Below are 246,071 nucleotides of genomic sequence, written 5' to 3' on the forward strand. Positions count from 1 at the left end.
GGAAGATATGTATCCAGAGCAGAGATGGAGTGACTTTCAATTGGAGATAGAGCAACTTATTCAGTGAAAACGGAGTTAGGACAGGCAGTGGTTAATTTGACTGGGCTATGGGATGTACACAGAGCTGGTAAAACATTATTTCTGGTGTGTCTGTGAGAGTGTCTTCAGAAGAAACTAGCATTCGAATCAGTAGACTGAGTAAAGAAAGCTGCCCTCATCCACGCAGGCAGGCAATCAGTTGAGGGCCTGAAGAGAACAAAAGGTGGAGGAAGGATGAATTCCTTCTCTTTTTGCTTGAGCAGAGACAGCTGTCTTCTCCTGCCCTTGGACATTCATGCTCCTGGTTCTCAGGCTTCTTGACTCAGGCTGGGACTTAGACTATCAGCCCTATTCTCAGGCCTTTGAAGGAGGACTGCGTTACACCACAGGCTTTCCTGGTTCTTCATTTTGTAGAGAGCAGATTGCGGAACTTCTCAATCTCTGTAACTGTGTGAGCCGATTCCTATAATAAGTCTCTTCTTCTATCTCTATCTGTACCTTCATCTCTATCTCTATCTCCATCTCCATCTCCATCTCCATCATCTCCATCTCCATCTCCATCTCCATCTATCTCTATCTCTACCTCTATCTCTGTCTCTATCTCTATCATCTATCTCCATCATCTCTATCTCTATCTTGTATCATCTGAATCTATTCTATTGGTTTTGTTTGTCTGGAGAACCCTAATACAGGTGGTATGGTTAGGATACTGGCATCATAAATGCAGGTGTGTTTGTGGGTTGGTGTGGGGAAGTTGGGGTTCCTATAGCCAGGATCTTCACTGAACTTAAACCACTTGATGATGTAACTGGCCTGTTGCTAAGCTACTGCTTCCACACATGCAGGCAACAAGCTATTATTGCACTATTTAGAGAGCTCGGCCCAGTGCTCTGGGTGGAGGCAGAGATGCTAGTGCTTGACCTACCACTGGGAGAACAAGCCAGGTAATAAACCCTTTTGCCCTAAGAATGTTCTCCTGTCATTTCTTTGGTCACACTGAATCCATAGTGAACTTGCCCAGGGCTAAAACCCATTGGCAAGACAGCTGGGAAGCTGGAAGTCAGCAAAATTCAATCCTCATAGGTTCTATTTTCTCTAAGAAGTAGGAGAAAAGGCCAGATTCTGAGTAAGAATGGTAATAAATAATATGAGGAGTAAGATGGAAGAAGAAAAGAGGGGAATGCCAAAAAAGGGATGAAAGTAATTCTGATGAATGGGTAGTAGGTTTGTGAAGGGGATGGTATTGGATTTGGCTTTGTGAACAAGATTTAGGAAAATGGAGAAAGACGAGCAAGTTCCAGGAAAAAGACTGGCACAAGCAGAAGCAAAACACCGAAGAGTAAAGGTCATGTCAAGGTCACTAACTCACAAAACTGAGAATGTTGGTTAGATAACAGGATACATAAAGAAAATTATACAGATATTAATGATTACAAAATAGTATACTTATCTACGTGCTTCTAGGATCCAACCTGGTTCCTGGCACAAAGATAGTCCTCAGTAGTATGCATTAAATGAGGGCAACTTAATTTTCTCTACAGAAAATTATAAAAATTAAAATGAGTATCCAAAGAAAAACATTGAATACTAATTTCCTTTTTTTAAAATACAAAAACATCCTGACTTCACTTTTCATCTATATGGATACTATTCATCTATATGGATAGTACCATTTTCATCTATATGGATACCATTCATCTATATGGATACTACCATTAACAGTTACCATTGCTATGTACCAAACTAACCCAAATCTAGTGGGTTAAAGAAACAACCTTTTAAAAATAAAATGTCTCAGATTCTGCAGGCAAGGAATTCAGGCAGGGCTCAGCTGCACAGTTCTTCTGCATTTAGTGATGTTAACTGAGATTATTCAGTGCTACTCAGCTGGCAGTTGGGCTCATCTGAGGGTCCACAATGGCTCTGCTCACAAATCTAGCACCTGATGCAGGTGGCTGGCAGTCTGGGCTCCAGATAGGACTGTGGACTGCAACAGCTAGCGTGACTTCTCCAGCATGGTAGTCTTGAGTAGTTGGGCTTCTTGAATGTTGTCTGGCTTCCTGTACAGCAATAGTTCTCAACCAGAGGTGAGTTTGCCCACCCAGGGGACAATTGGTGATATATGGAGACAGTTTTGGTTGTTACAACTAGGATAAGAGTGGAGGCTGCTAAATGTCCTGTAATGCACAGGATGGTCCCATCCACTACTCCCACAAAAGAATTATTCAGCCAAAAATGTCAATAGTACTGAAGTTGAGAAAATCTGCAACTGATCCGGTTACCCAAGAGATTACAGGCTGCATCTGCAAGGCCTTTCTGAAGTTATGAAGAATCATTTTCCCCCTTGTATTGGTTATGAGGGATTCACAGAGCCCATCTGGATTCAAGGGGAAAGGAATAGACTCCACGTGTTGATGGAGGACTGTCAAGGTCACATTGTGCTGGAGCATGGGGATGGCACTACTTTGGAAAATACAATTTACTCCTACAGAGATGGAAGCATAAAACATGTGGGGGAGAGAGGTAACATTTAATGCCAGAAAAGTCAAAGTCCTGAATATACATAAAATGCAGCTGGGGAAAAGGAATAGACCCAATCAAGGTGCTTCCTTTCTATCTTGGGTCCAGTTGACAAGCAACAAACCAGTGACAGGTGGATCTGTCAGGAAGAGTCAGGCTTCCCTTCCTGGGGATGTGGGGCATTTACAGTCAAATAATGTATATTGTTGTTTTAGCCCACTACATTTAAAATAATTTTTTATGAAGTAGTAGAAAAATATATATTAAAAAAACAAACACAATTTCTTAATGATTCTTAAGCTGGTTACATTGGGGAAAAAGCTTCTGTCTGAAGGCTTCAGAGACTGAAGCAGTTTAGACTTGATGATCCATCTGGCTGGAGAGAAGCAAGCCTATTGAGTTGGATTTCTAATCAGTCTGGGAATTGAAGGGCCAACATTCAGAAAGAAAGAAGACAGAGGCTGGTAGATAAAGTCTTTCCTCATCTTCACCCTCCCCTACCCACTGGAGACCAGGCAGAGGTGCAGCTCACTAGCTCCTTGGGGGTCCCAGACACTGAGCATTCATAGGCAGGGGCTCAGGAGTGTGGGCTTGACTCATCTCCACTCTCCTGACTTCCCTGCCTCACCCACCTTTGGCCTTATTTCCACTCCTGGGGATGGTAATTCCCAATAAAGTAAGAGCCCATAAGCCCTCTGCCTGAGGCTTCAACTCATTATTGAGACCAGATTTAAAATAAATGAACAGAAACTAAACATTTTTAAGACACCAATGATGGTTAATAAGGATATACAAGAAGAAAGCACCTGATAGATTTTACTGTGCTGTGTATTCATTATCAGTTCAAAATATTTCCTAATTTCCACTGTGCTGTTACTGGCTGTGATGCTGCACTTCCCAGGGTGGTGTCTCAGAGATGACAAAGAATGAGGCCAGCAGACAAGAGTATGGAACAACCAGGAAAGCTTTTAATTAGGAACAAAAAGAGAAAAAATCCTGCTAACAAGGATGGGCTCCAAGAGAGGATGCTGTTGAGGTGACTGGGTCTGGGATTTATAAGCTTCTAGGAAGGAGGAAGTCCATGCCCTATAGACCTAATAGAAACTGAATTGATGACATCACAACTCACTCCTGATTGGCTGAAAGTATGATGCTCTATTTGCATAGGGCAACTCATTCCTGATTGCCTGAAAGTACAGTGCTCCATTTATATAGGATGTAATCAATCAGGGCTGAGGTCTTTCTACCTATGTACTTTCAGATGGCTGGGTTGGACTGGAGATTTTTGGAGGAAGAAGGCCCTGCAACTGGCTGGGAATTGCTGCTGGCACCAAGATGGGGATGGAAATTTTGCATCTTTCAAGCTGACTTTTCCAGGAAGTGGTTTTTTGTTTACTGCAAAGCCCTGATCTTAGTTTCCTGGGGCCACAAGTTTTATCTGCCTGTGTCCCACTAACTCCTGCCTCAGTGCTTTCTCCTTCAGAAGCATAGGTTAATATATGTGAAGTGCTGAAAAGGTACATGGTAAGCATTATATAAGTAATTGCTTTTATTATTGAAAAGCATAAAGGCAAATACAGACTCTCCTATATCTACATACACATAAACATACAGTATTACAAGTAAAAGAAAAGGTTTACAATATATAACAGACAAAATAACAATAGCTGAAGTACCATGTACATGATCTCTATGGCAGAACCATGTACTATTATCCACATTTTACGAAGAGAAAGCAGGTGCAGTAATTTGTCCAGGTCATACAGCTGGTAAATGATGAAGCCTAATTTTGAAAGTAGGCAATCTTATATAAAAAACTTTTGAAGTCTGGTCCAGTTTAGATGATGAGAAGCATAGGGATCACTTTCTTTCCCAAACCCTATTAAAATAAGAAATATCTAAGTAAATCCATAAGATTTTGAAAAGGTGACACCATCTGGAACATTCAAGAAAAATATAGACTTCATATAAGAGGAGAGTAAAGGAGGAAGTTAATGAAACAGATGTGAACACTAAGGCATAGAACTGGTCATGTCACAAGCAAATGTGTCAAGAGCAGAGGCAGTCCAAGCCCTATGGAACAGCAATAATGACATTGTAAATGTCTTATGGAATTAACAATGTAACAGTCCAAAAATAAGGACTCCTATTTATTTCAGTGTTTCAAATGAGTAACTGCATTTGGCTTTACATTTGTACTGTTGCTGTAATTCATACAGTTATGGCTTCAGTTTCACAGTGCCTGGTCCATCAGTTCTCCTTTAGTGATTTTTCTTTAGGAAATGATCAGAAAAATGTGAACAAAAATTTCTGTGTTGATGCTTATACAAACATTATTGAAATATAACAGACAGAACAAACATAAACACAAAAATGGGGTGGGGGGGAGGGCAATACCTTAAATGCCCTAGGAGAAAAATAAACGGGATGTCCATGTGACATAGTGCCGTCTCACCATTAAAAAGTATCTTTTAGAGAGGGGCGGAAGATGGCGGCGTGAGTAGAGCAGCGGAAATCTCCTCCCAAAACAACATATATCTATGAAAATATAACAAAGACAACCCTTCCTAGAATAAAGATCAGAGGACACAGGACAATATCCAGACCACATCCACACCTGAGAGAACCCAGCGCCTCGCGAAGGGGGTAAGATACAAGCCCCGGCCCCGCGGGAGCCGAGCGCCCCTCCCCCCAGCTCCCGGCGGGAGAAGAGCAGGCAGAGCGGGAGGGAGACGGAGCCCAGGGCTGCCGAACACCCAGCCCCAGCCATCCGGGCCAGAGTGCAGGGCCCTCGATACTGGGAAAACAGGGCAGCAAGAACAGTGAGCAGGCACTGGAGGCTGGGCGCCAGAGGACATAAGAAAAGCGCGCGACCATTTTTTTTTGCTTTTTTGCTGCTTTGTTTTGGCGAGTGCTTTTTGGAAGTCTTAAAAGGGACAGGGACCCCAATACTAGGGAAACAGGGCAGAAAGACCGGTGAGCAGAGGCCTGAGGCTGGCACCGGAGAATAAAGAAAAACGAACGACCACCTTTTTTTTTTTAATTAAAAATTTTTTTTTTTTTAATTAAAAAATTTTTTTTCTTGTTTTTTTTTGTGGTCGTTGTTTTGTTTTGGCGGGTGCTTTTTGGAAGTCTTAAAGGGGCAGGGCGGGTCACTTAATCCAGAGGTAGGGAATCCGGGATCTCTGGGCACCCTAACCCCTGGGCTGCAGGGAGCAGGGAGGCCCCTTACGGAGATAAATAGCCTCCCAGCAGCTCCTGCTCCAACGCAACTCCACCATTTTGGAGTAGCTGCCCGAGCCAGGCCACGCCCACAGCAACAGCGGAGATTAACTCCATAGCAGCCGGGCAGGAAGCAGAAACCCTGTCTGCGCACAGCTGCGCAGCACAAGCCACTAGAGGCCGCTGTTCTCCCAGGAGAGGAGGGCCACAAACCAACAAGAAAGGAAGTCCTTCCAGCCGTCACTCGTCCCAGTTCTGCAGACTATTCCTATCACCATGAAAAGGCAAAGCTACAGGCAGACAAAGATCACAGAGACAACACCAGAGAAGGAGACAGACCTAACCAGTCTTCCTGACAAAGAATTCAAAATAAGAATCATAAACATGCTGACAGAGATGCAGAGAAATACGCAAGAAAAATGGGATGAAGTCCGGAAAGAGATCACAGATGCCAGAAAGGAGATCGCAGAAATGAAACAAACTCTGGAAGGGTTTATAAGCAGAATGGATAGAATGCAAGAGGCCATTGATGGAATTGAAATCAGAGAACAGGAACGCATAGAAGCTGACATAGAGAGAGACAAAAGGATCTCCAGGAATGAAACAATACTAAGAGAACTGTGTGACCAATCCAAAAGGAACAATATCCGTATTATAGGGGTCCCAGAAGAAGAAGAGAGAGGAAAAGAGATGGAAAATATCTTAGAAGAAATAATTGCTGAAAACTTCCCCACACTGGGGGAGGAAGTAATCGAACAGACCACGGAAATACACAGAACCCCCAACAGAAAGGATCCAAGAAGGGCAACACCAAGACACATAATAATTAAAATGGCAAAGATCAAGGACAAGGAAAGAGTGTTAAAGGCAGCTAGACAGAAAAAGGTCACCTATAAAGGGAAACCCATCAGGCTAACGTCAGATTTCTCAACAGAAACCCTACAGGCCAGAAGAGAATGGCATGATATATTTAATACAATGAAACAGAAGGGCCTTGAACCAAGGATACTGTATCCAGCACAACTATCATTCAAATATGACGGTGGGATTAAACAATTCCCAGACAAACAAAAGCTGAGGGAATTTGCTTTCCACAAACCACCTCTACAGAACATCTTACAGGGACTGCTCTAGATGGGAGCACTCCTAGAAGGAGCACAGCACAAAACACCCAACATATGAAGAATCGAGGAGGAGGAACAAGAAGGGAGAGAAGAAAAGAATCTCCAGACAGTGTATATAACAGCTCAATAAGCGAGCTAAGTTAGGCAGTAAGATATTAAAGAGGCTAACCTTGAACCTTTGGTAACCACGAATTTAAAGCCTGCAATGGCAATAAGTACATATCTTTCAATAGTCACCCTAAATGTTAATGGGTTGAATGCACCAATCAAAAGACACAGAGTAACAGAATGGATAAAAAAGCAAGACCCATCTATATGCTGCTTACAAGAAACTCACCTCAAACCCAAAGACATGTACAGACTAAAAGTCAAGGGATGGAAAAACATATTTCAAGCAAACAACAGTGAGAAGAAAGCAGGGGTTGCAGTACTAATATCAGACAAAATAGACTTCAAAACAAAGAAAGTAACAAGAGATAAAGAAGGACACTACATAATGATAAAGGGCTCAGTCAAACAAGAGGATATAACCATTCTAAATATATATGCACCCAACACAGGAGGACCAGCATATGTGAAACAAATACTAACAGAACTAAAGGGGGATATAGACTGCAATGCATTCATTCTAGGAGACTTCAACACACCACTCACCCCAAAGGATAGATCCACTGGGCAGAAAATAAGTAAGGACACGGAAGCACTGAACAACACAGTAGAGCAGATGGACCTAATAGACATCTATAGAACTCTACATCCAAAAGCAGCGGGATATACATTCTTCTCAAGTGCACATGGAACATTCTCCAGAATAGACCACATACTAGGCCACAAAAAGAGCCTCAGAAAATTCCAAAAGATTGAAATCCTACCAACCAACTTTTCAGACCACAAAGGCATAAAACTAGAAATAAACTGTACAAAGAAAGCAAAGAGGCTCACGAACACATGGAGGCTTAACAACACGCTCCTAAATAATCAATGGATCAATGACCAAATCAAAATGGAGATCCAGCAATATATGGAAACAAATGACAACAACAACACTAAGCCCCAACTTCTGTGGGACACAGCAAAAGCAGTCTTAAGAGGAAAGTATATAGCAATCCAAGCATATTTAAAAAAGGAAGAGCAATCCCAAATGAATGGTCTAATGTCACAATTATCGAAATTGGAAAAAGAAGAACAGATGAGGCCTAAGGTCAGCAGAAGGAGGGACATAATAAAGAACAGAGAAGAAATAAATAAAATTGAGAAGAATAAAACAATAGCAAAAATCAATGAAACCAAGAGCTGGTTCTTCGAGAAAATAAACAAAATAGATAAGCCTCTAGCCAGACTTATTAAGAAGAAAAGAGAGTCAACACAAATCAACAGTATCAGAAACGAGAAAGGAAAAATCACGACGGACCCCACGGAAATGCAAAGAATTATTGGAGAATACTATGAAAACCTATATGCTAACAAGCTGGGAAACCTAGGAGAAATGGACAACTTCCTAGAAAAATATAACCTTCCAAGATTGACCCAGGAAGAAACAGAAAATCTAAACAGACCAATTACCAGCAACGAAATTGAAGAGGTAATCAAAAAACTACCAAAGAACAAAACCCCCGGGCCAGATGGATTTACCTCGGAATTTTATCAGACATACAGGGAAGACACAATACCCATTCTCCTTAAAGTTTTCCAAAAAATAGAGGAGGAGGGGATACTCCCAAACTCATTCTATGAAGCTAACATCACCCTAATACCAAAACCAGGTAAAGACCCCACCAAAAAAGAAAACTACAGACCAATATCCCTGATGAACGTAGATGCAAAAATACTCAACAAAATATTAGCAAACCGAATTCAAAAATACATCAAAAGGATCATACACCATGACCAAGTGGGATTCATCCCAGGGATGCAAGGATGGTACAACATTCGAAAGTCCATCAACATCATCCACCACATCAACAAAAAGAAAGACAAAAACCACATGATCATCTCCATAGATGCTGAAAAAGCATTTGACAAAGTTCAACATCCATTCATGTTAAAAACTCTCAGCAAAATGGGAATAGAGGGCAAGTACCTCAACATAATAAAGGCCATCTATGATAAACCCACAGCCAACATTATATTGAACAGCGAGAAGCTGAAAGCATTTCCTTTGAGATCGGGAACTAGACAGGGATGCCCACTCTCTCCACTGTTATTTAACATAGTACTGGAGGTCCTAGCTACGGCAATCAGACAAAATAAAGAAATACAAGGAATCCAGATTGGTAAAGAAGAAGTTAAACTGTCACTATTTGCAGATGACATGATACTGTACATAAAAAACCCTAAAGACTCCACCCCAAAACTACTAGAACTGATATCGGAATACAGCAAAGTTGCAGGATACAAAATCAACACACAGAAATCTGTGGCTTTCCTATATACTAACAATGAACCAACAGAAAGAGAAATCAGGAAAACAACTCCATTCACAATTGCATCAAAAAAAATAAAATACCTAGGAATACACCTAACCAAAGAAGTGAAAGACTTATACTCTGAAAACTACAAGTCACTCTTAAGAGAAATTAAAGGGGACACTAACAGATGGAAACTCATCCCATGCTCGTGGCTAGGAAGAATTAATATCGTTAAAATGGCCATCCTGCCCAAAGCAATATACAGATTTGATGCAATCCCTATGAAACTACCAGCAACATTCTTCAATGAACTGGAACAAATAATTCAAAAATTCATATGGAAACACCAAAGACCCCGAATAGCCAAAGCAATCCTGAGAAAGAAGAATAAAGTAGGGGGGATCTCACTCCCCAACTTCAAGCTCTACTATAAAGCCATAGTAATCAAGACAATTTGGTACTGGCACAAGAGCAGAGCCACAGACCAATGGAACAGACTAGAGAATCCAGACATTAACCCAGACATATATGGTCAATTAATATTTGATAAAGGAGCCATGGACATACAATGGCAAAATGACAGTCTCTTCAACAGGTGGTGCTGGCAAAACTGGACAGCTACATGTAGGAGAATGAAACTGGACCATTGTCTAACCCCATATACAAAAGTAAACTCAAAATGGATCAAAGACCTGAATGTAAGCCATGAAACCATTAAACTCTTGGAAGAAAACATAGGCACAAACCTCTTAGACATAAACATGAGTGACCTCTTCTTGAACATATCTCCCCGGGCAAGGAAAACAACAGCAAAAATGAGTAAGTGGGACTATATTAAGCTGAAACGCTTCTGTACAGCAAAAGACACCATCAATAGAACAAGAAGGATCCCTACAGTATGGGAGAATATATTTGAAAATGACACATCCGATAAAGGCTTGACGTCCAGAATATATAAGGAGCTCTCACGCCTCAACAAACAAAAAACAAATAACCCAATTAAAAAATGGGCAGAGGAACTGAAGAGACAGTTCTCCAAAAAAGAAATACAGATGGCCAACAGACACATGAAAAGATGCTCCACATCGCTAATTATCAGAGAAATGCAAATTAAAACTACAATGAGGTATCACCTCACACCAGTAAGGATGGCTGCCATCCAAAAGACAAACAACAACAAATGTTGGCGAGGCTGTGGAGAAAGGGGAACCCTCCTACACTGCTGGTGGGAATGTAAGTTAGTTCAACCATTGTGGAAAGCAGTATGGAGGTACATCAAAATGCTCAAAACAGACTTACCATTTGACCCAGGAATTCCACTCCTAGGAATTTACCCTAAGAATGCAGCAATCAAGTTTGAGAAAGACAGATGCACCCCTATGTTTATTGCAGCACTATTTACAATAGCCAAGAATTGGAAGCAACCTAAATGTCCATCAATAGATGAATGGATAAAGAAGATGTGGTACATATACACAATGGAATACTACTCAGCTATAAGAAAAGGGCAAATCCAATCATTTGCAGCAACATGGATGGAGCTGGAGGGTATTATGCTCAGTGAAACAAGCCAAGCGGAGAAAGAGAAATACCAAATGATTTCACTTATCTGTGGAATATAAGAACAAAGGAAAAACTGAAGGAACAAAACAGCAGCAGAATCACAGAACTCAAGAATGGACTAACAGGTACCAAAGGGAAAGGGACTGGGGAGGATGGGTGGGTAGGGAGGGATAAGGGGGGGAGAAGTAGGGGGGTATTAAGATCAACATGCATGGGGGGGTAGGAGAAAAGGGAGGGCTGTACAACACAGAGAAGGCAAGTAGTGATTCTACAACATTTTGCTATGCTGATGGACAGTGACTGTAAAGGGGTTTATAGGGGAGAGCCTAGTAAACATAATATTCGTCATGTAAGTGTAGATTAGTGATAGAAAAAAAAAAAAAGGGCAGTTTCTGTGTGGTAACCTCCAACGAGTTCTACACAAGGGTATAAAGGGCATATAAAAGTGTAGGCAAAGGGTCTGTTTGTGTTTATACAGAGGATCAAAACCTAATTGGGCTACCCCGAAAATGAACTAAGATATGATATGAAAAAGAACTTCCAACATCTGCACTCTCTGGAAGACTCATGCCAGAAGATGATCATCAAAAAACCCCAACAAAGATCCACGCACTGCTACAGCTGTAGATGCACTCATCCCACCAGTTCCTGGACTTGCCATGGGAATGAGGAAGGAGATATCTAAGCTGGCCTGTGCATACAGTAAAACAACAAAATTGGACTGGATCTATACTGTTGGAACTCAACCAAGAATTTGGAGAAGTGCAAATTGTAGCGCTCCAAAGTCTTACAACTACAAACTATTTACTGTTAAAAGAACATATGGCATGTGAACAATCCCCAGGAATGGGTTGTTTTAATTTGTCTGATTTCTCTCAGACTGTTCAAGTTCAGTTGGAGAATATCCACCATATCATAGATTTCACAAATCATTCACAAATGCCTAAGGTGCCTAACTGGTTTTCTTTCTTTCACTGCAGATGGCTGGTAATTACAGATATGCTTTGGTTATGTAACTATACTCCTATTGTGTTAATGTGTGTGTGCAATTTAAGTAGTAGCTTAAAACCTGTACATGCTGAAGTTACTCTACAAGAAGATATATCAAAGAAATAATCAATCTTCCCATGTTTTCTTCCGCCTGCTACTTCTATAGCTTTTCTTCTTCCTTCCTAATTACAACCCTTAAATAGAATTCGTGCCTCATATCAAATTTACCGAGTATCATAATTCTTCCAAGTGGTAAAGATACCTCAAGACAAATGCTGGGCATAGAAGCCACAGGGCATAAATATGCAAGGAAGTAAAAAGCTAACTTTTTCAAACAATAAGGCTTCTCTCTCACTTACCAACTTCACATTTCCCTGTATGGCCCCGGAAGATGACTGGTTAGCCAGAGACGGGTAAGATTCCTCAAGGGAGGAACAACCTAAGACAGGCACAGTCGCAGGGGGGCCATCAGGTGAGAAATTGGGGATCAACAGAGGTGAGGCTTAGAACCTCACCCCCCCGTTGTGAGAGAAATGTTCTGCATACATGGATGTTTTATTGCCCTGGTCTAGCTTGGATTAACACATAGTCTACAGGCACACACCTGATCATCTACATGTGCTCTCTTACAACACTAAACTATGTTTTCTACCTTTATCTTGTATCTACCTACCACTTCAGCATTTTATTAAAAATAATAATAATAAAGAGAGAAATGTGGTATCCACATATAAATCAAGTATAAAAACCAAATGAGTGTTCATATTTGAACTGACTGTTTATAGTTCATAATGCATGAGCAAAACCGAAAGTTTCTGTGATGACTGCCCTTGTACTGTTCACTATGTAACTTATTCATTATGTAAGAATTTGTTCTACATGTAAAAACTTGTTTGTTATGCCTCAGAAGATTGGAGACTAACAAAAATTAGGCTTCGGGTGGATTAATGATTGTGCATTGAGCATTGACTCCCCTATACAGAATTTTATTGTCGTTAACAACCATTTGATCAATAAATATGAGAGATGCCCTCACAAAAAAAAAAAAAAAAAAAAAAGGACAGACTTCCAATGGTAAAATAAATTAGTAACCGGGATGTAATGTATAGCATAAGGAATATAGTCAAGATATTGTAACAGCCTGGTAGGGTGATAGCTGGAACCTAGAATTATGTATATAAATGTTCTACCACTGTGTTGTACACTTGAAACTCATGTAATGTAATACTGTGTGTCAACTACCCTTCAATAAAAAATAATTATTTAAAAAAAAAAAAAAAGTATCTTTTAGAAGGATATGAGAAAATGATTAAAATATTCGCTCTGTAGAGAATTGCCTTAGAGTCATAAAGTTTGGGAGGACTAGGTGGCTTAGTTAATTAACTAAAGGAATCTTATAAGTATGCATTCCTAAATGGAGATTCCTTATCATGTTTAGGGTGTTCTTGGTCCTTACGTCCCCTCCAATAGGCATCAGTGTCTCTCCTCTCTGGCTCTCACCCCTGTGCACCCCACCGAGACCCCATTTAAGGTTTCCTCATCTTTGTCCTTGCTGGACTCCACAGCTAGTCAACTGGTTCCTTCCAGTGTACTGCCCAGTTGGAGCTGAGAGGGGTGGGGGAAGGGATTTCAGATCCTTCTGGTCCTTCAGAGAGAAGCATTTGTGAGACAAAAAAGAAAGCATTTATTTGCACATCCTAACTTTCTGCTTCTCAAAGAGACACCTCTAACTCTTCCTCTGCTGCATTTTTAGTCCAGCAGTTCTAGCAGAGACCCTTCCTAGGAAAGGATTTCTGGAGTGGAGAGAAAAATCTCCTTTGCTACAAATGTCATGTTTGTTATTCCTGGATGGTAGAATTAGGCATCACCATTTTCTTTGTTTCCTTTGTTTCCTGGATTTTTCAAAATTTCAACAAATAACATATAGGTAGGAAAGGAAAAATAACTGCCTCTACCCTTCTAGGTTCTTGGCTGAGACCTCCCCATAAAAAAAGATACAGAGTAACAGGAGAAAAGCAAGAGAATTTTAATGTAACTCGGGGTGGGGGGTGGGGAGTGGGATCGGGGTGAGGATATTTTCCCAGACTGGGGCAAATTACCTTTGAAACCGAAATCAGTCAAAGGGAGAAATAGAGTGGGAGAAACCCATTTATTGCTTACAAGCAGTCATCCACTTCTGCTTGCCCATGTCTCTCAACCCTGCTGTGAAAAAGGACCCCACCCAACCTCTCCAGTCCAGATAGGCCCTTGCTTCCCCTAGCAATTACCTATTGATATGGAGATGGCTACTTCTCTCCACCCCTTGGAAATGCACTAAGGCTAGGCTAGAGATTCTGGAAATACTGCAATTTTACCCACAAAAGTATACCATCTTTATACATGGGCAATACCCAGAAAAAACAGAGTAACTCCCCAAACTGGTTCAAGCCATCTCCTTAAATATCTTCTTCAGCTAAAGGCAAAAGAAACATGTTGAGAGGAGGTGACCAGGAAAAGCATGGTAAACAAGGTAAGTTTTGTTATGTAGTTCTAAATCTATGCCTCCTCCATTGATAAGATTCTCCTGATTTAGAGTCATCTTTCTCTTCCAGGTACTGAGACAGAGACACCCTTACAGATGGAGATTGCCCTTGTCAACATCACTTACAGAGCTTTTCCTTTGTTTGCTGTTTCTTAAAAACAATCAGCTCAGAATAATCCTGTGTGAAGGAGGCATATTTTGGGGTGGTGTATTCTGCTCACCTCTTATAAGTGGCAAAATCTGAAAATGCAATCAGTGTCATATGAAAATTTTTCTTTTTATCTGTTTAAGAGTTGCTAACATGATCTCTGATGATAGGGGATTTCTTCCATGTATTTTTAGTTTTAAACCCATTTTATTAGAATTATATTTTCCTACAGCAGTCAAGTTTTTTCTTATCATACTAACACCAGTCCTAGAAATAGAGGTATCACTCTAATTACTATCATCAAGATATTTATTGTTTAGTACATGCAAAATTGAGCATAAATTATATAAGCATGTGTCTATACTAGGTGTTCTAAAATTTAAATTACTGGGAGTTCATAATTTTTCACATCAAACTTTTAGCTTCATAAAGCTCATCTCAAAACCACAATGTCCTTTGAAATCTGTGGGAAGTCTGTTCACTGATCATTGGAAAAGATGAAACATAAGCCAGAAGAAAGTGACTCTCACAAGTCTGTTATGAGTAACCTCTTGCATGTGCATTACTTTTCATCTACCTTTAATTAGCTTTTTATTTTAAGCATATGTTCTTGTATTATGCATAGCATGTGCAATTAGTCTTTGGATCCTATCCTTCTTTCCTAATTGTGTCTACTCCTTTCAAGATAAAAACAAACAGTCTAATACTTAACTTCTCATTTTTTTAAAACTTATTCTGAAATTTTTTTGTGTAGCTTATCATCTCGTTTTTTTTTTTCTTTCTTGAGAAGGCATCTCTCATATTTATTGATCAAATGGTTGTTAACAGTTAACAACAATAAAATTCTGTACAGGGGACTCAATGCACAATCATTAATCCACCCCAAGCCTAATTCTCATCAGTCTCCGATCTTCTGAAGCACAACAAACAAGTTCTTACATGGTGAACAAATTCTTACATAGTGAATAAGTTCTTACATGGTGAACAGTACAAGGGCAGTCATCACAGAAACTTTCGATTTTGATCACGCATTATGAACTATAAACAATCAGGTCAGATATGAATATTCGTTTGATTTTTATACTTGATTTATATGTGAATCCCACATTTCTCCCTTATTATTATTATTATTATTATTATTTTGATAAAATGCTGAAGTGGTAGGTAGATGCAAGATAAAGGTAGAAAATATAGTTTAGTGCTGTAAGGAAGCAAATGTAGATGATCAGGTGTGTGCCTATAGGCTAAGTATTAATCCAAGCTAGACAAGGGCAACAAAACATCCAAGGATGCAGAAGATTTCTCTCAAAACAGGGGGGGTGAGGTTCTAAGCCTCACCTCGGTTGATCACCAATTTCTCACCTGATGGCCCCCCTGCGACTGTGCCTGTTTTAGGTTGTTCCTCCCTTGAGGAATCTTACCCATCTCTGGCTAACCAGTCATCTTCCCGGCCCATACAGGGAAATGTTAAGTTGGTAAGTGAGAGAGAAGCCATATTGTTTGAAAAGGTTAGCTTTTTACTTCTTTGCAGGTTTATGCCCTCTGTGTTTTATACCCAGCATTTGTCTTGAGGTATCTTTACCACTTGGAAGAATTATGATACTCGGTAAATTCGATATGAGGCACGAATTCTATTTAAGGATTGTAATTAGGAAGGAAGAAGAAAAGCTATAGAAGTAGCAGATGGAAGAAAACATGGGAAGATTGGTTATTTCTTTGACATATCTTCTTGTAGAGTAACTTAAGCATGTATAGGTTTTAAACTACTAATTAAATTGCGCACGCACATTAACATAATAGGAATATGGCTACATAACCAAAGCAGACCTACAATTACCAGCCATCTCCAGTGAAACCAAGAAAACCAGTTAGGCACCCTAAGCATTTGTGAAAACTTATCTATGATATGATGGATATTGTCTAACTGAATTTGAATAGTTTGAGAAAAATCAGACAATTTAAAACAACACATTCCTGGGAACTGTTCACATCCCATATGTTCTTTTAGCAGTAGATAGTCTGTAGTCTCAAGATTTTGGAGTGCTGCAACTTGCACTTCTCCTAATTCTTGGTTGAGTTCCAACAGTATAGATCCAGTCAAATTTGTTGTTTTACTGTATGCACAGGCCAGCTTAGATATCTCCTTCTTCATTCCAATGGCAACTCCAGGAACCAGTGGGATGAATGCAGCTACAACTGCAACAGCGCCAGGATCGTTGTTGATGTTTTTTGATGATCTTCTTCTGGAATGACTCTTCCAGAGTATGTTGATATTGGAACTTCTTCTTCATATCGTATCTTATTTCATTTTCTGGGTAGCCAAATTGGGCTTTGGTCCTCTGTATAAACACAAACAGACCCTTTGCCCACACTTTGATATGCCCTTTATACCATTGTGAAGAAATTATTGGAGGTCACCACATAGGAACTGCTTTTTTTTAAGAAAAAGGAATATTATCAGAAAAATGTGCTTCCATAGCTGATCATCTGACAACCTTTAAATGATCAAAATTAAGGATTTTAAAGCATGCATTAATCGTTGATTTACAGTTAGTTTTATCCTATCAGGGGGTAATCCCCCTTTCTTTTTTCTTTTTGGTTATCATTAATCTACAATTACATGAAGAATATTATGTTTACTAGGCTCTCCCCTATACATAGCAAAATGCTGTAGAATCACTACTTGTCTTCTCTGTGTTGTACAGCCTTCCCCTTTCTCCCACCCCACCCCCTTTATGCATGCTAATCTTAATACCCCCATTCATCTTCTCCCCCCTTATCCCTCCCTACCCACCCATCCTCCCCAGTCCCTTTCCCTTTGGTACCTGTTAGTCCATTCTTGGGTTCTGTGATTCTGCTGCTGTTTTCTTCTTTCAGTTTTTCCTTTGTTCTTATACTCCACAGATGAGTGAAATCATTTGGTATTTCTCTTTCTCTGCTTGGCTTATTTCACTGAGCATAATACCCTCCAGCTCCATCCATGTTGCTGCAAATGGTAGGATTTGCCCTTTTCTTATGGCTGAGTAATATTCCATTGTGTATATGTACCACATCTTCTTTATCCAATCATCTACTGATGGACACTTAGGTTGCTTCCAATTCTTGGCTATTGTAAATAGTGCTGCGACAAACATAGGGGTGCATCTGTCTTTTTCAAAGTTGAGTGCTGCGTTCTTAGGGTAAATTCCTAGGAGTGGAATTCCTGAGTCAAATGGTAAGTTTATTTTGAGCATTTTGAGGAACCTCCATACTGTTTTCCACAATGGTTGAACTAACTTACATTCCCAACAGCAGTGTAGGAGGGTTCCCCTTTCTCCACAACCTCGCCAACACTTGTTGTTGTTTGTCTTTTGGATGGTAGCCATCCTTACTGGTGTGAGGTGATATCTCATTGTAGTTTTAATTTGCATTTCTCTGATAATTAGCACATCTTTTCATGTGTCTGTTGGCCATCTGAATTTCTTTTTTGGAGAACTGTCTGTTCAGTTCCTCTGCCCATTTTTTAAGTGGATTGTTTGTTTTTTGTTTGTTGAGGCATGAGAGCTCCTTATATATTCTGGACGTCAAGCCTTTATCGGATGTGTCATTTTCAAATATATTCTCCCATACTGTAGGGTACCTTTTTGTTCTATTGATGGTGTCTTTTGCTGTACAGAAGCTTTTCAGCTTAATATAGTCCCACTTGTTCATTTTTGCTTTTGTTTTCCTTGCCTGGGGAGATATGTTCAAGAAGAGGTCACTCATGTTTATGTCTAAAAGGTTTTTGCCTATGTTTCTTTCTAAGAGTTTTATGGTTTCATGACTTACATTCAGGACTTAGATCCATTTTGAATTTACTTTTGTGTATGTGGTTAGACAATGGTCCAGTTTCATTCTCCTACATGTAGCTGTCCAGTTTTGCCAGCACCATCTGTTGAAGAGACTGTCATTTCACCATTGTATGTCCATGGCTCCTTTATCAAATATTAATTGACCATATATGTTTGGGTTAATGTTTGGAGTCTCCAATCTGTTCCACTGGTCTGTGGCTCGGTTCTTGTGTCAGTACCAAATTGTCTTGATTACTACGGCTTTGTAGTAGAGCTTGAAGTTGGGGAGTGAGATCCCCCCTACTTTACTCTTCTTTCTCAGGATTGCTTTGGCTATTCGGGGTCTTGGGTGTTTCCATATGAATTTTTGAATTATTTGTTCCAGTTCATTGAAGAATGTTGCTGGCAATTTGATAGGGATTGCATCAAATCTGTATATTGCTTTGGGCAGGGTGGCCATTTTGACGATATTAATTCTTCCTAGCCATGAGCATGGGATGAGTTTCCATCTGTTAGTGTCCCCTTTAATTTCTCTTAAGAGTGACTTGTAGTTTTCAGTGTATAGGTCTTTCACTTCTTTGGTTAGGTTCATTCCTAAGTATTTTATTATTTTTGATGCAATTGTGAATGGAATTGTTTTCCTGGTTTCTCTTTCTATTGGTTTATTGTTAGTGTATAGGAAAGCTACAGATTTCTGTGTGTTAATTTTGTAACCTGCAACTTTGCTGTATTCCAATATCAGTTCTAGTAATTTTGGAGTGGAGTCTTTAGGGATTTTTATGTACAATATCATATCATCTGCAAATAGTGACGGTTTAACTTCCTCTTTACCAATCTGGATTCCTTGTATTTCTTTGTTTTGTCTGATTGCTGTGGCTAGGACCTCCAGTACTATGTTAAATAACAGTGGGGAGAGTGGGCATCCCTGTTTATTTCCCGATCTCAGAGGAAAAGCTTTCAGCTTCTCACTGTTCAGTATAATGTTGGCTGTGGGTTTATCATAAATGGCCTTTATTATGTTGAGGTACTTGCCCTCTATTCCCATTTTGCTGAGAGTTTTTATCATGAATGGATGTTGAATTTTGTCAAATGCTTTTTCAGCATCTATGGAGATGATCATGTGGTTTTTGTCTTTCTTTTTGTTTATGTGGTGGATGATGTTGACGGATTCTCGAATGTTGTACCATCCTTGCATCCCTGGGATGAATCCCACTTGGTCATGGTGTATGGTCCTTTTGATACACTGTTGAATTCGGTTTGTTAATATTTTATTGAGTATTTTTGCATCTTCATTCATCAGGGATATTGGTCTGTAATTTTCTTTTTTGGTGGGGTCTTTGCCTGGTTTTGGTATTAGGGTGATGTTGGCTTCATAGAATGAGTTTGGGAGTATTCCCTCCTCTTCTATTTTTTGGAAAACTTTAAGGAGAATGGGTATTATGTCTTCTCTGTGTGTCTGATAAAATTCCGAGGTAAATCCATGTGGCCCAGGGGTTTTGTTCTTGGGTAGTTTATTGATTACCATTTGAATTTCTTTGCTCGTAATTGGTTTGTGTAACTTTTGTGTTTCTTCCTTGGTCACTCTTGGAAGGTTATATTTTTCTAGGAAGTTGTCCATTTCTTCTCGGTTTTCCAGCTTGTTGGAATATAGGTTTTCATAGTAGTCTTTAATAATTCTTTGTATTTCTGTGGAGTCTGTCATGATTTTTCCTTTCTCATTTCTGATTCTGTTGATTTGTGTTGATTCTCTTTTTCTCTTAATAAGTTTGGCTAGAGGCTTATCTATTTTGTTTATTTTCTCAAAGATCCAGCTCTTGGTTTTGCTGGTTTTTGCTATTGTTTTATTCTTCTCAATTTTGTTTATTTCTTCTCTGATCTTTATCATGTCCCTCCTTCTGCTGACTTTAGGCCTCATTTGTTGTTCTTTTTCCAGTTTCGATAATTGTGATGTTAGACTATTCATTTGGGATTGTTTTTCCTTCTTCAAGTGTGCCTGGATCGCTATATACTTACCTCTTAAGACTGCTTTCGCTGTGTCCCACAGAAGTTGGGGCTTTGTGTTGTTGTTGTCATTTATTTCTATATATTCCTTGATCTCTATTTTAATTTGTTCGTTGATCCATTGATTATTTAGAAGCATGTTGTTAAGCCTCCATGTGTTTTTGAGCCTTTTTATTTTCTTTGTAGAATTTATTTCTAGTTTTATACCTTTGTGGTCTGAAAAATTGGTTGGTAGAATTTCAATATTTTGGAGTTTGCTGAGGCTCTTTTTGTGGCCTAGTATGTGCTCTATTCTGGAGAATGTTCCATGTGCAGTTGAGAAGAATGTATATCTTGTTGCTTTTGGATGTAGAGTTCTATGGATGTCTATTAGGTCCATCTGTTCTACTGTGTTGTTCAGTGCCTCTGTGTCCTTACTTATTTTCTGTCTGGGGGTCTTTCCTCTGTGGTGAGTGGTGTGTTGAATTCTCCTAAAATGAATGCATTGCAGTCTATTTCCCCCTTTAGTTCTGTTAGTATTTGTTTCACATATGCTGGTGCTCCTGCGTTGGGTGCATATATATTTAGAATGGTTATATCCTCTTGTTTGACTGAGCCCTTTATCATTATGTAGTGTCCTTCTTTATCTCTTGTTACTTTCTTTGTTTTAAATTCTATTTTGTCTGATATTAGTACTGCAACCCCTGCTTTCTTCTCGCTGTTGTTTGCCTGAAATATGTTTTTCCATCCCTTGACTTTTAGTCTGTGCATATCTTTGGGTTTGAGGTGAATTTTTTGTAAGCAGCAGATAGATGGGTCTTGCTTTTTTATCCATTCTGTTACTCTGTGTCTTTTGATTGGTGCATTAAGTCCATTTACATTTAGGGTGATTATTGAGAGATATGTACTTATTGCCATTGCAGGCTTTAAATTCGTGGTTACGAAAGGTTCAAGGTTAGCCTCTTTAGTATCTTACTGCCTAACTTAGCTCGCTTATTGAGCTGTTATATACACTGTCTGGAGATTCTTTTCTTCTCTCCCTTCTTATTCCTCCTCCTCCTTTCTTCATATGTTGGGTGTTTTGCTCTGTGCTCTTTTTAGGAGTGTTCCCATCTAGAGCAGTCCCTGTAAGATGCCCTGTAGAAGTGGTTTGTGGGAAGCAAATTCCCTCAGCTTTTGCTTGTCTGGGAATTGTTTAATCCCGCCATCATATTTCAATGATAGTCGTGCTGGATACAGTATCCTTGGTTCAAGGTCCTTCTGTTTCATTGTATTAAATATATCATGCCATTCTCTTCTGGCCTGTATGTAGGGTTTCTGTTGAGAAGTCTGATGTTAGCCTGATGGGTTTTCCTTTATAGGTGACCTTTTTCTCTCTAGCTGCCTTTAAAACTCTTTCCTTGTCCTTGATCTTTGCCATTTTAATTATTATGTGTCTTGGTGTTTCCTCCTTGGATCCTTTCTGTTGGGGGTTCTGTGTATTTCCATGGTCTGTTCGATTATTTCCTCCCCCAGTTTGGGGAAGTTTTCAGCAATTATTTCTTCAAGGACACTTTCTATCCCTTTTCCTCTCTCTTCTTCTTCTGGTACCCCTATAATACAGATATTGTTCCTTGTGGATAGGTCACACAGTTCTCTTAGTATTGTTTTGTTCCTGGAGATCCTTTTATCTCTCTCTATGTCAGCTTCTATGCATTCTTGTTCTCTGGTTTCTATTCCTTCAATGGCCTCTTGCATCTTTTCCATTCTGCTTATAAATCCTTCCAGGGTTTGTTTTACTTCTGTGATCTCCTTTCTGGCATCTGTGATCTCCCTCTGGACTTCATCCCATTGCTCTTGCATTTTTCTCTGCATCTTCGTCAGCATGTTCATGATTTTTATTTTGAATTTTCTTTCAGGAAGACTGGTTAGGTCTGTCTCCTTCTCAGGTGTTGACTCTGTGATCTTTGTCTGCCTGTAGTTTTGCCTTTTCATGGTGATAGGAATAGTCTGCAGAGCTGGGATGAGTGACGGCTGGAAGAGCTTTCCTTCTTGTTGGTTGGTGGCCTTCCTCTCCTGGGAGAACAGTGACCTCTAGTGGCTTGTGCTGGGCCGCTGCGCGCAGACAGGGCTTCTGCTTCCTGCCTGGCTGCTATGGAGTTTATCTCTGCTGTTGCTGTGGGCGTGGCCTTGCTCGGGCTGCTGCTCCGAAATGGTGGAGCCTGGTTGGAGGGGGAGCGGCCAGGAGGCTATTTATCTCCTTAAGGGGCCTCCATGTTCCCTGCTGCCCAGGGCGTTAGAGTGCCCAGAGATCCCCAGATTCCCTACATCTGGACTAAGTGTCCCACCCTGCCCCTTTAAGACTTCCAAAAAGCACTCACCAAACCAAAACAACAACAAAAAACAAACTAACAAACAAACAAAAAAACTGCTCGCTTTTCTTTGTCCTCAGGCGCCGGCCTCAGGCACCTGCTCACTGGTCTTGCTGCCCTGTTTCCCTAGTATTGGGGTCCCTGTCCCTTTAAGACTTCCAAGAAGCACTCGCCAAAAAAAAAAAAGAGAAAAAGAAAAAAATGGCCGCTCCCATTTCTTTGTTCTCCGGCACTGGCCTCAGGCACCCGCTCACCGGTCCTGCTGCCCTGTTTCCCTAGTATCCAGGGCCCTGCGCATGCACTGGGTCTGTGCTCTGGTCCGGATGACTGGGGCTGGGTGTTCAGCAGTCCTGGCTCACTCCCCCTCCTGCTCTGACTCCTCTCCTCCTGCTGGGTGTTGGGGGGAGGGGTGCTCATGTCCCTCCAGGCTGGGGCTTGTATCTTACCCCCTTCCCGAGGTGCTGGGTTCTTGCAGATTTGGATGTGATCTGGATGTTGTCCTGTGTCCTCTGGTCTCTATTTTAGGAAGAGTTGTCTTTGTTATATTTTCATAGATATATGTGGTTTTGGGAGGAGATTTCCACTGCTCTACTCATGCCGCTATATTGGCTCCACCCCCTATCATCTCCTTTTCATAGTTAAAATTTTTGCTATTTCTCCAACAGTTTTAGTTTGAGAAGAGTTTTACTGTTATTTGGGGCAGGGGTTCTCTACTTTGGCACTATTGACATTTTGGGCCAGATAATTCTTGTGGTGGGGGTCTGTTCTGTGTATTGTAGGATATTCAGCGATGCTCCTGGCCGCTACCCAACTCCCTGCCTGAAGCCCTGCCTAGTTGTGACAACCTGAAATGTCTCCAGACAGGGTCAAATATCCCCTAAGAATGGGAGACAGGAGTGGGCAAAGTTCCTGCCTGCTGAGAACCACAGTTAGGGTGAGTTTTTGGTTTGTGTTTCCATTTTCAACAATAATTTATAAATGGATTCTTTGAAATATTAGAGTAAATAGGCCTTTTACAACAGGACTTTTTTTTTTCAGGAAGTATTCAGATAGGAGCCTAGGAAGTGTCACACTTACTCAACTCAATGACCTTCCACTCTGTTATTTTTTCTTTGCCAGTGACATCAAAAAACAATGTGGAAAGAGTATGGCTATGCTACTTCATGCTGTCAAACTCAAAAGGCCAGGTATGTGAAAATGAAGATGAAAGTCAAGTTTACCTCAGTTAAAAACACGACAACAGGCCTAAAATGCAGTGGCTTGTGGTAAGCCCAAGTCACCCAACTGAGATTTAACTTAACTACGGTTTCAGTTCTCCCAGAAATAGAATCTTAAACTAGTTAGGCAGAAATTGCCTCATCAGTAATCTTCCTGAGACCCCTGCTGTCCCCTGAAGGAGAGTGACCTTATAATAACCTGCCTTTTTTTGCCTAGTATATATTCCTTATTCCTGTTCCCTTCTGCTTATAAAAGCCTTTCATTTTGTACAGCTCTTGGTACCTTCTTTCTGTCTGTTAGATGGGATGCTATCAGATTCATACTTGAAAGGAAGGGAGCGACACACAGCAGCAATTCACCGGAGAATTCCGCTTTATTAGGGAAAGCTGCTGGGTTATATAGGAAGGGGCATGGGGTGATTGTGGTGTTACTTCTACAGGGCTGGTGGCTATTGGCTAGGTGCTGGAATTAGGGGGGCAAGGGGTGATTGGGGTTCAGATGGCGCTGGCAGGAACCGAGGACCCAGAAGAGAAGCAGGAATTTCGCCATCTTATGGGTGGGGGCCCTTCAATACTGATTTTTGTTTAAATAAACTCAACATTTTAAATATGCCTCACTTTATCTTTTAACACTGCACTGCCATGTTCACTGCAGCATTATTCATAATAACCAAGGTATGGGAACCACCTAAGTGTCCATCAGTGGATGAATGGCTAAAGAAAATGTGGTCCATATATACAATGGGATATTATTCAGCTTTAGAAAACAAAAAAATCTAACCATTGGCGAAAACATGGGTGAAACTTGAAGGCACTGTGCTTAAGTGAAATAAGTCAAACAGAGAGAGACAAATACTCTATGTTCTCACTTATATATGGCATCTAAAAAAGTCAACCTCACAGAAGCAGAGGGTAGAAGACTGGTTTAAAAATTGAGGTTTTTTTTTTTAATTATTAATTGTGGAAGCTGCATTCATGATCTTAGCCACCTCTAACAGCACAGATTTCTTTTTTGGTCTGCTCATACAGAGGAGGCATAAAACAGAGTGGTTAATAGGATGGGCTTGGGAGACAGACAACTGGTGGGGAGGCAGCCCCTGCCACTTACTAGCTGCCCGAATGGGTACAACTCATTTCCACTGGGCCTCCCTTGCCTCTTCAGTAAAGGAGGATATTAATACCTGCTTCACAGCACTGTGGTGAGGATTAAATAAATTAACACATGTTAAGTGCTTGGAACAGTACCCGACTCAGTAAATGATCAATTTCAGTTATCAACAGTAAGTGCACAAGAATTGTTCATGTAGTTGAAGACACATTCATTCTTAACATAAATCTTCTTTACAAATGTTTCAATCACTTCATTCTCTTGTTCATTATATAAAACTTTTTGAATACCTACTAACACACCAGTGCATTTGGTACTGAGCACTGCGAGCAGATTGTAAATTTTATATCTATATAGATGGTCTAACGTCATGTAACTTGTGATCTAGTGGTGGAAAAAAACAAGTGGACAGAGTAAGAGGACAACTCTGGTAGCACATGCTCAAAAGGGTGCTGGGTGATCTAATAGGCCACTGTCAGGGCTTGGAGTTGTTGGAGGGAGATAAGAGCACTAATGTGGTTATTTTAAGGATAAAAACTTGTAACAAACCATTTTGAAAGGGACTCCTCTGAACATGTGTCTCATCATTCTTTACGGATTGCCTGTGCTGCAAACTTTCTTGGAAACTCACGCTCTTCACTATGACTATCAGTGATCATGCAGGGCTAAAAGGCAAACATACCTCCAGTGTCTTACTACACTGGGTTTAGAGCTCTTTGCTTTTAAATGAACTCTTACTACTGAGTTTTGAAAGTGATCAGGTCTGTTTCTTTGGGAGCGGAACTGGAATATCAGTTGTTGTTTTCCAAAGCTGCTATCTGCTTATATTTCCAAATTTGTAATTTGTTTGCTGTGGATAGGAAAACTGGGCAAGCATATGTATTGGAATCATACTTAAAATCACATGTAACAAACTGAGTGGTCTCATCACACAGGAAAGTAGATTAGTGAATAGATTTTTAAGTGGTTGTGTTGGGTAGGCTCTGGTGGTCTTTTGAAGGCTAATTTATTTCCTGGTTCTAAGTCGCATTTGATGCAATAATGACTGTTTGGTAATTAAATTGTCTCAATTCTTCTTGTAGTGATATTTTCCCAACAGAAACTGTGCTCCTGTTTTAGTAGTTCATTATGTAGTAGATTCACTTTTATCTTACTTATCACTGTCTTCATTTTTTATGAAGTTGAGTCATATCTTCCCTGACACTTCCTTGTCTCTGTAGTCCTCATGCTTATGTCTAATATCCACAGAAGTTTTTCCATCTTTTTGATTCTGTTAGTTGCTGAGATGGAGCATACCTGTCGTACTCCTATCTAGCCTTCAAAGCCCAGCTCAAATTACCCACTCTGAGAAACTTTTCTTATGATAATCATTGTTCCTCTGCAGAATTGTTTATGACTATACTTCTGTCACACTTTTAATCTTCCTACTACAACTTTTAATCTATGTAACATATTTATGTCTATGGGACTATCTTAGTTAACTATGGCTTTTCTGAGGTCAGGCTCATCCATTTCACAAAGTCCATTACCAAAAACTTGTCACTTGATAATTGTTATTTGCATGAAAAGATGGTGTTTTATGTTCTGTACTCAGTCCCTTTTTGATAATAGCCATCATTTGTGGGGTTCTCATACACTTACCACCCCCACCACACACACATCTACCAGAATACTGAACTCATGCTTATAATCAAAATTATTTTTTCTTTAACTGTATTATGTTAGTCCACTTATTCAAAACTCCCTGCATTTAAGAAGTCTTGTGTATAGCTACATTTCTAACTCTGTGTTTTGCATTTCGGTGTCATCCAGAGTGCAGTTTCATTCTATCAGCTTTGCCAGGAGGGACTAAGTTTGGGAGTTCAGGTGGACAAGAAGAAGGAACTGACAAGGACTCTAAATGAAATGGGCTAGAAGTTAAATTCTAAGATGAAGGGAGAAGAGTTGGCATCTGTTCATACCTGTCAAGTAGTCATTCCTTTGGAAACATTTCTTTTTGAGGAGCTGCTATTAATCCATACCAACCATGCAGTTCTGTTGAAGGTAACTTCAGTGACTGGTCTGCAGCTCATGATCCAGACTGACTAAATCATTATAGTCCTCTTCTGAAATCAACAAGTCTGGAAAAGGGGTGGACTGGGTAGAATTGGGGTTGGGATATGAAATTTGTGATCTGGGGTAAACATGGAGCTGCCTCCACTTCTTGTCTGAAAGAGGACTCTTCCAAGGTGAAGGGGAGCAGACCTGTGCTGCTAATACAGGCAGATGCCCTGTGAAAGAAGTAGGAATCCTAGGAGACTATGGTAGAGCACCCAGGATTCAGGCCAGCACCCTGCTGAAGCCAAGCCCCAGCACAGCATCCTTGCACATGTTTCTTGCATCATGACTCCACTCTCTTCCGAATGGTGGTAAAACTAATCAGGCGTCGCACGGGTGAGGTAAGTATCCTGAGGACAGTGGGCAGGGAGAGGGAGAAGAGAAAGGAAACTTGGGTGTCCCACTGTGCTTACTGATCTCAAATTCATCCTTAGAGATTTTGATAAAGGTATCCATAGAAGAGTTTGTCTCTGTCTAACAAACGAATTTTTTGCTCAGCATCTAAACATCATGGTAGCATAGATATCTTTTATTAGTTTGGAACTCTATCAATAACTTTAAAAAGTAAATAATAGTTCTTTTGAATTAAGATTTCAGTTCATATTTACTTGTTTCGTCCACATTTATGGAGCTCCCACTAATGTCAGGCATCATAGTTTAAGCTTCAGAGAAAAGGTTCATTTAAACAGATAGACTCAAAGTCTAAGTAGCTTACAATCTAGCACAAGGTGGGAAAGCCCAGGTGAATGCATACCTACCCAAAATGCAGGGCATAATATGATAAAGTTCATAGGTAATGCATTTAATGTGTGAGTTTGGTAGAAAAATAGATGATTTTCAGCTGAGGGAAGATCAGGGCTGGCTTTATTCCAGACCCCTCTAAAGCTTGGGTGGTCCTAGCAGGTCATATTGATTCAGTTGCATTCCAGATGTCAGTCAGGTTTAAGAAATCTGACGAACACAGTAATTCAACCTATTTCTATGCCTTCAACCTGTCAGGTAAAAAGCTCTTCTACATTTCCTTCTAACTTTCCTACAGTTCCTTATAACTTTCAAGGTAGGGAGACCAAATGAGAAAATAATGTTTAGTTATTTTTTGTAATCTTGTAATGCAATATGATTCTTTACAAATCAAACATGCCCTTAAGATATTACTTTCTTGTTCTGAACATCCTAAAGTATTTTGGGGGATATAGAAAGAAGTGTTTTTGGTAGGAATTGGGAGCTAATTATCTCATAGCTTTGATGGTATTTGTATGCAGAGGGTACATAGCTGTGAACTTTCAGAAAAGATACCAGGTTCTAGAAGAAATCCATGTCAAATCCAGTAAGAATAGAGAAGGGAATGGTCAGCCAGCTTAGATTTGGAAGCCTTTATGAATGCATGAGTGAGCAGGGACAGGCAACACTGAAGAGATGCAAGAGGCAAAGATGGAAAGATTATAGGAAGGTATGGTACCAAACTTACGGGTAGAATTCACAAATGGTAGAAGGCGGTGCTGTGCAAAATCATGCGTGCACAATGGATGATCAATGAGATTGGCCAGATTTGGAGATCATCCATCCATACTCCTCCACTTTCCCTTAAGACTAGTGGTATGCATTTTCAAGTTTATGATGTCTTCATTAAATGTGAGATCAAGGTATAGGGAAGGAAAAATTTCCCCTTTATCCTTTCTAGATTCATTTGGCTAGTCTATTAATTCAATGGACATAAGATAGACCAACAGGAGAAAAACAAATTTAATTACGTAGGTACATGGACCCCTTAAAATATGAGACCCAAGGGAAAGTTGAGCAGTTGAGCTTGTATACCATCCTGAGCTAAGGAACGGAATAGGGGCCTGGGCTTTCAAGGGTAGAGGGCAATTCATAGGAGCATAAGAAGAGCAGATGTTTGGTAACTAGATGTTTTCTCTGCCATGCAGTTAAGTCTTTCAGATAAAAATTCATCTCTGGTAATAGTGCTCTTTCTGGACCAGGCTCCCTATCTAGTAACTTCTTTTTAGTAGTTAAGGGAGAGGGAGAAGTTTTCCTTGGATCTGTTGGGTCTTGATTGCTTTCAACTCAAAATAATCCATATGCCAAAGTAGTATGTTTGGGGGTCATGTATTCTGCTCCTCCTCAAAAGTCAACCAAGACTTTGACTTTACTTATACATAGTAGCAAATGACTAATTAGGCAGCAAGTGCAAATTACTAAGAGTACAGAGTAATTTTAGTTAATTTGGTTAAGGTATGAAAAAATAGTTTTCATCACAGGGAGCACACCAGAATGATATGACTGTAACCTTTGTTGCTCTAGATTGCATTCCCACCTGTGAACTGTGGTTTAACCAGCTGTACAGTGCCTCAGACACAGAAGCCAATTAATAGTTACCTGCTTGATTGCCTGAATTATTCAGATATTTGTTCAATTAGTACTGGCTGAGCACTACTGTGACCAAGCACTGTTTTAGGCACCGAGGACAGAGCAGTGAACAAAACCATCTCTGATGGAGCCAGTATTCCAGTGGGAGATGTTAGATGAGAAAAGCAGCAAACAAAATCTACACTGTAGGTAAATATATAATGTTGAGTAATAAAGTGATGTGAAAAAGAATGAAACTGGGCAAGGATTAGAGTTAGGCAAGGATTAGAGGAGTGAATATGGAGTTCATAATAGTGTTAAGGGGAGTGGAGGAGTCTAGTTCAGACAGGAAAGCTGAGGAAGGTGTTTCTGCTGAGGTGCCACACTGAGCAGACATGTGACTGAAGTGAGGAGTGAGGTAGGGGGGATATGGAGATGTCTTCAGACACATCACCAGGAACTAGGCTGAAGACTTGTAGAGCTTGCTGAGATTTCTGATTGCACAAAGTGTGATGGAAGCCATTGGTGGGTACTGAGCAGGTAGATGGCATGATTGGACTTACATTTGAATAGGATCATTCTGACAGCTATGGGGGATGGACTCAAGAGTAAGAAGCAGGGTGAGAGGAGGTTATTTCAATAGTGCTGGTATACCATGATGGTGTTTTGAGTTGTGATGGTGCACATGAGGGTAAGAAGTAGTGTGAAAATTGGAGTATATTTTGGAAGAGCCTCCAAAAGAATTTTTTGATACACTGAATGTATGATGTGAAAAATTAAAGTCAAGGATGGTTCCAAGGATTTTGGCTTAAGTAACTGGATAGTGAACAGCTGGTTTATTGGCATAATGAAGATTGGGAAAGGAGCAAGTTTGGGTATTATTTGCTTTTGGACTGGTTAGTTTGAAATGGCTTTTAGGTGTCTTAAGTCACTCAGTGGAGAGGTTAGAATAGGAGCTTTAAATTGTGGCCTGGTCTGTACATGGCATTGTGTTGTATGGTGCTGACATCTCTTTAGTCTGGTGTACAACAAAGTTATACTCTGCATTGAGTACCTAAAATATGCAGTTTCCATTTCACTGTTCTCTTTAAAAATCACCCTCCCACCCACACAACATAACCTTGTTGTTTTATAACATAGAGCTCTTAATTTCTTTTCTCCCAGATATTTGAAGGCAACTGAGAATTCTGTGTACTGTATACTCAGTGGCCACAGAGACAAAGTAATGCACCCCATAGGGGCCAACTGAAAAATTTTGGACCATCGCTAAGAGCTAAACCTAGAGAATTGAAAAGCAATTCTAAAGAGCTCTCTGGGCTAACCTTCCTCTGTTAACTATTTTTGGAGGGCATGTTAAGGTCATCACCACTAATCTAGCTTCAAGGTCATTTTGAAAACACTCTCACCTAGTGTAAACTGGATTGTTTTCTATCTAACATCCCTAACGTGATTGCAGGGGACAGCTCCAGGGTGTGATCACCAAAGCAGTTCGAGAATAACTTACAGATACCCATTAATATCACTAAACAACATTCTGGGATATACTTGCCTGGGTTCCTCCCATCTGTCCCCATCCTTGAAGTCAACTCAAGAAACTGCTGAAGGGTTGCACTTTCATAATGAAAGACCTCTACTGATGAAGGGTCCATTTCACTCTATGGTAAGGAGGCTGTGGGGAGGTGGAGAAAGGACACTTTCAACAATTTGTTGTATTATTTATATCTTTCTCCTCACTTATATAGGTTCAGGCAGTCTGGATGTGCCTTTCAGTATTTGCTCAAATTGATAGAATTACTTCTTCCTCATTCATTTTTTAGCTGGTGGATACATGTCAGTTATTGGATGGCTGTCAGTGGCTGTAGGTTCCTTGATGTTCTTTATGTCTGTGTCTCTGTCCTCTCTTCCTCTTGGGTGCCAGCAGCTGAGAGTGGTTCATCATTTCTTTGCTCCCCATTGTTCCCTATGTTTACAGCAGAGGATGCACTAGGTTACAAAGTGTTTTTCCTTGATGCCATTGAAGATTCACTGACTTAACTCAAGATCATGAATGAATTTCCCCTTTTCATTGACGGGTCAGCTTTGATCACACAATCTGGGAAACAATGTTTTTATGTGGTTACTCACCATATAAAGTTGATGTTCTCTTACTGGAGTTATTTCTCAGAAACAATCAACTGAGAGGGCACACACAACATTGTGACCGTCACCTTCGTTATCCCTGTTACTCTGCTATCTGCGTCACTCTGCAGTTTATACAGAACCCAGAGCTTTTATGTTGTGCTTCAGATAATAATGTACTTCATCACACCTGATAGAAATTTACCAGCAATAGATTGAATTATTTAGGTGTTTTTTTTTTTTTAGCAATTTAAGACACCTTTTACTTCAAGAACTTGGGATCAAGCTTTATGATTATCTTAAGACTGTGGCAGTACACAAAGTTGGACAATACTTTGACAGGTGAAGACTGATGAAAGCAATCTACACATTTCTTCAATGTGATAAATTGCTAGGGCATTCGCAGATTATTATTTTTAAAATTGCTGCCTGTCACTCTGCTACCAAAAATAAGCTAGTCTGAGGAGGCTAGGTTTTAGAGGACATTCCTGGGAACTATTTCATCCAGGAGCATTCGTGACAAAGCATTCTTGAGTTCTTTATTACTTATCTCTGCTTTCCAACCAAACCAATTTCTGTCAAAAGAGCTGGGACTTTTTTTTTTTTTTTAACCAAATATACTTCTTACTGCCAAAATGTACAATGGAAGAATTAATTTAAGCTGGTAGTTTATATCAACCATTTCAGGACATCCAACTATTTATTAATGGGAGTCAGTGCCGCCAAACACACCATGTAGTATGCTGTTTTTGGAGGCTAGAGAGAGAGGACTGGAAAAGAATCGTTCGGTGTTTGTGCTGGAAAATATGAAGTCAGAGAACTCAAAAGGATTTTGTTAATTGTCCTGTGACCTTGAACAAGTTTCTTTGCCTGTCTGATCCTGGGTCTTCAGCTCTGAAATGCAGCCAAAAATTGCCACCCAGAGAGCAAGTAACGTTGTGTCAAAGACGTTAAAGTGCTACACTAGTGAAAATCACCATTGAATTGGATATATACAGCCGATGCTTTATGACTTTATACCGTCCGAATTTGTAAACTCCTGCATGTGCTCGGTTTTCCGTCTAGTTCCTGGCAGGTAAGGTACTTTATTTTCAGAAAAGAACTAAAGACACTGTTGGCCTGCCCGAAGATGAGTCTCAGATTTTTCAGAGTTGAGGTATAAAGAAACTGGCTTCGCGCAAGTTTCCAGACCCGAGACCCGAGACCGAAGACTGCAGCCACTTCTGGAGATGGGGAGGTGTTATTCGAGTTCTTTATAAAACGACAAGGGAGAAAGTGACCACCGACCACAGAACCTGAATTCATAAGGGTGATTTCCCAAGAGATTTACAATGTCACCATGATATTTACAAATCAACGGGATACTCTCTGCGGGGGAGGGAAGGGCCGAGGAGGACGCAAGGCAGATTCAGGGGCGAGACAGAGGGCGGGCAAAGGTTCAGGGACTTCTGTTTTTAGGGTTCTGGTGGAGCAGTGAGAGTGCCGTTGCGGGAGAGGGTTCAGAGTGCTGGGCCCGCGCGCCCTTCCCCACGCCCCTGCTCAGCCACTCGGGCGCCCCCACCCCACGAACGGCGCAGGTTCGTCCACCCTCGCCCCACCCATCCCCGCGCCGCCGCATCCCACGTGCCGGCGGGGTAACGGTTTCAGGACCTGCGCTCCGACCCCTCCCCCCTCGCGCTCCCCAACGCCGCAGTGCCGCGCGGTTTCGAGGGGCAACCCGCCCCGGAACCGACGTGAGCGGCCTCGGGGCGGAGTCGACGGACGCGGCTGAGGGATTCCCCCACCCCCTGAATTCCGGCCCGCGTCCCCGCACCTCAGCCCGGCCCGCCCCCTCACACTCCCCTTCCCGGAACGCCCCCTCGCTCCCCCGACCCCGCGCCCGCTCCCGCACACCCCTCCTGCGAGACCCACTCTGCGGCCGCCGCCCCCGCGGCGGGGCTCTCACGCGCAGCAGAGTTCGGTGCCGCCTCCCAGAGCCGAGCTGGCGGCTCCGCGGAGCAGCAGCCTCCAGCCGCCGCCGCCGCCGCCGCCGCCGGGCCCTCCGCCCCTCCCCTTCCCGCTCCCGGCCCCCGGCGCCCAGTTCGGCTCTCCCTCCTTTCCCTCCCTCCGTCCTCTCTCTCTTCTCCCCCAGTCCGTTCTCCCTTCGTCTTCAGCCCAAGCGCGGCCCGCCAGGCGGGCTGGCAGGAGGGCGGCGGCGGCGGCACCACCATGAGCCTTGAGGGCGGCCACAGCGGCGGTCGCTGCCACGGGGCGCAGAGCCGGGACCCCGAGCCGCCCCCGCCGCCGCCGCCGCCGCCGCCAGCGGAGTCGGCCTCGGACCCCGCGCACCCGCGCTACCTGCCGCCGCTGCCCGCGCCGCCGGTGCTCTCCGAGCGCGCGGCAGGGCCGGACGAGCCGCCGACCGAGGCGGTCCCGCGGCGCAGGGGCGCGGAAGAGCTGCCGCTGCCCCTGCCGCCCGCCGGCCAGGAAGGGTCGGCTGCTGGCGACCCCGGGGAAGGGCCGAGGCGCCCTTCGGAGCCGGCAGTCCCTGAGGCGGCGGCGGGGAAGGGCGGCCCTGGAGAGCCTGAGGCCGGCGCGGGCGCGGAGGGCGAGCGGCGGGGTGCCGGCGACCAGCCCGAGACGCGCTCGGTGTGCAGCAGTCGCAGCAGCAGCAGCAGCGGCGGCGGCGACCAGCGCGCCGGGCACCAGCACCACCAGCCCATCTGCAAGATCTGCTTCCAGGGCGCCGAGCAGGTGAGGCCAGAGGCGCCCGGGCTGCGGGCGGCGGACTGTGGCGCTGAGCGCCTGCGCGCGGAGGGCGACTTTCAGCACCGCGGACAGCGCCTCGCCTCCGGGTCCAGTCCCCGGAGCGGCGGTACCGTGTGCTCCCCGCTGCCTCTCTGCGAAGGCAGATACAAACGCCCCGCTGGCAAACACGAGGTCTAATTTGATCTGCACTGTTCTTTTCCCACCTTGTTTTGCAGTTACACATTCCTCAGGTGATTTAATGATAATGCTAAAGTATCTCTGTCGTGAATTACTAAATGGATTTTGGTGCACACATAGAAACAAACCTATATTCCTTTTTATACAAATGTATCCTGAGGCAAATAGTCTTATAGTCTTGGAATTGGGGATGAGTCATGTCAAAACTGAGAAGGGCAGCGCTTTCCTTATTGCAAGTTTTGTTGACTTAATCTCACTGATGTGAAGCAAGTGCGTGTTACAATTTTTACAAGAGAAATAGGAAGTATTTTGACCTTGGGAAAGCACTTTATATTTTCTTAGAAACACAGTTGTAAAACTATAAACTCCATTAGAAGTGTATGCAAACTATGTGAAAGTAATCATGGAGACAACAGGATAATGTATGTCCCTTATGAAATGTGTGGTCTGAGAAAACATTAGGTTTAATATTTTTAAAAGTAAGGAAATTGCATAAGAATATGCAGGCTTTCAGGAATATAGTGCCCCAAGTCAATATTTATGATGCTACATTTAGAAAAAAATAGAAGCATAATGCTCTTGCAAACTACTTTCTGGGATGCCATGCATTTCTTCTTTAGCAATGATTAAGAATAACTGCAGAGGAAATGCATCTGACCATCCACTTAAAAGTTATTAAAGAGATTTAATAGTACAGCTTCTCCCCAAGGGCATTGAGAGCTATATCTTGCAGACATTTTGTATGTTGGTAGAACATTTATGTCGTAACTCTAGGCAATATCTTTGAAATAGTTTTAAGAGTTTAGTTTTATTCCCATCAGAGGTATAAAAATTTAATTTCATTTTCTATGATAGAATTTTATGCTGTATCCTTCTGGGTAAATGGCCTTAAAAGAAAAAAGGAAAGCAAGTGTTAGATTAAAATAGAGAGAGACCCAAGCATAAATATTCATATTGAGCTGTTTTCTTTTCAGGGGGAGCTGTTAAACCCCTGCCGATGTGATGGGTCAGTTCGCTATACACATCAGCTGTGCCTGCTAAAGTGGATCAGTGAGAGGGGTTCCTGGACATGTGAGCTCTGCTGTTACAGATACCATGTCATAGCCATTAAAATGAAACAACCTTGCCAGGTAAACATGAGTGACTTGTTTCTCCCTGAAATCATTTTGCTAAACATGAATGTATTTGAGTTTAGTTATTACTAAAGATACACTATTCAAAAACATTTTATGCAACTCACAATAAAACCAAGATTTAGAATTTGTAGAAATGTGCTTTGAGAAATTTGTGACATTTTTATCTGAGAAATTCAGAAGACATTTTATTTAAATGGCTTCCTTTGTTAATTTGTTGTTTATTGATGAAATTATGCCCATCTTTGTTTCTAAAAGGGCAAGTTAGTGAAATGTCTTTTGCTCCAATTAAACAAATTTACTAATTAGGAATGTTGCACAATTTATTTTAATATTATTTTGTTAACTTAAGCACTGAAGCCCTGGGTGGGATCTATATATGGAAAACATTTGCAAGTAAAGCAAAACTTTAATAGTCTGGAAACTTTGGTTGAACATATTAATTCTAATCTAAATGTTCTTTTCACTTAACCAGGCCTTCTTTCTCATAATGAGGTTTTTATCATAGTCAAATTTGGGCTACTTTTATTTTTTAATGTGTTCAACTACATAGTGGATGGAGAAGTATTCCCAACAGCTACTCTAAACAATAGCATGGAGATTGTGTATATTCCTAAACTTTTTGTGTAATATAATCACATAATAACACAATACCTATAACCCTACAAATGCTCTTGAGAAAATAGACTTTTGTTTTGTTTTGTTTTTTCATGGTGGAACTGATTCAAGTTCTTTGAATAGACTGGTAGAATGTAAAATACAAAATATTAAGAATAACATCTTACTAAAGCAGAATAGTTTGTAACTGATGAGCTCTAGTAGTGACATGGGAACTGAAGTTAAGCAGTCATAAAAGAGTAGGTTGAAAACACAGAGACACAGGAGTACTTGAAGGAAAAGGAAGAGGAAATTGAAAAGTAAGAAGGGGGAAGAAAGTCATATCTGGTGTTACCTGTTTCTATTAAAATTAACAAATTTATTTGCATTGAGCAATATAAAATAGGTGAAATTGTTAGTGATTGCAGAGGGAATCTGGAAGATGAATTACTACTGCATTAATAATTTAAATTTCATAGTTTTAGATTTGTGCAGCCTTCATATAGTTTGCAATTAATTTGTATCTATGATAGTCACCATTTAAAGAATGATTAGCATGCATGAAATGAAAATGTGAATTTTCTCAAGCTGAGTAAGTGAATCATGTTATATTGATGCACACAGGCACAAACCTGACACATTTTCCCAGAACTTCTAATTGATTGAACTACTTGTGTATCAATTTATGGATCCACCATAATTGTCTTGAAAAACAGATGGAACCATGTCCAAATCCCAGGATATGAGTATTATAATTGGATCTACAATAATTTTATGAATAGAAATATGTGGAGATGAGAAATGGAGAGCTTAGGGCTCCAGGGAAAAGTCCCAGGAGAATACAATGGCCAAATGTTCAACAACTGAAATAGATGCTAAGTATATCAAAACCTTTATAACTTATGGTTCCTATATATTCATTTGAGATAATTAATTTTAAAGTAAATAGAAATGCCCTTGATGTAATTTTAAAATAGGGAAGAGACAAGGGGCTGGGGCAAAAAACACTATGAATTCTAATCCTATAACAAAATGTATTGATTGCTACTGTGTTTTTCTTCATTAAAAAATAATCAGTAACTATTTTAATAAGCAATTCTCTAAAGTATGTTTGATATGACCAAAATACAACCAAACTCAAAACTCAAAAACTAATTTAGTATTACTAATACATTTATAATTAATTTTGTTATGACATATGCAAGTACTATCATGATCTGAAACCTGATCTGTTACAGTGAACTACAAAATAATATTTAGAAATGAAGTTGATATGAGTGTGATGATGGTAGCCCAGATTATGCCCAAGAAAATAACTTGCCAGGACTAAATTATATGCATGTAACACTCAGTGGAATGAACGGAAATAAATTATAAGGCTCCCAAAGTGTGGGTTCTTACACCTAGAACTAATTTACTCTTATATAAAGTTTGACTAATAGTCTGAACAGTTCTGTTATGGATGACCCACAAACTGAACATTTACTCTGATTTTTGGATTTCTCCCCTGCTGGCATGATGCCAGTCAGATTTAGTAGTTGTCATATTCATACTTTTATGGTATGGCACAGATCCATTTCCTCATGACTCAGGATCAAATAGGCATGTATTAGGATTCCCCTTCATTTTCCATATTTCTCTGTCCTAAGTATAGAGCCCTCCATAGCTGTGAGTGGGTCGTTTCTTGGATATGAACAGAAGAGAGAATAAATAATAATATTGGGAGAACATTTACTGAACACTTACTCTGTGCCAGACACTGTTCTAAGTGCTTTACGTATACTGATACTGGTATTTAATCTAAATAAAAAACCTAATGAGGTAGGAATATTATTAGCTCTTATTTTTCATAAAGGGAAACCAGGGCACAGAAAAGTCATGTAACTACTATCTAGTAAAAGGCCAAGCCACGATTCAGACTTAGACAGTATGGCTCCGAGGTCCATGGTCTTAGCCACTATGCGCCATATTGGAAAGTATTCTCTTCATCTTCATTATAGTTACCCTTCATTCTGAGTCTGTCATGACTTTTCTTCATAATGCTGAGTCAAGCAGGTACTGGTTGCAACCTCAGTCTTTAACATGGTCTAGAAAAGCTTTGACTATCTATTGCTGCATAACAAACCACTTCGAATACTCAGTCATTTAAAAACAGCTATCGGTTATTATCTCTTAAGAGTCTGGGTTGATTGAGATCCACTGGGAGATTCTTCTCCATATGTGGTGTCAGTTTGGAGCTGTAATCATCCAGGGATTTGACTGGATTGGAGCGTCCAAGATGGCTCACTCATTTGACCTGTTCTTGGTGCTGGCTGTTGGCTACAGGCTCAGCTGGGGATGTCAACTGGTACCTCAATTCTCTTTGCATGCACTTGGACTTCTCACAATATGTTTGTTGGGTCCAAGAGCATGAAAGCAGAAGTTACAGATCTCTTCCAAGTCCCAATTTTGGAAGCGACAGTTTCACATTGCATTCTCTTGATTAAAGCAAGTCATGGGCTAATCCAAATTCAACAGACTCCATCAGTCAAGTCTGTCCTTCTTTTAAAGAGATAGACATCTTTAATCTGCCATAGGAGATAGCTTCTTAAATGGCTCTACCTACCTTCTTTGGTCTCTGCATTTGGTCCTCATCAGGTCTAGATCCGTCAGGAGGCATCACCATAACTTCGCTCCCAGGGCTCAGAAACAAAGGTAAAGTCAACTCTGTTCAAAGTGCTTGATGCATATTCTCAAGCACGTTCAGAAGTGACTACTAACTACAGTGTTCCTCCTGATGCTCAGAGGGACATGGTGACAGAGAAGGGACAGAAGCAGCTAGCCAAGAAGCAGGTGTGTGTCAGGGAAATGTACTTTAATGCATTAAAAACCCTAGTTTTACTTGTTTTTCTCATTGAGAGTAGAATTCTTAAAGAATTTGGGTCTAAACCTCCCCATTTCATTGGATTTTGGTGTTGCTCAGCAGCATGACCCATAGAAATTGATGTATCCTCTACAACATATTTAAACCTTAATTGCTGTATCATTAGCAGTGGGAGTTAATTAAGCCATTTGAAGTAATTAACATGCATTTACCCTCCTACCTACTTGCAGAATCTTTTTTATTGATAACATATTCAAGATGATGCACTAATGATATTTTAAGAGCAAAAGCTAATTCTGTTTTGAATCTCATAGTATGGTATAAAATTAGTGGAATCTAAGGATGTATGAGATCAACTTTATATTGAGATGGTGACATTATAAACTAAAGCTATATTCAAGTGTTATGAATTCTTTCAGTACTTTTGCAAGACATAAAGATACTGAAGAGATAAAATATTGTATGGGAAACGTAAAACTTGATATAAAAAACAGACTATACTGCCTAAGCATAGAAAAATACAATGTTAATGGAAGGTAATAGCTATGTTACCTTGACAAGTTATTTAACTCTTTGTGTCTCAGTTAACTCATCTTTAAAAGATAATGGCACCTATTTTATACATTAAAAATGTAATGTAATTAGAATAGTGCTCAGCATGCAGTAGGTGCCATTTAATGTTGGCTCTGATTATTATTACTTGTTCAGTCATCTAATGGTTGGGGACTGTCAGTTGCTCCCAGCAAGTGCTCACCAGTCCCTGTTGTTTCCTTCAGTCTCTTGTCACCAAAATAAATTTAATGATGCCTCTTTCCATTATATTCTTTATCCCTGGATTTTTATTCCCCTGCTTTTTCTGGAAGAAACAATCTCAGTTTATGACCAAATTTGTTATCACACATAATCCATCAGTATTTTTAAAATCAGATGTTAATGGGATATAATAATCCCAACCCGTTGGAGCATTTTCCCACTCTGGCCGCCCCTCCCCGTGGGTCTTTACTGGAATCTGGGCAGAATCGGAGGGAGTTGTGGGATGCTTTGACATGTGGCCAGGCTCAGGCAGTGCTCTTACACTCATGTGGCAGCCCTCATTTGTGCATACTTTGGAAAGTGTCCTCCTGTTGGCTGGAGGGTGTGTGTAGGTAGCCAGGAGATTGGAAGAGCCCCAAAGATCCCTGGGGGCAGTCACAAAGGGGCACAGGCAGGTGGCGGAGCATAGTCACAGTGAACAGTGCTGTCCATCAGCTTTCCTTCTCCTCCATTACTCAGAGCACTGAGGAAAGGACTAGGAAGGTACTTGACTGGGACAGGATTGAGACTTGCATATGGGCCTACACCTTTGTGGATATGGGGTCCCTGGCTATTTTTACTAGCCTGTAACATTTTTATTAGCTTTCCCCTAGTGCTTTTCCTTTCAACACTTAAAATGTGCTGTCAGCGTCAGTTCTTTTCATCGTGGTGAAAATGACTGGGAAGTCTCCTAGGAGGGAGAATGACTTTGAGAGTGTTTTTCATTTTTATCCATCTTCTTAAAACCCTGGGGTTCATCATGGCAGTTTTGATTTAGAGAGGAAGTTGGCACCAGGTACGTTCATCTTGGCTGATCTAAGATACAGCTTCTGGACCTCTTTGTAAAGTGTTTATAGAACTTTAATTAACTTTTTAAGAGCCCTGTAAACACTGTTTTCCTACATAGGGCTCTGTCATGACAGGTATTTCCACCTTCAGACGTGATTAAGTCATTCTCGCGATGTAGCTGATGTACTAGGAGAAGCTGACACATTATCATTGAAAATTGACTGTGATTTTGAAATGTATTAAGAAAACAGCACATGAACTTTATCAGCATTGCATGCTGTCATTTGAAATGCTTCAAGGCATTTGCATTTTATGGATTAAAAATGTCTACATGCATACAACCTGGTTGACATGGCGAGACACCACCTTTCTTTTACTTTTTCTCTTAGCTGTTGCTCTCACTAACATTCTCTGTAGATTTAATAGCAAATGACAAGCTGATGGGGAAGATTTTTATCACCCTGCCTGAACAACTGAGAAACAATGTTAAAATGTAATATTTAAATGCATATGTCGGCATATTTTATAGGTAGTTAAAAATGTCAGAATAAACAAAAAACACATAAAGCAATTTGCTTGCTTTGAAATAATTTTTGTTTCATTTGCTTACTAATTCTCAAAACACATGAATCTCCATTTTGCTCACTGAAACAGATGAATGATTCTCTACTGAATTAAGTGTGTAAGTTGTACTTTGTGTCCTATGTGTAGGCATAGTATTTGCCACATGTATAGTGATTTTACAGTTTGTCTCCAAGCCAGATGGTTCTGAGATGGTAGCAGAAAGAAATGGAGGCATCTAGGGCATTGTATGCTGGTGTTTGATTTTGCCTTCTATAGAGAGAGGACTGGGGATGATTTTGTCCCAGTGGGTGACACTCTCCAGAACTTTCTTCTCTGCACACATCTACTTTTCTGGATTTTCTAGCTCTTTTTAAGTGTATTTCCATTTGACACCTTTTCTCTTCTTTCTGTCTCGGTCCCTCCACGCAGCTGCCTATAGAAGAGGGAACCTGCTCCAGGATGGAGCTGGGCAGACTTGTTGGACAAAGAAAGCTAGAGTGGCAAGGAGATACAGCAGTGGCTGGGTGGAGGAACCCTCTACGGTTCCCAAGTGTCTTTACTTAAGAACATTTATCTTGTTATTTAAGCCAGAGGTTAGCAGGTCTACTCTGTAAAGGACAGAGAGTAAACATTTTAGTCTTTGAGGGCCATTATGGCTACTATCCTAGTGTTAAGGAAGCCAGAGACGTTTTATTTGTGAATGAACACAGCTGTGTTTCTAGTAAGATGTCATTTGTAGACCCTGAAATTGGATTTCTCATAACCTTAACATGTCAGGAAATAATACTCCTTCTTTTGATCTTCTCTCCACCCCCAACTTTTTAAAATTTAAAAATTCATGGGCATCACAAAAAACAGGTGGTGAGTTGGATTTGGCCCACCTGGATTTGGCTGTAGTTTGCTAACTCCACAAATGGAGGGTCAGTGTGGACTGAAGTGTTTTCTGACCTCTTAGAAAATTAAATGAGTGAAGTGTTTTCAATTTTTTATGTTTCTTTGTAATTTTGAGTGAAATTGTCATAACTTACACCATTTAGGTAATGGTGGTACTGTAGCTCCATAATGAAATGTCATTAACTTCTAAATGTTAAATATTTAAACTGTTGTTTCTTCTAGACAGTTTCTTGGTTGTATCAGGCTCAAATTTTAAATCTCCAGGAGTAGCTTTAATTAAATCAGAGGCAGATGACAGGGGCATCTCCTAATAAGCCCTCAGTATCCGTGAGGGACAGGCCACTGGTTTGGCTCAGTGAGTTTTGGAATGCATGTAAAGAATGTTTGAAAGTCCATCCCTAAAACAAGTCCTCCCAGGCTATCTGCATCCCAACAGATGTGCTTAGACTATTTACTTTTGAATGTCTTAAAGTGATACTTTTTTAGGGTGCTTGGGTTTTCCATGCTTGCCATCTAGGAGGGCAAGCACAGCAGTGAGCGGGACAAGTTTTAGAATAAATTACATTAACAGCTCAATATAGCTTGAGATTCACTTTCTTGGTCACTTGTGGGCATTCAGTGAATATTTGTGGTATGTATGAATGAATGAATGAATGCATAAGTGAGTATTTTAGGAAGACGGACAGAATCCTGGGGGTCATCTTCATATTTCCACAGGGAGAATATGTGTTAAGGAAATCAAGTTGCATTAATTGTTCATACATTAGCCATCTATTGGCTGTTAATTTCAAGTTCATCTTAAATTGATCTTCTAATGATTCTGTTCTGAATCTGCCTGGGCAAATATGTTCTGTTCTTCAGACCACAGGCAAAAACTGTACAGTAATACAGGGATCTATTTTTAAAAACCTAGAATAAAAAAATTTTTTTTCCAGGCAGATATATCTGCTCTTTTCAAAAAATAAAATGTCATGAGAAAAGATCCAGTGAATGTTAAATTATCCATGTGTGACACACTTGCTTTCTTGGGGTTGTCACTGGTTGAAGGATTTCATCTAGTATTTTGTTCAGAGAATTTGAATGATTTGTTGGAAATTTTACAGTATGATCATGGGGTTAGCTGAGCTGCAAAGAATGTCTACTGGGTATAATTTTTTGGTGTGAAATCTGCCACCTGGCTGAAAACAAGGTGAATATATATATATATATATTTTGATGAGTGACTTGTACAGTTGTAACGTTAACTTCAAAAATGATTTTTTACTGGTGATTCAGTCCTCCAACACAGGGAGATGTAGCAAGAGAACAGACTGCTTCTTCCTTGCTCATTTCCTGCTTGGCCTTGGTGTGTGGCTTTGCTGTGATGTCACTGATGTTCGCCAGAGGGGTTGGAACAAAGGATACTCGGCTTCCTTCTATTTTTGGACCTTCTAAGAGTAGAATGGAATGTCTCTCAGGGAAGGCGAGAGTGCTTCCCACCCTTAAGAGCAGCAGGGAGTGAGTGGGCTGATGAGATAATCGCCCACAATTACAAGTAAATGGATGGTAGATGTGGAGGACTCTGGCCAACAAAAACTGCACTGTGACTTGGGCTTCTGTATTCTTGGATATTTAACAATGTCTTCCCAGTGAGTGTAGCTCATAATGCAACAGCTCTTGTACATGATTTAGCCAAATGAAGTTCCCTGTAAGTAGAGGTGGCCAGGCAGTCACGTAGGAAGACAAGACAAAAACCTGGAAGCCTTTCTATACAGGCAAAGTCTTAGAGAACTTATGGAGAAGACATTTCTCATTCCATCCTTCCTTTAGGTGTGGTATGCTCTGAAAACTACAATCTTAAAAATCTGTGCTGTCTCCAGTTTTTATCTCCTGGGGATAGTTCATTTGATTGATGCCACCTGGGGGATGAATCCTTATCATATAATAAAGTTCCACTGCTTTTTCGTTTTAGTTTCACATCCAGTGTGCCCTTTAGTTTCCTTTCTCTATTTTGGTATGCTAATTATGTGCAAGTGGCCAAAGCATAATTTGGGCCCTTTAAAGGGGCCCCACCCCATATGCATCTAGCTCGGATTTCAGGAACCCTTTGGGCACTCCTCTGTTATATATGGACTTGCAGTTGTGCCACGACTGTGAGTTGCAAAATAGTTCAAATACACAAGGAACTATTTCAGAAATTTACAAAGGCTCGCCTTGCTTTGTCCAGCCTGTTAAAAAAAATATTTAAGGAGGCTCACATCGCTCACAGGTATCAGGGGATTTGACTTGCGGTCTAGAAGCTGCAGGAGATCCTTTTGCTTTTTTTCCTCTGCCCTCATCCCCTTCCCAGTATTCACTTCTTTTCTATGTTACATTTGCTGTTACATACATATGTGTGTAAGAGTCTTCTCTGTCAATATAAAGAGAAAGTGAAAAATGTGAAAAAATTACAGTAGAGGAGAAAAGAGCACAGGAGTTGCTAGGCATATATTGAGTATACAGCAAATAATTGTTTTATGTTTCTTCCCTTTCTTTTCTCAACAACATCTCCCTCTTATTTTTAGTGGGAGCAAGTAGATGGGAGGCGTCCAAGGGAACCTTCAGTCCTTTGGAGAGAAAGACACAGTGAATAGGGGTGGCCCTCCTCTCCCCCACTGTATTCCTTAGGGCCAAGCATGCCCAAGCTCAATCCTAGAAGTTGAAAGGAAACCATGAATGCAAAACCACCTTTCTATCTCCTCCCAAACTGTCTTCCTTTACCTTTCAGGGTGAACTCTCAGTCATAGTTTCCACTGAAGTCATTTTCAGGCCTAGACAAGACTTTTCATTAATTTAGGAAGTAGTAGATAGAAGTGAAAATATGCTAAGCCAACCAAATTTCAATGAATTGTGCCAAAATGTGTTGGGTAGCTTCGGATGACACAAGGCTCTTAGACTATGGAGGGAAAGACTCTAAGGTATTGAAATCTTTTTGAGTAATTTGGTGAAACATATAATGATGGGTGATGAATCTCTGTACCACCTGTCTGCTTCTGCACTCTGACCTGTGCTTTGCTGAGACTGAAGGTAGTATCTGTTAGAGAAAAGGAAATTTGAGTAAGAAATATTCTACTTTCATTTTGGACATGATTAAGCTTTACTGCAGCAAACTATAGGGCAAAAAACCAGTCTTTGAGTTGCCTGGGGGGAAAATTTCAATGCCAAGTGATGATGAATGCATGAAGAATTAATGTAACAGGGCACAGAGATGGATTAATGTGTTTATTTTTGGTCTAGAAGATTATCTTATGCATGTCTTGGGGTAGCTTCAAAATATTTCATCTTTGTTATTTTCTCCCATGAATTATATAGTCAGTACTTCTCTAGTGATTTTGTTTTTTCTTGCTCATTCAACAAATTAACCACTGCTATGTAGCAGGCACCATGCTAGGCCCTAGAGCTACCGAGTTCATTCAGACAGGCAGGAACCCTACTTCCTAGTTCAAATGTTTTGTGGTGATGGTGAGGAACAGATAATAAACAAACAAGCAAATAGCTTTTAAAACTAGGTAATTATCAATAGTATTAAAAATCCAAATAGAAATAAACTGGGTGTTTAAAAAAGGGTATTCTGGAATAAGCCATATGGTACTGGATTAGTTTCCATGTAAATCTAAAACTACTCCAAAATTTAGTTTATTAGAGAAAAAAAAAAGTATGGTAGGTGCAAGGGTACCTAGATGGAGGTAGGGAAAGTCTGAGGAGGTGACATCTGAGCTTTGACCTAAAGGTCAGTGATGATTCCACCTTTGAAAAACACTTTGAAAAGTGTTCTAGGATGGCAAGCAACTAAACCAAAGGCTCTTGGTGTGTGTCCGAAGGGAAAAAACCGGGACTGTGATGGAGGAGGAGAGAGCAGGTTGTTTTAGGGGAAGTCGGGGTGTACCTGATCCTGTAGGCCACTGCGAGGAGTTTGTGTTTCATTTATTCTAAGAGCAGTGGGAAGTTACTGGAGTCTCGGGCAGAGAAATAATGTAATAGTAATAATAGATGTCGTTGGTTGCTCTGTGGAGACTGTGATGGAAAGAGGCTGGGCTGAGAGCAGGAACTCACGCTAGGGTGATGGCAGCAGAGATGAGGAAAAGTGGATCCATTTGAAGAATGTTTTGACAGTAGAAGCAACAGGTTTTAAAATTGTGTTTTTGTTTTTTATAGTTCATTTGATGACAAAACACCTCCCAAATTGACTTAAAACTACTGATAGTCTTTTTTTTAGATAATTATTTTTTATTGAAGGGTAGTTGACACACAGTATTACATTACATTAGTTTCAGGTGTACAACACAGTGATTCAACATTTATATACATGATAATTCTAGGTACCAGCTATCACCATACCAAGTTGTTACAATATTTTGACTATATTCCTTATGCTATACATTACATCCTGGTTACTTATTTATGTTACAATTGGAAGTGTGTACTTTTTTTTTTTTTTTTTTTTTGTGAGGGCATCTATCAAATTTATTGATCAAATGGTTGTTTTTTTTTTTTTTTTTTTTTTTTTATTTTAATAATTATTTTTTATTGAAGGGTAGTTGACACACAGTATTACATTACATGAGTTTCAAGTGTACAACACAGTGGTAGAACATTTATATACATAATTCTAGGTTCCAGCTATCACCCTACCAGGCTGTTACAATATCTTGACTATATTCCTTATGCTATACATTACATCCCGGTTACTAATTTATTTTACCATTGGAAGTCTGTCCTTTTTTTTTTTTTTTTTTTTTTTTTTGTGAGGGCATCTCTCATATTTATTGATCAAATGGTTGTTAACGACAATAAAATTCTGTATAGGGGAGTCAATGCTCAATGCACAATCATTATTCCACCCCAAGCCTAATTTTCGTCAGTCTCCAATCTTCTGAGGCATAACAAACAAGTTCTTACATGTAGAACAAATTCTTACATAATGAATAAGTTACATAGTGAACAGTACAAGGGCAGTCATCACAGAAACTTTCGGTTTTGCTCATGCATTATGAACTATAAACAGTCAGTTAAAATATGAATACTCATTTGGTTTTTATACTTGATTTATATGTGGATACCACATTTCTCTCTTTATTATTATTATTTTTAATAAAATGCTGAAGTGGTAGGTAGATACAAGATAAAGGTAGAAAACATAGTTTAGTGTTGTAAGAGAGCACATGTAGATGATCAGGTGTGTGCCTGTAGACTATGTGTTAATCCAAGCTAGACCAGGGCAATAAAACATCCACGTATGCAGAAGATTTCTCTCAGAACAGGGGGGGTGAGGTTCTAAGCCTCACCTCTGTTGATCCCCAATTTCTCACCTGATGGCCCCCCTGCGACTGTGCCTGTCTTAGGTTGTTCCTCCCTTGAGGAATCTTACCCGTCTCTGGCTAACCAGTCATCTTCCGGGGCCATACAGGGAAATGTGAAGTTGGTAAGTGAGAGAGAAGCCTTATTGTTTGAAAAAGTTAGCTTTTTACTTCTTTGCATATTTATGCCCTGTGGCTTCTATGCCCAGCATTTGTCTTGAGGTATCTTTACCACTTGGAAGAATTATGATACTCGGTAAATTTGATATGAGGCACGAATTCTATTTAAGGGTTGTAATTAGGAAGGAAGAAGAAAAGCTATAGAAGTAGCAGGCGGAAGAAAACATGGGAAGATTGATTATTTCTTTGATATATCTTCTTGTAGAGTAACTTCAGCATGTATAGGTTTTAAGCTACTACTTAAATTGCACACACACATTAACATAATAGGAGTATAGTTACCTAACCAAAGCATATCTGTAATTACCAGCCATCTGCAGTGAAACCAAGAAAACCAGTTAGGCACCTTAGGCATTTGTGAAAACTTATCTATGATATGGTGGATATTGTCCAAATGAACTTGAACAGTCTGAGAGAAATCAGACAAATTAAAACAACCCATTCCTGGGGACTGTTCACATGCCATATGTTCTTTTAACAATAAATAGTTTGTAGTTGTAAGACTTTGGAGCGCTACAATTTGCACTTCTCCAAATTCTTGGTTGAGTTCCAACAGTATAGATCCATTCCAATTTTGTTGTTTTACTGTATGCACAGGCCAGCTTAGATATCTCCTTCCTCATTCCCATGGCAGGTCCAGGAACTGGTGGGATGAGTGCATCTACAGCTGTAGCAGTGCGTGGATCTTTGTTGGGGTTTTTTGATGATCATCTTCTGGCATGAGTCTTCCAGAGGGTGCAGATGTTGGAAGTTCTTTTTCATATCATATCTTAGTTCATTTTCGGGGTAGCCCAATTAGGCTTTGATCCTCTGTATAAACACAAACAGACCCTTTGCCTACACTTTTATATGCCCTTTATACCCTTGTGTAGAACTCGTTGGAGGTTACCACACAGGAAATGCCCTTTTTTTTTTTTTTTTTTTTTTTTGCTATCACTAATCTACACTTACATGACGAATATTATGTTTACTAGGCTCTCCCCTATACCAGGTCTCCCCTATAAACCCCTTTACAGTCACTGTCCATCAGCATAGCAAAATGTTGTAGAATCACTACTTGCCTTCTCTGTGTTGTACAGCCCTCCCTTTTCTCCTACCCCCCCATGCATGTTAATCTTAATACCCCCCTACTTCTCCCCCCCTTATCCCTCCCTACCCACCCATCCTCCCCAGTCCCTTTCCCTTTGGTACCTGTTAGTCCATTCTTGAGTTCTGTGATTCTGCTGCTGTTTTGTTCCTTCAGTTTTTCCTTTGTTCTTATATTCCACAGATAAGTGAAATCATTTGGTATTTCTCTTTCTCCGCTTGGCTTGTTTCACTGAGCATAATACCCTCCAGCTCCATCCATGTTGCTGCAAATGATTGGATTTGCCCTTTTCTTATAGCTGAGTAGTATTCCATTGTGTATATGTACCACATCTTCTTTATCCATTCATCTATTGATGGACATTTAGGTTGCTTCCAATTCTTGGCTATTGTAAATAGTGCTGCAATAAACATAGGGGTGCATCTGTCTTTCTCAAACTTGATTGCTGCATTCTTAGGGTAAATTCCTAGGAGTGGAATTCCTGGGTCAAATGGTAAGTCTGTTTTGAGCATTTTGATGTACCTCCATACTGCTTTCCACAATGGTTGAACTAACTTACATTCCCACCAGCAGTGTAGGAGGGTTCCCCTTTCTCCACAGCCTCGCCAACATTTGTTGTTGTTTGTCTTTTGGATGGCAGCCATCCTTACTGGTGTGAGGTGATACCTCATTGTAGTTTTAATTTGCATTTCTCTGATAATTAGCGATGTGGAGCATCTTTTCATGTGTCTGTTGGCCATCTGTATTTCTTTTTTGGAGAACTGTCTCTTCAGTTCCTCTGCCCATTTTTTAATTGGGTTATTTGTTTTTTGTTTGTTGAGGCGTGAGAGCTCCTTATATATTCTGGACGTCAAGCCTTTATCGGATGTGTCATTTTCAAATATATTCTCCCATACTGTAGGGATCCTTCTTGTTCTATTGATGGTGTCTTTTGCTGTACAGAAGCTTTTCAGCTTAATATAGTCCCACTTACTCATTTTTGCTGTTGTTTTCCTTGCCCGGGGAGATAAGTTCAAGAAGAGGTCACTCATGTTTATGTCTAAGAGGTTTTCGCCTATGTTTTCTTCCAGGAGTTTAATGGTTTCATGGCTTACATTCAGGTCTTTGATCCATTTTGAGTTTACTTTTGTATATGGGGTTAGACAATGGTCCAGTTTCATTCTCCTACATGTAGCTGTCCAGTTTTGCCAGCACCACCTGTTGAAGAGACTGTCATTTCGCCATTGTATGTCCATGGCTCCTTTATCAAATATTAATTGACCATATATGTCTGGGTTAATGTCTGGATTCTCTAGTCTGTTCCATTGGTCTGTAGCTCTGCTCTTGTGCCAGTACCAAATTGTCTTGATTACTATGGCTTTATAGTAGAGCTTGAAGTTGGGGAGTGAGATCCCCCCTACTTTATTCTTCTTTCTCAGGATTGCTTTGGCTATTCGGGGTCTTTGGTGTTTCCATATGAATTTTTGAATTATTTGTTCCAGTTCATTGAAGAATGTTGCTGGTAGTTTCATAGGGATTGCATCAAATCTGTATATTGCTTTGGGCAGGATGGCCATTTTAACGATATTAATTCTTCCTAGCCACGAGCATGGGATGAGTTTCCATCTGTTAGTGTCCCCTTTAATTTCTCTTAAGAGTGACTTGTAGTTTTCAGAGTATAAGTCTTTCACTTCTTTGGTTAGGTTTATTCCTAGGTATTTTATTTTTTTTGATGCAATTGTGAATGGAGTTGTTTTCCTGATTTCTCTCTCTGTTGGTTCATTGTTAGTATATAGGAAAGCCACAGATTTCTGTGTGTTGATTTTGTATCCTGCAACTTTGCTGTATTCCGATATCAGTTCTAGTAGTTTTGGGGTGGAGTCTTTAGGGTTTTTTATGTACAGTATCATGTCATCTGCAAATAGTGACAGTTTAACTTCTTCTTTACCAATCTGGATTCCTTGTATTTCTTTATTTTGTCTGATTGCCGTGGCTAGGACCTCCAGTACTATGTTAAATAACAGTGGAGAGAGTGGGCATCCCTGTCTAGTTCCCGATCTCAGAGGAAATGCTTTCAGCTTCTCGCTGTTCAATATAATGTTGGCTGTGGGTTTATCATAGATGGCCTTTATTATGATGAGGTACTTGCCCTCTATTCCCATTTTGCTGAGAGTTTTTAACATGAATGGATGTTGAACTTTGTCAAATGCTTTTTCAGCATCTATGGAGATGATCATGTGGTTTTTGTCTTTCTTTTTGTTGATGTGGTGGATGATGTTGATGGACTTTCGAATGTTGTACCATCCTTGCATCCCTGGAATGAATCCCACTTGGTCATGGTGTATGATCCTTTTGATGTATTTTTGAATTCGGTTTGCTAATATTTTGTTGAGTATTTTTGCATCTACGTTCATCAGGGATATTGGTCTGTAGTTTTCTTTTTTGGTGGGGTCTTTGCCTGGTTTTGGTATTAGGGTGATGTTAGCTTCATAGAATGAGTTTGGGAGTATCCCCTCCTCCTCTATTTTTTGGAAAACTTTAAGGAGAATGGGTATTATGTCTTCCCTGTATGTCTGATAAAATTCCGAGGTAAATCCATCTGGCCCGGGGGTTTTGTTCTTTGGTAGTTTTTTGATTACCTCTTCAATTTCGTTACTGGTAATTGGTCTGTTTAGATTTTCTGTTTCTTCCTGGGTCAATCTTGGAAGGTTATATTTTTCTAGGAAGTTGTCCATTTCTCCTAGGTTTCCCAGCTTGTTAGCATATAGGTTTTCATAGTATTCTCCAATAATTCTTTGCATTTCCGTGGGGTCCGTCGTGATTTTTCCTTTCTCGTTTCTGATACTGTTGATTTGTGTTGACTCTCTTTTCTTCTTAATAAGTCTGGCTAGAGGCTTATCTATTTTGTTTATTTTCTCGAAGAACCAGCTCTTGGTTTCATTGATTTTTGCTATTGTTTTATTCTTCTCAATTTTATTTATTTCTTCTCTGATCTTTATTATGTCCCTCCTTCTGCTGACCTTAGGCCTCATCTGTTCTTCTTTTTCCAATTTCGATAATTGTGACATTAGACCATTCATTTGGGATTGCTCTTCCTTTTTTAAATATGCTTGGATTGCTATATACTTTCCTCTTAAGACTGCTTTTGCTGTGTCCCACAGAAGTTGGGGCTTAGTGTTGTTGTTGTCATTTGTTTCCATATATTGCTGGATCTCCATTTTGATTTGGTCATTGATCCATTGATTATTTAGGAGCGTGTTGTTAAGCCTCCATGTGTTCGTGAGCCTCTTTGCTTTCTTTGTACAGTTTATTTCTAGTTTTATGCCTTTGTGGTCTGAAAAGTTGGTTGGTAGGATTTCAATCTTTTGGAATTTTCTGAGGCTCTTTTTGTGGCCTAGTATGTGGTCTATTCTGGAGAATGTTCCATGTGCACTTGAGAAGAATGTATATCCCGCTGCTTTTGGATGTAGAGTTCTATAGATGTCTATTAGGTCCATCTGCTCTACTGTGTTGTTCAGTGCTTCCGTGTCCTTACTTATTTTCTGCCCAGTGGATCTATCCTTTGGGGTGAGTGGTGTGTTGAAGTCTCCTAGAATGAATGCATTGCAGTCTATATCCCCCTTTAGTTCTGTTAGTATTTGTTTCACATATGCTGGTGCTCCTGTGTTGGGTGCATATATATTTAGAATGGTTATATCCTCTTGTTTGACTGAGCCCTTTATCATTATGTAGTGTCCTTCTTTATCTCTTGTTACTTTCTTTGTTTTGAAGTCTATTTTGTCTGATATTAGTACTGCAACCCCTGCTTTCTTCTCACTGTTGTTTGCTTGAAATATGTTTTTCCATCCCTTGACTTTTAGTCTGTACATGTCTTTGGGTTTGAGGTGAGTTTCTTGTAAGCAGCATATAGATGGGTCTTGCTTTTTTATCCATTCTGTTACTCTGTGTCTTTTGATTGGTGCATTCAACCCATTAACATTTAGGGTGACTATTGAAAGATATGTACTTATTGCCATTGCAGGCTTTAAATTCGTGGTTACCAAAGGTTCAAGGTTAGCCTCTTTAGTATCTTACTGCCTAACTTAGCTCGCTTATTGAGCTGTTATATACACTGTCTGGAGATTCTTTTCTTCTCTCCCTTCTTGTTCCTCCTCCTCCATTCTTCATATGTTGGGTGTTTTGTGCTGTGCTCTTTCTAGGAGTGCTCCCATCTAGAGCAGTCCCTGTAAGATGTTCTGTAGAGGTGGTTTGTGGAAAGCAAATTCCCTCAGCTTTTGTTTGTCTGGGAATTGTTTAATCCCACCGTCATATTTGAATGATAGTCGTGCTGGATACAGTATCCTTGGTTCAAGGCCCTTCTGTTTCATTGTATTAAATATATCATGCCATTCTCTTCTGGCCTGTAGGGTTTCTGTTGAGAAATCTGACGTTAGCCTGATGGGTTTCCCTTTATAGGTGACCTTTTTCTCTCTAGCTGCCTTTAACACTCTTTCCTTGTCCTTGATCTTTGCCATTTTAATTATTATGTGTCTTGGTGTTGCCCTTCTTGGATCCTTTCTGTTGGGGGTTCTGTGTATTTCCGTGGTCTGTTTGATTACTTCCTCCCCCAGTGTGGGGAAGTTTTCAGCAATTATTTCTTCTAAGATACTTTCCATCTCTTTGCCTCTCTCTTCTTCTTCTGGGACCCCTATAATACGGATATTGCTCCTTTTAGATTGGTCACACAGTTCTCTTAATATTGTTTCATTCCTGGAGATCCTTTTGTCTCTCTCTATGTCAGCTTCCATGCGTTCCTGTTCTCTGATTTCAATTCCATCAATGGCCTCTTGCATTCTATCCATTCTGCTTATAAACCCTTCCAGAGTTTGTTTCATTTCTGCGATCTCCTTTCTGGCATCTGTGATCTCTTTCCGGACTTCATCCCATTTTTCTTGCGTATTTCTCTGCATCTCTGTCAGCATGTTTATGATTCTTATTTTGAATTCTTTGTCAGGAAGACTGGTTAGGTCTGTCTCTTTCTCTGGTGTTGTCTCTGTGATCTTTGTCTGCCTGTAGCTTTGCCTTTTCATGGTGATAGGAATAGTCTGCAGAAGTGGGACGAGTGACGGCTGCAAGGACTTCCTTTCTTGTTGGTTTGTGGCCCTCCTCTCTTGGGAGAACAGCGGCCTCTAGTGGCTTGTGCTGCGCAGCTGCGCGCAGACAGGGTTTCTGCTTCCTGCCCGGCTGCTATGGAGTTAATCTCCGCTGTTGCTGTGGGCGTGGCCTGGCTCGGGCAGCTACTCCAAAATGGTGGAGTCGCGTTGGAGCAGGAGCTGCTGGGAGGCTATTTATCTCCGTAAGGGGCCTCCCTGCTCCCTGCAGCCCAGGGGTTAGGGTGCCCAGAGATCCCGGATTCCCTACCTCTGGATTAAGTGGCCCGCCCTGCCCCTTTAAGACTTCCAAAAAGCACCCACCAAAACAAAACAACGACCACAAAAAAAAACAAGAAAAAAAATTTTTTTAATTAAAAAAAAAAAAAAAAAATTTTTAATTAAAAAAAAAAAAGGTGGTCGTTCGTTTTTCTTTATTCTCCGGTGCCAGCCTCAGGCCTCTGCTCACCGGTCTTTCTGCCCTGTTTCCCTAGTATTGGGGTCCCTGTCCCTTTAAGACTTCCAAAAAGCGCTCGCCAAAACAAAGCAGCAAAAAAGCAAAAAAAAAAAATGGTCGCGCGCTTTTCTTATGTCCTCTGTCGCCCAGCCTCCAGTGCCTGCTCACTGTTCTTGCTGCCCTGTTTTCCCAGTATCGAGGGCCCTGCACTCTGGCCCGGATGGCTGGGGCTGGGTGTTCGGCAGCCCTGGGCTCCGTCTCCCTCCCGCTCTGCCTGCTCTTCTCCCGCCGGGAGCTGGGGGGAGGGGCGCTCGGCTCCCGCGGGGCCGGGGCTTGTATCTTACCCCCTTCGCGAGGCGCTGGGTTCTCTCAGGTGTGGATGTGGTCTGGATATTGTCCTGTGTCCTCTGGTCTTTATTCTAGGAAGGGTTGTCTTTGTTATATTTTCATAGATATATGTTGTTTTGGGAGGAGATTTCCGCTGCTCTACTCACGCCGCCATCTTCCGCCCCCTCAAATGGTTGTTAACAACAATAAAATTCTGTATAGGGGAGTCAATGCTCAATGCACAATCATTAATCCACCCCAAGCCTAATTTTCATCAGTCTCCAATCTTCTGAAGCATAATGAACAAATTCTTACATGGAGAACAAATTCTTACATAGTGAATAAGTTACATGGTGAACAGTGCAAGGGCAGTCATCACAGAAGCTTTAGGTTTTGGTCATGCGTTATGAACTATAAACAGTTCAAATATGAATACTCATTTGATTTTTATATTTGATTTATATGTGGATACCACATTTCTCTCTTTATTATTATTATTTTTAATAAAATGCTGAAGTGGTAGGTAGATACAAGATAAAGGTAGAAAATATAGTTTAGTGCTGTAAGAGAGCAAATGTAGATGATCAGGTGTGTGCCTGTAGACTATGTGTTAATCCAAGCTAGACAAGGGCAATAAAACATCCACGTATGCAGAAGATTTCTCTCAGAACAGGGGGGGTGAGGTTCTAAGCCTCACCTCTGTTGATGCCCAATTTCTCACCTGATGACCCCCCTGCGACTGTGCCTGTCTTAGGTTGTTCCTCCCTTGAGGAATCTTACCCGTCTCTGGCTAACCAGTCATCTTCCGGGGCCATACAGGGAAATGTAAAGTTGGTAAGTGAGAGAGAGGCCTTATTGTTGGAAAAGGTTAGCTTTTTACTCCTTTGCATATTAATGCCCTGTGGCCTCTATGCCCAGCATTTGTCTTGAGGTATCTTTACCACTTGGAAGAATTATGATACTCGGTAAATTTGATATGAGGCATGAATTCTATTTAAGGGTTGTAATTAGGAAGGAAGAAGAAAAGCTATAGAAGTAGCAGGCGGAAGAAAACATGGGAAGATTGATTATTTCTTTGACATATCTTCTTGTAGAGTAACTTCAGCACGTATAGGTTTTAAACTACTAATTAAATTGCGCACACACATTAATATAATAGGAGTATAGTTACATAACCAAAGCATACCTGTAATTACCAGCCATCTGCAGTGAAACCAAGAAAACCAGTTAGGCACCTTAGGCATTTGTGAAAACTTATCTATGATATGGTGGATATTGTCCAACTGAACTTGCACAGTCTGAGAGAAATCAGACAAATTAAAACAACCCATTCCTGGGGACTGTTCACATCCCATATGTTCTTTTTTTTTTTTAAATAATTATTTTTTATTGAAGGGTAGTTGACACACAGTATTACATTACATGAGTTTCAAGTGTACAACACAGTGGTAGAACATTTATATACATAATTCTAGGTTCCAGCTATCACCCTACCAGGCTGTTACAATATCTTGACTATATTCCTTATGCTATACATTACATCCCAGTTACTAATTTATTTTACCATTGGAAGTCTGTCCTTTTTTTTTTTTTTTTTTTTTTTTTTTTTTTTGTGAGGGCATCTCTCATATTTATTGATCAAATGGTTGTTAACGACAATAAAATTCTGTATAGGGGAGTCAATGCTCAATGCACAATCATTAATCCACCCCAAGCCTAATTTTTGTCAGTCTCCAATCTTCTGAGGCATAACAAACAAGTTTTTACATGTAGAACAAATTCTTACATAATGAATAAGTTACATAGTGAACAGTACAAGGGCAGTCATCACAGAAACTTTCGGTTTTGCTCATGCATTATGAACTCTAAACAGTCAGTTAAAATATGAATACTCATTTGGTTTTTATACTTGATTTATATGTGGATACCACATTTCTCTCTTTATTATTATTATTTTTAATAAAATGCTGAAGTGGTAGGTAGATACAAGATAAAGGTAGAAAACATAGTTTAGTGTTGTAAGAGAGCACATGTAGATGATCAGGTGTGTGCCTGTAGACTATGTGTTAATCCAAGCTAGACCAGGGCAATAAAACATCCACGTATGCAGAAGATTTCTCTCAGAACAGGGGGGGTGAGGTTCTAAGCCTCACCTCTGTTGATCCCCAATTTCTCACCTGATGGCCCCCCTGCGACTGTGCCTGTCTTAGGTTGTTCCTCCCTTGAGGAATCTTACCCGTCTCTGGCTAACCAGTCATCTTCCGGGGCCATACAGGGAAATGTGAAGTTGGTAAGTGAGAGGGAAGCCTTATTGTTTGAAAAAGTTAGCTTTTTACTTCTTTGCATATTTATGCCCTGTGGCTTCTATGCCCAGCATTTGTCTTGAGGTGTCTTTACCACTTGGAGGAGTTATGATACTCGGTAAATTTGATATGAGGCACGAATTCTATTTAAGGGTTGTAATTAGGAAGGAAGAAGAAAAGCTATAGAAGTAGCAGGCGGAAGAAAACATGGGAAGATTGATTATTTCTTTGATATATCTTCTTGTAGAGTAACTTCAGCATGTATAGGTTTTAAGCTACTACTTAAATTGCACACACACATTAACATAATAGGAGTATAGTTACATAACCAAAGCATATCTGTAATTACCAGCCATCTGCAGTGTAACCAAGAAAACCAGTTAGGCACCTTAGGCATTTGTGAAAACTTATCTATGATATGGTGGATATTGTCCAAATGAACTTGAACAGTCTGAGAGAAATCAGACAAATTAAAACAACCCATTCCTGGGGACTGTTCACATGCCATATGTTCTTTTAACAATAAATAGTTTGTAGTTGTAAGACTTTGGAGCGCTACAATTTGCACTTCTCCAAATTCTTGGTTGAGTTCCAACAGTATAGATCCAGTCCAATTTTGTTGTTTTACTGTATGCACAGGCCAGCTTAGATATCTCCTTCCTCATTCCCATGGCAAGTCCAGGAGCTGGTGGGATGAGTGCATCTACAGCTGTAGGAGTGCGTAGATCTTTGTTGGGGTTTTTTGATGATCATCTTCTGGCATGAGTCTTCCAGAGAGTGCAGATGTTGGAAGTTCTTTTTCATATCATATCTTAGTTCATTTTCGGGGTAGCCCAATTAGGTTTGATCCTCTGTATAAACACAAACAGACCCTTTGCCTACACTTTTATATGCCCTTTATACCCTTGTGTAGAACTCGTTGGAGGTTACCACACAGAAACTGCCCTTTTTTTTTTTTTTTCTATCACTAATCTACACTTACATGACGAATATTATGTTTACTAGGCTCTCCCCTATAAACCCCTTTACAGTCACTGTCCATCAGCATAGCAAAATGTTGTAGAATCACTACTTGCCTTCTCTGTGTTGTACAGCCCTCCCTTTTCTCCTACCCCCCCATGCATGTTGATCTTAATACCCCCCTACTTCTCCCCCCCTTATCCCTCCCTACCCACCCATCCTCCCCAGTCCCTTTCCCTTTGGTACCTGTTAGTCCATTCTTGAGTTCTGTGATTCTGCTGCTGTTTTGTTCCTTCAGTTTTTCCTTTGTTCTTATATTCCACAGATAAGTGAAATCATTTGGTATTTCTCTTTCTCCGCTTGGCTTGTTTCACTGAGCATAATACCCTCCAGCTCCATCCATGTTGCTGCAAATGATTGGATTTGCCCTTTTCTTATGGCTGAGTAGTATTCCATTGTGTATATGTACCACATCTTCTTTATCCATTCATCTATTGATGGACATTTAGGTTGCTTCCAATTCTTGGCTATTGTAAATAGTGCTGCAATAAACATAGGGGTGCATCTGTCTTTCTCAAACTTGATTGCTGCGTTCTTAGGGTAAATTCCTAGGAGTGGAATTCCTGGGTCAAATGGTAAGTCTGTTTTGAGCATTTTGATGTACCTCCATACTGCTTTCCACAATGGTTGAACTAACTTACATTCCCACCAGCAGTGTAGGAGGGTTCCCCTTTCTCCACAGCCTCGCCAACATTTGTTGTTGTTTGTCTTTTGGATGGCAGCCATCCTTACTGGTGTGAGGTGATACCTCATTGTAGTTTTAATTTGCATTTCTCTGATAATTAGCGATGTGGAGCATCTTTTCATGTGTCTGTTGGCCATCTGTATTTCTTTTTTGGAGAACTGTCTCTTCAGTTCCTCTGCCCATTTTTTAATTGGGTTATTTGTTTTTTGTTTGTTGAGGCGTGAGAGCTCCTTATATATTCTGGACGTCAAGCCTTTATCGGATGTGTCATTTTCAAATATATTCTCCCATACTGTAGGGATCCTTCTTGTTCTATTGATGGTGTCTTTTGCTGTACAGAAGCTTTTCAGCTTAATATAGTCCCACTTACTCATTTTTGCTGTTGTTTTCCTTGCCCGGGGAGATATGTTCAAGAAGAGGTCACTCATGTTTATGTCTAAGAGGTTTGTGCCTATGTTTTCTTCCAAGAGTTTAATGGTTTCATGGCTTACATTCAGGTCTTTGATCCATTTTGAGTTTACTTTTGTATATGGGGTTAGACAATGGTCCAGTTTCATTCTCCTACATGTAGCTGTCCAGTTTTGCCAGCACCACCTGTTGAAGAGACTGTCATTTCGCCATTGTATGTCCATAGCTCCTTTATCAAATATTAATTGACCATATATGTCTGGGTTAATGTCTGGATTCTCTAGTCTGTTCCATTGGTCTGTAGCTCTGCTCTTGTGCCAGTACCAAATTGTCTTGATTACTATGGCTTTATAGTAGAGCTTGAAGTTGGGGAGTGAGACCCCCCCTACTTTATTCTTCTTTCTCAGGATTGCTTTGGCTATTCGGGGTCTTTGGTGTTTCCATATGAATTTTTGAATTATTTGTTCCAGTTCATTGAAGAATGTTGCTGGTAGTTTCATAGGGATTGCATCAAATCTGTATATTGCTTTGGGCAGGATGGCCATTTTAACGATATTAATTCTTCCTAGCCACGAGCATGGGATGAGTTTCCATCTGTTAGTGTCCCCTTTAATTTCTCTTAAGAGTGACTTGTAGTTTTCAGAGTATAAGTCTTTCACTTCTTTGGTTAGGTTTATTCCTAGGTATTTTATTATTTTTGATGCAATTGTGAATGGAGTTGTTTTCCTGATTTCTCTTTCTGTTGGTTCATTGTTAGTATATAGGAAAGCCACAGATTTCTGTGTGTTGATTTTGTATCCTGCAACTTTGCTGTATTCCGATATCAGTTCTAGTAGTTTTGGGGTGGAGTCTTTAGGGTTTTTTATGTACAGTATCATGTCATCTGCAAATAGTGACAGTTTAACTTTTTCTTTACCAATCTGGATTCCTTGTATTTCTTTATTTTGTCTGATTGCCTTAGCTAGGACCTCCAGTACTATGTTAAATAACAGTGGGGAGAGTGGGCATCCCTGTCTAGTTCCCGATCTCAGCGGAAATGCTTTCAGCTTCTCGCTGTTCAATATAATGTTGGCTGTGGGTTTATCATAGATGGCCTTTATTATGTTGAGGTACTTGCCCTCTATTCCCATTTTGCTGAGAGTTTTTAACATGAATGGATGTTGAACTTTGTCAAATGCTTTTTCAGCATCTATGGAGATGATCATGTGGTTTTTGTCTTTCTTTTTGTTGATGTGGTGGATGATGTTGATGGACTTTCGAATGTTGTACCATCCTTGCATCCCTGGGATGAATCCCACTTGGTCATGGTGTATGATCCTTTTGATGTATTTTTGAATTCGGTTTGCTAATATTTTGTTGAGTATTTTTGCATCTACGTTCATCAGGGATATTGGTCTGTAGTTTTCTTTTTTGGTGGGGTCTTTGCCTGGTTTTGGTATTAGGGTGATGTTAGCTTCATAGAATGAGTTTGGGAGTATCCCCTCCTCTTCTATTTTTTGGAAATCTTTAAGGAGAATGGGTATTATGTCTTCCCTGTATGTCTGATAAAATTCCGAGGTAAATCCATCTGGCCCGGGGGTTTTGTTCTTTGGTAGTTTTTTGATTACCTCTTCAATTTCGTTGCTGGTAATTGGTCTGTTTAGATTTTCTGTTTCTTCCTGGGTCAATCTTGGAAGGTTATATTTTTCTAGGAAGTTGTCCATTTCTCCTAGGTTTCCCAGCTTGTTAGCATATAGGTTTTCATAGTATTCTCCAATAATTCTTTGCATTTCCATGGGGTCCGTCGTGATTTTTCCTTTCTCGTTTCTGATACTGTTGATTTGTGTTGACTCTCTTTTCTTCTTAATAAGTCTGGCTAGAGGCTTATCTATTTTGTTTATTTTCTCGAAGAACCAGCTCTTGGTTTCATTGATTTTTGCTATTGTTTTATTCTTCTCAATTTTATTTATTTCTTCTCTGATCTTTATTATGTCCCTCCTTCTGCTGACCTTAGGCCTCATCTGTTCTTCTTTTTCCAATTTCGATAATTGTGACATTAGACCATTCATTTGGGATTGCTCTTCCTTTTTTAAATATGCTTGGATTGCTATATACTTTCCTCTTAAGACTGCTTTTGCTGTGTCCCACAGAAGTTGGGGCTTAGTGTTGTTGTTGTCATTTGTTTCCATATATTGCTGGATCTCCATTTTGATTTGGTCATTGATCCATTGATTATTTAGGAGCGTGTTGTTATGCCTCCATGTGTTTGTGAGCCTCTTTGGTTTCTTTGTACAGTTTATTTCTAGTTTTATGCCTTTGTGGTCTGAAAAGTTGGTTGGTAGGATTTCAATCTTTTGGAATTTTCTGAGGCTCTTTTTGTGGCCTAGTATGTGGTCTATTCTGGAGAATGTTCCATGTGCACTTGAGAAGAATGTATATCCCGCTGCTTTTGGATGTAGAGTTCTATAGATGTCTATTAGGTCCATCTGCTCTACTGTGTTGTTCAGTGCTTCCGTGTCCTTACTTATTTTCTGCCCAGTGGATCTATCCTTTGGGGTGAGTGGTGTGTTGAAGTCTCCTAGAATGAATGCATTGCAGTCTATATCCCCCTTTAGTTCTGTTAGTATTTGTTTCACATATGCTGGTCCTCCTGTGTTGGGTGCATATATATTTAGAATGGTTATATCCTCTTGTTTGACTGAGCCCTTTATCATTATGTAGTGTCCTTCTTTATCTCTTGTTACTTTCTTTGTTTTGAAGTCTATTTTGTCTGATATTAGTACTGCAACCCCTGCTTTCTTCTCACTGTTGTTTGCTTGAAATATGTTTTTCCATCCCTTGACTTTTAGTCTGTACATGTCTTTGGGTTTGAGGTGAGTTTCTTGTAAGCAGCATATAGATGGGTCTTGCTTTTTTATCCATTCTGTTACTCTGTGTCTTTTGATTGGTGCATTCAACCCATTAACATTTAGGGTGACTATTGAAAGATATGTACTTATTGCCATTGCAGGCTTTAAATTCGTGGTTACCAAAGGTTCAAAGTTAGCCTCTTTAGTATCTTACTGCCTAACTTAGCTCGCTTATTGAGCTGTTATATACACTGTCTGGAGATTCTTTTCTTCTCTCCCTTCTTGTTCCTCCTCCTCGATTCTTCATATGTTGGGTGTTTTGTGCTGTGCTCCTTCTAGGAGTGCTCCCATCTAGAGCAGTCCCTGTATGATGTTCTGTAGAGGTGGTTTGTGGAAAGCAAATCCCCTCAGCTTTTGTTTGTCTGGGAATTGTTTAATCCCACCGTCATATTTGAATGATAGTCGTGCTGGATACAGTATCCTTGGTTCAAGGCCCTTCTGTTTCATTGTATTAAATATATCATGCCATTGTCTTCTGGCCTGTAGGGTTTCTGTTGAGAAATCTGACGTTAGCCTGATGGGTTTCCCTTTATAGGTGACCTTTTTCTCTCTAGCTGCCTTTAACACTCTTTCCTTGTCCTTGATCTTTGCCATTTTAATTATTATGTGTCTTGGTGTTGCCCTTCTTGGATCCTTTCTGTTGGGGGTTCTGTGTATTTCCGTGGTCTGTTCGATTACTTCCTCCCCCAGTGTGGGGAAGTTTTCAGCAATTATTTCTTCTAAGATACTTTCCATCTCTTTTCCTCTCTCTTCTTCTTCTGGGACCCCTATAATACGGATATTGTTCCTTTTGGATTGGTCACACAGTTCTCTTAATAATGTTTCATTCCTGGAGATCCTTTTGTCTCTCTCTATGTCAGCTTCTATGCGTTCCTGTTCTCTGATTTCAATTCCATCAATGGCCTCTTGCATTCTATCCATTCTGCTTATAAACCCTTCCAGAGTTTGTTTCATTTCTGCGATCTCCTTTCTGGCATCTGTGATCTCTTTCCGGACTTCATCCCATTTTTCTTGCGTATTTCTCTGCATCTCTGTCAGCATGTTTATGATTCTTATTTTGAATTCTTTGTCAGGTAGACTGGTTAGGTCTGTCCCCTTCTCTAGTGTTGTCTCTGTGATCTTTGTCTGCCTGTAGCTTTGCCTTTTCATGGTGATAGGAATAGTCTGCAGAACTGGGACGAGTGACGGCTGCAAGGACTTCCTTTCTTGTTGGTTTGTGGCCCTCCTCTCCTGGGAGAACAGCGGCCTCTAGTGGCTTGTGCTGCGCAGTATCTTACCCCCTTCACGAGGCGCTGGGTTCTCTCAGGTGTGGATGTGGTCTGGATATTGTCCTGTGTCCTCTGATCTTTATTCTAGGAAGGGTTGTCTTTGTTATATTTTCATAGATATATGTTGTTTTGGGAGGTGATTTCCGCTGCTCTACTCACGCCGCCATCTTCCGCCCCTCTCCTCCCATATGTTCTTTTAACAGTAAATAGTCTGTAGTTGTAAGATTTTGGAGCGCTACAATCTGCACTTCTCCTAATTCTTGGTTGAGTTCCAACAGTATAGATCCAGTCAAATTTGTTGTTTTACTGTATGCACAGGCCAGCTTAGATATCTCATTCTTCATTCCCATGGCAAGTCCAGGAACTGGTGGGATGAGTGCATCTACCCCTGTAGCATTGTGTGGATCTTTGTTGGGGTTTTTTGATGATCATCTTCTGGCATGAGTTTTCCAGAGAGTGCTGATGTTGGAAGTTCTTTTTCATATCATATCTTAGTTCATTTTCGGGGTAGCCAAATTAGGCTTTGATCCTTATATGCCCTTTATACCCTTGTGTAGAACACATTGGAGGTCACCACACAGGAACTGCCTTCTTTTTTTTTATTTTATTTTTTTTGTTATCATTAATCTACACTTACATGATGAATATTATGTTTACTAGGCTCTCCCCTGTACCAGGTCCCCCCTATAAACCCCTTTATAGTCACTGTCCATCAGCATAGCAAAATGTTGTAGAATCACTACTTGCCTTCTCTGTGATGTACAGTCCTCCCCTTACTCCCACCCCCCCATGCATGCTAATCTTAATACCCCCCTTCTTCTTCCCCGCCTTATCCCTCCCTACCCACCCATCCTCCCCAGTCCCTTTCCCTTTGGTACCTGTTAGTCCATTCTTGAGTTCTGTGATTCTGCTGCTGTTTTGTTCCTTCAGTTTTTCCTTTGTTCTTATATTCCACAGATGAGTGAAATCATTTGGTATTTCTCTTTCTCCGCTTGGCTTGTTTCACTGAGCATAATACCCTCCAACTCCATCCATGTTGCTGCAAATGGTAGGATTTGCCCTTTTCTTATGGCTGAGTAGTATTCCATTGTGTATATGTACCACATCTTCTTTATCCATTCATCTATCGATGGACATTTAGGTTGCTTCCAATTCTTGGCTATTGTAAATAGTGTTGCGATAAACATAGGGGTGCACTGGTCTTTCTCAAACTTGATTGCTGCATTCTTAGGGTAAATTCCTAGGAGTGCAATTCCTGGGTCAAATGGTAAGTCTGTTTTGAGCATTTTGATGTACCTCCATAGTGCTTTCCACAATGGTTGAACTAATTTACATTCCCACCAGCAGTGTAGGAGGGTTCCCCTTTCTCCACAGCCTCGCCAACATTTGTTGTTGTTTGTCTTTTGGATGGCAGCCATCCTTACTGGTGTGAGGTGATACCTCATTGTAGTTTTTATTTCCATTTCTCTGATAATTAACGATGTGGAACATCTTTTCATGTGTCTGTTGGCCATCTGTATTTCTTTTTTGGAGAACTGTCTCTTCAGTTCCTCTGCCCATTTTTTAATTGGGTTATTTGTTTTTTGTTTGTTGAGGCGTGTGAGCTCTTTATATATTCTGGACTTCAAGCCTTTATCAGATCTGTCATTTTCAAATATATTCTCCCATACTGTAGGGTTCCTTTTTGTTCTATTGATGGTGTCTTTTGCTGTACAGAAGCTTTTCAGCTTAATATAGTCGCACTTGTTCATTTTTGCTGTTGTTTTCCTTGCCCGGGGAGATATGTTCAAGAAGAGGTCACTCATGTTTATGTCTAAGAGTTTTTTGCCTATGTTTTCTTCCAAGAGTTTAATGGTTTTGTGACTTACATTCAGGTCTTTGATCCATTTTGAGTTTACTTTTGTATATGGGGTTAGACAATGGTCCAGTTTCATTCTCCTACATGTAGCTGTCCAGTTTTGCCAGCACCATCTGTTGAAGGGACTGTCATTTCGCCATTGTATGTCCATGGCTCCTTTATCAAATACTAATTGACCATATATGTCTCGGTTAATGTCTGGATTCTCTAGTCTGTTCCATTGGTCTGTGGCTCTGTTCTTGTGCCAGTACCAAATTGTCTTGATTGCTATGGCTTTATAGTAGAGCTTGAAGTTGGGGAGTGATATCCCCCCTACTTTATTCTTCTTTCTCAGGATTGCTTTGGCTATTCAGGGTCCTTGGTGTTTCCATATGAATTTTTGAATTATTTGTTCCAGTTCATTGAAGAATTTTGCTGGTAGTTTCATAGGGATTGCATCAAATCTGTATATTGCTTTGGGCAGGATGGCCATTTTGACGATATTAGTTCTTCCTAGCCATGAGCATGGGATGAGTTTCCATCTGTTAGTGTCCCCTTTATTTTCTCTTAAGAGTGACTTGTAGTTTTCAGGGTATAGGTCTTTCACTTCTTTGGTTAGGTTCATTCCTAGGTATTTTATTCTTTTTGATGCAATTGTGAATGGAATTGTTTTCCTGGTTTCTCTTTCTATTGGTTCATTGTTAGTGTATAGGAAAGCTACAGATTTCTGTGTGTTGATTTTGTATCCTGCAACTTTGCTGTATTCCGATATCAGTTCTAGTAATTTTGGAGTGGAGTCTTTAGGGATTTTTAAGTACAATATCATATCATCTGCAAATAGTGACGGTTTAACTTCTTCTTTACCAATCTGGATTCCTTGTATTTCTTTGTTTTGTCTGATTGCTGTGGCTAGGACCTCCAGTACTATGTTAAATAACAGTGGGGAGAGTGGGCATCCCTGTCTATTTCCCGATCTCAGAGGAAATGCTTTCAGCTTCTCACTGTTCAGTATAATGTTGGCTGTGGGTTTATCATAAATGGCCTTTATTATGTTGAGGTACTTGCCCTCTATTCCCATTTTGCTGAGAGTTTTTATCATGAATGGATGTTGAATTTTGTCAAATGCTTTTTTTCAGCATCTGTGGAGATGATCATGTGGTTTTTGTCTTTCTTTTTGTTGATGTGTTGGATGATGTTGATGGACTTTCGAATGTTGTGCCATCCTTGCATCCCTGGGATGAATCCCACTTGGTCATGGTGTATGATCCTTTTGATGTATTTTTGAATTCGGTTTGCTAATATTTTTTGAGTATTTTTGCATCTACGTTCATCAGGGATATTGGTCTGTAGTTTTCTTTTTTGGTGTTGTCTTTGCCTGGTTTTGGTATTAGGGTGATGCTAGCTTCATAGAATGAGTTTGGGAGTATCCCCTCCTCCTCTATTTTTTGGAAAGCTTTAAGGAGAATGGGTATTATGTCTTCTCTGTATGTCTGATAAAATTCCGAGGTAAATCCATCTGGCCTGGGGGTTTTGTTCTTTGGTAGTTTTTTGGTTACCGCCTCAATTTCGTTGCTGGTAATTGGTCTGTTTAGATTTTCTGTTTCTTTCTGGGTCAGTCTTGGAAGGTTGTATTTTCCTAGGAAGTTGTCCATTTCTCCTAGGTTTCCCAGCTTGTTAGCATATAGGTTTTCATAGTATTCTCTAATAATTCTTTGTATTTCTGTGGGGTCCGTCGTGATTTTTCCTTTCTCGTTTCTGATACTGTTGATTTGTGTTGACTCTCTTTTCCTCTTAATAAGTCTGGCTAGAGGCTTATCTATTTTGTTTATTTTCTCTAAGAACCAGCTTTTGGTTTCATTGATTTTTGCTATTGTTTTATTCTTTTCAATTTTGTTTATTTCTTCTCTGATCTTTATTATGTCCCTCCTTCTGATGACGTTAGGCCTCATTTGTTCTTCTTTTTCCAATTTCGATAATTGTGACATTAGACCATTCACTTGGGATTGTTCTTCCTTTTTAAAATATGCTTGGATTGCTATATACTTTCCTCTTAAGACTGCTTTTGCTGTGTCCCACAGAAGTTGGGGCTTAGTGCTGTTGTTGTCATTTGTTTCCATATATTGCTGGATCTCCATTTTGATTTGGTCATTGATCCATTGATTATTTAGGAGCGTGTTGTTAAGCCTCCATGTGTTTGTGAGCCTTTTTGCTTTCTTTGTACAGTTTATTTCTAGTTTTATGCATTTGTGGTCTGAAAAGTTGGTTGGTAGGATTTCAATCTTTTGGAATTTACTGAGGCTCTTTTTGTGGCCTAGTATGTGGTCTATTCTGGAGAATGTTCCATGTGCACTTGAGAAGAATGTGTATCCTGTTGCTTTTGGATGTAGTGTTCTGTAGATGTCTATTAGGTCCATCTGCTCTACTGTGTTGTTCAGTGCTTCCATGTCCTTACTTATTTTCTGCCCGGTGGATCTATCCTTTGGGGTGAGTGGTGTGTTGAAGTCTCCTAGAATGAATGCATTGCAGTCTATTTCCCCCTTTAGTTCTGTTAGTATTTGTTTCACATATGCTGGTGCTCCTGTGTTGGGTGCATATATATTTAGAATGGTTATATCCTCTTGTTTGACTGAACCCTTTATCATTATGTAGTGTCCTTCTTTATCTCTTGTTACTTTCTTTGTTTTGAAGTCTATTTTGTCTGATATTAGTACTGCAACCCCTGCTTTCTTCTCGCTGTTGTTTGCCTGAAATATGTCTTTCCATCCCTTGACTTTTAGTCTGTACATGTCTTTGGGTTTGAGGTGAATTTCTTGTAAGCAGCAGATAGATGGGTCTTGCTTTTTTATCCATTCTATTACTCTGTGTCTTTTGATTGGTGCATTAAGTCCATTTACATTTAGGGTGATTATTGAGAGATATGTACTTATTGCCATTGCAGGCTTTAAATTCGTGGTTAAGAAAGGTTCAAGGTTAGCCTCTTTAGTATCTTACTGCCTAACTTAGCTCACTTATTGAGCTGTTATATACACTGTCTGGAGATTCTTTTCTTCTCTCCCTTCTTATTCCTCCTCCTCCTTTCTTCATATGTTGGGTGTTTAGCTCTGTGCTCTTTTTAGGAGTGTTCCCATCTAGAGCAGTCCCTGTAAGATGCCCTGTAGAAGTAGTTCTTGGGAAGCAAATTCCCTCAGCTTTTGCTTGTGTGGGTATTGTTTAATCCCGCCATCATATTTAAATGATAGTCGTGCTGGATACAGTATCCTTGGTTCAAGGCCCTTCTGTTTCATTGTATTAAATATATCATGCCATTCTCTTCTGGCCTGTATGTAGGGTTTCTGTTGAGAAGTTTGATGATAGCCTGATGGGTTTTCCTTTATAGGTGACCTTTTTCTCTCTAGCTGCATTTAAAACTCTTTCCATGTCCTTGATCTTTGCCATTTTAATTATTATGTGTCTTGGTGTTGTCTTCCTTGGATCCTTTCTGTTGGGGGTTCTGTGTATTTCTGTGGTCCGTTCGATTATTTTCTCCCCTAGTTTGGGGATGTTTTCAGCAATTATTTCTTCCAAGATACTTTCCATCCCTTTTCCTCTCTCTTCTTCTTCTGGTACCCCTATAATATGGATATTGTTCCTTTTAGATTGGTCACACAGTTCTCTTAATATTGTTTCATTCCTGTAGATCCTTTTATCTCTCTCTATGTCAGCTTCCACGCGTTCCTGTTCTGTGGTTTCAATTCCATCAATGGCCTCTTGTATCCTGTCCATTCTAATTATAAACCCTTCCAGAGTTTGTTTCATTTCTGTAATCTCCTTTCTGGCATCTGTGATCTCCCTCCGGACTTCATCCCATATCTCTTGCGTATTTCTCTGCATCTCTGTCAGCATGTTTATGATTTTTATTTTGAATTCTTTTTCAGGAAGACTGGTTAGATCTGTCTCCTTCTCTGGTGTGGCCTCTGTGATCTTGGTTTGCCTGTAATTTTGTCTTTTCATGGTGATAGGAATAGTTTGCAGAGCTGGGACGAGTGACGGCTGGAAGAGCTTCTCTTCTTTTTGGTTTGTGGCCCTCCTCTCCTGGGAGAACAGCGACCTCTAGTGGCTTCTGCTGGGTAGCTGCGGTGCAGACAGGGCTTCTGCTTCCTGCCCGGCTGCTATGGAGTTTATCTCCGCTGTTGCTGTGGGCGTGGCCTGGCTCGGGCAGCTACTCCAAAGTGGTGGAGTCGCGTTGGAGGGGGAGCGGCTGGGAGGCTATTCATCTCCATAAGGGGCCTCCGTGCTCCCTGCAGCCCAGGGGTTAGGGTGCCCAGAGATCCCCGGATTCCCTACCTCTGGATTAAGTGTTCCACCCTGCCCCTTTAAGACTTCCAAAAAGCACTCGCCAAATCAAAATAAGGACCACAAAAAAAAAAAAAAAAAGAATTTTTTTTAAATTAAAAAAAAATAATAATAATAAATGGCTGTCGTTTTTCTTTATTCTCTGGCGCCAGCCTCATGCATCTGCTCACCGGTCTTGCTGCCCTGTTTCCCTAGTATCCAGGGCCCCGCGCATGCACTATGTCTGCGCTCTGGTCCGGATTGCTGGGGCTGGGTGTTCAACAGTTCTAGGCTCCGTCTCCCTCCCGCTCTGCCTATTCTTCTCCTGCCGGGAGCTGGGGGGAGGGGCGCTCGGGTCCCGCCGGGCCGGGGCTTGTATCTTACCCCCTTCACGAGGCGCTGGGTTCTCGCAGGTGTGGATGTGGTCTGGATGTTGTCCTGTGTCCTCTGGTCTCTATTCTAGGAAGAGTTGTCTTTGTTATATTTTCATAGATATATGTGGTTTTGGGAGGAGATTTCCACTGTTCTACTCACGCTGCCATCTTGGCTCCTCCTCTGATAGTCTTTTTTTTTATCCCAGTTAGTGTCAAAATCCATATATTTTGCCATAGAAATATTGTGATATTGACTTAGAGCTTAGGGGATGTTCCATAATATATTAAAAATGTACATCATATTTTAAAACACTGGACAATTTTGAATTCTGAAACATAAGGCCAAAATTGTTTTGGGTAAGAGATTTTGGCCTAATGTATGTTCTATTCTGGAGAATATTTCATGTACTCCTGAGAACAATGTGTATCTGCTAGTGTTGAATGATGTGTTCTATAAATGTCTGTTTGGCGTATGTGGTTGGTTTATAATGTTCTTCAAGTCTTCAATTTCCTGTTGATTATCTGTTTATGAAAGTGGGGTGTTCAAGTCTCCAGCTATTGATGAATTTTCTACTTCTCTCTTTGATTCTGTCAGTTTTTGCTTTTTGTATTTTGGGGTTTTTATTAGGTGCAAATACATTTAGTATTATTTCCCGATGGGTCACCCATTTTATCATGATAAAATGTCCTTTGTCTCTATTAATAGTTTCTACCTTAAAGCCTGATAGTGTGGCATTAGCCACTGGTATAGCCACCGCAACCACTCCAGCTCTCTTTTGGTTACTGTTCATATGTATCTCTTTTTCCATGTTTTAAATTTCAACCTATTTGGTCTTTGAATCTAGTGTGTCTCTTGCACACAGCACATAGTTTGACCTGTGCATGGTATTCCTGGATTAGAGCCTTATGAAAATCAGGAACTATTGGAAACTTCAACAGCAAAGAGCTTGCTTTCTTTGTGAAGTTGTCAATTTAGAAGACTCTGTGATTCTACAATCATGGTGATGAGGTGTTGTATTAGATTAAGTGTTTCAAGTCCCTAATTGAATAGTCTATTAAACTATTTATTTATATAATTATCTTGTCCCATAACTTCTGAAGGAACTATATGATGTTTCTCTGTCCTCTCCCCCATATCACCTGAGACTTGGTGTGAGTAGCTGAGGAATTGTGGAACCCAATGCTTTTCTAGTAAATAAGAGACTCTTATTGCCTTTTATAGTCACCTGTGTCTTCCAAGTCTTCTGAGCCTTCTGAGGATGAGTATGTTGATACAATTAGCCTTTGTAACTTAAGCCCATCATTCTAAAAATTTGTTATGCATCTTTTAGAGGGGTTGAGATTATATAAGGGTCCTGTGATATAATGGAAAAAGCATGGATTTAGCAGACCAGGGTCCAAATTTTACCTCAGTCACTTACTAAACTGTGTGAACAACAGTGATGCCATAATGTATTAATTCCTTAGTACTGTTGGGAAGGATTAATCAAGTAACATTTTCAAAGTTCTTGGCATGTGATGGTGTGTTATCAATTCCTCATTCCTAACCTTGTTATAACAAGAGTTGTAACACATACAATTTTGCAAGATTTTGGAGTCGTTTATTTATTTATTTGTTCATCTATTAATAATCCAACAAATATTTATTAGTTTCTCACTAGTAGCCAGGCCCTGTTCTAAGGACTGGGGATGAACCAAAGAGTGGGCAAAAAAATAAAAACCCTGCCCTGGATGGAGTGGGGCACACAGCTCAGAGGGAGACCGACAGCATACAAGCAAAAATTCCAAGTGAAATAATTAGTAAGTTAATTAGTGGTAAGTGATGAGGAATAAGCACTGAACGGGGAAAGGGAATTTGAAATGTTGAGAAAGGGTGGTTAAAATTTTATGTAGCATAGTTAGGGGAGGCTGCCAAACTATGTTCAACTTTGACACTTTTAAAAAAATGTGTATGGCTTTGTAGAAATAGGGTATGCTAGTGAATGTTTGCCATGATAATTTTTCTACTTGAGTCATTTCATTCTGGGTTTTAGTTTTCCATGAGTGAACTAGAAAAGGTCACTATCAATAGCCTATCACTTTATACCTTGATCAATATATTAAAAGCCTTGATGGTGGCCTAATTTCTTTGATCCACTGTATATCCAGGATACTGTGGTAAAGATTCAAGACATTGGTTTTAGGAGCAAGGAAGAAGAGTACAGTCAAATAGATATTAGCAGAAAAAGAATAGTGAAAAATGTGTTCTGAATCGAAGACTCACAGATGCTCAATTTGCTTTTCCTGTTCAATCTGCAGAATCATCAGGGGGTTAAGATCTTAAATAAAAGCCATCATATATGAGAAATTAAGCCTATTTTGGATTATAATTGTTTTTAATATTGCTTTTTATAAATACACTATCATAATAATAAAATAAAGATCTTTTGTTGATCCTGTTTTCTCCTTGGACAAGTAGATTTTTGTTCTGTTGCAAAACATACAATTTTTGAGATGGATAGTTTTGAAGAGAAGTTCCATCTTCTCATTGAATGTCATCTAGGAAATTTGGCTATATGGAGAATAAATGTTTGAGGCTGTAATTTTCAAGGTAATTGGGAGATATTGAAGGGGCCTGTAGTGTCTTAGCCAACAAAGAAGTCCATGCAGTGACTTAAAGAGGGGAAACTACTTTTTATGTTGCTTCTGAAGCTACAGAAATAGACGTTCAGGCTTCCAAAATCCACTTGAAATAAATGACTTCCATTAATCAGTGCAGCAGGATGCTGGGCAGCCCATTGTTTTGAATCTCTGCCATTGACAGAGAAATTGAATATAAGGGAGTTGAAAAGGTGAAGACTCCTTCCTCCACTTCAGAAAACTTTTAGGAATATGGAAACATTTTGTTTGAGCTAGTGGTACCTCATCAACCAAAATAGAAAAATCAGTTTCCCAAATTTGATGGGAAAGGTCATCCATAACTTAAAACCCTGAGCTTTAAAAGGCCAGAAGCCAAAGTGGGTTATTAAAAATCTGTGATTCAGGAGAAAAGTCATGGTCATTTTGTGAGGAATAAGGTGTTATCTTTGTGAACACATGCAGGAAGGGGGAGGGTCATTCTTTGGATAAGTTTTCACCATGGAGCCCTTGTCTGGGTTTCTGTTGGTGTGACTGCCATTGAGTGGGCTACTTTGGACCATCTGTTAAAAGTTTAAAGCCTTTCATAAGTCAGTTGTGGCAGGTTTTGAGGGTTTATATGAGCAGGTATATGAAGATTGGTATCCTTTTCCAATTAGAAGTCCGAAGGACTTCACTATGCAACCCCGCCCTCTAGTGTTTTCTGTTAACTACAGTTGTGTTCTTGAAATACATCCCACGGTGCACAGAATCCCGTTAGGTTAGAGATATTTCTATATTTTTTCATCCTGTTTGAAAATAAATTTGGCCCACATTCCATTTACTTATAAGGCTTTGACATCTGTTATTGTTTATTGTTCACTACATTGTTTCAAAAAAAGGTGCCTGTTTTTCTACTTGGTAAGATTTTAATTAAATCAAACATTTTCTGTTTTCTTTATTCCACTTTGCAATTTGGGGGAGTTAAATTTTACTCTGGAGATTTTGAAACATTTAAGAATATAAAGCATGTGCACTCAAGAAGATTGTTAAATCCATTTAAACATTTTAGGGAGTGCATTCAAATTTTGATTGCCAATTGAATATCTGGATACAACAAGCTTCATAGAAGACATTTATAACATGTAGTGGTTCCTGCTAAGATAATTGTAATATATTGACTATCAAGTATTTCAGATATTTTTGTCAAACAAAACAAAAAGAATATCCCTTACTTGGATTTGTGTTTCTAAATGTAACTGTTGACTAAATATTGGGGCAGTTTTCTTATTTGAAGAAGAAACAGCGATTGCATTTTGGCCTGTTTGGGTTGGCTTTAGTCTTTTCAAAGAGAGCTTTTTATTTTGGTTAGGGCAACATTTTTAAAGAGAATTAGCTGAGAAGCAATTTTCATGATGTATAACCTATGAACAATATTTGAAAATGAGGTTTTTAATTACTACTGACTGTTTTACCAATAGCAAGCCATTTTGCTTGAGGGAGAAAATTTTTCCAAGTAGCTTAAGTTCTTAGTTAACGGCCAAAGGAAACTTCATTAAGCAGTGACTAACCGTGGAGGCCTGGGCCATCTCCTGAGGTTCCTCATTGGTGGGAGGGGTGTGGGGAACAAAGTCTCTCCAGCTGGTTTTGCATCCCAGGGAAGTTTCTCTACCCTGGAAATAACTGCAAAGAGCAAAGAAGTACAGGAAGGAAAAAGGAGACATAAATAGAATTTTCTTTTTCTAAATGGGAAATACAATTTTAGTTTAGAGGTACAAAGCATTTCAAGAACACTAACAGTGGGTATTAGACAATCAGACCATTTGTCTGGAAGCACAGGCACACCCTTTCCAGATCAATGATGCCACACTTACCTTTGGTTTGGTGCACAGAACACATGACCTATTAGTAACTGAAAATGAATGGTGTGTAAGTAGCTCAAAGAACTTGGTTTGTAACACTGCCCCTGCTTTTTTGGCTGAGTAGCTCATTTATCAAGAAGCACAGGAAAGCATGGCAAATGGTACAGGAACATTGTGCTCCATCAGGGCAAAGGATTTCTACTCTCTAGTTTCTCTAAGTCATAGGCAGTGCTGGGGCCCGTAGGAATATGAAACTTCTGTTAGATGACAATAGGGTCAAAACGCTCATTAAATGTATTTTGAGTAGGGATAAAGTGTGGGGTGATTTAAGTGAATAAATAAATGCAGTATCTTTTTCATAAAGATGTACATGTAGTACTAAGTAGTCTTATCAAAATTTGAAATGTATTTCTGGGCCAAAATGGATTTCAGAACCTCTTTAAAAAGCTAAACATCATAATAATTGCATAAATTAGTGTGTTTAATTTATAGTTGAAAATCTTGGTAGTTAGTGTATGTCTTAGTTTGGATAGTTAGAAAAACATTCTTCATCAGATTTTAATACAGTAAGAAAACATGATTTATGTTAACTACTAAATGCCTGTTTCTCTCAGCAGAAAACCAGAGGATACTAATAATATGAACACAGTAAATTAAAATTGTTTTCCATGGTCAATAACATGTTTTGTGCAGTTAAACCTTCAGCGAAATGATGAGCACATTAATTTTTGTGGCAATATTGCAGCAAACAGTTGGTACCAAACTGGGACAGTTTTCAATGAAAAGGCATCATACTCTCACTTCATTGAGAATAAGGAGAGAAAAGCTTGCATTAATAATGTATCTGCATTGCATGTTCTATATCAAAATGCATTCATTTAACCATTTCCTGGCAGCTCCACAATGACTTAAGATTACTATTCCCCTACAGAGCTAAGAGAATATTGCCATCATTGAAGGCAGTTTTAGTTCATAATCTGAAGGCAAGACATTTACTTCAAATAAGGTGCTAACAATATGTGGGTGACAGTTGCATGATCTGAAAGATAATCAGAGCTCCTTATCATTTGTGAGTTAGAATTTGGCCAGTATTTTAGAAGAGAGCTCATTTCTTATATGGTATCAGAGTCTGGTGATGGAGTTTCTTCTAGCTGTTTGACCAAAACTGAACAGTGCTAGCAAAGTGACTACACAGTGATTATACCATAATTATCTTTTGACTTTAAATATATAGTAAATCCATTCAGAACTCAGTACAAAGAATTTATTGCTTTATTTACTTACAGATATTTATGGATTAAAGCTTACTTGATTGCATAGCAAACAGTGTAAAGTGGTGTAGATTAGTCAAATGTTTAAGTGAATCCCAACATGTCATTTGCAGGACTGAAAATACTTGTAAAGTATGGTCAAGAGCGATCTGGAGTAGGAGGTCAGGAGTACTCTTGGACATCTCCCCATGTGCATGCTTCCCAAGGCTGCTTGTTGCTGAGCCTTTGATGAGCTCAGAAGACAAGCACGTTTGTTGTGAAGTTTATGTCACACTATATGGACTACTTCTAGAGATCCTTAAAGATGTAAAAATTGCCTCCATTTATTGAGTTCTTATGCACCCAGCACCTTAAAAGTGCTAAAGAGGTATTGCCTCACTTAATTCTCAAAATGCTCTAAGAGGGAACAGTCTAGAAAAATATGTCTTACTTTGAGGTGCTTCAGTTTAAGTTGTGGAATGATCAAACTCTCTGAATATCAAAAAAGTTTTAATCAGTTGGAGAAAATGGAAAGAACACTTCTCAATCAGGTAGGGAGACTACATGTTAGTTCCTGAGCTCCCCACACATCCCTGGTGGAATTTAGAGTAAATCTAATAATTTTCTAAACTGTTTTAAATTATACAAGTAATTCAGAAAGATACAATGTGTTTAAAATTTATGTTAAAATTTAAATAATTCAGGTAATATAGAAGCCAGTAGAGTAAAAATGCATAATCCTCCTTTGACTTACCTCCCAGGCTCCACCCCAAGCCATTACCACAATCCAGGTAATCACTGTTAAAAGACTGGTCTGTAGATTCTAGAACTTTTTGAAGAATGACTTACATGTATATACAAATATCTGTGTATTTGCAGTATTTTTTCCCCCAGTACCTGCCTTGTTCTGCAGTTTCTTTCACTTGACAGTATATCAGTACATTTGACTCTTAGTTTTTTAGCCAGTGCATTATATTCTTCAGAATGAATCTTACAATTTATTTAATAGTTTTCCTGATTGAGGTGGACATCTAGGTAGTTTGTAATTTTTCACTGTTAAAAAATGCTGCAGTGAACTCTATGTACATGTTGGATGTATTATGGAGGGTTGAGTCACATGTGGACATGGGTTATTGTGTATGTGCCTTTAAATTTTTGAGAGGTAATTCCATATTGCCCACCATCAGTGCTGTACTTACTGTACAACTCTCCATCAGCAGTGTATGATAGTGGCCATTTCCCTTATCTTCACCAATACTGGAAATCATTAAATATTAAATACTAATAAAATAAATTACTAATGTTGCATAAAAGTGATAACCTTGTTATTTTAATTTGCATTTCCCTGATTACTAATGAGGTTGAACATGGTTTTCTATGTTTACTGACCATTGGTCTCTCTCTGTGATGTGAACTAAATGTTGATATCCTTTGCCTGTTTTTGATTGAGATCAAAATGATTAATTAAAAAAATTTACATTCACATCATTTCAGTTTTTTTCAGGTTTTTTCTGCCTACCTTGATCTGTCAGTCTCTGTTATATAACTTAAAATCTAGGAAATGGACATTAACAAATTATCATTCAATTAAATTTTAAATGTATGAGGATTTATCCTTGTGTTACTGATTTCTAGCTTAATTGCTTTGTGATTAGAAAATATAGTTGGTATGAATTCATTCTTTCATTGTTTGCTGAGACTTGAACTTTGGCCATGTTTGGATATATGGTTAATTTCTATAAATGTGTCATGTTTGCTGGACAAGAATGTGTTTTCTCCAGTTGCTGGATGAAGTCTTCCATGTTAATTGGATTGTCCAGAATGGCTTGCTCCACCCCTTACAGAAACCTTTCAGTTCCTAAGGTGAAGTTAACAGATTTGCTAGATGTGTAGCTATTGAAAGCCCCTTATATCACCTTCCCAACCATGTCAGATAAAATTGGTTTAGATGTTCGTGGTGAATATCCAAAATATTTGAAACTCAGAAGAGATAGGGATTTCTTTTCTTTCAAAGAAGTGTCAGGTCAGGTGCTCCTGGGCTGTGAAGATGCACCAAGAATTAGAGTCCAGGCTCCTCTTTCCTTATTGTCGTGATATATGGGACCCCCATTCCCAAGTTCATCATTTTGCCCAAAATGGCTTCCTCAGCTCCAGACATTACATCCACATATCAGCCAGGAGGAGAGAAAAAGAGGGCAAAGCACACACCTCTAGAGATGTCTAGAAATGTTTAGAGGCCATTTCCCAGAAGCTGTACACTGGACTTCAGACTACATCCCATGGCCCATGTACAGCTCAGTCATATGATCACATCTCGCCTGCAAGGCAAGCTAGGAAACATGTGGTGTTTATTTTGATTAGCCTGTACCAGCTGAATTTTCTTTAACAAGAAAGTGATGAATAAGTATTAAGCAACAATTAGCAGTCTCTGCTATAACCAATTCTATTAATATGTACATCCATCAATAAACTCAACTTTTTGAATACAAGTGTCTTGAAGTATAAAGAATACTGCACTTAATGTTATGTGCAGGCTTTACTAAAATACTTAGAATTCCATCTTTTCTACATCCTAAAACACAACTCCAATGATGCCATACCTTTCTTAAGAGTCTCTTCAGCAACTCCTGGTAGCCTGCAAAGTGACATTCATGCTCCCTAGCATGGTAAAGTCTTGATTGAGCTGGCTACATCAGAATCTGTTTTAATTCCTGTGCTGAAGACACTCCTTCTCATCTAGAAGTGCCTTTTCTCTATTTTCTATGTGTAGAAAACCTCCCCTGCTTTCCAAGTGTACTATAAAAGTCAGTTGTCCACCAACATATGTCTGAATACTCCAACATGTGTGTAAAATCTTCCTCTTGGAACTGTGATGGCACTTCGTATTTTGTGTGCTTCTGTAATTGTGTCCACATTTTGTTTCCCCACTAGACTGTGAGGGACCTGAGGGCAGGATCATACCTGAGTTATTACTCCATCCTCTATGGTGCCTGGCCATGTGTATAACACATCAGTAAAGGAAATTAATAGAATGATTGATTGCTTATAAAATGTGTGCATTTTGTGTCATAATATTTATTGTATACAATCTAAATTATCATATTATGTTAATATAATTTTTACTTCATGTAGTCCAAAAGACATGGTTGGAACGTGATCATAGAATAAGCTGAGAGATTCATTTAATTCAAAGATAGCATAAACTAGCTGTGGGTGGTGAGAGAAAACATGATACCATTTACCGGCATCTCTTTATATTTTAACAGACTTATTCTTAGCCAAATAGAGGAAGCACAATTTAGCAATGGTGCCAGTTCCTGCAATTGGATCCTTCGGGGCACTTTATTTCATAAACTTTGGGAAAGAGTGATGAAACATCCTGGCTCCATTTGTGTCTCTGATTGAGGGTAAGAAATGGATTCTGATTTTGCTGTGAAAGCTGTTTCTGGGTAATCTTATACTGTGGTCATACATCTCTCTTGTCTTAATCAGGATTTTCACCAGACTGGATCCTGCCAAAATTTACCTTAGTTTCTTAAAGATGAACTAATAAACAGGGCTTGATATGGTTTGTGACATGGATCTTGATAACACTGTTACTGCTCTTGTGCTGTACTTACAACTCAGAACATGTGTTTTAACTACACTTTTGTGTGTTGGTCCAGAAACTTAGAACAAATCTCATGCTTGGATAGAAGCTGAAAAAGTTCTTTGTTAGATGAGTAGGCACGTAGAAACTGTCTTGGTTACTTTCCACCCATAAGTATGGCAATCACTGTGTACTTATCTTGATAAATGCACAAAAATGCACTTGGTAAAAGTAATTTATTTATAATAAAACTGTGAGTGAAAAACAAATATAAATAAAAATATAAAACTTGGCTAAGAACCTCTTCCTGCCTAATGAGTGAGACACTGGAAATAACAGCCAGTGCCCCTGTTACTTGAAATTATTCTGGAAGTGCTAACTAATGCAATGAGGAAAGGGAACACAAAAATGGGCTGAAGTGCCATCTCCAGCCCCCTGACAGGTAATGTGTGAAATCTGTGTGGAAAGAGCAACACTTTTTTATTCACAGAGTTGCTGTGGGCTTCTCAGGCTTGACCGTGGATGCCAGTTAGTCTGTATATGTTCTGTGCTGTATAGCACCACATGTTATGTGTCTTATGTGACTGATTTCTAGGTTTAGGGAGATGGGAAACGCATTTCTTCCCATCTCCACTCTCCCCAGCTTTGTGACTGACTTCCAGGGTCTGGAAAATCAGAACTCCCCACTGTGTACTGTTTCTGAGCAACGCAGCCTTTTTTTGGTAGACTGCAGCCACAATTGGTTCTCATGGCTTCCTGCTGCTTTGAAGAAGACACACAACCCTTCTGAAGTCTAAGAATTACACAATTTATTTGTAATGATGTACTCTTTCACTGAAGAATGACTCATAGCAATGAAGTGCACAAATCTGAAGTGTATAGCTTGATGAATTTATACACACACAGAGATATATACACCTGTGTAACTGCCATCCAGATTGGTCCCCAGAAGGTGTCCATATGCTCCCTCCTATGATAGTCTCTCCTGATTCTAATTTCTATTAAAATAGGTTGGTTTTACCTGTTTATGCAGTTCCTATAAATGAAATGTTAGGGTATATACTGGTGTTTGTCTTGGGCTTATTTAGCTTAAGATTATGCTTGTGAGATTCATGTATGTGGTTATGTGTAGCAGTAGTTCACTCTTGTTCATTCCTGTATAGTATTCCTCCGTGTGACTATAACACAGATGCAGGTTGATTGGTCAGCTATGCTTTTCTGTATCTCCTGGGACCAGTGGGCTATACAGGACATATTTTTTTAGGGAAGTGACTGAAGCACAAGAGGACATGACAAAGCATGCATGCAACACATGCTAACATTTCATTGGCCAAAGCAAGTTACATGGCTGGGTCCAAAGTCCAGGAGCAGGGAAGTGTATTTCTTTAATGAAGGTTACCATTAAAGGTTGCACTAAGGGCATTGATACAGGGCAAGGTGAAGAATTTGGGCTATATTCAGTCAGTGACACTGGATCACAGGGCATATGTACATACAGCTTTAGTAGATACTACCAAAGAGTTTGCAAGTACTTGTGCCAATTTGTACTCCCACCAGTAGTATAAGAGAACTTCAGTTGTTCACAGTCTCATCAGTACTTATACCTGGTATTGGTACCTTGTCATTTTAAATTCTACTCACAACCAGGAAGTAGCTGCAATGTAAAAGGTCTCATTCTTCATCTCAACCTTTCATTACCCTTACTCTTCATTTTCTTTAGGCCCTATGTCCTTAAAACAAGATGTGCTAATGACTTCCCCCACTTAATTTCAAAAGAAGTCTTTGAAATTGAGGCCAGGGCTTGGGGAAGGAGCCATGATAGGCAGAGTAGGAGTTTTGCTGGGCAGGGTAAGGACATTGGTGAGGAGGAGATGGCGGCGAGGTGCAAAAAAGGGTCTGATAGCTGGGGAAGAATCAGTAGGTGGGGTGGGGAACAGGTCATGGTAGGATGGGGTGCTTGTTCCCTCTTTGCCTCTTTCCATCACCAAACCCACCACTGTGCAGGTGCTTTTGGACAAGGGTCAGTATTGACCATACTTGAAAGTTGGTGCCAGGCTAGGAAATGATTGCCAAATGTTAGTGGGGTCTGTGTAGGCCAGTGAGGAAAGAAGAGGAGAGGAAAATCCCATGCAGCCATTGAATTTGGTCAATTTCTAGATAACCATTCTTTTATAAGGGGTATAGAAATCATTCTACACTTGAAATTATGAGATAGTGTTACATTTAAGATATTGTATATATTTCTGCCTATTATATATATCTGATATATTAAATTAAATTGAACTAAGTTAAAATTTAATCCTATAGAAATTTAATCCTACAATTTGGTTTTCTCTTAAGAAAAACTAATGTATGCCTTCTGTTTCCTAACAAGGCACTTCATACTCTGATCATTTATTAGATAAGCTATTGAATGTACCCTCCTTCAAATTTTTCCTTAAAATTTCCCAAAGTGTGCAATATAAAAAAAAGGAGAGGAGATTAAGAAAAATGCACTTCATAGAAATTTCCTCATGGTGTGTGGGTGCCACCAAGGGTGCTCAGCCGTAGCCGTGGTCTTGCTCGTGGCCTAGGTACTTCCTGGAATAGGCAGTTGTACAAACCATGAACCAGCCAGTCCTCCCTGGGTTCTGTAGTTCCTTCAATCCATCTGGGTGTGCTCGCTGAATGTGTGTCATACTCAAGACCCAGACGGTGGACCCAAATAACTGCAAACCAATGTGCAAAGTGTTGGAAATTGCCATGTGTGCCATAAAATACGTAGTTAGCATAACTAACAGTAGGCTCTACTGTCCAGGACAGGCTCCTCTGAGGTAACTAGGGACAGATTCATGATTATTCAACAAACCTGAGAGATCTCAATTTTAGATCTCCTTTGGACACTTGAAAGATCATTTACACCAACCCTCCAAGAAGAGATGAGGTCGCCAAGTTCCCCGACTTTGTGTGGCTGAGCCGTGTCTGGAACCAGAGCCTGCTCTTTCTTCCAAGCAGCTTCCCGGGTGAGGGCATGGTTTAATAAGGCCTCAGGTCAGTTTTTCAGTCTCCCTGCATTTACTTGCTTTGTAACTTTGAGCCAGTTGTTTAACCTCTTGGTGCCCCAGTTTTTTTGGCTCGTATGGGAGCTGGAGGGGGTGAATAATAATAGTAATAACTGTGTTACAGGGCTTAGAAGATTAAATGAGATAATGCACATAATGTATTTATTAGTAGAGTGGTGCATGGAGTGAGCACCTAATAAAAGCTGGCATTAGTAGTGCTTTTTAAATGAAAGGCTTTAAAGTTGAAGGCAAGAGGAGACTAAGCACTGATTCAAGGAGTTCTTGAAGTTCCTATAGATTGACCAGTCAAAACCTGTCCTTTTGTGGCTGTGCCTTCCAGTAAGGCAGTCATCTCAAACCTGACATCTGCCATGTCATCAAATGAAAGAGAGTTCTTTTAAATGTTCCTTCGAGAAAATTGATCTGAGGACTGTTGAGGTACGTATGTCAGTATTTCCACTCTGGTAAACTTGGAAGCAGTTAAGTCAGCATCTTCTCTCTGTCTCTGTTTCTGTGTGTCAGTCTTTTTCCATGTTTTTAAGATTTTTTAGCACAGAGGAGCAAAGCTAGAGTCTCTGGTTTTCCCCTTGATACCTAGTTATGAAGTACTGTAATGGGAGGCAAGAGTCATACTGTTAAAGAAGTGTGGCTGCCCCCTGTATTTCTGCTTCTGCACTAGCTGCACAGCTTTCAGATTGTGTTACAGCAGAAAGGTAAACTGAGATTATTGATTATCCTCCAGTTTAGCTATTGTGCCACACCATTAAAAACTTGAAAACAACCTACGCCTAACAGTTTCTCTTGCTTCTCACAGCCTTTCAAATCAGAGCTTTGAATTCCTTTCAGGTTTTTAGTTGTTAGAGCTGGAGGTACCTGACATCATAGACTCCAAACCCCCAAGATCATAGAGCTGGTGGGGTGAGTCCTCAACAGCTGGTCCCTGAGTCCCGGGGTCATTTCACTCTTCTCCAAGTCATGGTGAACTGGGGAGGATTCTCTGGTTTTGAGGTGGGCTGGCTCTACCTTTCTCAAGGTGAATATGCTTTTTGAAACTATTTCAACCATCAGAGCTAAAGAAAACCAGAATGTTTTAACAAATGAAAGGCTTTGCTTAACTGTACCATGTTTGTTCTTTTGTTTTGACCTTATTTGTGATTAAATAACTGACTCATTCGACCTTAACTGATGAGTAACAGGCATCAGCTTCATGAATTAGAATGATTTGGTGTCACAAAGGCGGCCACCGCTAGCAGTAATGGGGACATTACCTACCCCTTTATTTTAATGAAACAGAAACAAATTGGGTCTTGGCATTTAGACAGTGAGATTAACAAGATCATCACCTGCTCATGATTGAAGAGATTGACTTTATGTTCCAATTCTTTTGATTCTTTACAAAGTCAAGGAATTTTCTGCTGTTCTTGAGAGATAGCCCCATTTATGAACTTTAGAGGAGTAGTTGAATTAAGCAGAGGGATTTGAAGTGCTTCTACACAGAACCCGCCTAAAGACCCAGTGCATACAAAAGGGAAAATTTTTTCCCTTGGACAAATTAATTATTTCCCCTGGACAAATGTGGATAAAGCTTACTGAGTAATGGATAATAAAAAGAAAGTATACTATTAGTGCATCCACCTGAGGTTCATTATTGCATAAATACTGAAATACTGAGATAGTGAGTCTATGAAAAGTAGCACCAGTGACATTCATGAGGAAGAATAACATCTTCCTGCATTTGCTTGGTTGAAAGCATGTGCAGGGATGAGGAAAAAGGGACAGGGTTTATATTTTTTCCAATATATACTTCTATCAGTATTTTTAACACATGCATCGTTTTATAAAGCATAAATACAATTGGTCCTATATTCTAAAACTGATCTTTTTAAAAGAAAGAAAGGAAGAAAGAAAGAAAGAAAGAAAGAACTGCGTTACTCAGTTTGGGCTGCCATAACAAAATACCACAGACTTGGTGGCTTAACTGACAGACAATTATTTCTCATAGTTCTGGAGTCTGGCAGGTGCCAGCCACTTCTATTCCAGGTGTGGTGCTCTTCCTGGCTGGCAGATGCTGCCTTCTTCCCATGTCCCTACCTCAAGGACTCTCTTCTTTATCAGGCCACAGTTCTATTAGATTAGGGCCTCACCTCTATGACCACATTTAACCTTAATTACTTCCCAACTCCTGAAGATCTTATGTCCGGATACAGTCACATTGGAGATTTAGAGTTTGAACATGTAATTCTGTGGGGAACACAATTCAGTCTGTGGCACTTCCTGACTGAAGTAGATACCTACAGACCCAGAGCATTTTAGCTGTCAATTTCATTCAAAGTCTGGGAAGGATACTGAGATTGAGTCTGCAAACTCCATCGAGCTGTCTCAGTGAAGAGTGGGCTTTCCAGCACTTACTGAACGTGATGGAAAATCCAGAAAAGCTTGCTTTGCCCCCGATATATGTGCCTTTCCCCATTAAATTCACTTCTTTGTCTTTAAACACTACTCCAGATGGCCTATAGATTGCTTATGAGCTGTTGATACATAAACATGAATGGATGGATCAGTTCCTTCCGGAGAACTGGGTGCAGTTCAGGGAAGAGCCTGAATTTAGAGGAAGTTTGGAGGGACAGTTTGGTTGAAAGTTGGTTGAAAGCATGTGCTGGGATGAGGAAAAAGGGACAGGGTTTATATTTTTTCAAATATATACTTCTATCAGTATTTTCAACACATGCATCATTTTATAAAGCATAAATATAAAGCTTGTCAGAAGATGCCTGGCTCCAGGAAACAGAGGAGGATAAGTGGAAGACAGGCCCGATCTGGAATTTGGGATATAGAAACAGAAAGACAAAACTTAACTACCTCATTTTTTTCCTAGCCCTGAGAGATGCTTGCAATGAAAGCAGTTAGTTCGGTTTTTCCAATTGTTAGTAATCTTTGACATTTCGATAAATTTTTTGTTCTGGAACAGTTTTACATTTACGTAAGAGTTGCAAAGATGGTACAGAGGTTTCTTATATACCTGCACCCAGTTTTCCTTCTTGTTAGCATCTTATATTGCACTGGTTTGTGTGTTACAACCAAGAAAGAAGCATTGGCATGTTATTATTGACTTAGCCTCACACCTCAGCAGGATTTCACTAGTTTTCCGCTCATGCCCTTTTCTTGTTCCTGGATCTCCCCCAGGTACCACATGTTTAGTCCCTGGGCTCCGCTTAGCTGTGATAGTTTCCAGATTCTCCTTGTTTTGATGACCTTGAGTTTGAGGAGTATTATTGGTCAGGTGGCAGAATGTCCCTCCATTTGGGTTTGCCTGATGTTTTTCTCTTAGGTAGAGTGGGTTATCGGTTTTTTTGGAGGAAGACCACAGAGATGAGATGCTGTTCTCATCACATGGTGTCGCAGGTGCATGCTGTCAACATGACATCACTGTCCATGTTGACTTTGATCTCTGGGCTTGGGGGTAGTGCTTGTCAGGTTTCTCCAATGTAAGGCTACCCTCTCCTCCCACCCCTATCCATAATCTGCTCTCAAACCTGTTGGTTGGTACAGTCCACTGGCAAAGGGTGGAAGATCCTGACTTTTAAAATGGAAGTATTCAACTCTCTTCATTAATGCGAGGCGTCTAAGGGGATCTCAATTCTCACACTTATCTTAAACCTAATGGGAAAGTTTTATCTAGTGATATTCTAGCAAATTCCCAGTACTGTCTTTTTTTCACATTTCTGTCAGCTGTCACTCTTAATTTTGCTTGTTTTCTGTTCTGTGCACATGGCATTTAAAGTCCAGATTAAGACTGAAAAAAGTAGTCAGCTAACCCCATGTTTCCACTTAAATGTTTGCCTATTAGCCAAAAAATTCAGATAATGAACTGAAAATTATTTCTTGATCACAGTGTTTGGCATTGCTAAGTAATACACTTATTCAGGCACCATGAGTGCCTCCTTTGCTATAAACTGTGGTATAATTTCACGGGATGTGGAGCCATGTGACTCATAGCTGAACATTTTTATGTGCTTGATAAAGAGATTGCAGTATGCCCTTTGATTAAGAATCAAAACACATGCTTTAACTAAAAGCTAAAACCCCCAAATCAGTCAAACAGGCTGATGGAAAACAAGAGGGAGGCTTAAAGGATAAAGAGGAGAGAAGGTCATTGAGCTCTCATGTGGCAGTGCCAGAGGAAGAAGGAAAGAGAATCAGAGTGTGTAGCGATGCTGTTAGAAAGTGTTCTGTTACTGAGAGGGCAGAGAGGACCTGCTGATGACTGTACGTCAGGATGAATGACACACTGCTAGAGCTTGTATGGTCTGGGCATTGTGGAGCAATCTGGTATGTTCCACTTTAAAGGGCACAAATGATCATTTTGATGAATAGTTAGAGTATTCAAGAACATGTTCTCAACTTTTATATCTACTAAATTCATTTTCCAGTGGTCATACTGAGTTTCTCTGAGAAATAATAGTAAGTAACATTTTCTTCCTATTTTCCCATGTATAAAGTGCTTTCATATACATTAGCTCATTAATCCCTTATGAAAAATCTGACATTGATTTTATCATTTTACAAGTGGGTCCATTGAGACTGAGGGAGGTAAAGCAATTTATTATGGATCATTGTTCAGGGATGAAGAACCAGGGATGTCAGACTGCTCCCATTTCAGGTCAGGTGGTTGCAGCTAATGGAGTGAGTGCCCTTCACTGCTGGGGCTGCTGACCCAGGCAGGTGGGCACAGGGCTCTCCTGAGTGCAGGTCTTATCCCCTGCAGTCCATTGAAATCAAACCGCCTCCTGAAGTCCTGCCAGTATTTTGAAGAGGCTTTACTATCAGGATGTTTGAGCTGTGTCTCTTCTTTTGGGGAGCTCATTCCAAAACGACCTGGAGATTATGGCTGCACCTCCCACTGTACATCCACATGCTCCTAACCTAGACCAAGTTCTCTCAGATGCCTGTCGCCTTCTCTTTGACCTTGCTCTGTTTTGCGATAGACTGAATTTAGGTTTAGGCAAAAAGAATGAATCAGAATTGAGGAAAAAATGCCTGTGTCCCCTGGAGCACTAAGCTGGGTCTGACTCCTGCTTAGGACACATCTCTTCCGTGGGCACATTCTTGTCAATCAGTGAGTCAGATTAGCTGCTTGAGAGGTCAGGGAATTCTGAAGAAATAGGGCAAGACGAGTTTCCGAGGAGGAGGTGAGCATTCAGTGGCATGGCGAGCCAGCTCCTGGGGTACACAGCAGCTCGGTGAGCCAGGGCAGCTGAATGTCCAGGGCCCCAGAGGGCCAGAGCAAAGCTCCTTGGAGGGACAGGAAAAGACTGGGAAATAGGAGCAGAGGGCAGGTCCAGACGTGTGTGTCCGCATCAGTGGTCCTCTCTCTCCCAACTCTACAGCCCCCCAGCGCCGATACAGTCTCAGTGTTCTCTTACTGTCTGTCTCCCTGTGCCATGTTAGGAGCCAGAAATCAAGACAGAATGAAGGAGACTGCAAGAAGTGCTTCAGGAATGAGGAGCCAAGGTCAGAACAGGGAACTAAGGAACGGAGAAAGGAGGAGGGAGGAGATGAAGGCATAGGGGGTTCTGCCCCTTTGAAGGTCCAGTACTGTTTGCCTTTATACATTAGCTGGTAAAATAAACAAAGAGTAGGCAGGGCTTTCCCCTACTCTAATAAAGCAGAGGAAGGCAGGGGTGAGGCAAACGATAATGGTGACTTGGCCCTGGTTCACCAGGTTGCCCAGCACGCTGTGCGCCTCTGCAACCCAGGCATCCAGAATGTGGAGGCAGTTGGAACCCTCAGAGCAAAACCAGGCTGCCTTGTAGTACTCTATGATGTATTTATCTGATTAACTTATGAGCCGTCTACTTGGCTTAAGACACAGGCTCAGAAGAGGGAGTTTTGGAGTCTGTCCCAATGGTCCTAGAGTGGAATTCTTTCAATGCTGTTACTTTACCAAGGAAAGGAGCTTGAGTGAAGGGGAGGAGATGATGACAGGTACTCAGTTGCACAGAAAACCGTGTTATGATTGTTAAGTCTTTGGATGCTTTTGCCTCAAAATCTCACCTCAGAGATGGGTTTCCTTTGTAAAATTTGAACAGTCTCATAGTTTCCCCCACTTGTTGGTAATTAATGTTGGTTTTGGAAATGGTGATGCCAGCTCTTCCAGTGAGGTTTTTAGTCATTCTGGTTTGAGGTGATACTGTGTGACTAGGATAGAATCGTCTGTTTTTCCTCTTAAAAATGATCACAAGGCTGTCTTCTAAATTTTTGGCAGTGAGTCATGTGGAAACCATGGGGTAGCTTTATTTTGCCTTTTAACATCTTTGTATTAAAGTGATTTTCCAGGAAAATGAGGAAGGAATCCCTTAAAAATCAAGCAACATCCTGGTTGCTGAAGGCCTGGCGAGGGTCCTTGAGCCATGAGGTAATGAGCATGACTTGGAAACTGGAAAGTTCTTTTCACAGTAGAGATGTTTTGGAGGCAATGCCACTTTTTTTTTTTTTTTTTTTGCCCAAATCAGAATATACTCGTGTTTTTTAGCTCTTGAGTTTCAATTCACATTTTCAAGTTGAATGGAAAGTAGATTATATTGGCTTTTTAAAAATATCAGTTCTCTCTTCAAAATATTAAACTGAATGTGCTGTGTAGACAGGGGTGTCCCAAGCTGTTTAGCCTCTAGTAGATGTCTGTCTCTCACATTTTTGTTTGGTGATTTTCCGAAGACAGCTTCCATTTATTTAATTCCAACAGAATATGACTGAGGTATCTGCAGTTCCTTGGTTCTCAGATGGATTTCACATCCTTGTGGGCACTGTGGACTCCTTAGGAAAGGGGCACAATTTTGTCTTCATTTTTGTCCACCACCTGAGATTTTGGGGTGGTTTACTACTAATAAAGGATTTACACTGCTAAATTCTTCCTGCTTTTAGATTTAGTACCAGAAAGTGGAATGGAAGAGAACAGTTTATCTGTACCGGTGTATCTCGCACACCTGGAACAGTATCTGGCACCCAGTAAATGCTTGCATGCACCTGCTACCTGAGGTGTTATTCATCGGTTGGTAGGTAAAGCAGGATGCCTGTACACAGTCTCTAAGGTGTGGTTTCGAAAGGACTCTGGGAGGTAGACTAGATGTTTCTTCTTCTCTTGGCTTGATAACAAGATGATTCCTCCAACTATGAGAATAAATCAAGAGTCCTACAGTAGTGTTGGTTCTACTCCCACACCCCCTCATTCCCATGCCATTGCCTAACTTCATTATCACCCTAGGAAAAGAAAAAAGAGCACTTCTGAATAGGTACACATCCCCTTAGAACAGTGCCAGGCATGTAATAAATGTTATATAAATGTTAGAATCATGATGTTAGTGGTATCTCCACATTTTTCTATTTTATTAAGAGTTTAAAAAATAAAAAAATGGATACATTTTAAGTTTCATTAAATTCTGTCCAGTTCTTTCTCTTTTTACTTATTAATATAAAGAATTCTATTGACTTATTTTCTAATGTTGAATAGGCCTTGCACACCCATTACACGCCTCATTGTGTTGCGCAATTTGGCTAGCACGTATTTGAGATTTTTGCGTTGAGAATGTAAGTGAAATTTGAAGTTTCTTTTTGAGTTGGTCTTTGTCAGATGTTGGTGTGGATGCTGTGCTGGTTTCATAGAAAGAGTTAAAAGCCCCTGTCTCTTCTATGTACATTGTAAATACATTGAAATTATCTGTCCCTTTATGGATTTGTAGAATTCACAAGTGTGAAATTGATTAAGTATGGTGTATTTAGGGAAAGGGTATTTGTGCAAAATGTTCTTCAATTTCATTTGTGGCAATTGATAATGTATAGACTTACCTATCCATTTAGGTTTTTACATTTATTACAATATTTTTTGAGCCAAGTAGTTTTTATGATTCACATATTCCATAAATAATTTGTGGTTATTTCTATATTCTCACTTTTGTTTTCTTTTCTTCTTTATTTTGGTTGGTTAAGGGTTTATCTCATTCATTGGCCTTAGATTTCTTGATTTGCAAGTCAAAAAAAGACTGTTTCTTATTTGTTAATGTAAGTACTTGAGGCTATGGATTTTCCTCTGAGCACATCCCAGAGATTCTGATAGAGAACATTCCATTTTCACTATTTTCTGCATGTTCTGCATTCTTGTTTCTGATTTTATTTTTGACACAAAGTTTATTTTGGAGAATTGAAAATTTTTTGGATGGTGTTCCTTGCTTTTTCTGACTTTGTTACAGATTTCAATTTTTACTGCATTGTGAACAGAAATTATTTTTATTTTACTTCTATTTTTGTAATTGAGGTCTTATTTTTTATTGAAGTATAGTTGATACATATACAACATTATATTGGTTTCAGGTGTACAGCATAGTGATTCGACAGTTATCTACATCATGAAATGCTCACCACATTGAGGGCTGTTTCCATCTGTTACATGCGGAGTTATAATATTATTATTATTTTTTTTCCAAATGGGGAGTTATAATATTATTGACTATATTCCCTATGCTGAAATTCTCATCCCTGTGATTTATTTATTTCATAAGTGGAAGTTTGTCCCTCTTCATCCCTTTCACCTATTTTGCCCGTCCTCCCACCCCATTCCTGTGTGGCAGTTTGTTAGATGAAGTAAGTGGAATTATACTCAATTTGTTTGTTCTCTGTATTTATGGATCTATTTGTATTTTGTTTGTTTGATTTGCTTAGATTCCACATATAAGTGAAATCATGCAGTATTTGTTTTTCTCTGTCTGAACTTATTTCCCTTAGCATAATACCCATGAAGTCCACCCATGCTTTTGCGACTATCAAGATTTCGTTCTTTTTTATGGTTGCGGTTTTATTTTTGACCTCATCTGTAGACAGAATATTCCATGGAGATTTAAAGAAGTCACATTCTCTGTTTTAAGATAAGGGATGTCATTATTATTAGTGAGAACAACTTTGTGATTTTATTATTTCTTGTTCATGTGGTCATTCCTCTGCAGAAAAAGTTAATTTCATATAGTATTTTCTTACACCTTTATACTTCATGTAGGTTTTTCTATATATATATGATGATGCCATATTTATGTTCATTGTGGGTTTGCAGTGCCTACAGTTTTAAAGCAGCTTTTTCTTATTGGATGCTAATTGCTTTGAATTCAGTGTGTCTGAAATTAGGGTAAAAATTCCTGAGTATTTGACGGTACTCACCTGGCATGCCTTTGCCCAGCCTTTTATTTTCAAGTTCTCTCACATTTTCTGGTTGTTTTTTAGATATGGCACACCATTTGTCTTTTAATTTGGGAACCAGTCTGGGGGTCTCTTTGTTTTGATTTCTTAATGTAATGCAAATATTTATATAGTAAATGCATTTAGTCTTATATCTGTAGTTATATTTTATGGTACTCTATGTTTTATTCCTTAACTTTTTATTATATGGTCTCATTTTAATTGTATGTGTTTTTCCTATTATTTGGAAAGTTATTGCCTCTTATTTTGTAACTTTCAGGGATAACCTCTCTAACTATAGCTTAGTGGCTATAATTAGGTAATTATACAGAGTATCTGTTTATGCCCCAAGACCCATGAAGAAGTAAGTATAATTCCACTTACTTCTGCCTTACATCCTTTCTTTCCACCACCTAATTTTGGTTGATTATATATTTTTAGCTACTCTGCATTTACTTTTATGTTTTCACCCTGGCTATAGAAGATAAGGCAGCTAATGTTCCTGCCACCTCTCCACTGCTCTTCCTGTGTGTTCCCCAAATTTTGTCAACTACCCTGTTACCATTTCCATTTTACTCTGTAGCCATAGTTCCCAAGGTGACTTTAATTCTCAGCTCTTGTGTAAATGTATTCAGTGATCACTACTGGTCACTTTGCTAAGGTCTTTTATTTGTCTCTTGCCTTTGCTTGCCTGAGAACTCTGGAGGCCTTCTTGTATTACATCTTTGTTACCTCCCTCTCCTTCCCACCCCTCCTGTTTGCTCTGTTTCCTTATTCTGTGCCACCATTTGTACAAATATATTACAAATTTCCCCACCAACCAAAAGTAGAACATTCCTATGAATGTTTCTTAATCTGAAATGGCATAAAGCAAAGAAGCAATTACCATTTTGTAAAAGCAAAAAATCCTCCTTGGATTTCTCTTACTTAATAAAAATGGGTACTGCTAATGTACCTCTTTCCTAAAAATGAAGTGGCAGAAACTGAACTTGTGGATAACAGGGGAAACCTGTATTTCTCTGTCTAATTGCTACCACTTTCTCCCTGAGTTCTTTTATTTAATTAAAACAAACTTTTTAAATTAAGGTATTATTGACACACACTCTTATGAAGGTTTTACATGAAAAACAATGTGGTTACAACATTCACCCATATTATCAAGTCCCCCCCGCCATACCCCATTGAAGTCACTGTCCATCAGTGTAGTAAGATACCACAGAGTCACTACTTGTCTTCTCTGTGCTACACTGTCTTCCCCATGACTCCCCCACACACCATGTGTACTAATCATAATACCCCTCAATCCCCTTCTCCCTCTCTCACCCTTCCCTCTTGGTAACCGCTAGTCCTTTCTTGGAGTCTCTGAGTCTGCTGCTGTTTTGCTCCTTCAGTTTTGCTTTGTCATTATACTCCGCAAATGAAGAAAATCATTTGGTACTTGTCTTTCTCTGCCTGGCTTATTTCACTGAGCATAATACCCTCTAGCTCCATCTATGCTGTTGCAAATGGTAGGATTTATTTCTTTCTTATAGCTGAATAGTATTCCATTGTGTATATGTACCAAATCTTCTTTATCCATTCATCTACTATGGACACTTAGATTTCTTACATATCTTGGCTATAGTAAATAGTGCTGTGATAAACACAGGGGTGCATATGTGTTTTTAATCTGAGAACTTGTTTTCCTTTGGGTAAATTCCTAGGAGTGGAATTCCTGGATCAAATGGTGTTTCTTTTTTAGTTTTTTGAGGAACTTCCATATTGCTTTCCACAATGGTTGAACTAGTTTACACTCCCACCAGCAGTGTAGGATGGTTCCCCTTTCTTCGCATCATCACCAGCATTTGTTGTTCCTAGTCATTTCGGTGTTGGCCATCCTAACTGGTGTGAGGTGATATCTCATTGTGGTTTTAATTTACATATCCCTGATAATTAGTGATGTGGAGCATCTTTTCATGTGCTGTTTGCCATCTGAATTTCTTCTTTCGAGAATTGTCTGTTCATATCCTCTGCCCATTTTTAATAGCATTATTTGCTTTTTGGGTGTTGAGGTGCATGAGTTCTTTATGTATTTTGGGTGTTAACCCCTGGTCAGATATGTTGTTTACAAATATATTTTCCCATACTGTAGGATGCCTTTTTGTTCTGCTGCTGGTGTCCTTTGCTGTACAGAAGCTTTTTAACTTGATGTAGTCCCATGTGTTCGTTTTTGCTTTTGTTTCCCATGCCTGAGGAGATGCGTTCTGTTAAAAGTTGCTCATGTTTAAATTCAGGAGATTATTGCCTATGTTTTCTCCTAAGAGTTTTATGTTTTCATGACTTCCATTCAGGTCTTTGATCCATTTAGAGTTTACTTCTGTGTTTGGGGTTAGACAATAATCCAGTTTCTTTCTCTTACATGTAGCTGTCTACTTTTGCCAACACTAGTTGTTGAAGAGGCTGTCATTTCCCCATTGTATGTCCATGGCTCCTTTATTGTATATTAATTGACCATATATGGTTCAGTTTATATGTGGGCTCTCTATTCTGTTCCATTGATCTATGGGTCTGTTCTTGTGCCAGTACCAAACTGTCTTGATTACTGTGGCTTTGTAGTAGTAGTAGAGCTTGAAGTCGGGGAGTGTAATCCCTCCAACTTTATTCTTCTTTCTCAGGATTGCTTTGGCTATTCAGAGTCTTTTGTGGTTTTATATGAATTTTAGAATCTCCATGAGTTCTTTAAGAGCATATTTCATCTATCATTCTTCTTACTGTATAGATATGGATGAGGAACTAAAGCACTGTAAGAGGCAGGGCTGGCTAGGGTTCAAACCAGGTCTGCCTTCCCTGTGTCTTTTCAGATGAGCACCTTTCTTCCTACTGAAGACCTTCCCAAGTTTTCTATTCCTCCTTCCTCCATCCCTCTACCTCTCCTTCCCTCCCTTCCTCCCTCTCCCTCTTTAGTTCACTCTTTCCCTTCCTTTATTCATTTCTTACTGTCTTCAATACCTGTTTTCACATCTTTGCACCAAGGAACATTTTCCAAATAAAAATGTGGCTAGTTGGGATGGGGAGTGGTCAGATTAGGGGAATGGACATGATTACCACATGATTTACTCATACTTTATTAGGCGTTTTCTCAGTAGACATGGAGACCACCTCGTCATTGTCAGCTACATACATAATAATTACTTTTCATCTGTCCCAAGATTTAAATCTTAACAGTGTTTTCTCTTTGTGCTATATGATCTCATTTCTGAAGAGATACTGTTACTTATGATGTTTTCCACTGAACCTCTCTTGTTAAATTGTGGAAACAAAACTGTAGGTGGCATTCATAAAAGACTATACATGGCCAGTGGAGGAGATTAATCTCAAGTTTTATTTGTTAATTTATATTTCAATAACATACTTGATTTTATACACAGCTTTCTAATTCATGTCCAGTTTTTGGTCTACTAAAACCTAGTTCTATTTCAGATACACCCATGGCTTATCCTTTATGTGTGACCCAACAGAGGTATCTTTTAAATTTTTTCCTGTTTATTTTTTATCACCTCAGCATTTACAGTGTCATTCTGAATTCATAAAGTATCCTGGTTTTGTGAAATACCAAAGCTATCAAGTTTATATACTGTCCAATGTGGTCACTGATAATAAGATTATGAAGTTTACAGGGCCAAGAATTGACCTCTGAATTTACCTAAAGCTGTGACCAATCATTTAAAAAGTGAATTTATTGTATATTATTGATTGTAGTTGTAAAATTAATACATGCTTAGTGTAGGTAATTTGAAAACTCTGTGTATGTGTGTGTGTGTGTGTGTGTGTGTGTGTATTCATGAGATAATACCCATAATCCTAATTCTGCAAGTACAAAGATTACTTTGCATGATTTTGTGTTTCCTTCTAGTCATAATTATACAAACATAATTTCATTAAATTGTAGTTGTGCCTTATATGCCTAAAATTTAGTATCAGGTCTTTCTTTTTGTATTGTTATGTTATCTCATTTTTTGGCAAATATTCTTCACATATGGATTTTGTAATGGCTACCTAATTTTTCATTATAAGGCTATACCAGAATTTATATAGTCAGTCCCTTATTGTTGAAATTCTAATGTAATCAAATTTTATCCATATTTATAGTTGTTTCACTAAGACAAAGTCTGAGAATTAGAGTTAATAGGTGAAAGAGCATGAAGACTTTGGTGCCAGTTTTTGGTTTGTTTTTTAGGTGTTTTATTATATGGCATGTAGAGAAATATAACATGAGCATGAATATTTTCAGGCTCAAGATATAAGACTAGTTATGAGACTAGGTCTGCCATTCTCACTAGGAGTATGTTTAAGTGGTTTCCTTCCCATGCCAACAGCAGCATTTATATGAGTCTTAAATTTTGTTGTCAGTATAGGAAAATGACATTTCTTTGCTTTGTTTATCAGTGAAGTAGAGTAGATTGTGATGATTATTAGCCATTTGTATTTTTGTGTGTGTGATTTGTTAAGGAGATCTTTTACTCACTCGTCTGTTGGCATATTAGAATTTTACTGATTTTCTTTGAAGGCATTTAAAATATTTCAACATTTTTCATGTTTTTTGCACATGTACATATGTGCATGCATGTAACAATTATTGCTCCTGTTTAGGTAAATTAGCTAGTGCTGTGCATCAAAACCTTTCAAAACTCTGTGACTTACAGAAATAATCCTTTGCTGTTGTTTGCCTTTGGATAGTTTATTCGGTCTGGTTGTGGCTGGATTCTCTCATGCCTCCGTTGTTGGCTATGGTGTAGAGAAATGCTTAGCTGATCTTAGCTGAGATCCCTTACATTATGGGTGTTGGAACACTGGCTGAACTCTGATGGCCTGGCCTATGACAACTGAGCTTTCTCTCCTTCCCAGGCTAGCATGTCTTGTTCAAGTGGCAGGGTCCAATAAAGGCTTGGAACAGGTACACAGCCATTTTGGACATTTTTATTGGCAAATGAAAATCACAAAACCAGACCAGGTACAAGGGTTGGTGAAACAAACTCTACCTTTCAATGGGAGGAACTACAAAATATATTTCAAAAGCCATGGATACCAGGAGTGCCTAATTGGGGCTGTTCTTTCAATTTTTCACAGTAGTTTGTTCTTTTTTGTCATTTTAATTTTTTTACTGCATCCTTTTAGGATATTTCTTCATTCTTTTGTTTTCAATGGTTTTGCTAGGATGTGTATAAGAAACGACTTAATTAATTTTACTCTTTAAGTGCAGGAAAGTTTTTTCAACATGTGTTTGATTATCATGCCTATTCCTGTTGTCTGAGTTAATGTCAGTTGCTCACTCCAATTTGATTTGCCTGTTTTATATTTCCTTGCAACTGTTAGTCATTATCTCTACTGCAGCCAGTCATGTTTCTATTTCTATTAACTTTTCATCTGAAGATTTTCCCTCCTTGCTCTTTTCTGCTTCTAGTTCTCATAAGGAGTACCTTCTTTCATATTTCTCAGGTTTCTAAGAAGTCTTCTAAAAAGTGTTCTTTTTTTAGATAGTTTTATTTTTTATTGAAGAGTAGTTGGTAGGCAATCTTACATTGGTTTCAGGTATATAACACAGTGGTTCAACAGTTACCCATATTATTAAATCATCACCCAACTAGTGCAGTTAATATCTGTCAACATAAGAATATGTTATAGAATCATTGGCTATATTCTTCATACTGTACTACCATCTCCATGACCAGCTTATATTGTGATTGTGAATTATTGTGCTCCTTTATTCCCCTCCCCCTCCTTACCCACACACCCCAACCCCTCCCCATGGTAACTACCAGTCACTTCTCAGTGTCTGTGAGTCTACTGATGTTTTGTTAATTTGTTTTGTTTTTACATTCCACGAATAAATGAAATCATATGGTATTTGTCTTTCTCTGCCTGGCTTATTTCATCAAGCATAATACCCTTTAGATCCATCCGTGTTGTCCCAAATGGGAGAATTTCTTTCCTTTTTATGGCTGAAAATATTCCATTGTGTATATGTACCACATCTTCTTTAGCCTTTCTTCTATTGTTGAACACTGGCTGCTTCCTTCCATATCTTGGCTATTGTAAATAATGTGGCAGTAAACATAGGAGTGCATATATCTTTTCAAATCAAAAATTTTGTTTTCTTTGGGTAAATTCCTGGAAGTGGAACGTGAAATTATTGGGTCATATGGTGTTTTCTATTTTTAGTTTTTTGAGAAACCTCTGTATAGCTTTCCACAGTGGCTGCACCAATTTAAATTCCCACCAATTTAAATTGTAGTGTAGGAGGGTTCCCTTTTCTCCACATCCTCACCAACACTTGTTATTTATTGTCTTTTGGACAGAGGCATTTCGCTGATAACTAGTGATGTGGAGAATCTTTTCACATGCCTGCTGGCAATCTGTATGTCTTTTTCAGAAAAATGTTCAGGTCCTCTGTGCATTTCTTTTTCGAGTTATTTGTTTTTTTGGTGTTGAGATAGATGAGTTCTTTATATGTTTTAGATGCTAATGCCTTATTGGATAAATTGTTGATGAATGTATTCTTTAATACTGTAGGCTGACATTTTGTTCTGTTGATGGTGTCTTGCTGCACAGAAGCTTTTTAGTTTGAGGTAGTTCCACTTGTTCATTTTTTATTTTGTTCCCCTTTCCTGGGGAGATGTGTCCAGAAAAAAATTTCTCATTCTATGTTCAAGAGATTTTTGCTTGTGTTTTCTAATAAGAGTTTTATGATTTCATGTCTTACATTTAGGTCTTTAAACCATTTTGAGTTAACTTGTGTGTGTGGAGTTAGGCAGTAATCTAGATTCATTCTCTTGTATGTAGCTGTCCAGTTTTCCCAACATCAGTTATTCAAGAGACTTGTCTCTTTCCTATTATATATTCATGGCTCCTTTATATTAATTGACCATAATATGTAGGGTATATTTATGAGTTCTTTATTTTGTTCCATTGATTTTGGTGTCTGTTCTTGTGCCAACACCACACTGTTTTGATTATTGTAGCTTTATAGTATAACTGGACATCAAGGAGCATAATACCCCCAGCTCTGTTGTTTTTTCTCAGGATTGCTTTGGTTATTCAGGGTCTTTTGTGGTTCCATATGAATTTTAGGATTATTTGCTCTAGTTCATTGAAAAATGCCATTGGTATTTTGCTAGGGATTGCATTAAATCTGTAAATTGCTTTGGGCAGAATGGCCATTTTGACAATATTAATTCTTCCTATTCATGATCCTGGAATATATTTCCATTTATTGGTGTCTTATTTAATTTCTCTCATCAGTGACTTATAGTTTTCAGAGTATAATCTTTCACCTCCTTGGTTAGGTTTTTTCCTAGGTATTTTATTCTTTTTGATGCTATTGTAATTGTAAGTGGAATTGTTTCCCTGATTTCTCTTTCTGCTAGTGAATTGTTAGCAATTGGGAATGCAACAGACTTCTGTGTGTTAAATTGTATCTTGCAACTTTGCTGAATCCAGTTATTAGTTCTAGTGGTATTTTGGTGGATTCTTTAGGGTTTTGTATGTACAATATCATGTTACCTGCAAATTGTGACAGTTTTACCTCTTCCTTACCAATTTGGATGCTTTTTATTTTTTTATCTTGTCTGATTGCCATGCAGTACTATGTTGAATAAACATGGTGAGAGCGGACATCCTTGTCATGTTCCTGATCTGAGGGGGAAAGCTTTCACCTTTATGCCATTGAGTGTGATGTTATCTGTGGGTTTCTCATATATGGCCTTTATTATGTTGAGGTTCTTACCCTCTATACCTATTTTGTTGAGATTTTTTATCATGAACGGGTGTTAAATTTTGTCAAATGCTTTTTCAGCATCTATTGAGATGATCATATGGTTTTTATATTTTTTGTTAATGTGGTGTGTCATATTGATTAATTTGCAAACATTGTACCATCCTTGCAACCCTGGAATAAATCCCGCTGGGTCATGATGAATGATCTTTTTGATGTATTTTTGAATTTGGTTTGCTAATATTTTGATGAGAATTTTTGCATCTATATTCATCAAGGATATTTGTCTATAATTTTCTTCTTTTGTGTGCTATCTTTGTCTGGTTTTGGTATTAGAATGGTGCTGGCTTCATAGGATGAGTTTGGAAGTGTTCCTCCTCTTCTACTTTATGGAATAATGAGTGTTGAATATATACTTTGAAAATAATGAGTATTGGCTCTTCTTTAAATGGTTGGTAGAATTCAGCTGTGAGGCCATCTGGATCTGGTGTTTTGTTTGTTGGGAGTTTTTTGATTACCAGTTCAGTTTTGTTGCTAGCAGTTGGTCTGTTCAGATTTTCTGTTTCTTCCTGGGTCAGTCTTGGAAGGTTGTACTTTTCTAGCAATTTATACATTTCTCCTAAGTTATCCAATTTATTGGCATATAATTTTTCAAAGAATTCTCTAATAATTCTTTGTATTGCTATAATATCTGTAGTGACTATTCCTTTTTCATTTCTAATTTTGTTTATTTTTGTATTATTATTTTTTCTTGATGCATCTATCTAGGGGTTTGTCTCTTTTATTTCCTCAAATAACCATTATCTTGGTTACATTGATTTTTTTTCTAGTTTTATTTATTTATGCTCTTATGTTTATTATGTTTCTCCTACTAACTTTGGGTATCATTTGTTCTTTTTTTTCTAGTTTCTCTAATTGTGAGTTTAGACTGTTTATTTGGGATTGTTCTTGTCTCTTGAGGTAGGCCTGTATTACTATGTACTTCCCTCTTAGAACTGCTTTTGTGGAATCTCACACATTTTGGACTGTTGTATTTTTGTTTTCATTTGTCTCTATCCATTGCTTGATTTCTGTTTTGATTTGTTCACTGATCCATCAATTATTTGGAAACAAGTTGTTTAGCCTCCGTATGTCTGTGGGTTTTTTTTCTTTGTGTAATTTATTTCTCGTGTCATACCATTGTGGTCTGAGAAGTTGTTTGATGCAATTTCAATCTTTTAAAATTTACTGAGGCACTTTTTGCGGCCTACCATGTGATCTATTCTGGAGAATGTTCCACTTGGACTTGAGGAAATATGTATCTTGCTGCTTTTGAGTGGAATGTTGTATATATATCTGAAGCCTATCAGATCTAATGTATTACTCAGTGCCTCTGTTTCCTTATTTATTTTGTCTGGATGATTTGTCTGTTGAAGTAAGTTGGTATGTTAAGGTATGATTGAGCTGTAGTCTGTTTCTCTCTTTATATATATTTAGGTGCTCCCATGTTGAGTGCATAGATATTTATAATTGTTATATCCTCTTGCTGGACTGATCCCTTTATCATTATGTAATGTTCTTCCTTATCTCTTGTTCCTTTCTTTGTTTTGAAGTCTGTTTTATCTGATGGTGATACTGCTATTCCTGTTTTTCTCTACCTATTTGCATGAAATCTTTTTCCATCCCTTCACTTTCAGTCTGTGTATACCTTTAGGTCTTAAATGAGTCTCTTGTAGGCAGCATATAGACAAGTATTATTTCTTAATCCATTCTTAATCCCTGTGTGCTGTGATTGATGCATTTGGTCCATTTACATTTCACGTAGTTATTGATAGGTATGTACTTATTGCCATTTTTATTGTTTTCTTTTGTTTTTGTAGTTCCTCTATGATCCTTTTTCCCTCTCTTACACTCTTCCTTTGGTATTTGATAGTTTTCTTTAGTTTTGTGACTGGATTTCTTTTTTTAAATTGTTTGTGTATCCATTAATAGGCTTTAGATTTGTGGTTACCATAAGGTTCATGGATAGTTTCCTAAATATATAACTTGATCGTTAATTTCAAACACAGTCTAAAAGTACTTCTTTTTTCTTCTTCCATACTTTATGTATTAGATGTCATAGCTTGCATTTTTTTGTGTATCCTTTGACAATTTTGTTTGGTTTTACTACCTTTGTTTTATTCACTACATACCTGCTTGGTAAGTAACTGGGCTACTACCTTCACTGTGGGCTTATTTTCACTGGTTTATTTCACTAAAAGTATTTAAGCTTAAGAACATTTCCATCTACAGTCCCTTTATCATATCCTGCAAGGATGGTTCAGTCATGGTGAATTCTTTTAACTTTAGTTTTTCTGGGAAACATTTACCCTCTCCTTCAAGTCTTATCATTATATTCAGTGAATGATAACCTTGATGGATAGAGGATTCTTGGTTGAAGATCCTTTTATTTCAATATTTCATGTCACTCCCTTCTGACCTCTAAAGCATCTGCTGAGAATCTGTTGATAGCCTGATGGAGTTTCCCTTATATGAAATTTTTTGCCTTTCTCTACCTGCTTTCAATACTCTTTTTATCCTTAATCTTTGTCTTTTTAACTATTGTATGTCTTTGTGTTGTTTTCCCAGGGTCTCTTTTCTTAGGGACAATGAACTTTCAGGACATGGGTGTCTACTGCCTTACCCAGATTGAGGAGGTTTTCAGCAATTACCTAAAATGTCTTTAGGTTTCTTTAATAAAACATCAGCTGTCTTATTCCTAGTCTCTAGGCTAACATTCCACACTGTCTTATTCTTAGTTTTGAATATAAATCGTCCATATCCAAGTACAATCCTTTATTTGCCTGTTACTGCAACTTTTTCCATATCCTAGTATTTTGCTTATAAAAAACTCTCCTCATACAACTAGATTTCCATGTGCAATCTTTCCATCATTGCCTCATTTGGTTCTGGTAATCCCGACAGTGAAGGAGGAAGAAGCAAAGATGAGTGTGAAGTAGAAGCCCCTGCACCAGCACAAAATGGAGCCCTGAAATAGGTACTAGTTTGACACAGGTAGAACACAAATGACTTGCCTGAAGGAAAATCAGACCAGAAGGAATGTATCCAGATGACTGCTCAACACACTGTCTCTTCTCCTCCTGAGCTATATAATTATTTCCTTTCATTCTCTTTACTCTTAGACCACTTAAATACCTTAAGAACAAATGTGCATTGTAGGCAAGAGGAGAGCTGCCACTACTTCATTCTCCTGCATTACCTGGGCAGTCTCCCCAGCCAGTCAGGGGTGCTTTGAGGTTTTGCCATGGGGCTCTGGATCAGGGATGAAAGGAATCCTCTGCGTCCAGCAGTGGACCACACTCATGGACTGCAGTCAGGGGCTTCATCTCTGCTTTTCCTTTCTGTTCTTTCAATGTCAGTGAACTTCATCCCACTTCAGAGGAACTGAAATTAAATCATTGTGTCTCCCTTTTAAATGGTGCCACATCACCACTATTTAATATCTCACATCAGAAATTGGCAAAAATTAAGACTGAATAGGTATTTAGGGGGGAAAAAAGGACATGTCTTCCAATTCCTAAACACAAGGTAAAATAAACTTTCTATTTAGGCTGTTCTTGTGAAATTGCAATATTCCCAGAATATTTGAGCTGAAAAGGATCTGAGAGAGCAAGTTCATCAAGTCATAAAGTTCTAGAGGAAACTGAGCCCCAGAGGGGTGGGGTTGCCAGACTCATGATTCCAGTGTGTGTAAGTGAAAGACAGGATTCATACCCAGGTTCTCTCGGTCTGCTGCCTTTTTACTCTTTAGGTCCCCCTCAGTTCTTCACACTGCTTTGCTGATAATATTTTGTTTTAGTTTATATTTTTAACTCCCTTTCTACTACCACAGTACAATGTTTTTCACCTTTGTCCTGTTATAATTACACATTTGTGTATTACATTTCAAAATAAAAAATATTTCCAGAGTCTATTTCTTGTTGTCTAGAAAATCATAAATAACAAATATAAGGTACTATTTTCTGCTTCCATTTCTCCATAGAAGATTATTTGAATGAGGTTATGTTACCGCTTATCCACTTACTTAACCACATGCTGTTTTTTTGTAAAGATTGTTTGCCTTTTACCTTACAAAGTAATGAGAAGTTATGGCCCTTAGGATTAGAATTTTATACTTTTTAAAAAGAATTACTTTGAACTGTTGTAGCACTTGCCTTAATATTACATGTGGATTCATGTTAATTTGCCCCTCCCTTATTGTATTTCTTAAGGCTGCCATCTTTTAAATGGAATAGTCAAGGTATTGTTGGCTTTAAAATGTACATTTAAAGATGTGTAAATATTCAACATTATTTCACCTATTTAAAATCTATTTAAACTGAAGGATCGATCCATCAGATCATATTTGCCTGGTAAATTAACATGAGCCTTCAGGCATGGATTAAAGTAAATTCTGTCAGATAGGAAAGGATTTGTGAAGTGAATTTCAATGAGAACAGAAAATGTAGTGCCTACTATATAAACATATCTGAGGATAGACCATCCATTTATGATTCAGTCTTGGCAGTAATACTGGGTTATCTGTGGGTGACAGTTGTCTTCTACTCCAATAATTACAAGGTGGAAGTGTATCTTAAGCCTTCCTGACTTCCCTTAATAATGCTTTCTTGATTATTTTCATCTATAGATTTCTTACTGCCTTTTGCTCTTTTACATCTACTCCTGTCATTATCATCATAAAATTTTTTTTATGAGAACTAAGGATGTTCTGTTTGCCAAAGAACCACTGTCTTCTATTTCTCTAGCCTCCTTCACTGATTATATTCTATAATAGCCCAAACAACACAGCTATAATGCCCAAATATCACCAACGTAATGTTCTGTATCACATATCCTAATTTCTGAGCATATTTAGCATAGCATTTTAAATGGAATAGTCAGAAGTATTCAAATTCAAGGTCTGTGCACACTCAGTCTTACTAAAGAGCTTATGATCTTCATTGGTTATAAATATGCACCAGTGGTTAATAAATAGTTAAAATATGTAGACACCTATTAAGTGTGTATGTTTGTCGATCACTTAGAATTTATGGTATTCCCATCCTCAACTGCAGTTCACATGAATTGTTAGCTGAGAGGTAGAACAAATTCCTAAAATTGAATCTGGATGTAATTATTAAGTTTGTGAAAATGAGATTTTACCTGTATTTATACAATGCAGTTAGACAAAATCTTAGGAGCCATAAATAATTATCGCTCATTTTCTCTGTAACTGATGAAATATTTCATCTCTGTTAATTTCATAGGAAATATATCTTAAAATTCTAAGAAAAAGCAGACAGACATTTTAGCCATTTTGAATTTCATAGCACAAATTTGACTGCATGCTTGCTCATTTTGATTTATTTTTCTTGAAGTCCTTGTCTCACTGATAGGCATTCCTTACTCTGCTAACATAGCCCGAGTGCCATGTAAAGATAAAAGGAAGTTGGGAAAGGTGTCATAAAATGACATCAAATGAAAGAATTATGTAATTCATTGGTATGAATGTCAATTGGAAATGACTGTTCCTCTATTGAAACACCTGAAAACCAGCTCATGAAGGGTATTACAAATACCTCAATTCTTCAGTTAACTTCTTTTATGGAATCTTTTATGGAATTGTTGAAACTCAATGTAAAAATAAAGTATTGCTGAGCCAGTAAGTTGTTTGAAAAATAATTAAGGCATAAATGGAAATGTAAAATAAATGTTTTAAATATCGTTTAGACATCTGTATGTTAAGTTGTTAAGTAAAATTAAATTTGGCATAGCTATTTCAACATAAAACACTTTTTAAAAAATAAGGAAGTTTTTTTCCCACTGTAAACTATAACTTCAAAAATTGCTTATTTTAATACATTGCTTTATAGAAAAAACTAAAGGGTACAAAATGCTAGAAAAAGCTTTCCTGATCAGTGCCAAGACACTATAACCAAAAAAGTACTGATCATAGTATGAAGATGATAGAAAATGTTCCCAGTCATTCCACAACTTTAAATACCTATAAATGTCTTTGGACAGTCCAACGTGTCCTATTACATTTGCAAGACATGTGACTCTTCAGAAATGAAAAAGTATTGTTCCAAGGTAAGCAGCAGAGTACCAGTCCATGTCAGTTGCATGCCAATTGTATGAATCCTGGTGAACAGTTTCTAGATTCTGGATTTTCCCATAAAGGACTGAATGATGGCATTAAAATTAGACACATTCATTGGTAAGCTTGTTTTCTAGTCAACCCTTGCTAATCAAGGGTTAATGACACTTCTTTGTGTAAAAATATAAATATTGAAAGGGTAGTGGTCTTATATACAATATAAAGGAGACAATTTTGAAAATGAAAATAATGAGGCCCCAAAGGACAGAATATATGAATGTCTAAGGCTTAAATATCCATCTGGAATAGATGTTTTATGAGTTATTTGTGTGAACAGATGGCCAAGCTTGTTCACATTTTTTTTCTAAATTTTTGAAGATTGGATCAGTTTTCTTATGTACTCTGAAATATGCATTTGAAGTGGTGTTTTCTCTCTCTCTCTCTCTCTCTCTCACACACACACACACACACACACACACTTTGATATATGACCAGCAAACTCCAAAATTCATTCCTGGGAGGTTATTTCTTTTGGTGGGTTACAGGCTACATCAGAGACTTTTCCTACATCACCTTCTGTAAGAAAGATTATCTCCCCAGACCACATCAGCTTAGAATTAGATAGGAGGTGACATCAAGAGCATTCAATTCTATTTCTCTGGCTCTCACCCCTCCTTCCTGTAGTGGGACCCCTAAAGGCTTCAAACCCATCTCTGTGTATTTCTGCGTATCCCCAGGGGTTATCTCAGTGGGTTTGAGCATGCCTTGGCAGTTAATGACTGTTCAGCAATTTGCAAAGCTGTACAAAAGTACCCAGATGCAGCCTCTTGGGCTCACATTTGATGTCCCTGTAGACTAGTGCTATCCCTGTGGGTCCCTTCACCCCCAAAGGTGTGAGTGCTGCTGAGTCACTCACTAGAGCCCTAAGAGGCCATTGGGTTTCCTGCAAATAAGGAAGCTGCATTGTGCCCTTAGTCAGAGGTGGGGAACCCCTCCCTTCCCAGTTTGGTCATACTTCACCCGATAGAGCTGCTGAGTCTCGGGGTCTTACAGTTCAGGTAAGATGGTTTTAGCCTCATAAATTACATGGAGCCTGCACCAGCCCTGGTAGGAAAAAGACGGGTCACTCAGTGGGTTTTGTGGATGGGATCAGTAGGGTTCAGAGAACCAAAAAAATATGGTTGACACCCTGGGTGTGGGTTCCTGCAGTCTTTTCAGAGCTGTAGCTGTGGAAGAGGTGAGCTGGGTGTAGTGGAAAGCAGCAGCCGCCATGTTCACGGCCAGGTAGGGAGGGAGCGGGGGGAGCAGACACTGACTTCACTCCACTCCCTCTCTCTAATCTGCAGGTGCCTCCTGTTGGCCTCATCGCCCAGAAGCCAGAGGGCAGGGGAGTGAAGTGGTTTCATAAAGAACAGGGCAGAAAAAGACAGAAAGGAAGGCCAAATGAAGGCTGTTTGCACAGATCCTTTCCTCTCCCCTCCCCTCTCTCCCATGCTGCACTGGACGTGGGGCCTAAGCGTGGGGTCCCAGCAGAAAAGTGCAGGGCAGTTTGCTTGCCACACCGAGAACAGTCCCTCTCCTCTGTGGAACGACAACACACTGTAGCTGTGGCACTTGGGTCCTTGTCCAGGAGGCTGGCTACTCATGAAACAAACTTATGCCGAGTTGACCCAGGCACTTTGCCAGAGTTGCCCTGATGGGCCTCATACCAAAGGGGATTAGGCCATGATTGGGGGGACAGACCCTGCAGTCTCGGTGACCTAACCTACCGAGAGCGCTGCTTGCTCACCTTCCAGACTCGGCTGGCCCCGGGGCTTCCTGCATCCTGGAGATGCTCTGTCTGCAGCACGGGGCCTCTAGGACCTAGAGGGAGAGGAAGAGAGAGAGGGAGTCACGTGAGGTGACTCTCCAGCAGGCCTCTTGTGGCACCTGGTCATTTACCTCTCACTGGCCACTTAGTCACGTGGCTCCAGCCTGCATGCAGAAAAGTGCAGGATCTGTAAAGTGTCCTAATGGTCCTTATTCTGTGCCTGGATCCTAACAATGAACTTGACTTGGAGTGAGCTGGGACTCCTCAGCCCCCATGTTTGCACTTATCCATTAATTCCTGTTGTCCTAGGAGTTTCCACTATTCCCTGTGAAACTTGAATGTTTCACCAGTTCATCTGGATATGCTGCTCTAGTTATTGAATTATTAAATTTTATGCGACTTTATCTCCACCATTATTTGGAAGAACCATGGGAGATACTTGTTCTTGACTGAATTGAGATGATGTAAGTAGGCAATGTTGTTGAAGATTTATGTCCCTTCAAAAAAATTCCCCCAGTGTTTAATGCTTTAATCAAGTTATTAATTTGACTCTTTATAAAAAGTCAGTGCCTATTAAAAGTAGATGTTAACCAAAGCAGGACTTTTGAAGATGCCATCTCTTAAGGTTAGAAAAATGAATTGTGGTGAGCAATTAATATAGTGAATGGATTTAATGTCAGTATTTATTAGAATCTTAGCTCTGCAATTAGAATATCAACTCTACATGTCCCATTACATGAGAAATTTTGAAATACTTGAAACCTAATATTGAGGACCAAAGAGAAGTCCAGAGGAAGAATATGGATCATTTAGGTTTTCTTGCTCTATGAAATACAGGATCACCATATACTGCTTTTTTTTTTTTTTTTTTTGCATTCTTACAAGCAGCTAGTTCTTATTTATAAAATGTCTATTTAGGACATTTAAAAAAGAAGCTATTAGGACAATAACAGTATAAAAGAGGGCCTTCACAATAGATTTTAAGTTTAATTCCTGATGCAAAGTACTATAATTTGAAGTAAAGGACAAAATAGTTCATGTGTTAAAAAATAGTCTACGTGCCATCATTTTCTTGTGTATGGTTTAGTTGTTAAATGGACGGCATTTATATGGTACATTCTTGGCATGAGGCTTAGTGGAATTGGTGAGCACCATGCAGAGGAGAAAATGATTTATCTTAGTTCTCAGTTCTCCTTTTTTGAGATGTCAGGTGATCCCTGGGTGCCCCTTCTATCTAGCACCCCAACTTAAAACCACTGATGGCTCACGTTGCAGTGACGGATCCTTTATTCTTTCACTAACAATTTCTCCTGGATTGCTTGCACCAGGTTGCGGTGCTTAATGTATAGCAGTAACTGTTAGCTAGGGTGATATTTAAGAAGCCTAAACAACTACTATAAAAGTTAAGGGATTCATTTGAATCCTTCATAGCGAACACTTATTCTTACTGCTTTCTAAAGATTTGCAAGCAAGAAGTTATGTTCACAAATCAGAATGTGGAAATTCTCTTCACACTGACTTAGTATGTACAGATTTCAGAGGCACCATGTCTTTGCTCTTCTTTCTTCTTACGCAGAAGAGTGAAAATGCAGGTTACCTCACAGGACTACTGGTGTTTATCAACTGAATGGGAAAGTGGTTTGTATTAAATTTCTTCTGATTGACTTATATAGCTTTTCTGTCCCTCATAGAGCAACTGTAGTTAGATTTCCTCATAATCAGGCTATGTGCTCTGGGTTTTTTGACATGGGTCCCTTTGATACTGTAATGAAGCAGTGTTAGTATGAATTTACAGACACCCAGGGTTCACCAGCTGAGAGGTGTTCATGGATGATCCAGTCCTAAGGTCTTGGCTGCTTTTACAATCTCCAAATCCATCCCTGGACTAGGTTCTTCATGACAGCCCAGGCATTGCTGGGAAGTTTCTCCATGTTATAAAAGCCACGTGGCAGAGGAGACTCTTTACAGCTCCAGGATAATGGTGATAATAGGATTTATTGACCCTGAAGTACAGGCCATCCCAGTTCTGGGATAGTTAGCTGTATTAATCCTCAGCCCACACAACAGCAGCTTTAGTGTTTAATCTACAGATTGGATTTTGTACCCAGTACTCAGTTCAAACATCAGATGGTCATGAATATGCCATCAGCAGTGTCCCAAAGAAGGATGGGCAGGCAATATCAACCTTAACTGTTGCATTTCAGTTAATGTGACATCATAGTTATCAGGACCCTAAAGAGTTGATATTGCAGATTATAATACGTGGTTTAAACTCCAGTTTGCCATCACATGACTGACAAGAAGCTGAAAAATATTCCTGCAAAGAAACATGAGACTGAAGGTAACTATACTAATGTACACCTAACCAAATAACCTGGCCAAGCTGGCATTCCTAGAACTAGTGCAGCCATATTTCTAGAGCAAAGCAATGACAAATCTAATCATATCTGGCAAAAAGTCAGCCAAAAATTTAGAAATGATTAAGAAATTATTAGAAATGTGGATTTGCATCTCCCATTGTTAATTAATTTGTGCCCAGAGACTTCCCCGGGGCACCACCAGATACTATAAATTTTCAAGGAAAATACAGCGCCATCTGTTGGGCACTGGGTGAATTCACTTGCTCAAGGGAGCATGGTTTCAGGGTTCAACACTGGATCTTGGACATTCTGTTTAGTGACACCATCTGTTTGTGAAGCTAGATTTCCAGCAATTGCTGTGATAAAATGCAAGTGCTGCTCAAAGTTCGAGGTGGAACAGGGAATGCAGGTGGTGGTGTCTTATTTGAGTCCAATGTTTGAGAAGCTGTTCAGTGCCCAACAGGGTCATGTGTCCAGTTACAAGTAATTATCATAATTTAATAATGACATTTATTCATGTTATTTTTTTCAAATAGCTACTAAGTGATTAGGTAATAAATACTTATTAAATGGTATGGATTTAGCTACTTAATAAACAGAACTGTAAACTATTTCTCTTGGCCTATGAGCAGTGTGAGAAAATTTACTGACAAAAGGGCTCTGTAAACCTAGAAAATTGGGGAATTTCGACTGTAAACCCATGATGATTACCACAGGACCTTTCCAAACATAGAATGTGCAACAGGGAAACAAATCTCTTGTATTGTTTCTGTAAAGATGGTTTCAAATTACATTTGAACAAGGCAGACCAATTTTATTCATGTGCTTTTTGAAAGTCTTTAAAAATCTGATAGTTCTCTTCATATCTACAGATTTGCATTAGACTAATCCAAGTTCTTATCTTGAGATTTCGATTGCCCTGAATTGGTGACTGAACTTCCAAGAAGCATGGCTACCTTGGGTTTTAATTTGATTATGCAACAGATGAAACAGGCTGAGGACACAGCCCAGACACTAAGCCCCCTGTAGCTACCACTTAAGTGAATGGGTGTGATGTTCCTTGGGATAGCACCTTTCACCTTTCCCTCTAGAAAGAAAAGATCCTCATTAGTAGAGCATCTAGGGAAACAAGGTATGCCTTCAGTTTTGACTCTACTCCTATGAAACATACTCTATGTTCCCAGCATTTCTATCATCAGTCTGTTTTGCTGGCTCCCAAATTCAAATCTCTATCCCATGTAGATCTTCATTGGCAGCTGTTTGCCCCCAGAGTTAAGGTTCTGCCGGTTCTCAGATTAATGAAGGATTTGGGTCATTTTCTCCAGATCACTGAGTCTTACCTTTGAGGTGAGGCTGAACTTCCCTGCCACATTCTAACAGGCAATACCCCTTACGCCATCATTCTAAATGTTTGTGTGAACTATCCTTCCTTTTCTATAACAGAAATAAATTCTGAAAGTGTCTCCCTCCACCCTGGATATCTTCCTCCTTTCTAAATCATTCTTAGGGGCCGTCCTGTGAGGCATTTGACATAGATACTTCTCTGTGTTTTGAATCCCTTGGTCCTGTGTAGCAAGTCCTCATTTTCTTTTTCCATCTCCTTTTCCTCACAGCTTATCATTAATTCTTTTCTCTGTTCTCAGATCATTCATCCTGGGTCATTCCAGGTTCAGAAGCTCATAAAATTGGCCACCATGCCCATCACTTCACTCTCCTTATCTCCTGAGTTCAAAAATAAAGATATACTTGATAACTTTGTCAGCATGAAAGCCTGGCATATTATAATTTCATTCCTTTTGGGAAAAGGTACTGGACTTTTCTCAGGCAGTCCTGATTTCAATATTCTTGCCCATTCACCCTTATGTACTTACACATTTTTCATGCCACATGTTGGCTTGTGAAAAGTGGGTCTCTATACTTGCTAAAGAATAAAGAAGCCTTGTGTCTTATTTTTAATATGAAAAGACTGCACATGCTAAAAATTGTCTTCTGCAAATTCATCTTTCATTCTGCAAATTCTGCCGAATGATGACATTATGAGAGACATTAGAGATACCATTGCAAATGTTGTAAGGTAAAATAAGAACTCATGGTTCTTGGTTTTCTTTCTTGTTATGGAGATAAACTGAGCCCACACAAAGTTTATAGGACAGTGTGATTCACTGACAAAACACAATGCAACCAAATCAAGCCATACAATAAAGCCCCAGGTGTTACTGACAAGATAGCACAGGATATACCCTGAGGCCATGTCTGGTGTATGAGTTTGCTAAGGCTGCTGTAGCTGTGACCCACACTGCCTGACTTGAACAGCAACATGTGTTGTCTCACAGTTCTAGAGGCCGGAAGGCCAAGATCAAGGTGCTGGTAGGGCTGGTTCCTTCTGAGGGTCTGTGCCAGGCCGCCCTCTGACTTGTAGTAGGTGACCATCTTCTGTGTCTTCACTTTGTTTCCCCCCTATATGTGTCTTTGTGTTCAAATATCCTCTCCTTATAAGAGTACCTGTCACATTGGATTAGGGCCCATTCTAATGACCGTATTTTACCCCAGTTACCTGGTGCTTTGGACTGAACGTTTGTGTCCCCCAACCCACACATTTCTGTGTTTAAATCTAATCTCCACTGTGATAGTATTAGGAAGTAGGGTCCTTGGGAGTGATTTGGTTGTGAGCGTAGAGCCCCCATGATGGGATTAGTGCCCTTGTAAGAGGGAGCTGGAGAGAGAGCTAGCTCTCTTCCTGCCATGTGGAGATGCAATAAGAAGGCAGTCTGCCTAGCACCAGCACCTGGCCAAGCTGGCACCCTGATCTTGGACTTCTTTCATAAATGTAAGAAATAAATTTATGTTGTTTATAAGCCACCCAATATATGGCACTTTGTTATAGCAGCCCTAGCTAAGATCCCTGACAATACCTGTAAAGACCCTATCTCCAAATATGGTCATATCCGGAGATACAGCGGGTTTGAAATTCAACATACAAATGTTTTAGGGGGATGCAGTTCAGGCCAGAACATACAGTGTGTAGATATAAGTGGGACAAACAAGAAGCGATGAGTTTGGAAGAGGGAAAGACTTGCTCTGGGGGAGGCGGCCACTCTAAGAGGGGTGGGTTTTCAACAGGGAGAGAAACGACAAGTCCATGAGGAAGCGTGATTCCATTTGTGTGGGGGTGAGGCCCGCAGCAGCCATACTGAAAGGGTGGCTCATTGTAGGCAACACGTGCAAAGCTGAGATGGCATCGACGAGCCCTTCTGGCTGAGCAAAGTGTTGTTATTAGGTGTTTTCTTCAGGGAACATGGACGTTGAGTGTGTGGCATAATTTTTCTCAAAATCTCTGTGGCTCTCCCCTTTGATGATGTGGCCTCTGTTTTGAAATGGGGCAGACAAACCTCCTCTGTACCAGGCTCCTTGCCTTGCTGCCAAGGTGGTTTGACCTGTGATAAGGGAGGAGCAGGTGGGGTAGCTGGAGCAGAGGGAAGCCAAGGCCACTCTCCTGAGAGAGCGCTGGAGAGGGGAGAGGGACAAACCGTGCGGCCACACGGAGGATCCAGACTGGAGCGAGCCGCACCGACATGGCCCCCGTCGATGCAGAAAGGCGAGGTGGCTGTTGGGCACAACGAAAAGAAAGGATTTGGGGAACTTTGAACATTTGTGTAGTTCTCCTTGTTTTAAACATACTTTCCTTAACTGCTACTTATTTTTGTGGGGCTTTTGAAAGATAGTAAACCTAAGAGTCAACATACATGATGAGCACCAATATTTCATGTTGCCGGCCAGGAGAGGGTCCTGTTCCTTGGACCATCAGACAGTAGGTGGTATGACAAGACTGGCTGTCCCTGTGAAAGGGGGGAAGCTTATTGCCCTCCTCTCCTAGGAGGCATCCCTCCTCCCACACCCACGCCCTGTGCATGCTTATACCTGACAGGGAAGGGAAGCAATCCATTTCAAGGCTTCGCAGGCAAAGCATGAAGCTTAGGTCTCAGGGCCCAGAATTTCTTTCTGTCAAAGTTCTGGAAAAGGCACCAAGATAGACGTAAGGCATAAGGCAGTGGATGGGGTGGGGGACAGTGTGAGAGTCGAATTACCTATGTTTAAACTCAGCTCCGCTGCCTTTTAGCCATGTGTCTTTGGACAAAGTTCTTAAAGTCTCCATCTCCTGGTTTCTATCTGGAGAACGAGAATAATAAGGGTACTAGTAAGTTGAAACCCATAATGTGCCTGGCACAGTACCTGGCACAGTATGAGTGTTGACAAAGCTCCTGTTGTGGTTATTGGCAGCTGTGATAGTGCAGCTATGGTGACACTGATGGGATAACTGATGCAGTGGTCCGGATGCCTCTACCTGCTGTTTGGATCGGTCAGTGGGGAGTGTTCCTTGCCCCCTGTAGCAGAGTCAGCTGTGGTTGGAACAGTGACATTACTGATGTGACACTGATGTGCAAAATCTGGGCCTTTTATATTTAGGAGAACTTGAATTTATTCAGATGTCCACTCAGAGATGCCTTCTGTCACCACCAAATCATAAGTGGGCACCTGCTCATTTACTACATCACCACCCTATTTTAAATCTCTTTATATTTCGTGGTTTGTTTCATTCACTCATTTTCTTATGCATTTAACATATATATATATATATATATATATATATATATATATATATAGAGTGTTCCTTCTATGTGCTAGTTAGGCACCGTGTTAGTTACTGGAGACTTAGAGATGACAAAAGAAGAGAAAGCCCTGGTCCTCCTCATGGACTTATATTCTAATGGATAAGGCAGAGTAAAAATAAATAAATAGGTAAATATATAATAAATATATTGTCAGATGTATGTCAGATGGTGATAAAGCCTAGGCAGAAAAACAAAGATGAGCTGGGCTAGTGTGAGTAGGTGGGCTTGCAATCCTGTATAGCATATGCAAAGAAAGGCCTCATGGATGGTTCACAGTTGGGCAGAGATCAGAAGGGAGTGATATATGTATAAATCTTTGTGAGGAGTGCTCTTAAGTATTGGGAACAGCAAGTGCAAAGGCCCTGGGGTACATGATGTATTCATGTAACAGTAAGGAAGTGGGTGTGGCAGGAACAGAATGGATAAGAGGAGATGTATCAGTTAGCTTTTGCTGCATAACAAGTCACTTCAAAGCTTTGAGGTTTAAAACCACCACCATTTATTCATCTCGGTAACCTGTTTGTGGTCAGTTTGGCTGGACTTGGCTGGTGTTTCTTCTGTTGGTTTTGGCTGGGCTGGCTCATGTGTTTCTGGCAGCTGCCAGGAAGCTGAGCACCGACTGCCTTTGCAGGACCTCAGCAGGCTGACTTGTCTCTGGCTCACGTCGTTCTCATCCTCTAACAGGTTATTGGATGCATGTTCACATGGCATGTCACTTCTGCCACCTTCTGTTGCTCAAGAGAAAGTATCATGGCTAATTCCCAGTTGAAGGGGTGGGAATTGGCTCTACCCCTTAATGGGAAAAAGCAGTGTAGCCATGTTTGCAGTCTACCTTGCGGAAAATGATAGGACATTAGGCCAGAGAGTAGTGCAGCCTTGTAAGCTGTAAACATAAGTTGGAAAGTTCTCTTAGGGTTTGGAGCACAGCTTTAATGAGATCTAACTCAATAATTGAAAAGTATCTCCTTGGTGCTCTGTGGAGGGGAGATGCTGTGGGGCAAAGTTGAGGCTGAATGGCCAGTTAGGAGGCTGTCCCGATAATCTTCAGTGAGATTTGGTGGCAGCTTGAACTGGGGTGGTAGCAGTGAAAGTGGAAAGAAGTGACCACACTGTACATGTACATTGAATGCCTTCCCCGCTTATTCTTGCTCTCTGTAATCTCGAGTGAAAGCTTCTTGTGGTCCAGGAAGGCTTTATTTTCCACAGTGTGATTTCTTAGCACCTAGCACCATGATTGGTACATGGCAGATGATCAACACATATTTGTTGAATGAATGAATGAGTAAATGAAACTGTTTGACTTTTGATTTCCTAGGTGAACTTACAGAAAAATACAGAGCCCTTTCTGAGAAACTCTAAGGAGAGCCTGCTGGCACTGGGATGCTCCCGGCATGCTGTGCGAATGCAAGTCTCTGCTTGTTGTCCTTGGACATCTGCTGGGATGGAAGTGTCCTTGAGTTAAGCACTTAGTGGCATATGTATGGACATAAAGCCTAGGGGAATCCATTTGTGAAGGGTTATTTAGTAATGCATTTTAAGTTAGTTCATTTTACTTCATTGCATTCTGCATGTTTATTTGAATCTGTGGGTTGTGTTTTTATTGCTATAAATAGAAGTAATAAAACACACAGCCTTGGTTTTTTTCTTTGCCTTAGAGGAATAATTGGTAGAATAAACTCAGAATTTGGAGGTTCTTAAATGGCATTGTCAGCAAGTCAGGAAACATAATTGTTTTGATAGCTGATGACTTCAGTGTCCCAAAACATAGAGTATTCTCAAGTAGGAAGCCTTTAACATTTTAAAATCTGGAGGCCTTCAATCTTAGTGGCTCTGGGAATTTAGAAAAATTGGAATCAGTATTTTTCAAGGTCTGTGTAGAAAGAATGTTGAGGTGATGTTTCCTGGATGATCTTTCTTCACCTGGTGCCAGAGAGGAAAATACCAGCCTCTAAGGCCGCGTCCTTCTGCCCCTGCTGCAGAGCTCAGCCCCGCAGCCGCTAAAGCTGCTAAAGCCCAGCAGTGTTTACTGACCCTTCAGTGTCTCCTGTCTGTTGAATTATGGCCAAGAGGAGTTGTAGAGTTGCTGTCGTCCAACTCCTAGCCTACTAAGGAATGCAAAAAGCGAAAAGGTAACAAACTTTCTTTGACCTACTAGTCAGCTTCTGCTTTTACTTTCCCAGCCACACCCTTTAAAAGTCTTGCCGCCCCTGCGCCTCCCTGTCACTCCTCCACCCACTGTAAGCTACTCCTTTCTACGCTGCTTGCCTGAAGCTGTTCCTTGCTAAAGCCAGTCGTGACCTGGCATAGGGGTCTTCAGACATGGCAGAGCCTAGCACAGTGCACCATGCCGCCTTTCTTTCTTCTGCTCTTGACTCCTGTTTCCTGTGCTCCCCTGACCTCTCTGCGTGCGCACAGCACTCGTCACAAGGCACAGCTGCACGTCAGCTTCCCTGAGCCGCTTTTGGTCTGATGTCTGCATCTCCTGCTAGTCTGTGAGCCCAGGGGACAACTCGTTTGGCTTCTCACCGGTGTGCGTTCAGCATCAGGCACAGAGGGTAGGGTGAGTGAGTGAGCAGTATTTCCTTGTTTATTTCGGAAGACGATTGAGTTTAAGGAAAACAGTCCTCAGTTCCTGGGGCCTGTGGCCTCCCTGAGGGACCAAGTCCACATGTGGCTGTGGCTGTGCTCCTTTGCTCTCTGTAGGGCATTTCCTACGCGTGTGTTTTTTGTGGATGTATAAATCGAGGTCAGTTCAGGAGGGCGAAGAAAGAAGTTAGTCCTAAAGCATGTCTACCCAAATGAATCAATTTAAGAAGAGTTTGCACCACTTTATCAGATGGATTAAAAAAGTTAGTGAGTAAACATGCCGAATGGGTACAGAATCAGGAATAAATAATTTACAGCATCCCAAATGAGCCATATTATAGCACAGCCGATTCAGTCATATTTTATTTATCTCTTTTGAAGAAAATCAATTTGCTAAAATTTCCGGAGCAATCCTGGTGCTTATCTGCTCCCCGCCTCTGTGGGTGAAGTTGGGTGATTCTTTCCCGACGGAAGAGCCCAGAACTCAGCCTTTCTCTTGCTCTTGTAACTCCTCAGGTGAAATCCCCACTGAAGGTACTGCTGAGGCTTTGGAGCCTGGATCCTTCTCAGCGGGTTTCTGATGCGTAATTTAAGTAATGGCACTGAGGTTCTAATCCCCGAATGACGTGTATGTCAGAGTTGAGCTCTCTCCCGTTATCTCTGCCCTCCTCAGGCTCCTGGCTGGGCACTGCAATACCTCTGGGCCAGAAGAAAGTGTTCAAGCCTCCCACTGTCCAGAAGGTAGCTTCTGTTACAGAGGGTATTTTATCCAAATCCGGTCTCTCCTGTTGTTTGTTTATATGTGTGTAGAGGGTGGCGGGGGATCTGCAGCCAGGAGAGCAGGACAGAGCCTGAAGTGTGTTTGGTGGGGGAGGAGGGAGTCCATAGCCAGGAGGGGCAGTTAGAGCCTGGGGTTCGGGTTCCGTGGCCAGTTCCAAGGGGACCACAGCAGTCAAGCTAAAAATGGCCTAGAGGCCACCTTCCCCACCTGGAGGCTGGGCCCCTCGACAGCCTGAGAAGATTCCTCCACTTGAGGGGGTCCTGGAGGACACAGAAGGAGACCCCTGCAGCCCAGGTCCCAGCACTCAGCATGCAGTGGTCACCTGGCCTTAGAACCTTCAGCTGAGCAACCTCCTGCTGAAGGCCGGACCCACCCTGCTCTGGACACACCCTCCCCACTGCAGAGCTGGCCTGTTGGGGACACCGCAGTGGGTGTTACAGAGAAGAGAGACCAACTCCAATTTCTAAACATTTGTCCATAGGTTTAGATATTTTTGTACAACTGTTCATCACTGTGTGAGGTTATTCTGTTGATTTCTTTGCAAATATTCCAAGCTGTGATATCACACATGGTAGTTTGGTAGGTTTTACTTACTATTTCAGTAACCTCAGATTAATTTTTCAAAAGTTGTTATAGGATCTATTTGCTCTGTAAAGTAGACGAAGTGCAATCAATAGTTCAGCCCTGTTTTCTTTTATAAGTTCATATGGTAGCAGAAACTGTTTTTTAAGTCACCTATAATAACTGCTGTCTGTTATTTGGGGCTGGGGGATACCCTAAGCCATAAGATATTCAGGATTGTTTGATAAAATCTAAGCATGGGAAAACAGGCAATCTCAGCTCCCTATTGTGAAGGTAGTGTAGAGGGAGCAGTAACTTCCCTGGCGAGAGAGCATCCCAGGCCCAGGCACTGGGTGTTGGTCCGTTTGATTGCACAGGGATAGCGATTCAGCTCTGTGATTGCCTAGAGATGGACAAAAAGAAAGTCTTATGGGATCCAAATGCTTCATTTCAGGACACTAACTTCAGGAATACCATTCACCGACTTGATATACTTCAATGTAAAGAGGATGCTTTTCTTTGCTGCCTGCAGTGTCACTTCTACAGGTCGTTAATAAATACGTACATTTTCCAAAGGCCACAGCCATTGCCACCTAACATTTGCCTTCTGGCCCCTAATGATTCCCAGCCTCCCAAAATGTGTGTCAGTCTGTGGACAAGAGCAGTTAGTTCCCACAGAGGTACATGCAAAACCAATCTCAACCAAACCGCTTATGTTGAATCCACGCCCATCTCCAAATAAGTAAACCAGCATCAAGTTTCAATTTAACTGATAAAAAATTTTTATATAAATCTTTTTTATTCCTTCCCTCTTAACCTAATGTATTAAAATACTAGATGCCTGGTAACATATATGTTTTCTGAAAATACTTCTTTAAGAAAAAATATTTTCCTTTCATGCCATTGTTTCTACACTCTTGTCTATGCTCCAGGACTCTTGATTGAGATTTACTGATGAGTTAGTTCTTACAGGCTGATGAGGCTGTGACATCAAGCTACACTTGACAGGGTTCCTCAGTTGAAGAGAAAGACAGCAGCACGAAATAGGCAATTCAGGGAAGCGCAGGAGAGAATCTGTGCAAATCGAATGCAAGTGTTATGACAGGAGTCAATGAATTAAGGAAGGAGAGGGCACTCATTACAAAGTAATGGTGTAAATTAGACTCACAAATTCTCTCTCAACCTAAGTAGATTGACTAAATATTTCATTTTAAATTGTTCTTATTGCCAAGTGCCCTTCACAAAGCCCACCTCAGCTTCCATTAAAAATGTTACTGCAGAATCAGGACTCATAATCTTATTCATGAACCTCACTGATGACAGGAATTATTCACTGCAAAAGGATGAAATGATCGCACCAGCATGAGCCCTGGTGTGCTGTTAAATGCTGTTGATAAGTACTTCTTTTCTGTAAAGAAAAGCTTATATTAATGGCTCTTGATTGCACAACACAGGTTTTTTATTCTTAAAACAACAAAGCAAATAATCAAAGTAAGTGTTATCAGGGGAAAAATATGAGAAACTGCACCTTGTTTCATTTTTTCCCCTAAATGATAATTAAGGCAGCCATTTCCTCTTGACTATGAAAGGAAGACTTCCAAGAATCTTGACCTCTGTGTACAAGCCAATAGGTCCTGCAGATTTCCAATTCTGGACAAAAAAGGGAGATTACCACTCTACCAAGAGTGGTGATACTTTTTAGGAGGTAAACAAGCTGGGAGTAAGGAAGAGAAAGGCATGTTGGCAGTTGACCCACAAACATAAAATCACTATGAAAATGAGACGCAATATTTTTTTCTTTAGATTTTAGACTCTGTATTTTTTTTCTTTAGTTATGTAATAGTTTTCATCTTAAAACCATGGTTTCTGATACTTTGAATTTTGGCGTTATAAACCAGCTCTGTGAAAAAGTAAGATAATAGCTTCCCTTTGAAAATAAAAAGAGCCCCTTGGTTTAAAATATTAGAATTAGGAGAGTGGGTTGTACTGTTAAAAATGTCTCAAAGACATCACAGTGTTGAGATTCTAATAAGTGTTGTTCCTCAATTATTCCCTTCTTTACTGTCATTCAAATATGTGCATATTTTATTTAACTGGAGAAGACAGCCTAGCCTCTTCTTTCTAAAATTCTGTTTTTTTAAAACATCAAGCAATAATAACCTTGCGTTTCTTCAGTATGCTCAGGAATATTCTTCCAAATTTTAATTATACTTTTCAAAAGACCAGTGTCAATATTCATTATGGTTGTTGTATTGAAATGGTAAACTGTACCTTAGATGTACATTACCTGCTTTAGAATGGAAATCTTTACTCCCCCCTCCACCAAAAGAAAAAACAACAACACGTAAGATACTTTGCTAACCCAATGTATAAAGTGATTTCTACAAATCATGTTAGGCTACTAATATATTTAAGGAAAAATAGTATGTCTACCAGAGCCAACTGTATTTTTAAAATATCACATATTACATTGATTTAGTTTACTAGTGGTGTTGGCCATGTAGGAGCGAGTCCCTAATATGGATACCATAAAAATCATGCATTCTGTGTCATTCTTAAACTTGTTAGCTTTTACTATTAAATGAGTCATCTTGTCAAAACCTCAAGGAATACAGTAACTATTACATCATATGGTAGAGATTAGAAATATAAATTCACACTATTTCTTAAGTCTGCTATTACTAATTATAATGTAAATATCTATAACTCTTATTATGTTGGCAGTTAACTAGCCTGTGTTACCTTGGGTAAGTCACCTTATCTTTGTCTTCAGTTTCTATAAAATGGGAGTTTGGACTAGAGTGCTTCTAGGTACTTCTTTTACCTGTAATGGTCTATCGTTCAAATTAATAGCCATTTCCTGTTATTTATATTGTTCTGTTGTATTATGACTGTGCACTTCACATATGAAGATGCTGCTGTCACTCACAACTAGTAGCCCATGTGTCAATAATGGAAAAATGCAAAAGTAGATAGGGTGACAGTCATCCTCATTTACATCTGGTCTTCTGTGAGTCCAGTGACACAATTTAATAATTCAGTTTTATAAATCCTGAAGCTGAATTATGTGATCTTGGTCTCAATGTCCTAACCAAAAATTTTTTGCATTATCATTTTTTGTCTTTTAAAGGGGACTTTTAAAATTGCATATAACTTTTTCTAAATTAATAAAAACATATGAATATAACTTGCCCAGTTCTTCTAAACTGGAAAGAAAACATGCTCCCCAAATGGGACTTCCCTGATACGTTATGCTAACTGTCCTTGAAAAAAAACTGACAGTTGCTATATTTGCCCATTTGATAAAGCATCCCTGGGCTTGCTTTCTCTCAGAGCAGTTGACGAACTTCGGGAGCTCCATTCTCTGGATGGCTAATAGCTACATGTTGTCCATTTGCGTTCAGGAGTGCTGCTAGGTGTTTTATGAAAATCATCTCTTGTGGTGCTCACACCATTCCGACAAAGTAGGTGTTCCTACCCCTGTTTTGCAAATGAGGAAACCGAGGCTCTGCAAGGCAACCGAGGTTGTATAGAAAACGGCAGAGTTAGGACACAGATCGAGCTTGTGATGTTAATGGATGACCCAGGCACATGGGCATAAGCATAGGCACACAGCACACACACCACACAAATGCGATCTCCATAAAGCACTCCACACAGAGCCCTGGTCTGCAGCTGCAGGAGAGACACAGCCCATGTGTCTCAGTGACCTGGAAGTACACCAGCCTCGCTCTGTGTTGCACTCTGTCCCACCCTCTGCCCATGTGATGTCAGTAAGGCAGCTTCCAAAGGTCACTCTGGGCCCTGTGGCTGATGGTGCTGGGCTCTCCCTGATCTCTTGCTTTGCAGCCTCCTCTTCTCCCTTTTTCCTCTGCCCCAGGCTGGCTGGGGCTCCTAGAAGTGAACAGATAGGACCTTCTGTGCTCCTTCTTTTCTCCATCCGGAGCTTGTCCTGCTCTGGGAACAGTTCTGCCACCAGCAGTCTGCTTCCTGTTCCCTGGCAGATGTTAAGACAGGACCTTTAAGTTCTGGACCCATGCTCCAACCTGATGCCTGCACCCCCTCTCCTGTCTCTTAGCCCTAAAATGCCCAGATAGAGGCTTTATTGCTTTTAGCAGGAGGCCCATTTAATATTGGTGTAGCTATTAATAATTTGCTAACTATTTGGGGTACAAGTTGCCTCATTTTGCACTTTGCATGCTTAGCTCCAGGCGTGCATTCTTCCTTCCCTTTAAAAAACTTTTGTCAGAGAAGTTCATTAAGGAATAAGTAATTCTTTAATAAGGACATAACCTCCTAAAAAGCAATAATAAAGTAATCTAATTTCCCCCCAAAAAATCAATAGTGCTTCCCTCAAGCCCTCCTCTTTTCTGCAAACCACTTAGGTTATTTTTTTTCACTCTAAGCATCTCTCAGGGGAAGGAAAACTCTAGAAAATTTGCTTTCACATCTTCTATCAGACAAATCTTGTTCTTAAGTAAAGTTGCTTAAAAGCTAGTTAAACTGTCATGTGGATCCTTTCATATGCATTCCCTTTGTAGTGTTCATTACTTTGAAATGTTTTTCAGGATGGACAGAAATTTCATAAGCACATGGCTTTGTAAAATACCTTGTCTGCAGCCAGGGCCCTGGCCCTCCCCCAGCCATCCATGCCTGATATTTTGAGTGGGCTGTGGGGCAGGGGGCTTCTGCCAATATTATAAGTAATGGGCTGACTCCCTTGGGATGGCAAATCGGAATTCAGAGTGAACAGTACTTGAGCCCATAGGGGCAAGAAGATGAGCCAAGCTGGAGGCCTCTGGGTAAAATCTGAGGCGCCACGGCTGAGTGACAGGGACCCTGGGCCTGCGCCAGTGGACTTGTTCCCTTCCCACCAGCCAACTTGGTGGCCTGGACACAGTTGACTTCTCTGCTTGGACCATTCTTTTCTCTTCCTTAAAATGAAAGGCCTCCTTCCAAATTTTATGAGGATAGATTCTAAATTTTGTGTGTTCCGACCTGGGATAGGCCAGATTTGTCCTCAGTGGACACATGTTTCATTTGTGTTCACCATTTCTCTCGGGACCAGGCTGCTTTTGCTTTTCTCTTCTGCCTAACAAGCCGTCTCTTCTACAACAAGTGCATGTAGTCTGTGGGTCAGTTTCCCCTGTCCAAGGCCAAAAGTGGCCTAATCCAGATTGGTAACCAGAATATTAGCATCGTCCTCATCTTTTTTGGACTTTCTTCCCATTTCTAATCAAAACAGAGAAGGCCAACTGCTCCTCCTAATCTGGGTGAAGACAGTGTATGGAGACACCTGCAGAATGGTCCTACAGCATTGTGTGTGTGTTCAAGTGACCTTGGCAGTGGTCTTAGATGAGGATAGCTGTCTGTCCATCTATTCATCCATTTAGCTTTTTCTCTTTCCTTCTTCCCTTCTGTACATTGATCTCAACCTAACCCATGTTATAAAGAAATCTTTCCTTCAGTAACATGCCCTTCACTTCTTCATCAGTGTTTCATCGAATCATCTATCATTCATTTAAAAAGTTAGCAGGCTGTGCTAATATATATATGAAGCTTACTGCATGCAGGATCACAAAGAATTTGAACTTGTTTTTAACTAGTGACCTTGAACATATCAGCATATTAGTTACCATCTGACACTGTCCTGTCTGCACCATTTCTTATGCATTTTCTGGACCAAGGCACCATGTAATGCAGTTTGCTGGCTGATGAGATGGCCCTTGACACATCTCAGACATCACTGCTTTAAGTTTCCCAGGAAGCTAAGTGCACTTTTCTTGAAAAGAACCAGGCTCTTACCCCCTCATTTCTTCTAAAAGATAAACATGCTTTAAGTTCAGGAGAAAACACAATGAAAATACCCATAATCCAAACACAATATCTATTTCTGCCTTAAGTGTGATAGACTGCAACAGGGTATCTTGACCTTGGACTGCTAACATTTTGGGCCAGATAATTTCTTTGTTGTAGGACTGAGTTGTGCAGTGTAGGACGTTAGCAGCATCCCCGGCCTCTGCCCACCGGATGCCAGCAGAACCATCTCCAGTAATGACAAGCAAAAATGTCTCCAGATATTGTCAAATGTCCCCTGAGAAGTGGTTGAGGCAAAATCACTGGCAAAATCAGTGGCTGAGATCCGACGTACTAGAATTATAAAGTTAAAGTGACTTTGGGATCCTTCCATGCTGTCCATAATCCATACAGGTCACTCACTTAAACATACAAAGCAAAAACCAAACCTCACCCACTGACTGAAGGTTCCCTGAGTTTTGCCAGTGTGCCATGCACCCTGCCAACTGGCAGAGATTCCAGCACCGATGAGGTATGGCCCCTGCCTGCACACAGCTCACAGTGTCGTTGGCTGGGGAAGCAGACGTGGAATCAGATAATCATATAAAACAGGACTTACAGGGAGAACATTCGTCATTACTCAATATTATATAGCCAAATCTATCAGATTATTGACCACACTTTTCACTTCTCAAATGGTTACTTGGGGTCCTGTGAACCCAGCCTCATTTTAAGTTGTGCACTTCAGAAACCCCTGTTGCCCATCCCCCTCCTGGGGGCTTTGCTCAGGTTCTCCTGTCAGAAAGGTCTTATCTCAGATTTTTACACCTCCAGATTCTCCATGCCATTCACAGCCAGAACTGTCTCTTCCAGGAAGTCATTCTGGAATGCTTTAGCTTGCCTTGAAGTCTGTCCACCAAACTCCCATTTTTAAACTCAAAATCTCTTCACAGCTTATGGCTTAATTGCATGGTGTATTGTTTACTCCCCCTCTGTTTTCCACACATTGATCTGATCACTCATATAGATTATGGGCTATATGAAGCTAGAAACCAGATGTTATACTAGATTATTCACATTAATGGGCAAAACAAGTCACTATTGGACTGCTGCCAGCTTAAAAAACTAGGTGTAGAAGGAGAATTCAAAACTATTAGGAAAGGCAAGTGAAAGATAAAATTAAATTAAAGAAAACCTAAAGCCAAAGAGTGACAGGTGTTTGACCTTCTATCTGGAACTTTCTTTTCTGCCTAGTGAACTTCTACTGATGCTTCAAAACCCCAGAGTGCATGTTACCTCCTCCTTTATGGTTTCTGTGGCTCCCGATTATGAAGTGTGCCTCGGCTGTGATTGGGCTGTGTGCACAGATGGGACTGCTGGAGAGTCCCCTGCAGTCACTGACCGTGAGTCTGTTTGCTGGACACTAAGGTGTCCCAAGCAAGGGCTGGTGCAGCTCATGGCAGTGTCCCATTCTACACTTCTGCCTGGCCTGGCAATGGTGGGCTCTCAATTAAAATGTGAGTCAGTGACCTAAAGTTTAAGTAAAAGGAGTATCTCTTTAGTAAGGAAAAGCTTGTTCTTTATTATTCCTATAAAGCTCTTATGATAGGTCAACTACAGGACAGCAAGGAATTCCTGAAACCTGTGGGAGGGCATTTGTTTGTTTGTTTTATTAAAATATTGTTCAAAGTAAAGAAGAAAATATAGGAATCTCCTCCCACCCTTTGCCCCCTTAATGAGTTGCCAAATCTCTCTTAAGAGATTCATTATGTTAATGGAAAGGAGTTCTTTGCACTCAAGCAAAGTGATAAGCCAACCACAGCAGGATGTCAGGAAATGGGTCGCGGTTCGGGGTGTACCTGGGAGCTGAGTGGGGCAGCTGTGCCCAGACACACTGGTGACCATTCTTCCATCAGACTCCCTCCAGAAGCATCTAGAGGTGGAGGGCTCAGGGATTTCCGTCTGTCAGAGAGGTTTTCAATTAGGGCTCGTTTGCCTTTGGAATAATAATTATAGCTAAATGAACACCTAGGTGTCCAGACACCATGTCACTGTGTGTCGTAGGTGGTGTGTGTATGTGTGTGTATATGTGTGTACGCTCGTGTGCTAATTTAATCCTCACCACAACCATATGAAATAGTTACTATTAACCCATTTTAACTATGAAAAAATAAGATCCTTCTTGCCTAAAGTCATACAGCAAACAGGTAGAAAGTCAGACCTTGGATTCAAATCTAACCCTAGAGTTCAAGCTCTTTATCCGTGTGCACATTTCGAGGAAGGGAAAAGATGAGCAGAGTTCATTTAGGTAAATGACCTTCTTAACGGTTCCTTCTCTGCTGGGTCGCACTAGGAAATATAGTTAATCAAAAAAAATATGTACAGGTCAAGTATTTTATGGTAAAGATGATACACACATCAACCAAGCAGGTAGTTGCTGAAAAGATTTCACTCAATTTGCTATTTTAAGAGGTTTTTTTGAGTGCTTTAAAAATAGTTTTATTGAGGTATAATTTACATTCCATAAAATTCATCCATTTTTTTGTGTACAATTCAACGATTTTAGTTTTAGAACATTCTAGTTTTAGAGCACATTCCAGTTTTAGAACATTCCCATCACCCTTATGCTTTTAATTTCATTTGGTTTAGAATTCCTAGGTGTATATGAGAAGGTGATGGCGGGGCAGGAGGAACATTGGGAAGGTAAGGATACATGATAAAAAGAAGTGAGTCTTCGAGGGACTTGTACAGCAGAAAGGGTCATTAGAGGTGATTTAATGGACAGTGGATTTTAAAAATAAATCAGAGAAGAGTTGGGATGTTGTGAGACCTGACTGACTTGGTGATGCACCAAGAGCCTGGCTTTCTGATTCTTAGCCTATGGCTCTTGCAGTCACCCCAGTGCAAAGAGGGGCCAGTGAATGGAGGACTTCTTGTCTATTGCTGCTGAAAAAGCATCCTGATTCTTAGTGGTTTAGAACAACCATTTTTATTTGGCTCGTGATTTTGTAGTTGAAAAGGTCCAGCTGGATGATTGTCTGTGATCCCCGTGGTGTCTGCCAAGGGGCCTGGTGCTGGAGGATCCACTCCCAAGATCCTCTTCATTCACATGCCCACTGCCTCTGTGCTCTTTGGCCTCCCTCTCCACATGGCATCTCATCCTCCAGGGCTTCTCCTCATGGCTTGAGATCCTCATAGACACTTCTTAGAGGGTGTGGCTTTTAACAGGAAGGAAGAAGAAACTGCCAAGACAATTAAAATCTGTTCCTGGAATTGATATAGAGTCACCTCTTCCAAATCCTATCGGCCAAAACACCCGTTACCCAGAGGGATGGAGAAATTGACATTCCTTCTTGATGAGCATTGGCAAAGTCAGGTGGCAGAAAAGCATGTGGGATGGGGTGTATTGTGCCCATCTTTGGGAAGCACTGGAAGCATGAATAGGAATAGGCAGGTAAACCTCTCTGAGACGTCCTGTCTCATTCAGGCCTGGTTCATTCTTGTGATTGCCTAATAGCCATTGCCTTACAGGGTGAAGTTCAAACTCTGGAGCCAGTCCTGGAAGCCCCTCTGGAGCCGGCTCCTACCACTTGCCCACATGGATTCTGTTCTCCAGCAACAATAACAATCTGTTTGCCAAATATGTCAGCTCATTCGCACAATCTTTTTCCTTTCTGTCTTTCCCACCTCTCCCCAAGTCTTCAGCATACTTTCCATCAAGCCAGATTTTTTAATCCATTCTTTTCAAGTGCAGCCTGCATGTCACCTTGTTCTAGAAGTCTTCTACTTGGATGGCAACCCCATGAAAATATAATTTTTTCTTTAGTGATTTCTGCAGGGCCTGGCATGAACTGGCATCTGATAAGTATATGTAAAATGCATATATTTATAGATAACAGAAATTTGCAGGGGGCCAAATCCTGTGCGCACCTGTATGTTGGTGGTGTCATCCCACGATGAGACTCCCCTACATAAGAACTGAGGCAAAACCCAGTTCCACGTAGTAGACACTGTGTTCAGTGCTCACGGTGATGGGCTGTATCCTCTCTGGTAGTGATTCTTCTGCCTCATGATCTTACAGCCATTAGCTCAGTCCCCAGAATCCAATACACAGCAAATTTCTGCTGTGTATAAATGTATGCATTCAACATATACTTATCATGCCAGGCCCTGCAGATGAAGAGCAAAGCATAAAGACGTCAGTACACAGTTATTGTGAGATAACCATGTCAAATTCATTTTATAGAGAAGAACATTGAGGGCCTCATGAGACTAAGTCCCTTGTTAGTAGAGATGATTCCTGACTGTCTGTTCCAGGACCTTGTCCTGCCTCCCCACAGCCAGGAGGAAGCTACTTTGTAAAGACTGTGCATAAATTCCGCACAAGAGCCAACCTGCTTCAGGCTGTGGTCGCTGATTACCAAGGGTGCTCTTGTGGCCATGAGGAGAATATACAGAGTTTGGGCTACATGAATTCAAGAAATACAGATGAGAAGGTAGTTGCTTTCCATAAAAATTCTGCTCCAAAAGCAAGGTTTAAAACAGCAACAGCCCATTGAGAGTTTAAATAATACCTTTAGCAAAGGTAGCCTTCAACCCCTTGTGGAGAGAACAAGTAAATGTGTATAACCACCTACTAATTATTCAGATAGAGATCCTCTGGGGACCCTTGTTTAAATATAATTAATAGCAGATATTGAGGAGAGTAACGAACTAAAAATGCTTTATATGCAGACACACACTTTTAATTCACATGGGGCCAAATCTAGTTGCTCTGACAAACTGTATTAGACAGTGGGCACTGAAGCAACTTTCCCTGACTTGAAATAATCGACAGCACCATCTTTTCTTACAAGAAAAAATGAACACAGGGAAAAGGCAGTATAAACTCTTGAACACTGAAGAGCTAAAGTGTGTTTTTATCTTAACTTTTGGGTTTAATTGTTAACCTTGGAGTAACAAGCCTTTGACAAATATGAAAATCTATAACAATCAAAACAGTTGGATAAAAGATAACATTGAGAGATGAGATATGGATGATTCTGGAAGAATTAGGAGAAAAAAAATGGAGGAATCAATATGCTTTTCCTTAAATGAGATCCAGAGTCTTTGGTGTTCCTTATGTGGACTCCGTACCCTGTAGTTGCTAAATTTTAAAGATTGTTAGTTCAGGAAAATTGTTGCTCCTGTTAATACTCAGTCATTTGACGGATTTTTCTCAGTTAGATGAAACCTTCCAATTAAGGATACTCATTGTTTACAGGCAAACTTCCCACACCTTCTACTCCTTTGATACCATCATCCTCTGAATCTGAAGAGCGCCAGGCAGGGTAGTCTCTAGGACTTAGTCTCCTGTTTCCGAAGACTTGGCATCTGGATAAAGGATAGCTTTTGTTAGTAGAGTTCCTCTGGACAGAAGTTTCTTTGGAAGGCTCCTCTCGCATGTGTAATTAGTGTCCTGGTCCCCAGCCATTCACAGACGCCTCATCTGTTCAGTGTCCCTCCCAATCCCATGTCTCTGGGCTCTGCTAGTTTTGCTTCTCACTTAGTAAACAAACTTTCACTTTGGATAAATTTCCTCCCGTCCTGGAACTGAATTTTCAAACTTTGCGGGCCCTTTGATCACTCTGCCCCGTCCTGGGTTCGTGGTCTCTTTGCGGCTCCACGTGCCTTGGGCCAGTTTCACCTTTGTCCCAGTTCATCCAGGACTTTTATTTCCCTGGCCCTGAAGTCAAAGGGCAGCTTTGGCCAATTCATGTGTCTAGTCCAGCTGAGCCCCATTGCAGTGAGGAAAGCTGGGAAGAATCTCCTTAGCAGAGTGAAATTTTCTTAGAGGTCATCTCCTCCCAGGGGCTTCCTTTTTGGAAGAAGAAAACATTCCTCCCCTACTTCATAACCCTAGGACTCAGGCACACAGTCCTGGACAGTCATCACAGGTGTTTCCAAGGTGGCCCCCACCTTCAGGCGCTCAGTTTCTTCTCCCTGAGCTGCAAACCATACTGAGCATGTCTCTGTAGTCCTAGGACAGGGCTTGTCAAACTTCTTGGGATTGCCAGGCTGCTGATGGTCTGAGTTCTGTACAGTAACACGAGACCCTCACAACAGTCCCTAGTACACCTGGGGAACTGCCCACCTACGTCTCTGCTTTTCTTTTTGTTGTGTGATCTTGTTCCAGGCATTTAAATTAAACAAAGCAATGTTGGAGGCCAAGACACTATCCTTTGCAGGATACGCATTACCAGCAGCCAAGGAAGCAATAGTAAAGATTATTCCCTACAGGAAAGGGGGTCCAGAGGTTTTTCTCTGCTGAATTCCTGTAGAAATTGCAAACAACCACTTAGAGATTTTTTTTTCTTTTTAATCACTATGTGTTAAGATTATATTAATTACATAAACTAATTGATGATCATTCTAAGTGAGTGGCCTCCATTTAAAAAATGTCAACAAGAACAAGAAACCTTTGCTTTTCTGATACTATTTTTCTTCTCTTTCAACTTCAAAAGCCAAATTTGGGGGCAGTGACTATCCAAACAATGGTGAGTCTTCTAATCCACAACTGCCATTTATTTAGGTCTTTAATTTCTTTTAGCAGTGATTTGTAGATTATCTTTAAAAATGTTTAGTCTTATTAAATTCATGATTTATGGTATTTTTTTTATATAGTATTGTTTTGTAATTTTATTTTCCAACTTTCTGCTGCTGGCATTTAAATACAGTTGGTCTTTGTTTATTGATCTTGCATTTTGAGACTTCGTTAACTCCTTATTCTATAAGGTTTTCTTACAGATTCCCTAGGATTTTTCTACATAGATAATCATGTCATCTACAAATAGAGATAATTTTATACTTCCTTTACAATCTTTGTACCTTTTATTTCCTTGCCTTCTTCCATTGACTAAGGCATCTATCTGGTTCACTATTGAACAGAAGTAATATAGTTAGATATCTTTGCCTAATTCCTAATCTCAGGGGACGAACTTTTCTTTCACCTTTAAGTGTGATCATAGCTTTAATTTAACCTTTTCAGGTTAAGTTTTCTTTCTGTTCCTAGTTTTCATCATGAATGGGTGTTTGTCATATAATTTCACCACATCTCTGGAGAGGATCTTTTTCTCTTTCTTTTGTAGTTAACGTGGTCAGTTAGATTGATTGATATTTAAATTTTTATCAACCTTGCATTCCTAAGATGAACCCTACTCTCTCATGCTGCATTGTTTTTCTAATATATTGCAGTATTTGATCTGCTTATATTGTAGAGGATTTTTTCTTTTCATCTTTGCTCATAAGGAATATAAGTCTGGAATTTTTCTTGTAATGTTTTTATCAGCATTTGGTAACAGGGCTTTGCTGTTCTCATAAAATGATCTGAAAAATGTTTTGTTCTCCCTTTTCTGAAAGAGCATGTGTAACATTGGTAATATTTTTTCTAAATGTTTGATCATATTCTCCAGTGAAACCACCTGGTCCTAGAGGTTTTTGTTGATTTGTTTGTGAAAGTCTTTTGATTCATACATTCTATTTCTTCTTGAGTCAGTTTTTATAAGTTGTTTTCCAAAGAATTTATCTATTTCACCAGTGTCATTGAATTAATTGGCGTAAGTTTTTTATGATACTCCCTTACCACTCTTGTCGTGTTAAGATCAGTCATTTTATACATCGCTCTTTCATTTCTTAGTCTTTGCTAGAGTTTTATAAATTTTTATTAATTTGTCAAAGAAGCAGTTCCATGTTTTTCTAATTATTTTCTCTCAGTTGTTTAGATTTCACTGTTCTCAGGCAAAGCAAATTATTTCTGTCTGACTTTTATCTCAGCTCTGGTGAGTTTATGAAAATGCTTTTCTAGCAGAGAAGACCTATACCAGATCACGAAATCACTTTTAACATGCAGCCTATAAATACAAGTCTACAAAGAATGGGCATATAATTAACTGAGTGTTGAATCTATGTGTCAAATTGATTACACATTGAGGTGTTTTCTGCCAACATTTCAAATCCCACCTTATAGTGGTTCAATTTAAACACCATACAATGACTGAAAGTAGGTTTTAGCAAAATTCATTTTTCTGAGGCAGACACTTCTTAAGAGCAGGTGTTCTCTCCTGTGATGCTAGTGAGTAATCCCACCTGTCACAGAGCATGCTATGAATCATAGGACTGTGATCTATTAGCTTATGATTTGTATCTGGCCTGCCTTGTGAAAACAAAGATGAAACAGTACTGTCGACGGAATGATTTAATGCAACACCGAATGAATCTTTCTCTGAATTCAGTTCCATTCCCTCTGAGCATGTGTGCTTTTCAGGGAGGGACTGGGCTCTAAATTGAGAAGGTGCATTAACTCTTTCAGATGATGGAATGACAAGTACATCTTTCTTAAACAGTTTCCTGTGGGGCTTCTGGGGTGTATGCCTTTCTCCAGTTCTTTTCTTACAGGCTGGAAGTGATTTATGCAAGGAGGAGATTCTCAGTCTCACCTTGCCTTAGGCCCCATAGTTTCTTTAAAGGAAATACCTAGCTTTTTCTTCCATTCTTTCTTCTGTGAAGGCAGGTATAAACCCGTTCTACTCAGTCAAATTTCATTGATGAGGGCAACAGTTTTACAGCAGTCTGTGGTAATTATTGGAGTGCTTACTCAATTTCCTGTGAAGGTGCCCCACTAACACGGAACCCCACACAGTGATGCCCAACTCTGGTGCCACCATGTTTTAGAAGTGGTGTGTCCTTGAACAGTTGTGCTTAGAGAGATTGTTAAATAATTTCCAACATGAGTTTATTTCCTTCCAAACTTCATTAAATTTATAGAGATATAAATCCTTGAGATTGTCTTATTTATTGTTGATATTCTTTTAACAAACTGCAATGTTTAGAAGGAAAAGTATTTCAGAATGCCAGTTGGGATGTTATCCGTTAGATGCAGTTGGCTTTCTGCTGTACTCAGCTGCTTTTTGCCTATGCTGACTTTTCTCCATCACTGCAACCACCTTTTAAACAGGTATAATTATGCCCGTTTTGTTTTTGCTTTCAGATGTCGCATGTGCCAGCTTAGGTAGGGAGGGAGAAGGAGAAAAGACAGACAGTAGGCAAAAGAGGGTGTTTCAGAAAGGACTTAGGGTTTGGAAACACGTCTGAGTTTAAATTGTCCCTCCTCTACTCATTTGTGGTTTGGCCAGAGCTGGAACTTTGTCTTGCAGAGAGTGGATATAGAGAGGATGTTACTTTGGTGATCAGATAATGGAAATTAAAGTCAGGATGCCTTGTATTCAACCATTTCCTGGGTGTGTGCAGCTGTTTGGTGAATGCAACAGGGGATGGACTCGGCTTCTGCCTTCATGAAACCTGCAGTGTGTGGACAACAGGGAAATAAACAACCAGCCAGGGTCCAAGTGAGAAAGAAATCCACACTAAACAGAAGTATAAACCGTGGATTATGGGGTCTACAAAGAGGGTTTCTGCTTGGAAGAGAAGGGGTATGAGGAGATGGTTTCTTATAAGACTTGGCATTAGCCAGTGATGGATGGATAAAAGATGTCATCTGGTGCGAAAAAGGGAGCAGGGCATTATTGCATGCTGAGGGAGGAACCAAAGTCAGAAAAGTACTGGGCATTTGGGATAACACAAGGAAGTCAGGTTAGGGGGAATCAAGGAACATACAACCTCCCTCCCTCTCCTTCCTTCCTTCCCTCTCTTCCTTGTAATGTTCTTCCATCCTTTTCTTTCATCCCTACTGCAACAGTGGTATGCCAGGCACTGGGAATATGTGCTGAGCCAAACACTTGCCCTCCCTCCTGGGGGTAATCCCCCTTTCATTAGGAATACAGAGTTGGGAGTCACATGGAGGATCAGGGAATGACCTGGGCTCGAAATCCCGCTGGAAAGCTAATTCAGTAAACCACAGAGGGCAAACTTGAAGCTTTTATCAGAAAAATTGCAGTGGCACTGCAAGGACGGGTATACGTAATTAACGGTCGTCAGAACTCAGGAGAGTTATCCCGTAGTGTGGTAAAGGGAAGAGCATGAGCCTAGGAGCCAGACAGCCTGGGTTTGTATCTCAGCTTTAGTCCTTACTGGGTGTGGAACCTTGGGCTAATGGTTTAACCTCTCTCTGCCTCACTTTACTTATTTTTAAGATGGATATAATAATAGTACCTTCCTCATAGATTTGTTTTAGGGATTAAATGAGTTAATATGTATAACCTCTTAGAAAAGTGCCTGGCACATGGTGGTCCCATATAAATATAGTCTGTGATTATTAAATTACTTCTTCTAGAGCCCTAAAAGAGGATGAACTTCCAGAGGGTAAATTGGTCCCATTTTTTGCGAGAAACAATGCACTCAATAGTTTGAATAGAAATGAACATCTTTTCAGGAATATAAAAGAGCTGTAGATATTCAAATATTATGGAAAAAATAAAATAGCAATTATTTAGAGTCAGTCTGGTTATTGTCATATTGCTTCCAGAAGAAATTTAAGTGAAAAAAAAAAATATATATATATATATACACATGCATATCAAGTTTTAGAGGAGAAAAGTACATTTAGCAGTTGATGGATTTTGTTCAAGAGTCAGAAACATCCTGCAAACTAAAATCCAGGCCTTGGATACCGTTGGGGTAGAGAGAGAAACCCCTGGAGACTCATCTATTTTTATTGTCTAAGCTAATTGTCCATTAACACAGCTTTTTGAGGCTCTGGTGCCTTAGATAAAGTGTGCCTTCCAGGGCAAGGACGCTTGGTGGGTGTTTCCTAGTGGTGGAAAGCAGCATTATTTTTCCTAGGGGAAGAATGTGAACAATCCCACTTTTTGCACATAACGGTAAAAATAAGAAAGAACATTACATAATGGGCAAAGAAATTACCAAGGTGACATCAGTGTTCAGAGAGAAATCCCTATGTTCATAATTGGTTTAATAATTTTGGTTTCAATAATGGTTGGTCCTTATTAGCTATTCAGTGAAATGGTGCTAATTTTAAGGTTCATTAGTATATGAAGAAGTCAATGCACTTTTTCAGTTACACTTTTTTAGCAGAGATATAAAACCAAAAATTTCAAGAGCTCATTGTCAATTTCAAGCAGTTTATCCTTCTTGAAAAATAAGCTTCAAAAATCTCAAAATACTTATTATATCCACAGCAAAGAATAATTTGTATGATAATAGTAAATCATTAAGCTGTTCGGTATACTGGAATCAAAAGTTTTCTTTCTTCCCTAACTTTCTGACATAATTTTAAGCACATTAATTCCAAACTTCCAGGTATTTGAATTATAAAGCATTTTAGATGTGGTGTCACCAAACAAATGTGAACTGTCAGTGTTCCTTATTCCTGGTAAATCTGTCCCTTCAATCATCCACCTTCCCTGCCAAGGAACAGCTAAGACTCCTGTGCCAGAGGCCTGCCTGCCTGCCGAGCACAGCCTCCCAGCACTTGGAGTCATGCTGACTGAGATGTAAAGCACCACAATATCCTTTGTCCTATTAGATACCAAGGCTGCTTTCAGACTTCCCAACCAGTTCCCCCAAATCCCAGTGTGAGTAGGATGTAGCCACATTGTGCCCACCGCTACCACGTTGTTATTGAACCGGCATGCTGGCAGTCTCGGATCAATTAATTAGTAAGCCTAGCTGACGCTAAATATAACAGTTACACAATATTGAGTTGTCCAAATTTAACTCCATTTAAATTACAAACTACATCTGGAACATAAAAGATTCCTGGCGAAAGGAAAATCAGTGTCAGTAATTTCCACTCCTGGTGAATCCTTCTCAGTCACCTTTGATTTCCCAGGACTCCTGTGTTCAGGCTACGTATTTGGAAACATGTAACCCACCATGTGAAAAGCTCAAACACACACACACAATTTGTATATGTTTGCCTCATAGATTTAAAGGTATGCTTCATTTTCATATATCTGATGTGATTAATAAATCAACAAAGGGTAACATAATGCATATAGACATATAGACAGAATACCATCCATCTAGGATGAATGCCAGTTTCCTATATTGCTTGCCGTGTTCTGAATTTAATACAAATTTTAATGAGCATCCACATAATAAACAAGAATGACAGACATTGACACTCCACACTTATTTGATGACACCAAATTCGAACTGGTTTAAAATTCAAATGTCTTGCAGTTTGAAATTAACATGTTTAAAATTACATCAGGAAGCTAATTTTAAAAAAAACTTCAGATGCACGCTTGAAATACATTGATTCATTTGTAATGATAAAATAATATGGACCAGTTTATTCATCCAGAATTGTACAAGCAAGAGCTATTTTTTCAATAAAAATTAATCTTCACATTAAAATCATTAGAAATATCTTTCTTAAAGATTTCCACCAAACTTTGTCATTTGGTCCTGGTTTTTAAAAAAAAAACACATGACTTTAGAGAACGAAATATTTCAAGTGCATTTTGACATTTAATCTTTAACCAATGTATAATTTAATAATATACATGAATATGCAAAGTCAATGCATATTTAAAATATCATATGTAAATTACTTATGCTAAGAGAGACAGAGAAGCAATGCGGCAGAGAGGGAAGTTACAGGGAGCGATGGGCTGGCCGTTTGAGGGTGTACATCTATTCATACTTAAGGTAAGTAAAGATTTCACCCAATGGACACTGATTGTCCAAGCTCATTTGTGTTTAAAGGTTATTTAAACTGTTTAGGGATTCTTCTGACAAGCCATATGTTGCAGCAGCCAGAGCTCTTCCCCACAGAAAGAGGTTGTACAGATTGCTTAGAGTTTTGTTGCTTTGTGGCAAACCGTAACAGCAGTTCTAGCTTTGTTTCTTAGTTATGCAAAAGTGAGAATGGGACTAATTCTCTCAAGTAGATAATGCCCTTGAAAGCTTTTTGATCATTTGTAATCTAAATCCTCTCAAATATTGCTACTTAAGGCACCAAATGATTCTCCCCATTGAATAGAGTGGTACTTATACAGTTGGTGAGTTTCAAAGATACTTCCAATGTGTACAAATTCTAAATCTTGACAAAAAAATGGCTTTATAGGTAATCTATTAGATAATTAAAAGTAACTAATATCTACATATGAAATGTACCAAATACAGATAATGTATAATTTTATAGTTTCCTTATAATAATTTTAGTGTGTTATCTTAAATGACTTTTTCACTGATGTTCTTATATAACTTATTTATTTGGTTTTTACATCTTTTTCTGCAAGAACAAGAGACAGTTCCCCTTTTGGCAGTAGCCAAATATGTTAAGTGCAAAATAAATTTCTAAGTAGAGGAGTCCTCATTCACATATCATCATCATAGTGTATTTAATTTCATGCACATGTGAAAGATAATAATGTGATTCCCAGGTACTAAATACTGCTCAGCCATTCACTCTCAGTACGGTTATCTGGAATAAAAATAGATTGAACTTGCAGAGTAGTGAATGACTGAAAATAATGAAGCTAAGGCAATTCATTAATCTTTATCTGCTTGTCTGTTTGTTATAGCGTGGATGAAATGGAAAAATTCATTTGGGGGCTGATCAGATTGAAAAGGGTCTAACATTATGAAGAGAAACGTGGGGCTGGAAATGCTTTTTTTTTCTTTTTAATTCATATGCAGCACCTTTTTCTTACATGCCTCTGTTTTTCTTTTAGTGGCAAAGCATTTCTATAACACTGGTTGAGAAAGTTCAGATGATTGCTGTAATCCTAGGATCCCTGTTCTTAATAGCGAGTGTGACCTGGCTCCTCTGGTCAGCCTTCAGCCCCTATGCAGTGTGGCAGAGGAAGGACATCCTTTTTCAAATCTGCTATGGAATGTATGGTTTTATGGATCTAGTGTGCATAGGTAAGACTGTGTCATTCAACATTTACACCCTGTCAGTAATTCATTTCTTGCCGCTCTTATATTTTCATACCAGTGGGATGCAATATAGAATGTTGTGGGTCACATGATCTTGGTTCTCCCGTCAGCTAACTCTCTGGAGCATCACAGTCTGGCCACTTTTTCCTCAAAAAGCGTAGAATCTGTATCCTCAAGTAGACCTAAAAAGTTAACAGGATAATGCTCATTTAAAATGACTTATTTCAATGCAAAGAGAGGAGGAGTGGAAGAAATAATTTGGGGTGGGTGATATAAGGACAGTCATTTATTTCTGAGGAATAAGAACAAATCAGCACCCCTCCACAAAGCTGGGAAAACTGACTGATGCCAAGGGCGATACTGTGCATTTGGGGAGGACTGGCACCTGGAGGCCTTTTACATCAAGGAGGTCTGACATCAAGGCCAGGTGACTCAGATTCCCCAATGCATAAGAACTCCTCGGAAGGGGAGGGAGGGACTGGGGGGCAGTTTTCCTTACTGGCCTGTGTCTCTTCTTTTCATTTAATAAATTCAATGAGTCGGAGAAGAAAAAGAATGAAACATTTTAGCTTAAATAGACTCTACATAAAAATGTTGCTTACGTGGTTCACGTGACCTGTCTTGTTGGCTCCCTAATGCCATGAGAAAATCGAAGCCGCTTCATGCAGAATTTGTGGTGTGTGTGAGGTGCTCTGGGAACCATGATGGTGACCGTTGGCCAATGGGGGACAGGGACGTAGAGGGACAACACAATATGGAGGGGATTTTCCCTGCTCTGATGTGGTTCTCAAAGTGTGGTCCATGGGCTGTCAATGGCCGCAGCATTACCTGCAGCATCCTTTTTAGAAGTGCACATTCTTAGCCCTACCTCAGACCTGCCAAATGGGAAACTTCAGGGTCGGGGCCTCAGCCATCTGTGTCTTGAAGGCCTGCTAAGAGCCTGATGCGTGCTGAAGCATAGGAACCATGATTTCAGGGAATAGATTCCCCACATAGGGCAGACACCTTGGCTTCTGATTCTGGCCTGCACTTGGACTGATAAACTTCCTCTCTCCATATCCTGTATTCTCACCCATAAAAATGGGAATAGTAATCCCTAGCACACAGACCTAAATAAAAGAAATAATGAGTCTAAAACCATTATGTCACTTATAGGAAGTTGTAGATTAAGGGTATTTGAATAAGTCACAAACATTGAAATAATTTAAATCACTTAAATTAATGCCTCTACTCCCTAGAGCTTTGATTTAACCAGCAGCTTTCATATTCTCAGTCACTTTTTTTCCTAAAAGAACTCCACAAATTTTTAAAATATTGTCATCCTGAATTTCCTCTCCTTTTCTTCTTTTCTCCCTTGTCACTAGTACCAGACTAATAGGAAAGAAAATGACCAAATTCCAGGCCAGGAAGGAAAACAGAAGGGAGAGAAATGTCATGAATAATATGTAAACTGAACAGATGTTGCTTCAGTAATTGGGCTAATCATGTATATGAACAATTTGCATTTAATGTGATAATGCACATATAAGCATTTGAAAATTCTACATCTCTATACAGATATAATCTCTAGGGTATTGCTTTAAAGAAGAATCACAAAAATTGTTCTACAGATCGCTCAATAGATTCACAGGTAGTCTTTATTCTGTCTTTCAACATAAATGTTATGGAATGTGGTGTTCCATTGAAATTAAAAGGGGAAATGGAAAACAAAAGAAGCTTCCAATCCAACCTGGAAGGAAGGAAGTCCAGCTTTCTTGGTATAACTGTAGCACTGAAAAGGACCATATATTTCCTGGCTAAGAAATCATTTTCCTGAATTTCACAGGCTTTCATTTAGTGCTGAATTATTATATCTTAAATTTTGATTGCTAATGCCAGTCTTTTAATCAAGGCTACTGAGATTCTGGTTTTAGAAGCACATACATATGAACTAATGATTTTTTGGCAATATATGACATATTTGGGCTTCCTTTTGGACTTTGGGTATTTGCCCATTTTATAAAGTGAAGTTCCTTAGGAACAAAAACCAATTGCCATTTTTCTGAAAACACTTTGGAGGGGGAATTTTTATCTCGTTTTAAATATTGGCAGTACTTTTCATTGTCTTTTGGCTCATCAAATATAAGCCTCATCATTCAGTGACTTTTTTGTATTTTTTGAAAAATAGTAAAGAATTCAGATTGAACAGCATTGTTTATTTCATTTGGCAATCACATTAATTAGTCTGCTTGGGCCCAGAGAAAAATCTTATTTTTTCACAAAAATTGGGAAGCTGCTATAATTGAGTTAGCCAATACATGGAGGTTGTCAATAACCAACTGGATCATAGCCAATAATAGCTCTGGATAACATTTCAAATTAATTAAAATGTCTGCTAATTAAATGTAGACAGTAACAAAGTGGATTACATCAATTAAACCTCAAATATGCCTGACTGCAAGACTTAGTGTCAGAGTTAGCGAGAAAAGCAGGTTTATGACTTTGAGTCTAGTTTGCTCAGCTCACTTCAACAAATATTTAAGAAGAACTTTCTCACAGTGTTAGATGGTGGGAAGCCAAAAAAGAGTGAGTCACTTTCCTGCCCCCATGGAGCTCCCAGGCACACAGGGAGGACAGACAGGTAAGCAGGTCACCGAACACAGTGGGATGTGCACTTACGGAAGTACACGCAGGAGATGATAGGTGGACAAAGCAGAGAGAGATTCTGGGTGTTGTATGAAAGGAGGGGATGGTTTCAGGCAGGTTTCGTGGGAAGTGGTAGCCAAGAAGGCTAACAGATGAGTAGTTGCTTGGCAAAGGGGGAAATTGGCCCCCTTGTCACCTTTTGGGGATGTAAGATTGGCTTCACATTCAGAGAGCTTTAAAGTTGTTGGAAACATTCCCACATTCCTGGTTGTCCAAGCTTTCCAAACTTGTTTATACCTAAATGAGAAGGAGCAGAGTGGCAGCTTCATAAATGCACTTTTTAAAAAATAATTCTGAAAATCCATAGTTACTCCAGAATCAAAAAATGTTATAATCTAGCCAGTAATGCTTAGAAAGAGATTATTGTAATGCTTAGAAAGAGGTTATTACTATATTATTAAATAGAAATGTAAAGAAGTATAAAAAATTCATTTACTTGGGGAAATTTGTTTACTTATTTCCAGACACAGTGAATTTGTTGCTTTCATTAATTATTAATTAATATATTTCCTGCTTTCCTATGATGCAGTTTTTTCTTGGTATTAAAGTTTTGAATTCTTCCAGGGATCTAGGTTCCCTAGATAGTTGGAATACCTACCTCAGGGCCATCCATAGAACTTTCTACAATGATGAAAATGTATATCTTTGCTGTCCAATAGCACAGACTCTAACTACATTTGGCTATTGAGCACTTGAAATGTGGTTAGTGAGAAAGAGAAACTGAATTCTAAATTTAACTTTAATTAAATTAATTTATATTTACCTTAAATATCCACACGTGGTCAGTGGCTACCATTTTGGACAGCACAGAGTCTAGATGACATAATGAAACATGTAAGGGTTTGATGAACAAGTTTCACCTCATCCATATAAAAGGATTGTATTTCTTAAGTGATAAAGAAATTCGGTTCCACGAGAGATGAATAAGGTGAAAAAGAGTTCAAGAGGATTCAAAGAAGGCTATTAAAAATGAGGGGGTGGTTGTCAAGAGGTAGACACAGATCCATAAAAGGGAGACATATCTTGAGGAAATTAAAGTACAACAATAACTTTATTGGATTTGGGGAGCTCTTTTAAATATTTATATAGATAGCATTCACACTATAATTGGGTGCCAGGAAAACTAATATAAAGGATTTAAACCACCAAGATGCTATAGCTCAAGGGCAGTAATTTAGGGAGAAGAACTCCCTCGTAAGATTTGCACAGTGGACAAAGGAAGATTAGCAGACCCTGAAATGCAAGAGCAAATGCATGGAGGAAGGCACTGGGCACAGGCTTTGGTTCTTCACTCCATGCTTTGCCCAGTGAGGAAATCGAAGGCTATCCCTTTTATTAAGCTTGTGCCACAGGAGCAATTAATTCATTTAGTAATGACTTAAAGATTGAGGGGCTAAGGTGGCCATGAGTTCAGAAAGTCTTCTGATTAACTTGCATCTAAGAAATGAGGGCAGGCACCAAGTCGTTGGAGTGTCTGGTAGCACCTGAAGAGGTGAGTTCAGTTTCTTGTAGGAACGACAAACTAAAGCTAAAACCCTGTTATGTCAGTGGGATTCCTGAACTAGAGAGGGCAGGGCTTACACTAATCTCATTAAAAGTATAAATTAGTGCCAAAGCCATGTCTGGAAAATGTTTTGATCTTCCTTGAGATACTAAGGGAAGGAACTGACTATGGTTACAAAATCTTAAAACTTGGAGTACTTTTGTTCTGTTTAAAAACTTTCTTAGTTATCCACATAATGTAAATATATACACATTCAAATTAAAAAAAAAATTTGTGAATATACTGAGTTAAAAAAAAGACCACTTCACTAACACTTCCACTGCCCTTTCTGTTGTGTCACCCTTTGCAGAAAAGACCCCTTCCCACCATTTTGGTGTATATCCTCCAGATCTTTTTCATTAAGTTTACATAAATGCTTTGGGCACATAGACCCTAAGGCATGTTATTTTTCATGTAAGCAGGATCATACTATTCATATTGTTGAACAAATACTAGTCTTTTTCATTCAGTGATATGATCTAGAGATCATTCCCTGCCTCAGATATACAACACTCTGCTTAGCCTCCCTTAGCCTTCTGCAACTGATGGCAGTTTAGGAGCTTAACAGTTTGCTGTTCGGATGTTCTGCAGAGGGCATCACATGTGTGAGGACTCTTGCAGGCAGCATTCTGAGAAGTGGAAAGTCTGGGTTGAGTAATAAGCGTGGGTTATGTTTTGCTCTCTAAAGACGTTACTAATTAAGCCTCCTCCCAAATACACGACACTCCCCGTTTCCCACACCTTGAAGAAATCAGATATCACTTTTTTGACATTTTCATTGGTAATTTGAGCCACACGCAACTCCATCAGCGTGCTTTTCTTAAAATCCACTGTATAACTATTTAGACTTGTGGGGTAGTTTTATCCAAGAGAGTAAGAAGGGCCCCACTGGGCCCCGCTAGTAATGCAGCTTGTCCTGCCTGGAGCCTTGTGGGATACCAGTGGTGTGATGTGCAGGGACGCAGGCTAGCTCTGTGCTGGACACAGCCCGCTTATTCTTCCTGAAAATGAAATCTAGCAGGTCAGGGGACAGAGAGCAAAGATCACTGCCTCTCAAACACCCTGCATTCCCCAGCACATTTGCAAGCTCTAGAGTTGGGTGAGATTGTCCTACCCATTATACTGTTAGCACTGGGGGATTTCACCTCCCCGCCTGTCTCCTTTTTCTTATAGAAAGTGTTCCCTGAAATTGCTCTAAGAAAAATCACCTACTACTGTCACTTGGCTCTGTGGCTAAAGCACTGATTCTGTTATTGCTTGTTCTCCATATTCTATTTCTCAAAGCACAAGCATGCAAAATGGATGAGATAAACACACACACACACTAATATACCCACCAGGAACCAAAAATCATATTAGACATACGCTTACATGTTAAAAGACGAGGTATTATTTCTCGCTTTTGATATTGCTTCCGTTGCTATTTTTTCCCCCAGGCAGAGCAACTAACAGTAGCATATGATTTAACATCTCACTGATACAAAACTTAAAATGTATATTTTTAAATTCTGTGATATTATATTTGAAAAAGTGAAGAATTTTGACCAAGAATTTCAGGATAATCAAACTCCTGGTTACCACAAATGAGTTCTTCCCATCAGGGATGACTACCTGTTATTTAATGCAAAGGTTGTCGCTTCCTAAAGTGTCATCTTTCTTCTTGTGCCTTGCTTTCAACAAATATAAACCAGTTAGCACAAGCAGAGCATAATTAAGAAAATAAATCAATGAAGGAAAAAAAAAAGACTCTAATGCATTCCAAGCAAAAATATAAATGACTTTTAGACTATCTCTTGTTTCAAAATTTCCATGCTTTCTGACACTTCTCAGCATGATTCAGAAGCTGACAATATTTCTTAAATATTTTGGATGAAAACATGTATTTTCACCCTGAAAGAGTTTGAAAGAAATTAGTATCGCAAGTTGGAAAATGCCGTAATTTAGAGCAGAAAAAAAGTGAGTTTGCTGGAGACCAGAGGAGAGCCTTCAGGTCTTACATTGCCACATTGGGTGGGTCATCAACCATACAGATGAGCATGCTGGGAAGAGTGGGCTCTGGCAAGGTTTGTAAAATGTGCCGCCCTTGGGTCATTGTAAAGAGACAGTGGGGTTTTTTTTTTGTTTTAGACTGCAAATTATTTATGGATAAATACAAAATGTATCAAACAGCACTGAGTGAAAAATTTTGAATTACCAAGAGAAGGGTGCTATTCACCACCCTCCTTAGGAGTTGCACAGAAGGGCTGCGGATATCTGGGAGAGTGTGGCTTCCCCAAGGAGAGCCAGGGCCAGAGAATTCAGCGCGATCTGACATGGGCTTTCTCTCTGGGGAGACCCCGCCACCTCTTCACAGCCCCATCCCATTCAAAATTGTCAGCAAGTTTGATCCTGAAGACTTCAAAAAGACGTCAAGTAAAAATTGTTACCCCGGAACATTGGGAGCCCGGATCCAGCCTTTCATCGAGGTCAGCTTCCCCCCGCCCCCGTGGCGGCCGCCGCCTCCAGGCGTGGGAGCGGAGCCGGGAGGACCCGATGGCCCCAGCGTGGGGTTGCAGAGGCCGCCTGAGCGCCGCGCCTGCCGCCCTGGGTCACAGCCGGAGTCGGATCCGAGGAGGCGCGGGTGCCGCTTAGCTCCGAGTTCCAGAGGAAGCACCGATGCGGATGCATGTGCGTGAACCGGAAGCGTTGCAAAGGAAGCCCAGCAGAAGCACAGCTTGGCTAGGAAAGTAGATTGGCCAGTGTTTAGTTTCTGAATCTTCCTGTCACAATTTTCCCTCCAGACATAAGAAGACCATCAGCCGCATCTGCTCCAGGAAATGCTTCCGTTTTCTGATCTGTAATTTGACTGGGGATCTGCATCCCTCCAGAGCCGCAATCTGGCTGTTTAGGACTGCGCCCAGCCTCTCCTGTGAGGATAGAAACCTACTCCTGCGCCGAGCGCTCTGGAGTTCCTTTCGGGCTTCCTCCCGGGCCGAGCCTGGGTGTGACGCTGGCCCGCGGGGCGCAGTCTCAGCGCTGCGGCCCCCCGCAGCAGGTTGGCACGCCCTGTGAGCCCCCTTGGAAACATCCCTTAGAGTGGAATTCCTTTACAAGCACCGATCATGTCCTGATTTCAGAATGCCTTCGCGTGCATCGCGCCGCGGGAAGTGCCGCAGCTTCATGGGGAAAGCCTAGTGCACTGGGGGCGCCTGAAGCGAGCAGGAGACCCTGCTCTGCTCCCAGGCCAGCCCCGGGTCCTTCCCGTTTCTGATTTCAGAGCACATCCTGGTCAGGCCCTTGTGGGGAGAGGCGGGGCGGCCGTTTGCAATTCAAAATTGTTAGAGGAAGAACAAACCTTGATTCTTTACATGCTTTGAAAAGTAAGCTGTTATTATCACTTTATTCTGGAGTTACAAATTATAGGCTTTTCTAGCCTTAACCATACTGATGTTTACCAATTTCTCTAAAGATTATTATCATAGTTGGTTATTAGTGGTATTGTTGCCTTTAAAACCTAAGGAAATAAAATAGAAGGGAACTTGTTTTTGCTGCTCGCCCTTCAGTTCTGTGTCTGAAATGGTCTCTCAAAGCTTATTAGCTCTTTAGTCCTCCTGGGGTGGGGGACACACAACCCAATGCCACCTTCTTCTTTGGTTTTGTGGAGTTAAGTTCTTTTGGAGAAACACAGACTTAATGCAGAGCAACACACCAAATATTGTGTCATTGTTCTCCAGCTAAATGTTACTTTCAGCCACCCCTCTCAGCTGGGGACAGTGTGGCCTAAGAGGCACCAGTCTTCTGTTGAGCCAACATTCATTGAGTGTTTTTGTCCCACCCTTGGAATGCAACACAAACAGAGATATAAAGAGGAGTCTGCCGCCTGTTTTGTACAGCCCATGATCCAAGAATGATCTTTACATTTTTAAATGACTGCAAAAAACATCAAAAGAAAATAATATTCCATGACATACACAATCTATTGGAACATGGATGCATCCATTCATTTATGTGTTGTCAATGAGTAGTTAGAACCTCATCAGTGAGAGACCATAACCTTCACATGGCCTAAATTATTCACTCTCTGGCGCTTTTCAGAAAAGATTTGTCAAGCCCTGGAATATAACGTGCTCCCTACTCTCCAGCTGCTGGAGCAAGATAGTTGGGGAAATAAGCAATTAAAATACAACATGGAAAAGCCAGAAGAGAATTATATGTGAGAGCAGATGGGGGAAGACTTATCATAATTAAGGTCAGCAAAATCTATGAGGAGGGTGAACTCTTTAGCTAAGTTTTAATGAAGAGCAAGAGCAGGGCAGAGACCTGGACCTGTCAGTACACACAAATATAATATTTTTAAGGAATCATAATGTAATTTCGTGTGACAAGAGCAAAAGATGCTTGTTGGGGAGTAGAAGTGAGGAGATAGGGCCCAGTCATGGAGAGGGATGATGTGGGTGGAGGCTGGGGTGGGACCAGACTGAAAGCTCAGAGCTCTGAAGGGTGGTCTGCTGCACACGACTGGTCAGCTCAACATAGAGGAAAGGGCCTTGACATCAGGGCTAGTTGATGGGGAGGGAGAGGGAAAGCCACGCTGGAGAAGGTGAGACAGAATAATCCAGGCAGGTGATTAAGTCTGCATTAAGACTCATAGGCATCTGCCAGAGTTAAAGAGGTTAATCACACGATGTGCATTTCAGTTCAGTGAAGGTTGGAGGAAATGATGAGGGGCCATCAGGTGTGACTGACTAAGGCAGATTGGTGGATGGGAGAGAAAGATGACAAGTTCCTTTTGAATATCTTCCTTTTGCAGAATTTCTGGGGAATCCAAGCAGATATGGCCAGTAAGCATCTGGATTTATGGGTCTGGGGCTCAGGATAGATTTGAGCAGATTTATACCTCGTCTTGATACCACTGTCTGTACGGGAAGCTGTAGGTGAGATACGCAGCATTGAGGACCACAGCGAGGCTTGCAGACAGGGGAGTGTGACCAGGGAAGAAGAGGGGGCTCAGGTGAGGCGAACAAGAAGGAACTTAGGGAGAAGGACTCAGAGGCCAGTAGTGCCAGATCCCATGTCAAGAGTAGGTGAAATGGGGCTCAAATGAATTCGCTGGATTTGGCAATATGGGGGTTGAGTGGCTGCACAAGGGGGAAGGAGGCTGAGGAAGGCTGAGATATGCAGAGGGGCCCAGAATGTAAGCTCACAAATCTTGGTTGAACAAGGATTCAGTGAAATGAGGGCAGAATCTAGAGGGGGGTATGGAGTTGAGGAAGGTGCCCATTTGTTTTAATGGTATAATTAGGCATGGGCAGATGCTGAGAGGAAGGGCCCAGAAGAAATCAGAAAAAAGACTGAAGATCCAGGGGGTTGGCATACACTGCTGGATGCACTCAGGTGAGCAGGTTGCCTTCCCCGGGAGAGACTGGTGGCCCTGGGATGGGCAGGCAGAGGAGAGCGGGCACAGCTGGAGATGGCTGTGCATCTCCATGGAGAGCAAATTGAAGGGCCTCCTTGCAGAAGGCTTCCAATTTCTCAGTCAAGTAGGTGGTAGGTCACCTGCTGAGACAGAAGGCACAGTGCAGAAAAGAGTCTGAGAAGAGCACTAAAAATGGTGACCAGCTCTTGGAGGGTTTTGGGGAGGGGAAGCTGAGCCAAGAGATGTAAGAACCTCTGGGCATGTCTTGAGTGCCCTCCGAGGCTGCCGCACAGTCGCCCCAGTCTAGGAGGCTGTGCATTCCTGGCCACTAGGGATGAGTAAGTGCAGGAGGTGACCTGTGAGGCTGGGCCCAGATGGGGTTTTGTAATGTAGAGTCGCTGGAGGACAAGCAGCAGCTTGCCTTTCACCTCCAGTGGTGGGAAAGTGATTACCCCTGGAGTGTGCTTTCTTGCTGCTAGGAAAGGAACCAAAGCCAGAAAAGCTGGCAGATTGGAGAGAGATTGCATGGTTCGAGGATTCAAAGTCTGCAAGAGGTGGAAGAGGGATCCTTGACATTAAGAAAGTGGGTAAGTGAGAAGCCCTGGAGGCAGTGGTTGTCAGCAGTGGGTGGTAGAACTTCAAAACTTGCAGCTGGAGTAGCTGGAGTGGTTTCTGGAAGGGAAAAGCCCAGGATGAGCGAAGGACGAACAGCAGAGGGTAAGGGTCATGCACAACAGGTTGTGACCGAGTTGTCCTCATGGACCTGAAGTTGTGTGGGTTGAGGGGCTGAGGATATCTAGGAGCCAGGGGGCAAATCATCGCTGGGTGTGGAGAGCAGCTGAGAGGGCAGGAGGGGATCTCTTGTGGCATCACTCTATGCTCTGTGTGCTCGCATGCATGTGCTGTGCAGCTCTGTTCTTTCTGTGACTTTACTGTTTTCCAAGAGAGTACTTGTGGGAATTCTAAGTCCATGAGGCTCGGGAACAGCTACAACAACTGTATAGCTCTGAATGTCTCCCTGGCCACCTGAAATGAGGTTATTACAGAGGCCAGCTCAGCTTGAGGATGGTCGCTTTCCTTGGAGGGGAGAGCTAAGTAGGTTGGGTGGTAGTGGGATGCATGACAACAAGAGTCAACTCTCTTATCCTAGAAACCTGCAGACTGGCCTGCAGAACTGGCACACACCTCTTTGGGGATCTCTTGGCTTTGTACTCTTTTGCAGCAAATAACTTTTTATCGAGAAGAATGTGAATGTGATCGTTCTAAATACTGCTTCTGTGGACAGACAGCACAGAGGTGCGGGACAGTGGGTGTGCTGGCCAAGCGGGAGACAGACTCTGGTCACAAGGAACGCAGGGGAGCATAGAAATGAAGCTCATATGCATTTTCAGCTCCTTCCTAATATGAAGAAGTAAAGTTTTAAAAACTGTATCTACCATACTAAGATTGTGTTTTCCATTATCCAGGAAACGTTCTGAGCACTTTGCCTCAGGTTCCCCATTTGATGCTCACAACGACTCTGTGAGGTGTAGGTGCTGTTACTATTCTCATCTCAGAGATAATCATCAGGTGCCATTTCCCCAGGGTCACACAGATTAGAAGAGGGACCAAATTGGAATCCAGACCATGTATGAGAATATTTATGTGCTTTAGTTAATTCTGTTTATTATTTGGTAAAATCCTCTCCTTATGTGCTGAGCTTGAATGGCTAATTTACAAAATGTTGTCTGTTCAATAAAGTGAAACTACTTTAGTTCTCACAATGGGAATAAATGCTTTTTTAAGTAAGGAAAAACTGATTTTAGATCAGAAAAGGAGGAAAGCATTTCCCTAAAAACCTAAAGGAATGTAGTTATTTTGTGAATCTTTATTCATTTAGCTTAATTAATGGAGTCAAAAACATACAGAAACATTAGTAAAGCTAATGGACCAAAAGTCATTTCTCTCTTTCCATCACCTTGAGTGAAACAATTTCTTAATAAGAATTATTTATGTAAAGAATCACATCTCAACCTTGAATTCTGTTGCTAAATCACAGAATAAAATCTTCAGGGAAACTTAATGTGAGCTTTTTTATACTTAGGCTAAAAATTCTGTTAATCTTTTCAATTAAATAAAGTCTTAGTGTTGTATGAATGCAGTTGAAGAGTTGGACATTTTATTTATCCTTAGATGGTAGCTTGTTTGGATTTGTTACCCCTGGCCTATTTGATTTAAGAGAAATGAAAAACAGAGCCAACAAAAATGAAATAGCCTTTTACAGGTCACAAAGATAAACAGGTTTAATTGGATGTTTCAGTTGAGATCTACATAAATATTATTCTCACCGTGAAAAATAGAACAACCAATACGTGTATGGTTTACCCTGAAGATTAATAAATTCATGTTCTGTGAATTTGCAGTATGCAGTTTATCCATTGGAAAAGAAAGGGAAAATTAGTTCTGTTTATTTCTATTTGCCACTAGAAAAAGGCACTAATAGTCTCCTTCCAAGAACTGGCTTTAGTCCATATACCAGTGTGGGAAACAAATGGAAATCTACCAAAGTAGATTCTCAATTCCAAAAGCTTTAATTAACAGAAGATGGAGGTTGGTAGTTTCATTTTTAACAAATACTGTTACTTGGGTTTGCAGAATTATTTACTTTTATAAATTGTGAGGGTCACTATAGTCCTCCCATCTCCTATCCAAACTGCAAAGTACTCCTCTGATAAAGGTCAGAGGAGATCTTTCCATCCCAGCCTCTGGTGCTACTGAAAAGAGATTTTGATTCTGTGTACTTCTCATCAATATAATATCCGTTGGGCCAAAGAAACACTAATGAGGGCTGGTTTGGGCCAAGAATAGCTCCTGAGGTCTGAGTTCTTATAGAGCAAGTACACTGAACCAGCTGTCAAGGTGCTGGCACTGAATCGGGGCCTGGTTGCTAACTAACTGTGGACTCTTGGGCAAGCCGTGCCACTTTTTTGGGCTTCAGAGTTCTCAACCACTAAATGAAGGGATTGGATTAAATCATTCCCAGTATATGAAATTCAGTGATGATTTTGCCCATTTCTGATCCCTGTGATATATGACATTACCCCTTTGCTATATAGGTGTCATCTCTCCATGAACTGAAATGACAGATTTGAAGTGCGTACAACTGGAATTAAATTGATTCTAATCCATGCTCCCAGTTATAGGGGGACTCTAGTGTATCTTTTCTCTGTATAAGTATTGGGCTCATTCCTTTTTTCTTTCATTGAAATAATCATATCCATAGATTTTTTTTATTCAAACACTTTTGTGTAGAAATAGAGATGATAGAACAATTCTTCTCTCCAGTGAATTCTTTTATCCTTTTTTAAAAATTAACATTATCATGTATTTTATAATGTGTAAAAAAGTTTGCAGCTTTTGAAGAATATTCTCTGAGCATGCCAATGGTAGATTTATGCTACAGAGCTAGTAATCGAAAGATCAGGAGTCTCCTGTCTACTGAGAAATAAAATAAACAATGAAAATGATGGAGGGATTGGATTCTTAGAAAAGCAAGTGGTCAGATATATGGACAGCATCTCTTCTCCCTGTTTTGCTTGGGCTTACTTGTTCTGTAACTGTCTGAGCTCATGATGAATTGATGCTGGCAATCATTATACCACCAAGCCAACAAGACAGCAGAGGATGCTGCTATAATTTACTGGGGCTGCAAACAAATCCTTGTACAATTTTAACTCCTCTTCTCCTGCCAGGCCCTGCGTGTACACACACACACACACACACACACACACACACACACACACACACACACAGCTGACCCTTGAACAGTGTGGCTGCTTGGGGCACCAACACCCCTGCCCACACATTTGAAAATCCACATATAAATTTTGACTCCCTCAAAACTTAACAGCTAATAGCCTACTGTTGACCAAAAATCTAATGATAACAGTCAATTCACACATATTTTCTGTATTCTATATACCGTATTCTGACAGTAAAGTAAGCTAGAGAAAAGAAAATGTTTTTCCATATTTTTAAATCTGCAAAAAATTGTATAGTGTATTTACTGAAAAAAATCCATACGTAAGTGGACCTGCACAGTTCAAACCCATGTTGTTCAAGGGTCAAATGTATACACACACATACATACATACATAATTTCATGACATTCAGTCAAAACCCAATGTCATGAATATGGGCCCCATCCCCAAACCCGTTTCATCTCTAGTTTTGGGGTGCATGTTTCAGTTCATCTTTAGTATCTTAAGATACTCTAATGTTTCAAAAGAACAAAACTTGAGATCTTTTTCTGTTTTAATAGCACTGTCACAGCTAGATTAAGTCAATCTTTGTCATACTTTAGATTCCATTGGAGGCTACTGTCCTCTTCCCATTCCCTCATTTACCAAAGCTTTATGGAGTTTCTACTGTGTATCTGTCACTGAGGTAGGAAGAGGGCTGTGTCCTCAGGGAGCACACAGCTGATCGAGGTCACAGGCATACCAGCAGATTGTTCCAGTTTAGGTCATCAGTATTAATGTAATTATTTCCTGTGTAAGAGTGGTGGAGGGCAGGAGGAAGTGATTCATTTTGAGTAGGTCATAGAAAAAATTATGAAAGAATCTGGATTTTGAAGAATGTTTAATAGCTCATCATGCAAATGTAGGAGAGTGATCAGTCCTGAATTCTCTGGTTTATTGTTTTATCTTGGATTTGCTAAAAAGACAAAATTAACAAAATTTAGTGCAGAGGATAGAGGAGTCTAGGTGATTCCCAGGTTGCAGCTTACTTGACCTGGGGGTTGGTCACTAACTGAAACAGGGATGGCAGGTCGAGAAGCAAATGCAGCCTATTAGAGCGTTTCAGGAAAGGGTGTGCTTCCCTTACTGCCAGTTAGTAAAAGATTATGCTCCTTATTAAAATTTGGCTGTGCAGTCTTATTCTATTCCCAGGCAGTGATGTCATCAACCCTGAAAATTCAACACAAACGTGCTCTTTGCATCCAGGCTGATGACTGCAGATTGAGCAGAGAGGAGGACATAGGACAAATACATGAATTTCCTTTTGTGTAGGGTCTTCTCTTCTGTAATAATCATTTCTTCATGTGTACTATTATCTACTTTGGGGGTGGGGTCAGTTAGATCATCAATATTTGGAAATCGGCCCACCTCTAGTGTCAAGGTTTTGATGTAATGAGAAATTTCTTGCACAGATGATTTTAATACCATTGGTTTGAGTATTTGAGCCCCCGAGCTTTAGGCTCTCATGACCGACCTGCCATTCTCAACTTGGTTCTGTGAATAAATATATATATTACACACACAGACACACATATCATTCAACAAGAGAAAAATCAACTCAGCTTTTATAGATATCAGGGTACTTTATGTGGGATGTTTCTTTGCATTGTTCTTATATGAGGCATATTCAGAAAATCCCCATATATAATCAAGACATCACAGTTCCCAGAGACCTGACTTTTAAGGTAACAATTTATGATAGCTTTGTTTTGTAAGCTTAGTGACTTCTCTGATAACATAGGTATTCATCTTTCGATCTTTATCTAAGTTTTATATTTTTGCATTGTTTTTTATTTTTCTTTATGTTCTATATATAGTTCAGGTCAACAAAAAACACTGCATAGAAGTAATAACTTATGGTTATTTCTTCAGGCTTCCTATTAAGAAGTTTCAACAATGGGGGGTGACTTTTAAAGTGATTGCCCCTAAGTTCATAACTGTTAGGCATTTAAATTTGGGGTAGGCTGGGACAATGTGCCAGGAGAACTAATGCATTTTATTACATTCTGGCATATGATCACAGCCCAGGGTATCTTGGACCATGGTCTCATTTAGTTAGTCCTCTTTGGCAAAACCATGCTCTCTGGTCTTCCCAAGCAGCAGATATTAGAGAGCCGGATGTGGGGCCACTTTATGAGACTGACACTAAACTGTTCTTAAATGGGACCCGAACTCACCATGCTGCTTCTGATGCACCCTGACATCTTAGAATGATGTGGGGTTATATTTATAGAGTATGCGTGAATTTTACTGAAAGAGATGAAGAAAAAGAGAGAGAAGAATCTTGGCAAGGGAGAATGGTGAAATTTAACCTGGAAATCTTAGACATTTTCACAAGAGACTTTTCTGGCCAAATATCTGCTGTGAGTTGAGAGTTCTCGAGCTTTCCCAAAGGTCGTTTTGATTGAACTGCACACAGGCCTTCAGCCTATGTTCCCTGGTGGTTTCCTCAGGGCCTTGCACATCTTGGGAAAAGCTCGGGGTGAGTGCAGCTTCCCAGATGAAGCTCTCGCCACTTACAGTGTCCCCTTCAAATAAGGCTCTCATAGAGGTAGAACAGTGTCAGGGACACATGGGAGATTAAAGACGGGAACTCATTGTATAACTTCCCCCAAATCACGGTCTCTAGGACTTAATTTGCTCATATTTTAAGTGAGGGTGATACAGGTCTACAAAGTCTGTCTTATTCCATTTGAGCTGCTGTCGCAAAGTATCATGGACTGGGTGTCTTAAACAAAGAACATTTATTTCTTACAATTCTGGAGGCTGTGAAGTCTGAGGTCAGGGTTATGGCATAGTCATTGCCATCCTGGTTTGCACATGGCCATCTTCTTAGTCCTCACATGACTGTTCCTTGGTTCATGCACAGATAGAGAGCTCGAGCCTCTTCCATTTTTTTGTAAGGACATTATCCCAGTGGGAGGCTCCCACCCTCATTACTCAATGTAAACCTAATTACTTCCCAAAGGTCTCACCTCCAAATACCATCATGTTGGGGATATGGCTTCAGTATGCAAATTGGAGGGAGACACAAACATTCAGTCCACACGAGGTCCCTTTTAGTTGGCCATCATTCTGTGACTAGGAGAGACTGCCTTCTGTGGGAAATTCAGTGTGGGTAGGATTGCATATTCAGGGTTGACTACTAGAGCTCCAATCTCAGCTCTGATTCTTATATTTTCATGATGTTGGATAAGTTGGTAAATCTGTCTAGGTCTCAATTTCCTCAACTGTGAAAGTGTTCAATAATGGTATCTGTTTGTAGAGTTAAATGAAAATTGTTCATATAAAGCACTTAGCACAGTGCCTGGCACAAAATAGATTCTTAATAAAAATTTAGCTTTTAAAGTATGAAAACAACCAAACCTATTCAAGCAAAGCTGAGAGTGGTAATATAAGAAATAATGGTTTGACGAGTGGTTTGGCAGTTAATATCAAAATTTGTTTGTATTTACTAAATTTTGTAAGTTTCTGTTAATTATAACACATTATTGTCTGTGTTGAAATAAACCTAGACAAATGATGTGTATGTGTTTGTGCTCAGATATACCCTGATGTCTTCCCCATCATGTCTTTGAGTAATTAGCTCACTTTTACTATTATAAGCATTTCAACTAACACACCACTTCCAAATTTGATATATGTTTTACCTACATAAACATGGTGCTTTTATTTCAATGAAACCAAAACTGTTTAAACTTGATTTGTTTTTAAAGATTATCCCCTAACAAAAATGTTCCTTTGCACATCAATAAGAGAATGCTTCAGTTAAATGTTTGGGCAAGGAAATGATAAAAAAAAAAACAAAAAACCCAGCTACACACACACACACACACACACACACACACACACACACACACACACACACACACACACACACCCCGCTCAGCTCTCAAAACCCCAAATTCTCATGAACCACACCTTGTTGACATCCATGTCATTAGTTATGTATGAAGTGTCCTAAGATAGTTAATACTTAAATTTTATAGAAATTATCATTTCTTTTCCCTTCAGGTCTAGTGAGTCAGATGAAAAAGTAAATCTAAGTCTGCTCTCATATTACCTGAAATGTTAGGTTGACAAATTGATTTTAAGGCTTAACTTGAGGTATTACTCAGAGTGAAGATTACTAGAGGAAGTGAGTTTCTCCCTTATGAAACAAAAGGAGACCGATCATCAGTAAGAAAGAATGGCAGGATGATCTTTAATCACTGGAATTTCACCACACAAACTAAAGTTGAATGAATCCTTACTCTGGGGTTTCAGCGATCATAGTACTCATGTCTTCCCATAACCTCCTGCACAAAAGGCATTTGCTGCAACTCCAGACATGTAAAGAAGAAAGTGGAAAGGGCATATTGTAGAGAAGTCTCCAGGGTGATTGGAGTTTCTCCTATATCAGTAAAATTTAAGCTTCCAAAGAGCAAGGAGTAATTCTGAATGTTCTTGGGAATAAAACAAAATCTACGCATCATTCATACTTTGAAATGCAACTAAGAAGCAGCACATGGAGCTGGAAATTAAAAGAGGACAGTGTCTTAATGGAAACCTCAAGTAGTTTCTCTCTTCCGATTTAGTTCAAAATGTACCATAAAGACCTGTGGGATTTATTTTGGCATGTTGGGTAGATTTATGTATTGAGGAAAGAACTACCAGGAACGTATTCCCAGAAAGTGACCTTAAGCTCTAGAATATGATCTGATTTCTGACCTTTTGAAAGAAATCAATTAAAAAAGAACAGGATCCTGTGAAATGAGCGTCCCCTGAGCCTGCCACCACGGAGCTGCCCCATCACTGCAGTTACCCGGAACGAAGCTGTCATGGCTTCGTGATCAGTGTGAGTGAAGGCTCCTCACCACACAGATTCACACTGATTTTTAATTAATACTAATGTTACATATTTATATAGTTACCATCTCTGAGGAAGTCTGAGTGCTTTACAATTAATGAATTCCAATTTATCTTAATACTACCCTTCTGAATATATAGATTACCTATACTGATTGCATTTTAAGGAGGAAAAGTAGAAGCAGAAAAATTTAACATTGATTTAATATTGGCCACAGAGATTTCAGAAGGCTAATAATAGAATCAGCAATTAAAATCTGGTAGTCTTGACTCCTAATTCTGGCTGTTTCCTGAAAACACCTACAGTTGGGTCAGCTCTTCTAATAATCTTCCTAAAGATTATTCTTTAGGAAAAACAGTTGATCAGAACAGTTTAAGATCACATGCATTTTTTAATGGCCAAAGATATGTTAACATCTTTGGAATGCTCTTAAGTCACGTTCATGTATCGGAAGCTTGTCTCTGATAAGGAAGTGATAAAAAATTTAAATTCTTGTGTTAGGTGAGTGTGAGTTTTCAAGGACTGGATATCTCCATCACCTACCAGGCATTGTTTCAGCTGATAAAAAAAATGAAATAATCTCAACAAAAACATGTTCAGAAACCTTACTCAACTGTACCTGTGGGAAGTTCACAGCATCCTTTCGGTCACTCATTATTCCAGTTTTAAAGATGTGAGACCATTTTTCCCCCTTCTTGCATTACAATTCTTGTGAATTTTTCCTGTGACAAGTTTATTACTTTGTTTTTCTGTGCTCTCCTTTCCTCTCCCACTGTACTCCTCACATATAATGTGGGAACCTAATTTCCTCTCCTTTTTGGTTGTCTATTCCTCAGTCCATCTTAGGTCACTATTTCTAATAAATTCCCTGTAATTTTTGAAATTATAAATCATATACACAAAAAGTATACATAATATGTTGTACATCCCCACCACATTAGAAATGTGACATTAGAGGTACAGCTGAAATAAATAAGTGTGACATTAGAAATGAAGTTAAATAAATGTGACATTAGAGATACAGTTGAATCCCCTCTCTGAAGCCTTTCCCAGACCTCATTTCTTTCCTTCCCTCCCCACTACTGTGAATTTAATGGTTATTATTTTCCTGCATGTTTTAATACTTTTAACATATGTATCTGAATCCATAAAAACATATAGTATTTCTTCACCCCAATCATTTCTTTCTGAAACTGTCACTTTTTTTCATGTGACTTTGAGATTTCCACTGTTCTTTTAAGATTTATCCATGCTAGTGTCTGTGCCTTTGTCCCTTTCTGTTTCATTTCTGCAGCACATTGGATTCACACCCTACAATTTATCCACCTTCCTGAGATGGACATTGAGATTGTGACTTTTTCTCAAACACAAACTGTGTATTATTTTTGAACACGCTTTTTGTTCACATTTGTGAGAGTTCCTCTAGGGCACATACCCAAGGGTTTAAATGCTCCAAGGTGGAATCTCCCATTTTAAAATTTATCATTAAAATGTGGTTGTGGCCAACTGATATGCTCTGTTTATGCCATATTCATCTAACCAAAGAGTCTTTGCTGACCTCTCCACCAACTTTCAATGGCATTTCAACCTCCTGAAGGAGAAGAGCTTGTCGTCACTTCTCCACCTGAAGGGAGTTCCTCACCTTGCCCAGGGACCCCTCCTTGTGTGGGGTCACAAATTCAAAAGCTTTTGGGTACATGCTGAAATGTAAATGTGTGCGAAATGCAGGGCATGGTGGGCTCAGGTGAATGGCAGCGATGGGTTCTGACTTAGGGACTGCCAGTTTATGATCCCTGAGGTTCTTGCAATACCATACTTCCTTTGCTGAAAGTCTATCAGAGATGTGTAATCATCCCATTTACTGTATAGTGGTAAAGAGCAAGGGCTCTGGAGCCAGGCTGCCTGGCTTTGAATCCCTGCCCCACTGCTGCTAGTGGTCTGCTCTTGAACAAGTTCCTTGTTTGTAAAGTGGAGGACATGCTGGTACTCACTTTCTAAGTACTGAATGATATAAAAACTAATGAAAACTGAATGAGATGATATACCTAAAGCTCTTTAGCAGATGCTTAATACATTTTTGTTGAATTGTCAGGAGAGTAAAAGTAAAAAGCTGCACCTCCTTTGTGTCTGGAATTGTTTTAGGAACTGAGGTGATGATAGTAACCTTTTAATATGTTTCTTTCCCAAATTGTCAGTTGGAACCAAGCCCCTAATACATTGCTTGGCTCATTGCTTTGGGTACTGAAATATATGATGAAAGCCTAAATGAACCTAATGATTCCCCTAAGGCAATGTAAAATGCCCAAGGTATGTTCTGAGCCATGATGGGGTAAGTGAATTATATCCATGATAACTTTACTCTGCATATTAGTGTACTCTTATTCTTTGAACATTGATTCTTCCTGTGTCATATGGGTGATAGCTTGCCATTAACCATGATATTTGAGTCATCACAACCATGTTTTTCATGATGACAGGTAACAGAATTACTATTTCTTCAATCTATTCCTAACTTTTGATTATGACAGTCTTTTTTTTTTTTTCCTTGAATTTTAGGTCTCATTGTCCATGAAGGAGCTGCAGTTTATAGAGTGTTTAAACGCTGGCGAGCTGTTAACTTACACTGGGATGTATTAAATTATGATAAAGCTACAGACATCGAGGAAAGTAGCCGGGGAGAATCTTCCACAAGCAGGACTTTATGGCTGCCCTTGACGGCTCTGCGAAATAGGAACTTGGTCCACCCGACGCAGTTAACCTCCCCAAGGTTTCAGTGTGGCTATGTGTTATTACATCTTTTCAATCGGATGAGGCCCCATGAAGATCTGTCAGAAGATAACAGCTCAGGAGAGGTTGTGATGAGAGTGACTTCAGTGTGACAAAAGCGTAAGGTGGCACGGTGTGGAACACCCTGCACATTTGGGAATGTAATTGCAATGAATTGGTAAAACCATAGCACTTCAAAAAACACACATCTATGAACTTTTTAAAATTTATGCTTTTTATATGAACATTTGAATTGCAAATACATTTTTCTGAAAAAAAAAAGAGTCCTCTTGTTTTTTGTTTCCTGGTTTATCACATCTTTTATAAGTTGGTACTTGAAATCATTGTACAAATAATTTAACTATACATAGCTAAAAGAAGGATGAAAGTTATCCTTAAGGTCAAAACTATTTTTCTTGCTTGTTTTAAATATATTTTCATCAAACTTTTTGCTCCATGTGTAGTTTTTCAGACATGCAGTGAATGGGGAAGAGTTTAGAATGCTGTGGGCAGATTCTAAATTGCCTACCTGGATTGCTCTGTACCAGCTCTCTTTGTGCCTCATGCTTGCTGGCAACTAGGGTAGGACTTCTTCACTGGGATGAAATAGCCTGTCAGCAGGAATAAAGCTCTAAGAATGATGGCTTGGTTTCTAACTGCTGAAACAATACAGAGAGCTTATGAAAAGACAAACCTGAATGGGGTAAAAGAATTTTACTCTAGCATGTATTCCATAGGTAGGGCATCCTGCATCCTTAGAACCCAAAAAGCTCACCAAAATGTTGCATCACTGGGATGTGTAATAACAATACTGCCTCACATTTACATAGCCCTGCCCTAGACCTGTTGTGATTATTTTGGTTAATTATTAGTGTCTTGATTTCTATGAGCACCATCTTAATTAGATTATCTTTCTGTAAAAGCTTATACGCCAACTTAATCATTTATACACTGATCCTATTACTTGGTTTAATGAAGTCCTAGGAAATATATTCATCAGCAGTGGGAAGCTTCTCTTTCACTAGATAAGTGTTTTTTAAATGAAAAGAAGAAAAGAAAAATGAGGCTATCGACTTCCCAGGAACAGGTCGCTAACTAGTGGCACCTGGGGATTTTCCACCTTTTTATCCTCCTAATGGAGGTAAATGGCACATTTTAATGGGCAATGGCAGAATAGATGAGGCAGGCAGTCACGCTGTCCTTAGAAACATGAGTTGAACACGTAGGTCCTTTGAAGTAATTGATGGTTAGATTTCAAAGTGGATGAAATAATAAGCTTTACTTTCTATTTACTAAAAACAACCTTTGAATGATTAATAGAATAGTTCATGTTTTACAGGTAGCATTATGATGCCTATATAGTAAATTCTACCAATACTTGAAATAGTATTTTCCCAGTTAAGAAATTGTGTCACAAATGAGTTAAGGATGTGACAGTTTGGAAAAATGAGAAGAATGTATCAGGAAGTCATGAAGGAAGGAAAACCCAACCATTATTTAGGGGCAGATCTAGGAAGTGAGAGTGCTAAACATTCTTATTCTGTACACTGTTTGTTTTAATCTGACACTGCTGGGGCACAACTCTGGGTGAGGCTTGGAGAGGGAGAGGTCAGTCGTATAAATAGCTAGTCTCTGTCTTGCAGAATCTTGCCCCCTAGGACAAGAAGGCAGATTCTGTTAATAGGGACACCTGGGATGTAAATATCCTGTCAAAGAAACAGTTTATTATTTTGTACCCCACAGGTATTGATTTGTCCCAAACATTTTAAGTAGTACGAGGAGTTATCTACAGCACCACATTTCACAGAGAGTAATTGTGGGTACTATTGTTTAAGCATTATGTTAAAATACTGGATAAAGAGACTTTAGACACAGATTAAACTATTGCAGCCCTAGTGTTTAGCAAGCCCACCCTTCCAATTAGTATACACCTTTGTATTCATAGCAACTCATTCAAAACAAAAAAGAAATAGTGGATGAGAAATCCTTCTGTAATGTTCTTGTGGGGTACATGAGGTGGCGATATCTGGAGTGAGAGAGCAGATGGGGTTTGTCAGTCTGACAAGAGTTTGCACCCCTAACTCCCCTCCTTCCCAGAACCTTGCCCTTTGGCTGTACCTTTTATCTATACCCATTATTTCCCCTCATCTTCACAGTCCCACCTCCTAACACACCCACATGCACTCATTTGCCTGCACACGACCCAAAGCAGTGTTGAATAGGTACTGGCAGAATTTATACTCAACAAAACATACCATCCATGAAATGATTACAAAGAAACTTAAAAGAAACACTCCAGGTGGGGAGGAGGGTGCATTTAGAGAACTGAATTCACCACTTAAAAATAATTAAAATTCTAATATGCAATAAGTGTTATGATGGAAGCAATTAACTTTCAATTGTGAATGCTGTAATTCAAACTCAGGCTGCCTTCAGTTCCTTAAAAAGGAAATAAGTTGCAAGCATTTTAATTTTTAAAATCTTCCCCAATATTATAAAAACTTAGACTTGTATCTAGTCTATCTCTTTTCGGCCACTAATTTGCAGTACAAATGCTTACAGAGCACCTTCTGGTGCCAGACCCTTCCGTGGGTCACTAAATGAGCCATGTGCACAGAGAAACTCTGTGTGGGGACATGTGGCACTGCTGTGTGTTGGGACACAGGCAAGTGAAAGGAAATGACAGTCCAGAGGAGCCATCAGGTTTCCCTGGAGCAGCTGGGGGAGGCATCACTGAGGTAGGCATCACCCAAGACAGGACTTGGGTATTGAAGCATGAGTAGAAGTTTGCCAATCAGCCAAGTGGAGAACATTCTGGGAACAGCCTGGGGACAAAAGAGAGATATGTTCCAATAATGGTGAATGATTTTATGTGGGGAAGCATAGCATTCATGTGAAGACATGATCTAACCCTGTGGGAATGGCTGGGTAGCTGGGACTGAATCCCACAGGGTTCAGAAGATGGTGTTCAAGCAGCAGGTTGTAAGAATTGACAAGTTCATCTCTGGGGGATGGGTGTCCTCTCGATCCCATATCTAAGGGCAACATACCCAGTTTTCAAGGTCAGGGTGGAATGTAATGAATTGTGGTCATATTCTTTTTGAGTTTGGAGAAATCCTACAAAATGAAATAGTAGGCAGCAGTCACACACAAGCGCTATTGCTATAAATTAGATAATACAGGAGAGACATTGGGGCTTCAAATGGGCTTTCTTCCTCTCTCCCAGAAGAAACAAAAACCTATAATTCTGAAGAGGGTAGCACATCATAGATCTTGTGAAATATACGATAGTTTCTCCATCATTGAAAGTATCCCTAAACACTTACCAGCATAAATAATGTTTATCATCTGATTTTCTTAAACATTATTAAACATTTAAAAATTTTTTTACATGTCCCACTAACTCTCTCTCGCTGTTTCAGTCTGTAACTCCTAGTCTCTGACTTTCTATATTTTCCCCATAAGTAATCAATATTAACATAACCTATTATTTTGATGATGTGCTAATGCTCAATCTTCCCTTATCTATGGCATTAAACAACAAAATTAATTTGTTTTTGCTTATCCAGAATTAAATTAGCTGTCGTCTAGCAGTTGATGTATTATTTTAAACAGAGTTCATGCTTTGTCCATATTTTCCTTTATAGCTCATATTTTTGACTTACAAATTTTAATAACAGGAGCTTATAAACATGTGACACTTTAAAATTTTCTTTCCAAGTTAATCCTTTATCAAACTTCAGTGACAAAGATTTGTTTTTTACTTTTTGTATGTTTGTATAAATGATATAACATAAAATAGTTTGATGTTTGGTATATTGAGAAATAATTGGTGAAAGACCTTAAGAAGATACTTGAGGCAATTAGTTCAATTTCAGTTTATTGGTTCAGAAAAATGTTCCCATCATGTGTTTGTGACACAGAACTGCAGCAGGTGCTGTTATTTATAGCAAAGTTCAAAGTTCTGGCCCCCAGTGGAACCTAGAGATTAACTCATTATCTTCATAAAGATGGGGCTTTACACCCAGTGGATGAATGTATTAAATTAGTCAAAGACTTCAAAGTTATTTTAAGGGATTTTTCTCTAGGAATTATAGGACACTTAGAGTCATTTGGAGAATTAAAACAATGTACAATTTCTTATAAAACTTTTGTGTGCTTTTAAAAATCATCATAAACTTTATCCCAAAGCACTTCATACTGATTCTCCAAAACATGTTAGCAGTCACTTAGTTTTCTTACAACTTTTTCATATTTTTTAAGAAGTTTTCTATTGCAACATGGTTTTTCATGGGGTGAAATAACTTTTGCTATTATACAAGGAGGAAAAAGGTTTGCTCTGAGATGCACAGGGAATGGAGCCTAATGTGTGAGGATGGATAATGGCAACCTGGGCATTTTTAAATCCTGCTTTATGGAGTGGTCAAGCAGGAATATTCATCCCAGAGCCCGGACCACTGAAGGGCAATCAGCTGTGGGTGGGGAACCATGGGGAGAAACACCTTACAGCGGCACTTTCAGGTCCTCATCACAGCCCTGGGGCTTTGGGGACACGGAACTGCCCAGAAGCTGCTATGACAAGCAGGATGATGTGTGTGGATGCAGCAGATGCTTCGGGGGACACTCTTGCTGCGTCAGGATTTAATAAGAAAGAGCCAAAGCACTGATTTGCAGACCAGGAGAAGAAAAAACAGCCATGTTTAATGCCTTTCACAATGCAATTAGTTTGGTTAGATGCAGCTCAGGATGCTTGCTTCTCTACCCCTCCCTCCTTATCATTAATCCTGGACTAGACAAACACGACGACATCATCCCCATTATGCCATTGCTCAAAGTATTGTGACCCATACAATGTGGCCCCAATGCTTCTTCTGGGTACATTGCTAATGATGAGCTCTCCAGACGGGCCGGAGATGCTGTGCCCCATAAAGAGGAAAGTGGTCAGGAGACATAGCAACAATGGAGGGACAAAAAAGTTGGGCACAGCAGCAACAAGTCCAAGGGATGGCCTGTGAGGTGACGAGGGAAAGCTTCCTGGAACAGTAAGAAAAAGCTGGTTTCAGTTAAGCACTGACAGTTTGATAAAGTGGTTTAAATGTTGCAATGCAGGAAATGAGAATTCAAGAAAGGAATGCATAAGAAAGACAACTCAGACTGTCTGTCAGGGAAAAGTTCTTACAGAAGATGACCTCCAGACCACGGTGGTGACAGGTCTTTTTGACTTTGCTCCTCTTCACCAGAAGAACAGCTAATAGCTATTTAAGAACAGGACACCACTGAGATAATCCTAGAACACTGGCATGAGGCTGAAGCATGCTGTGCATCGCAGAGGCCAAGACAGACTGCATTACAGGGTAAGTGAAGCAGCTGCACACTGGCTGCATTGCCCCTCCCCTGGCCAGTGCAGCAACAAGCAGCACATGGATCTTGGCAGACCGAGTTTGTACCTGCAGTGCCCATGCAGTAATCCCAAGCAACAGTTTTTGTCATCTGCAGAACCAAGTCAGGGGCTCTCACTAGCCAGGCAACTCAGTGGAGTGTGCAGATCTGCTTGCCTCAGATCAGACAAGGAGTTCTGCCTGCCCTAGAACCCAGTTTTCCCACACCCAGGCAAGGAGCTGAATCCCAGCCCCACTGCTGTGGAGAGTATCTTCTGGTCCCATCTGACCAGGAGGTGTGATGACAGCTCATATAAGCTGTGCAGTCCAGCAACACTTAGCCAAGAGGTGAGCAGACAGAGCTGGTTGGCTGAACAAAGCTAGTAATCCTGCTTTGTCAGAGAACTTGGGGTTTTGGGCAGTTTTAGTTAAGATGACACACATAGACTGAGAGTGAAGGGATAGAAAAAAGACATTTTGAGCAAATGGTAACTAAAAAAAGAAAAGAAAGGGTAGTTATAACAAACAATATATGTTAAACTAAAAATGGCAAAGAGACAAAGTATCTAATGATAAAGAGATAAATACATCAAGAAGATATAACAATTGTAAATATTTATGTGCCCAATATTAGAGCACCTAAATAAAGAAAGCAAAAACTAACAGACCATGCAGAGAAATAACCAGTAAGCAAAAACAGTTGGTGACTTCAGTATCCCAGTCTCAACAATGGATAGTTCATCGAGACATAAATAAGGAAACAATGGATTTGGACAACACTGTGAACTGAGTGGACCTCATAGACATGTGCAGAACATATGCATCCAGCAACAGCAGAAAACATGTTCTTCTGAAGTGCACATGAGACATTTTCAGGATAGACCATATGTTAGCCCACAAAACAAGTCTTAGTAAATTCAAGAAGATTAAAATCATACCAAGTATCTTCTCTGACCACAGTGGCAAGGAACTCAATCACAAGAGGAGAATTGGAAAACTTGCAAACATGTGGAAATTAAACAGTCTCCTGAACAACCAATGGAGCACAAAAGAAATTAAAGGGGAAATAAAAAAAGTTCCGAGACAAACAGAAACAGAAATAGAACTTACCAGATTTGTGAGACACAGCATCAGTTCTAAGGGGAAGTACATAACAATAACTGCCTATACTGAGAAGAAGGAAAGACCCCCAGATAAGCAGCCTAACTCTATGCCTTAATGAATTTGAAAAATAGGAACAAACTGAGCCCAAAATTAGCAGAAAAAGGAATGGTAAGATTAGAGCAGAAATAAATGAAACAGAGAACAGAAAAACAATAGAAAAGGTTAGCTAAACTAAGTGTTGGTTCTTTGAAAAGATAAAGAAAATAGACAAATCTTTAGCTAGGCTAACAAAGGAGAAAAGAGGAAGGACTCAAATTAACAAAATTATAAATGAAAAAAGAGACATTACAACTGATACAGAAATTCAAAGTATTACAAAAAGGCTATTATGAAAAAGTATATGACAACAAGTTGAATTATAACATAGAAGAAATGGAAAAATTCTTAGTCACATAAAATTTACCAAGACTGAATCACGGAGAAATCAAAATCAAAATAGAGCATTTACTAGTAAGGAGATTGAATCAGTAATAAAAAACATTTCCTAATGAAAAAATGTCCAGGACTAAATGGTTTCACTGGTGAATTTTACTAAGCATTGATGAAGAATTAACAGCAATTCTTTCCAAACTCATCAGAGGAATGAACACTCTCAAATTTATTTTGTAAGGCCAGGATTATCCTGACACCAAAACCAGAGAATGATACTACTAGAAAAGAAATTACATACCACTATTGCTGGTAAATACTGATGCAAAAATTCTCAATAAAATGCTAGCAAAGTGAATTGAGCAACACATTAACAGTATCATACACCATGATCTGCTGGGATCTATCCCTGGGATACAAGGATATTTAACATACACAAATCAACCAATGTAATAATAAATCACATTAGTAGAATGAGAAAACAATCAAACAATATCTCAATAGATACAGAAAAAGTATTTGACAAAATTCAACATCTATTCATGGTAACAACTCTTAACAAACTATGTAAAAGGAACAAAACATATAAAGGTCATTGTGGAGGGCCGGAAGCGATATCACCCCAAAAGTGACATCACTGGATCCAGGCACCAGGAAGTGATGTCACTGGAAGTGAGCTCACCGGAGGCAGAAGTGACAGCATTTGATATGGGATTGGTCCAGAAGTGATATTATTATGAGCCTGTCTATGTAAATTGTGTTCAGAAATAAAACTGGGTCACTTGTCTGCCACCAGTGGTCAGTGGACCTCCTGATCCTAACTTCGGTTTCCGTGTCTTTCTTACATCTTTCTCTTTGTTTCCCTTAATCTCCTCATCCACTCCTCTCAGGTTCAGCTGATTTTCTCTATTTCCCTCTATGATCAGGAACAAGACAAGGGTGCCCATTCTCACCATTCTTATTCAACATAGTACTAGAAGTCCTACCTAGAGCAATCAGGCAAGAAAAAGAAATAAATGAATCAGAATTGGAAAGAAAGTAGTAAAATTATCTCTATTTGCAGATCACATGAGTTAATATATAAAATATTCCTAAAGATTCAACCAAAAACCCATTAAATCTAATCAGTGAATTCAGTAAAGCTGCAGGATACAAAACTAGCATACAAAAATCAGTAGTGTTTCTTAAAAAGATAAAGAAATCAATTCCAATTACAATAACATTAAAAACAATGAAATAGGAATAAATTTAACTAAGAAGGTGAAAGATGTCTACTCTTAAAACTACAAGATATTTTGTTCAGGCTGCCGCTTCCAAGCTTGGGTCCCAGCTGGGCATGGAAAATGCTGAGCATAGTTCCCTACAGGAACCAGATATATTTCCAGGAATGTCTTCCTCATATTCAAGTCACTAAATTATTTGCAGTTAAACCTTAGAAGCATGTAGAGTCTAGGTCACCAACCAGTCCAACAAGGGCTGGGGTGGAGTGAGGGACCGCACTGTTCTGCTCCCACCTCTAGGATCCAGAGCTGCTGCTCTATCAAGAGGCCAAGTGTTGAGAACTCTGGTTTCAGGAGTCCTACTGAAGGTGTGAACTGCTTACCTACTTAGGCTCCACGAAGACCTCATCGCAGGGCAATCTGCTTCAGCGTCTCAGTAATCCCTTTATAGCAGAGAGCTCCTTTAACCAGAGACTGCCTCTTGAATTAAAACTCCCGCTGGAATTCACTGGCAATGAAATGCAGTCAGATAGACCTGCAAGGAGAATCATGTCATTTCTTGAATTTCCCTTGCTTTTATTTTTATTTGCTACTGTTTTTTAATTTCAGAATTATTCTACGTATACTATTTTATTTGAGATTTATGGTTTTTAGGAGGCACAGTTTTATAATATAAATTGATTAATTCTTTAAATGTCATTTTCCATTATAATAATTAAATATAATGACTTGTTCAAAGACCTTCAGAGTACAAGATATAATAAAAACAGCTAATGTTAATGAGTCTTTGCTCCGTGCTAGGTACTCTTAGGGATGGTTATTGTCTCGATTTTATGGATGAAGAAACTCTGGCATAAGAGGCTAAATGAAATGTGGAAAGTTACATTTGGTGAGTGGCTGAGCTGAGTGCAGACTCGAGCAGCCTGACTGAATTTCCTTTATCTTCAACTCAATGAAATTCTATCTTCCACTTAGTTGTTTTCAATGAAGTTCTCCAAATCAGCTCTTTTTTCCCTTTCTCTTAAAAATCCAAATAAAGGGTTTTTTAAAAAAAGTATCATTGGTATGCAAACTTTTGTTGGTTTCAAATATACAACACAGTGGTTCAACATTTACCCATGTTATCAAGTCCTCACCCCCTCCAGTGCAATCACTGTCCATCAACATAGTAAGATGTTACAGAATATTCAACTGTATTCTCTGTGCTGTACTACCATCCCTGTGACCAACTATACTGTGATTGTGAATTATTGTGCCCCTTAATCCCCTTTCCCCTCACCTCCAGCCCTCCTCAACTCCTCCCCCTTGGTAACCACTAGTCCCTTGGAGTTTGTGAGTCTGTTGCTATTTTGTACCTTCAGTTTTACTTTGTAGTTATACTCCACAAATACGTGAAATCATTTGGTACTTGTCTTTCTCTTCCTGGCTTATTTCACTGAGTATAATACCCTCTAGATCCATCCAGGCTGTTGTAAATGGGAGGATTTCTTTTCTTTTTATGGCTGAATAATATTCTATTGTGTGTATGTACCACATGGACACTTAGGTTGCTTCCATATCTTGGCTATTGCAAATCCAAATAAAGGGGCTTTAAAAACCAAAGTCAAGGTGTTAAGACCCTGCATGACTCACTATATGTATGATTCCTAAATTTCTTCCTCACTAACACATATTGCTTCAGAGTCTGCAAATGGACTTGGCCAACCCAGCACCCATTCTCTACCTTAAATCTTGCATCTTGCAACTATATAGATAATTTCATAAGTATAATCATTTTCCAGCTTTTTGGTTAAGGATGGCAATGTGCCACCATTCTGAGCAATCAGATATAGGCAGAAGCCAGGTAGGTTAGCTCTGGGGAAATGTCTGATTCCCTGATAAAAAGGGTCAGACTGGTGAACTCTCTCCTCTTCCCGGCTTTGGATGGATGTGGTAGCTAGAGTGGAAATAGCCATCTTGGAATTATGAAAGTAAAAGAGCCTCAGATTTATTAATCCCAGCATCACTGAACACTTAAACCAATGCCGGTAACCACTCACCTCTTAGCTTCTTGTAAGTGAGAAGAATAAAACTTTGTCTAAGCAATTGAATTTTGTTTTTTGTTTTTTTTTTTGCCTTTACAGAAGAAAAGCAGTCCTATTGCAAATGGACCACTAAATCTCCCAACTTTTCTTACCACTTTGTTGTGGAATTTTCAGCCAAGGATTTACTCTAGTCTTTCTTGAATCTCTTTATTTTCTTTAACTTTGGGCCAAAACTCTCTGCTGAATTTTAAGAACTGAAACCCAATAAAGGCTTGGATATGTCCTTCTGAATCTGCTATGGGCATCTCAAAGTAACATTTAAAAGTTAAACTTGACATCTTCCTCCCTCAGTCCCTCAAATTCAAACTCCCTGCATTCGTTTCCTCAGCAAATGGCACACAAGCCACCCAGTTGCCCAGGCCAGGCAGAGCCATCATTGTCACATTCTGCCTTCCCGCGGATTTACTGCCAGGGCATCAACCAGTCCCATTTTCTCCATGCCCACTGCCACTATCTCAATAAAGACTCTCAAGATTTCTTGCCTAGCTTTCTTCAATAGCCTCTCATCTATTCTCCCATTTCTAATTTTGCTCCTATCAAATCCCATAATTCTGTCAGAGTGATTTTTCTAAGCCATAAATCAAATCCTGTCATCTCTGATTAAAACATATTAAAGCCTTGTCCTCTCTGTCTTCAGAATAAAATCCACACTCCTTAACACGGTACCCAAGAATGTGGCCCTTTCCAATCTCTCCAGCCTCATTACTTGCCACGGTCCCACCTCCTGCAGCCAGAACAAAGACTGCAGACCAAAATGGGTCAGGACTGAATTGTTTATGACCCCAAATGTTCACAAACCAAACAAAAAGGAATCTTAGTTTTTATAGCTGTGGGTCTGAAGTTTCGGAGTTCCTACTCTCATTGAGGGGGGCAGCTGTGGGGCGGAAAGGATATTTGAATTTGCCAATTAATGTAATGCAATCTCTTCTGGTATAAAACACAGTTTTCTAAACAAGAACTATATCTTTTGGACAAATGTCTTTTTATTTTTTAATGATTTTAACCCTCCTACTTTTTCTTCTCGTTCATTCAGGAAGCAGAAGGGAAAAGGGGAAGGTTCACATTATATACCAGTGGTGGGAGAAGGTTGTCTGGTCTGCATGTGATCCTATTTTACAGGCCCCACTGACCTCAGTCTGGGGCACAGCCAGTTGCCCCAGGTCTCGGGGCATCCGCCACGGTGCATACGGCATCTGTTGCTGTCCATAGCCCACCTGCTTCTCTCTCACTTGGCCTTCCAATGTGGTTGCTCCAAGGAAGTTCAGCTGTCACTCCCGTCTAGGCATCCTCCCCAACCGGCTTCTCACTAGGATGCCGCCCATCTGAGTCTCACCCAGGACCTTCAGTCAGCTCCTGGCTTTGGGCTTTCTGTCCTGTGGGATTTGCTTGTCCAGGCCTTGGAAACTCCCTGAAGATGTGCTAATTAAATTTTTCTTAAAAACACTTTATGGAATTTTAATGTAAATACAGCAAAATCCCCACACATGAAGCATGCAGTTGATGAGTCTTGACAAATGAATACACCTGTGCAAAAAACATCCTAATCAAGATGTGGAGTGTATTCACTACTCTGCAAAGTTTTTATGTCCCTTTTCAGTCCCTTTCTGTGTTCCCCAGAGGCAACTACTATTGTAATTTCTTTTGAGATAGACTGATTTGGCTGTCCTTGAACTTCATATAAATAAGACATATGTATATGTAAAATACTACAGTTTGTGTACCTTGTGTCTGACAACTTTTGCTATTCAAAGTGTTTTTGAGATTTATTCATAATGTTGTGTGTGTGTCCATCATTTGTTCTTTTTTGTGTTGTTGAGTAGTATTCATTACATGGCTAGAATGATTTTATCCATTCTCCTTTGATGGACATTGTGGCTACTTCCAGGGTGGGGCTGTTACAAAGAAAATGGCTATGAATTTTCCTGCACAAGTCTTTGTGTGGACATGTGTTTTAAGATGTTTCTCTTGGATAAATGAACTTAAGAGTACAGTCGCATACTTAGTTCAGTGTATTAGTCTTGAGAACTTTTGGTGCAAGTAAACCCTCCAACTTTGTCTTATTTTTTCTTAAAGTTGATTAAGCTATTCTAGAATCATTGCATTTCCACATACATTTTAGAATTAGCTTGTCAATTTTACAAAAAGGCCTGTGGGCTTTTGTTTGGCATTCCACTGCACTTGGGGACAAATACACATCATAACAATACTGTCTTTCAATACATAAACATTTATTTAGGATTTCATTGATTTATTTCAACCACACTTCATAGTTTTAAGTGTGGGGGTCCTTTAGTCTACATATATTGTTAAAGTTATTTGTAAGTATTTTATATATTTGTGTTTTTGTAGATAGTGTTTCATTTTATCTTTCCAACTGTTTTTCACCAGTATATAGAAATTATTGATTTTTCTATGTAGATCTTGTATTCTGAGACTTTGTTGCTAAATTCCCTCATTATTCTCATAGGTTTTCATTGTAACTGACCTGATGTTCTCTACATACACCATCAGGTCTGTATCTGTAAATAATGACTTTTTTTCATTCTACCACATTTGGGTTTAATTTTTCTCTTGTCTATCTTCTTGGATCATGGATTTTAAACCTTTATTCTTCTCTAATATAAGTGCATAAACAATAAATTTCCCTCTTCAGTGCTGTTTTAACTGAATCCCATATACCTTGACATGTTGTTTTCCTTATCATTTTGTCCATAGTATTTTATCGTTTCCCTTGTGTTTTCTTTTTTGACCCATAAATTATTTAGAACCATTTGTTTAATTTCAAAATATTTGTAGACTTCCTAGATATCCTTTTCTTATCAATTTATTCAAGAAGACACTTTGTGTGATTTACCTTCACTGACCATTTGTGACAATATAGGTGGTCCTAGAGGATATCGGGCTAAGTGAACTAAGTCAGACAGAGAAAGACAAATACTACATAATTTCACTTGTATGTGGAATCTGAAAAAAAAATAAAATAAATGAACAAACAACCACACCAGAAACAGACTCATAAATACAGAAGACAAACTAGTGGTTGTCACAGGGGAGGGAGTGGGGTGGAGGTATAGGTGAAGGAGCTAAAGAGGCACAATCTTCCATTTATAAAGTAAGTAATCATGGAGATGAAAAGTACAGCACAGGGAATATAGTCAGTAATATTGTAATAACTGTGTGATGACAGATGGTAACTACATTTACTGTGGTGAGCATTTTGCAGTGAGCATGAATGTTGAATCACTAGTCACTATGCTGTATACCTGAAACTATTATAATAGTATGTCAACTACATGTCAATTAAAAAAGTTTTTAAAGGCAGGGAACACAGCACAAATAAATCAATAACTCCACTGAAATTTATTGAGATGATATTGTTTGCCAGATATATGGTCTTAGTGTGTCAGCCATCTACTACTTCATAACAATCCACTCCAAAACACAAGCCATCCCAAAACTTAGTGGCTTAAAAACAATAATTTATGATTTTCACAGGATTATTTTCACACGCTTACTTATCTGGAAGCTGCGTCTGCTGAGTCCCTTGATCTCACTCACGAGGCTGCATTCAGCTGGAGGGCTCGCTGAGGGCTGGGTCCAGCTGGGACACTTGGCTTGGCTGCGCATCTCTCCATGTCATCTTTCAGCCTCATAGAGGGTAATCTCAGCCTCCTCGGTTTCCTGGGCTTCCTGTGCCTCCCTGCATAGCGGCAGCAGGAAGAAGTGACAAGGCCTCTGAGGCTTAGACTCACACATAGCATCATCACATCTGTTCTGCCATACCCACTGGCCAGAGCAGCCACAAGACCAGCTCGGATTACAGCGGTGGGAAAACAGATTCTACTTCTTGGCAGAAGGAGGGATGACTAATCTGTGGTCATGTTTAGTATGCCACACTTCATGGAGTCTCCATGGATTCTTGAAAAAAAAATCATGCTATTGCAATTGTTGGGTGTGGTGTGCATTAAATTTCTATTGTGACAACTTGTTCAAACCTATACCTTACAGATTTGTAAATTTATATGCTTTTCTTAATTATTCCACTCTGACTGTGGCTTTGTCTCTTTCTCTGTTTTACTTGTTTTTGTTTCAGGTGTTTTGAAGCTCTGCTTTTAGGTGATATATATACCTAAAAGTGTATGTTTATCTATAGATATATATCTATATATGTGTGTATATAAAAGTATAGATAGATGATAGATAGATAGATAGATAGATAGATAGATAGATAGATAGATAGATAGATAGATAGATATAGGATCAGTGTGTCTTCTTGATAAATTGGCTTTTTCATTATGAAATGTTTCCTTATCTCTGCTATGGAAATTTACTGGGATATTCATTTTTCTAATATCAGCTTTCTTATACTGATTATTTGCAATGGTGTGTATTTTTTCATCCTTTTACTTTTAAATTGCTTTTATACTTAAAGTTCATCTCTTGTAAACAGGTTGTAGTTGAACCCTGCTTTTTCACTCTGGAAATGCTTACCTTTAACCCCCTTCACCAGATTAGGTAACATAATCACCGGTTTCAAAGCTTAGGCTTTGGACATATCTGGGGCCACTCTCTGGCATACCATGCATCTTTTCCCTACATCTCTCACCTCCCATCCTATCTGGGACCCAGTATAATTCTCCTTAGGGAAAGTAATAATAATAATACAAAAAATCAAACCAAAACAAAAACTATCCACAATAGGAAAAAGATGCAAACATAGCCTTAGGAATGGCAGAAGGAGAACTATTTACTTACATTTAGTTTCCCAGAGACATTCAGCTGCCCACAGATGAAAAATAACTATTAATAGTTAGTAATGAATAAGCTGCCACTCCACAGTTTACTTTCTTTCCCCCCAGGTTCATGAAACTCTCAAAAACTCTAAAGATAAAAGTAGCATTTAAAAACTTCAATTAATATAATTCTTTGTCAACATTTCTGCCTAGAGCACCAATCATGACTTTAGGCAGAGATGAATTTCCTGAAGCTAAGGGATATTTTAAATGTCAGAAGACTGTTCAGGGAGGCAATTAGACATTCGTTTCTCATAGATTCAGTCTTTGCTGCTTGCTTTAGATCTGATAGCCTTATAGGAAGCAATTCTGAGTGTTCTTTTGAATTACACCCTAGGAGAATTATGCCTCAGTAATCTCTGTTCCATTAGAAATCTTCACATTGCCATGTTTATGAAGAATTTGCATTAACTCCTTTCCAAATAAAAGTAAATTAAATTTATTGACAGAATTGCAGGGTGAAGATATTCTTTTACTTTTATTTTCACTTTTATTTAAAATACCCCAAGCTATAACTCACATTGGTCTTCTTCTGAGGCTAGTAGAACTGAATTTAATCAAAATGATAGGCAGAGTCTTTTAAAATAGGGCTTTATAACTCAAAATCTTTTATTTGGATTAAAATAGTATGAAAACACCAAGCTCCGATTAACTAAAACAACTATTTCCATGGGTAATGATTGATTTTCTGAACATAGCAGAGAGAATGTGCTTAGAAACAGCATTAAATGAAGTAATTGTGTTTGTATTTGCAACTTACACAATTTTAGAAGGTCAGTGATGGGTTTGGTGAAGAATAGTGCATGACTACCATTAGGGATGTTGGACCTGGAAGGGTCTGTGGTTGTGCAGAGGCTGCTCTCAAGTTTTAATCAAGATGAGGTCTTTTAAAATAAATCTCCTAAATGCATAGTTGCAACATTCTAAGCACAACAAAGCAACCCTTAACTCTAATCCTTTCTGCCTTATGTGGTTGTCATTACCAGAAGAATATGTGTACTTGGCTAGGGAGGTGGGTGTGGGTGTGGGGGAGAGGTTATAGCTGTTTGTCAGTGTCAGTGAAGAATGTCATTGTCAGGACAGTCAGTGCTCAAGGTTTCACTGGCAAACATCTGGTGCTTGCTTTGTGCCACCACTCATTGAGCCAAATCTAATTCTCATCCATCGTGCTTGCTCTTCAGAGTCACTTAAAATCAATTTTGGCTGTGCTCTGAGATGTGCAGAAGCCTGGCTCCTGTCCCAGCCATATGACCTCATTCAGGGCTGTCAGTCTTAAACCCCAGCAGCACCCAAGATTGAAAATATAAAACTTGCCTTTGGGAACAAGGCTACTTTGTTCAATAAATACTTATTGATCTTCAATCATGTGATAGATACCATGTGAGAAGATTGGAGAGAAGGTTTGGAGAGAAACAACAAGTGGGATGTGGGGTCAGCACTGTTTCTAGTCCTGAGAAGAGGAACCCCTGTCATGTGTCCCTCACTGTACAGGGTGTCGCTCTAATCACCTGTAGCTGCCCTTCTCCCCATGGCACGAGGAGATTGTAGACCACAGGTACATGCCCACCCAGAGTCCATCTGGAGCCCACCCCTCTTTTTTAAAGGATGCTTTAGCACTAAGACTAGAATTTTCTGCCCAAATGGCTCATGCCTACTTCCTGACCCCTTCTGGGCCTCTTTCCTGGGTGCCTTCTCTTAGGGCTGACCAATGTCCAGCATGACCATCCCTAGGACTGGGAGTTGGCCAAGAGGCACCTGAGGGAGTGAGAGGATGTGTGGATCAAGCTTGGATGTATAGGGGCAGGTTGCACACATATGGCCAAAGCTCTCGTAGTGAGGAAAGGATCCATGGGTAGAAAAAGAAGGGATGTAGCTATGAAGTCCAAGAACTCAAACCTGACCATCTAGATTTCATGAAGGTATTTGTAAAATTAAGAGGATAAAACTTATTTTAACACTATTTAACTTCATTTTTAACTTTTAAATATTAGACCTCTGGTATTAATTTGTACTCCTGCCTTGAACTTTATAAATAATTCAAGAGCCTCTCTATTAAGGGATGGAATTGAGAAATCAAGCCAAATTATTATGTATCATTCACTGCTATGTGTGGGTGAGTAGGGGCTTCTAAAAGTGTTTTTCAGGGGTGTAATGCTATCATTCTGAAGTCAGACTGCTGGGTTCAAAACTAGGTTTCCTTTTTTAACACTTGTATAATCTTGGAGAAGTTACAGAGGGCAAGTTTGCTTAACAGACCCACTGGTGGGTCTGTGCTTTCCATTCTCTCTGTGCAACATACCAATGATGCCCAAACGCTCATTGCAGCTACCTACTGCTGTGTAACAAATACACAACGTATTGGCTTAAAATGACTCTCTTTTACTTGGTTCACTAATATGTAACTGGGAAGTGCTCAGCAGAGATGGCTCATCTCTCTTTCACACAGTGTAAGGTAGAGCAGCTGGGCTCGGACAGGAGGATCTGCTTTCAAGATAGTTCCTTCACATGGCTGGAAAGTTGGTGCTGCTGTCAGCCAGGAGTCTGGTCAGGGCTATGGGCTCAGCTCCTTAATGCCTGTCCATGTGGCAGCTCTATAGTGTGCTTGGCTTCTTTGCAGCATGTGCCTGGATTCCAAGGGGCGGTGTTGCAAAAGAACAAGGCAGAAGTGTATGGTATTTCTATGACTTAAGCGTGGAAGTCACTAATGTCATTTTTGTTATACTCTGTCAAGCTGGGCACCAAGCCACCAACAGTTTCACAGGGTGGGGACATAGATTCTAGATAAGTATGTGAGATGGTACATATGATCACAACCATCTTAGATGATAGAACCCTCCCTAATGCATTTTCTTTTACACGGTGAGTTGTCTAAGAATTCGTTTTCAAATCTCTTATGCCAGTTGTCATCACATGATTTAATTAAATATGATAACTAGTGATAAGCACAGTGTGGAAAAGGCTATCTACTTTCCCCCTGTGAAAAGTAGGTAGAACACTTTGGAAGGGCTGGATGTGAACAAGGTGCACAGTTGAATGAGAGAAAAATAACTAGAGAAGATGACAAAAAATACAAAAATAAGCCTAGAAGGATTCTGCATCAGAGTGCTTCACACGTCTCCAGGTTTATTTCACATCAAAAAACTGAAACTAGAAAATGCTGAGCATATGTTACGTGTGTGGTTTCTGCCAGGAAAACTGCTGAATTACAATTAGCAATTTCTACCTAAAGAAATGGACTGTCAAATTGATTTACAGTCATGTTTTCAAGATAATAAACTTTTAAGGTAAGCACAAATCAGTTTTCAAAAATCCCTTGTTCAAACTGGAATTTTCAATTAACTGATCCCTTCCTGATACTAACTGCATTCACTATGAAAGTTTTCATTGTACCCGAACCCCCTTTGCCTCAGTTTACTCATCTGTAAAATGAATATCATAATTATGATACTTATGTCATAGTGCTTTTGCAATAATTAACTAAAACAATTATTTAAACATTTAGCATATAGTAAACATTTAATTACATTATTATTATTATAATTACTTGAAGTCAGAAGAAGAGGCACACCTGAGTTAGCTCAGGTGACGGGGATCTAGCTGGGAACACGTGGAAGTGAGGAGGGTCAGGAAAGCACCTCCAGGTGTCACAAGAGGTGAAGCACCATTCCACATCCTCAGGAGCTCCGATCCCTCCTACCCTCTCCGTCAACAGCCCTGAGACCTACTCCAGTGAGTTTCTATTCCCAGCACTCATCTTCTCTTCCAGCTGCTTCTCTCTGTACTATTGGATTTCCACTGTGGCTGCCTGGCCTTTACTTCCTCCTTCTACTGTTTGTATTACTCATTCAGCTCCTCTAGAGAGAGGCTATCACTCACCTGGCTTGTCTTCATACAAAAGGAACACATGTATTTGGCCACCTTGTAGGCCACTGGGCTTCCACATATGTCATGTGGCTTTTAGCTTAGGAGCCAATCTCTAGGTCAACGCTTGCGTCCAAGGTATCTGAGTGGTGTCACAGAGCAAGACAACACATGCCCCTTCCCTCTGGCCAAAGGCGTAGCAAGGATGCAGGGTTTCTGCACATTAGTGCATGGCTGATGTTCAGTGTGATGATCTGTCACTACCACACTGGGTGTTTACAACTGGCATGCATTCTGTCTGAGTGGTGCTGAGCTGTACTGATTGTCTGGACTCGCACCTGTGCATGGTGATGATTTGATCTAACTATTTAAAAGAAGGGGCACTGTGTGGTAGAGCAAGTGGGTGGGAACCAGACCCTGCTTTTTAATCTTGACTTCCCCACTAGAATCTCTTTTTCTCTCTGCACTCCCCTCCTCTGTATGTCTCTCTCTCTCTTACACACACACACACACACACACTACATTTCTCATTATAATCACATCTAAATCTAATTTGAAGTAAAAGTCATTTATTGTTATTATTGCAAATATTTTCAAAATATGTACTAGAGCAGAGATGTGGGCAATTCATCCTGCAAACTCATCCTGTGGTCCATACTCTGCCAAGGTGACTGTCTCAGATGCATTACAGAAGCCCCAGCCAAAGAGAGAGGAGAGAGAGAGAGAGAGAGAGAGAGAGAGAGAGAGAGAGAGAGAGAAGAATTGAAGCCATTTACCCAAATTGACACCTGAATGCAGCGAGATCTGCCATCCTAGTTCTTAATATTTCAGCATCCTTCAGTCTTTTGTGAATATGTGTATTTTATCTTTAGAACTCATTTAGAGAAAACAATTCCAAAAAAGGTACAAAGAGAATCCATCTGGAATCAATTGTTTTAAATGCTCAGCAAAACTCTCCTTGTCTTTGGCACACTCCAATCCCCTAAATAGAGTTAAGATGAAGATAACTCTTGGCTCTCACACTGGCCAGAAAGCGGGGGAGAAAGGGATGCTCCAACATTATGGAGTAATAATTCTCACAAAAGAGTCCTTGATACTATTAACCAGCACTCTGTCTAGCTGGTTTCTTCTGGCCTCCCACCTCCTACAGTCACTACTAGCTTGTATAAGCCTAGCAGTTCATTTCTTTCCTAAACAGATTAAAGGAATAGTGAGATCACCCTAAGAAAGAGAAGTTAGCCCTAGGAGGTACAAATAAAATGATCAATAATCAAGTGGGCCATCTTGTCACCACAACAACCTCAGCTGACAGGTCCAGAGCATTGCTCAATGATGTTCATTGTATCACTTGGGGCAGAAGAAAAATTTCTTTCTATAGAGGCCAGGAACAGGGGGTCAGTTCTTTAATAGTGAGCCAAACCCACTCATTCTTCCCAGCTTGGACCCTTAAGGCCCCTTCAGACTGGATTTCTTGGAGATATGTTTCATCAGAAATTTCCTTGATTCCTTCTATGTGCAAATTTCAGGGCATAAGTAATGGACCAGACACTCTATGAAGTGATTTTCCAAAACATCAGGGAAGTTGGTTTGCTCCCATCAAATGGCTTTCACTACCCAGAATCCCAAGCTTCACATCTCCTGATGTCTCTTTTATCCATCCTAATTAGCAATAAGTGAATCCAGTCATGTTCTGTGGTCAGCCAACTTGCAATTGGATTTGATATGCACTTTAGACTCAGCAACCTGCTGTTACCCAGCTTCAGGCACTGTCTCCTCTATGGGCAAGGGAAACGTCTGCTTTTGATTTATTTCCACCAGAAATCAAAAGGCTGATTTTGTGTGCATATCCGACACTCTGCTACCATGCTCATTTTATATATTCCTCATGTTTGAGAAGTTTGAAGTTTTGATGGGCAATGACTAATTTGTGCTGCCTCACTGAATGTACAGGGTGGGCATCAGGATTCATTTTGTAAAGAAAGCTACCCAACGTCACAGCAATGGTGCAAAGGTGAGTGGTATGTCACACAACAGAGAAGGACAAGCCTGTTGTCTACTCAGCATGGGCTTTCTGAGCAAGGATTCGACAATGGTCCTCTGATTAAAGCCCACATTAATGGTAAACTACTTGGGAATGTCCTCTGAATCCCCTTTTCTGTTCCTTCTTCCGACCCTTGTCTTACTGATCAGGTTTTTGTAATTGGGACACAATGCTTTCACGACGAGGACAAAAATAAACTCTGCAAATATAATCCAACCCAGGACCAAAAAATCCACTCAACTTCAGTGATCTGCTGCCCAGTTCTCACGGATCATTTTCAATGATATTATACAGACCCTGCTTCCTTTTGGGAACTCTTATTTATCCCTTCTTGGGTACCGGCTGGATCCTCTGGGATTTCTCAGTTGCCTCTTGAGTGAGAAGAAACAGTTTAAAAGCCCCATGCATCCCCCATGGGGTAGACCCAAGACCTCTGAGTAGAAACCTCCACTAACCTCTCAAAGCCAGTCCCCCAGGCTCCCTTGCCCAGCCCTGACCAATTTCATACCTGTAATGCCAAACTTGAAATCCCCCAAAGCCTTTTTTAATTCATTCTAATTAACAATCAGCAACTCCCACCCTGGGTCATGCACTTGGAAGAAGCTCGGGGGTGGAGTTTTCCCAGGGGTGGCCAGAATTTGACCAGAAAGTACAAACCTCTGTTACACAGCCAATAGGGGTCAGCAGCCCAGGCAGCCTGACTACACCCCAAATCCATCTGGTTCATCCTTCTGGCAGCCAGTGTGGGCCCCATGACCTTGAGGAAGGAGCTTGGTATTCCATCCTAGGTTCTACATGGGAGTCATGACCTACAGCATGCCCAGGTCAGGATTGCCGGGCAACACTACCACTTCCCTGAAGGTGTCTGCTGACAATGACCACTTGTGCCCCGCCCCCCCCACCAACCTTCATGTGCATTGCCATCCCCAGTAGGTGCTTTATCAGAGGCTCAGGGAAAGAGCCCCGGGAACTGCCTTGTGTCATGCTTTTTATACTGAGCCCTCTGGGGGACCCTCCATACAACCTTACTTCTCTCTCAGCCCCCCACCCTCAAAGACCTGGGGTTTCCATAGACTACATAGTCTAAGCTAGTCATGTGTAAATCATCTGTCCTTGCAAGTACCATCATTGGAGGAAGGGAGGAACTAGGTACAAAACTATGCCTCCATTCACTCCAAAAATGCTTACCAAGTGCCAGACAGTGTGGGTCACAGAGCAGTCCCCTCACCTGCAGTGTGACTTGGCTTTCACATCTGTGAAATGGCACGATGCTGCTTACCTCAGAGATGGAAGGAACATGAACGAAATCAATACACAGAAAGTACTTTAATGGGGCTTGGCACGTGGTCAGTCTTCTAAAGGTGTTAGCTACGATTATGCTCATGGGGGGCATGAAATAGTTTTTGGTTATAAATGGGTTCCTGAGGCTGGAAAAGTTTGGCAATGAAACTTCTCTTCCAGGGGTCTGGCTGGGAAGAACTGAGTCAGTTCCATCAATGGGCAGAAATCCCGCAAGCAGCTGTCACCAGTTCCAAGTCAGCCACACCTGCCAGGCCCGCTCTGCTTAAACTTGTCATATCCATTTCTTGCATGTGCTCTCTGTACACAGGGTATGGTCCCGCAAGAAGGCCGTTGCCCAAGACACTTCCCTGCTTGAGGAGCATGAGATGTGTGAGGTTATTTCAGAACTTCTAGCTTCCATGGGCTCTGCACTTTCTCCCAGGAACCTATGCCTCACAGCCTCTCCCCCTGTTCACTCAGTGCAAACCTCAGCACTCCTGGATCCCACATGAGCGCTCTTTTCAGTTACCTCCCAGCTACACAAAAAGCTGAGGTTGTGGGCACACTTGGCAGGGGAGAGGAGGGTGGGGTGAGGGGAAAGGCTCTTATTGAAATCATGTTGGGTTCAGGGTTGAAAATGCATAAGTAGAGTGGAGAAGGAATATACTCTTTGCGTGCCCATTTTCATTCGAGTCCATATTTGATATCTGAGTAGGTTTAAAATTTTACTTTTTTTATACATGACCTCCATTTTATAGTGATACCTTATTACTCAGTAATAAGAAAGACGTAAAGATAAACAGGACCTGCAGTGAAGCCTCCTAAGTCCGGACGTCATTTGCAGTTGCTCCAGCTTTACATTCAGGGAGATTAAATGATAATGTCTGGTGGGGCTGTGGGGAGTCAAGAATAATACTTCCATTTTTATGTATCTCTATCTTCCTATCCCTCTCCTCTCTCTCTTTTTCATTTCTCCACTGGTATTTCTCTCTCTTCATGTACATATGTATGTATCACATACTTTTATTTCTCCATCTCTCTCTCTACTTATTCATCTGTTTACATTATCTATACCTATCTACATTATCTACCTATCTTCTATCTATCTATCTATCTATCTATCTATCTATCTATCTATCTATCTATCTATGATCTATCTATCTATCTATCTATCTATCACCTATCTATCTATCTATCTATCTATCTATCTATCTATCTATCTATCATCTATCTATCTATCTATCTATCTATCTATCTATCACCTATCTATCTATCTATCTATCTATCTATCTATCTATCTATCTATCTATCTATCTATCTAATGTATAGTATCTCCAGACTAAAGAAATGACCACAAGAGGCCCAGGAGGACTTTGGGGATAGAGGCAGTTGTTGGAAATGTGTATGTTTGCCTATAAAGGAAAGAAGCACATGAAAATCAGCCCAGAAAAAAAGCTGCTCAGCAATGACTGTGTCACACATTGTCCTCGATGTCTCCCCTAGATCGTCTCACTTGATCCTCAAAACAGTGCTCTGCAACGGGCTGAAGTCTGTTTCACAAAAATGCAAACACAAGGTTCAGAGTAAGTGAGAACTTTTCCTGGTGTCCATAGCTAGAAAGTGGTGCATTAGTCTCAGTTTAACCTTCTGACACACATGAAAATGGACTCAGGAAAAAATACTTTTAAACAGTTAAAAAATAAGTTGAATAAAAATAAGGCCTAAATGCAAGTTTTGGGGATCTAGTGGTCCCCAGAGGTGCCTACAGCAACTGACCCAACACTTAAACACTCCTGAGCCATGTGTCTGCTGCACCTGTGCTCCCACTACACACGTCTTTGCCCGCTACCCATTCTGGAGTGCCTGGGCCACCGGCTGCCTACTGGGGCCTACCCATGTTGGTTTGGGGGTTGTGTGCAGGCCACTTCCAGCAGTGGACCCACTCGGAGAGAGGACCTCTAGAATCTCCTGTGTTGCTTGCCTCTTACACTGCCTCCATCTCCCTGTCTTCACAAATGAATGAATGGGGAGTGTCATTTTTTTATGAGATTTTGATAAGGTGAGGTTTTCAAAAATATTAAATATTTCAGCTAATGTTTTATTCATAGAAAAAATATGCTTCCACAGGTAGTTCAAGGCCAGTGAGCTAAAAAATCTACCAGGGTGCACTTTCTGAAGCTAGGGTTCAGTTTATCCACATCCATGGTGCTGTGCTTGAGCTGAGTCATTGGTGCTAAGCCTTTACCCTCAGGGTAGAAGCAAGGTGATCTGGCAACTGAAGAAGAGATTGGCGGGCCAGTGAAAAGAACATGGGACATGCATCTGCCACTAACTGGCTTAACAGGCTGCGTGACCTAGTTAAGTCACCTTTACTCCCTCAAAGACAAGACCAGTGAGACACTGTCCTGCAAGCCCCAGAAGGTGCTGTGGGAGAGTTTTTAAAAATTTATACTATGTATACATAAAAATATACATACATATGTATGTGGAATATTATATACACTATAAATACCACTTCCATTAAGCCAGAAGCTGAGTCACTAAGACTGGCAATGAGCAAATGACGAAGAAGAAAGTGTCATGGGAGACCTCTGACCCAACTCAGCTCTAATATTGAATCTCTTAAATTTAGTGTATGTAAACAGCTTGCAATATGTATTGTCTAAATGCATTTAAATCTCTCTTATTCAAAGAAAAGCTAAAGCAAAAATTTCGGTATGTGACCATGTAAGACCATGGAAGTCAATGCCAACCAACAAAGACAACACTAATCAGCATATCCTACATTGGACTGCAGTGCTCTCCAAATTATTTGAAAATGCATTAGACAACTTGCCTGACTTTTAAATGAGCATATAAGGCCCTCTAACCTATGCAGGTTTCCTCATTATGCGTATAGAAAATGCTAGTGTGTTTTTGCTCACTTCATATGTAACAGGTGCCCTTATGTTGTGCTGTATGTATCCTGTGCTTTTTCTGTGGGACATTCCATTCAGGAACAAAAGAGCACCATGATTTCAATCTGTGTGTATTTACTAACCCTTCCCTGAGGTTTGTTGGATATTGTGGTGTTTTAGATCACTGAGTGTACAGAAGAGAGAATTCAAACAAAATATTGCTGTTCTTCAGTTTTGTTTGTGGAATTTGAAATTATTCAAATTTAAAATAAATTACTGGACTGTGGAAAAAAAAAGTTAGTACTGAGCTGAGTCATGCTTCTTGGGCCCTCATTACAATGTGGCAAGTCACTGGAGGGTGACACAGTGGAGGGCATGTCAGGTGAGCAGTAGGAGAGGGAAGCAGGTTGCACTTTGTGAAGTGGCTCAGGTTCTAGAAGTTTTGTGATAAAGGAGGAACAGATTGGCAGCTGAGGATACCCCATCAGTGAGATACTTTCCAACCATCAATTCATTGAGTCAGTCAGGCATCCTACTCACAAGTGTTAAATACCTACTATGTGCAAAGCAGGGGCTAGATGCCATGGGGGATTCAGGCATCATGACATAGTTCTTGCCCTCAGTCATATAAGTAACAATGCATAGAGAAATGCAAGATGAAATAAATCTAAATTAAGTATGATAATCCCTCTCCAGTCACATCTTATTCTCTGTACATTTTGGGCAGGCTCCAAACACTACTCCATGAAAGTATGTAAGATTAGTGCTTCCTGTGTATGGGGGAGTTAAGTGTTCTCTCTTAGGGGCTGGGCACGTGATGAGGAGGTAAACCAGATGGCAACGCCCAAGTAGAAGTTTGATTGTTTTGAATGAAGACCTTCAAAGGAATTAGGATGCTGAGGTCTTGGTCATCAAATATGGTGTAAAACAGCCCTCCAAGGACAGATCTGCTTCTGCTTCCGGGGCATGAACTACCTCAATCTGCTTCAACCCTCAGTATCTCTAAGTTGCCATTTGTAAAGTGCAGATCATATCTACCCTTTTGGAGTTTTGTGACAATTAATGTGGTAATAAATATAAATCCCTGATCACAGTGCTGGGCAGAAAGGTGCTCAGTAGAATTGCTGGTTCCTTATGTTAACTTTTCACCAAAAGTAAATACTACCTGCTTTAGTCTTCTAGAAGCTAATGTGGACTTAATACTCTTCTGCTGACTGCAGAACTTCACTGAAATGCCATATCAATTTCGAACTCCTTCTCCCCCAGCTTTTTGGATATTCTCAATATTTAGAAGGGACTCCTTCCTATGAGATCAAATGTTATTTTATATCTGGCAGGATGAATGAGATCTGGTTAATGAGGAGAGGGCCCGTGCCTTGTTACGTTTTGCGTTTGTCTAAACAGGGACCAGATTCTTTGGAAATGTAATTTTCAAGGACATTACGTGACTTTCTCTGAGTCTGCAGTAGGCCACAGTGGATGGAAATAATTTCACCTGCAATATTTAGAACTGGGACTAATGAATCTTCATATCTTTTCAAACTCATCTATTCTTATTTAAAAGTGATGAATAGTGGCAGTTTGAAAAGATGTAATTGTTCACTGGTGCAATAAAAAATAGATGGCATTGCGGCACAAAAGTTCTTAATGTCCTTCCCTAGGGGGAAAAAAATAATTGCTACAAGGAGTTAGAATTTAACTCCTTGCTCTTATTCCTTCACTATCATTTCTACCTTTTTACAAAACATTTTCCCCCTAGAGTTTGCCCCATTCAAGTGCAGAACATTTCCTGTTTATATGCATAGATTACTATTCTCTAATCTGTATTTGGCATATTGATAACAAAGTAAATTTTCACTTTTCAATTCTTTCTCTAAAGAACTCAATGGACTTTAGGGACTTAAATTCAACATGCAGAATTCAGACTCTGGGTATCACTCTCCCCAGTTTAAAAATGAGTGAATAGTGGCTAGAGGCAACCTTTATTCCAGAAGGCCTAACACATTCGGAAAGGGTCTTAGGAGAAAAATGTCTCTAAGTAAATACAAAGTAAACATATCCTCAGGAGATGAATGGATATGTGTGTGTTGGGGAGTGGCTACATTATTCTGAGTTTGTAATTCAGGAAGAACTTCTTTCTGGATTACAGTTTCATTAGAGAAAGAAGACCAATGTTACCCTTTGGAGGGCAGAATTAAGTTATATTCAGGGCTTGTAGGACTTCCTGAATGGTGTGGTAAAAAGAGTCCGGATGTATTGATTCAGACTGGCTCTTTTGCTAACTAATTATGTGATCCTGTGAATATCACTTAATATTTTTGGAGTTCAGTGTCTTCATAAAAAAAGAAAAAGGGTTAGACTAAAAGCTGGAAAGTACTTAGCATTTCTTTCCACCACTCTCTGGTTTTGTGCTCACAACAGACATTGATATCAAACTTGGTGTGATTTCCTGTTGAGTCCACACATGACTTAGGCACATTTCCAACATTGTGCTCAGGAAAGCCACAATCAATTGATAAGAGTTAACAATTGAAGTAAAATCTGTTTGCCACCCTGGTCTGGAAGATTCAATGTTACTGTCTAAAATCCTAGTCTTTTTTTCCTAACACAGCTTACCTACATTTAGTAACAATGATTTAAAACAACTGAACATTTGGAAAGCATCCACAATGTCCTTTCTCAGGTGGAAGCCCCAGGGAACTTGGCCCCAGACTAATGAAGTACTTATAATGGTGCATACATAGCCCACGGCAGTCGAGTGCTAGCTGATGGGCTACTGGGGTCTGACCTCAGGATACAGTTATCATCTGGTTTCCCCTGAACATATGCTGCACTACATGATTTTAAAACTATGCTGCAAGGAGCGGAGAGAGAGAACACTTAGTAATAAAAGATCCAGACATTGGCAGTAATATGCTATTAGATCTCTGTGGAATTTTTGTTGTTGTTGAGAGGACACTGCAAAGACATACAGCTCTGAGCCTGATTTCCCTTAGCCTCCTGGACCTAATGTAAGAATGACCTGTCAGCAGGCTGCATCTGTAGTAAGGAGTTTCATATTTGCACACGTTACCTAGTGACTTGCCGAGAACATACTGTTTGATGATCACACTGATTAGGTCCCTTTGACCAGATGCTGATACATATTGTCTTGCATTGTTTTATTTTATTCAGGACTCTGAATTTCTTGGCCTGGAGAAATCAAGACACTCATAAAAGAAATAATGGAGTTTGAAAACATACTATTGATTTATACTTGCAAATGGTCAATAGCCTTGGGGAAAACAAGGAAGGGCTCCTTTTGCTTTGCGTGTTACTTTTGGTATGATTTGAAGCTCAGTCTCCTTCCAAATGGATCTATAAATTGAGACTGATGAGGATGCTCTGTTTTCCCTCTGTCTGCAAGTAGCTATGATTCTTCCCATAATTTCCTCACTGACCAAAGAAGACAATTCAATGATCTAAGAAAGATGGAGCTATTTGAGGTCATCCAGGGAGGCCAGTCCCAAGGGGGAAGCTGTAACCATGTCAGTTCTTCTGTGGTGTCCCAGGTACCCATTCATTTCCCCCCGTGAGCTTCTCACCTCTGTATAGCAAACATATTGAGGCCAACTGTGGTTGGGGTTGCCAGAACAAAATATTACAGTCTGGGCAGCTTAAATACCAGAAATTGATTTTCTTGCTTCTCTGAAGGCTGGAAGTTCTAGATCAAGGTGTCAGCAGGGTTGGCTACCAGCAGGTAGGCATCTCTAGTGTCTCTCTGTGTGTCCTAGTCTCTTCCTATAAGGGTACCGGTCAGCTTGGATTGGAGTCATCCTAACAGCCTCATTTTTAATTTAATTACCTCTTTCAACGCCCTATTTCCAAATGCAGTTGTATTCTGAGGTACTAGAATTTCAGCGCAGTTCAGCTAATTGTTGTCCCATTTTACAGGTAAAGCAGCTAAGGTCCAAGGAAGGGAAAAACTTGTCCAAGATATCAAATATAAACATTTGATGGAGATTCATTTCATCATTCTTTGAAGAGTGCAATAAATAAGTTTTATTATGTTTGCTAATATATTAGCAATATCCTATACTTGTGTGTAAGCTTTAACAGCTATCTCTTTTCAACATATGTCTTTGTGAGAATTTCTCATTGTGTACAGTGCCTTGCATTTAATAGATGCTCAAAATTTCATAATTTAATTTGAAAATTTTTGAAGTCAGGAATAGAATATAGAAACATTTAGAAGAGGTCAGAGTAAGAGGACTAACTAGATGGCAGTTTAGTCTACAGTGAGAGGGGCTGCACGAATATCAGGACACTGAAACTGCACCGTAGAAATTATCTTATCACCATAGAAATTATTGACTGGTAGTATCGGTGACTTCCAAAGAACTTGAAGAAATCAGTATAATTTTATAACTTTTTCCAGTATTTATCCTTATGTAATTGGCAGAAGCAGTGAAGTACAGGGAGGAAAGCTATTACTTTCCCAAGGTCACAAAGCAGGTAGGGGGCAGAGGTGGGACTGACACCCAGCACGGCATATGTAGCCATATGTTAAATGTTTTTCACTACCGGGAGTTTAGACACCAGTATCTCAATTTCTTATGTAGTTAATTTCCTCCAAGTAAAAGATCTGTCAGAGCATACAATGTTATACATCATTTATGTGGAAAGGTACATGATAAATGCAGGTAGAACATATTTATATGACAAACAAGTACTAGTTATTTTGTTAGTTAACATTTGAGCCCTTTATCAGCTACGCTATCTGGTCACACACAAATTCCACAGGAAAATGTTTCTCTCTGCTTATTACTCTGGCCAGAGGAAAACCCCAAAGTCCATTTCAAAGACAGAATTTGCTTAGAGATAGCTCAAGTTTTCCCTTTGTTCCAAATCCACAACTCGGGATAGGGATCCCATTATGTCATTCCCTGGATTTAGTTGGTCTGATCTTATCTCCTTCAATCTCACCAAGGTGCAGTGATGAATATCATCATTATTTTTCATTCAGGTTTTTCACCCTCCACGTTCTTACTTGCTTAGAGTGTAACTCCTTCAAAGACAAAGGCTTACAAAGTATGGTGGCCCACTGCTTGACTTGGAGCTTGCTGCAAGAGGTAAGAAAATGAAAACAAAGCGGTTTTGGTTCCTAGTCTCTGCTTTGCAGAGCTTCTGCTTGGAGGGACTCAAAATGACTGGTGATCAGACAACTCAATATAAAGAACCAGATGTGTGGAGGAGCCCTGGCACTACACAGGGTGTTCTGTGGCTGGGAGATTTGGCATAACCTTGACATTACCCAAACTTTGATGGCTATAAGCCAGGCTCTTAACTCTATTTTAATGTGGTGTCTGAGCCTGTGACCCTTATTTCCATATTGTACACAGCTGTGGCGCTTGTGAAAGCAAACCTCTGTGATAATGCTTTTGTTTTGTTTTGGAAAGAAATACTATACGTGTATCCCTCAATAAGCATAAGCCTCTAAACTTTGTCTATGAGACCAGCAGTTTTATCTGGTGTTTGGTTTCTAATTTATGTTCTAATTTGGCTTTGAAGTGAGGTGGATGTTTTTTCCAAATGCTATTCCCCTTGATGTCATCATTCGACTTCACAGTAAAGAAAAAGCTCCATCTGTGCCTGTTATGCTCCAAAATCTATCTGTGGGTCAAAAACCTGAGTCTATTTGTTTTAACACAGAATTATGGTGTAACTGGCACCAAAACACCCCTGTACGGCTATGGATGCCCAAAGTTAAATGAGAATATTTGTCAGGGTAGTGGGTAGAAAAATGTTGCTTATCTATACATCCTTGTCACTTTAAGAAACCTCACTGAGAGGCAGCACTCAGTCAGTTTTTCTCCAAATGCAGAATTTACTGTTTTGATGTTGTGGCTATGTGTCTGGTGTGTTTCAAAAATCTAAAAGAAGCCAACAAACAAATAGCACCACTGTATTAAAAATATGTAGGTTAGCAGGATAATGCTTTGCAATATTACTTTATGTCCCCTTTGGGTAATGGAGCCTTTTCCCCAGTAAGTCTAGGCCAGGAGATTGAGGCTTATTGCTCTGGAGAAGACAGTGGCTCTCACTTAAAATGGTGATGATGATGATGATAATAGCAGTTAACACTTATAAAGTGTATATATTTCCCACTTATTGCTCTATGCAATTTGCATTAGCTCTTTGAGTCTAGTCTTATCCCTTACACTGAAAGGCAAACATACACCTCTAGGCTCAGCTATGAGCCATCTTAGGCTACTGAGAAAGGAAACAAGTGGGAACTTAGCATCAAAGCATATGTAGTAATAAAGTGATACACGTTCCTCACAGTTCTCTCTGTGCAGATAGAGAAATTCCAGGAATTTGCATATACATTCCTCTGTGCTGAGAGATTTCTCTAGGAATCTAGTTTGGAAGTGGGAGTCTGGTCATGTTTCTCATTAGACACACTAATTATCTTATGGGACATGCATATACTCAGCTTCTTCCTCTTCTGCCCCATCTTTGGGGTAATTTCCAGATGTTGAATAGATAGCATGGGACTTGAGTTTAGGTAAAAACTCATTTTAAACACTATTCTTACTAACCAGCTCTGTTTTCACGTAAAATATAGGCATAGGTCACTCAAGATGGCTCTAGCAGTGTTAGAAAATTTTGTCATTGCTTATTCTGTAAAATGCCCATTTTCTTCACAGTGTGCCTTAATATCTTATACTTATGCTAGTCTAAGATTTGCTCACCTTGCATTCAGCCTGAGCAAATATAGCTAATATGGAAAAGACATATCCTTTCACAATAGATACGTATATCAAATCAACAAGTTGTATACTTTAAGCATTTTATGATTTTGTCAACTATACCTCAAGAAAGCTGAAAATTACATCAAGTTAACATTAAATAGTTAGATATTTGAAGTCCAGTTCCATGATTTAAAGACTCAATTTAGATAATGATCAGTCTTATTAGAAATCTTGCTTAGTCATTCAAATATCTCGGGCACCTACCTCTTTCCCCAGATCCTCTCTAGAGTTGGATATAAATGTACAAAGGCAGGATGTGTCTTATGAACACATGGGCCACAGGGAAAACAAAGTGTCGTTTGTTGTCACCTCCTCTGGCTTCACCCCAGAGCTCTGTCCCTAGTCCCGGTCTTGGTTGCTTCCTAATATGCAAAGTATGTGGTTGGCATTACTCAAAATCTTGTTTTTCTCTCCATGTTTGTTGGTCTATGTTCTAAGGTATTCTTTTATTACTGGTAGAAGATATAAAACATACAAAAAGATAATTTTATAGAATATGTATAGCTCAATACTTATATATGAAAATGGATAATTATCATTATTAAAATCATATTCTGTGTGACCCCTCAAAAAGAAAAGTTAAGATGTATTTACTAAAATTTGGAAAAAGACTCCTGAGAGCATCTAATAAGAGGCAGTCTAATAATGAGAGCATCTTCTAATTAACTCAAAATGGATTAAAGAATTAAATGTAAGACCTGAAACCATAAAACTCTTAGAAGAAAACAAAGGGGAAAATCTTGACATTGGTCTTAGCAATAACAAAAGCACAAGAACAAAGGGAAAAAAATAATGTCTATATGCATTATATACATTTATATATTACTGAAGTATATTTCTTTATCCCCAAAATGAATATTATCTCAGGGGATTGCACCATGCCCAATAATTTCATTAATCCAGTAAAATTTCTCAACCTACCCCCAACCTTTGGCAAATTTTCCCGAAGCTCCTATAGGCAACATTCTGGAAAGGGAACAAAGCATAAGACTGAGGGAGGTATGCATGTGCCCTGAAGGTGAGGGTGAAGGTATGGTGTGCAGATGGGATGAGTACTGAAGATATCTCGGAGGGGCTTTTATCTTCTCTTGTCTGCCCCTGGGTTGGACGTGAGCACTGGACTGCCTGTCCCATCCCTAGGGAAGTGTGGGGGAGAGAATAGCCATCCAGAGACCAGCAAGCAGTAACTAGAGGCTGGATCTCCTTAATATGCCTGTTAGGGTAGAAGTGGTCAGGGGACCTAAATTTCCTGTTGAGGGTCAACTGCTGCCAGAAGCTCTGGAATCCTAATTCCCAGGTGTCAGAGACTTCACAGTTCTAAAACAATCTTGAGAAAGAACAAAGTTGGAAATCACTTATGAATGTCAAACTTTATTACACAGCTATAGTGATCGAAACAGCCCATGAAACAGGCATAAAATACAGACCATAGGCCAATGGGACAGAACCAGAAACAAACCCTTGCACATACAGTCAACTAATATTTGATTGGGGAACCAAGAACACTCAATGGGGAAAAGGTATTCTCTTCAATAAATGGTACCGTGAAAGCTGCATACCTCCATGCAAAAGAAGGAAATTGGTCCCCTATCTCACCACTCACAAAAATTAACTCAAAATGGATTAAATACCTGAATTAATTGTAAGACCTGAAACAATAAAACTTTTAGAAAAAAGCAGAGGAGAAAATCTGCCTGACATTGTTCTTAGCAATGACACAAAAAGCATAAGCAACAAAAGGAAAAACAATGAAGTGGACTACATCAAACCAAACCCAAATAACTAATAAATAACTAACCCAAACTAACAAAATGAAAAAAGAATCTATGGAGTGGGAGAAAATATTTGCAAACCATATATTAATGTCCAAATATGTAAGAAACTCATATGACTCAATAACAGAAAAATAAATAAGAGGCTTAGAAAAATTGACAAAGGGCCTGAACAGACATTTTCCCAAAGACATACAAATGGCGAACAGGTACATGAAAAGGTACTCAACATCACTAATCATCAGGAAAATGCAAATCAAAAGCATAATGAGGTGTGTCACCTTACACCTGCTAGAATGGCTGTTATCAAAAGATAAGAGGTAAGTCCTTGTGAAAATTTGAAGAAAAGGGAACACTTATGCACTGTTGGTAGGAATGTGAGTTTGTGCAAACCATACGGAAAGTAGTATGGAAGTTCTTCAAAAAATTAAAAATAGAACTATCATATATCATCCAGCAATTTCACTTCTAGGTATATATCTGAAGGGGATGGGGATGGGGTGGTCCATGTGGAGTGAAGAGTGAAATGCTTGCCTCCCCCTACCCCGACCCTGCAGTGGTAACCCCAGTGAGAAACATTTAGTATTCATCTGAGCCCCGTGAGAACTTCTAAAGGGCCTCTTTATCTTCAGAGCCCAAGCCCAAATCTGTGATTTCATCAGTCATAAGAAGAGGACTATTCAGTGTGTGTGAGCTAGGGCTGAGAGGCATGGACCCTAAATACAGTCATAAATGTCCTTATAAGTGGGAGGCAGAGGGCATTTTGACAGAGAAGCAGCAGCAATGTGACAAGACGCTACTGGAGCAAGCTGTTACCTCTGGCTTTGAGGACACGAGAAGGGGTCAGGAGCCGAGTCACGCAAGGGGCGTGGCTGTAGAAGCTGGGAGAGGAAAGACACAGGTGTTCCCCCGGAGCCCTCAGGGGGAGGGCGGCTCTGCTAACACCGTGCTTTTGGCCTAGCGAGACTATCATCAGACTTCTGACCTCCAACACTTTAAGAGAATAAATGTATATTGTTTATTTTCAAGCATCAAATTTGTGGTAATTGGTTATAGCAGCTGTAGGAACCTAATACTCCACGTGACTGGGTTGTAGCCAATGGAAAGTGAATAGACTGGGCCTACTTTCCGGCCTGGTCTGTGTAAGTGCCCAAATGGCTACCCAAGGAGCTTTATGAGGGGATAGAGAAAAGCACAGGAACCTTGGAAACCATGTAGTGAAGATGGCAGAGCTCCCTGAACCCTTGAAATACTGTGGAGAGAAGGGGCATGCTGATCTGGAACTGCTCAGCAAGAAATGAACGTCCATTGTGGCAAGCTGTTCCTCCTTCTTGGGTTGGTCTGTTACCCTGGTTAGTGTCCCCCTAACTAGCACAGCTGGTGCATGGTGTCTTTTACCCTCTGTATCTCTTTCACAGAGATTTAACCTCTTCCCTCCTGGGCAAAGCCAATCATGACCCTTGCTGGATGAAACTCTTGCAATGGCTGATCATACCAGGTGTGCATTCAAAATTAGCTTTGTGTTCTTTCTGCCTCTGCTAGCATTGCTCCTGAGAAAACACGCACAGAGGGGAGTGATGGTCTGGAGCAGCCATATGGCATTCTGAATTTGTCAGCTGGATATTTACCATTTGGCTTTTCATATTCCTTTTAGAGGGAAATGGCAAAAAGAGTAAGACTAATCTATCTATATCTGTCTATCTGTCCATCCATCTATCATCTATCTACCTACTTCTATCTACACCTGCTATATAGATAATCATTCAGCCCTCATACTGAATAGATACCCTAGAGACACAGAGAAGACAGATATATAGATACACATATGTGTATATGTATGTGTACAGTGCCTACAACTCTCTGTTGTGTAAGTATTTGCCATTATTATGATAAAGACAAAGGAAGTTCAAGGTGCTATGAAATTTGCATAGCTGGAAAATGTAATTTTTATCTAGGAGGTGGAAAATGTCTCACATAGCAAATCATGCATCCGGCTGATACCTGAAGACTGGGGGGAAGGTGTGTGACCAAAAGTGAGGGGAGGTTATGGAGAGGCGAACCAGAGCATGCAGAATGTCTGAGACAGGAAAGGGGAGCATAGTGTATTTGAGGAACGGAAAGAAAGCTCATTGTGCCTTCAGCAATGTGCGAAAGGAAGGAGAGGCGAGAGCGGAAGCTGGAGAGGTAAGCGGAAGCCAAGGGCAAAACGAAGCCTGCGTAGTGTTTGCTTACACCATTCCCTACCTCACAATGACACGCTCGCTGTGAAACTGACATTTGTTGTCACACTGATAAGCCAGTATTTTCAGAATTGTTAAATGGAACAATGTGTATATTATTGTACAGAAACTGGTAGGTTCGAATGAACTCAATGTGTCTTTCTGTTTGTTTAATTAATAAATTAAACAAAATAACCAAAAGTTACTGAAAGAAAAAGAGCAAAACCAGCTCCCTGGAGCATTTCATGTCCCCACCACTCCAGTGAGTGTGGGGGACCATCTGTCCTTGTCCAGCGTCTTAGCTCAGTCGCTGAGGGACTGTGTTGGGCCGGGAGACAACTGTTCACATGGTCAGCCACGCATAGAGGCTTCCGCTCACGCCGGTGTATTGTCGTCAGGCCTCCTCTGCCTTCAGGGAACTCCTGGAGAGTCGGTGTGTAGAATACATCTTCTCTCGCGACATGAGCTGCCCCAAGCTTAGGAGTCCAGTGCTGTGAAGGGCAGAAGTCATTTTACGGCACTTCACTGGTTCTACAAGCCACTTGAGATGCTCTGGAATGTCATGCAGCGCAGCATCTGAGAGGCTGGCCTTGCTTTATCCAAAGGGATACTGAATCGCCTCTCATAGCCTTTTCCCAAGTGCCTGCATGGACACAGCAGTGGCAGCCTACACCAAATCTTGACTGCTGCCTACTTGCTTCGTATTTCACAGCTAGAAACTAGAAACATCAGGGGTTCTCTTAATGTTAGGAGCCCGTGCCCTGCCTTAAAAAAAAAAAAAGAAAATCAATGCTTTCAACTTTCATGGCATCCCCATTGTGTAATCTTGTCTGTTCGGCTCATCATTCTGGGTGATTTGATTTCTATGAAACATACTTGGAGCTATTTTCCCCTTTTTTCTTTGAGAACAGTTGCTGAACTTTTATGGAGACTATTGTAGGATGTTTTTCTCTTAAGGAAAAATAATGCAATAAACATTTGCTCAGGGTTGGCTTTAGCAATACAAAGATGGACTGGAAGATGTAGTTTTTAAAAAAATATTTTATGTTAAAGACATTCTGTAACTGTCAAAATGTTTTGCAAATAGTTACTAGCATATCCCGGAGATATTGCGGGTTCAGTTCCAGACCACCACAATAAAGCAAGTATTGTAATAAAGCAAGCTAAATAAATGTTCTGATTTCGCAGGGCATGTGAAAGTTCTGTTTATACTATGCTGTAGCCCTATTAAGTGTCCAATAGCATTATGTCTAAAAAAAGCAAATGGATATACCTTAATTAAAAAATATTTTATTGCTAAAAAATGCAAACCATCATCTGGGTTTTAGTGAGTTGTAATCACTGATTACAGATCACCAAAACAAATATAATAGTAATGAAAAAGTTTAAAATATTGTGAGAATCACCAAAATGTGACAGAGATATGAAATGAGCAACTACTGTTGGAAAAATGGCACTCATAGACTTGCTCGATGCAGGGTTGCCACAAACCTTCAATTTGGAAAAAGCCCACTATCTGCAAAGCGCAATAAAATGAGATATGCTTGTATTGTTATTTCTGTTGCTTTCATTATGGCTGTTCATCGCTTCTTCCCCACACAGAGGAAGATGCAATTACTGAGATATGAAATGATTTTAACTTTCATAAGCCAACTTTGACTAACCAGTGTTTAAGGAGAAGAAACACTCTTTCTGTGTTTGAAGAGGTGGGAAGCCTGCCTCTTAAAATGATAGCTGTCAGTGGAGATTCCATATCTTAAAGGAATTGCTTTCACAATCTGTGGGAGGTGAAGATAATAAAAAGGCAAGGTGCCTGTTCTGGTTACAGGATAGCATCAGTAATAAACCTATTCACAGAAGGCTCTTTATAATTACCATGTATCTGCATTGGCATGAGAGGGAGAACAGATCCCATGACAAAATACTAGTTATCACTAGGGTGGATATCATGATTTCCTCTGCTGGTCTGCATTGCTGATAAGCAAGCAAATGAGAAAGGCATTGAGTAGCATTACTGAAGCAACTAGAAGATGAAATCTTGGCTTTAAGAGATGTTAAATAATCTCCTTGGTATAGGAGATCCTTTATTTCTGTGGGGAGTTTTTGTGCTATTGATTTCAGAATAATTTCTGATGCTTCTCAAGAGGTACCAAGGCCAAGACAGTCAGAATTCATCATGCACTTAAGAATTACAGTGCAATCATTTTAGATAGTCAGATACTAAAGTCAGCTGGAAAATCCTCCATTTCCTGGCACTGTAGCATCTGTGCCCAGGGACATTTGTATGTTACACATCTGGTCTCAGAGAGAAGATTTTGTTTTGCTTTGGCTGGAATCATGAGATAACCCGGCCTCTCCAAGGTCATTCACCTACTGTGGGTGCTAGTTAGGGTCAAAATTGCACAGTGGGGGATGCTGCCCACCCTGTCTCCCATAGGACCCTCATCTGAGTTCATGTAAACCAAGAATGGTGTACTCAAATCATGGGCAGTGGGGTGGTGCTACGGACTGAATGTTTGATGCTGAATCCCTAATCCCCTAAGTGATGGTATTAGGAGGTGGGGCCTTTAGGAGGTGATTAGGTCTAGATGAGGCCATGAGGCTGGAGGCCCCTATGATATGATGAACGTCCTTACAAGAAGAAGAGACTCTAGCTCTATTTTATATGAGAAGGAAGCATACTTCTAGCTTATTTAAGCCATTGATAGAGTGAGTTTTAGGTTGCTTGCTCTTGAACCTGTTTCTTACTAATGCAGGTTCCTAAATTGATATTTACAATATTTTGAGTAAAACTGATCCTATGTGCTATCCTACTTTATTTTTCCTTTACTTCGGATGGAGAAGAAAGTCAGAGACAGTATGTTCCCCAGCAGAAGTAGTGAATAGGACTAGAAATGAGAGTAACATGCGAAGTACAGAATTAGGGCCCCATGTACATTACATAAGGCTGCAAGTTCCATGTCTCCTATCCCACAAGGCTATATAGTTTGCTTCTCCTCAGTGGGTCACATATCAGTCAGGGTTCTTGATAGCAAGAAACTAAAATACAAAACCACACACAAAACAAAACCTTTGGCTAATTTAAGCAGATAAGTATTTTATTGAGAAGACATAGGGTAATTCTCAGGATGTACAGAAAGGCCATTACAACCAGGAAGGACATAAAGAAAGGCTTGCTCAGGACCACGGGATACTGGGCAGCAGTTAAGACCATGCAGAACCATGGAACAAAACTGGTCAGGAGAGAGCACCACTGCAGCCTCCAGAACTGAACAAAAAGGCCACTATTGCATCATGGAGCCTGGAGTTTCTGAAAACATTGCTGCCAACACCCGCCACCAGAGTGGAATCTCCCTGCTTCTGTACACCTCAAGCTCCCAAATCAGAATTTGGGGTAAGTATATCTGATTGGATAGCCTTGGTCACATGCCTGTGGCTTAGCTGCAAGGGAGGCTGATAATGTAAAAGTTTGGGGTTTTCAAAATCTATAGTGAGAATCAAACTTTGTTTCCCACTGAGACTCACAAAGTAATCTCCATTTGTAAAAGGTTTTCAGATGGCCAATAGCCAGAGAAAGACACAGACCCAGGAAGACTATCTACAGCAGAACTCCATTTGTTCTTCTGAGAATGGTGCAGGTTGAATTAAATGATCTCTGAAATATTAACTTTACAAGTGTTTTGATTCTAGAGCAGTAATACCTAGATGCTTATGCATATTCTAAATATGTTTCTTGTCATTGAAAATATATGGACAGAATCAGCACACAAGACATCTACTTTCTGAGCTACTTGGACCTGGCTAAGAGTCTCGATGGCAAATAAGCTTCCTTTTGCTTGCTAAATTCTATTGATTAGTTGGGCATTCCAAAACTGTTAAACAAAAAGTAATTCAGAGAATGGCCCTCTTCATCAGGAAAAAGCTGGGGGTCAACTAGCAGGGACTTCCACACAGGGAAAGAAGTGGAGAGGGGTAGCACTGTTGACCTATTTACCAGTTCTAGCCTCAACTCAGAAATATTAGGGGCCAGAGCCCCTCCTTTGCATGCAGGAAGCCATTTCTCCCCAAAGAGGGAGCTATGGATGGCAATCAGTCCCTTAGAAGAGCTTCAGCTGATGGTTGCAGATAGCCAGCACATGATGATTAATTTTATGAGTCAACTTGACTAGGCCACAGTCTGTCTAGATGTTTGGTCAAACATTATTCTGGGTGGATCTGTGACAATGTTTTTGGAGAGATTAACATTTGAATTAGTAGACTGAATAAAGCAGCTTGCCCTTCCTAATGTGAGTGGCCCTCATCCAATCGAGGGTCTGAATAGAACAGAAAGGGCTGAGTAAGAGGGAATTTTGCCTGCCTGACTCTTAAGTTGGGATATCAGCCTTCTGCTCTCCGACTAGAACTGACAGCATCAGCTCTCCTTGTTCTCAGGCCTTAGCACTCAGACTGGAACAACACCTCTGGCTCCTACCGGTATTCTTTCTTTGTAGGAACCTGGGCTAAGACACAGGAGTATGCTCGGCTGAGATAGGGGGTCAATGCTAAGCCAGACTGATTACCCCACAGTTCTGCAGCCCAATTAGTCACCCATTAGTCACCACTGTAGACACTCATCCAGACCCTGTTCCAGTGACCTTGAGGGGTCTCAAGACTGGGGGATAATGGTTAAGGCCAGGTTTTCCTGCATTTGAGGGGTTCTTTCCCTGGAGCACAGGCCCTGAGGTGATGTGTCTTCATGGTGGATTTCAGGAGAAAAGTCACAGCACTGGGAAGGAGAAATGCTGAAAAAGCAGATCTAAGAATAGGCCTGAAACTTTTGGCCCCCCAAATATTAGAGGTTTTCTATATAAAGTCTTTCCTGTTGATGGCTTCTGTATTTTCTTCCGATTCATCTGTGTTGTCCATTTCTGTATTTGCCCCCTCTAGGCTATGCTGACTCCATTTACCAGAATTATGGGTAAAAGAGGACAGTTACCTTCTATGATTTGGCACACAGATCATATATTCATATTTATGAAAATACCCACTAGGAATATGAGTTTGGACTGTGACATTTGATTGTAGCTGGGAAGTCAGAGTGTGGTCACAGAGGAAGTGGGAGCTTCGATCATTTGCACCCCTCACTTTGTATGGCTCCCCACTAATGAATATTTACTGTCAGATAGACTCCATTCCCTTCTCTTCTTTTTTGTCTGGCATTCCCATTATGCGTATGGCCACACTTGCTGTGGCCGCCCTACAGTCCATGGATATTCTGTTCCGGTTCTTTTCCGTCTTTGTTCTCTTTGCTTTCTGGTGTTTGGGGATTTTATTGATATATCCTGAGCTCAGAGATTATTTCCTCAGCTGTGTCTGGTCTAAAATAAACCCATCCAAGGCATTCTTCATTTCTGTTTCCATGTTTTTCATCTGTAGCATTTCTTTCTTGTTCTTTCTTAAGATTTCTGGCTATCTGCTTACATTGCTTCTCTGATCCTGCATATCGTCTCTTTTGCCCATCAGAGCCCTTAGCAATTAATCATAGTTGTTGTAAACCATCACTCTGAGCATCCCAGCATCCCTGCCATGTCTGAGAAGAACCGAGAAGAGGTGGCTTTTGGGGAAACTAGATTCCTCAACTTTTTTACTCCAAAGTTAATTTTTTTAAGAGGCTTATTATGAAATATTTCATATCCCCCAAAATAGAGACCATGGTAAACAATTGCATATGAACTCTCTAAGAAATAAAGGGTGAGTTCCAGTAATACTGTACCTAAAGCATACATATAGGTTACAAGAGGTCATTTTCCTTTCTCATCTATCGGCATGATCTGGAGTCCTTGAACACAAGGCAAATATATGAGGTGTCTGAGGCTCTCTCTCTCTCTCTCTCTGTACTCACCTATCTTACTGGCTCTGATGGACTTGGCTGTTTCCAAGGCACGGCAGCCCTCTGAAGATGACTACTTTCCCCTGTAAGGGAAGCCAAGGGGGTGCATCACAGTCTCCGAAGGCTGTTCTAGTGCTGGGATACTGAAGAGAGTTTGCCCGAAAACAAAATCACTGGAATCAGTGTATAAATTCCCAAGGTGTTGATGGTCACTTGACTATATAATTTCTTGAATGGCCAGAAACAACCATCACATAATTTTATCATCAGAATTACTTTCAAAGGTCTTCATGGAAGAAGGTTCCATAAATTTTCACAGTACAATTTGTAGCTCTTCCTTCTGGAAAGCTCCTTTTTATGTCAACCTTAAGCCTCTTCTGCAATTCAGCTGATTACTTTCTGCTTGACCCTGAAGCATGGTAACAATACTTACTACCTGAGCCTCAGAATGGCTCTCTGCTTATGGGGTGGGTATTATTATGGTCCTTGTTTACAGATTAACAGCATCACATTTCCTGAGATTAAGTGCTTCACCCCAAGTCACGTAGTGGGGATGGGGAGAGCTGGAACTCACATCCACTCAAGATTCTGAGACTTTCAACCATTGCTCATAGTTCTCCACTAGAGAAGATGGCTTCTCAGACACAGGAGCTCATTTTTCCTAGAGGTGGACATGGACACACGTTTCTCTAACACATGACAAGAACTCATCTTGGGATGGGTTGCTTTACCTGGAATTTCCCCAGGTCTAATACACCTGATAAAAGTGAGTGGTACAGTGTGGAGCCGGCATACATGCCTCATACCCATAGAGAGCTGTTGTCTCCAAATAAGGTTTCCCTAGAGAAACTGATTTTCATTTCCTTGGCAGTAGCTGGACCTGGCTCCTCTGCGCTAGCCAGCTGGAACAATACAACGCAAGGCAGAACATGAGAAGAAGGCAAAAAAAAAAAAAAAAGTCCTCCTTAAAAATCCCAAAAGATTCATTTTCAACATGTCCCTGGACCCTCGGAGACACTATCACAATAATTTATGCCACCCCCATCCAAGAGAAAAGAGAATATTCTCCTTTTTTAAATCCTGGGAATATAGCCACACATTACATATAGTTCCTGGGTTTTCTGCCATGAATATTAGAATCTACCCTGTGAAATATAAACATACATTTATACATTGCTGAGAAAATCTCAAGGGGGAAACTATACAATGGTGAGTAACTGATGCAGCCTTAGTTGGTTGTGGTTTCTACCCATCATTTTAATCTCATAGTGTGAATTTCTCCTCCCCACCACCCAAACAGTCCTTTGTTTCTTGGGAAAAGGCAAAAACCACTGCCATCCCAGTTTCAAATGAAAATCTTTTCCCAAAAATCACTTGACAAATTCTTGATTTAACAATTTATTCAAATATTTCACCTGTCTGGGCTGTTGTATCTTGAGCAAGGTTTTTTCCATAGCCTCCTGCCCACCCAATAACCAGCAACTTGAATTAAACTTTTTTGGACAGCTGATGTTTTTCTTTCACCTCTTTTCTTTTGGAGAAGTTTAAAATATTGGCTCCAATTTTTCACTGTCCTGTAGCATTGCACTTAAGATTGGCCACAGCTAAATGATGGAGGGGCCTTCCTCAGCCTTTGACTTTGGGCTTGGCCATGTGACTTTTATTGGCTGCCGTAGTTTCTATTACTGTCATAACAAATTACCACAAAGTTATTGACTTAAAACAACTTCCACTTATTATCTCCCAGTTTCTGTATGTTAGAAGTCCAGTGGGTTCAGCTAGATCCTTTGCTTAGGGCCTCACAAGGCCTAAATCAAGATCACAGAAGGGCTGAACTCCTTAATGAAAGTTCTAGGGATGTGTCTACTTCCAACCTCATTCAAACTACTGGTCAACTTCAGTTTCGTGTGAATGGAAAACTGAGGTCTTAGTTTCCTTGCTGGCTGTCTGCTGGAGGCCATTCTTTGCAAGAGGCTGTGCGTTCCATATGGCCCTCTCCAGGAATGGTGAGTTGAGTCTTTTCATGCTTCAAATCTCTTCAATTTTCCCTTTTGCTACATTTCTCTCCAGCTGGAGAAAGCTCTCTGTTTTTAAGAACTCATGTTCTTAGATTGGGACTATTACAGATAATCTTGGATAAACTCCCTATTTTAAGGTTCATAATCTTAATTCCATCTGTAAAGTTCCTTTTGCTATCTAATGTAACATATTCACAGGTTTCTAGGATTTGGGCATGAACATCTCTGTGGGCCATTCTAATTACCACAATGGTCAACAGGATGTTAGCAGAGGAAATGCAAGCAGAGACTGAAAATGTACATGCAGGATGGCCTTGTTCTCTGATTCTTCCTTCATCACCATGAAAATAACTCACCCAGGAACTGATGGCCCTTCTGCCTAGGCCCCAGTATGACCTTAAAAAATAAAACTAAGCACATATTTTTCCCTTTTTCTTTCTAGATCTAGTCTAATTTTCATTTCAGAATATGTTCCAACTTTATTTCACCCTAGAATCTGAGCTTTATTACTGCAAAAAGGGCTCTGGCCAAGGATAGAAAACTTGGTCTGGAATTCTGACTCTAAATTTAACTTATATGATCTTGGACAAGTCATTTGCTCTCTGTGAGTCTTGAGTCCTTCATATATAAATCAAGAAAATAAATCCAAACTCAAAGGACTATAACAAAAATTAAACCAAATAATGAGTTATTTCATTCAACTGTTCTTTGCTTTATTTATGAAGCTAGTATTTATTTAGTTCCTACTATGAGCCAGACATTTTGTTAAAAATCAAGGAATCAAAGATTAGTGAAGTCCACATCCCAGTGGGAATAGCATTTTGTAAATGCTAAAGCAGTCTACAGACCCAAGACATTATTATTGCATTTCTTACCCCTTCCACTAGTCATGAACTGCATTTCCATACTTGCTGTCCTATTTTCCTCTAACCTGTGCATCTATTGTTGGCTAATTATAAAAATTAACATCCCTCAAATCCCACCTTTATGTTCTTAACCTGAAATAAAAAATAGTAACACTTATGTACTGGGGAAAAAGCATTTCACTTCAGGGAAATCCAAATTCACTAAGTCCCGTAGGCAGGTATAGGAGCTTTTCAATTGGAAAGGATTACCCTTTCTAAGTTCTATTAAAAATCTTCTTATTTAATTTGTTCATTCATAAAATGCCCCTCAGGGCGTATATGCCTTCATACCAAAACCCCAAAACAACGCAATGAGTTACATGCAATTCCAAATGAAAGATTATATGGAAGTTGTCTGACTGCATTTGTTGCTATAATCTTCTCAAACCCCACCTAACTATTCATCTATTCTTCATACCTCTTCCAAGTGTTTTCATTCTAGGGCCCAGACAGAAGGGTCATTTATAGAAATGCTCATGGCCCTTAATAGTTCTCTTTTCTAGACATGGTCGTTACTCAAAGTGTAACCCAATAGAATATTTTTGGAACATTGCATTACTGCCATTCTCCATGCTTATTTTAGCTGTTGGTTTGCTTCTCTGCTTCTTTCTCTCTCCTTTTCCCTTTGTATTATATCCCTGGAGCAGAGCAAAGTTCCTTTTGTTGAGCTGCCCCTGATAGTCAAAAATGATGTTAAGTGTGCCTAGCTTGAACTGTTCTGTAACATTCACCAACAATGTACATGACAGAATATTGGCAGAGAAATTGGCCACAGGGACACATTCATACCCCACTGAGAACCGCCAGGAGGTCTGCTGCACTGTGATAAGCATCCCCTTCCTTTCAATGACAAAATTGACAGTGTCTCCATGGAGCCATTTTAGCTCTGTGTTGGGAAGGGCCTCTGGTCCAGAGTGTAAAGGTGAAATTTGAGGGAGTGACCCAAGGTTCACTCAAAAGCCAATAGGATGGTCCCTTATTCAGGTCTCCACAATGCTTTCAAAGACTGTGAAGAATGAATGATTAAATTGTACAGGAACTCCATACCATCATACTTTCAAAGGAGACAGCCAACAGGGTGGAATTGGCAACCACACCACTCCCTGGTCAAATGCAATATGTGTTTTGTCATTCCAGTCATCACTTGTACAAGAATATGATATCCAGTATTTGGGCATAACATCAAGAGAAGATGCCACACATCCTGGGAACGGGAGGTACTGTCTGTTAGTGCTAATCCTAGGTGAGGCATGGTGAGGCATGCCGGAGGCATATCAATGGAATTTGTCCTGAACACTCCAAGTCAAGAAAAGGAGGCACCACTTGTGCAAGGCAATGAACACACAGAAGGTCAGAATCTGGACTGCTAGATAAACAAACAACAAACAGAACACAGAGAAGTCTGCAACATATCAGAGGTTATGGACAGGACACAGGGAGAGCAGAGCCAGAATGAAATGTGAGTTTAAAGTAAGGTGGGTTAGGAAAATTCTGGGCTCCTACTATCCCATCTGCCCTAAAGCTTAGTGTATAGTATCCTCACTCAGTCAAGAGTAGAAGCCATTATTGGCAGGCTGTGGACATATTCCATGTCTTATTTCTGTAACTTGAACAAGTGAACTCAATATATGTAAGTCTCCTTCAGCTTCCTTCTCCCCCCAAGAGCATGATAAAGCTTCAGAGTATTGACTTGTCTGTCAATGCCTTACAGTATTATAGTTAAAAGAGACCTTAGAGGCCATTTGGACTACTTTGTTGCCTTAGGCGGATTTCTCTAAACCATCCAAGATTACTCTTCATGTTAATATGAAGCTATAATTACACAAGTCAAAACAGAGAAGTTAAGGTCCTGACAGACATGTGGTCAGGGCCTTATTTCTTCTTACCAGCAAGCTCCTGAGTCTTGTATATGCAATTTAATCACATTGACTGGATGGTAAAATTTCCAAGATGAACAACATCACTTATTGTTACCTCTGTCTTCCATACAGGGTTCCAATGTGCAGTATATAGCTGGTGTTTCAGAAATATTTGTGACATGGATGAAAGACTCAGATCCAGATCCTTGGCACCACCACAGCTGGTGAGGTCTGTTCAGAATCAAAGTAAGACTAGACCATGCTGAACATGAAGGTCCTCCGTGCACAGGTTCCACTATTGAAAATGGAATCCAGTATAAGCCTTCTTGGGAGAGAATGTGGTCTGCATTTCAAAAGCATTGCATGGATATAAGCTGTGGTGAATAAGCAGGTGGGAAAGAAAGGAGCAAAGGCTACTTGGTCAAATCAAACACATTCTGAAGCAAGTTGTGTCTATGACAATGGATTAATAAAATTGTTACATGACCATTTCAAAGCTGCCATAGTGCAGAATGGAGGCTGGACACAAGGAAACTGACTTTACATACTGAGCTAGTTTTCAGATGCCAAAGTGACCTAGAGACTCAGGCTGGGAGGGATTAGGTCATAAGTTATAAGGAGGTTATAAGGAGCTGAGCTGGGCTTTCTAAATTTGAACTTTTTTTCCAGTTTTATTGAGATATATTTGACATATGATGTTGTGTAAGTTTAATGTATACAGCCTAATGGTTTGCTATATGTATAGGTTGAGGAATGATTACCACAATACATTTAGTTAACATCCATCACTTCATATAGTTAAATTTTTTTTCTTGTGATGAGAATTTTAAAGCTCATAGCAACTTTCAAATCTGCAATACAGTGTTGATACTTATAATCTCTATTGTTGTACATTGCATCTCCAGAACGCACTTATCTTATGACTGGAAGTTTGTACCTTTTGACCATATTTACCCATTTCCCCTAACCTGAAAACCACTATCTCTAGCAACCACCAATCTATTCTCTGTTTCTATGAGTGTGGTTCTTAAATTCCACACGTAAGTGACATCCTACAGTATTTGACTTTCTCTTTCTGATTTATTTTACTTAGCATAATTTTCTTGAGATTTATCCATGTTGTTGCAAATGGCAGAATTTCCTTCTTTTTTAATGGTTAAATGATATTCCATTGTATGTATCACCACTTTTCTTCCTCTGTAGATGGACACTTCTGTTGTTTCCATGCTTTGGCTATATGATGCTGCAATGAATATGGGGGTGCAGACATCTCCTTGAGAGAGTGATTTCATTTCCCTTGGATATTTAACCAGAAGTGGCATTGTTGGACCATAAGGTAATTCTATTTTTAACTTCCATAGTGTTGTTATCTCCTGTCTTTCTGATAATAGCCATTCTAGCAGGTGTGAGGTGACATCTCATTGTGGTTTTAATTTGCATTTCCCTGTGATGTGGAGCATCTTTTCATGTGCTTCTTAGAGATCTGAAAATCTTGGATAAAGCTCTAGTCCGGTCCTTTGCTCATTTTTTTTTTTTTTCCTTTATGGCTGGCATCTTTTACTGAATATGTTCTGGGATTTGTTACAATGCATATTAGTAATCCATTCTTTTTTTTTTTTGTAGATAATTATTTTTTATTGAAGGGTAGTTGACACACAGTATTACATTACATTAGTTTCAGGTGTACAACATAGTGATTCAACATTTATATACATGACAATTCTAGGTACCAGCTATCACCATACCAAGCTGTTACAATATCTTGACTATATTCCTTATGCTATACATTACATCCCGGTTACTTATTTATTTTACCATAGGAAGTGTGTACTTTTTTTTTTTTTTTTGTGAGGGCATCTCTCATATTTATTGATCAAATGGTTGTTAACAACAATAAAATTCTGTACAGGGGAGTCAATGCTCAATACACAATCATTAATCCACCCCAAGCCTAATTTTCGTCAGTCTCCAATCTTCTGAGGCATAACAAACAAGTTCTTACATGGAGAACAAATTCTTACATAATGAATAAGTTACATAGTGAACAGTACAAGGGCAGTCATCACAGAAACTTTCGGTTTTGCTCATGCATTATGAACTATAAACAGTCAGTTCAAATATGAATACTCATTTGATTTTTATACTTGATTTATATGTGGATACCACATTTCTCTCTTTATTATTATTATTTTTAATAAAATGCTGAAGTGGTAGGTAGATACAAGATAAAGGTAGAAAACAGAGTTTAGTGTTGTAAGAGAGCAAATGTAGATGATCAGGTGTGTGCCTGTAGACTATGTGTTAATCCAAGCTAGACAAGGGCAATAAAACATCCACGTATGCAGAAGATTTCTCTCAGAACAGGGGGGGTGAGGTTCTAAGCCTCACCTCTGTTGATCCCCAATTTCTCACCTGATGGCCCCCCTGCGACTGTGCCTGTCTTAGGTTGTTCCTCCCTTGAGGAATCTTACCCGTCTCTGGCTAACCAGTCATCTTCCGGGGCCATACAGGGAAATGTGAAGTTGGTAAGTGAGAGGGAAGCCTTATTGTTTGAAAAGGTTAGCTTTTTACTTCTTTGCATATTTATGCCCTGTGGCTTCTATGCCCAGCATTTGTCTTTACCACTTGGAAGAATTATGATACTCTGTAAATTTGATATGAGGCACGAATTCTATTTAAGTGTTGTAATTAGGAAGGAAGAAGAAAAGCTATAGAAGTAGCAGGCGGCAGAAAACATGGGAAGATTGATTATTTCTTTGACATATCTTCTTGTAGAGTAACTTCAGCATGTATAGGTTTTAAGCTACTACTTAAATTGCGCACACACATTAACATAATAGGAGTATAGTTACATAACCAAAGCATATCTGTAATTACCAGCCATCTCCAGTGAAACCAAGAAGACCAGTTAGGCACCTTGGGCATTTGTGAAAACTTATCTATGATATGGTGGATATTGTCCAACTGAACTTGAACAGTCTGAGAGAAATCAGACAAATTAAAACAATCCATTCCTGGGGAATGTTCACATCCCTTATGTTCTTTTAACAGTATATAGTCTGTAGTTGTAAGATTTTGGAGCGCTACAATTTGCACTTCTCCTAATTCTTGGTTGAGTTCCAACAGTATAGATCCAGTCAAATTTGTTGTTTTACTGTATGCACAGGCCAGCTTAGATATCTCCTTCATTCCCATGGCAAGTCCAGGAACTGGTGGGATGAGTGCATCTACAGCTGTAGCAGTGCGCAGATCTTTGTTGGGGTTTTTTGATGAACATCTTCTGGCATGAGTCTTCCAGAGAGTGCTGATGTTGGAAGTTCTTTTTCATATCGTATCTTAGTTCTTTTTCATATTGTATCATTTTCGGAGTAGCCCAATTAGGCTTTGATCCTCTGTATAAACACAAACAGACCCTTTGCCTACACTTTTATATGCCCTTTATACCCTTGTGTAGAACTCGTTGGAGGTTACCACACAGGAACTGCCCTTTTTTTGTTTGTTGTTTTTTTTTTGTTTTGTTTTCTTTTTGGTATCACTAATCTACACTTACATGATGAATATTATGTTTACTAGGCTCTCCCCTATACCAGGTCTCCCCTATAAACCCCTTTACAGTCACTGTACATCAGCATAGCAAAATGTTGTAGAATCACTACTTGCCTTCTCTGTGTTGTACAGCCCTCCCTTTTCTCCTACCCCCCCATGCATGCTAATCTTAATACCCCCCTACTTCTCACCCCCTTATCCCTCCCTACCCACCCATACTCCCCAGTCCCTTTCGCTTTGGTACCTGTTAATCCATTCTTGAGTTCTGTGATTCTGCTGCTGTTTTGTTCCTTCAGTTTTTCCTTTGTTCTTATATTCCACAGATAAGTGAAATCATTTGGTATTTCTCTTTCTCCGCTTGGCTTGTTTCACTGAGCATAATACCCTCCAGCTCCATCCATGTTGCTGCAAATGGTTGGATTTGCCCTTTTCTTATGGCTGAGTAGTATTCCATTGTGTATATGTATGACATCTTCTTTATCCATTCATCTATTGATGGACATTTAGGTTGCTTCCAATTCTTGGCTATTGTAAATAGTGCTGCGATAAACATAGGGGTGCATTGGTCTTTCTCAAACTTGATTGCTGCATTCTTAGGGTAAATTCCTAGGAGTGCAATTCCTGGGTCAAATGGTAAGTCTGTTTTGAGCATTTTGATGTACCTCCATACTGCTTTCCACAATGGTTGAACTAACTTACATTCCCACCAGCAGTGTAGGAGGGTTCCCCTTTCTCCACAGCCTCGCCAACATTTGTTGTTCTGTCTTTTGGATGGCAGCCATCCTTACTGGTGTGAGGTGATACCTCATTGTAGTTTTAATTTGCATTTCTCTGATAATTAGCGATGTGGAGCATCTTTTCATGTGTCTGTTGGCCATCTGTATTTCTTTTTTGGAGAACTGTCTCTTCAGTTCCTCTGCCCATTTTTTAATTGGGTTATTTGTTTTTTGTTTGTTGAGGCGTGAGAGCTCCTTATATATTCTGGACGTCAAGCCTTTATCGGATGTGTCATTTTCAAATATATTCTCCCATACTGTAGGGATCCTTCTTGTTCTATTGATGGTGTCTTTTGCCGTACAGAAGCTTTTCAGCTTAATATAGTCCCACTTACTCATTTTTGCTGTTGTTTTCCTTGCCCGGGGAGATATGTTCAAGAAGAGGTCACTCATGTTTATGTCTAAGAGGTTTGTGCCTATGTTTTCTTCCAAGAGTTTAATGGTTTCATGGCTTACATTCAGGTCTTTGATCCATTTTGAGTTTACTTTTGTATATGGGGTTAGACAATGGTCCAGTTTCATTCTCCTACATGTAGCTGTCCAGTTTTGCCAGCACCACCTGTTGAAGAGACTGTCATTTTGCCATTGTATGTCCATGGCTCCTTTATCAAATATTAATTGACCATATATGTCTGGGTTAATGTCTGGATTCTCTAGTCTGTTCCATTGGTCTGTGGCTCTGCTCTTGTGCCAGTACCAAATTGTCTTGATTACTATGGCTTTATAGTAGAGCTTGAAGTTGGGGAGTGAGATCCCCCCTACTTTATTCTTCTTTCTCAGGATTGCTTTGGCTCTTCGGGGTCTTTGGTGTTTCCATATGAATTTTTGAATTATTTGTTCCAGTTCATTGAAGAATGTTGCTGGTAGTTTCATAGGGATTGCATCAAATCTGTATATTGCTTTGGGCAGGATGGCCATTTTAACGATATTAATTCTTCCTAGCCACGAGCATGGGATGAGTTTCCATCTGTTAGTGTCCCCTTTAATTTCTCTTAAGAGTGACTTGTAGTTTTCAGAGTATAAGTCTTTCACTTCTTTGGTTAGGTTTATTCCTAGGTATTTTATTATTTTTGATGCAATTGTGAATGGAGTTGTTTTCCTGATTTCTCTTTCTGTTGGTTCATTGTTAGTATATAGGAAAGCCACAGATTTCTGTGTGTTGATTTTGTATCCTGCAACTTTGCTGTATTCCGATATCAGTTCTAGTAGTTTTGGGGTGGAGTCTTTAGGGTTTTTTATGTACAGTATCATGTCATCTGGAAATAGTGACAGTTTAACTTCTTCTTTACCAATCTGGATTCCTTGTATTTCTTTGTTTTGTCTGATTGCCATGGCTAGGACCTCCAGTACTATATTAAATAACAGTGGGGAGAGTGGACATCCCTGTCTAGTTCCCGATCTCAGAGGAAATGCTTTCAGCTTCTCGCTGTTCAATATAATGTTGGCTGTGGGTTTTTCATAGATGGCCTTTATTATGTTGAGGTACTTGCCCTCTATTCCCATTTTGCTGAGAGTTTTTATCATGAATGGATGTTGAACTTTGTCAAATGCTTTTTCAGCATCTATGGAGATGATCATGTGGTTTTTGTCTTTCTTTTTGTTGATGTGGTGGATGATGTTGATGGACTTTCTAATGTTGTGCCATCCTTGCATCCCTGGGATGAATCCCACTTGGTCATGGTGTACGATCCTTTTGATGTATTTTTGAATCCGGTTTGCTAAAATTTTGTTGAGTATTTTTGCGTCTATGTTCATCAGGGATATTGGTCTGTAGTTTTCTTTTTTGGTGGTGTCTTTGCCTGGTTTTGGTATTAGGGTGATGTTAGCTTCATAGAATGAGTTTGGGAGTATCCCCTCCTCTTCTATTTCTTGGAAAACTTTAAGGAGAATGGGTATTATGTCTTCCCTGTATGTCTGATAAAATTCCTAGGTAAATCCATCTGGCCCGGGGGTTTTGTTCTTTGGTAGTTTTTTGATTACCACTTCAATTTCGTTGCTGGTAATTGGTCTGTTTAGATTTTCTGTTTCTTTCTGGGTCAGTCTTGGAAGGTTGTATTTTTCTAGGAAGTTGTGCATTTCTACTAGGTTTCCCAGCTTGTTAGCATATAGGTTTTCATAGTATTCTCTAATAATTCTTTGTATTTCTGTGGGGTCCGTCGTGATTTTTCCTTTCTCGTTTCTGATACTGTTGATTTGTGTTGACTCTCTTTTCCTCTTAATAAGTCTGGCTAGAGGCTTATCTATTTTGTTTTTTTTCTCGAAGAACCAGCTCTTGGTTTCATTGATTTTTGCTATTGTTTTATTTTTCTCAATTTTATTTATTTCTTCTCTGATCTTTATTATGTCCCTCCTTCTGCTGACCTTAGGCCTCATTTGTTCTTCTTTTTCCAATTTCGATAATTGTGACATTAGACCATTCATTTGGGATTGCTCTTCCTTTTTTAAGTATGCTTGGATTCCTATATACTTTCCTCTTAAGACTGCTTTTGCTGTGTCCCACAGAAGTTGGGGCTTAGTGTTGTTGTTGTCATTTGTTTCCATATATTGCTGGATCTCCATTTTGATTTGGTCATTGATCCATTGATTATTTAGGAGCGTGTTGTTAAGCCTCCATGTGTTTGTGAGCCTCTTTGCTTTCTTTGTACAGTTTATTTCTAGTTTTATGCCTTTGTGGTCTGAAAAGTTGGTTGGTAGGATTTCAATCTTTTGGAATTTTCTGAGGCTCTTTTTGTGGCCTAGTATGTGGTCTATTCTGGAGAATGTTCCATGTGCACTTGAGAAGAATGTGTATCCTGTTGCTTTTGGATGTAGAGTTCTATAGATGTCTATTAGGTCCATCTGCTCTACTGTGTTGTTCAGTGCTTCCGTGTCCTTACTTATTTTCTGCCCGGTGGATCTATCCTTTGGGGTGAGTGGTGTGTTGAAGTCTCCTAGAATGAATGCATTGCAGTCTATATCCCCCTTTAGTTCTGTTAGTATTTGTTTCACATATGCTGGTGCTCCTGTGTTGGGTGCATATATATTTAGAATGGTTATATCCTCTTGTTGGACTGAGCCCTTTATCATTATGTAGTGTCCTTCTTTATCTCTTGTTACTTTCTTTGTTTTGAAGTCTATTTTGTCTGATATTAGTACTGCAACCCCTGCTTTCTTCTCACTGTTGTTTGCTTGAAATACGTTTTTCCATCCCTTGACTTTTAGTCTGTACATGTCTTTGGGTTTGAGGTGAGTTTCTTGTAAGCAGCATATAGATGGGTCTTGCTTTTTTTATCCATTCTATTACTCTGTGTCTTTTGATTGGTGCATTCAGCCCATTAACATTTAGGGTGACTATTGAAAGATATGTACTTATTTCCATTGCAGGGTTTAAATTCATGGTTACCAAAGGTTCAAGGTTAGCCTCTTTAGTATCTTACTGCCTAACTTAGCTCGCTTATTGAGCTGTTATATACACTGTCTGGAGATTCTTTTCTTCTCTCCCTTCTTATTCCTCCTCCTCGATTCTTCATATGTTGGGTGTTTTGTGCTGTGCTCTTTCTAGGAGTGCTCCCATCTAGAGCAGTCCCTGTAAGATGTTCTGTAGAGGTGGTTTGTGGAAAGCAAATTTCCTCAGCTTTTGTTTGTCTTGGAATTGTTTAATCCGACCGTCATATTTGAATGATAGTCGTGCTGGATACAGTATCCTTGGTTCAAGGCCCTTCTGTTTCATTGTATTAAATATATCATGCCATTCTCTTCTGGCCTGTAGGGTTTCTGTTGAGAAATCTGATGTTAGCCTGATGGGTTTTCCTTTATAGGTGACCTTTTTCTCTCTAGCTGCATTTAAAACTCTTTCCTTGTCCTTCATCTTTGCCATTTTAATTATTATGTGTCTTGTTGTTGTCCTCCTTGTATCCTTTCTGTTGGGGGTTCTGTGTATTTCCATGGTCTGTTTGATTATTTCCTCCCCCAGTTTGGGGAAGTTTTCAGCAATTATTTCTTCTAAGATACTTTCCATCTCTTTTCCTCTCTCTTCTTCTTCTGGAACCCCTATAATACGGATATTGTTCCATTTGGATTGGTCACACAGTTCTCCTAATATTGTTTCATTCCTGGAGATCCTTTTGTTTCTCTCTATGTCAGCGTCTATGCGTTCCTGTTCTCTGATTTCAATTCCATCAATGGCCTCTTGCATTCTATCCATTCTGCTTATAAACCCTTCCAGAGTTTGTTTCATTTCTGTGATCTCCTTTCTGGCATCTGTGATCTCCCTCCGGACTTCATCCCATTTCTCTTGCGTATTTCTCTGCATCTCTGTCAGCATGTTTATGATTCTTATTTTGAATTCTTTGTCAGGAAGACTGGTTAGGTCTGTCTCCTTCTCTGGTGTTGTCTCTGTGATCTTTGTCTGCCTGTAGCTTTGCCTTTTCATGGTGATAGGAATAGTTTGCAGAGCTGGGACGAGTGACGGCTGGAAGAACTTCCTTTCTTGTTTTTTTGTGGCCCTCCTCTCCTGGGAGAACAGCGACCTCTAGTGGCTTGTGCTGCGCAGCTGCGCTCAGACAGGGCTTCTGCTTCCTGCCCGGCTGCTATGGAGTTAATCTCCGCTGTTGCTGTGGGCGTGGCCTGGCTCGGGCAGCTACTCCAAAGTGGTGGAGTCGCGTTGGAGCGGGAGCAGTTGGGAGGCTATTTATCTCCGTAAGGGGCCTCCCTGCTCCCTGCAGCCCAGGGGTTAGGGTGCCCAGAGATCCCTGGATTCCCTACCTCTGGATCAAGTGTCCCGCCCTGCCCCTTTAAGACTTCCAAAAAGCACCTGCCAAAACAAAACAACCACCAAAAAAAAAAAAAAAAAGGTGGCCGCTTGTTTTTCTTTATAATCCGGCGCCAGCCTCAGGCATCTGCTCACTGGTCTTGCTGCCCTGTTTCCCTAGTATTGGATTCCCTATCCCTTTAAGACTTCCAAAAAGCGCTTGCCAAAACAAAACAGAAAAAAAAAAAAAAATCGGTCCCGCGCTTTTCTCATGTCATCCGGCGCCTGGCCTCCGGTGACCGCTCACTGTTCTTGCTGCCCTGTTTTCCTAGTATCCAGGGCCCCCTGGGCACGTACCGTGTCTGCACTGTGGCCCGGATGGCTGGGGCTGGGTGTTCGGCAGTCCTGTGCTCCGTCTCCCTCCTGCTCTACCTATTCTTCTCCCGCCGGGAGTTGGGGGGATGGGCGCTCGGCTCCTGCCGGGCCCGGGCTTGTATCTTACCCCCTTCACAAGGCGCTGGGTTCTCTCAGGTGCGGATGTGGTCTGGATATTGTTCTGTGTCCTGTGGTTTTTATTCTAGGAAGGTTTGTCTTTGTTATATTTTCATAGATATATGTGGTTTTGGGAGGAGATTTCTGCTGCTCTACTCACGCCACCATCTTCCGCCCCTTTGCTCATTTTTTAATTGAACTTTTTTTTCTTTGCTATTGAGTTATACGAGTTCTTATATATTTTGGATGCTAACTCCCTATCGGACTTACGATTTACAAATATTTTCTTCTGTTTCAGAAGTTGCTTTTCACTTTGTTGATGGTTCTTTGGCTGTGCAGAAGCGTTTTAGTCTGATGTAGTCCCAGCTGCTTATTTTTGCTTTTGTTGCTTGTGCTTTAGGTATCATCTCCAAAAAATCATTGCCAAGACTAATGTTAAGGATACTTTTCACTGTATTTTCTTCTAGGAGTTTTACGGTTTCAGGTTTTAGGTTTAACTCTTTGATCCATTTTGAGTTGAGAAACTGGGCTTTAAATTTTGTGACTTGGTGACATTTTTCCATAGTCAGGGCATTTCTAGTTGCTGCATAGTCCAGGGTGTAGGTAGCCACATAGGACATTGCAGGGCTCATACTCAGACATCTTTGTGCAAAGTGGCAAAAGGAGCCCTCTCTTGATGGATGCAACCCTGTGCTAGGGTACCTGGTCTGGTAAGCAGGACACAAGCTGTATTTCCATCCTCACTCACCATCTTGGTCAGCCACCTTGCACAAAACTCAACCTAAATACCTTATTGTGGTAGCTCTGCTGGGGCTGCCTGGCTCATCCTGAGAGACCAAGAAGATGGAGAAAGAAGGGGATGCTGTCTGATCTCTCATTTCTGGTATTTCCTGGATACACGGAGGGAAATCTGAGCTTGTTTTACTAAATCAGAAATACTTACTATGGATTCATTAGATTCTTAAGACTACGACAGGCTTGTATAGGCCTCTCTAAGTCTTTGAAAATTTAGATAGTTTTGTAAGCATGTGAACAGAGGGATTTTTCTAGAAAAAAGACTTCATATCTTTCACCAGTCTCTAAGGGATCTGTAACCACAAAACATTAAACTACTAGTCTAAGTATTTGCTGTAATTCAAGAATTAAACCAATGAACACAAAAGAGAAGAAAAAAAGCTCTGATAAGAACTTGTCTTGATTGCACATTAATTGTCATGGTTCAATGAGCATGATGTGAATATATACCTGTTGGCGAACAACTATTCATTCAAGGAAACTTGTTTCCCTTTCCTGCTTTCACACAGTCTTGAGAGTAACACTTGGCCACCCTAATGTACAGGTTATTAAGTCAATAGATTTGAAAGTCTTCCAAGCACAGAACAAAAGCCCTTCAAATATGCAGTTCTGTAGAAAAGTGGCCAAAAACTGTGCATCCTGGGCAGGCAAAAGGAAGCCCAGCTAGATGGTTAGGGGCTCCTCTTTGGAGTTAAGTTTAATTCCTATTCCTGCCATTAGCTAACTGAGGGTTGAGAAGTGTGCGTAGGTAACTTATTTAATTTCTCATATGCAAACTGGAGCCAAATAAAGGATCTATCAACCTCAGCCCTTTATATAATTCCAACATGTTATACAAACTCTAGAAATGTGAGCTATTTGATATTTATATTACTATTAGTGGAAGAAATTGACATATCAAAAGCAGAGTAGGGGCTTCAAAGTTTTCCTGGTGGCATTTTCTTTTCCTTCCTGTTGTTTCCTTGGGGCCAATCTCATTCTATGTAATTTCAGAAGCAAGTGCTCAAGTTTCTAAGAAAAGATATACATCCCCCTTATTACACCTTGGAGATCTGTTAAAATAAATTTAACATATAAATAATTTAACAGCTATGAACATGCAGCGAATGGGATTTAGAAGAGCAGACTTTGACAAATGGGTAAGAGGAGTAAGAATGAGTTGGCAGAAGGAAGATACCGTTGATTCAAATGATGCACAAAGACTAGGATTTTATTTCCCTTGGTTTAAGACAAATCTTGAACTCTTTAGGCTTTGGGGATACTTTCTAATTTAGAAAGGTGCAGCCAGTACATGGAGGTCTGAATGTCCAGAGAGCATGACGCCTGTCTCAGTCCTGAGATTCCCCTCAGCCCCAGCTGACTCCCTTGTGTGAACAGTGCCCTTTCAATGTCCAGGACATGCGTAAGCCCATTTTCCTAGACATCTACTGAGTGATAGTCATGTATCACATTTAAGGCAATTAAGAATATATATATATAGCTGCTTGGAAATCTATAAAACTAGAAATGGAAGCGTATCAGAAAATACATGGGAGTATATTCATGGGCATATGCATGTATATAAGTATTTACATGGGTAAGGTGACAAAGTAATGAAATCATTATTGTTTAAGCATAGCATAGGTAGCCAGATGGAGGAAAGGGAAGATGTTTTAGTGAGAGAGGACATTAAACTGGGGGCAGAAGAGGATTCTTTGAGGGTATTCATCCCATGACCATCTGCTGGAGTGTTTTGGGCTTAAAGTAGAATGTCTGATACATTCTTTAACAGGTTTTCTTAAAAACTTATTCTTACAAAAAGAGAAGTAAATAGGAGACTTGCTCCTATGAGCTCAATCCTGATGAACCAGGAGGAGTTAATTGCAGAGGGGGATGCTGGAGGCATCATTGAAGGATGTGCCTAGATTGCTTTGGAAATATTTTGAAAGCTTGGGACCGAAAGGCTTGGCAAGTGTGGGATCTAGATTTAGAAAAAAGGATAACTGTGTGCTATGGAAATCGGTGAGAAAAGGCTCAAGAGGGTTGGGCAAGTCCTGAAACTCTAATTCTGAGTATGTAGCCCCAAAACAGAAGGAAATGGAGAGGAAATAAGGTTATTTTCTTCAAACTGGAAATTGAGCCAATGAGATGAAATCTCTTGCCATAGACTGAATGTTTGTGTCCTCCCTTGCCCCACCACCCTCCAAGGTCATGTATCAAAAATCTAACCCTCAGTGTGATGGTATTTGGAGGTGGAGCCTTTGGGAGGTGATTGGTCATGAAGGTAAAACCACATGAATGGAATTATTGCCTTTATAAAAGAGCCTCCAGAGGGCTCCCTTGCTCCTTCTGCCATATGAGGACATAATGAGAAGATGGCCTCTGTGAAATCAGGAATTGGGTCCTCACTGGACACCAGATCTGCTGGCCCCTTGATCTTAGGCTTCCCAGCCTCCGGAACTATGAGAACTATTTCTGTTATGTATAAGCCACTCAGTCTATGACATTGTTGTTACAGCAACCCAAATGGACTAAGACAACCCTAACGAGATTGACATGGCTTTCTAGATTCTCTGTAGAAGACAATGATCATAGAAGGGATGGATTTATGGCTTGAGCACTCTTGGTATAATTATTTTATATTGCTGGATGACAGTGAAATCACAACTCTCAATGGCTCTTTTCTTTCTGTTTTAACTGTATTTTAAATATAAAGACCCTCATTGGTAGATGGAGATTGAAATATAAAATGTATGAATAAATGAAAATGAACATGGGCTGTTCTAATTTCTTGGCTCAGGCAGTTACTTTCTAGGGACCAGAAGTAATAAGAGCTATGATTTATTGGATTCTTACAAAGTTCCAGGCATTGTACTAAGTGTTTTCTGTGAATTATGTCCTATAATCTTTATAGACATTCTTTAGGAGTACGTTTTTTCATTAATATCCTCATTTTACATATGTCAGTTTCAGAAAGGTCAGATGGCTTGTTCCAAGGGGCAAAAAATGAAAGTTAAGACAAAGCCACAGTTCCAGGACTGCTAGATAGAAAGAGCTTGCAAATGAAAATGGCAAATTGTTTTTCATGATCTTTGAGGTATTCTGAAGAAAAAGAATGGTGGTCCTTAGAATAGGGGCAGAGCACAAGGGTGGCAGAAGGAAAGTGCCTGACAAGGGTTGACATATAACCAACTCTCTGCTAGCAGGCAGACCGTCATCCCTGCAGTGGGACCACGACCCAGGCCAGAAGAAGGGGTTCCTCTTTCTAACTGGTCATTTGGAGGGGGTTCATTTAGCAATTCTTTTGCCTGGAAATAGAAATATCCTAATTTACACAAAATTGCTTTGTGCTCTAGAGGTCCAGGATGACAAGTGGGAAAAATCAATGAAGGAATGAGTGTGAGAAGATTAAAGGAGAAAAGATGTTCATGTAATTTATAACAAGATGAATAAGATAGATTTTGAGAACTAGCAGCCAGTAAGATTGGCTTCCATCCTGGGCAAGTTTCCTGGAAAGGCTTATTAAGGGAATGATTTGTCTTCCACTGCCCTTCTTGGCTGAGGTATTTTTTGAAAAATCAAGAGCAGGGATTACATTAACATATACACTCATCCAGGCAGAGGGGAGTTTCTTATGGTCTTATCATGTATGTTTAAAATAGATATCTGTGTAAAAGATAACCTGATTAAAAACTGGGCAGAAGACCTGAACAGACATTTTTTCCAAAGAAGAAATACAGATGGCCAATAGGCACATGAAAAGATGCTCCACACTGATAAACATCAGGGAAGTGCAAATCAAAACCACAGTGAGATGTCACCTCACACCAGTTAGAATGGCCACTATCTAAAAGACTAGAAATAACAAGTGTTGGTGAGGATGTGGAGAAAAGAGAACCCTCCTACAATGTTGGTGGGAATGTCAATTGTTTCAGCCCCTGTGGAAAGTATGGAGGTTTCTCAAAAATCTTAGAATAGAAATACCATATGACCCAGTAACTGCACTTCAAGGAATTTACCCAAAGAAAACAAAATCCCTGATTTGAAAAGACATATGCACCCCTATGTTTCTTGCCACATTATTTACAATAGCCAAGATATGTGAGCAACCAAAGTGTCTATCAATAGATGAGTGGATAAAGATGTGGGGCATATACACAATGGAATATTATTCAGCCATATAAAAGAAAGAAATCCTGTCATTTGCAACAACATGGATGGACCTAGAGGGTATTATACTAAGTGAAATAAGTCAGGTACAGAAAGACAAATACCATATGATTTCACTTATTTCTGGAATCTAAGAACAAAACAAAACAAAATGAACAGGAGATTAGTAGACTCATAGACACTGAGAAGTGACTGGTGGTAACCATCGGGGAGGGGTTGGGGGTGGACAGGAGGAGAGGGTGAGGGGGATCAAGGGGCACAAAAATCTCAATCACAATATAAATTGGTCATTGGTGGTAGTACATCATGGAGAATATAGCCAATTATTCTATAATATCTCCCTATGTTGATACATAGTAACTACACTAGTTGGGGTGAGGATTTAATAATATTGGAAACTGTTGAGCCACTGTGCTGTATATTTGAAACCAACATAAGATTGTATATCAACAATACTTTAATAAAAAAGAATGTCATTTGGGTACTGCAGAAAAGCTACTAGTGGTAAACAATTGAGAGTTTGTTTCAAGGGAATTCCACTCTCAAAGTTGTAGTTTCCAAAGATAATACATCCTAGAACCATAGAGTCTTTAAATGGAAAAATATAACCCTTTCATTCACCAGAATAAACTGAAGCACTGGAGGTTAAATAACTTATTGAAAGTCACATAATTTGTTGTCAGGACAAAGCTTCTAGAACTGTGTTTTCCTAGGCCAAATTTTAAAATGCAAGTTTTTTTTCCATTTTAATTGTGACATATGTTATACTGTCTCAATTTTATTTCTTTTTAAAATATGGCATTTGAACACAATATTGTTTTTTAAAAACTATGAAGTTAAAATAAAATATCTTATCTGTATATTTATATTTACTTAAGATAATAGGTGCTCAATAAATATATTTTTTTGAAGAATGGGTGAATGTGTAACATGAGAATAAAGTCAAAATGAGTCCTCATATTGATACAGTTGCTTCCAAAATTAATTTGACCATAGAATCTATTAGCTGACACAGTAATAACAATGATCTCATACATTTTTCTGGCCTCAGAATCAATGTCCCTTCCTCAGAGAATCCTTCCTTGACCTCAAGATCCTTGAGATCCTTCCTTGCTATTTGTTTAAAAGCACCCAGATTCTTTGTCTTCACTTCACTATTCACAAGTAGTAATTTATGTCTATTAGTGTGTATTCATTTAAAGCTGTCTCACAACCAGAGCGGCTCTGTCTTGTGGTTCACTCTTCTAACACACAACAAAATATCTAACATGTTGTACCTGCCCAATAAAATTTAGTTGAATTAAAAATATGAATGGATGAGGAGGTAACATCTCTGCTTATTAGATCAGGAGGCAATAGATTATATTACTGCTATTCTGACAGTCACACTTTAGATGCATATGGACAAAGAGGAGTATGTTGAGAATAGAGGAACCAACCCATTATCAAAGTTAACCCTGAGCTAGGGAGGAGATCTGATTCTAAGTTACATGAAGAAATGAAGTCAGTTAGCCCATTGAGTAAAGTCTCAATATAAGGACTAGGGGCCTGGGCAATGACAGTTGGCTAGCTGTGTACAGATATTGCAAGGATTGTTGAAGAAGTGAGTACACACACATGTGTGCACATGCACACACACATATACACATGTTTAGTTAGGCCCTAGAGAGTGTTCCATGTCCAGTGTTGACAATGATAATTACTGGAGGGTAAGCATTTGAGATCAGTGTGAAAAAACATTGTTTTTAATAGTTAAATCTACCACCAAATAGAATGGAAACTTTAGGAAGTCCTTAAGTCTTCCATCAAACACTTCATGGATAAACGTAATTAATACACAGCATGAAGGTTGGTCCAGTAGAAAATGGTCAGTACTGAGAGTTCTGGCTCGTCATGGCTGCCTTGACTTTGTGAGCTGGTCAGATGATCGTTGGCTTCTTCAGACCCCAAAACTCTGCAGAATTGATTGTGAAATCTATAGTTTCTTAGAACCTTGATCATCCATGTCATTCTTGAAAGAGGCTGATTAGAAAATCTGCCCTTTTATATTGGAAGTAATATATAGTGTTTGTCACTGAAACTATAGTGCTTTATAAACTCATAACAAATGGGTTATGATTTAATAAGTTCACTTTTTCAAATGCAACATGAGAAATCTAAGCAATTGCCCCAAATTGTGTAACTGTTAACCTTGATTTATTGGTAACAAAAGCAATTACATATTCTTGGTAATAAAAGCTCTATGTAGACATGGTATTAATATTTATTAAAACAATTTTTTTTATGTACAGCAAAGAGGAGTGAACTATTTTTTTTTCAGAAAACCAAATTCAACAGCATTTTGACTAGCAAGTAACATTGTTCCACACAAATATGAGCAGATAACTCAAACTTTCCATCTTTTTCAAACCCTGTAAACCCAGATTTAATGACTGTAAACTGACCTCTTAAGAATAGATCAGTCTTGGCCAGTTTTATTCATCTTTGTTCATTACCTTTAGGTCACTGAGTGTTTTGATATTCTGGAAAATTCTCATCACTGGAACTAAACGATAAAATGCTTTAATATTTAATTTTATTTACATATCATTGATATTCATTTTCCTCCAACATCCCACACTCCTCCAACCATCTCACTAAGTCCTACTTGGGAAGAGAACAACACAGCACCCTTCATGGGTTATGGTGTTTGTAGGTGTGGCATTTTAATTTTTTTCTATCTTTTATTCTTATACTTTATAATTACTGAGAATATCATTTTAAGATTCTCTACTCATCCGATCAAAGCAATGATCATGCATCAGATTGTTGAGGGGACACTAGTTTTATTAGCACACATGGCGCATACAAGTGCCCTACATTCAGCAGGACTGTTCTTTTCTCAATTACAATGAATATTGCACACATCCTGTTGCCAATTTTTCTCAACTCATTTTTTCCCTTCAAATTTCTTTTTAATCTTGTTTCTTTCCCACAAATTATGAAGCAAACTGGCTGTGCTGAGGCAATCTTCAGGACCAATAAATCAAGGGTTCCATAAAACTGTACAATTTCATGCTGATGGCACTGGAAGAAGAAAGTTATTAAATCATTACTCATTTAATATGAATTTTTAGGAGACTCTCATACTTCTCACTATACACTCTGCCTAGTGTGGTCATAGTGTAAAAATGTAGATATTGCACAGAAAACTCAAGCACAATTTTAGGGACTTCCAGGGCTTAATACTTGATCTGTTGTTGCTAATGACAGGAAAGACAGGCAGATAACTTTTAAGGATGCCTGTTTTCTTTTAACTGCAACACCCAGGGCTGGATGCCATGTCGCAGCGGTAAAATGAGCCAGAGTCAGGGAAGGCAGGTGCCACACCCTTGCTTGGACAGTCCATTTGAAGGGATGCTATTCTAATCTCTATTCCCATGGCTTTGTGCTGCACATGGTTGGTGCTTGCTGGTTGCTGAGATGCATTCAATGCATAGTCAGTCAAGAGGGGACAAGAGATGCAAACCCATGTAGGCAGAGAGATACTCATCCTTTCAGTCAAGTGGGTTGGTCCTTTGTGTTCCTGGGAAGGGGTATGGAGAGCAGTTCCTTGGAGTGGAGCAGTGGCGGGTCCTGCAGCTGGGACAAAGATTCCACTCCATGGGGTGGGGGTTGGGCTCAGAAAGCGCCAGAGGTTGTTACAATCCTGGCACCTGAGGTTTCCAAGTTTTATTCATGGTCCACAAGTAGGAGGCCTCAAAGCACAGAAAATCCTAGCTCAAGGCTAAATTTATATAAAAATCTGCTCTATCATAAACTCCTGAAGTACATGTGCTTCTCTGCGGACTGAAAGAAAATCTCTCAGAAACTGACTTTTGTTCATTAGTTATTCAAAATTCCACTTAGTAAACTTCTGCTCGTGTCATTGAATGGTGACCTTCTGAATGCCATGTGTTGAATGCAGAATCTAAGAAAGCTGAAGCTTTTCTCAGTATTGTGTACATACCATGAGGACTTCTACAACTATAATGTCAGATACAATGACTTGAACACCAGGTGATGTGGTTTTGTTTTTTAACCAACCATAAGGGTAGGGCAAGCCTGTGGGAAGGCTGCAAGAACAGTTGGACCCAAAGGATCAATCCCGTTTACAGACTAGTACCTAAAACTCTACCATTATGAATTCATTTCTTTGCCTTAAGAATTGTGCTATTCCTCTAATTCTCTTTCTCAAATAGCCCAGATACAGACAAATATAAGAAGTCACTAACACCTTAGGGTGAAAGACTTTGTCACGTCCATGGGCAATAGAAAAAGTAGGGAGACAAGAAGCTTAAAGTAGGGGTGGGGAAATATGAAAAGGCTAAAATCAGAAACTAAGTTTTTTCCTGGAGAACCCATCTGTTAGCATAAATTTTGCAGATTCTCTTGTTCTCCAGCAGAATTTTTCCACCTGTCGTTAGGGTGGGAAAATTATTTGTTGTGGGGGACTGTCCTGTACAATGTAGGATGCTGATTGGTATCCCTGGCCTCTGCCCATTAGATGCCCCAGCCCAGTTATATAAATGTCTCCAGACATCACCTGGGGGGCAAAATCATCTGCCTTTGGAGAACCACTAGTCTGTAAATTACAATCTTCAAGATGTTAAGGGTAGAAGTCAGTATAACTGATTTCCCCCATAGATGGAGCTCTTGTTCAACAAAGTGCTTCTTGAAAAGGGCAATGGTAAATCTAACCAGAAGGAATCACACGGTTCACAGGCCACTTCATCAACCGCAAACTGGCCCTTGGTTCTGTCCCTCTTCTGAATCAGCAGGAAATGGGCAGCACTGGAGAGTTCTGGGTCCAAATGGCTGCACTGACCCTCTATAGGCTGGTCAGATGGGCTGATTGAAGATGGAAGGTGCTAACTAACCAGGCCTCATCCAGGGGTCTCCCAGGCCAGGCTGGGTGAACGCCAAGACTTGAAGAACATTGCCCAAAGCAGCAGGCCACTCATATGCTTATGATATTGCAAAACTGTTCCTCATTACCCTGTACATTCTGTCTTTAAATTGCTTTCATTGTTTTATGTGGTCTGTGGTACACACTTCATTTCTTTCAGCTTGCAGTCATCATATTTCCAGTGGTTAGCTTGTTTAACAAAAGTCCCTTGTATTTTTAGGCCAAGGACTCAACATTAAATTAGGGACTGGAGGTGAGGGTTTGGAGTACATACCCTGAGATAAGAAGCAACTAACCCCTTCTCATAAAATGTGTTGTTACCCAAAGAGAGAGGAAATATTTGAGCACACAAAGTGATAGCTAAGAGAGTCTCAAAATCCTTTTGACATTTTGCTGCAATTACATGGGACTTGTTATGCATTAGACAAATTGTAGTTCTCACTTAACAGCTCAGGGCAAGGTCACAGTACCAAGAAATAACGGTGATGCTTTTTCCAAGTGGTTTCACAATGCAGTCCTAGTGCTAAGTGAGCGGGTGGACAGGTACAGGATACAGTGGACACGCAGAACTGACATTCTCTTAATTGTCAATATCAGCAAGTGTCCAATGTCAGGACTGAAAATCATCATAACCAGGAGCTATTGACCAGACCCACTTATTAGCAGTAAACTCTTTTTAGAAAATTCCATAAGGATGGCCATTGCTCAGATAAACACCCCAGAGCCCAGAGGCCCATAGGGAACTTTCTTTAGATTCATTAATTTAACAGGTACTTTCTGAGGTTCTACTATGTGTAGCTGTGAACTGTGTTCCACCTTAGGCAGTGAGGTTTCTCCCAGACATTAATCCTGAGTTTAGCCCCACAAGCACATACATTCATATGCAGGATCCCTCTGGGCCACGTCTCCTTGTCAACACTCCAGAAGTCTCCTTTTCGGAGCCTCTGGGAGACTTTTCCTTTTGTCTGCAGCAGCAACATGTGATGGGATGGCCCACCTTTAATTGCATATGAGGAGGTCAAGAAAGAAAGCCACACATGGCTCCCATTCGTCCCGCCCTCCATCACCAGCAGTGACAAGTGGGAGCCCTGCAAAGTAGGGAACCTGGTTTAGGTCAAGGGTGCTTCTTGGATTTGTATTCTTACAAGTCTCCTTGGATGTTTCTTGTGTGTGCTACTGGTTTAGAACCATTGTTTTGATACAAAGATTCTCAACTCTGGCTGCACACTGTGATCACATGATAGAGCTTAAGAAATACTGCTGCCTGGGCCGCATTCCTTAAAGATTCTGATTTCATTAGCCCTGGGCAGGGTTTTCTCCATGGAAAAGTAATAAAATTTCATCAGTAGTTCTCAATCCTGGCTATACATTAAAGCCAGTTAGGGACCCTTTAAGTATCTTGATGCTTGAACCCCATAACAGACCAATTAAAAATGTATCTCTAGGCTAGAGCTCTGGCATCCGTAGTTTTTTTAAGTCTCTCAATGTATTCTAGTGCATAGGTAAATTTGAGCCCACAGATGCAAGTTCTATTATGTTCTATTACTATATGGAGAAGGTATATACCAGTGATCAAATAGGCAGAAAGGATCAATAAAAAAGGTTCAGATTGAGATGCTTCTTTGTAATAAGGAATCAAGAACCACATTTCTTCTGGAACCCATGAGATGGAGTGTGTGTGTGTGTGTGTGTGTGTGTGTGTGTGTGTGTGTGTGTGTGTCTGCATATATGAACATAGGCAAGACAAGTTTTGTGAAGCTGCATGAACAGGAGTAGGTTGCTCATGGTTAAGAAAAAACAAATTCTGCACCACGAGCATCTATTAATACCTCCACATGCCAAGGGCTGGCAGGGAAAATAAAGTAAGGCTGCATCCTTTCATGATTCAGAGCTTACAGTCTCAGAAGAAAATATTGCTTTGACAGCCTAGTAGCATCAGAGAGAAGCTATAGAGAGGAAGAAACTAATTGGGGCTCACGCTGCCAAATAGGTCACTTGTGTGACCTTTGAGGAAGTTCAGTATCTTTCTAAGTCCCTGTTGCTCACCTCTAGAAAGTCCCACTTAGTTGGAGATGTTGCCATCTCCTCTTCTGTGTAATTTCTTCTCCCCAGAGAAGCTTCCAACAGTCTCTACCCAATATACTCTGTATTCATCTGTGTCCCAGGATCTAGACCTGTTCCTGAGTCCTTCTCCCTCCTTCCCCAAATGACCCACCCTGTTTTTTGTGCCCAGTTCCCTATGGACTCTGTTTTCTGAAGTCCCCACTGGTCCCTGATGGGCCATGAAATTCTCTACAGGTGAAATGCTAGCGAATTACAGTGACATGTTTTGTTTCCCTTCCAAGGAAGAACATTTGGGAGCAGAATGTCCGGAGTTTATTACCTGATGGATATTGGTGAAATGTTTGGGAGAAGCACAGACTTGTCTGTGAAGCCCCTCAACTGACACCCAAGAGTAAGCTGCTTGGTCTTCCTGGGACCTGCATGTGAGGACCCAAAGCCTAGAGGGTTTGGGTCCCTCTAGGAGGTTGGGTCCCACTGCAAGGAAAGAAGGAGTCCTCTGTTCTCCACCAAGATTTGTTAATGTAAGAGATATAATAAGGTTCAAAACCCAGAAACTTTCCTTGGAGAGTAATAACTAATTTCCAAAGAAGTTGTTTCTAAATTGAACTGAATCCAGGATGCTCTGTGAGGGAACAACATTTTTACAACAGAGAGTGATATCATGGGTTTCCACTAAGGTGATGGAAAATACAGTGTAGCTCCAACTGAAGGACCTTGTATAATCTTGTTGATAAAATCTCCTGTTTTATTCCAGCATGAAATAATTACTCCTTTTCTCTGAGACATATCTAAATTTATATCCCAAATTATAAACATTTATTTCCACTTTTTAATGACACATCACTTTCTCCTTTTATGACAGTTATTTTGGCACCTGTGCTATTTTTTCCAACTAGATGGTAAACTCCTTTAGGGAAGATCCCACTTTCCAAAATGAGCTGAGCCTAATACTGCCTCCTATTGGCAGATCCAAATGGAGGCATGTAAGTGTTCAGATTCGTATGTTAAGATAATGTAAGAAGATAGCAATAAACCCGATCATATGTATGTATATAATGGGAGAACATTATATGAAAATTTATTGAATTGGTTCACTTAAAAGTCATAACATTTTAAATGATTGGCTTTTTGGGCCTCTACAAGAAGACCTTCCATATAAACAAAGCTTCTGTGTTCAATGTAGCAAAAATCAAGGTTCAAGAACATCAGGAAAAGGCAAAAATAAAGGATTGAACTAGAAATGGAGAGAGATGATCCACAAAGAGAAAGGAAAAGAAATAAAGAAAGGACAAAAGAACTGCCAGTGATTTTAATAAAACACCCAAAGAAGGGACCCTTCTATTAGGGGAAATTAAAGTCTGTATTTCTTTCAGTAATTCCTAAATTGTCAATGTTCTTCCTAAAATGAATAAGGTAAACACAAATTTTGAATCTTTAGTCAAAAAGTTACACTCTCTCAGTGCCCCCAGATATCCATAAGGCAATCTGCATGAGGCAATCTGACCACTTCAATTTCAGGAAAAAACATTGAAAGATCCGTTGATGAACAACAAGATCCTCTTGCCACCCTGTCATATCCTCTGTCACTCACATTGTTGTCTATTTCAGAGACCAGGGAGAACAAAAGCAGGCAAAACATTCAAGAATTTTTACTTCTGTACATTATTTGAGACCAATGTGTTTTGTGATAAAACATGGTGCCAGAAATGTATGACAATAAGAATAGTTAGGGATTATCATTAACACTTTTAACGTTCAAAAAATTCAGGGTTTTTCGTCCTCCTTCTATGAGAGTGGTAATACGAGGCCATTACCATTTAGTGATTCTTAAAGTCTTCTTGGAGAGGTCAACATGGAAAAAATTAACTGTAGGACTGTAAGAATGAATTTTATGTTTTTATGACTCTCCCTCTCGGGACCAGCCCAAGTGTCACTCTCAGATTCAAGCCACCCAGGAGAGCCAGGCCAACTGCTGAGGGGAAGCTAACCCTTGATTCCTCTCTGTGCTGAAGTAGTCGGCCTTTCCTTGCTCAAGCGACTTTGAGACAGTAACTCAGAAGCACCATGAAGAACAAATTTGGATTCTGGCCAGTTCCTTAACACTATCTTGTTTGATGAACTTTTTCTCCCATTAGCTGCTACATACAATGTTTCATCAATGTTCTCAAAGGTCACCGTGATTTATCACAGCTCAACAAATCTATCCCAGTAGGATGTTCCAGTGGTTGTATACATTAAAGTTCACTTAGGATTCTAGATAAATTAAAATAGACTAAGACTGCCTTTTCTGTAAGACTGTATGGCTCTGTACAGTTGGATCTCCATGAACAACTTGTTATATCAGGCTTATGACATTTTGAAGGAATTCCTATATCCCAGAGAAGATAGATTGCCAATTCACTGATTTCTCAACTTGCTATTTAAAAAAGTCTAAGTGGCTCTTTGAGCCAGAAGATTATTTAACTTCTGACATTTTAAGGCATGGAACAAGTTGAATTTTAAAAATAAGTTTGAATAAATATTGAATAATAGTTAATACCAAAAGTTCTAAATCAAAATGATTTTAAACAATTCTGTATATAAATACAAATATAAAACATAAATATGAGAGTAATTGTTTATGTAAAGAAATGTTAAAAATAGAAACAAAATAACACACACTAGTTTAAAAGTCATTTAACAGCTATACATAAGTTAATAAAAATCTTTTATAATTGTACCTGGAGACTATAATCATTAAAGTCTTTAGGCATGTTGTATTAGTTCATTGTTACTATAATAATACCATGTAACAACCACAAAATATCAGTGAATTACAACAAGAAACATTCTGTTTTCTTGATCATGAATAATCAGATAATTTGACTGGAATTCAGCTTGCTGGGCTGACCCAGTTTTACTTGACTTGGATCTAGGCAGGAGGAACATTTGGACATGCACCACATAGTGCATCTTGGGCCCAGTGAATATTCAATGCCTATTGTTCTCTTGGTCGTGACAGAAGCAGAGAAGATAAGCTGAACCATGCTAGCTTATTGAAACCATTTGCTCACATCACATCTAGTAGAAGTTTATTAAACTAAAGTTGCTTACATGGCCAATCAGAGTACATAGGGCAGAGAATATTCTCCTCACATGGTGGGAGAGGACCAGCAAGACAAGGAAGGGAAGGAAAAGTTGTGAGCAAATAAACAAACAAATAAATAAATCTATGTATATATGCATATAATGTGTTTATATGTATACACAAACATTTATTTTATACACATATAAAGGTGTATATATAGTATATGTATGTGTGTCTGTAAGTATGCATGTATTTTCTGATAATATGTATGCTCACTAATAGCTTCTAATTTCCTAGGATGTTTTGGAGATTTAAATAGATAAATACATGTGAAGTTTTAAAAACCTATCTCACACACAGTAAATCCTCAAGGAATGTTTAGCATTGTTATGGATTATTTGTGTCCCTTCAAAACTCATAGGTTGAAATCCTACTACCCAGTGTGATGGTATTTGGAGATGGGATCTTGAGGAGGAACCTAGGTTCGGATGAGGTCATGAGGATGGAGCCCCGTGATGGGTGATGGGATTAATACAAAGAGGAGGAGAGCTCTCCCCTCCTCCCCACTGTGAGGACACAGTGTGTAGGCTGCTATCTGCAAGCCAGGAGGAGAGTTCTTACCAGAAACCAAATCAACTGCCACCTTGATCTTGTACTTCCCATTCTCCAGAACTGTAAGAAATAAATGCCCATTGTTTAGGTGGAGGTCTCCTTTAGACTAAATATTAGTAAGGCAGATATGGAGAATGGATGTTGAATAGAGAACTATAGTGTTTGCTGGGGACTTCCTGATTTAATCTCCATGTCCCTTATTATATCTTGCATAAGCATGGTCTCTAGTTCTTGTTGTTTTTATAGATTTCCTTACATGTACTTTCCACCTTTCCTACTGAATTTTTAAAATATGAACAATCATGATTTTAAATGGTTACATCTCTTCTATTCTTGTTTCATAAATGCAAAAATCTTTTCCTATTTCTCTGAGGGACTAACTGAAGAATTTAAAATGTCCTTTAGTTATTTGAAATTTGTTATCTCGATCCTTCTTTTTTATGTTTCAAGTTTCTTCAAAGGTCTAGTTATCCTGGTTGTCTCATAGTAAGAACATGGTTGTTCATAGCTTTGCATGTAGCTAGGCATTTCCATCAACAGGCTGTTGTTCTTCACTCAGAATGCTATCCCTGCAGCCCAGGGTTAGCCCAACCTGTGCATCCAGCACCCATACTTACCCACACCCTGGAGTTCATTCGCTTTTTCTGTATTTGGCATTTGATTCGGCCCATGGCCAGATGTAAGCAGAATTGGAGAGTGAAGAAAGAATAGATTTAGGAAAAGGAATGCTAATATATTTGAGAAATGCTGTATTCGATTTCACTTTTGGAACAGATTCAAATCCTCCTTAATTTTTGGGATCTTTCTTGATCAAACTTTTGCAGAGCTAAATTAGAGGTAATTCAACTTAGGAAATCAGCAGTAAAGTGAAAAAAAAAAAAGAAATTACATTTTGCATCCCCCAGTTAAGGCATTTAGGATGACAGCCAGATTCTAACAGTGCTTGAACCCCACTTGAAGTTAATTTTGATATAAATTACAGGGTAGCTAATTCAGGGAGCACCTCTCATCTGTCTAATTGGTAGCATATCAGCACTCAAAATAATTTGTTTTTCTGAAAAAACAGCAATAGAGTAACAATTTGACTCTTTTGCAAGTAAAAATTATGCTTTTCTATGAAAAAAAGAACCATCAGAATTCGATAGTTAAGATATTTTAGCTAACCAGCTATACATTGTGTTTACTGAAAGAATGATTATGAATAAGAACATGAAAACTGAGTTGATTTATAGTGGTAAAGAGTGAAATCTTTGTGTGCTTTTTGGGGAGTCTATTTCAAAGTATCTCATGGAGATATATTCTGACATCATTCTGAATAAACTTCAAAGACTTTTGCCAGAAATAGAAAAACATTTTCTATCAAGACCCAGTAACCTCACACATACTATATCAATTTAAGTTTTACATGGAAGAACAATCCCTTTAAAACAGCTTTAGCTTTTTATTTTGAAGGAAAGAAACTTAAAAGCTTAAGTAGAGAAGCTATAAAACTTGATGATATCAGTTATTTAAAATTATACTTCAGTACTATAGCATGTATCATAATGCAGAAGGTTGGGTGAAGGAGGGGGAAGAGGAAAAATAAAGATGGACAGGAAGGGGAGAGAGGGGACAGATTTAGACGCCAGAGACAAAAGAGAAAAATGCAGTAGATTATGCAGTGTGAAACTATTTTTGTCACATAATACTGTCTACTTGGACTGTGCTATTAGCAGCACCTTCAGAAGCATTAATTTATTAGCATTTGTTCACACATATTAATTATTCTTTATTCTTAAAGTACAGTGAATAGTCAGAGAAGCTCACTAGGGGAGCTGTTTTTAGACTGCATTATGGTAACTAAGGAGATTTTATTTAGAAGCCAGCACCTAGACCCTTTTTTTTTTTAATTAAACTTCAGACTTAATTGGATTTCATCATTTGCCCACTAGTGTTCCTTTCTGGTCCGTGACTTAATACAGGATTCCACACTGCATTTAGTTTTTATGTCTCCATATTTTCTCCTGATCTGTGATAGTGTCTCTCTGTCTTCCAGGTCCTTAACACTTTTAAATCATATCAGACAGATATTTTACAGAATGTCATAGAATTTGGATTTATCTAATGTTGTCTCATGAATAGGTTTAATTTGTAGATTTTTGCCAGAGATGGTAAGTCCCTCTTATTGCATTGTATAGGGGATACCTGATGTCATGTCCTTTTACTGGTGACATTAACCTTGATCACTTGGCTAAGGTGGTATCTGCCAGATCTTCCTATTTAAAAATTATTATTTTTCCTTTGGCAACTAATAAATGTCTTGGGCAAGATATTTTGAGATTAGAGAAATATTGTGAACTTTCCTCAAAGTGTCAGCATTCATTGGTCGATCTGGTCTGCAAAATTTTTCTGTTGTGTTCAAATGGTGTATTTCTCTTCCTGTCATTTCCCCTATTATTTATCAATTAAAAGAGCTCTCTTTTCTCATTTATTTTTTCATTTTTTATGTCATTATGGACTCATGGTTGCTTATTGTATTCTATTTATTATAATTATTATATATTGTGGCCTATCATTATTTATTTTGTTGCTCACCTTGTTCCGGCTTTGGACATTGGGCTCTTTCAGGTCAGCTCCTGTGAATTTTTGACATGCGCCACCATTTTTTGAGTACTTCCTTACTTTCTGGAACCACAAGATGCTCCAGGCTCATCTTATATTTTTCCTGCCCCACCCTTGGAATCAACTACTTCTACAGTAAGTTCTGTTTTCTTTTATTGGAAAATGGCATTTAGAAACAAAGATCTGAGCTAGAGCAGTGTTCATTATTCTTGGGATATCATTGATTCTAGACTTCGTCAGTGATCCACGATTTTAGCAATACCATGCTCCCTTAATTCACAGGGTTTAATATTGTCTTAAAATTGTGTAGTGTGAGGGCTCCTGTTTTGTTTGTTTCCAAATGGCTTGGATATTCTAGTTCCTTTCCTTTGCATTGATGTTTGAGATTCAGCTTTTCACTATCTACAAAACAACCTGCTGCGGTTTTCACTGGCTTTGCCTTAATCAATTTGGAATGAAACAACGTCTTAACGACATTGAGTCTTCCAGATCCTTCCTTTGTTACACCTCTGATTTCTATACAAGATTCAAGCCAATGCATGGAAACCTATTGAAGGAATCTGAAGTTAGGAACTGAGTCTATACACAAAAAAACAGACCATAATGTTAGTCAATCCAAGAGTTGGGTAGGACAGAGTTTATAAAGTCATTTTTAATTTGAGTTTGTCTTTCCCAAGTCAGTAATGGATAGACTAAGGGAAAAAGGAAAAACACTTCCATATGGTAACATAGTAAGGGAACTGATAGGAGAATTTAGCTACTTGGTTCTAATGCCCTTGATAACATCCATACCGGTTAGCCTGCCAAATCTGAAACACTAAAAGCATTGTTCATTCACAGAACCATAACATTTCTTTTTTGCTTTGTAAACATTGCAAGCATGCCTCCTGTTTCTCTTCTTTTTTATCCCCACCCCGACATATTTTTTGGAGGGGGGAAAAAAACCTAGGATAAGACAACAAATGAGTGAAATTCTTTTTCCACAATATATGTTATCATTTGCAGAACCACCTTGCATTTCATTTATCACAGGAATCTTAGAATAATCATTCCCAGTGCATCCATTCTGGTTTGGAAACTAAAAGAAAAGTAGCATATGGTCTTTTAAAGCCTGTGTATCTGTTTGTGTCTTCAAAAATTAACATACTCACTGACATCTTCTAACATCTCATCATTATACACAGGTTGGAAGGATGCTTGGTGAGGATAATATAACTAGCTCTCTGTGGTAGTTTAGAAATTAGTCATGCAAAGGTAGAGTTGACTCAGAAAAGTGTAACTATTAAACTCTATGAGGGAACAGACGGATATAATCATTTCTTGAAGACTGTGTTTCCAATGGCAGTTTGTGGAAAAGTTTCTAATGAAGTAAATTATGTCATGGTGCGGTAGATATGTCCTTGTGATGTTGGCTGCCGGTTATCTTGGGCTAGAAAATAAAAGGGATAGGATTATATTTTGAAGGAAAATCACTTTCTGGTAGTGAACTTTACTATTGGATTATAAAGCTTTGTTTATTTGGTATTTTTATAGTGGTAAAATGGACATAACATAAAACTGACCATCTAAACCCCTTTTAAGTGTTCAGTTCGGTGCTACTAACCATAATCACATTGCCTTGCAACCGTCACCAGCTGTCCATCTCCAGAACTCTTTTCATCCTGCAAAATGAACTCTGGACTCTTTCAAACAATAACCCTCCAACTTTCCCTATGTTGTAGCATATGTCAAAATTTCCTTCTTTTTTAGGATGAAATAATATTCCCTTATATGTATATACACTTACGTACTTATCTGTTCATCCATTGATAACCACTTGGGTTGCTTCATGTTTTAGTTACTTCAAATAATGCTGTTATGAACATGGATATGCAAATATCTCTTTGGGACCCTGATTTCAGTCCTTGTGAATGTATAACCAGAAGTGGAATTGCTGGATGATATAGTAATTTTATTTTTAATTTTTTGAGAAACTACCATACTGTTTTCCCTAGTGGCTATACCATTTAAATTCCCACTAAAGGGGTACCAATTTCCTGGGAAATGAACCATAAGCTCTTGACAAGAATGTGTATGCTGTTTGTGGATAGAGAGTTCTGTCAGTTAGATCTAGTTGGTTATTGTATTGTTCAAGTCCTTTATTTCCTTACTTATCTTCTGTCTAGTTGTTCTATCCATTATTGACAGTGGGGTATTGAAGTCTTCAACTATAATTGTAGAACTAGTTCTTCCTTCAGTTGTGTTAAATTTTCTTCATATATTTTGATAGTATGGTGTTATGTATGTAAATGTTTATAATTGTTATATATCTTCTTGTATTGAATCTTTGGTTAATATACACTGCTTTTCTTTTTCTCTTATAAACTTTTGAAATGTAAGGACTAGTTTGTCTGGGGGTACAGCCACCTTTTTCTTTTGATTGTTCTTTGTATGCAGTATCTTTTCCATCCTTTCACTTTCAACCTATTTGTGTCTTTGGATTTAGAGCGAGTCTCTTTAGACAGCATATTGTTGGATCTTGTTTTTTTTTTTATCCATTCTGCTCATCTCTATCTTTTGATTGGAGAAGTTAATCCATCTACATTTAAAATAGCTACTGATAAGGAAGGACTGACTTTTGCCATTTTTCTATTTGTTATCCAAATGTCTTATAGCTTTTTTTTGTCTCTTGTTTCCTATTTTACCATCATCTTTTGTGTTTGCTTGATTTTTGTGGTGAAATATTTAAATTTCTTACTCATTTCCTTTTGTGTATTTTCTATAGCCATTTTCTTTGTGTTTATCATGGTGATTATATTTAACATCTTAAAGTTATAACACTATAATTTGAATTATACAAATTTACCTTCAATAACATACAAATTCTGTTCCTTTTTAGGTCCTTCCTCACCCTATTAGATGTTGATACCAAAAATTTACATTCTTATACATTTGTGTCCAGAAATAAAGTAATAATTTTTTTTAATGCATTGCTTTCTTTAGTTACATAAGAAACAAAATGCGAAGTTTCAAGCCATGGTTACAGTAATACTAGTTTTTATAATTGCCTGTTTATCTTTACTGAGAACAGTATTTCTTCATATAGCTTTGAGTTACTGGATAGTGTGCTTTCATTAGATAACCTGCAGGAATTCCTTTAGCATTTCTTACAGAGCAGATAAAGTGGCAACTAACTACCCCAGCTTTTGTTATTTGTCCCTCAATTTTGAAGGACAGTTTTGACAGATATAATATGCTTGGTTGACATTTTTTGATTGATATAGTCTTAAACTTTGAATATATCAGCCACTATCTTCTGGCCTCCAAAGTATTTGATAAGAAAACTGCTGATAATCTTAGTGAAAATTGTGTACAAAAAGTCACTTCTCTTACTACTTTCACTATTTTCCTTTTGTCTTTTTCTTTGGACAGTTTGATTATAATGTGTCTTGCTGTATGTCTCTTTCAGTTCACCCTCTTTGGAGTACTTTGAGCTTCTTAGAAGTTTATTTCATGTTTTTCATCAAATTTTAAAACTTTTCTGCCTTTATTTCTTCAAATATTCTCTCTGCCTTTTCCTTTATCTTCTTCTGGGGCTACCACAATGTGCACATTGACATTGATCCACTTATAGTGTCCCATAGGTTCCTTTGTCTCTGTTGATTTTTCTTCAATCTTGTATCTTTCTGTTCTCAGACCTGATAATTTCCAATGTCCTATCTTCAAATTCACTGATTTTTTTTTCTTCTGCTTGATCAAATCTTCCTTTGAATCCCTCTAGTAAAATTTTCTTTTCAATTATTGTACTTCTCAGCTCCAGAATTTTTTTTCAGTTTTTTGATATCTTTCTTTTTGGTATTTTCACTTTAACTTTACATCATTTTCTTGAGTTTCTTCCTTTAGTTTTTGAGCATCTTTAAGACAGTTAAAAAACAAACAAACAAACAACTTTGTCTAGTAGATCCACCAACAGAGAAAGTTTCTGTTGGTTTTCTGTTAGTTTTTTTTTTTCCTTTGAAAGGACTTAGTTTTTTATTTCTTTGTTTATATTGTGATTTTTAAATTGAAAACCAGGTGTTTGAAATTTAATAATGTGGTAACTTTGAAAGTCAGACTCTTCCTCTTTTTCCTAGACTTTGCTGGTTTTTTGTTTTATTTTTATTTTTTTAATTATTGTAGATTCTCTCTGTTCTGAGGATCAGCCTAAGGTATAAACTTAAGGTCATTTCAGGTTTTCTCAGAACTTTTGCATTTCCGTGGGCATGCCCAGTGATGTTCTAATTTCCTCCGTATATGTGGTTTCTTGTAAATGTTCTAGTCTTTAATTTCTGGTTCCCAAAGACAGAAAAGATAAAAATGCAGGGGAGGGGAGATGTTGGCATTTTAAATCCCCTATAAGTCACTGTAGTTGGAAAGAGACAGGCTTTCCACAACTGAGGGAGATGCTCCAACTATGGCCACCCTCCTCTTATTCTGAGCCTCTGTGATCAGGAGCAGCAATCAGCAATAGACACAGATTCCCAGTATTTGGAGGAGAGAGTCCTTTTTGCCCATCCTGGCTCTTGTAAGATGTGAACCAACTGTTCCAGGAACACCTGCATGACAACCTGCTATGAGTTGGTATCAGTGGGAAAGAACAAAAATAGGTACTGGATTCCTCAGGTGGTAGTGTTTATTAAGTGTACTATTAAGGTAATACTTAGAAGAATTCAAATCACTTGGTGAATGACTGGATGACGAAGGTTGAGAGGGATTGTACTTGATAGGGTTCAACCAGAGAAGCAGAACTAGAAGGATATTATGGTTATAATATGTGCATGCATTATTTGGAATTGTGTTTGCAATTGTGTGACTAGCTAAGTAAGCCTAGAGAGTAGAGAGCAAGCAGTCAGGGAGGAAAGATTGTGATCCAGCTGGAACCCCATGGGCGTAGGTTAAAGCTTGTTGCTCACTGACCAGCAGTTGGGAAGGAAGATCCTGGGGGAGGCTGCTGCTCAGAGCCTCTGAGTTCAAGGAAGTCCTAATTTCTCTGCTAAAGGCTTCCAACTGATTAAGCCAGGCCACCCAGCATCGCCTCCCTTATGATTAACATAAAGTCAACCAATTAAGTACTTTAATTAGTTTGAAAAACGCCTCACAGCAGTGACTAGAACAGTGTTTCATTGAATACCAAGGAGAAAGTATGTGCACACTTTCAGAAATTGACTGCTGCCTGTCTTTCTTCCTTCAGCTCTTATGAAAGATAACCTAGTAGTTCAGCTGAACTACAAACATACTGGAAAGGGAATTCTGAAGATTGTAGTTCAGCCTTTCCAAGTTAACATCACAAAACTATCATGGAGGAAGAAGTGAAGGCTGATTCAAATATTCAGTATAAGCCACTGGGAGGGGTCTTGGAGGGACAATCATACTTATGAGGCACAAGGAGTTACATAGTAGAGATTCCCTTTCCTGTTTTACATCCTTAGTTGTCATGATCCCTCACAGAAAAGAATGGTGATAGAAGGTAAAAGCATAGATGATACAGCTCTTCATGATTAAAAGCTTTATTCTAGACATGTCTTTTCCACAGTTTGTTGTGACTGAGCCCATTTCTGCAGGAGCCATGATGCAGTAGCCCCAAGGAGCTGACAGATGACATGGTGAGTAAGACTTACAGCTTTTGTCTAGAATATTACTGCCTAATACTAATAGTCACACATCTTGAATTCTTGGCCTCCTAGATAGTCTATAAAAACAGCTTTTACTCTACTCATCTGTCTGGGGTATGTTCACAGGAAGCTGGAGCATGCATTTGAAGAGGGTGGTGGTGGGATGAATAGAAAGCCACCATCTCAACTCCCTGTTGCATTACACTACACAAATGGACACCCATGGCACTCTCTGCTCACTCTTTGCCACAGATACCCCATGCATCCCATAAGAGGGCATGGCTGTACTTTTTTATTTGTTTTGATATATATTTTTTAATTGAAGTATAGTTGATAAGCAATATTATATTGGTTTCAAATGTATAACATAGTAATTTGAGTTATCTGTATTATTAAATGATTACCTCAACTAGTGTAGTTGCTATCTTTCAACATATAAAGATGTTATGGAACTGTTGACTATATTCTCTGTGCTGTACTAATTTGTATTATGGTTGAGATTTGTGACTCTTAATCCCCTTCACCTACTTCACCCACCCTTGTTCCCTATGGTAACCACCAGTCATTTCTCAGTGTCTATGAATCTATTGCTATTTTGTTCATTTTGCTTTTTTAGATTCCACAAATAAGGGAAATATGTTGTATGTCTTTCTCCACCTGGCTTATTTCACTCAGCTTGATACCCTCTAGGTTCATCCATGTTGGCCCAAATGACAGGATTTCTTTTTTATAGATGAATAATACTCCACTATTATGTATAACACTTCTTCTGTACCCACTCATCTATTGATGGAAACTTTGGTTACTTCCATATCTTGGCCATTATAAATAATCCAGCAATAAACATAGGGGTACATATATCTTTTTGAATCAGAGATTTTGTTTTGGGTAAATTCACAGGAATGGAATTACGGGAGGAGATGGTATTTCTATTTTTAGTTTGTTGAGTCACCTACATACTGCTTTCTAGTGGCTGCACCAATTTACATTCTCACCAACAATGTAGGAGGGTTCCCATTTCTCCACATCCTTGCCAACACTTGTTATTTCTAAATGATAATAGCCATTTGGATAGCAACCATTCTGACTGGGTGTGAGGTAATATCTCTCTGTGATTTTGATTGGCATTTCCTTGGTGATTAGCAATGTGGAGTATCTTTTCATGTGCCTGTTGGCCATCTGTATGTTTTCTTTGGAAAAATGTCTATTCACATCCTCTGCCCATTCTTTAATTGAGTTATTTGGTTTTTTGGTGTTGAGTCATAGGAATTCTTTATATATTTTGGATGTTAACCCCTTATTGGATATATCATTTACAAGTATATTCTCCGATACCATAGGTTGCCTTTATGTTTTGATGATTGTTTCCTTCACTGTACAGAAGCTCTTTAGTTTGATATAGTCACATTTGTTTATTTTGGCTTTGTTTCCCTTACCTAGGTAGACACAGCCAGAAAAAAATTACTCATGCTTATGTTCAAGAGATTTTTGCCTATGTTTTCTTCTAAGAGTTTTATGTTTCATATCTTTTATTTAGGTCTTTAATCCTTGAAATAGATTTATTATTTTTACTTTGTGTATGGTATTATGGAATAATCCAGTTTCATTGTCTTGTATCTAGCTGTCCAGTTTTCTCTATACCATTTATTGAGGAGACTTTCTTTTTCCCATTGCATATTCTTGCCTCCTTTGTCATATATTAATTGACCATATATGTACAGGTTTATTTCTGGGCTTTCACTTTTGTTCCATCGATCTATGTGTCTATTCTTATGCCAATACTATGCTGTTTTGATTAGTGTAGCTTTGTAGTATAGTTTGAAGTCAGGGAACATGATGCCCCCAGCTTTGTTCTTTATCAAAATTGCTTTGGCTGTTTGGGGTCTCTTGTGGTTCCATACAAATTTTAGGGTTATTTACTCTAGCTAATTGAAAAATATCATTGGTATTTTGACAAGGATTGCATTGAATCTGTAAATTGCTCTGGGAAGGATGGCCATTTTGACAATACCAGTTTTCCGATCCATGAACATGGGATAGATTCCCATTTATTTTTGTCTTACTCAACTTCTTTCATCAGTGTCTTAGAGTTTTCAGAGTACAGGCCTTTCATCTCCTTGATTAGGTTTATTCCTAGGCTTTTTATTCTTTTTGATACAATTGTAAATGGTATTGTTTCATTGATTTCTCTTTTTTGCTAGTTCATTATTAGTAGATAAAAATGCAGCAGATCTCTGTATATTGATTTTAGATCCTGCAACTTTGCTGAATCTAGTTATTAGTTCTAATAGTTTTTTTTTTTTTTTTTGTGGAGTCTTTAGGGTTTTCTACATGTAGTATCATGTCATCTTCAAGTAGTGAGCTTTACTTCTTCCTTACCAATTTGGATGCCTTTCTTATCTTTACCTTGTCTGATTGCTGTGGCTAGGACTTCCAGTACTATGTTGAATAAAAGTGGTGAGAGTGGCATCCTTATCTTGTTCCTGATCTTAGAGGAAAAGCTTTCAGCTTTTCACCATCGAGTACAATGTTAGCTGTGGGTTTCTCATATATGTCCTTTATTATACTGAAGTGTGTACCATCCATACCCATTTTGTTGAGAGTTTTTATCATGAATGGATGTTGCCTTTTGTCAAATGTTTTTTAGCATCTATTGAGATAATCATATGGTTTCTATCCTTTGTTTTGTTAATGTAGTATAACACACTGATTAATTATTAATACATTCATAATTAATTATGAATACCCCTTCATTCCTGGAATAAATCCCACTTGGTTGTGATGTATGATCCTTTTGATGTATTTTTGAATTGGTTTGCTAATACTTTGCTAAGTATTTTTGCATTCGTCAGGGATACTGATCTGTAGTTTTCTTTTTTGTAGTGTCTTTGTCTGGTTTTAGTATTAGAGTGATGCTGGTTTCATAGAATGAGTTTGGAAGTATCTTTTGGATTTAAAAAGGATGGTTATTAGCTCTTTTTTAAGTGTTTGGTAGAATTCAGCTATGAAACTATCTGGAACCGCACTTTTGTTTGTTGGTTTTTTATTACCAGTTCAAGTTTGTGACTGGTAATTGGTCTGTTCAGATTTTCAGTTTCTTCCTGGATCAGTCTTGGAAGATTGTAAATATCTATAAATATGTCCATTTCTTCTAGTTTATCCTATTTTTTGGCATATAATTTTTCATAGAATTCTCACATAATTCTTTGAATTTCTGTGCTGTCCATTTTAACTTCTCCTTTTTTTGTTCCTGATTTTATTTGTGCTCTCTTTTTTCTTGATAAGTATGGCTAGGGGTTTGTCCATTTTGTTTCTCCTCATGAAGAACAAGTTCTTGGTTTCATTGATATTTTTTCTATTGTTTTATTCTTCTCTACTTTATTTATTGCTGCTCTGATTTTTATTATGCCCCTCCTTCTACTAACTTTAGCCTTTGTTTGTTCTTCTTTTCCTAGCTCCTTTAGTTGTGAGGTTAAATAGTTAATTTGGATGGTTCTTGTTTCTTGAGGTAGGCCTGTATTGCTATGTACTTCCCTCTTACAACCATTTTTGCTGCATCTCACATATTTTGAGCCATTGTGTTTCTGTCTTCATGTATTGTTCAATTTCCTCTTTGTTCAGTGATCCATTGGTTATTTAGAAACAAGTTGTTTAGTCTTCATGTGTTTGAGAAGTTTTTCTTTTTTCTTGCTGTACTTAATTTCTAGTTTCATACCACTGTGGTTTGAAAAAATGCTAGATACAATTTCAATATTCTCAATGCTTTTTTCGTGTGTCCTAATATGTAATCTATTCTGGAGAATATTCTATGAGCACTTGAGAGAAATGTGTATTCTGCTACTTTTGGGTAGAATGTTCTGTATATATGTTAAGTTCATCTGGTCTAATGTGTTATTTAAGACCTCTGTTTCTTTATTTTCTGTCTGGATGGTCTATCCATTGATGTAAGTGAACGGTGTTAATATCTCCTAATATGATTGTGTTGCTGTTTATTTCTCCTTTTAGGTCTGTTAGTATTAGTTTTATATATTTAGGTGCTCCTATGTTGGGTGCATAGATATTTACAATTGTTATATCCTCTTGTTGGACTGATCCTTTAATTATTATGCAATGCCCTTCTTTGTCTCTTATTACTTTCTTTTGAAGTCTATTTTGTCTAATATAAGTACTGCTACTCTTGTTTTTTCTCCCCTTTATTTGCATGAAATATCTTTCTCCATCCCTTTACTTACACTCTGTGTATGTCTTTGTGTCTGAATGAGTCTCTTTTAGGCAGCATATAGATGGGTCTTGCTTCTTTATTCATTCTACCACCATATGTCTTTTGATTGATGCATTTAGTCCATTTACAGGTGAGGTAGTTATTGATAGGTATGTACTTATTGCCATTTTAATCAATTGTTTTCTGGTTATTTTTGTGTTTCCCCTCTATTCCTTTCTTCCTTACTTATACTCTTCTCTTGTTATTGGATTTTTATTTTTTTGGTGTTATGCTTGGGTTCCTTTTGTATGTGTGTGTGTATCTATTATATGTTTTAGGATTGTGGTTGCCATGGGGTTCATATATAGTTTCCTAAATATATGAAAGTCTATATTAAGTTGTTGGTTGCTTGATTTTGAACACACTCTAAAAGTGATGCGTTTTATTCTTCTTCCTCCTCCATACTTTATGTATAATTTACATTTTTTTTGTATAACCATTGACTAATTTTATGTATAGTTGATTTTACTACTTGATACTTGCTTGGTAAGTAATTGGTTTACTAACTTTACAGTTTTTCACTTGAAAAATATTTACACTTAACATTTCCATCTAAAGAAGTCCCTTTGACATACCCTTTAATACTGGTTTAGCAGTGGTGAATTTTTTTAGCCTTCATTTATCTGGGAAACCTTTGATTCTGAATGATAGTCTTGTTGGGTAGAGAATTCTTGGGTTTAGGTTCTTCCATTTAAGTACTTTGACTATTTGACGCCATTCCCTTTTGGCCTGTAAAGTTTCTGCTAAGAAATCTCCTGGTAGCTTATGGAGTTTCCCTTATAGGTAACTGTCTGCCTCCCTCTTGCTGCTTTTACAATTCTCTATTTATCTTTAATTTTTGCCATTTTAATTACTATGTGGTTTGGTGTTGTCTTCCTGAGTTTCATCTTGTTAGGGGCTCTCTGCACTTCTAAGACCTGGATGTTTATTTCCTTCCCCAGATTTGGGAAATTTTCATCCATTATTTCTTCAAAGAAACTTTCTATCCCTTTGTCTCTCTCTCCTCCTTATTGGACCCCTATTATGCAAATGTTGATTCATATGGAGTTGTCACTCAGATCTCTTACAATCTTTTCAATTTTAGAATTTTTTTTCTCTCTGTTGTTCAACTTGGTTGCTCTATAGTTCTTTATCTTCCATCACATTAATTCTTTTCTCTGCTTCCTACAGTGTGCTATTCATTCCCTCTATTGTATTTTTCATTTCAGCTATTGTGTATTGTTCAGCTCTGAGTGGGTTTTTTTCATATTTTCTATGTCTTTGTTGAAGTTTTCACTGAGAGCATCAATTGTTTTATGCAAGTCAGTGAGTATCTTTATGACTGTTCCTTTCAATTCTTTATTAGGATGATTGCCAATCTCTATTTCATTTAGTCCTTTTTCTGGTGTTTTATCTTTTTCTTTTTCTTGGAAAATATCCCTCTGCCTCTCATTTTGTCTGGATTTCTGTGTTTCTTCCTTTGTACTAAATAGCTTACCTATGCCTTCTGATCTTGAAAATAATGGTTTTATCAAATTGGCATCTTGTGGTGCCCAAAACTCAAGATTCTCTGCTCACTAGTGCCTGATTCTCTTTTGTGGCTGAGCTGCAGTTGCTGTTGGTGGGCTGTGCATGAGGCTCACCTTTCTCCCTGTCTGCAGCAGTGGCTGATACCCACAGCCTCTGCATGCCCTTTGTGTGATGTGAAGTGCTTCTGCTGGGATTCATTGTGGGTGGGGCCCTTCTCTGCCTTCTGGTCAGCAAAGATGGACTGCTGCTGGACTGAGCATCCTGGGTGGGGTGGGTATGCTGTGGGGTGCTGGTGTTAGCCATGGAGCAAGTAGAAAGGTTAGAGCTGGTTACCACAAATGTCTGGCCAGTGAGCTGAGGGAGGGCTGGGAAATCTGGGGAAGTGTCATCTGCCCTCTACCTAACAGTCAGTAAAGTTGGACTGCTGCTGGGCCAGGCAGGATGGGGAGGATGGGTATGCAGGGAAGCTCCCCCATGGTGTTGAGGGTTGAGCCAACAGTGGGAGGGATGGAGCATTTGGAGCTGACTTCCATAAGTAACTAACAGTTGGGCTGAGGGAGGGCTGGGAAAGTGCCATCCCCTGCCCTTTCTCCTCTAGGGAGACCTCCCTCTGGCTCACTTCCTGTTGCTGGTAAATGTTTTAAGCTTCTGCCTCTGTGTTGGGTCTCAGCAGGACCAACAGAGCACGCCTGTCATGTACAAGTCGTAGGAGTCTTGACCCACAGATTGCTCCAACTCTCTCTGGTGTCCTGCCCTGTTAATCATCAAAGTCCCATGCAGTGTGGACTTCTCTGTATTCCCAGAGAAGACCTCCAGAGCCAGGTATGCTGAATTCCTGAGCATTTGTCCTTTCTCCACACCATTCCTCTCCCTCCTGCTTGTGGGCTGGAATGGGGGAGAAGCCTGGGTCCTGATCAGTCATGGCTCTGCCCCTTTATCCTTCTCAACATGGTCCTCTCTTCTGCACCAGGTGTAGGTGGTCTGTTCTGCAGTTTTCAGGTCATTTTCAGGGTTCGTTGTATTTGCTATAGTGGCTTCCTTGGCGTGTAAAGTGGGAGGAGGTTTCTGCCTTGTCATCTTACTCCACCCTGTTTTTGCCACTCCCTTCAGCCCCCATTGTGCTTTATAATGTCATCAAGAGCTTTTGTAATGCACCTAAGCCAAGCATCACTTGCTTCTTGGAACCCATTCAATATCCTAGATCTCTTAGTAGAAAGCACCCCATGATACCTTTTAATACATTTACTTCAAGTAACCGGGTTTCATGATTTTTAAAATTACTTTATTGATTCTGAAATTTAGAAAAAGATCTTGAAACCATTATGTATTGAACATGAACTGTGTGCTATGTATTTTACACACATCTCATTTTTCTCTCCACAACCAGTCCAAGAGATGAACACTATCATGCGCACTTTGCAAATGAAAACATTGTCCAAGAGCACACTCTCAGTAAATGGCAGAGTTAGGTTTTATACTCATGTCTGTCTGAATCAATGACATTATTTTATTCCCTGTTACATATTGTGCATCTAACCTTCATTGGTGGCTCACTGACTTTACTCCATAATCAGGTAATACCTATAAATATACAAAAGCCATAAACTAGAAGGCAAAATTAACATAAATGGCTAAAATAATAATTAAATTGAATTGTCAAGTAACATTAAGGTCCTAAAATCTACAGTTTGATTTACTTAAACATACTTAGCTGGATGCCTAAGAAAATAAAAAGACAATTCTGATGCAAACACTGAGCTAGTTTCCCGAGTAGAGAGAGAAAATGTGACATAGATTATCATAACATACAATAGCAAAAGCTGAATACCATAAGGGAAGATAAGATTTTATGG

At 39.6% G+C, this 246,071-nt stretch overlaps 1 protein-coding gene across 1 annotated transcript; it reads left to right on the forward strand.

Moving 5' to 3' along the window:
* The first annotated feature begins 33,645 nt into the window (after positions 1-33,645).
* On the forward strand, positions 33,646-159,050 carry MARCHF11 (membrane associated ring-CH-type finger 11). The gene is made up of 4 exons (XM_036896684.2): positions 33,646-34,297; positions 35,464-35,619; positions 137,312-137,504; positions 158,327-159,050. The coding sequence occupies exons 1-4, from the start codon at positions 33,773-33,775 to the stop codon at positions 158,647-158,649; spliced, it is 1,197 nt and encodes a 398-aa protein (XP_036752579.2). The 5' UTR covers positions 33,646-33,772; the 3' UTR covers positions 158,650-159,050.
* Positions 159,051-246,071: the final 87,021 nt, after the last annotated feature.

The sequence above is a fragment of the Manis pentadactyla genome, chromosome 2 (genome assembly GCF_030020395.1).
Source record: "Manis pentadactyla isolate mManPen7 chromosome 2, mManPen7.hap1, whole genome shotgun sequence".
Classification (NCBI taxonomy): Eukaryota; Metazoa; Chordata; class Mammalia; order Pholidota; family Manidae; genus Manis; species Manis pentadactyla.

Excerpts from the sequence above, each read along its gene's own strand:
- MARCHF11 (XM_036896684.2), top strand. The coding sequence starts at position 33,773 with ATGAGCCTTGAGGGCGGCCACAGCGGCGGTCGCTGCCACGGGGCGCAG. Across the intron at positions 35,620-137,311 it reads AAATGAAACAACCTTGCCAG|TGGCAAAGCATTTCTATAAC; the intron begins GTAAACATGAGT and ends TTTTTCTTTTAG. Across the intron at positions 137,505-158,326 it reads TATGGATCTAGTGTGCATAG|GTCTCATTGTCCATGAAGGA; the intron begins GTAAGACTGTGT and ends CTTGAATTTTAG.